The sequence below is a fragment of the Urocitellus parryii genome, chromosome 10 (assembly GCF_045843805.1).
Source record: "Urocitellus parryii isolate mUroPar1 chromosome 10, mUroPar1.hap1, whole genome shotgun sequence".
In the NCBI taxonomy this organism is placed as follows: domain Eukaryota; kingdom Metazoa; phylum Chordata; class Mammalia; order Rodentia; family Sciuridae; genus Urocitellus; species Urocitellus parryii.
In genome coordinates, this window is record NC_135540.1 from 85913738 (window position 1) to 86157530 (window position 243793).

The following is a 243793-nucleotide window of genomic DNA, read 5'->3' on the forward strand; positions in this document are numbered from 1 at the left end:
TCTTCTTCTTCTTTTTTAATATTTTTAGTTGTAGATGGACATAATACCTTCATTTATTTATGTGGTGCTGAGGATCGAACCCAGGGCTTAACACATGCTAGGCAAGTGCTCTCCCACTGACGCACAACCTGAGCCCTAAACACCTCTTCTGTTACAAACGTTCTCTTTATAACCCAGACTGACTCCATCTCTCTCTCCCTCTCCCAATTTCTACCTGTCTTGAGACAAGCCTTAGTCACCACCTTTGTCTTGGGTATTTCAGTACCTGCCCTATCTCTTCTTTTAGGTTTTAAACTCCTAAAATTAGAGACTTGTGAACGCCTTCTTCCATTCATCCTAAAAATATTTTTTTGAGCATCTATCATTGTTAGGCACTATTCTAGGCCTGGGGCGATGTCAATGAAGGAAGCAGACCATACTGCCTTCTTTCTTACAGTTCACATTCTAGTATGTTTTCAGTATATTTCACATCTGTGTATTTTTAAGAAAATACACATGCTCTGTGGCATGTCAGAGAGCCTCTGGTGATACAAACAAGACTGGATTATTCTCGAAAGCCCTTTGATTGATTCATATAAACAAGTCTTCCTGGGAGGTCAGGCCATTTCTAGTGAATAAGAGACCCTCATCTACCTCGTTTCAGCTAGCTGGGTTAAAGCCACTGTCCTTGTGTGTGGATTACCTAGGACCCACCCCGCCTCACACCCCTTCCTCCTTCACTCCTGCTGGCCTCATTTGGTTGCACAGGGGTCAGTGAATTCGCTATTTGTTGGCCATTCAGTATTAAACCTGGTTACCAAGCAAGTTGAAGATATTGGCTCGAACAAGGCTGTGACTTACCTTAGTCTATAACATTGTTGCCATACATTATCACAAGTGATAAATTAAAATGTTGACGTGCTTTCGCAGATTGATGGCAATGTCCTGAAACTGACTTAGGTTTATGTTGACTATTCACACAGTTCATCTAAAATCATTGTTAGGACGTTTTTTTTAAGTATATTTACAAAATATTTAACAATAATCTTCCCGACCTATTCATCAAAGAGAATTATACTCTTTCAAATCTTGCACCCCGCTGATCCTGTCTGTCAACAGGATTCGGTGAGAAATGAAGCTTATTATTTTAAACCTTTGGACCAATACTTGAGCAGCTAAAGAGATCACTGGAATTGTTTGTCCAATTTCACCTGCCTAGAATTTGCTTATTCCAAGAATGTGATTGTCAACAGGTTAAATGACTTCAGATAACACCAGGTACATCCTGGTGGGAATCCCAAGATACAAACTAAGGAGAAGGTGTGTATGCACCCAGGGGAGCCCAGACCATAAGCGTGCTTTCCTTCTCTAGAATATTAAATTTATCCACACATATAGGATCAAGTTGATTTTGTTTTAATGTCTCACTGTTCTTTTTCTGACATGAGAGGGGTTAGTGTGTGTTTTTTAGACTGTTTTTAGTATTTTACACGTATTTACAATCTTGCATCCAGCCTGCACACAATAGGTGACCTCACAGCAACTTGCTGTGGCCTCAGCCTGGATGCTTTCCCCCAGGTGACTCTGACTTTCTCCCTCAATCCCCCCACCCCCAACCAGGTCTGTATCCAAATTTAAATATGTAAAAACTTACCCCTCTAAAATTTCTGTGTGTGTGTAGGGGTGTGTGTGTGTGTGCTAGGGATCCAACCCAGAAGCACACGCACACCCAGCACATTCTCTACCATCCAATTACGTTCCAACTCTGAACCTCCTTATGTTTTTTTTTGTTTTTTGGGGTTTTTTTGGCACCGGGGATTGAACTCAGGGGCACTCGACCACTGAGCCACATCCCCAATGCTATTTTGTATTTTATTTAGAGACAGGTTCTCACTGAGTTGCTTAGGGCCTCACTAAATTGCTGAGTCTGGTTTTGAACTCATGATCCTCCCACCTCAGCCTCCCAAGCTGCTAGGATTATAGGTGTGTGCACCACCGTGCCCAGCTCTGCACCTCTAAAATTTTAATTTTCCATAATACTACTTGTCTTCCTTCTCAATTTTATTTTTTTTTCTTCAGCACTTAATTCATGACATATTTTTTACTTATGCATCTTGTTCTTTGTCTGTCTCCCCCTAGAATTCCAGCCTCATGGGAGAAGAGACTTATGTCTTTCTTGTTTGCTATTGTATCCCCAATGCCCAAGACAGATTGGGGAATAGAGCAATGGGCACTCAATTTTTAATTGTAGCTCATCATTGTAGCTACCAATTGCTAAGTGTCTCATGCTCTAATGAGTTTATGGTATCATCTTTATTGTTACAAAGTCCCCTTAAGGTTATTATAAATGCCTTCCCCCTTTTTCATATTCAGGATGGAACCCAGGGGACCTTACCACTGAGCTACACCCCCAGAACTTTTTATTTTTAATTTTGAGACAGGGTCTCACTAAGTTGCTGAGGTTCTCAGCTACATTGCTCTGGCTGGCCTCAAACTTGCAACCTTCCTGCCTCAGCCTCCCAAGTCACCGGGATAATTATAGGGTTGTGCCACTATGCCCAGCTAATTGTTTTGTTATGTAAATGAGAATAGTAACCTGCAGAGGATCAAAACAGCTTGTTCAAAGTTGCAGAGTCAGTAATGAGAGAACTGGGAGTGGAATTTCAGATTCTGACTTCAAAGCCCACATTCTCCAGCCTGCTGCCTCTGAGAATCCTCCAGATCTTTGTCCACTAATATTTCTTCCCTTTTCTGCCTAATCCTTCAAGTGCCCTGGAGACCTGACACCCCACACTTCTGTGTGCTGATCCTTGTCTTTCAGGGATCCTAAGAACTCTGAACCTATTAAAGGGGCTTAGAAGTCCAACAGAATTCCCTGTTTACCCCTGAGGAAAAAAAAAATATTGGCATACACTGCCCTGGGGCAGGGAGGTGGCCTTGCTACATAACATTGAACACATAATGCCTCCTATTTACATGTGCCATTTACAGTTCTATCTGAAGTTTTATTAAAAATCAAACTTACCCTGCAGACATCTACCACAATTAAATTTCACCCGGGAATTATTTCTAAACCCTTGAGAGACTGATTTTTCCTTTGCTGATTTTTGTACCCTGATAATGACTAGGCAGGAGCACAGGGAGGAAGGGGCTGTTCAAGGGCTCACAGTTAATGTAAGGTAACACACAACTTGTTTGCTGTTTTTTTGAAGTTGGTGATTTAAGGAGAAATGCACTCTATGTTAAGTGTAATAATGGTACTAAGACAATAAGTAGAATATAGAAAGATTTAAAAAAAGATAAGTAGATAAAGAAATACATTAAGAACCTCTTGGACAATGCAGTTTGAGAATTGTTTTTCTTCTCTGGGAATGGTCATTATGGACAACCTGATGTACATTGTTGGTTTTGAACCATTCATAAATTGGGGACAATGAAATAAAGTAAAATGAATGAAAGTTCCTCCCACGATCTATTTCTGGTTTTCAGGTTGTATGAAATTACCAGCATTTGGTGGTGGTGGTGGTGGGGACCCAGAACTAACTGCTGGGCTTTAAAACACAAGAGAAGCATTTCAGTGAGTTGCACGGGGTGGCACAAGGGTACAGATGTGATGCCTCCCATGGTCCCCACCTGCTCTCAGCTAACCCCAAATCATTAGGCTCATGTTGTTGAAGATTCCTTTACCAGGTCACAGAATGGTATGTATTGTGGCAGCAGAATGTGTTCACTCCCTGCAGGCAGGGAGTCAGGAATCCTGAGCTCCAACCCCAACCCCAGCCTTTCTACCTACAGGACCCAGGCTGGGCCCCTCCTCTATAAAGTGTGGATAATGTCGCATGTTCTGCATCATGCTGAGACAGAGCGTTACAAACAGAAATGCGTCTTTCTCATATTTAAGATGACCAACAGGAAATACTCTACAGTTTTTTTAATACATACATACCCCTTGATATTAAAAATTATGTAAACCCTTTTGCTACTTTTTAGATAGGTGATTTGTTATTCTTTTCAAGTTTCATAACCTGGATGGGAAGCAGAAGGAGAGAGGTTGAGGCAATGTGGTATATAAAAAGGGGGAACTCTGGCATCAGACCAACATGGGTATAAAGTCCAATCTCCAAACAGGGTGATCTTAAGCAAAACATTCATCTACTCTGAACATTTGGATTTGTACTCAGATATGGAACCAAGAAAACAAACCACAGAGAGTCGGGGTGAGGATCAAGTGAATGAAGACACAAAAAATCCTCATCCCATAGCAAGGCTTTATGAATTGCATAGTTTTATTTAATAAAATGATTATTTTTGTTTTCCTCACAATATGCACATTAGCAACTGCAGAGAACAAGGGGGAGAATTTACTGGGAACAGGTGAGAGATGGTTTTCTTCAAGTTAAAGAATGAGAGATGATTTGATTTATAAATGAAATAGGAGACAGACCCTCCTTCAGAAGGAAGTTTTTGTTTCAGAGACAGGTCCCAGGGCAGGAAGTTACCCGGTGACATCCTATGGAACAGCCACATGAGCAGTGGCCCTGGAAAACCAAGATGTGCCGGAAGTTCTTGATTTACTGCTCGCTGGAGGAAGGAACCCAAAAGTAGGATCAAGTCAAGCTTCACTGAAGCCACACAAGCCACTCAGTTTTCCTCACTGCTTTGAGGAAAGGTCACAGACCCTGTCTTTCCTGAGATAGTTGATGCTAAAAAAAACAAATTCGGGGATCATTAAAAACTGATTCATCAGTATTTGTTTCTGTCTATATAGTCCCTGCCTCATCCTATAAAAGATTGGAGGCAACTCCTTAGAAATATAAAAGAGGAAAGGAAATAGTTGAGGAATCTGAGTAAAAGTGGGGAAGTAATAAAATAAAAACCAAGGGCAAGACTAACTGCAAGGAATACACGAGGGGATTCTTGTTATTGAGCTGGGTAGTCACCATCCCAGGTCTCCACGGTTATAAGTTTTCACAGGGAGGCAAAGTCTTCCTAACTCAAAAATACTCACTAGCAGACAGACCAGTCATGAAATAAGGCCTCTGCAATCCACCCAGGTGTGGGACAGGAAACAACCAATACAACAAATAAGATGCGAATCAACGGCATAGTCAACTGGAATATCTTCTGAATAAGGCAAAACATAAACCATTGAGGCTATCTTAAAATTTTGTACAGAAATTAGAACCCAGACGTTCAACCTGACTGAATTCTTCATTCTGAGGATATATTTATAACTTACATTTTTTAAAGAGTAAGGTTAAACCAACTTATTTTCATAGTCATTTGTCTCCATTTGCAACTTTATAAAAAAATCTAAAATCATATTTTGGTCCTTGATTTAAAGTAAATTCTCAGACAGGTGCAGTAGTGCACACCTCTAACCGCAATTACCCGGGAGGCTGAGGCAGGGAGATCACCAATTTGAGGTAAGCCTGGGCAACTTAATGAGACCCCATCTTAAAATAAAAATAAAAAGGATTAGGGATGTTGCTCAATGGTAGAGCACTACCTAGGTTCAATCCCCAGTACTGCAAAAAATAAATACAACAAGTAAATTCCCTTAGATGAACTTTTTTTGGTACCAACTGTTTGCAGATAATAAAGGCTACTTGGAATAGTATAGTGCAAATCTGGCTCTAAGCTTTTCAGTGGCCAAAGCACAGCTTTGATAGAAAAGCCCTGGTGTATAATATAAAACCAGGAAGTCATTGTGGAAAACTGGAAATAATGGTATTAAAATCTACTATTAGGACTTGAGCCCAAAATGACTATTAAGAAGTCTAAGAAGATAGAGACCATTCTTTCTAAATTGCTTCGTGTTTGGTTTCACAGTGTCACATGCTATGTTAGTTAGCTTTTGTCACTGTGACCCAAATGCCTAACAAAAACAACTTGCAGCAGAAAAATTTTGTTTGGGCTCACAGTTTCAGAGGTTCAGTCCATGGTTGGCTGACTCCATTGCTCTGGGCCCAAATGAGGCAGAACATCATGGTGGAAGCGCCTGGCAGAGGAAAGTGGCTCACCTCATGGCAGCCAGGAAGAGGGAGGGGTAGAGAGGTAGAGAGAAAAAGTGCTTGAGCAGAGAAGCCAGGAACAGGATATAACTCCTAAGGGCACATCCCCAGTGACCCACTTCCTCCAGCCATGCCCCATCTGCCCATAGTTACCACCCAGGAGTCCATTCAAATTCATCCATTAAATGAATTGATTCACTGACAAAGTTACAGCTCTCAACATTGCCTAAAAGCCTCACCTCTGAACCTTGCTGTATTGAGAACCACGTCTCCAAAACAGGAGCTTTTGAGGGAACATTTCCAAATCTAAATCATAATATATGCTAAATGCCAAATGAGCACAATGGTGTCATTGATGTTCTTCAGCAAGTATTCCTAGCTTTCCGCCTTGGCTACAAGGGAAATAAATGCTCTTTTGCTGAGTGTTAGGCTGGAACCCGCGCTGTTGGATGGAACCATGAAACTATTTCTGTTGAATGTGCTTTGGCAGAAGAAACATGTCACGTCCACCTCTCCCTGTGTCCTTTTCCTTTGTGACTAATGATGTCTGACATGCGGGTCCCTCTGTCAGCTAGTGTCTGAGTGGGAAAATGAGCTGCTCTCCTGCAGATAAATCATGGACATAGAATGAGCAAAAAATAAACTTGTGGTTTAAGCCGCTGAGATCCCCTCTTTTCACTCCATTCAGATCAAAGACTAGGAAGGCATTTTTTTTTTAATTTAAAGGCATTTATTTGTATTTTATACCAAACCTCAAATATTTTCAGGCAATTTAGCATGTTTTTTCCATATTCCTAAGAAAGAGTCACTGAACTGCCCTTATTTGTTTATGTTTAAATCACAATGTTTTTAGAATTTAAACTAAAATTCTACTGTATATATTCATGGAAGTGCAATATATTCTGCACATATAACATACATATGTACAGAACATTTATTTTTTATGTACACATATAGAATATATATAAACATATTACAAATAAAAGGAGAAGTTCTTTTCACTAACCATACCAATAGAGAGCTGTGTCTTTGGAAAATAAATAAAATCTACAAATTACTTGTGTACTTCATGTACTTTACAAATATACAAAGTCTACTTTTTTTATTGCCAAATAGAAATAGAACCCATGGTTAAATATGCACACAGGCAAACACACAAACATGTCCACCCCATTTCATTTTAGCGAACAATTTCCAACTCTTCTTTCGTTAGATTTATATCAAAATTACTGACATATTAAAATAATCAGGCTTTCATTTCCCCTATTTCTGGTCTGGGAGAAATTCCAGTGGTTCCAAACTGAAGTAAGTGACAAGGAGAAGAAAAATGACAAATATCTCAAATCTCTCATTTTTATTTTTGGCAATACAGGAAATGGAACCCAGAGTCTTATGTAAGCACCTCACCACTGAGCTATCTCCTCAACCTGTAAATCTTGTATCTCTGGGTTCCATCCCCTGTATTGCCAAAAATAAAAATAAGAGAGATAGATTTGAGAGACTTGTCATTTTTCACACACACACACACACACACACACACACACACACACACCAAGGGTTGAACTCAGGGATACTTAACTACTGAACCACATCTCCAGCCTCTTTTTTGTATTTTATTTAAAGACAGAGCCTCATTGAGTTTCTTAGGACCTTGCTAAGTTGCTGAGGCTAGCTTTGAACTTTCAATCCTCCCGTCTCAGTTTCCCACGCTGCTGGGATTACAGGTGTGTGCCATCATATCCAATGAGCATCTCTTGATATTTTAAATGATCATCTCTCCCCCCACCAACAAATGCCTTAGCTCTGAAATCACCAGCACGGAGCAAAGAAACTATAATGTGAAAAAGTAGATACTTCTCTCTTCTAAGATGAATTTAATGAATTCCTAATGATTCAATCTTAGGCCAGATATTCTGCTTTCCAAGGAAAAGTTCACAGAAGCCAGAGAATCATGAGACTGATTTTATCCTCTTGAACTATTTGTTTCCAAAAATTTCCCCAATACCTTTAGACTTATGATGTCAAGAGATTTTATGGTTTTGTAGTTATGGTTTTAATATTAGTACTGAAAGTTGGCTTGCAATAGGCAGGATTGAAATGTGACAAGGGTGGCCATTAATACTATTATCTCAGAAGTCCCAACTTCTTTGTCTCTGCAAAAGAATTATCAGAGATGGCTGTGCTAGAAGGAATCAGGGTAATAAACCTCACAAGGAGAGATGGAAGGCTCCCCTCCTGTCAAAGATAACTGTCCTATTAGTCATCACTAGGAACCACCAGTATTTACAAGCTGCATGAGATTCTGGAGGCTAGAAAGATACCTGAACAGTAAATGGCAAAAGGAGCTCTTCACTCTGTAGTTCCTAGATGATGTGTTTACTTATATCTGAGGCCACATGGTGGTTAAGCCTTGCAGCTGGACTGCTGGCTTCAAATCCTGCCTAAGCTTAGAAGTTATGTGACCTTCAACAAGTTATTTATCTTTCAGTGCCTCTTTCCCTTCCTGTGAGATAAAGTTAATAGTACTTCATAGGATTGCTATGAGGATTAAATAAATTAACGCAGCACGTAAAACATATAGAAAAATGTCATCTCATGTAGGTTCAAGTTACTTTCAGACTTTTATATTCTTCTCCATACAGTAGGAATACTGATGCCTCTTTTCTATACTTGACAGTGTTTTTTAAAGGGTAAGGTTAGAAATATTTTATAAAACACTTCGAGAAGTATAATATGGAACACTAAAGTGATTGAGTGACTCTCTCAGCTTGGAAGCTGGCTTGGTCATTTCAATCATTCCTAAAAGAAGGCTTCTGATCTGATGCCAGACCCTGAGAATGCTGGGAGTGTGGGATACAACAGTAGAGGTACTCTCAGCAAGAAAGCAAAGGAAGGAAAAAGTGAGGGAAGAGAACAAACACCTCGGGTCACATATACTATCTATTAGGACCTGCAGAGTGTCCTTTAATTTTCATCAGTACATATGAGGTAGGTATTTTGTCAAAACACAACACAACAAAACAAAACAAAATACAAACTAACATCAGCAAGATTAAATAAGCTGTACACATTCTCAAAGTTATAAATAGCAGCAACAAAATTCAAACTCAGCTGTCAAAAGTCAGAGGCCATCAGGAATGGTGCTGTCCTATTCTTGTGTGTGCGTTTTTGGTGTATATGTGTGTGTGTGTGTGTGTGTGTGTGTGTGTATGTAGCTGGGGATCAAGCCCAGGGCCTTGCACATGCTAGCTAGGCAAGCTCTTCACCACTGAGTGGACACCCCCAGACTTTTCCCATCCAACTCTTAACACAGGCAGCAACCACCCCTTGAAATATTGAAGCCATGCAGTGTGATGGTGTCATTGAACAATGAGAGCCAGTGTGACAGTGGTGATAAGGAAAGGTGGCACACTGATCAGGACAGTCCACCATTCTCCTCAAGGGCAGCAGGTTTGGGAAAAGCTGCTGAAAAGGAGATGATCATACAGCAGCTGGATGCTCTGGCCACTAGGGGGTTAGCTCTACCATGCCTGGCAGCATTGGCAAAGAGGACCTCATGTGTAGATAACAGCACCAGAAAAAGAACAATTACAGGTCGTATGAATAAATAAAGGAAGGAAATAAATAAAGGAAGGAAGGAAAAGTACAGTGGGCCCTTAATCTTAAGGATATTTAAAAATCCTTCACAAATACTCCGGTTCCAGAATATTCTCTAAGCAAAATTTTGAGCTACTTGCTACCAGACTCCCTGCTATGCTTCCTTCTTCTAGTCATCTGCAAAGTTCACACCACATTTCTAATTCCCTGGAGGTTTTTACCCCCTGACTCACTGTCAGACCTCTTGCCAACATGACTCCTGCCACCGGTCTTGGTGATGCCCTTAACCTCCTAGATGATCCTGCAATACCTGAGCCCATCTTCCTTGACTTGTTCCCCCAAGCCATCTTGTCTACGCACTTCCTGGCCAAAGTGCAGCTCTTGTCATTACCAGTGTGCAGACTCTCCCTAATCTCAATTTCAAGCATCCCACTCTGACCACTTCCTTCTATCTATCTATCTTTCTTTATTTATTTATTTTTGGTAACAGCTTTATGATATAATTTAAATATCATAAAGTTCACCCTTTTAATGTACATAATTCAGGGTTATTAGTACAATCATGGGCTTGTTCAACCATCACCATCTCTCCCCAAAGCACTGTACCTATCCTCATAGGTGTGTTTGCAGGGTGTGTGTGTGTGTGTGGTGGCTTCACCACTCCCTACCCATCCTCTCATTGTTCCCAGCTCAAGGCAGCACCCTACTATTTGTCATTATAAATTTGTCCTTTCTGAATATTTCATGTCACACAAAACATGGACTTTAGTTATTGACATCTTTCTCTTAGCATGTTTTCAAGATTCATCCAAATCGTAGCATGTATTTTATTGCCACATAGTATTCTATTGTATGGATATGCCATATTTTATCAACCTATTCATCAGTTGATGGACTTCAGGGTTATTTCCACTTTATGGCTATTATGAATAACGCTGCTATAAACATTTGTGTCTAACATTTAATGTACACCTATGTTTCTATTTCTCTTGGGCATTCTCCTAGGAATAGAATTGCTGGGTCATAGGGTCACTTTATGTTTAACATTAGTGGAATTTCCATAGTTTTCCAAAGCGACTGAACCACTTTATAATCATACCAGCTGTGTATGGGAATCCAATTTCTCTACATCCTCCTGAACGCTTACTACTATGTCATTTTTATTACAGCCACCTAAAGGGTGTGAAGTGATATTTCATGTGGTTTTGATTTCTATTCCCTCCTAACTTTTTTCAGACTGTTTTCTCTAAAACTTTTATTCCAAACATTTTTGTTCATTTGGTTTTGTTTTATTTTGAGACAGGGTCTTGCGTTGGTGCCCAGGCTGGCCTTGAACTTGTGATCCTGCCATTTCAACCTTCCCAGGTCTTCCTGGGATTACAGGAAAGCACCATCCCATCTGGCTCCAATTTTTGGACCCCGTCCTTGGTTCTACGAATCACTGTTTCCCACCGTTTCATGTGTTGACTCCCCTTATGATCCATCTTAACATCCACGAACCAACATTCAAATCAGCTATTTGCATAAAATCTCAGCTCTTTTGCTCTTCTCTCACTTCCTCACACTCAACTGGCAAAACATCTAGTTAAATCAAGCTCTCCACCTACTTCACATTTTTATTTGTGCTGATGAAGGTGGCTTGTCTCAGTTTAAATCCATGCCTGGAAGCTCTAAATCTATTCACTTGGCAATCCCAAATCCATCCATTCTTCTGTTCCCTGGTCAATTTTGTAACTTTATTATGGTCCTAAAGTTTCCAAGTTCTCTATCAACTAAATTGACTTTGCTTCCTATTTCACCAAGAAAACAGATGCAATCAGAAGACAACTAACTCCTCAAGTTACCATCTCACACAGACCTCTGTATCCACATCTCTCCTTCATCACCATTTCTTTTTTTAATATATATTTTTTAAGTTGTTGATGGACCTTTACTTTATGTATTTGTATGTGGTGCTGAGAATCGAACCCAGTGCCTCACACATGCTAGGCGAGTGTTCTACCACTGAGCTACAACCCCAGCCCCAGCATTTCTGTTAATAGGAATGGAGCAGCAACATTCTTCTCTATGACTGTCCCCTTTCTTTGTACACTAGCTTCCCATGTTTTACTACTCAAGGATACCACTTCAGCAATTGTCTCAGTCTTTATCACATTTTCCCACTCTATTAGATTATTCTCATCATTGAAAACTGTTCTGTTATTTCTCCCATCTTAAAACAAACATTCTATCACCCATCCCTTCAAGCTATACCCCCATTTCTCTCTATAGCCTGTATCTCATCTGAACTCTGGGCTCACATATGCAATTGGCTGCTGTTGGATATTTATTTGGCATTCAAATTTCACAATGCGAGAATTAAATCCCTAGTGTTCCCCCCAGACCTGTACCTTCATGGCAAACAGCATCACTGCCCTTTCAACTTCTCAGACCCAATATCTTGAAGATGTCTTTCTCACATTAGATTCTAAATCCACCAGCCATCTAAACTGCTCTCCCTTCCAAATATATTCACAGTGTGACTCCTTACCCACACCACTTCCGACCTCCTCTGACCTGCTGCCATCTCCTGCCTGGATTATACAGTAGAATCCTTACAGGTCCCCCTGCTTCTGTCTACATGCCCCTTCTCCTATTCACTCCATATTCCTGCCCCATAATGTATATTCAACACAGCAGCCAGAGCCACAGCGGTTTCTTTCAAAACTAAGTCAAAACACATCATACCCCAGCTTCAAACCATTTTTTTTTTTAATATTTATTTTTTAGTTCTCGGCAGACACAACATCTTTGTTGGTATGTGGTACTGAGGATTGAACCCGGGCCGCATGCATGCCAGGCAAGTGCGCTACCGCTTGAGCCACATCCCCAGTCCCTCAAACCATTTTTTAATAGCTTCCCAACCCACTTAGAGTAAAAGCTCAAGTGCTTCCCTCCCATCCTCCCCTCCATTTACCAAGGTGACCTTGAACTCCTGGGCTTCAGCATCCTCCCCTCTTGCCTCAGTTTCCTGAGTAGCTGAGACTATAAGCAGATGTCACCAAGCCTGTTTTGAAGGGCTTTCAGTGACCCCCCAGGCACAGACAGCTCCTATGTATCTCCTTTACCTCTTTCCCACCTTTCCTCTTGGAGTTACTCTTCTTCAGCCACCCTGGCTTCCCTGAGAGTCTCTGAACTGTCCAAGAACGTACCCATTCACAACCTTTGGAGTACCTTCCCAGAGGTTTCCACATGACTCTCTTTCTCACCTCCTTCAGGTCCCCTCACAGGCTTAGCAAAAGCTATTCCAGATCAGATACTTAAGACACTGCTGGGGTGGGGCTGAGGGAGATTGGAATAGAAGAAAGAAAGGAAAAGAAAAAGGACAATTAAATTTTGAGAGTCTTCTAAGGCCCTGCTGTACACTTTGGTTTAATCTTTCAGCCTATGGGATAAGGATGATTATATCCATTTTACAGATGAGATAAGAGGAGCTCAGAGGGATTAAAGTCACAATCTCAACTCTCTAGTAAATAGTCGAGCTAGGTGTCAGATGAAAAATGTACCCTCGAAACCTATCCTTGGTTTACTACATCCCGGATTTCCAGCCTCCTATTTAGTTGAGTGCAAACTTGGAATGAAGGCCTATTACAACATCTAAATATTTGCAAAAGTAAATCAATATAGCTTATTTTTTACCCTGGGTCTAAAATGAATCCTTCCTGTACTCTACTTGAGAGTTAATTAGATTCCAGAGATTCCTGGCAATCTTTCAAGACATCATCCAGGACCATTTTTGCATGATAAAAATTTCATCAACAATTCCATCTGTGGCCCTGCACACAAATGCTTGTCAGCAAATTTACTTCTTCTATTTGCTTCTAAGGAGGCATAAACAGAAGGTCCTGCCAGTGAGGAAAATGAAAGGAGAGGCATTTATCATGGCCTTACTCAATAGTGCCATCTCCCCAAATTCCATGCTGGGTGGCCCCAAATATTTTGAAATCAATGCTCTATAGACTTTCCTTAAAGACCAGTTGTAACCCCAGGGCTTGCTCAGATGCTGGGGGTGTCTGGTTCCCCAGTGATTTCTCTGCTATCCTCCACCCCCACATCCATTATCTTTCAATTATCAGCTTGGCATTTCTTCCTCCCCCTCTGGCCTATTCTTCTCCCCTGACCTCCTGACATATGTATTTGCTTTTCCCTGTCTGGAATTCTTGCCCAAACTAACTTCAATCATTCAAAAACTTGATGCTGTAAGACAGAGATGGATGTGGGGAAGCAGTGACAACCAAGAAGTGCTGTGGCATCGGGCCTGGCCACCCTCCCACTTACTTGGTGACCAGGGGTTATTCACTTACATCAGTGAGGGACTGGTTTCTATCATGGGCTGGTTTGCTGTAAACATTAAATAAGCTCCATAAAATAACCAATCTTAAATATCTTATCAGAACTGGTTTCTGTCTACTTCCTATAACTGATGAGATGAAGTGGTGGGCAGGATGTTTATGGAACAATCCCCTAAGTCTTATTAATTGTCATCAATATAGCTACAATTTCCAGCTGGAAATGCTTCCCAGGTGCTAATCAGTCTAAAGTTAAGTTTAATCAAATAACAATTCCAAGAGCATATTGTTCCCAATTTACACAGGAGGGATGTGAATAACTTGCCCAAAGTTAAATATCAAATAGGGAGGAGGAATTGGAATTCAGACTCAGATCAACTCCAAAGTCTATTAGACCACACACCTCCCAGTGACTGACTACACCCAATAGGAAGGTTTAATTTTCTTCTTCATTGGTACCATTATATTAAAAAATTGATATTTTTGGTGTCTAATGTGTGTTGAAGATACAAAAACAATTAGTTAATGGACTCTACTCTGATGTTGTCTAGACAGGCTGGATCTCATGAAAATCAAAGGGAGATCAGTAGAATAGAGGAAAGAGACCAAGGGATAGAAGGAGGGGAGAGAGGGTGGGGAATGCTGGGGAGTGATACTGGCTATATTATATCATTATATTATGTGCATGTACAAGTATGTCACAACAAATCCCACCGTTCCGTACAACTATAATGCACCAATAAAAATGGGTAGGGGAGGTAAATGGCAATCCTAATGTTCCAAGTATCAAGTTGGAATTGGGAACTGGCAGGGCTGTATATTTAGAACAGAGAGTAACCACAGAGACTGGGCAGGATGGTCTTTTGGAAGGAAATGGTATTGGGTTGGACCTGAGAAGCTCTTAGGCTAGTTACTATGAGGGCTTTTAAATTGTCATATGAACACTGAGCCAGAGAGAAAATCGTTACTATGTTTCCCAAAAAGGAAATCGAAAAAGGACAAAAGAGCACGTGTCATGTCAAGGGCCAATTTCTTCCTTTAGAAAAATGAGCCATGTATGCCCGGCATTGACTTTAAAACAATTTTGTTGTGTCTAGACATTATTCATTATTTATCTGAATTTCAGATTTAACTGGGTGTCCTGTGTCTTTCATTTGCTAAATCTGCCAACCTTACTCTCTCTACAGCATCCCATTCAAAACTGTCTTTCGTGAGCACTTTTTATTGACTTTGAAAAGCAGAACCATTAGAAAGAGGAAGGACATAGTTCAACTTTAAAGTCCAGGAACTTGATTTTCTCATTTTATCCAGAGGTGAGTTCAGAGGGAAAACTCACAGGAGTCAAATTCCTAAGAACCCACAGATAGCCAAGCCAATCAATCCTGCTGTGTTCCAAATTCCCATGCTTTTACCCAGTGTCTGCAATACCTTTCTTTTATTCTATTCATTTGCTTGGAAAACCAATTTATTCATTCATTTATTTAGTTGATTTATTCATTCAATCTACCATTATCTGTTGAGCACTTACCGAGTGCTAGGTACTGTATAGGAATACCTAGCACTGAACACCTGTATTTCCCCTACTATTCAGGTAACAATAATCATGTTAATTTTTAGCTAATATTTTTGAGGACTTGCCATGAACTAGGCTCTCTGTTAAATACTTTGATTCTATTACATCTTTAATCTTCACACAACACTATGATATTATTTTTCACATTTGACTCACAAGAACATTGAGACAATGAGATTTTGGGGGTAGGGGGCAGGAACCAGGGATTGAACTCAGGGGCACTGGACCACTGAACCACATCCTCAGCCCTATTTTATATTTTATTTAGAGACAGGGTATCACTGAGTTGCTTAGCACCTCACTTTTGCTGAGGCTGCCTTGAACTCGAGATCTTCCTGTCTAAGCCTTTGGAGCCGTGGGGATTACAGGCGTGCGCCACCGCACTGGGCAAAACAATGAGATTTCAAAAATAAACAAAACTCTGCTTGTTACAAATAATACAGCTAAAACATGTCAGAGACAGAATTTGAAGCCATTTCCAGAGCCTGTATTCTTAGCACTGTATTAAATTACTTCCTCTTTAAAACCATCTCTTCCTGGTCCCTCTCCCCCACATTCAAAACCATGAGCTGCTTTTATTAGTACTGTCTCACTGCTTCCTAAATTCTCCCCTTATATATTTATCTGCCTGATCAGACTGAGATCTTCCAAGTCAGAGATAGCATCTTTTTGTTTGCTTTTTCTTTCTTTTTCTTAGATTGAACCCAGAGCCTCATGCATGTTAGGCAAGTGCTCTCCCACTGACCTACATCCCAGGCCTTTTTATTTTATTTTTGAGACAATCTCACTAAGTTGTCCTGGCTGGCCTCCAACTTGTGATCCTCCTGCCTCAGCCTCCTGAGAAGGTAGGATTAAAGGCATTTGCCACCATGCCTAGCCCAGGGACAACACCTTTGTATCTTCAGTGCTTAGCATACTTTGTGGCCTAAAATGAATGCTCAATAAATATCACTGGATTCTTTTCTTGCGGGTGTGGGAAGCTAGAATGGTGTATGTCAGTTAGAGTAGAGGCAGGAAAACAAAAGTGACTATTTGAAATGGGGATTCAGTTACATAGTTGGTAGGTGAGCTCACAAGTCACAGCAAGAAGCCACCCCCAGGGCACTGGGGCGCTGTCTGGTGAAACTATGGCAGGCAGGATCTAGTGTCATAGACAAGACTTAACCACTGCCATAGATAGTGTCTGAGAATGAGGAATGAAGGAAATACTTTGGCTCCCTCTGTCCTAGCATCCACCTCCCTTAGCCAAACCCTGCGGGACACCAGCTGAGTAGGAAGACTGAGGAGTGCAGCCTGCAGGAGTAAGTTCCCCAGGGAAGGACCAGGGGTGGATTTATGAGCAGCTAGACTCAGGACAATGAGCACAGCACCCATCAGAGATTCCATTTCTCTTGTGACCATGATGAGAAATGCAGGGAAGTACACTGAGGGCCTTGAGGGCATTTGCCCTTTGGTGTCCCATGATTGTCCAGCTTCCACAAGGCCATCATTTTCTCTGCTAACTTACTATTTCTTCAAATAAGTCTAAACCCTATTGGATCAGTCTATATTTTTCTGTGTGTTCCAAGTGCCAGTGACAACAATAAATATTTATTGAGCAACTTTTCTACCCCTGGCATGGTGCTAGGTCCTGGGGATAGAAAGCTCAAAGAATGAGGGTCTCTCTTATGTGTAGGAAATCCCAGGCTCAGGGTAACAGACAACTAAACAGACAATTCATTTGCCACATGGTAAGTGCTATGGTAAGTGGTCTGAACTTGAATTTGAGGGCTCCCATGAGGGTCCTGCCCACCCCACCCCAATAGCTTGGAAAAACAGAAAACGAGATTTTTTTTTTTTTTTGTACTAGGGGATTGAATCCAGGGACACTTCACCACTAAGCTATATCCCCAGCCCTTTTTATTTTTTATTTGAGACAGGGTCTCCCTAAGTTGCTTAGAGCCTTGCTAAATTGCTGAGGGTAGCCTCAGCCTCCCAAGTCGCTAGGATTACAGACATGCGCCACCATACCTGGCATGAGATTGCCTTATGAAGGTTTAATCTGTAAAATCAATGCACCATGTCAGAGTGGAGACATGCAAAGACAAACAAAGGAGATGGAATAACCCCTAAGGCTCCATCCACCTCTGAAATCCTGGGAATCCACACTCTGCACACACACCAAGAGGCCACCTTATGACCACTTACTGCTTCCCATACTCTGGACCAGGTATAAAAATGCATAATCCCCTTTATTAAACCTCTGAACCTCTGAATTTCACTCCCTGTAATCTTGAACCTTATAAGTAACCATTTTACAGACAGAAAATGATGCACTCAGATTTTTGTCCTATCCAGGGTCATAGGGTTAAATAGTTGCAGAGCAGACATTGGGAACCCAGTCTCCAGATTCCCATCTCTGTGCCCTAGGCACTACCCCAGACACAGGGGTGTGTGCTACAGTTGCAAAACAACACTTGGCTCAAGGAATTTCTACTTAGTTACTGATATATTTCTAGATTTTTCCCTTAAAATTTTTTTCCTCATAAGAAATTCAGTGCATGTAATATTTAGCTGATATTTTTCATATCTATACAGTCTTATAGTATTTTGCATGCTTGTTACTTTGTTTTTAAAATGCAAAATATTTGCATTTCTGGATGTTGTATGTTTAAATATTCTGTACCCATTGTGAGCTCATTCTTGGCTTTCCCACGGCACTGTTCTCTAAGATGATATCTAGTGGAGCCAGATGTTCTTTGCCTCTGTCTTCTACCCACAGCCTCCAAACTGCTGAGCAACTGAAGCAGCTGCCTCCTTGGCACCAAAAGAAAACAGCCTGGAAACAATGGTTCTTGGTTCCAGTGGCAATTGCCACAGAGAGTGTCTGGGACATTATTAATCCTTCTTTAGGATTTTGTATCCATTTCCATTTAATGATACATCTCCCATTTATAGGTCATTTTTCCCCCTTCTGGCCCTAATGTATGTGTCCCCATGGTAAACCAGAATAGGTATACAAACTATGAGAGTGCCTTTAAGTAAAACAAAACAAAATGATAGTTCAAGACCTGCCACATAAGGAAAAACAATAACCCCAGCCCCGACTCTTTCTAGTTATTGGAAATAATGTACAGCAGACTCTCAAATTTGAGGAAATGATTTTATTCCCAATGGAACAGGGGATTGAAGCGCTCATACTTTTCCAGCTACTTACTACAAAAGAAGGAAGCCTTCAAGAGCAAGTTGGCAGACAGAGCGGGGTTTATCCCAAAGGCCCTCATCATATTAAATCTAGGACAGCCTGGCCTTCCTGGAAAGGAGTGGCTTGTTTGATGGCCTTGTTCTATTTGTGCAATGGAGTGGGAGGAAATTATCTTTTAGAAGTTTCCATACACTGGCTAAATTGGATGGCTGGCTGCAGACCGCCTGGAGGAGGCATCATGTCATGTGGTGATCACTTACCAAGGGCTGTGCTGAACACTTTGCATGAATCTGCATTTAATCCTTGCAGCAGTGACACAAGGAAAGTACAATCAGGATCCATAAATGATGAAAGGGTCGTGATGACAATGTTTCCAATCTTTTTCACATTGTGGCATCTCTTCAAGGGCTGAGGGGATCAAGCTCTAAGCACACATGTAAGCCATTCACTGTGCACTAGGGGGAAAGCTCAGGTCTGGACTGGGCTATTTATCTTGCTAGGGTTAAGATAGCTGCTGATGTAGGATTAAACCCAAGACTGTGCTTCCCAAAGATTGTGCTCTTTATACTGTGGGGTACCATCAAATCTACTGTGATGTAAAATTCTCACAAACATCTCCACAGGGTGAAATATGTATATATGCATATATACGCACACATATATACATATATGTATATATACACACATATGTACACATATACACACACATATATACATATATGTATATGTACACACATACATACAATTTTATATATGTATATTTAAACTCTTATTATGTGTATATATATATATATATATATTTTTTTTTTAATTTGAGGAGCAAATATAGATAAGTCTCTTTACTATGCTGCTATTGGGACATAGAACAAATATTTACTTTTTTGGGTTTTCCTATTGTATTTTTTAATTTATGGGCTGGGGATTGAATACAGGGTCTTGCAAATATTAAGCACATGTTCTACCACTTAGTTATACCCAAGGCCCAGATTATATTTTCAATGTTCAGTGCTTTTAGGGTCACCATCTGGCTAATGGAGATCCTGTAATCTCATCAGCTACATTGTAAAAAGATTCTACAATATGTACACTCTGAGTCAGACAGTGTTGGGGATAGAAATTGCAAAGCCAAGAAAATAGTTATTATTACTACACTAGAAATATAGGGAATGAATGTGTGAGGCTGGCTTGATGTGCCCTACGGCAATATGGGAAAGCAAATACATTCCTCAGCAAATTCTCCTTTTTTTTTTTTTTTTTTTTTTGGTACTGGAGATTGAACCACTCAGAGGTACTCACCCACCGAGCCACATCTCCAGCACTATTTTGTATTTTATTTAGAGACAGGGTTTCCTGAGCTGCTTAGTGCCTTGTTGCTAAGGCTGGCTTTGAACTTGTGACCTTCCTGTCTCAGCCTCCTGAGCAGCTGGGATTACAGGTGTGTGCCACTGCACCTGGCTGCAAATTCTCCATTTTATACATCTGAGTTCACTATAAAGCTGGGTAGGAGAATGTGACTCCAGACACCAGCTACCGAGTATCTGGCCTCCAAGTGTGCTAGTTTATGTTCATAGGATAGAGACACAGGTGAGGGCCTTCTCTTCTCAGGGTCACTTGTTAATCTGGTCCTCAAACTCCATGTTCAGTTTATTGAAAGCTTGTACAAGTGGGAGTTAAAGATGTCATTTGATCTGTTCCTCTACCCAGAGACAAAATCTTTCCCTGGGTTTTCTTCTTCAAAGTTATATTTCTCATCTAGTATTTATTGCTTCCTCATCTAGAAGGTAGATTCAATGGTCATTTAGAAAAGACAAAAAGCAAATATACTAAAGATAGTAGAACTATACACAAGTTTTAATCCCAAGGAAACGCCTACACATTTCAGTGAAGATATTCTCAGTTAAGCCCTGAACTACGACGCATATGTATTAAAAGACTCTGGAGGCTGGAAAGTCAAGTGTGGCTGCAAACTGGTCCTCACAGCCCCTGATTACCTTGTTACAAGTTCAAATTTGTAGGTACCACTTTATGAAGCAGATTCTTCACAGAAAAAGGGAAACGGACATGAAGTTGTGATACCACACCTTAAAAGTACATACGGGCAGGCTTTACTCAGTGTTTACCTAATGCTTTCTTAGTCTGTACTTTAAAATACCAGCCCATGGGTGAAACAGCAGAAGCAGTTGTCATTTATCCCATTAAAGGACTTCCCATTTGCCTTACAACAAACAACTTTTTCAGATAAGGCCATTTTTTTTTTTCAATGTTAAAAATGAGAATCTTGGGTTGGGTAGATAGCTCAGTTGGTAAAGTGCTTACCTCACATGCACAAGGCCCTGGGTTCAATCCCTAGCACCACAAAAACAAATAAACACACAAAAATTAGAATCTCTGAAGAAAAGCAGATTTTAAATCTCCATAAATAACTATTCCCCTCAAAAGAATTGGACCAGGAGATGCAGCTACCCGTTAATTGTGAATAATCTGCTTCCAGAAACAAAATTTTTAGTAAGAAACAAAGCTTGAGTGTAACATATTATTTAGTTTGTGAGAATTTTCAATTGTACTGCTAAAGCTGAGAAAATATTTCTAAATCACCTGTCCATGGTCAATATCCAGACTTAAAGCAAAATTATAAGTAGTGTGGTCTATGCCACAACTAAGAAATTTGAAAAAACGCAAAATTATGTAAACTTTCCTCCCCAAACACTAGACAGAGAAAATTAAACAAAACAAAACAAAACTTTGCTAGACCAGGAGAAAAGCAAGAAAATTGGGAAGGAGAGCAAGAGAGTAAGTCATAGTGGCTGCTGGAAAAGTCAAACCCTAGGGGTAGGAGTGACAAAAATCCTAGATAGAATTGATAACCTCAGAACAGGGCTCATGCCTCCACTGCCCATCAAGGATCCTGCAAGGAGGTGCTGGGGAACTAACTCAGTAGGTAGAGTGCTTGCCTTGCATGCATAAGGCCCTGGGTTCAATCCCCAGTATCTCTCTCTCTCTCTCTCTCACACACACACACACACACACACACACACAAAAGGGAAATATTCTCACAGAAAGCCTAAAGTCAACATGAGTGACTACTAGAGAAGCAATGGCCCCAGGGCAGGTCCACCCAGAGAAACCAATGGAGATAGACCCGCCATGTTATAGTTTGGATCTGGAACATCTCCCCAAAGCTTATATGGTGAAGACTTAGTCCCCAGCTGACTAGCTATTAGAAATTGGTGGAAAGTTTAAGAAGTAAGGCCTAGTTGGAGGAGGTGAGTCACTGGGGTACATCTTTCCCTTACCTCTCACCTCCCCTATTCTCTCTCCTTTCTGGCCACCACAAGGTGAGCAACTTTGCACCATCACAGTACCCCACCCCACCATGATGTTCTGCCTCACCACAAGCCCACCACAGTGGAGTCAACTGACTATGAACTGAAACCTCTAAAACAATGAGTCAAAATAAATCTTTCCTCCTCTTAAATTGTTGACCTCAGGTATTTTGTCACAGTAACAGAGAGCTAACACACCCCTTTTCCACGATCTTTCCATGGAAGAACAGCTAAAGTTTCCCCATGGTTTTTCCCACTCCCTCGCACATCTGCCTTAGCAAATGTTTCAGAAAATGCCAGTGGATTGGGTTGTATGGACCTGAGAGCCAACGGGAAGCATTAGACTGTGGACATTAGTTATGGATGGCATTAAGAACAGAATTCAAAAAACAAAGCCATCTCAGAAGAGGCCTTCTCTCAAAGAGGGTCTCACGGCTGCCCAACCTTTTAATGTGAAGATCATATATAAGAACCCCTGGAGGGCTGGGGTTGTGGCTCAGTGGTAGAGCGCTTGCCTCCCATGTGAGAGGCGCTGGGTTCAATTCTCAGCACCATATATAAATAAATGAATCAAATAAAGGTTCGTCAACAACTCAAAAAATATTTAAAAAAAAAAAAAAAGAACCCCTGGAATTAAACCAAGAACATCTTTAGGGAGAAGAAGATTTCTTCTTGTTGTTGTGTTGTTTTTCTGAGACAGAGTCTTGCTAAGTTGGTTAGGGCCTTGCTAAGTTGCTGAGGCTGGCCTCAAACTTGCAATCCTCCTGCATCAGCCTCTCTTGCTAAGACTATAGGGATGAGCCACCACACCCAGCTAGGGAGAGGTTTTAAAAAGAGGAGGGAGGAGAAAAACCTTGAATTGACTGAGAATTTATTAAAAAAAAACTGAGTTTTAAGCAAGAAGTAGTTGAATTTATATTTAATTAGAGTTTTTTATTATCAAGTGGAAATTGGGGTTTCTGAATGAATTTAATTCAATTACAGAGAAACAAATTTACTTCTTAGCTCACCTGATTGTAATGGTTTATTCCTACAACTCATTTCAGTGTAAATTAATTCACTGCTACTACTTACATTTTATCTTAAATTTCAGAATGAGAAGTTCAATGCTCCCTTAAAGGAGTTTTAACCATCAGTGCAGAAATTAGCATGAATATTTTAGGAGATGTGGTAGTGTCACCCCAATATCAATTCACCCTTCCTTCATGACTATAACTCAACAAGGCAATTTCACCAACACTGTTGCAGGGATTGGTCCAGAAAAGGCAAGCCTCAACCAATCAGCACTTAATGTTTCCCTGGCCAGAGGGGATTGGTCATGGGCCCGCCAGTCAGCATGGAGGATGGGCCTCCTCTTCTGGAGTTGTGGGAAGGAATTGGCCTCTCTCTGAAATGAACACTGAAACATAAATTTAGCCTTAGATGGAAACTGGTACCACAAAGGGCAAAGAAAAAATGTCTGGCAAGTTACTGAATCAAAACAACACTGAAGGGCTGGGGCTGTAGCTCAGTGGCACATCGCTTACCTGGCATGTGTGAGGCACTGGGTTCAATCATCAGCACCATATATAAATCAATCAATCAATAAAATAAAGGTCCATGACAATTTAAAAAATATTTTAAAAAATAAATAAACAAATAAAATAAAGGCATTCTGTCCATCTATAACTACAAAATAATTTTTTTTTAAAAAACCAAAAAAAAAAAAAAAACCAAACCCAATGCACTGAAACCATGACTTCTGAACTTTGCAGTGCCAAAGTAATCAAAATCTTTTTATTGTTTTATCAGTTGACTTGGTTTTCTGTTCCATGCAACCAAAAAAATCTCTGAAGTGCTACGTTTGGAGAAGGCAACTTTCTTGTTTCCGAAATCTAAATGGATGAAAGGTAGCATCTTACAAAAGTTACCACATTCTTCAACACCTTGCTCTAGAAGAGTATTCACTGAGAAAAACCACTTCCATGAAGTGAAATCCCCAGTGTGTTCCTTATTTTCCATATTTCGTACTTCTTTCCTTCTAACTATGGTGTCAATCTTAGTGACCGCTGTACAAGGGACTAGCTTTCCTTTCCTCCATGTTCCTTCTTTCTCCCTTGAAGAGAGGAGGAGGAGGAGGAGGAGGAGGAGGAGGAGGAGGAGGAGGAGGAGAAAGAAAGAAGGCAGGCAAGCAGGCATCTGGGAAAGCTCCCTGCTTCTGATTGGGTGGATGGAACATTCCTTATTAGCTCTTACATAAAACTAAGAATGTGTGCTCCCATTGTTCAGGGATATTGGGTGACTCCTAGAGAACAATCCATTCCGCAAATTCCTCAGACAGCTCATGACCAGGTGATGCAAGCAGTGGAAAGGGGAGCAAGCTGGTTGTTTGCTCTGCCATGGATATCAGGGCTGGCAGCAAAGGCATATTATATTTCCCTCACCCACCTTCTCTCCCACATGCCACTCCTAGGTGCTTCTGGTAATCTCCCAGACCAGAGTTTAGAACAAACCAGTGACCAGGGCACTTATCAAAGTGCAAACATTGACTTTACAATGTGGCAGTTAAAAATAACCAGACAGAGACTCTGCTTACCTCAGGGAAGGCCACTGTCCTGCGTGGTGTATGTACAGAGTACTCAAGACTTCCTCTTGGAGGCCTTCTCTCCCCCATTCTGTTATTTCCTTCCAGTAACAGTGATGTTCAAAGGGGCCACTGTCTTTAGGGGGTCACATTTCCAAGTTCCTACCCTTTTCCATTTACTCTTTGCCTTTGGAAATAGGAGACAAATCACAGACTGGCTGGTGCACAGGGGAACAAGTACACAGGAACCGACTAGCTTTTTTATCTTTTCCATCACAAGACATATGGATCCAGGAAAGAGATCTAATTCCCAAAGCTTAGTTTCAGCTTACAAAGCAAACTCCAGGCTCAGGGGGAAGTCTAAAGTCTGAGGTCCAGGCGGCTCTGGAGACTTAAGTACAGGAGGGAGGCTCAGGGAATACCTCTCTAGGAGGATGCAGCAAAGTAGTTTCCAATATGATCGAGGGGAAATGTAATAATAATAAGGAATTGGATCCTGCATCCATGTTGAAACAAGGATAGATGTAGAATTGACACCCTGCTACTTAGAGTCACATTAAAAGAGATCTTATGCTTTGGAAAATGATATCCAAGAAACTTTAACACTCTACTGAAAGAACTCACAAAGCTTCATTAAAAAGAAAAAAAAAAAACATTAGAAAATGGGCAAAAGACAAGAAGAGATCTTTAACCCAAGAGGATTTATGGGGGGGGGGGAGGAGGGACACAGGAAAAGATACTCTACATCACTAGCCATTGGGGAAATGCAAACTAAGATGACACTGAGATGTCACTACATACCTGTTAGAAAAACTAATATGAAAAAAATATAATACTTCCAACTTCTGGCAAACTCTGGAGAAACATGATCTGTTATGTTGTTGGTAGGAACTTAAAATGTTACATTCACTCTGGAAATAGTTTGAGAGTTTCCTTAAAAATTAAACACATGCTTGCCAAATGACGTAGCTATTGTACGGTCATTTATCCCAGAGAAAATATAAAGTCCATATAAAAACCTGTATGCAATTGTTCATAAAGCTTTGTTTGTAATAGCCAAAACTGGAAACGACGGATACATCCTTCAAAAGGTGAGTGGTAAAACAAACTGTTGAACATTCATACATGGAATATTAATTAGCAATTAAAAGGAATATTTAAATAATATGTTCAAAATGACAAAATTAGAAATAGAAATTTGATTAGTGGTTAGAGATGGAGGGGTGCAGGGGAGTGACCCTGACTATACGGGGTGGCATGAGGGAGACATTTATGCTGATGGAATAGTTGATTGCACTGCTAGCTACCTGAGTCTTCATACGTGACAAAGTTGCACAGGACTATACCCATGCATTGTACCAATGTCAAATTCCTGGCTTGGATACTATACTACAAGATGGAACCATTGGGAGAAATTGAGTGAAGGGCAAACCATATTTCTCTGTGCAATTTTTTCCAAATTTTTGCATCTAAAATTATTTTTTAAAGAAAGATTTTTTTTAAAAAACTCTGCCAAGAGTCTCTGAATCTAAGCCAGATGCTGTGAACTTCTGTGGTTTTGGCTCTTCGGTATCAATTCACTGATCATTTCCTCTTAACTGTGCCGGCTTTGCCTCAGTGGGAACCCCTCTTTGGCACTCTCAGCCCACACAGTTCCCCGTGAAAGCATAAGACTTAGGCCAAAGTGGGCAAGGATCGTATCCCCTCCCCCAGTCCGAATGGACTTTTGCAGGAGTGCTGGGCTGAGATGATGCTCTTTTGTACTGGACTCAATTCTGGAAGGATGGAGGTCCAGGAAACACATGAAGGAGTGTGAATGGCATTCTCCAGGGAGCATAAGAGAGAGACAGAAAAAGGAATCTCTGTCAGAGGACATGGTTTCAGTCATGCCTACCTTTGCACTATTCTGTTCGTGAGCCCACAAGTCTCAAATTCTAAAGCAGGCAGCTGGGTGAGTCATTGCAACACTGAACATTTAAGAGTTAAATGTAATACAGGGAAGGAAAATGTTCTTCTCTTTCAAAAACAAAACAAACAAGGGCTGCCCACTTACCCCACTCTCTGCATGGGTGGGACCCATGGAAACTTGTTTCTGGGAATCCTGACCACAAACCTACTGAAGCAGCCCTTAAGGTTGATGCTGAAACCTAACACCCTCCCATCCAGGTGTGCCTGAGAGATGGGACAGGAAGAAGTTGTGTTTTATTAATTAAGGGAAGCTTCTGATCCCCTGAGTCAATAATACTCAGGCCTCCATCTCTCCCTCCAACTCCACATTCCAACCAATGCTGATCATTTTGCTTCCAAATTCCCTTCTGTGTAGCCCTTTTGGCTAAGTCACCCTGCTCGCTCCTGTCCACTGCAATGGCTATCTTCCCCAAGTCTGAGCCTGCCTGGTCTCTGCTTTCCCTACACCTTAGCCTTCATGAGGGCCTGAAAAGGTCTGAGACCCCCATCTCTTCCCTCCTCTAGCCCCTTGCCTCACCATCTCAGTGAAAACAGGGCTCTTCCTCTGTCCCGTTGGTCCCAAGTCCCCAGGAATTGCTTCTTCACTTATGAAGTACAGTTGTAAGAACTGAAGTCAAACAGTTTATAAGTTGGACAATATGTGCAGGCTCTTATTAGTCACCTACATCACCTCTTATAAATCTAGGACATGGCTGGGTCACAGTGGCTTTGCCATCCCCATATCTACAATGTTAATATTTTGCATGAAAATGTGAAACGTGTGCAAGCAGAGGGCCATTGGCTCCTGTGGAATTCAACTGTGGGCACAGGAGCTTCAGACAAAATTTTGTCATTTTGAACATGTTATTTAAATATTCCTTTTAATTGCTAATTAATAATCCATGTACGAATGTTCAACAGTTCAATGGTAGAGCGCTCGCCTAGAGCTTCAGACCAGTTATCAGTGATCAAACACTTTAAAAAATAGTATCATAATATATTTTTAAAAAGCAAATTATGTTTTATTGACTTGAATAACATAATTTTCTTTTTCGGTACAGGGGATTAAACTAAGGGGCACTTAACCAACTGGGCCACATCCCCAGCCCTATTTTGTATTTTATTTAGAGATAGGGTCTCACTGAGTTGCTTAGTGTCTTGCTTTTGCTAAGGCTGGCTTTGAACTCACCATCCTCCTGCCTCAGCCTCCGAAGCCCCTGGGATTACAGGTGTGTGCCACCGCACCTGGCTTGAATAATGTACTTTTCTTCTAAGATATTTTATGTAGGCTCCAGCAATTTAGGACAATTTTCAGAGTAAATATGTTTGTAATAGCAACATTATAAAATAATTATGAAAGTTGTTTATTATTTACACACACACACACACACACACACATACACACATACACACACACACATTTTAGATCCCTTAACATCGCCGCAGGGCTTATTCATTTATTGGTTAAAAATCAATTAATAAATTTCTGTCCACCATATTTGGTCACAGGTCAGTATTTTAAATGGGATGGATTCAAACTAAAAAGTTTCTTCTCAGCAAAAGAAACAATCTGTGAGGTGAATAGAAAGCCTACATCCTGGGAGCAAATTTTTACCCCTCACACATCAGATAGAGCACTAATCTCTAGGGTATATAAAGAACTCAAAAAGCTCAAAAAGAACACCAAAAAAATCTCAAATAATCCTATCAATAAATGGGCCAAGGACCTGAAGAGACACTTCTCAGAAGAAGATGTACAGTCAATAAATACATGAAAAAATGTTCATCATCACTAGCAACCAGATGCAAATCAGAACTATTCTAAGATATCATCTCACTCCAGTCAGAATGGCAGCTATTATGAAGACAAACAACAATAAGTGTTGGCAAGGATGTGGGGAAGAAGGTACATTCATACATTGCTGGTGGGACTGCAAATTGGTGGAGACAATATGGAAAGCAGTATGGAGATTCCTTGGAAATCTGGGAATGGAACCACCATTTGACCCAGCTATCCTTCTCTTCGGACTATACCCAAAGAACTTAAAAACAGCACACTACAGGGACACAGCCACATCAATGTTTATAGCAGCACAATTCAAGATACTCAACTTTAATCAAACCATTAAAGGAAAATTAGAGATTAAATCAGGAAAAATATTTAAAAACAGAAGGTTCTTGTCACAGTACCAAATAGTAATGAAGCCATAGGATTCAGCTAACTTCCTGAGTATAAACACAACTAAAGAAAGCCACTCCAGATCCATAGATGGAAATAGTAGTCCCTGATAACCATAAGAGGAACTCTTAACTCTCACACAGATGGAGAATTTACCTCTAGGATGTGTTCTCCCCAGTTTAGGCTGCCCAAATTTTGGTGGACAGCAGTGACAACTATTCTAATTTGCTTGGTCTGGGTTCACACGACACATCCAATATGGAATAGGTACAGTCACATTTATAAAGAAATTTAATGAGGGCTGGGGTTTGGCTCAGCGGTAGAGCGCTCGCTTAGCACGGGCAAGGCCCTGGGTTTGATCCTCAGCATCACATAAAAATAAATAAATAAATAAAGATATTGTGTCCAACTAAAAAATAAACATTTTTTTAAAAAAGAAACTTGATGAGCTCCCTCTTGCCTCAGTGTTAGGAGATATAGCATTGGCTAATGGAAACTTGAGTGGCATTAACAGAAATTTACTAGGTGGATAAAAGATAGTCCGTGGGCATACAGCACCTGTAGAACCACATCCATTTTTGAACTTCATTCTAGGAAATACAGAGACTACTTGGATCACTCTCAGAGGAGGTCATCTAGCAATAGTGTTAAGAAGGAAGACTCAAGAGTCAAAACTCCTGGGATCAAAGTTAGACTCTGTTACCTACTAGCTATATAACTTTGGGTACATTAACTTTTCTGGGTCTCAGTTTCCTAATCTGTAAAATGGGGATAGTACTTACCTTTTAGGATTATTGTGACATTTATACAAATAAGTGTGCATTCACATATAATGCTTAGAATAATACCTGGCACAAATTATGCAGCCAAAAGATGTTGCCTATTACTAGTGTTGTTATCATTATCATCATTGACAGCTGGTGAAAACAAAGCAAGGGAGGATAAAAAGTGGACCTGTAAGGACATGCCTGGTCTCTTCAAAGTCTTGAAATACTGCCAAGAGGCAGAGAGATTAAATGATTTCTGTTGGACTCTGGAAGCAAGATTATCAAATATCAAACAGTATAAATAATAGGAATTCAGATTTGGGCTCTGTATATAGGGAAGACCATTTTAATGGTCAGAGTTATCTGAAGATCAAAGGCTTGCTATGAATGGGAAGCATCCTAGTGGTTGGATAGTCAATCGCACCCTGGATGACACTTTGAGATTAAAGAATTAGCTGGACAACTAAAGTAGATGACCCAAATGAATCTAGTCTCTAATCAAACACATTAATTAAACCATCAAGCAGAATTTTAAGAAATGGTTAAAATCTAAGAAAAGCTATGCAAACAAAAATTTCTATGTTGTGATACTACCACACTTCATACCCCACAAACATACTCACTAGTCATCCTTCCCATAGCCACTCAATACCCATAAATAATAAAGAGATTCAATAGATTTCATTCTGAAAAATACCCTCAGATGCACATATCAACAGCAATCGGCACACATCTTATGGGGGTTCAAATTCTAAAATAGGTCAGTGTGTGTGGCAAAAATCACACATTATCAAAATTGCCCTGAAAAATCTTCTGAGGAGGTACTACCTTGGCACCTACCTCTTCTCAAGCCCAGCACAGTACCTCTCCCTCTAGCTTTGGAATGGATCTTTGTTTTTCTGGTTTAGAACTAGATAAAGGAGATGGTGTTGAGTTTAAGTGTAAATTCTGGTAGACTCAGTCAACAGGAAGAAACTATTGTTTCTAGAGGAAATGAGATCAAGTAAGATTCATGTGGTCCCCTAATTCTCACTTTAGGACATATATGCAGTATGTAGGATGTCAGGCTGCATTAATTTTACCATTTATATTGCTATTTTTCTATTTTGTCTATTTCTTCTCTTTTCCCTATTTTTCCAAGTCACTTTAGTGATGGAAGTTCACTGAAGTTAAATGTACCCTCTGAACTCTTAAAGCTGTGTTATTTAGCTTCATGTTGCTGAAACAAAGACCTGAGATAAACAATGTAAGAGAAAAAGTTTGTTTTAGCTCATGGTTTCAGAGATTTCCCTCCATGGTCCCTTGGCCCTGCTGCTTTGGGGCCTGTGGCAAGGCAGTACTTCATGGTGGGAGCACATGGCAGAGGAAACTGCTCCCCTCACTTGGCAGCCAGCAAGAAAAGGGAGAAGGAGGAGGGGCCAGAGTCCCAATGTCCCTTTTCAGGAAATGCCCCCAGTGACCTAACTGCTTTCCACTAGGCCCATCCTAAAAGTTTCACCATCTCCCAATAGGACCAGGCCTCCAACACATGGGCCTTTGGGCGACATTCCAGATCCAAACTACAGCAGAAGCAAACCAGGGCTTCTTGGTCAGCACCTGCTCTCCACCTATAGTCTCTATGACTAATCCCTGGACCCTAGAGATGCACTCTGTTTATGCAGACCCCTTTCTTCTGGAAAAGGCAGCCCTTCTTTGGGCGCACTGCCCCTGCCCCCTACAGTCAGTGGCTCTAGGATGCCACCCACCATACTTTTTCACTAGCCATCGTGGTGGGCATCTGACCTAAACAGGACCCCATCAGTGGTCTCCTTCCGACTAGAGAGTATTTCTCAAGTGCCCTGAGGGCAAGGCTGTGATGCATCCAGAACCTGTATATGCGCCCAGCACATGGGATGTAGAAAGACAATAAAAAATAGAGAAAGAGATGGTTTCTGGCTTCATTCTTGTCCCAGTTCCAGGAATCTCTAGTGTCCATAATCTCTATGCCCCTACCTTTCATGTTGTGACCCAATAAATGTCTTCTTTTTGCTTAAATGGGTTTATGTCACATGTAAGAAAAAGAATCTTACTACAGCCCTCAAGAGTTTGATTCTCTGACTTGCACTAGTTCCAAAGTTCTCTAGCATATGAGAGAATACACAGAAATAGGCATGGATGTTTGGTCTCATACTTGCTAGAGCACATGTTTAGAAATGTATTTACTGTTAGACAAGCTGCACGGAGCCCTATGAAAGTAAAGAGACATTTTTGATCTGCTCATAGAATCATTTAGATTATTTAATGAAAGGAAGGAAGGAAGAGAGAAGAGGGGAGGGAAGGAGAGAAAAACGAAAGCAAACCCTGTGCCTTGATGAGAACTCATGCTGGTGTTTGTCCCCTTCAAAGGTATTGAAAAGGCTTGCATTCAATCACAGCAAACATTTATGGAGTGCATATTTGGTGTTGGGAGTTGATGTGAGGAGACAAATGTAGTCCCTGTCCTCAGGAGACTTGCTACTTACAGAATTGTTGAGGTTAGGACCTCCCCAAAGTATTTCTCCTTTTTCCCTATGCATCAGAAGTTGAGATATTTGGTATTTAACATGATTCCTAAGACTCTAGCTTCCTTTCTCCACTAGTAACACACACAAATACCAGAAAGTCATCTTGCAATTTCTTAGAATTGAGTGGACATTTCCTTATACTATAAATAAATCTCTCATTTTAATAACTATCCCTCTGCATTTAAAAATATGAATTAAGGAAATTAACTGCAATCTTTTCATAGCATTTACTTTGCAAGGAAAAATGCTTCTTGTCCCCCTCCCACGTGCACTGCTTGTTCTTGTAGCCACAATGTCCCATGGGGGCTGCTGGCAGGTCATTTGATCTACCTCCTTGCACACAGAGGGTGGTTGCAAAGCTCCATAGGATACATGGTCCAAGGTCCAAGGCTACATGGAAACCAGTTCTGGTTCAGAGTCCTTATCTGCAGACACCTGGTTTCCCCCTCTCTCCGCTGGTATACATTGGCCCTCATTAATCTCATTCATCTAGGAATTAGCAGGACAGAAACCATGATGTTTCCAAGATTTCCAAAGCAGCCACTGACTGGAACTTTAATGTCCAAACAGCAAACTAAAAAGTCTCTAGTTAGTCAGCAACTTAACCAAGAGAAATCTTTTCAATTTCAACTTCAGGGATAAAAATCCTAAGTTTTATCTGGCTAGCACTTGATCTGAAAAATAATACAAGTTAGCCACATAGAAATTCTGAGAAGCTACCCAGTCAGAGCTTAGATCAGCAGGGCTGAAAGCCATGCATGGGTCATGCAGGGTGAGGAATGTTCTGGACTTGGGATGCAGCTTTACTGCCTGGGAGGGGGGAGGGAGTGGGCCTCTGAGCACACTCTGTTTCTAATAATCCAGGTAAGTTGCCTACACCCATTCAATGTCACCCCAGTAAGCTAGAGTGACTTGTCAGTTCCTGGACAGTGAGGGTGTGGTCCAGGATGGGCAAATACAGAGTTCATTCTTCCCCACTAGTGTCCATGGTAGACATTTTCCACTTATTCTAGTTCAGACTCCTTTTACCACAGTAAAGAGCAGGCAGTTGTCCCTTAGAAGAAACTTCATTGCTATTCTTGGAATGGTCTTTTGGAAACTAAATACCTACCATAGTCCCTTTGCAAGATGGGGATGTGGTAGAGCAGTAAAAAACAAGTTTGAAGATAGTTTCAATGATGATGAGATGAACAGAAATTTCAAAAGGTAGGAAGGGATATTCTCAAATGAGAATGTAAACATCTCATTATCAAGTCTTGGCTATGGTGAAAGTTTGACTGAAAATAAGACCATTTGTATTGACTGGATCAGAGAAAGTTCCCCAATCTCTCTACAAACCTGTTTTTCCAGATTTTCTGTTCATGAGCCTGGAAATGGAAGTAGAGATAGCAGTTGTAATTCCCGAAAGAACCCAGGACCAGAAACCTAGAAAACCAGGACTAGAGATCCATCAAGTGTTGTTGACTGGACCTTACCCAGAAACTGGCATTGGCAATGCATTCTGGGACTGTGTGTTTCTGTGATTTGTTGACTGCATGATACCTATTAAATGGGGGTTTGCTTTCCTTTTTAATTTTGTTTTAATTTTTGATTTTTCTTTCTATATTCTGTTATCAAAGTGCTACCACCTGAGAGGGTTTGCTGACTCAGGACATACCGGACAGGCACTTCATCAGGTTCCTGCTAGGTGCTCAGGTAAGGTAAATCTGATGGCCTTGGAAAGGACCCTTGGTCCTTCTTGCCATCAGCATCATCTCTACCTATGGCTCCATCGGCTCTCGACAGAGACAGCAAATGAGGAGGGGAAATGGTATGACGTGGACTTTAGTGTGAGGGAAGGATATTGAAGGTGAAGGCAGGTTAGAGTCTAGAAATGTGTTACAAGCTATTGCAATTGACCAGGGTAGAGAGGAAGTAGGACTGTGTGGGAGAAAAGGTTGTACACTTGAGGAATGGTAAGATCCAGGGTAACTGACCAGAGAGAATGAGGAAAGGGAAGACTAGCCATTTCTAAGAAGGACCAGAACCTGCTTCATCTCTTAGCTTATGGCGAGTTTCCACAATATTATGTCAACCTTACTCCTTCCCAACCTCTCTTTTTATCTGTTTCATTATGAAAGGTCGTATTTGATTATGAGAAGTGGCTTGTCATGTCATTATGTTTCATGCTAGGCCCTGTGTCAACAGGCTGACCTCTCTACACATCTGGAGCTGGAGTTTGAAAAGAGGTCTAGTCCATGCCCAAAATTAATTATTTACCTATAAAATTGTACCAAGTGGATGAGTGATCAGTCTCTCCTAGAAAAGAAGACAGACCACTACTGGGCTTCTCAAGGTGACTGTGAACAATGAAATTAAACTTGGCAACGGAGAACCCATATCCAGACAGCTTGAGTTTACATGGTTCTGAGAAGAAAAATTCAGCTCTGGTCACTGATTGATGTTGCAAATATAGAACATGTTATATCCTCAGCTTCATTCCATTGGGGGAAAAAAACAAGCAACTGGAGGGTTTAAGGGTAACAGTAATTAGAAAATCTGGAAACAATGGACAATTTGTTAATTAGAAGTTCAAAAGGCAGTATAATTTAATAGATACTAGCATTCTGAAGACATAGCCCAAGGGAAACTCAGAGAATAATGAAAGAAATTTTCTATTCTGTCAAAAATCTTGCAATCAGCCTTCCATTCTCTTTTTTTGTTCTCATTTTCTTTGGGGAGCAAAGTATTTTGTCTCATCTTTCCCTGTTGTTGTCTTCTTCATCATACTTCATTTTTTATTTTAATTGGATTCTATTTTAAATTTTTTTACATATTTGCATATATTTATGCACGTGTGTGTATGTGTGTGTGTGTGTGTGTGTGTGTGTGTGTGTGTTGTCGTCTCTGGGGTGCTGGGAATTAAATCTAGGATCTTACCCAGGCTAAGAATGAACTTTACTCCAGCCCATCATGCATGTCTGTCTTTTTTCCGTGCTGGAGATTGAACCCAGGGTCTTACACACGCTAGGCAACTGTTCTACCACTGAGTTACATCCCCAGCCCCAACCCCTTTTTTAAACATTTTTTTTTTTAGTTGTAGATGAACATAATACCTTTATTTTTATGTGGTGCTGAGAATCAAACCCAGTGTTTCACACATGCTAGGCAAGCACTCTACCACTGAGCCACAACCCCAGCCCCCTAGCCCCTTATTAAAATTTTTATTTTGAGACAGGTTTTTACTAAGTTGCTGCAGCTGGTCTCAAACTTGTGATCTTCTTGACTCAGCCTCCTGAGTAGCTGGGATTGGAGGCATATGCCACTGCATCCAGATACATATGTCTTCAATAAAGTTTCATGCTTCATATTTTATTAAGATAAAATTCACATATCATAACATTAAATTCACATACCATAAAATTCACCCTTTTTAAGTTGTATAATCCAGTGACTTTTAGTATATTTCAGAATATTTTCTCTCCCCAAAAGGGACTCCATACCCATGAGTAATCACTATCCATTCTCCCCTATACCTTAGCCCCTGACAATCACTAATCTACTATCTATTTCTAGAGCTTTGTTTATTCTGCACATTTGATATAAATGGAACCATACACCATGCGGCCTTTTGCATCTGATTTCTTTCAATTAGCACAATGTTTTCAAGGGTCCTCCATGTTGTATCATCTATCAGTATTTCATTCCCTTTACAGTTGAAGAATATTCCATTAAATTAATATACCACACCAATCCAACAATAATTAATGGACATTTGGATTTTCACCACATTTTGGCTACTCTGAATCATTATGCTGCTAGGAACATTTATACCAACACATGTTCAGATGTATGTTTTCATTTCTCTTGGATGTGTATCTAGGAGTAGAATTCCTGGTCATATGGTAAATTTAGGTTTAACTTTTCTGAGGAACTTCCAAAGTGACTACACAATGTTACATGCCTCATTTTTTTTTTACCTAAATATTCAGTCAGTGAAAGGTTTGTTGTTGTTGTTGAGGAGGGGGTGTGGATTAATACTTCCCTTTAGCCTTTTTTAATGTGGGTCATCTGTCCTCAGTAAACTCCAGCAACTCCAGTAGCAGGATATTTTACACGATCCGTGAATGACGGTATAGGGTGTATCATTTTTGAAAGATCAATGTCTGACCCAGATAAGAAAAAAATCAAAGTCCCAAGTCCTCTAAATTTGCCCTTTATTTTCAGTATTTTCCCAGCGCCTACCAGTTAAGGACAGATTTCATTTCTGTGGGTGTTTGCTAATGACAATGAAGTTATTTTTCTTTCAGAGGCTTTACGTCAGCAATTACCCAGCTCTCCTTTCCCTCCTGAAGCACACTTTCCCTGTAAAATGGGATCAACAAGATAAAAGTATTATTTTCCCCCCCAACATTAGAAATCAAATTAGCAACTGGCTCCCCATCTCTCCCAGTCGGCCTGGTTGATTTTTCCCGTGTTTAGCTGGTGCTGTCTCCTTTCCAGGGAGGGAAACAGACACAAAAACCATCATGAGGAAATTGGGAAAGGCCCAACATGGGGACAGTTCCGTGGAAGTCCCTTGAAGTCAAGGGAAACCCAGGACGCATCTGACTCAGTGTCAAGGCCCTGCTGCAGCCCCCCAGATGGAAGCGGGGAGCACAGCATGGACTGAGGCCAGTTAGCACCACTGCAGGCCCCAGGGGGACAGGCTGTAAGCATCAGAGCATCTGCTAGGACTTGTTGACACAGATGTGGGTACGCTCCATGGTTTTAGTATCTTTATAACATGGTCAAGGAAGTGCATCTTGATCCAATCCACCCTCTTTCTTCCCTGTATTTCAGCAAAATATTAACCAACCATGTTCCACCCTAACTCCTCCATAAAGCTCTCTACAGTTAATAATAATTCCAGTGATAAGGCCTTGACTGAATTTTTCACTAGCTCTCCTCCATGAAAGCACCCATTCAGTCCTAGGACTCCGCAGTTCCTACTACCCACCACTCCAAGGCCCTAGCCAAGTTTAGACTTTCTTTACACTCCCCACCCCACTAATTTTAGAGGTACTTTGGAAGGCAACTACCAAAAAGCCCACCAATTCAAGAGTTAGGCATTTTGTCTCTGTTTCTCTATCCCTAGACACCAGAGAACAAACTCTAACTTAGCCTTTGTAAAGGTTGAATCCCCCCAAAATGAAGGAACTTAGGGGAAACGGCCCGTATTCCAGATCTACCAGTTTCCTGCTGCTGCTCCCCTTGATGATTTTTTGCTCTTACCACTTAGCAGGAAGAAAAGGAAAGAAGGAAGAGTATCTCTGAGAGTCAGAACTTGGTTCCTGGCCTGCCCGCCTTTCTCTCCTCTAGAGAGCCCCTCCTCTTCTGCATCTCAGGAAATGAGCTGTACGCCACAGAGGGCGGCCATGGAGGGGGTGACAAGGGCACTCTCAGTCATATGGTGTGCATTTAGCCCATTAAACAACTTCTTCCTGGTATTTATGTGTCCATTTCCTTCTAGACTGCATGCTGACGCTATATCCTCTCCTTCAGCCCTTTCTTTCTACTCTCACTGCCCTGCTTAGGTTAGCTTTTGTCTGGAAGTTCCCTAAATTCCCTGGAGAAAGGGGATCTTTTTATTTAGGCTTCATGCCAACTGTCTTTGGCCTCAGGTTAAAATTCTTCTTTTTAGATTATCTGACCAGTGCCTTCCCCAGGCCCCTGGCTCTGCCCCTAGGGATTCTCAACACCTTCTCCAAATTCCCAGGACAGGCCCCTGTGCTGCTTCTGCAACAGGGTTTCCCATCTCACTTTGTGGGCTCAGCTTCTCCTCACCCCTTCCCAGCCCACCTGGCCAGGAGCCACCAAGGATCAGAGTGTCCCAACCCACAGATTGTCAGGATCTCCTACTATTGTTTGCAACTGGAACACATTTGAATAGATTGGCAACACATGGGCATTTTGTTAGAAATATATTTTCCTGATTGAGCACTACCAACCTCCTAGATCCTGGAAGAAAGAAACTGTTTTTACCTTGTGAAGCCAAAATCTGCCATCCTGCCACCCAAGCCTCCAGCTTATGACAGGAAGGAACATGGCAGTATTATGGTCTAAAATAAGCAATATAGTTTTATAAGGCATGAGTCATAGATTATTAATAAGGTTAATTATTATTATTTTATTATTAATATAGTTTTATCATTATATTATTATTAATATAGTTTTATAAGGCATGAGTCATAAATTATTAATAAGTCATACTGATAAGTCAATAGACATAAATCAATAAATAGAAAATAATAAAAATAAAAGTTTATGTTAAGATACTTAAATATATCTTAAACTTTAAGATATAAATAACAATATAGTAGTATAAACATATAGCCTTATATAGTACATAGACATAAGGCTTAAGGATGTTAGTGATAAGGTATAGATAATAAAAGTTATAAGTATGTGTGTATGTGTGTGTGTGTGTGGGCCCATAGGTTAACTATAGTCATAGGTAAATGTTAAGATGATACAGGTTAAGAAGATAGAAATAATTAAGACAGTCATATTAAGGCAAAAATTGTTGTAGACCAACATAAGTAAGCATGGCTAAAGTGACTCCATTGCTATTCCTGTAGGCAAGAGCCATTTCTGGGAAATCAGTGTCTGAGCTGTCTTCCCCAAAAGAGTTGTGTTTTCTGTACTTGTACCCTGCAAATGTACTAAAACCCAGACTGTACACCAACCTTAAGGGGTCTTTAGTTGTGTTTAGAGGCTCTTAAGTTCTGCTACTGCTGTTTTAGCTTCTGTGGTTGGCTAGCTTGCATGCCAGGGACTTCCCAAGCCTGGTGGTTTTGCCCTTAAATGATGAAGGTACAAACCAGGAAATTGCTGTTCTCTCAGGTAGCTTCAGTCTCTGCGGGTGGGTACAGTCCCTGGCCAGGTAAATGAAGCTCTTTGATTTGAATTCGGACACAGAGTGTTTTCCGTAGTGGCTTCTGTAAGCAGCAGATATTTTTCCAAGAAGTAATAGCAGTGATGGGAAAGGCCTTGGGAAGTGGGGAGGACTGAGGATGGAGTGATGTTGGGTGGTGCTCGAACCTTCAGTGGGTATATTGAAAGAACAGGAGAATCCTGGTTATGGTGATATACGCATAATTCTAGGAATATTAAACATAGCCTCCTAGAAAACACTAAGAGCAGGCATGATCTTAAGCCATTTGGATCCTTTTATACATGGAATGAGTTAGAGAATGGCAGCTTATCTTACTGGTTTCAGCAAATGGCAGCCAAGAGCCTTGTCTTCTGCTGCCACCTTGTGTTGACATGAAGAAAGTCCAAATTCAGGTCGCCATGGCACTGAGAAACTCATATTTTAGAGTCAGAAAAGATCTTAGAAATTCTGTAATCCGACTCCCTTCCCTTCACAGATAAGGAAACCAAGACCCAGACTGGAGCCAAGGTCCCCTTATTTACTGTGGCACTTGCCTTGTGCCATGTGCCCTCTCCAGACAATTACGCTCACATCATATACACACAGGTCAGTCCTCAACAACTAATGCACCTGGCAGCAAGAACAGTATGCCCACATCCACACATGTCTCAGCAAAACATTTCCAAGGGACTTCAGTCTTGTGTAACAGGGCCAGGTCACCAATGCCAATGAGAGCTAACACAGCACTCACTGTGGATCAGGTACTGAACCAATTAAGCATTTTGTGTATAACTCATTTAATTCTTCCAGTTGCTCCATTAAAACAAAATAACTATTATTAACCCTATCTTACATTCAAGAAAGCTAAGGCTTACAGAGGTTAAGTAACTAGCCCAAAGCCACTTGGGTCTATAGTCTGTGCTCTAATTCTTCTCTCTCTCTCTCTCTCTCTCTCTCTCTCTCTCTCTCTCTCTCTCTTTCTCTCTCTCTCCTTCCTTCTATCTTTCCTTCCTTCCTCCCCTCCCCGCTTTCCTCATTCTAGGGATTGAACTCTGGGTTTTGTGCATGCTAGAGAGATACTCTACCATGGAGCTGCATTCCCAGACCCTATGCTCTTAGTTCTTTATCATCATTTATTATTACACTGATCTTACCTTCTAGCTTCACTTCACACGAAAGGTTCAATCTCTTAGCGGCCCATTCACTTACTTTCTTCATCAATATCCTGTAATTTCCTTTTCTTTTGCTCCTCTGAAATAACCTAACATACTATTTGTGCTTTCCACAATGTGGTCCTCAGACCAGCATTTTCACAGTCACCAACAAACTTGCTGGAAATGCACCATCTTGGAAGCAAATACCAGGACATTGCAATGGATTTGCTAGTGCCTTAATCTTGGACTTTCCAGTCTTCACAATTATGAGCAATAAATCTATGCTGTTTATAAATTATGCAGTCGAAGGTATTATGTTACAGTAGCAAGAACGAGAGGACATATATACTCAGAAAATGACAACACATTGCTGAAATTAAAGAAGATGTAAGTAAATGCTCATGAATTGAAAGACTTTATATTGTTAAGATGGCAATATTTCCCAAATTGATCTAAAGATCCAATGCAATCCCTATCAAAACTTCATTTGGCTTCTTCACAGAAACTAACAAGCAGATCCTGGAATTCATGTGAAAAGTCAAGAGACTCAGAATATCCAAAACAATCTTGAAAAAAAATGAAGGACTCATACTTTCCAACTCAAAACTTTCTATGAAACTATAACCATCAAGACAATGTAGTACTTGCAGAAATACAGACATTGAATGGAATAAAATCAAGAGGCCAGAAAGAAACTTTCTTGTTTATAATCAACTCATTTTTGATAAGGGGCACCAAGACAATGAAATGGGTAAAAGGGCTGGGGTGGAGCTAAGTGAGAAAGCACTTGCCCAGAACGTGAGTTAAATCCCCATCACACACACACCAAAATACATAAATACATATATAAACAAATAAACAAATTCAAATGGGTAAAAGAATACTTTTTCAACTTCTTTGTTTTTCTCTGTTTGATCAGGCATTGATCACCAGAGGTGACTGCATTCTTCCTTTATTCTAAGTACCGTTGCATAAAGTTATATGAAGACTCCATGGTTAATTCTATTTTTATCATGTTTATTTTTGCCTCATTTAAGACAAGTTTAAGCTTGTCTCACATTAATAATGTGATTTTAGTTTTCTTTTGTTAATATTTACCTTTTATGCCTTAGTCTATACTTTGGTTATAGAAAACCCCAAAATATTATAATTTAATTATTTTTATATAAATAGGATCATAAATGGGAGAATATGAGAATACTCTACAGAGAGTTAGATTTCTATCTTACACAATAAAAAGTCAATTGATAATAATCACATCTGAAAAAAAACAAGAAAAAAACAAATGGCATGTTATTAAAAATATGATAAATATATAAAAAATAGTTGGGCTAGGGGTGTAGCTCAGTGGTAGAGCACTTGTCAGCATGTGTCAGGCTCTGGGTTTGATCCCCAGCACCACTGAATGAATGAATGAATGAAATTTTTTAAAAGTTAAGAGTTGAATGGTTACCTCTGGGAATCAGGAATAAGTAGGATGGAATTAGGGGAAGTAAAGGCACCTTTAACCAGGGTGTTTTGGGGATATTGTATTCTACAAACCCTTCCCTATTCTCTAATACCACCATTAAGATGAATGATGATCACGAATATCATTCATTGAAGACATACTATGTGTCAGGCATGCTAGCTCGCTCCCCCCTATATATATACAAATTTATATGTATTATATATATTAGAGCCAAGTCTGGGAAAAACCTGAAGTATTGGGATCCCAGAACTGAGTTAAAACAGAAGTGAACATCTCAGAATGTGCAGAAGAAGCATTTAAAAAATTCAATACTTACTCACAGTTTCAAACAAAATCTTAGGAAACTAGCAATGGAAGGGAACTTCCTTAAATTTCTAATCTCTAGAAGGTAGTCACTGTTGCTTAATCTATATTAAATTTATATTATTTCTGTAATACAAATATTAGAGAGAGATATGAGATGGGTTTTTTATGGCTATCAAAAGGGGGCAGAAGTTCAAGATATTGAGAACTCTGGTTCTATCTCATTTAAACCCATTCAGGACTGTAACAAAACCGTTATATCACAGAGCATTGATGAAAGAGGATGCCTTTGTTTCTTTCTTTCTATGCTTACTGTCACTTCTTAGGTAGGGAATCTTAATTCACAGGGCTTTTACATGGCAACACTGTACCTGGCTATGTGACTTGAAGTCTGTCTTTCTATTAGGTCACCTTAGATTATTGGGACATGGGAATACGAAGTAGTCTTACAAGGAAATGAAATGCTATATTCTTTGTACACTCTTCCATGTCCACAAGATGGCACCATGGTTCATACTATATTCAAAGGATGAAGTATTTGTGCAGTATCAAACTTTAAATATTGGTAAAATTAGAAACTTACAAAATGTGGATACCACAGGGCCCACATGAAACTTGAGCCAGAATTGTCCAGCTCTGCAGTTTTACTTCTTCGTGTGTGTGTGTTTGTGTGTGTGTGTGTGCCGCTCACAAGCTGCTGAGTCTTGTACATGCTAAGTACATGCCCTACCACTGAGCTACACTCTCAGCCCCTGATCTGCCCTTTTCAATAATAAAATTCTATTTCCAGGTAGTCCCCACACAGTTCTCACTACCTCAACCATCCAGGAGCACCCAGATCATATTAAGGATAGATTGCACAACAGCTTACTAGCCCCTCCAACATGTAGTGCTGTTGGTGGATGCAGCTTCAATGATTTTCAACGAGGAGAGTGGTGGGGATGATGCACCCGACTTTGGGAATGACAGAATACTATATATAATTTGAAAAATGCTTAATCTATATTAAATTTTGTATTTGAAAAATAGCTTATTATTTTAGTAATACAAATATTAAAGAAAAGATAAGAGGGTGGGTTTTTAATGGTTATCTAAAGGGGGCAGAAGTTCAAGATATTGCGAACTCTAGTTCTATCTCATATTAACTCACTTATGACTGTAACAAAACAGTTATATTACAGAGCATTGATAAAGGAGGATGCATTGAATCACTTCTCTGATTCAGGTCCATGTTCATCTGGTTTTTGTAATATAAAGTTTTTGTGAATGTGGGGGCAAAGCCATGCCCAGGGAAAGAACATGCCTTATAGCCAAAACAGAAGTGCACATCTCGAGATGCAAAAAAGCATCTGATGAAAATTGCCATGCATTCATGATTTTAAACAAAATCTCAGGAAACTAGAATAGAAGAGAACTTTCTTAAACCAATAGAAGACATCTACAAAAAGGCTGCCACAAATATCATATTTAGTGAATCTACAAAATCACAAACAAAGGGTCAATAGAAAATCAATTCTGTAGTAGCAGAAAATAAATGGGAAAAATTAAAGCAATATCATTTACTATAACAAATTGAACACCTAGGAACAAATCTAATGAAATATGTATAAGACCTCTACACTGATAGCTACAACATCTGACTGGGCAAAATTAAAGAAGAACTAAAGAAATGGAGAAACATGCTACCATGTCCATGGATTGAAATAACAATGTTAAATGTTATGAGGATAATTTTCCATAAATTAACATGTTCATAATTATACATCATTATCACAATCCTTTTTAATTTTTTTCCTGGTGGTGCAAAGTGCATGCTAAATACATACTCTACCACTGTGCTATACCCCCTTATCACAATCTTAATCAAAATCCAAGCATATTTTTTATGAAAACTGGCAAACTTTTAAAAACATACACAAAAATGCAAAACAACAAGAGTAATACCTGAGTTGATCTTAAAGAACAAAGCTGGAAGATTTCCACTTCCAGATATCAACAATCATTTTAATACTATAACATCAAGATTGTGCAACATTGGTATAAGGATAGAGAAGCAGACCAGTGGGAGAGAATGTAGAGTCCAAAAAAGAAACACACATATAGAATCTCTTGGTTGAGGGAAAGGATGACACTGCAGTAAACTGCCGGAATGGATAATTTTTTAAATAAAAGGTTCTAGGTCCATTGGATAACCATGTGACCAAAATAGCCCCTAGACTCTAATCTCCGGTCACATGCAAAAATCAACTTCAGATGAACTACAGATCCAAATGTGAAAGGCAAAATTACAAAACATTTAGAACAAAGCATAAGAAAACATCCTTCTGATATTAGAGTAGCAAACATATCTTTTTTTTTTAATTGTAAAAAACAGAGTATAGATAGGAAAATAATGTAGTTTTTCCTACTCTCCACTCTCAGAATTACTCCAGGCTTCTGGCACCACTAACTGTCCAGAAGACTCTTCGGCAGACCCCAGCTGTGTGTCCTCCAATTTAATTCAATTCAGACACTACCTGGAGAGCATCAAAACCCCCAAGTCCAGGGCTCAGTCCTATAGGACTCTCCTCCATTTCAGATGCCAATAGTAGGCACAGGTTGTGACCTGTGCTTCAGCTTGACTAGCCCCTCCGTGAGTTTGATTAGTTTGCTTTGCTAAAGTGATTGACAGACTCAGGGAAACATTTTACTTGTGTCTACCAGTTTATTAAAGAATACAATGAAAGACACAGATGAAGAGATATACAGGACATGGTATAATAGGGTTCTCAGTCCAGGAGCCTCTGTCCCATGGAGTTGGAGTGTGTTACCCTCCTGGCAAACAGATGTGTTCACCAATCCAGAAGCTTCCTGAACCCTATTGTTTAGGAATTTTTATGGAGATGTTGTCATGTAATCATAATCAATTATTAACTCTGTTTCCAGTCTTTCTTCCTCCTCTGGAGAATGGAAGTGGGGTTGGGCTGAAAGTTCCAAGCCTATAAACATGACTTGGTATTTCTGGCAACCAACCCTCATCTAGGAATTGCCTCCTAAGAACAACAACAAGAAAAATCCTCTTACCTAGGAAAATCCCAAGGGATTCAGGAGCTCTGTATCAGGAACTGGGATCAAAGACCAAATATTAGGACAAAAGACTCTTAGCATCCTTATCACCCAGGAAATTACAAGAGTTTTAGGAGATCTGTGCCAAGGACTGGCGATAGAGACCAACTGATATATTTCTTATTATTTCACAAGTAATAACATAAAGAAAAAAAATTTATAAAGTGGAGCATATTAAAATTAAGAGTATAGGATTAAGAGAATGAAAAGGCAAGCCTCAGGGTGAAAGAAGATATTTATAATGCATGGCTATGACAAAGGACTTTATCCATAATATATAAATAACTTCCACAAACCAAAAAGTAAAAGAAAATAGGACACATGAGGGATGTAAGGCTCAGAGAGATCATGTGATGTCCCCAAGGCCACAGCAGCTAGTAAGTGGCAGAGCTAAGATTCCCACACAGACCTCCTCCCAGCCTGTGTGCCTTATAAGATACAGCTTCCCAGAATTGGGAAGTCGGGTGTCAACAGTACCCCTGAGCTTTCCTTATCTTCTTCATTTGTACAGTGAGCCAGGATAGGATGATCTCTCAGTCACTTCCAGTTCTGAAACATATTTTGCCTGCTTTATCACACGCCTGTGTTGATTACTGCAGGGACACTTCTTCCTTCAAAAATCAGTTAGAAAATGCAGGTGTTCTCAGTTTCCATCACACAAATCCAAGAGGCAGGTCTGCTGAAACTGCCTTCTATAGGACTCAAATTTCCCCTTCTTTAGTTTCATGGGTTATAGTGAAGTCAACAAGAGTGTAATTTGTGTTTGCATGAAACCAGAACACAAAAGAAAAGACCCAGGCATTATTGAGCATTCAGGAAAGAAAGTGTCCCATACCAAAAGGACAAAGTTCAGTTTTGTTAGCTACTCTCATTATCCAGAAAATGTGCCCTCATCCACTGGTAATATCTATCCAGTGCCAGTTCCTCTAACTTTCCCACCGCCTTCAGAGATAAGCAGAAACATAATTTCTAGTTTGTTAAACTATAATATATTTGATGACTAAGAAAAAGTCAACCAGTCCTCTTTATACACTACCTAAAAGAGTATGATCTCCCTGCTCCATTTCTCTCTCTCCTTTACCTATAACTCATCTGTCTTTCCATCTGTCCATCTGCCTATCCATTCTATCTACCTATCACCTATCTTCCTTGAGCCACTTATCCATCTGAACCTCAATCCAGCCTGAGGAGGCGGGTCTACAGCATGACAACTGGATTAGGACAGAGTGGTCATCCCCGTCTATGTGACTCCCCATCTGTGTGAACTCTCTGAAAACCAGAAGTGCCAACTCTCCATTTATGAACATATCAAATTAGAAATGTTTTTCTTATCACCAAAGAAAATCAAATCTGTGGACTACAGAAAAGAGGACAAACTTGATTTGGCTCAGAAGGAGAGGACTGAAAAATTCGAATCATGCCATTTTACTGCTCAAAACCCTCCTGTGATTCCCCATTGCTCACAGAAGAAAAGCCACAGTCCTCAAGTTAGTCAAGGGGCCCTGGGCCATCTTGCTGCCCATGGTCATTTTTGCTTGCTCTCCTCTAGCCACTGAGGGCCTCATTCCTGATTTTTGAACATGTCTGGTGTGCCTGCAGTAGGACCCTTGAATTTGAAGTACCCTCTGCCTCGAGCGCTCTTTCTCAAACATGGCATGGTCTACTACCTCTCCTTCTTGTCCTGTTTCATTCATTTGTACTCTAAGATGGTCTTTCTTCTGCTTACTTCAAGCTAATTAATTACTGTGTTAAGTCACTAAATATGAGAATTACCTGTTACTTGGCAACAAATTACAGAAACAGAAAGGAAACTAGTTTCTTTAGAAATGTGTTACTTCAAGAAGTTCTGGAAGAACACTTTTAGTTAGCCCAGACATACTGTTGGGGTTAAGAATCATCAAGGTTTTGGCTGACATTCTGTGAATTGAGCAAATAATCATTTCACTCAGTGAGCCGAAGTGAAGTGAATTGTCCAAGATCACACAGCCAAGTGGGAACAGATCAAGGAACAGAACTGGACTCTCAGTTCAATACACATTTATTTATTTGTTCTGCAAATATTTATTGAGCACATTCTTTATGTAAGGCTCTGTGCCAGGAGCGAGGGATACTGAGACGGTCTTTGTCCTTGCAGAGATTATATTCCATCTGGCATGATAGACCTTAAGCAACGGATTACTTACTTTTTCTGTTTAATTGAAACTGTGCTAAGAGTCACAAAGGGGATATGGTGCTTTGCTAGTATAATGGAGAGAGGGGTTCTGAAGTACTCTGGGGAAAACAGAAACATTTAAGGTAAACCCAAAGGACAAATAAGAATTAACTAGGGTGGCCAGTTGAGTAGAGGTTTACCCGTTTGGACAGGGGTAATGGGGAAAGAAAGGGGAGATGGAATAGGAAAGATAGTAGAATTAATCTGACATAACTTTCCTATATGTTCATATATGAATACACGACCAGTGTAACTCCACATCATATATAATCACAATAATGGCAAGTTATACTCCGTGTATGTATGATATGTCAAAATACATTCCACTGTCATGTATAGCTACAAAGTGAGCTGGTTAGGAGACAAGGATAACAACTAAAATACAGACAGAAAAAATGGGGAGTGTGGACCAGTCAGGGTGTCCTGCTGATTGGAAGACTTAACAAAGAGGTCAACTAGCCCAAGAGAAGAGGTAACACCGTGAAAACAGAAAGATGAGAAAAATTTAAAATGTTAATGGATGGTTTGCATTTATTGTCACCAAGAAAAAGGGTCTTGCTAGGAAATTCTGGACTTTTAATAATTTGTCTTTGCCTCCATCAGGGGCACCTACTGCATCAAGGCTCAGACACTAGAAGTGATGGCATCTCTGGGACTTAGAACTTAAGTAAGAACTGCTTCCTTACGGATTTCTCAGGTCACTTCCACTGTTTCATGCTGAAGTGTCCTTGAGACTGACTCATCTCACCACTAGGGTTTGATCTCCTGGCTGGCCCCAGAATCTTCACTTCCACTTGATTCAGGCACCTGCACCCATGGCATATCCTAGACACCTCAATAGGCAGAAATGCGGTCACCCGCAAGTCATCCTCAAGTCTTAAATTCTTACATCTCCAACTCTGCACACCCTGCCCCAGTCTATGAATCCTTTCACATGTCCTCTGTGTTATCCTGCTCACATTTCCTTTTTTGGGGTTGGGGGCAGTACCAGGGATTGAAATCAGGGGCACCTGACCACTGAGCCACATCCCCAGCCCTATTTTGTACTTTATTTAGAGACAGGGTCTCACTGAGTTGCTTAACGCCTCGCTGTTGCTGAGGCTGGCTTTGAACTCTCGATCCTCATTTCTCAGCCTCCTGAGGTACTGGGATCACTGGCATGCGCCACCCTGCCCAGCTCCTCTTATCTTAGTATCTTCAGCGTTCTGACACCTCCATTTTCTTCCAAACTAGTCACCCCTTCCTACTTTCAAGTCCCTTCTTATCATGCTCAGTCCCTCATGGCATCCATCTGTCAGGACCACGGCCTGTGTCATCTACTCCTCTATGTACCCCAGGCTGCTGAGTGCTGAAGAAACTGAGGCCACAATACAGACGGAGGCCATGATGACGTCATGGTCTCTCACCCAAGCTGACAACCACACCCTTCCACTCCTAAACCACACACTCCCCACACCAGCCATTTCCAGGCCTTCTCAACCAGCTCATCTGCCTTCTCTCCCTACCTCCAAAAAAATGAACCACACCACACAGCTAAATTGACTTCGAGCTCGTTTCTTAGGAGATAGGGTTTCAAGAAGTACAGCCAGAAGGATTCTCAGGAGAAATCTGGGAGGAAATGAAGGAAGCAGAAGTCAAGCTTCTTGGCTCAGAGGTTGAGTTGTTTCCAGTTGAAGTCTATTCCCAACCTGGTCTCGTAGGATCTCTGGAGCATAAATAGTACACAGAGTTGTCCACTCTGAGACAAGAACGTCTGACTCTGTACTCTCTCATCAATCAGTCATTGTCTCTAATCCATCCCTGGGGGAAAGTACCTCTAGGCATCTTCTGCCCCTTTCAGCAAAGGGCAATTTTCCGTGAGAGAGCAGCTATGAGTATCAGCAGTCAATGGTTACAGTAGCTCAGTTTCAGAACAAGCCCAGTTAAGGGGATCTGGGCCCTGGGCACATCATCTACAAGAGCTCTTACAGTGTCCAAGTCCAAAATCTTGTGAACATCTATGGTTTTCCTCTCTTTGCTGAACACCCCTCCAACATGCTCCTAACCCAGTGGGAACTATCACCATGGCCCTCACTGCACTCTGTGGGAGTGCAGGGGCCAAGGGATGGAGTCCAGGGTGCTCTTCACTGAGCTACCTCCCCAGTTCTTTTTATTTTGAAACAGGGTCTGTCTAAATTACCCAGGTTGGCCTGGTACTTGTGATCTTCCTGCCTCAACCTCCTGAGTTGCTGGGATTACGGGTCTGCAACACCACATCCTGCCATTACCCTCCCTGTATTTTAACCATCTGCTTGCTTTACCTTGTAAGAATGAGATCCCAGAGAGGTCACCATTTTCTTCTAAGCATCCCTGGTGAGCACATAGAAGAAAACTGTTCTGCATGAATGTCTTGTACTCATTAGCATTTCTAGCAGAAGGAACTGGAACTTCAAGTCAGGTATGTAATAGCATTTTTGTTTTGCTTGTTGTTTAGAACTTTATCTTATTTATTTATTTATTTTTATGTGGTGCTGAGGATGGAACCCAGTGCCTCACACATGCTAGGCAAACACTCTACCACTAGGCCACACCCCCAGCCCTGTTTGTTTGTTTCTTAAATAGAAAAGCCATTTCCCTTTTAATCAGACTACATAATTGACAATGCTTGGACCAAAGACCTCCAGTGGCCAAACCATCTCTCCCACATGGAGCATCAAAGGCTACAACACAACTACCAAATGCACCCAACAGAGGGCACCACCAAGAACCCTTCCTGGACCTATTCATCAGCAGGACAAATAACTAAAGCATCAGGGTTTATGGCTGTTCAGGAACTGCCCTTATCTGAGGGGCAGCACCTACGTGGTATATTGAACCACAGGTGTGTTGCCATCGCCATGTTCTGTCTTTATCCTATTCATTCTCTTGCTCCATCTAACATTAAGGGTCTTATGCTCTGAAATGCTTCTCAAGCTCAGCAGTCCTCTCACTTTCTGGAAAAGCAGTTACCCAACCCCCGAAGTGTTAAGTGATCTGACAAAGGGGAACCAACCTTGCAATACACAATGGCCATTCTTCCTACAGGCAGCAGCACAACAGGGTGAAAAACCCAGCGCCATTTTGTCCCTACCTTTGTTGTAAAGACTCCTGCTCTTTACATCCTTAAAGACAGGCCATGTGGATGAAGAGTGTATAAACTGCTGGGTGATGAGCAGATATAAGACCCACACAGGCCCAAATATTTGAAAAGAATTTGAGAAATCTGGCAATCACTCTCCTATTGAGAAATAGCTAGTCTACACAGGGGAAAACCAATCGGGGACACACGGGCAGAAATCAGCTTAGCTAATAAAGAAAGTTGCCTTTTGTGCAATGTAATTTGCAATGTTAGGGAGAGGCGCTGAGCATGGAATGGGAAAACCCAAGAAGGGCCAGCCCACTGGTTTCAAAATCCAGAACAAGAACCATAAAAAAGATGCTGAGACTGCAGTCCATCATAAAGGGCTAATATTTTCATGTTATATTAAAGCCAGTGGAGGGTAAAAATGAGAAAGGGAGAAGGAGAGAAATTCAGGGGTGAGTGAAGAACAGGAAAGGGAAAGGCACTTCTGAGGTCTCCCCTCAGCCTTTCACTCCCTCACCTTCTGCCAACCCTGCTTTGCTCCGCTTGGGATATCGGATCTACCAAGCCCAGAGTCCTCTACAGCTGCTCCCTCACCCCATCTTGAGCAGCAAAGGCTGGTGCCTTTACTCCCTTCCCAGACTTTGGGTTGCCAGACATAGCAAATGCAAACACAGGACTCCCAGTTCACTTTGAGTTTCAGCTACATAATGACTAAGTTTATTTTTAGTGTAAGTATATCCCATGTAATATTTGGGACATACTAATACTAAAAATAAAATTAAATTCTTGTTTATCTGAAATTCAAGTTGAACAAGGCATTCTGTCTTATATCTGGCCCTCCAGAATCCCACCACCAAAGCCAAATTGAATGGGCACAGTGGTACACACCTGTAATCCCAGCAGCTTGGGAGGCTGAGGCAGGAGGATTGAGAGTTCAAAGCCAGCCTCAGCAAAAGCAAGGTTCTAAGCAACTCAGTGAGAACCTGTCTCTAAATAAAATATAAAAAATAGGGCGGGGGATGTGGCTCAGTGGTTGAGTGCCCCCAGTCCAATCCCTGGTACCCCCACCCTCCCCCACACACAAAAAAATAAAGCCAAATTGAGGGCTGGGCTTGTAGCTCAGTGGTAGAGCACTTGCCTTGCATGTGTGCAGCACTGGGGTCAATTCTCAGCACCACATTTAAATAAATGAATAAAATAAAGGTCTGTCAACAACTGAAAAACAAAAGCCAAATTGAGTTGAGATTATACCTCTTATACCTCTTGCAAGAGGCTTATTTGCCTTGTCTGTCTGAGATATGTTCTCTTGAGGGTGGCAATAAGAGAGAGCTTCACCCCACCCCAACTTAAAGTCAGGTAGATCATGGGAACCGCATCTTACTATAGAAACTCTAAGTTCATGAGGACAGGATCTCACACAGGATTTAGTCAACCACTCAATCCAATTTTTCATTGACAAATGTGAAAGTTGAGAAACATAAATGACTTTCTGGAGTGGCAGGTATTAATGCAGAGTCAGAAAGATAATTTAAGCAGCATGTTTTCATTTTCCCTTTCTCTTTCACAAGAATTTGATCACAAACTTTATATATGATACATGAAGTGGCAAGAACCAGATGGGGAAGTTGTTACTACATTATAAAATAACTCTGTAAACTTAAAAAGAAGCAAATAAATAAAAAGAAGAGACTGATAAAGAAAGTTGGCTTTTGTGCAATGTGATTTGCAACGTTATCTTTTGGATCTCATTTTGAAATTCTGCAATCAATTACTTTTCAATCAACCAGTCACTCAGCCCTTCCGCACAGCGTACTTGCTGCAATTCAAAAGCCTCACAAAGCAGGCTCATTCTCCTCAGCGCACATCCATCACTGGGCTGAACGTGTTTTCCTGCCAACGGACACCAGCAAATGCGAGGAAGGTGGGAGGAAGCGAGTGAAAAAACCAGCAGTTCTGAAAGAGGAAAAGGCTTCCTGCACCTCATTTGTATCTAAGGCTCTGGGAATGCCTCAATTTACTAATGAGCTCTGTTGTCATTTGAGAAGCACGTTGCAATACTGAGCCTTAACAAGGACTCTCACCTAGCAGCAAACTGGGTCTCAGCTCTGGGCCAGGCTGCTTGACTTTTAGAGACTTTTTTTTTAAAGCCCTTATTCTAGACAGAGTATCCAAAGTGCATTCTTTTCTCACTCCATTCCCTTTTGTTTTAATTCCTATTATTTCAGCTGACAATTCTAATGATTGCTCTCCCCATATGGTATTTTTCCAAAATTAATGTCCAAAACAAGAAATATAGTGAGGCTTGGATCAAGGTAATCTCAGATCTTAAAAAAACAAACAAACAAACAAACAAAAAACACCACTAACAATTTAGATGTTCTGGCTGTAAGTAACAGAAAACCCACCTAAAAATGGTTTGGACAATGGATTTTGTTTGTTTGTTTGTTTTTCCCTAAGATCAGTGGAGAGACAGATGGTCTCGGTGTTGTTTCAGGGGCTCCCCAATCTCAAGACTCTAAATTAGCTTCCCACACATTTTCTTGTTCTGCCCCTCAAGACTGCAAGATGGCTGCAGCAGCTCCCTGTATTACATCCTTGCATTTGAAACTCAAAGCAGAAAGGTTTCTCTTACTATATTTTTATTATAGGAGAGAAAAAAATCCTTCCTAGAATCCCAGAGCAGGTGTCCATTTGTGTCTCATGAGTTCCGGAAAGAAAGTATCCAAAGTTCTTAGCTTCTACTTTGTGAGTTAATAGCTTTGACAGTAAGGAAAGAGCAGTTATACTTTTCTCTAATTGTCTTACATTGCTGTGTCAGTGCCCTGCTATTCCCCTCACGGGCCCAAACTGTCACCACTGGCCTAAAAGTCCAAACTGGCTTTAGCTCCTGATTTCCCCACTTTTATTCATGGCACCAGAGGTATTCCTGTCCTACACTGAGATCTCAGATGGATCGCAGACTCCGTCCTTTCCCTCATTCCCATATCCAGTCATTGCCCACGTCTCAAGGTCATCCTTCCTCCTCTGGGAGTTGGCTGATTCTCCTCTCCTCCTGGTTCTCGTCTAGCATATTAACCCAAACTCACTTCACAGTTAGACTAAAGTGCAAAAGCTGCCAAACCATTCTGCTTCTTCTCTTCCAAATATCACTTTGATAAGTTTTCTGTTTGGAAAACTTTCAAGGATTCCCCCATTAACTCCAGAGAGCCTTCCCTAGCTGAGGCCACCAACCTCAGCTCATGTCTTGACATTCTTTTTTTTTAATATTTATTTTTTAGCAATAGGTGGGCACAATATCTTTATTTTATTTTTATGTGGTGCTGAGGATGGAACCCAGTGCCTCATGCATGGTAGGCGAGCGCTCTACCACTGAGCCACAACCCCAGCCCCTCATGTCTTGACATTCTTTCAACTCTTCTAAAACGCACTATGCTTCCAGAAGCCATTAGCTGTGTTTATTTATCTTCATCTAGTATCTGTGAAACTCTAAAAAAAAAAAAAAAAGGAAGAAATGAAAAAGCCTAGTGGGTCTTTGTTTCATGATGCCACAATTAAGATTATTTCTGTAAAAAAAAAAATTCTCTTTCAGTACTCAGGGTTTAAGCCCAAAGGCGTGCTACCGCCAGACCTTTTTAATTTTTATTTATTTTATTTTACATATTTATTTTAGCAGGGTCGTGCTAAGTTGCTGAAGCTGGCCTTGGACTTGTGATCCTCCTGCCTCAGCCTCCTGAGTAGCTAGAATTAAAGGCATGCATCACCATGCCCAGTTTATTTCTGTCAATTTTAAGTACCAGAGATTAAAGGTGATGCCAGGGATTAAATGGACACACAAGTTACCTTCCCGCTTTGCTACGTCCTAATGACTTAGCTTTTCCACCTTCAAAGATTTGATGAAAAAGCTAAGTTGAATTTGCAATTTTCCACAAATAAGCCACGATAAAGAATAATACTCTGTACAAAAGAACGCATTCTCTGTTAAGGAAAAAAAAAAAGATACATCAGCTATCTAAAGAAGCATTGGATTTGTGCTGGCTGATGCCTGTCTGGCCACAAAAGAATCCACAGAGCTAAGGCGTCCTTTACCCTCTGAAATTATCCAAGCAGCGAAAGGCCAAGACAAAGCCCCCGTTCATCAGTTCATTTGGCAAAGTGCTGGCTGGGAACCAGCCTCACCTTCTCTGCTCCTCCAGAGCTCCAGTTGGGCACCTGAGGCAGGCACAGAAGTATCTCCAAGTCTCCAGTCCACACACTTGGTGGTTAGGAGTACTGACTCTGGAACCAAATAACCTGGGTTCATGCCATGACCGTAAAACCTTCTGTAAGTTTCTTACCCTATGTGTGCCTCAGTTTCCTCATCTCATGTGGGAATAAAAACTGACTGCCTCTGAGGATTGCTGCCAGGAGTGCACACATGGTGCTTGGTACAATGCCTGACTATGATGAAGAGCTGTGCTAGAGAGAGCTCTTGTTGTTATTAATACTCTTCCTGAGCTTGGCCACCTATCAATAGTCTTGATGGCTTGCTGGAACACTTTCTAAACATTCCCTTAAAGCTCTCTATTCAAAACCTCAGGCCAGCCTATGAATCAACCAATTTCATTCTGTAGAAGAGACCAGGAAGAATTAAACGGGGAATGCTAGATGTGGTGGGGCCGATGCTTCATCAGGTTCTCAAGATCAAGCCAACAGAAATGCAAACTGCTTTGCTTAAAGGGGAGCCCATATATTATTCCTTTCCAGTGAAACAATGTCCCCCTAAGAGTCAAACAGCATCCCTCTCACTGTGTACTCTTTATAACCTGCTACCCAAAATACAAGCCACTAGGAAAATTATTAATGTCTGCCTAGTTTAAACAGTTCCTTAAAATTCAGACTTTTACAAGTCCATTATTCCTAGGACGTCAATTCTAACATTATGTTAGACTTTATGTTATGACTTTGCAAAGTCATAATCTCACCACCTGTGTACAAAGTTACTCTTATGAAAATATGATCTATTTTTAAAAATCTTTCTGGCAGTCCTTAATCTCACCTCCTTTTTATAAAGAATATTACATAATTTACCTCCAATACTGTAAGCTCTTTTTATTGGAAGATAAGATTAGTCTGAAAGAAGCAGACTGTAACTTCTTCATAGTCTTAGGGTAAAGAGCACAATGTAAAAGGACATAAAAACCAAGATGACACACATATTAAAAGTTCTTTCATACCAAGACCATAAAAATACTTTGGCTGAATTATCTGTGTTCTCTTAGCTCAGTAAGTGGCACTAATGGGAAGCGAAAAAGGCCAAAAGAAAGGAGGAGGCAAGAAACTAAGAGAGCAAGGGCCCTAGAATAACCTGAAACTGGCTGCTTCCACCCTTTGAGAGTTGACTGATGAAAACAGGGAACCTCTGTTTCCAGTCTATAGTTCCAATTCTTAGTGAATACTGTCTGTGTTCCAAGTGCAGTAGCAAAATAATAAATCAGAGCGAATTCAATGTAGGTATGACCCTGTCCAGAGAGACTAAACATTGAGTACAATTCGATTTTCTGTGGTTCACCTACTGGTTCACAACATGGGTAGGGATGGGGCGGGGCATGGAAGGTTGATGCAGGACCCACAAGTGCCAGTCAAGCCAGACACGTGACATGAATGACTTCAAATGCAAAAGTCAATAAAGCAGAAGTTTCCAAATTAAAAGTCACTTTCGTCTCCAGCAATTCCATGCCCAGGTAGGCACCCAGGAAACTGAAAATGTGTGTCCACATAAACATGAATATTCATAGCAGGATGATTTGTAATAGCCCCAAACCACAAGCAACTCATATGTCTATTACCTGATGAATGAATAAATAAAATGTGGTATTATCCATTCGATAGAATGTAATTTGACAATAGAAAGAAGACAAGTATTAGTAGGTGCTACTTCAATATGGCTAAACTTGGAAAACACTATACCAAGCGAAATAAGGGACTATGCCAAGTCACAAAAAGCCACACAGTGTATGACACCATTTGTATGAAATGCCAGAAGAGGCAAATCTACAGGAAAGTAGATTAGACGATCTTACCTGTAGAAAGTAAATTAGCAGTTTCCAGGAGCTGGGAAAAGGGACTGACTATTAATAGGTGTAAGTTTTTTGAGGGGTCAAGAAGTGATGGAATGTTTTAAAACTGATTTGACAATGGTTACACTACTCCTTGAGCAAACTGAAAAAAATACTGAACGGTATACTTACATGGGTGAATTTGATATGTGAACTATGTATATTAAGAAAGCTCTTTTTAAAGTTGATTTTCTCTCATTTTTCAGAAAATAGATATTTATTGAGTACGTACTCAGTACAACCTACAGGATGAATAGTGAAGTATATAAGACACGCAATAGACCTTTGTCCTTCACAAGGGATGATTCTGGAAGCACTTCAAATTGATGAATAAATGATTATATTAGAGCTGAGACACTGCACCACCATAGGAGGAGTAAGGCCTTCTGTCTATGTGGACGCTGCCCCCAGAAGTCATACAGAGCACAGCATACATGGCCTCGAAGACCAGCATGTGGCATTCTTTTCTGGAACTCCCCACTCTGGCCATACAATAATTATTTCACTCTCCCCCCACTTTACAAGAATCATTGAATTGCATGCCAATGGACTGGGACATAGACAGTGGTCGGTCAGCCAGGCTACATGGTTTATTCCCAACAGCAGGTATTGTCAGCACTCATGGGGTAAAGCTGCTCCTAGGGTAAAGCTCCATGATCAGCCCTACAGCCTTACCCTCTCTTATTCAAATAGTCACAAAAGAGGTACAATCCATCATGTGATTATAAGTTATCAATCTTTTTTATAGGCGAAAGAATCTTCTTCGGCATACTTTAAAAATCCTTTTCAAAATCTTTTAACTGCTCTCCATTGTCTGTTGTTGGCCTTTTTGAACTGAAATTAAATATACAATTGTCCGTGCTTTTGTGAAATAAGTATAGTTAACAATCCAAGTACTTAAGTACATCCATCAAACACACTTGTGTTCACTTCTGACTCAGAGATGGAGATTGCTCATCTTTTTTTTTTTTTTTTTTTACTGGGGATTGAACTGGGGCACTCAACCACTGAGCCACAATCCCAGCCCCATTTTGTATTTTATTTGGAGACAGGGTCTCACCGGATTGCTTAGTGCCTTGCTTTTGCTGAGGCTGGCTTTGAACTCATGATCCTGCTGTCTCAGCCTCTGGAGCTGGAAACGGGTCATCTTTAAGCAAATGGCAGGACACACATATTCTGTATTGCAGAGGGGTTTAAAACAACTAGTTCTAAACAAGATTGAAAAAGGAAAAAGGTGGGGGGCGGGTGGAGGGACAATATCCCATCTGTGTTTAGGAAATCACAAAGCAGAAAAACAGAAACGATCAAACTGTGACCCTATTAGGATCGATGCAAATCATCATATGACTATATAGCATGAATTCCCCAAAACTATTCGTTCAGTTTAGTTAAAATTTCTTAATTATAAAAAATCCTTAATTATTATGACACATTTCAAATATCCGAGACATAAAGAATAATGAAACATTCCTGGGTCTACTACCTACCCAAATGCAAGTGGAGCATTTTTCTAATTATTTTTTTCTAATTATTTTCAAATTATTTGGGAAAGAATAAGAAGAGGATGCATAAAATTTTTATGGACTACAGACAAAAGCATGGGTCATGGCCAAGGCAACATTCTCTAAATATACAGCCAGGGATTACCTGGCCAAAACTAATAAATCCTTGGTGCCATGATGTCTCAAATATTCACTACTGGTTCCTCTTTTATGCCCAAAGCATCAAAGCCTCTATAAAAAGGCAAACAAACATACCTATCCATTCATAGGAGGTAGGCTTTTGAAAGCATGATGAATGGCTATATTCTGAAATATTTATTTCAAATCCGATAACTAGTCAACTAAATATGTAATTCTTCTCTCATAAACATTCCATTCAACTTTCTATTTATATGTAGGAAAAAAATATTCAACTAGGAGCTTATCTACTTTCCAGTAGTTTCCAGTAGTTTCTTACTAACTTCAGCCAAAAGGAGTTGTGATTCCCCCTTTTCCCATTAAAAAAAAAAGAGCCCCCAGAGCCCAGATGACCTTCAGGGAGCAATTATCAGTGAGAAGTGGCAAGGTGAGGACACAGGGAGGGGGAGCAAAAGATGTCTGACCCCTTTTTTAACATCTCCACATCTCCTGAGAACACACAGGCTTTTGAAACAACAAGGGGAGGAGACTGCAATGTGTGTTCCTGTGGATGTGAGCAGGGCATGAGTTCCTCTATGATCCAACATCTCCTGTGAATGTGTTCACACTGGATTCCATCCCTAACAGACTTTGAGAACTGTTATACTTTGGTGGGCAGAATGGAGCAGAAAGAGTCAGCAGCCTCAGTGCTTCTGGAAAGACAGGCCTGCTGGGCTGCAGGAGAACCAGGGTGCTTCAGGGAACCAGAGGAAGGGGATCAGGGAGCAAGTGAAGGAGGACAAAAGGGCTGGCCCTGTCCCTTTTCTCAAATGTCAAGGCCACCTGCCCAGGCTCCCAGGCTTAGATCATAATCACTGTCCTCTTACTTCCTTCTAACAGATGTCTGGTCTCCAAGTCACTTCATCTCAACCACAGTTTTGCAATCTGAGTAAGATCCTTGGTAACAGAAAGAAGGGAAAGTCAAAGGACTGCTTCTTGCTGAACTGTGATCAACTCGCTTAAGACTTATTTTCCATTTGTTTTCTGTTTGTGTCATTTTTCAATACTCCACGCTCATATTGAGCTTTAGCATTCCCTTAATATAAAGAAAAATGCTAACTAAGGTTATGGACAGAGAAGGAAGCATCCCACACATATCACCTGTTCTCCCCGGCTCCCATACTGGTAACTGAACTCAAAGGTGCTCTACCACTGAGCTACATCCACGGCCCTTTTTATTTTTTATTTCGAGACAGGGTCTTGTTAAGTTTGCCAGGTTGGACTAGAACTTGTGATCCCCCTGCCTCAGCCTCCCAAGTAGCTAGAATTATAGGTATGCACCATGGCATTCAGCCACATTATCTATTCATTTATTTCCAAAAAATTATAGATAACTTTATAAAAAAGTTACACATCTCTCCTTGTGAAACTTTTTTATAAAGTTATCTATATATGTAAAAGGTACACTACACACTTATGTTTATATATATACACACATGCATCAATCATACAAACCATATATACATATATGGGTACACTAGGAAGAAAAATCATGATAGTGATGTAAAAATTTTAAAAATTAATATATTCACTGTAACCGAGCATTAATAATGGCTTTGAGTATCTGGGCAATTCAGGCAAAAACAGAAAGAGTATCACGTTATGTGTTGTCTTGAAGCAAGAGGCAATGATCTGAATGTCTGTCTCAATGGCAAGGGCTATTCTTTCATCTTACCACATATCAAGTTTAACCAAATCCTATTAGTGAATAGGATTTGTCTTATTTCAGTCATTAGAACTAGTTAAAATATATTTCATGAACATTCTCTCATGTCTTTAATCCTTACTTATCTCTCCAAACTCATAGGAACTTCAAATTCATTGAAATTGTAGCTGAGCCTGTCCCCACTCACCGGTGGTCACGCACGTTGTAGAAACCTATAGCACATTCCCAGAAGCATTATCTTAATGCATTAGGTTAAACATGGGAGATTAAGAGATGAAAGGAGAGGCTACATATCCTAATTCTTAATCTTCTGCTAAGGTCCACTTGAGAAAAAGCAGTTGACAAAAAAAAAAAAAATGAAGTTACACATAGCAAATATCTAAGAAATAGCACAAGGTTATAAGGTGAGATCTCTTGACAGGGAGTTAAAAGTGAAAATCAAATAGGTCCACAGATTAATTTGTAACTCTTCTTTAACAGGAAAATGAATGTTCAGCAAAAAAAAAAAAAAAAAAAAATGTCTAGAGATGAATTGGATTTTGTTGCCACTAAGCTGATTTACAAGAAATGCAGTAATCTGATGCTCAGAGGCCAGGGCTCTTAATAATGGATGGATCAGCATTTAGAAGTCTGTAGAAAATATATCCCAGGCCAGAGCTTGAGCCTTTGCTGGAGGTCATAAAATGGAAGAGAATGGCTTTCAGAATATAGGAAAAGTATAAGAGATCATCTCTCCTTGTGTATACAACACACAAGTTTCTCTAACCTAATTAGGTAACAGACTCTTTCAAAACAAAGAGTTTTCAAATTACTTTAAAAAATTGCTGCCTCCAGATGCAAATTCCATAGTCCCCACCAAAGGCTCATTTCTCCCATCTGTAGTACTTACTCAGCACACCTTATCACAGAAGTGTTCTGCAGACAGAGCTGCCCTAAGATTGTGTTGTATGCCCATGTAGTTCATCAGGTCTAAATAAAATAAAATAAATGGTAATTACAGCAGGACTGTTTAAGGTAATTTCTAGAATGAGATTTTGTTTAGAACAGTATTGTTTTTGCATTGATTCAAACACTGGATCCTATGGAATATTGTAGAAAACATCAGAAAAATTCACTACTGCATGTTTTCTCACTTGCTATAATTTTTCCTAGTTGTACAATATTAGATTAATTAAATCTGGTATAAACAAAAAATTTACAGTTAGCATATTTTACTGATTCTGTCCTTATGAAGAATTGTGTTGAGAAAGCTAAATACTGTGAATAAGCACAACAGTGATTTGCTTTGGATTCCTTTATGTTTTATTTCAGCTTACACTTTTCTGCCCCAAAAGCCAACATTTGTCTATAAACTTTCAAATGTCCTGTATCCTATATTCAAAGGGCAATGTTAGGAGCAGAATTTGAACATTTTCTACATTTAGTATTTTATTTTATAATACATTTGATAAATCTTTCAAGTACTAACTTTTTTGTGTGTGTAAGTGTGTGTTGGGGATTGGTCCTGGGGATTGAACTCAGGGACACTGAGCCACATCCCCAGCCTATTCTGTATTTTATTTAGAGACAGGGTCTCACTGAGTTGCTTAGCACCCCACTGTTGCTGAGGCTGGCTTTTAACCTCCCATCCTCCTGACTCAGCCTCTGGAGCTGCTGGGATTACAGAGGTGCCAGCTCAAGTACTAACTTTAAAAAGCTTTCAGTTACTTAACTTGACTCATTATTTATTTACTTATTTGCTTGTTCCTGAGGATTGAACCATGAATGTTCTACTACTGAGACCTTTTTACTTTTTATTCTGAGACAGAGTCTCACTAAGTTGCCCAAGCTGGTTTTGAACTTGCTGTTCTCCTACATCAGCCTCCTGAGTAGCTGAGATTAAAGTGTGCATGGCAAACTTGACCCATTGATCAAAATTCTTTAACTATTAACTCTTCCACCAGCTAAAGTAGAAATTAACTATCATTTAAAAAAAAAAAAGTAAAAAAAAATCCTTTGTCTCTGATCCAACAGTATTGTGTCTTTTTTTCTTTTTAGTATCTTTTTTTTAAGTTTTTTTTATTTTATTGATTTTATTTTTTTTAAACACACGGCAGCAGTGGAATGTATCACAAAGTATTGTGTCTTTATCAGCATCCATGAAACTGGCAGGTTTCTTAGTCAGTTTGCATTACTGAATCCCACAAAAGGGGTAATTTATAAATAAAAAAGTTATTTATTGCAGTTCTAGAACTAGGGAGTTGAAGATTGAGGTGCCCACACGTGGCAGGGGCTTTTGTGCCACATTATCCCATCACAGATGACAGAAGGGCAAGAAAGCAAGCAAAGACCAAACTACCTTTTATAATAAGGCCACTCTCTCCCAAACTAACCCACACCCACAATAAAGGCATAATAAAAATCATTCATAAAGTCAGACCCCTCATAACCCAATCACTTTTTTTTTTGGTAGCAGGCACTTTACCACTGAACCACACTCCCAGCCCTTTTAAAGAAAATATTTCATTTAGAGACAGGGTCTTCCTACATTGGTTGCTTAGGGCCTTGCTAAGTTGCTGAGGCTGGATTTGAACTCATGATCTTCCTGCCTCAGCCTCTGGAGCCACTGGAATTACAGGCATGCGCGACCAAGCCTGGCTCTGATCACCTCTTATTAAGCCTTAGTTTCCAAACCTGTTGCATTGGGGATTAAGTATCCAACACATGAATTTGGGGGGACACATTCAAACCATAGCAACAGATTACCTTGGTAGCTTAGTGAAGGATAAATTCTAAGGTGTTTCAGTGTTCTTGACAACTGTCATTGAATTGTGCTAATACAGTGTCCCTTTGAGACTTGGACTGATACAGTAATGTTTCCCCTTTTCTGTTCTCTGAATCAAGGATATATATTAGTGAACATGACCAAAATCTCATTTTCATTTTCTAATTTTGTTTATCACCTCTTTCCTATGAAACAAGGTCATGCATATATATATTTGCATATATATCTCCATATGTATACATATGATAGTGTATATAATTTAATTTACCAGGCCAATATGATCAAGGTTTATTAATATGCCATATCTTTTAAAAATTGAACTATAAGTAATAATTTGAAAAAAGTTTTACTGTAAATATAGCATACGCCAAAAAGGTGCCTACACGTGGCAGGGGCTTTTGTGCCATACAATATAAATGCACAAGAGAGGAGCCTGATATTTTTGGCAAATTTTTAGAGCAGCTTTTAATGGGAGTATGATCAAGAAGAACTCACCATTAACAGGAATACTTTCTGTTTATGCCAATACTAATAGCTATCATCTCATCATAGCGTATTTGTTCCATCCATGGCACACAGAAGTGAATGCATTAGGTGAATTAAATTCGCCCCAAATGTGGTATTGCTAAATTGCCCATGGTCGGCTTGGTGGCAGTGCCCTAACAGAATAATGAATTGTGTCTGAGCCTAGAGAACACATCCTTGGCAAAGGGCTGCCTGGCATTTTCAGCCTCATTCGTCAAGTCGGGATACATTTCCCAAGGCTTCATTAGCAGTTGAAGGTAGGAACAATCTATTAGGCCATGTAATTATCCTTTTATACTTAGGTCATTCCTGTTCCTGAGCTTGTTCTATAAAACGTGGCAATGAAATCACAGCTTTCAGTTCTGTGAAAACTCTCACCCCATCAAAAAAGCCCATTTAAAAAATTACAATTAGTCTTATATTGTGGTTGTGTGTCATTTTTTTTAAATCATGTATTTTTCTTAGTACTCATTTTGCTACCCCAAAGAAGTGTTCCTCTAATTTGTGGTTAATTCTATTCTAGCTCTGACAGTAGCTTGCTTTCCAAGTACTGTGTGTGTGTGTGTGTGTGTGTGTGTGTGTGTGTATTTTGTACTGGGAATTGAACCCAGGACCGCTTAGCCACTGAGCCACATCCCCAGCCCTTTTTATTTTTTATTTTGATACAGGGTCTCACTAAGCTGCCTAGAGCCTCCCTAAATTGCTGAGGCTGGATACAAACACACAATCCTCCTGCCTCAGCCTCCTGAGCCAGCCACTGGGATAACAGGCATGTACCACCATGTACTATATTTAAAGAATTGTTCCACAGAGAAGAGTGAACAATGTTTTATATCTCTTGAGAACTGGCTTTCAAGTATCCAAAGCTTTGTGATTTTCAAAATACTTTCACACAAAAGCTCACAGAAACCAATGAGGTAGGTAGAGGCACAGTACAATAAGTAGCTCGGAGTGTGGGATCAAATCATTTAGTCTTTAAGTCTCTCCCTCTCTCTCCTTCCCCCCACCTCTCCCGTGGAACCGGGGAATGAAACATTCTAGGCACATTCACATATTCTAGGCAAGCACTTTGCCACTGAGCTATACCTCCAATCCTAATCTCTTTCCCAACTGTAAAATGAGGATTATAGTATGAACTGCTTCATAGAGGTATTGTAAAAATACTGAGTTAATGCAGAGGGACTACAAACACACCAGCTTACTTAACTTTTCTAAACTCTAATTTACTCACTGATAAAACTGAGTCGACATGCTTACTTTCTGGGTTCGGGGAAGAGCAAAGGTAATATACGTATATTTAAAAATCTAGCATAAGGGTTGGCACATATCACGAACACAACAAATATTAACTTCCTTCATTGCTACCTTAGTAGAGAAGCATAATACCATCATATCAATATCTTACTCCCTTAAGTCTTCATTGTAATTGCATCTTTACTTATTTCTTCCCTTGTGTCTTATCATTTCTAAAATGTAAATTTAAATGAACAAAGGATTCCTTTATTGTCCTTAGGGTTTATTTTCCGTAATTGCTGCTGTTAATTTGTTTAACAATTTTTTTAATTTGTTTTAATTAGTTATACATGACAGTAGAATGGATTTATGTACTTTGTTATACATAGATGGGATATAATTTCTCATTTTTCTAAATGTACATGTTGTAGAATCATATTGATCATGCAGTCTCATACATACATAAAGTAATAATGTCTGTTTCATTCTACTATCTTTCCTATCCCCACATCCCATCCAATCCCTTCCCTTCACTTCCCTCTACCTAATCTAAGATAACACTATTCTTCTCTAGTGCTCCATCCCCCCATTGTGAATTAGCATCCTTATATTAGAGAAAACATTCTGCCTTTGGTTTTTTGGGATTGGCTTATTTCTCTTAGCATGATATTCTTTAATTCCATCCATTTACTGGCAAATGCCATAATTTCATTAAATGGGGTAATATTCCATTGAATATATATATATATATATATATATATATATATATATATATATACACACACACACATTTTCTTTATGCATTCATCTATTGAAGGACATCTAGGTTGGTTCCATAGTTTAGCTATTGTGTATTGATTGAGCTGCTATAAACATTGATGTGTTTGCATTACTGTAGTATGCTGATTTTAAGTGCTTGTTTGTAAGATTTCTGCTGGTTTTATTGTTACTATTATTAGGTGAATATTTTAGATTCTTCCAAGATTAAATGCATATTACCATTATTGAATGAAAGGCTAAAGCATCCAGAAACATCAGGACCCCTATATCTGTGTTAAGTGTATTACAGTTGGCAGTGAATTGATGCTTGAGGTTTACAGACACTGCTTTTAATTTCTGTTTATGAAACTATCATACAACAGTTTCTGTAGCCCTGATCCTTGTCTCACTAATATCAATGAATTGTGCTGCCTTGAAAATTCAGAGAGCAAATTATAACATAAAAAAGGAAGAAATTTTAAGAGCAGTTGCTGTAGCAGAAGACAAAAACAAATTTGCTTTCAGTTGGTCTGATTAGCTATGATAATGTCCTCCACAGAACTGTCCATCATCACCTCAGTTAGGTCACACAGAATCTGACCCCAACACCCAGGCGAAAAAGGCAAACAATGACAACTTTAATTTTAGTTGATCCTTGAAGGGAGGGAAAAATATTTTTTTCAAGAAGCCTGTTGAGAGCACCACATGAAGTCCACATATTTTCATTTCTGACACATTAATACTTTATGATATAAAGCAGGATACCAAGAGAGTAGATAAAGAAAGTAAAGACTGGATAAATGTATAAATACTGTTTAGGTTCTTGGTTTCTACTGCCAGTCTCAGAAATTTAACACATTTCCTGGATCCACTTGAAAATTTTATGTTTAGGAGCTGGAGTGTAGCTCAGTGGTAGAACATTTGCTTAGCATGTATGAGGCTCTGGGTTCAATGATATTTTTTTAAATGATACTTTCCCACTTAAGACACAAATTTATTCCTCCCTCCCTCCATTCCTCCCTCCTATCCTGCCTTCCTTTTTAGTGTGTGTGTGTGTGTGTGTGTGTGTGTCACCATCACTTTTAAAAGAAATGATGTTCTAACATCACACACACACACACACACACACACACAAATATAGGAAGACTGATTTTAGAATTAAAGACTTTTCCTTTCCAAGAATGTCCTATGGGTATCCTTTTACTCTTTCTAAGGACTACTGAACACATGGTAGTGAGTCAACATGGGCCACACATGGTGGTGGTCCAAACCTGTTCCCCTTCTCCCAAAAGCCCAACTAAATAAAATGGTTCCTTTTGTGACTTGTCAGTCACAAGTTTGGGACTACTTCCTTGAAACAGAGGAAGAGCATCAGCCTGTAAGGCTGTTTTAAGAAGGTCTTAGTGAAGCTGAATGCGGTGGCACACGTCTGTAATCCCAGGAGGGAAGCTGTGACAGGAGGATCGTGAGCTCAAAGCCAGCCTCAGCAAGTACTAAGGTACTAAGCAACTCAGTGAGACCCCCTCTCTAAATAAAATACAAAATAGGGTGTGGCTCAGTGGTTGAGTGCCTGTGAGTTCAATCCCTGGTACCAAAAAAAAAAAAAAAAAAAGGTCTTGGTGAATCTGATGGGAAACCCCAGAGTGAAGATTGCCTGTCATGGTAGACATCAGGCAGGATGGCCTGGCTTCCAGAGCCACCATGCTCAGCCATCAACCAAAGCAGCCTAGGGAGAGTAAGCCTTGAGTGAATGCTGCTGTTGAGCCACAGGTACATCAGAAGGCCACTGGACAAAGATCTTCCTGGTAGCTGTTCCCCTAAGAGGGAGATCTAAACACTACCCTTCTTTTGATTGCTGCCACTTTTGAGACTAGCAGCCACTTAAAGTCATTTTTGGAATAAGATAGGTATGCATAAATATTTATATAAAGATAGGTTAGCGTTTTGGATAACTAAGTGATGTGGATCAACTTTAGTAGTGAGATTCAAGTGAAGTCTTGACCTTTTTACGGAGGGAAATTAAAGATTCTACAGATCTTTGAAGAATTCGAAATAATGGTTCTGAATGGACGCTAATTTTCGCACTCAAAACACCATCAGAAATCAGCAATCAAAGAAAAGACCATAGTGCTCAGGTGATAAATGAAGTTTGGGCTCAAGTCTATTTTATAGGACCTACTGTGTGGTTATTTCCCTGATTCTTCCAATGCTTGGAAACCAGTCCCATTTCCACACTGGAATGCAGAGAAAGAGCTAATACTGTGGAAAGCCAAATGGAAGCCCTTAGAAGTCCCCCTGCCCCACCCCAGAGAGTAAAAAAAAGCAGTTCCCCATTTCCTTGAAAGGATTGCTGACACCAAAATCTTAAGAGATGCAGGTATGTTGGTTTCTAATATTCCCATTTAACTTGCTAGTTTGGCCTGTGCAGATGATGAATTCATCTTGGGTAATGATTGTGGATTACTGTAAACCTAATCAGGCAACATCAATGTAACTGCTGTTCTAGATGTGATAACTTAAGCAAATCGACACAAGTGTCTGGCATCTGGTCCACAGCTATTGATCTTACAACTTTTTTCCATTTTCAAGGATCACCACAAGCCTTCACTATTTCACATACCTTCACTTACCTCAGGACTATGTCGACTTTCCTGATGTGCCATATTCTAGTCTACAGAGATCTGGGTCATCTTGACATCCCGCAGAACCTCTTGTGTCCACCTCATTTATGGTGTGCTAAATGGTACCCAATGAGCAGGTATTGAGTATCTTTATCCTAATTCCCTATATCAAATTTCTTGAGCTGTACCAACTGATGTAGATTCTATTTTCCTGATACAACCCCACCTTCTAAATTCTGTATGGACTAAGCCACATGTCTATGATTTTTCCATGCAAGTTTGAATTTCTCCATGAAGTCAGAGATCTTTTTGTACAGCTGATATGTTCCACACAAGGCAGTCAAACAAACCTTACTACCGGACTTACAAATGCCTTTGACTCCTTCATTTGACACTAGAGTCAATTCTGTTCTTTGGCTAATTTCATATGCCTACAAACAGAAGGCATTTATAAAAGCCTGTCATGATACAAAATAGGGCTGGGGATGTGGCTCAGTGGTGGAATGCCCCTGAGTTCAATCCCCGGTACCCTCCCCCCGCCCAAAAAAAAAAGCCTGTTATGGGTTGTGAAGCCCTAACCCGCACCATCCCAGAATGAGACTGTAGTTGGAGATAGACCCTTTAAATAAGTGATTAAGTTAAAAAGAGGCCATTAGTTCCTAATCCAATCTGACTGGTGTCCTTATAAAAAATTTGGACACCCAGTTAAAACTCCAGGATGTGTGCACACAAGGAAAGATCACAGAGAGAAAGTGGCCATCTGAAAACCAAGGAGGGAGGCTCTGGGAGAAACAAAACCCGCTGACCCCTTGATCTTGGACTTCTAGTCTCAAGAACACGGAGAAAGAAAAATCTCTGTTGTTTAAGCCACCCAGTCTGTGGTCTTTTGTTAAACCTGCCCTAGAAAACTAATACCTAGCCTATGATACGTAAATGTAATGTGGTTTTGAAAACTTTCAGTAGTAAGGAGCTTAAATGTTGGCACTCAAGGGTCAAACTGCCTTTACCTTTGTGTCTGTTTTGCTGTGTTTGTGCATCTGTGTCTCTCTGGACCCCTGTGTCAATCTATCTTCCCTGTGTCTGTGTCTTTTCTCTGTTGATGACTCTTTTCTGGTTTGGTTGTGTTCTTTCATTTGACTCTCTTTTGGTTTCCTTTCCCAATTCTCTTCCAATTAACCAGATAATACCAATGACTTACACGTTAACTACAGTTCTAAGAGCTTTACTTTCATGAACTCATTAAAAGTTCACAAGGATCCTACGAGATAGTTGCCACTTTTTATCCCACTTGTATAAATGGGAAAACCGAACGATAGCGATATTAAATAACATGTGCCAGGCATGGTATTGTTAAAAAGTGAGAGATCAGATTTGAGCTCCAAAAATCTGGCTCTAGAGTTTGTGCTCTTAATCACTGAACTTTTTCAGATTTTACATAAAAGGGAAGAATGACTGAATACTTCAGTCCATTTATGCTGCTATAACAAAATATCTGAGACCAAGTAATTTATAAAAAAGAGAAATTCATTTCTTATAGTTCTGGAGGCTGGGAAGTCAAAGATCAAGGTGATGATGGGTTTGGTGTCTGGTGAGAATCATTCCTTATGGATAACACCTTCTAAATGTCCTCAGATGGCACAGGGGCAAAAAGCCCTAGTTCCCTTGAGACCTTTTATAATGATTCTAATCCCATTTATAAGGGCTCTGCTCTCATGACTTACTCCCTTCCTATGTTCCAACATGAATTTTGGGGGAACACACACATATTCAAACTACAGCAATATCCATTCATAAATATTCTATTTTTATTGGCAGTCTAGGGATTGAACCTTGTGCATTAGAGGCAAGCACTCTACCAACTGAGCTACATCCCCAACCCCTCAGCACTTTTCTTTGGATAAATAATAGTATAAAGTCATCTCTTTTGGTAATAGTTTAAGTCCATAACACATATAATCCAGAGCAATCACAGACTCCCAACTCCTGGATCCAAATTTAAAATTCTAAAGATAAGGAGTCAGAATCATGACTTGATAATGTTAAGAAACATTTTCTTAAGAGCTAACCACATTCAATCCTCACAAGAACCTGGTGAATGAAAAGAAACAAGCACACTCTCCACATTTTGCAGAGGAGGAAATTGAGTCTAGGAGAGACTGGCCACCAGCAGCACGTTCACAAGGCCATTAGGATGTATCTTCGGTATCAAGGCCAAGGCTCCCAGCTCTCTGTACCACTCTGCTTCTCAGAGAAGTCCAGAGAGCCTAGATAGCAATGCTGCAAGCTGTCCTAAGTATTACTTTAGCAAAAGCACTGAGGATACTGATGGCTGCGACGCAGGCAGGGCCAGGGTGGTACAGTTCTCTGTGCCCTAGCATAGGCTGCGACATGACTCAGCACTAGTGAAGGGGAAAAGAGGGCGCAGGGCACCGTATCTGGCTATGTGAGATTTCCCTCCATGGATTTTTTTTCTCCGCCTACAGCTCCAACTGGACCCTGGTTAGTGAATGAGGCCTGACGGCAAATCCAAGACTGAATAAAAAGCTCCCTGCTGAAGGGCTGTCACAGCGGCTCAACCTAGGCTCCCGGGAACCTTGGCAAGCGGAAGAATCCTTTGTCTTCAGACTATGACAAGAGGGGGAAAAAATCCCAACTATTCGGCTGTGTAGCATCATTCAAGCCTGCCTTAATGGGGAAGGTCTAATGAGGAATGTAGTCTTTGAAAAACCTAGCGTTAAAAACCCCAGAAGCATTCTCACTGTACAATCCTACACAGTTATAATTAATAGGATTCAAACAGCAAATCAGAGATTATGTTACCATTTTACCCAGTTGGATGGCCGCAGACGCGTCTTTTCTTTACTGGTTATGTTCAAAGAGACCTCAGCCTGTTATTATAATCAAATGTGTCGGAGAAAACATTCCTATTCTTTGTGGATTCTATGGAGGTAGCAGGAATAAGAGAATAAAAGAAAAGGCAATTTTCAACTACCAAGTGAACCGCAGCTGTGCTAGGCCCTTCCTCTCCTCCCCCTCCTCTCCTGCTGTTGACCTATTAATGGATTCCTGCTCTTAAGATTAACTCAACTTTCACCAGGGAGCTGGACCAAAAATCAGTTGTGAACAATTTTGCAAACATAAGACATGGGTTTCTGGCGGGGTACATTTCACTTATTTATACCTCATGTGTATTCCGCAATAAATTCAAGAGTTAGCACTTCCAACATTGTGCTTCAAGCCTGGTTAAAATGCTTTCAATTGGGAAAAAAAAAAAAAAAAGACAAGTAGGGATACAGCACTTCAAAAGTGTATTTTCAATGAGAGAATTATATGGCACCTAAATGATAGCTCCATAAAATTTTAGTATATGTGTAGTTGGGAAAGGCACATAATGGATAAACACAATTACATGTAAATTTTTTTCTAATTTCAAAAGGTCCTCATTAGGGGAAGTGTAATGGGAAGTTATTGATGGGTATAAAATTTCAGCTTGGGAATATGAAAACAGTCCTGGGGATGGACAGTGGTGATGGTTGCCAACCACATTCTTAATTGCTGCTACATCATACAATTAAAAATGGTAAATACTTGCTAGGTCTGGTGGCCATCACCTGTAATCTCAGCAATTTGGGAGACCCAAGCAGGAGGATCCCAAGTTCAAGGACAGCTTGGGCAATTTAGTGAGGCCCTGTCTCAAAATAGGAAATAAAAAGGGCTGGCTAGGCATGGTGGTGCTCACCTATAATCCTAGAGACTTAGAGGCTGAGGCAGAAGGATGGAAAATTTGAGGGCAGATTAAACAATTTAGCAAGGCCCTAAACAATTTAGTGAGATCCTGTGTTAAAAAAAAAAAAAAGTGTGTGTGTGGGGGTGATCTGGGGATGTGACTCAGTGGGTAAGCATCCTGGGTTCAATTCCTGCTACCCCCCCAAAAAAAGGGGGGTTGAAGATGTGACTCAGTGGTTAAGTGCCCTGGGTTCAATCCCCAGTACCACCACTCCCCTCAAAAACAAACAAACAAACAAACCAGGGCTAGGGATATCACTCCATAGTAGAATGGCTCTGTGTTCAATTCCCAGTACCAGGAAAAAGAAGGGGAAGGAGAAGATGGTGGTAAATGTTGTATGGTTTAAATTTTACCATAATAAAAATGTCATCAGTATTTTTTAATTACTTCAAGATTATAGTTCATTCCAGAAACTTGCGAAAAAGTATAAAAAAGAGGAAAATATAAATCACTAAAAATCCCATGACTTAGACATAATCATCCTTAATACTTTTGTATGTATACCCTCCCAAATTTCGTCAAAAATATATATTTAGACAGGCATAGTGGTACATGTCTTCTGTAACCGCAGCTACTTGGGAAGCTGAGACAGGAGGATTGCAAGTTTGAGGCCAGCCTGGGCAACATAGCGAGACTCTGTCTCAAAAATAAGCAAATAAAAGACAAATAAAGCTAGTATAGATAGGTAGATAGATAAAGGTGAATATAACTGGGATTGTACTATGCATATGATTTAGCAATCTGCTTCTGTCACTCTATTGTAGATAAACATATTTTATATATTTTTATCGTCTGCATTATTGTTTTCAGTGGCCTCACAGATGATGGATATTGACAATGATAGATTTTTATAGCTTTTACTCTTCTAGATATATCAGTGAACATCTTTGAACATACATCTAACATAAATATTTCTTTAGGACAAGCCCAGAGAAATACAATTGCTGAGTATGCACATTTGTAATGCTAGTTCCCTTCAAAAAAGACTGCACCCATTTGTATTCCACTGAAAACATATGAAATTATTATCAAGTATATGTCACCTCTTCCTCATCTTTGTCAATCTTATGGTTCAAAGGCAAGTCTATCTAATTTCAGTTTTTATTTCTTTGATCACTAGGAAGGAAAATTCTTTTCTTGAAAATTTCTTGACCTTTTTTGACTGATTTTTTGTTTTGATTTGTTTCTTTTTTGTTGTTGGGTTGTTGATTTTGTGTTCATGTACTTTGCCAGACTCACTTTCATGTGTGGGATTTTTCCTTATTTATATGTAAGAGCTCTTTTTATATTAAGGATCTTATCTCTATTTATCATGTTATTTTTGGTTTAATTTTTCACACACTCAAATTTAACAGCTTTTTCTTTCCTAAATTTTTGACTTTGGTTAGCATGCTTTCCTTCCCTCAAATCATAGTTCTATGTATCTGTATTTTCTTTTGATACTTTAATAATTTTTTAAAACTATGACATAATAAAAGCCATATCTGAAAACCCCAGAACTAACAAACTACTCAATGGCTAAAGCTTTACTTCTAAGATCAGGAGAAATAAGACAAAGACGTCAGTTTTGTTTTTGTTTTCTTGGTACCAGGGTACTTCACCACTGAGCCACATCCCCAGCCCTTTTAAAAAATTTTTATATTGAGACAAAGGGTTTCTAAGTTGCTTGGGGCCTTGCTAAATTGCTGAGACTGCCTCTGAATTTGTGATCCTCCTGCCTCAGCCTCCTGGGCCACTGGGATTATATGTATACACCACCATCCCCAGCAAGGAAGCTAGTTTTAACCATCTCTATCCAACATAGAGTTGGAAATTCTAGCCAGAAAAATTGGTAAGAAAAATAAACAACATTCAAACTGTGTGGAAAGAAGTAAAATTTTCCATATTTGCAGATGACATGATCTTATATGTAGAAAACTCCAGAGTCCATCAGAAAAACAAAACCTGCTATAACGAATAAGCAAATTTGGCAAAGTTGTAGGATACATTTTCATGATTGTGTTTCTCTATACTAACAATGAACAAATTGAAAAGAAAATTAAGAAAACCACTTCATTGACAATACCATCAAAAAGAATTAAAAATTTAGGGATAAACTTAACCAAGGAAGTAAAAGTCTTGTACACAGAAAACTGTAAAATATTGCTGGAAGAAAGTAAAAATGACAGAAATGCTAACATGGGAAGACATCCTATATTCATGGATTAAACAGACTTAATATTGTTAAAATGTCAATACTATCTAAAACAATCTACAGTTTCAATGCAACCTCTATCAAAATCCCAAAACATTTATGGCAGAAATAGAAAAATCTACCCTAAAATTCATATGGAATCTCAACAAATTCCAAATAGCATAAAGAAAGAAAAGAAAAAGATATCAAAACTTAACTACAAAGCTACAATAATTAAACAAAGTCATGCTGTCATAAAGACATACATGTAGACCAATGGAATATAAAAAAGAGTCTGGAAATAGTGTATGTTGCCAAAGGATTTTCTACAAAAGTGCCAAGATCACCAATAGAAAAAGGAGAGTCTTTTTTGAATACACGGTATTGGGAAAACTGGATCTGAAATGAGACCCTTACCTAACCCCAAACACAAAAATTAGCCTAAAATAGATCAAAGGCCTAAATGTAAGTGCTAAAGCTATAAAACTCCTAGAAAAAAAAAAATAGAAAATGTCCATGACACTGAATTTGGTAATAATGTCTTAGATCAAAAGCAGAGGTAGCAAAATTTTTAAAATAGTGTGCTTCATCAAATTAAAAGTTGTATTCATTCAAGCACATGATCAACAGTTTAAACATGTAACCCACAGAATGAGAAAAATATTATTAAATCATGTATCTGATAAAGGATTCATATAGAGAACACATAAAAAACTACAAGTCAGGCTGGGGTTGTAGCTCAGTGGTACAGCGCTTGCCTAGCATGAGTGAGGTACTGGGTTCAATCCTCAGCACCACATAAAAATAAATAAATAAACAAAATAAAGGTTTAATTCTTAAAAGGAAATAAAAAGAAAAAACCTACAATTCAACAATAAAAAGCAAATGTTCCAATTTTTAAAATGAACAAAGGACTGATACAGATTTTCTCCAAATGGAATACATAGATGGCTAATATGCATATGAAAAAAAATTAAGTTCCACTAATCATTAGGGAAAAGCAAATCAAAACACAATTAGGAGGCTAGGGACATCGCTCAGTTGATAGAGTGCTTGCCTTGCAAGGCCTTGGGTTCAATTCCCAGCACCAAAAAAAAAAAAAAAAAACAACAACAAAAAAAAAATACAATGAGATATCACTTTAAACCCATTGAGAAGGCTATTACTAGAGAAAAATAAAAATAGAAAATGAAAAGTCTTGGCAAAGAAATGGAGAAATTGGAACCCTTGTGCATTACTGATGGTAGTATAACATGTTACAGCTACTGTGAAAAACATTATGATGGTTCTTCAAAAAATAGAAATATTATACAATGCAGCATATTATACAATCCAGCAATTCTGCTTCTAGGTATGTACCCAAAGAATTGAAAGAAGGAACTCAAACAGGTATTTGTACATTCAAGTTCACAGTAACATTATTCATAAAAGCCAAAGAGTAGAAACAGCCTACATATCCATCAATGGATAAATGAATAAACAAAATGTGGTGCATACATATATCAACATATTATTCAGCTTTAAAAAAAGAATGAAATTCTGACACATGCTACAAAATGGATGAACCACGAAAGCACTTTGCTGAGTGAAATAAGCCAGTCACAAAAGGACAAATATTGTGTGATTCCACTTATACGAGGCGCTCAGAGCAGTCAAATTCGTAAAAAGTAGAACAGTGGTTGACAGGCTGTGCACTAGGGAGTGAGGATTGGTGTTGAATAGGTACAGAGCTTCAGATGGGGAAGATGAACAAGTTCTGGATTGGATGGTGCACAACCATGTAAAATGTACTTAATGTAGCTAAATTATGCACTTAAAATGGCTAAGATGATAAATTTTTGGTGTGTGTATGTGTGTGTGTGTGTGTATTCTCTCTTTCTCTCTCTCTGTAGTGGGACTGAACCCAGGAGTGTTTTACTACTGAGCTCTATCCCCAGCCCTCTTTATTTTCTTTCTCTTTTTAAAAAATATATATTTTTTAGTTGGACACAATAGTTTTATTTTGTTTATTTTTATGTGGTGCTGAGGATCCAACTCAGGGCCTCAAACATGCTAGGCAAGCGCTCTACTGCTGAGCCACAACCCCAGCCCCTCTCTCTTTTTTTAAAAAAATTATTTTTTTAACTATTTTCTTTTACAGCATGCCTTTATTTCATTTGCTTGTTTTTTATGTGGTGCTAAGAATCAAACCCAGTGCCTCACATGTGGTAGGCAAGCACTCTGCCACTGAGCTCCAGCCTCAGACCCTCTATTTTTTTTTTAATTTTGAGACAGGGTCTCACTAAATTGCATAGGGAGGCCTCAGCCTCCCAAGTCACTGGAATTACAGGCATGTGCCACCATGCGTAACATGTTATGAATATTTTATTGTACCAACTTTGAAAGCATGATTGCCATAAAAGAAACTGAATAATACAGAAATAAATGAAGCAAACTTATTTCACTTATTAGACATAAATCTTTTATTTCTCTGGCTTTATTTTGCTGTTAGAAATAAACTAGATTCAGCTTTTATCTTTCCTGGACTTAGAATCATTTTAGAATCTCTTTTGCCCTCATTAATTAAAAGTAAAGTTCTTCAGGGCTGGTTGCAGACAATGGCAGAGCATTGTCTAGCCTAACTCAAGGAACTGGGTTCAATCCACAGCAGTGAAAGAAATGAAAATTTTATCTATATTGTGGGTTCATTTCTAGACTTCCTATTTTGTATTATGCTTTCACTGGTCAATATCTTGCTGCGGCAGGCTTTTCTTAAGGTATCACACTTAGGTATAAATTCATATGTACTAAAATACACAGATCAAAGGGTACCATTGAATGAGTTGGTTCAATGAGTTTTTCTTAATATTTTTTATTTTATTTATTTACTTATTTATTTTATTTATTTATATGTGGTGCTAAGGATCAAACCCTGTGCCTCACACATGCTAGGCAAGCACTCTGCCACTGAACCGCCACCCCAGTCCAACGTTTAATGAATTTTGATGAATGCATAAATTCATTTAGCCAGACAGATAAGACAGAATACTTCCATCACTGAAGGAAAATGCTTTGTGCCCTGGTCAGTCCCTAACCATAGAGGCAATCATTGTTCTGATCTTTTAGTGTTCATTAGTTTTGCCTGTTCTAAAATTCATATAAATAGAATAATTCAGTATGTATTCTATTGTGTCTGCTTTCTTTCATTCAGCACAAAACTTTTGAGCTTCATTTACAGAATGGTATAAATCACACATTTAGATTCTTAGAATAAATAGGACTCTAAAGTTTTTTCTAGAACTTCATTGTGGTCATCCTCCTTGACTTTGTTAAACATCAGTTAATTAAATCAATACTGAATGCTTAATATTATAGATAACAATTTATTCCATGTTTCTTAAACATTTTAATATTTCTTATTTTGTTTCCTTAAATTATTAATAAAACTAGATTATTCTCTGTATAATTCATTTGCTTTTTAATATGTTTATGGAGCTGTGCAACCCTTACCATGATCTATTTTGAAACTTAAAATGATAACATTCCATCACTTCAAAAAGAAACCTCAGAACTGAGGGTGTAACTCAATGGTTGAGCACTTGCCTAGTATGCATAAGACCCTGGTTCCAATCCCTAGCAGAGAAAGGAAAGAAGGAGAGGAGAGGAGGGGAGGGGAGGGAAAGAAAGGAAAGGAAAGGAACCTGTTTACAGTCACTGTCCACCCCTGTCCCTAGTCTAGGCAACCATTAATTTAGTCTCTTTAATTTGTCTTTTCTGCACATTTCGTAAAAATGGAGTTACATAACATGTATTCTTAATATCTTGTTTCCTTCCTTGAACATAATATTTTTGAGGTCCACCCATGTTGTAACATGTATCAGTGCTCGGTTTCTTTTATTGTCCAATAGTATTCCATTATATGTCCTCCAATGTTCTGTCTATCACATCATTTGGGTTTTTCCTACTGTTTAGATACTGAGAATGAGGCCTCGAACATTTGAGCATAAGTCTTTGTATTGGTGTATGTTTTTATTTCTCCTGGGTACATCCTTGGGGGTAAATCGATAACTCCATGTTCGATATTTTAAGCCATCTGGTTTCCAAAGTGGCTGCACCATTTTACTTTCCCACCCACATGTATGGAAAGAGGTGTTTTCAATCTTCCATGAAATGACAGCCCAGAGGAGACAAACCAAGGAATTCTGATGGAGAACAATGCACCTTCCCCCTGCTTGAGAGACAGGAGGATGGGAGGTGATTTCTCTGTGCTACATTCTGAAATCTCTATTCCACAGCCTCCCTGAAGCTGGAGAGGGCATGCATGTGTTCGGCCATCAATGCCATCAGTTGAAAATGAACATTAACTTGCCAAGGCCTCCCTCATTGTGATGAAACACCCCTCCCTGTGCTCACACACACAGAGTCACATATTTTTAAAAACACTTGTAAATTCCCATTAACACAAAGATTCAATAATCTTCCTCACCTATTTTTTGATAAAGTGTATGTTTATTTCTATTACTCAGAGTTCAGACTGCTACAGAAGTGTTTTCAATGAAAAGAAAAACAACGCTTTTTGCATTATTATATTCAAATAAGAATGTAGAAAAGAAAGAACTGGAGGCACATTTACTTTCTCTTGAATTGCTGATTTCATATAACTGACAACATGAATTATATAACACAAAACCTATTCATTATTCTATCCATTCAAGATCAAGTCGAGGTTTAAAGCAGGCTTATGGCTATTACACGAAGCTACTGTTTGTCAGTCTTCAGTGAATTCAAGCAAAAAGACCAGGGAAATTGGGAATGGACAACATAGTGAGTCAAAGAATATTACATTGTGGGGGAACAGCCCTAGAGAAAAGAAGCTTCTTGTATTGAACTTGGCAGTGGTACAAATTATACAAGCAAACCACATTTTACTGCTAGAAAGTAATTCTGTTATATCAGGCTTGGGGTGGGTTGGAAATTACGTTACATTCCATTGCCTGCTTAGGTGGGAAACTTCATAGCACTTCTATGTTATACTGTCAAATATTGGGGGCTGAAAATAGTACATTGTCCACTTTTCTTTTTGTGTTATGTTTGTAGCATACATTCAATAAGAACAGAAGCAACATAAATAAAATTCTACAAAAGAAACCATTTTCAGAGAACCCCAAATGAATAATTTTCTGTCTATTCTGCTTGGGCGGGGGGGTTGTCACATTTTCCTTAAGTTTATGGACTGGAAGGAAAACTCAGAGGGAAGGGAGCAAAACCTCTTGAGAAACAACGGGATGACAAAAGCAGAAATGGGGCTTATCAACCAAGTCAGTGAGAAAGAGAGAAAACTGGCCCACCCTGAGGGATGTGGAGATGAAGAAGAGAACTGGAAAATATCATATCTGGGGATGGATTTTTACTGTGTAGTACTCAAGAAATGGTTAAGTCTAAAATACTATAGAGGTCCTTCTGCTTGAATGGAAAGACCACAGGCTTTCTAAACAGAGATATCCATGTCAGACTCGAGGTCCAGCTTTCATTTAGTGAGTCCTCTCCAAAAGGTGGTTGTTCTCCTTTGGATTTCCTTATATAAAGAGACCCTGAGACAAGGACTGGGGCTGTAGCTGAGTGGTAGAGCGCTGACTTTGCATGTGTGAGGTACTGGGTTCGATCTTTAGCACCACACAAAAATAAAGATATGTGTCCATCTAAAACTAAAATATATATATATTTAAAAAAGAGAGAGAGAGAGAGACCCTGAGACATGACTTCAAATGCCAAATGGTTAATCTGGGAAATAAAGAACCCTAATAGGGAAGTAGACAAACAACATAGGAAGGAAAGGCATTTGACCTTGATATAGCATCAAACCAGCTATCGGTGTGGGTGACTGGAACATAATTATGCAAGAGAAATTCTAGGAGCTAGTGGAAAGCACACAACTTGGTCATCCCACCGGAGGAATAAGAGAGCTGTGCTATTCATATAGCAACTTCAGTCAGTCACGGGTGGAGGGTTGCTCCTAGTGACATTAATTTGCATCCCACCATGCAAAGGGAAGGCAAAATGAAGCCCTTAAACAAAGAACTATGATGCTGACAGTTGGAACTCTAGCTAAAGTGCAGAGAAGTGTGGGATAGCAGTAGTAGAGCCAGCAACAATGGTTTAAAAAAAAAAAAAAGGAAAACATACCCTTTGTGGGTGCGGGGACTTAATCCATGGTTGTTTCCCAGTGCATCCGATTTTATGCATTCGATGAATAATGTATTGACCAAATATGGTAGTGAAAGGGACTTAACTTTAAATTTTGGCTTCATCACTTATGAGAAACCTCTTTCTCTTTATATAAAAACAAATATCATTTTAATGGAATAATGATGAACCAAACATAGCACCTGACCCACAGTAGAAACTGAGTAAAGGTAAACAATGCCACTGTGGATTTATTTCCTTCTTCCTACTTCGTAATACTTCCTTTTTTATTTTCCCCACTCTATTGAAGAAACAGTGGAGTACTAGTACTTTATGGTGCCTGAGTTCAGAAATTTGCAGCACATCTTGACCCACCGAGAGGGTTTTATACCAACTGTTCATAAAGGTCAAATTCATCCACTTATGTATGTAGAGGAAACTATGATAGTAATCGTTTGAAGAGAGTGCCAACAACTCATTGAATCATAGACTTGGAGCCAAGTGTACCACTCACCATGCAATCCTGAAGAATAAATGAGACTAATTCTTTCTTTTAACTTCCTCCCGCTGTCCTGTGCTTAGGGGAACGACTGCTTTGTTTGATCTGCTGCTCATTAGCAAACACTCAAAAGTAAAAATATGGGGCGGGAGGAATGAAACACACACACAAAATCAAGGCAGAAGAAGAAAACATCAGCTATTTTTTGCCTTCCCATCCCCAACAGTTTACTCTCCTATTCCTTCAATTATCAATCTCAACACCCAACATGTGTATTTATTTCTGGAACCCAGTCAGATCCTGGGTCTGAATTCCAGAGTCTCATTTCCCAGTTTCCATGAGACAAGTTCTTAAAAACACAAACTTCTTGTAATTAAAAGAACCAATAAAAAATTCGAAAAACACAAACTTCTCAGAGAAGAGACACGAGATGATGAAAACCTAAATTCTCTCTCTACAACTTTATCCATTAAAAATCTGAACTTTTTGGGCTGGGGTTGTGGCTCAGTGGGAGCGGGCTGGCCTAGCATGTGTGAGGCACTGGGTTCGATTCTCAGCACCACATACAAATAACTAAAAATGAAGGTCCATCAACAACTAAAAAAAATTTAAGGGGCTGGGGATGTGGCTCAAACGATAGCGCACTCGCCTTGCATTCGCAGGGGGCTGAGTTCGATCCTCAGAACCACATACAAATAAAATAAAGATGTTGTGTCCACCGAAAACTAAAAAAATAAATATTAAAAAATTTTCTCTCTCTCTCTCTTTAATTTTTTTTTTAAATTCGAACTTTTCAAGGGAAAAAAAAAAGACAATTAGTTCAAAAAATCCACTCTTCCTTTCTACCTTACTGCAAATGTGTGGCTCAGGACATAATTTAATAACCAAAGTGCACTTAGCCCAACTAACCCAAAAAGTGCTTAATTCCACTTAAAGTGTCTGTGTTTTGTTCTGAATCCATGTCAGAGTTATTTTTCAATTTTGAGATCTTTAGAAATTACTGGAATCCGTGTTCCAGAAACCAAAAAATGGGGTGAGAAATGAGGCCACTAGACTGAAACCATAGCAGATAGCAATAGCTTTGAGATTAATAGTTTGCATAGAGTCCCCAAGATTATGCCGAGTATACTATGAGGAGAGCCAGGAAATCTACCTTGCAGGAGAGGTCAATGTTAATGAGAGTCATGGGACCAGAGCAGGTGGAATGAGTATAGAAAGAGCCAACTCAGTAGAAGAAAAACTGTAAGAACAAAGCAGAGGTACTTTTTTGTGAACTAAGCAAGAGCTAGAAAGTGACAAACAAAGGAGATAATGTTTGGTACAATGGACGCGCTGCAGGAAGACCATCAGTTGTGATACCCATCTCATAACCCAGTGTCTTCACATGAGTGAAGTTCATGGGTAGCATGAACTTGAAGCCCCCCAGCAGATCAGTGCTCTATCAGTTTGCAGCTCAAGTCTGATTCGCTATGTTAACAGGATTTAACCCTTGTCAACTTTAAAAAATTTCTTGTTCATTTAGCAATTCTCTTTGGGTACCCAAAGTGATTTAGGGATTGAGATTTTTATCATGCTCTACCCATGTAATGGAATTGTCCAGTCCAAATAGTACGAATATTGAGCCAAGATCAAGACTGGAACCCCCATCCAGGAAGGAAAATTAGCTAAATGCAGGGGTTGTGAAGATGTGGAAGGTCCAATTTAATTCTCAGCATCAACATCCTCACTAGAAGGAATTTTTCAGTCTTAAAGTTTAAAAGGTCTTAGATCTGCCCCTACCTAGTTTTATTATGATCCTCAGCAAATTCTCAGCTTCATTATCTATAAAATGGAAATAATCATAGGCCCTCACAGAACTTTGTGAAGCTTATGCGTGTTGGCAGGCCTGTTACAGAGCAGGACTTGGTAAAGCAATGAGCATCACTGCAGAGGAGCCAATGAGCTAGAAGTTGCTGGGGCCGCTTGGAGCCAATCATCAGCTGGCAGTCTGAAAGTTTGCTGGGGCCCCTTCGGCTATGGCTCTCAACAGTAAAGTTAGACATATCTCTGTCAAAAGCAATCCCAGCAAATTTTGTCAGCTTCTAGTGAAAAATAACCCAAAAGATTAGAATCGGGTGTGGTGGTACATGCCTATAATCCCAGCAGCTTGGGAGGCTGAGGCAGGAGGAATGCAAGTTCAAAGCCAGCCTCAGCAATGGCCAGGTGCTAAGCAACTCAGTGAGACCCTGTCTCTAAATAAAATACAAAATAGGGCTGGGGATGTGGCTCAGTGGTCGAGTGCCCCTGAGTTCAATCCCTGGTACCAAAAAAAAAAAAAAAGAAAGAAAGACAGACAGAAAAAGAACCCCCTGGGCAGCCCTGCCAAAATCAAAGAAAATAAAATGACAAAAGTTACAAACATACCAAGAGCGCCTTGAAATAAAGATGTAGATAAAATCTCATAAATCTCTCAGAAATGGACATACCAAACAGATGCAGGGGAATGAAAAAATGCAGTTGACGTCAAAATAAATTCAGGCTGATGGCCAGGACAGAGTTCGCCACATCAGTCTGCCAAGTTAGGAAGGCATCCTGGGAAGGCAGGAAAGGATTGTCACTTCCATTCTACAGATCAGACACCCCAACAGTGTACCAATGTAGCTTTTGTGGGGGAAAGTCACTAGCCAAGGAGGAGAAACAGTACTTGGATTTAGCAGAGAATCTTTGCCTCATTTTGTTGCATAGAGAAGCGCCTGGGAGGTCAGAGCACTAGAGATGGATGGACTCCTGGGATGGACCGGGTGGGAGAACAACAACTCTGCAGCTCTCTGGATAAGATGCTCACTGTTTGGAACCACATCAAAGGCAGAGATGTGGGAGAAACTGTCTATGGGTTAGTTCAGATCCAGAATGTCCTTTGAGGTTTTGTTTTTTCAAAGATTGATAGTAAGTCTCTCATTATGTGTCTCCAATCACACTGTGGGCTCACTAAAATGAGATGAATATTTCTTCAATTAAATTGTGTTCTCTGAGTAGGAGGCAGAGCCTTGGGAATGTATTAACTTTAAAAGAAAGCAGAGTTCTTACTGATGCTAACATCCATTTGGCAAGTCAGCATGTTACACGAATAAAAGTCAATTCCAACAACTTTCAAAGGATCACAGCTTAGTTTGCGTTTTAAAATACAGAGCACTTCGACCAATGTTTTGGCGACTTTTAAGATGTTAAATAAAAACACGAATTTCCCTTTCTTTTTTCCAAATCTTATTTAACTCAACATACATTTGCCATAAGTTATATATATATATATATATATATATATATATATATATATATATATATATATATATGACATCATTAAATTAAAAGTCAGATTTAGAGGTGGAGATGTAGCTCATTTGTAGTGCTCTTACCTAGTATGTGTGAGGCTCTGGGTTCAACCCCTAGTAACACACACACACACACACACACACACACACACACTCAAATTTAAACTGCTTACTTTATTTTTTTTTAAAACAGGTTTTTCTAGTATCCTGTTTGCATACTGCCCTAGAAAGCTTTCTAACAAAAGATTTTTAAGATCCTTTTTAATGTTCATTTATCTTCCTCTTTATTCATTAATACATTTTCATTTTCACAATTGTTATGAATACTTTAAGCATTCTGGATAACTGCAAAGAAAGAAGGGAAAGAGGAAGGGAGGGAGGAGGGAGCCAGGTGCAAGGGAAGGTCCCTCAGCTTCAAGAAGTTAACATTGCAACAGGAAAGCTAGGACTCAGGCAAAAGCATATATGGCACAGCCAGAAAGTAATTACTCCCTCACTAGCTGGAATTTATGTGCATGCACCCACACACAATCTGTTTCCTGAAACAAACCACCTGCAAATAAATAAGCCTTTTTTGTGCCTCACTTTTCTCTCTGTTCTATAAGGAAATTGGATTATAAAATTACTGAGATTCCTCTTTAAGTCACTTAGTATTTACTGAAAATTCGCTATGTGTGAAATGAGAAGTAATTTCCCAGGAGAAGCAGGATATCCAGCATAAATAAAACTGAAATGGCCTTAAAGAGATTACAAATTATTCACAGGATGCTAACAACTACTTTACTAGAAGACAGTATGAATAAAGGTGCTGAGAAGCCAGGTGCAGTGGTGCATGCCTGTAATCCCAGGGGCTCAGGAGGCTGAGGCAGGAGGATCTCAAGTTTAAAGCCAGCCTCAGCAATGGCGAGGTGATAAGCAACTCAGTGGGACCCTGTCTCTAAGTAAAACACAAAAAAGGACTGGGGATGTAGCTCAGTAGTGATGTGCCCTTGACTTCAATTCCTAGTACCAAAAAAAGAGCTGCAACAAGTTTTTGTTGTTGTTGTTGTTGTTTAAAGGTGCTGGGAGATGGGAGGAAAGATAGAAGTGGACTAAATACTGAAGGAAGAAACAAAATTGTTCAAGAGAGATGAGGCTACCTGGTATGACAGGCAAAAAAATGTTAAAGAGAGAAATTCAAAAAGATTGGGTATTTTAAAAGATGAAAATAACAAGCTGATTTAGCTTGGAACTTGGAAGAAAGTGAAAAGGATGAATTTGTAGTAAACTAGATTAACCAGCCCAGAGTTTTGGGGCACTGCCTTTAAGTCAATTTCAAAAAGAACTCAGGAACTGTGGCTGAAGATCTAGTAAAGTAAGCCTTGTTGTACTGTAGAAGAAATGGGCAACGAGAGATTGTATAGCTAAGGTTGATGTGTCTTAGTGTCCTTCTAGTGTTAAGAAACATAGAAGGTTGAAAAGTGCTGAGTCTGCCTGTGCCTGTAATCCCTGAGATTTAGGAGGCTGAGAAGGAGGATCACAAGTTTGAAGCCAGCCTCAGCAACTTAGTGAGGCCCTAAGCAACTTAGCAAGACCCTGTCTCAAAAATAAAAAAAGGGGCTGGGGATGTGGCTCAAGCAGTAATGTGCTTGCTTGGCATGCGTGGGGCACTGGGTTCGATCCTCAGCACCACATAAAATAAAATAAAGATGTTGTGTCCACTGAAAACTGAAAAATAAATATTAAAAAATTCTCTCTTTCTCTCTTTAAAAAAATAAAATAAGGGGCTGGGACGTGACAGTGGTTAAGCACTCCTGGGTTCAATCCCTAGTACAAAAGAGAGAGAGAGAGAGAGAGAGAGAGAGAGAGAGAGAGAGAGAGAGAGAGAGAAAAGAAAAGAAACAAAAAAAAATAGTGCTGAATCTGGATGTACTAATATAGAACATCCAGAAATAAGAAAAATGTCAATATGGCTATTCACACAATTCTGTTCCAAATGAGTAATTTCTAACCTGTGGACAACCAGGTTCCTAACCTGTTTATACTTCCAAGGTTTCTCATAGTGCAATAAAGCAGTTCATTTCACTTTGAAATGGTAGGCTGATTGGAATGTTCTGGATGATTCTCTCCAGTGGAGTAATGTAAAGAGAACTAGTATGATATTAGATCATATAAAGCTAGAAGAATCCAGTGATTTGTAGTTCCTTCCCCTCATTCATTTCCTGCCTCATTTGTAACCTATTTTAAAATATGAGTAGTGTCAACCAGTAGGAAGCCTGGGAACATATATGAAATTCACTTAGCAATAACATACCTGAATTCACTTAGCAAGCACACTGCCCTACAGATTAAAAAAAAAAAAAAAAAAAAAAAGGAAAGAAAGAGATGGAGCCTTGGTGGACAAGGCCTAGAAGAGGCTGGGATTTGGTTGGGCAGGAAAAGGATGGTCTTACAGGTGGGAGGAGTTCCAGAGAAGGAAGGTGAAGGCACACAGAAGATGGAACCTGCAGGATCTGCCCAGAAGAAGGTACAGAGCCCAGTTCGAGCAAAGACACCTCCCAGGGGAGCAAGAATCAGAAATATGAGCACAAAAAGGAAAGCCTTGACCAGCACATTGCTGCACATGGATGACAAAAAACACAAGGATAGTGGCTCATGCTTAAATTCCAAAACCCACATTTGAAGAGCATAAAAAACACTTTCTAGGGGGCTGTGGCTCAGCGGTAGCACACTTGCCTGGCATGTCTGAGGCACTGGGTTCGGTCCTCAGCACCACATATAAATAAATAAATAAAATAAAGGTTTATCAACAGCTAAAAAAAAAAATTTTTTTTAAAAAAACTTCTCTGGGAGAAAACACCCATGAAGATGCTTGCCAAGAGCAGTAAGAGGCTCCTCAATTCATAGGTCTTGATCTATTTAAAGAAATTGATTGAGTAGCAGTCACAAGTATTTTATGGGACCTTAATTTTTTTTCCTCTAATAAATCTGAAAACATAAAACAAAAGATCAATGCCACATTTCACGCAAATAATAGCCCTGGATAGCTAAACTGTCAGGCAATGGTGACTGAATGGCCTACTGGTCATAAGTGTGTCAACTTTGAAACCAGAAAACAGGAGTACAAATCCCAGCTCTAACACTTACTAGGTAGGAGAGCTTCAGCAAGCTACTCAAATTCTGTGTCCCACTTTCTCATGAATATCCATCACTGGGGTACTTATATTAGCTTCTGCAGGGAGTTGTGGAAATTAAATGAGTCAACATGTGCAGATCTCTTGGAAGAGAGCCTGGAACACAGTGGGCACTCAGTAAGTGCCAGCCGTTGTTGTTGTTTATTGTTATTACTTATTTTATGAGCCCTGGGAGCAGGTGCATCCCCACTGCAGGTGGAACTGCTTTTCTCAGCTACAATGCAGTGAATGAGTCATAATAAAACCCTGCTGCCAACTTCCTGAACTATTGAATTGCCTGAGCACTCACTTACAATCACTATTAAAAAGAAAAAAAGTTACCCTTTCTTTTTGAAGTTCATAGATTACAGAGGCTCCTCAACCCCACCTTTCCTTTTCAAAGACATTAAATCCCAAAGAAAGCAATTGGAAAATGATTTCTTTTATTGCCACCCCTTTGTAGTTCCTTTCCCCCCATTCATTTTCCTGCCTCATTTGTACCAAAAGAAAAATGATTCTTCATGCACCATATTGTTCTCCGTAACCTGGCAGTTTATACCTGCTGGGGAAATGTGTGCATGCCTCTCATATGTGTGATTCAATGTGTACTATTCCTTCCCTTCCCTTGAAATGGGAAGTCACCCTACTTTGTGATAATAGGGGACATTTGGGTAGTGGTGCATGAGCTAATATGCACTTTTTTTTTAATTGAACACAATACCTTTATTTTATTTATTTATTTTTATATGGTGCTAAGGATCGAACCCAGAGCCTCACATGTGCTAGGTTAGCGCTCTATCGCTGAGCCACAGCAGCAGCCCTAATTTGCATTTTTTTCATTGTCCTTGAAAGAAAGTCTGGGATATGCACTACCAGCCACCAAATTTCACTTTAGACTCATTTCTAGTACTGCCTTCATTATATGGACCTTCGCTAATACTCAAACACCCTAGGATTGGCAAAATATGCCCTTTTTAAAGACATTTGCATTAGAATCCCCAGAACCTGTAAATATGATAGGTTATATAGCAAAGGGGGAAGTGAGGTTGCAAATGGTATCAAGGTTATACATCAGCAGATTTTTAAATAGGAAGATTATCCTGGATTATTCTGAAAAGCCCAATAAAATTACAAGGGTACTTACAGGTGGAAGAGGTAAGCAGAGTTAGAAGTAGGAGCTATGTGAATTGAGAAGGACTCAACTTTGCCTAGCTGGCTTTGAAGATGGAGAAAAGGTACTATGCACCAGGTCAAGTGGGTCTCTAGAACTTTCAGGCCTCTAGAAGATGGAAAGGGCAAGGAAGTAGATTCTCTTTCACAGTGTCCAGAAAGGAAGAGAGCCTGTTGATACCTGGATTTTTGTCCAGTGAGACCTGTGTCAGACTGCTAACCTACAGAACAGTACATTAGTAACTTGTTTTGTTTTAAACGGCTTGGTTTGTTGTAATTTGTTACAGCAGCAATAGGAAACTAATACACACTCCATCTCTGGAGCCCTGCCTGGCATCCTCCATTTCTTGGGACCCTGTCTCCCTGCCTAAACTGCCCACTGCTGTATTTTGTCTTTTGCTAGTTAATTCAATAAAAATTATCAAGCACTTATTCTTTGGCAGGTGTTGTTTTAGGTCCTGGAAATGCAAGATGAGTAAAACATAGCAATTCCCTTTCTTTGTTCTTTTTTGGTACCAGAGATTGAACTCAGGGGTACTCAACCCCTAAGCCACATCCCCAGACCTATTTTGTATTTTATTTAGAGACAGGGTCTCACTGAGTTGTTCAGCACCTCACTGTTGCAGAAACTGGCTTTGAACTTGCGATCCTCCTGCCTCAGCCTCTGGAGCCGCTGGGATTATAGGCGTGCACCACCGAGCCTGGCAGCAATGCCCTTTCATTTACCCAACAAATATTTCTGTAGTCAGACTCTGGGTAGATGTGGTGGAGATGAAAAGAAAATAGTTCTTGTCCTAAAAATGTTCACAGATTTCTGAGAAGGCAAGCAACATAAATAAAATATCATGATTCAATGTAATAAGTATATGATATAGGAGTATGGAAGAGAGACCACCTAATGCAGCTGGAACACATCAGGAAAACTTCAGAGAGAAGAAATGAGGCATCCACCAATAGGGCTTTGCTGGACAGACAAGATGGGATGATTTGTTCAAGAGTTTTAGAGCAATGTGACACCTGAATTGTGGCTAGTGCAAATGATCAGAATTTTAAATGTTACTTCATTTTTTAAATTTTTATTTATTTATTTATTTATTTATTTATTTATTTATTTATTGTGATGCTGGAGATTGAACACAGGGCCTTATGCATGGTAGGCAAGCAGTCTTACCAACCGACCTATATCCCCATCCCATGTTACTTCATTTTTTGGTTAACTTTAATTGAAATGGAAATAGCTGCATATAACTGTTGGCTACCATTTTGGGCAGCATGGACTGTATCAGATTGTACCCTTGTAAAGATTGCCTTCTCTTACCCTTCTTTCCTATTTCTTTCTGAATGGAAAGCATATGTGATAGCAACTCATCTTAGGCCACATCAATGGAACATCAGCCCGGGATGGAAGTAAGGACAAAGTAAAAGGAACTTGAGTCCCTATTAATATTAAGAGCCACCTTTCAGTTTGGATTATACTCAGATCATTATGTGAGATGAATAAATTCCTATATTATTTAAATTGTTGTTTGTTGGATCTTTGTGCAGTAGTCAAATTGATCTAATATAAATGCCTGTTAGAATAAGAAAAACAATAATTATTATCTTTGCTTAGATTTTTTTGAGCTACTTCTATGTAGCAGAACCTACGTTAAATGCATGGTCACATTTAATTCCTACACAGCCTAATAAAGTAGATAGTAGTATGTACCCATTTTGTAGATACCATGGAGGTTTAGAGATGCTAGCTCAGTAGAGGGCGGATTAGACCTTTCTGACAACAAACATCTAATAAATGGATACATAATATTTTATCATTAATGGTCAGGAAAATTGAGGATATAAGTTTTAAAATGCAAGGGATAATGTTTGCTGCAGACATTCTCAGTTTTTTACCCAATAGCCATTACTTTCTTTTTCCTTTAAAAAGAACCCCAGTTTGTTCAAACAGTACCCAAAGATTCCTTGACTTCAGGAGGGGAGGCCTCTATTGTAGAACCCATAAAAGAAATCATAACTGGTTTAAAATAGTCCTGAAAATTTAATTCCCTTTTGCCAATGATTGGTCTAAGAGTAGGCATGTGACACAGTTCTGGCCAATGAGATGTAAGCAAAAAATCTGATGGAGGGCAGCAAAACCCTACCTGGAGTCAAGAGGATGCTGGAGGTGCTGTGTCCATGCTACAGCCTTAAAGATGAAAGCCCACATAATAGGAATGACAGAGTAAAGGTCTAAGTGGGACCCTCAATGACCTTATTGAGCTGCTGTTCTTGCCTGGTTAGCCTAACTCTAGATTTCTTTTCTTTCTCTTTCTTTCTTTTTTTTCTTTCTTCTTTTCTTTCTTTAAGAGCTCTTTAAAAAATATTTATTTTTAGTTGTAGTTGGACACAATACCTTTATTTTATTTATTTATCTTTAGGCCGTGCTGAGGATAACCAGGGCCTCACATGTGCTAGGCAAGCACTCTACCGCTGAGCCACAACCCCAGCCATAGATTTCTTATAGTATGAGAAAAGCCAATCTCAATTTACTTTAGGCCACTATCAATTAAGTTTTTAAGTTTTTTTACACCTGGAATCCTTCCTAACTCACAAACACACATCCTCTGTTTTCCTTAAGAAAGCTAAGGAAAGGGTCACATGGTTTATAGAATATCTCCAATACATTCATGGCTGGTTGTTGTGAATCCCAAATCCCAGGAGCTCTCCACAGTAAAAATCACTTTGATCTCCCTCAAAACACTTTTGGGGATATAAGGTATAATAAATAACAGAGATCAAATGCAATACCTATTGTCTTTTTCCCCAACTTCAAACCAAAAAAAAAAAAAAAAAAAAAAATTCTCCTTTAATTACAAACATTTCTTAAGGGAATGCACACATACAAAAGATGCTTAAATTCTGTTGCATTAGACTATTAATAGTCTAAAAATTTTTAATAAACATTATAACAAGTAATGTTAATTTCTATAGTTGAAGAGAAAAGCAGAAATACCTAATGCACAAGGATTCATTCAATGGTTTAACTACTCACACCAAAAGCTAACTGAAGAATTCAATATGACTCATGTCTAAAAATAGATTCAAATACACAAAAAGATGTTTACACAGAATAGTGTGGGAAAAGTATTGTTTTGCTCTTAATTATACTGAAAGCTGAATTCTCCTGAGTGTGTAAAAATAAGCAATAAATAATATTTATGCAATAAATCATCCAGAATTATAAACAATGTTAAATATTTTTAAAAGCTAGATATTTTCAGTTGAAGGGAGACAGAGCAGATATTTTTCTGTTCATAACGTATTATGCCACCATCTGACCATGCTGTTAATCTTTAATCTGATTTATAACTGAAAAGCTCATGTGGCAACTGATCTTACACCATTTCATTCACAAAAAGGGAAGATTATCCATCAAATGAGCACATTTTTCCTGGGATTTCACAGAGTAAATGAGCCAGGCATATTTCTCTTTCAAATACCAAGCTATCCGAAATATTTCCAGTTAATCAGAAAGGCATGAAACATCAAATTAAGTAATATTGAGGCAATCCTTGGAATTATTTTGCGGTTTTGACCCATCTGACTAAAGTTTAAAAATCAGGGTGTAGGGGAAAGGGTGTAAAAAAAAAAAAACCAATATGAATAAAGATAACATTGAAACAAGAAGCAGCTTACCTTAGAGATGATTAATGGTTCTCCATGCTCCAGGCCACCTTTCAAAGTAAAACCCCAGGGAGCTCCTCCCTCCAGGAATGCTTCCAGATAAATGTACCTTCCCTTGGGGGTCGCACTGGGGTTTAACGTGGCACCAGTCTCATCAAAGTTCTCTGTGCTCTTCATCTTGCCGAAACCTTGATCCCTCGAGTTCAATTTAAAATGCCCGAGGCAGATTCGGGCGCTTCTACAGCCCAAGCTGTCCGATCCTGACACATGCTGGCCAAAGACAGGTCTGGAGAAAAGAAATTCTTCCTGATGTACAAAGTTCCTCCTAGCTCCACTCCAAGATGCTGAGGCAGAAGGATTTCTCACTTCAACATTTTGCAATATAAATCTTGCTCCGGGGGAATTCTCACGGAAGCCCCCAGTGGTCTCTCTCTTTCTCTCTCTTGTCTCCGTTTGTAAAAACTTCTTTCAACGGTCCGCTCCGAAGACTGCTTTTTTTTTTTTTTTTTTTTTTCTGGAGCATACATACACCCAAACTTTTTCTGTATATTTTACAGAGAAAAGCCTCACGCTATCTAGGAAGAAAATGACAAAAACTCAAAGGAATACCTCATTTTTGATTGATTACCAACCCTTTCTTCTTCTCGCAGTGAAATTTACCATTACAATAGCCTCCTCCCTCCCCAGAAATAGCTTTAAAAGAAAGCAAGCACTTACTATGCTTCTGCTTGTTTCAGAATTTTCTAACGTGTCCTAAAGGGATCGGAAAAACTGCCGTCCCTATTTACTCCCCCACCCCACCCCCAGCAATAACTTCATAGTTTGCTTCTTGGGGGAAAGAAGAAAAAGAAAAGGGAAAAAAAAAAGTTTTTACAAGATTTAGAGAAAATGGGGGAGGGGGAAAGGCATACATTCCCAGTGGAAAAAAATATCAAGGAGGCAGGTCAGTTCTTTTCTTTGGTATTTTCAGTGATGATCAGCCACGGTGGCTGCCTCCACAGCAACTTGCCTCCACTGGGAGAGAATAAGGAAGTGAGAGGCAATGGATTAAGGCGAAGAGAGGCATTGCCACCGTTCTGCACAGTAAGCCCTGCCATGCAGAATTCAGCTTACCACAAAGACCTGACAATCAAAACAATCTCACAGTTGATAAAACCTAGAAAGTTGAAAACACCATACAGACTGCTAATTACCAAGGACTAGAAAAATAGTTGCTAGAAGACCCCCAGACCAATTAAAGCAGAACTTCAAGGAGAGAGATATGGGAATGAGTATTTTTTTTTAAAACCCTCCAGGCAATTCTGCTTTGCAGCCAAGTTTGAGAAGCAGTAGGCTATATGATTTGCGTAAACATTTGGGTGTCAAGGTGGTGGCACAGGGCTTTATATATTTCATTAGAAGATAATGCCATATAATAAATGATCAGGCTCTCATCTTGAATTAGAACTCTCTAGTAAAATTTCTGCTTGTTGGACTCAATGCAAATTTGAGACAGGCTTTCTTGTGTTCTATGTTTTAATTCTTATCTACTCTAAGATTGTTATCCATTCTTTAAATGAAACGACTTATTTAATGCCTTGTACATACTAGATGCTCACAGTTGAACGTTGTTCTGATTTCAGGTTATCAGTGTAACTTTGTATTAATATTGCATATCATTCAATGTTATTTCTATTCAAATGAAAACAATACAAGATAACTATGTCTTTTACCCAGAAGCATTAGTTACTAAGGTATTGGAACAAATTAGAACTATTTCCAAGGAATATGGTTACTAAAACTTTTTCTATTTAAAATTATGTGATAATGTGAATTTTTATTTTCAAAACAGTTTAAAAACTACTGTGAGGTGTGATAACAACTTGAGTTTGGTATTTGTAATTGTGCTTAATGAAAGTTGGTCTAGAGAAGCAAATAAGACTACATGATATTTTATGTAAACAAATAGCACATGTAATTTGATTTTTGAGTAGTAACTTTAGTAGTAACCTGAAGGTCAAAGCCAAAAAAAAAAAAAAAAGGAAATTCTCATACTCATCAAATGGTGGTATTTTTGTGGAAACATAAGGTAAAACCAAATGAAAGTATGTGGTAAAGATTTATTGATGCTTTCAGATAATTTATGAAATTTTTATTGGGGTTTCCTTTTGCAGTTTAATTTGTAAACAATAGGAGAAACATTAGCATTTCTTTCAAAGTAATGAATAATGTTTTATTTTAAATACATTTTAAACTAACTATACAGTTTTTTTCTGAAAAATTATTTCCTGTGACTCTCAATGACCTATTCATTTATACTCTGCAAAACTAAGATTTGGCATGATTAGCTTTTAAAATTAAAAGTAATAAAGCTATGCAAAATATCAGTCAGGAGAAATAATTATGGGAGATCCAATGTAACCATGGTAACTCTTATAGTTAAAAACAATGTATTGTATATTCAACAAATGCTGAGTAGATTTTAAGTGCTCTCACAAACAACAGCAAAAAAAAAAAGAATTATGTGAGATAATGAGTATGTTAATTAACTCAATTTAACCATTCCACAATGTATACGTATAAGAAAATATCATGTTTGGACACCATACACATATACAATTTCATTTATCAATCAATAAATATAAATAAATGTAATGAAGTTGAAAGCAAAAGGCAAAGGACATAAGAAAAACATAATCAGTGAAGAATATAAACTCAGTACTTAAAGACTGAGAAAACTACTATTTTATATTATTACCCCAAACATTTAAGAAATGCTTTTAATGAATTATGTAAAATTATGTAATAATTATGTAAAATTTCATTTTGTAGATATTCTCTATAGAAACTGATAGACCAGGTTGGGGATAACTTCTTCCCCAATTCCCAACTTTTTTGGGGCGTATGTTGGGATTGAACCCAGGTCCTTGGGCACGTTCCTTAAGTGCTTTGCCACTGAGCTATGCTCCAAACCCTATCCCAACTTCCATGTTTGAAGTTAAAAAATATTAAAGATGCAAGGGACAATTCCCCTATGTCCTGTTCTCAAAGGTAAGGACACAGAAACCTCTAGAATGTTAAAAGAACTGACAAGAAGCACCTTGCAAGCAGCATAAGCTCTCATAAAATGAAATCTTTAGACATTTAGGTTGGAATCTCAGTTTAAGTTAGACTTGTTACATAAATATATAGCAAAAGGACAACTTTCTTTTGGACCAACAGTTAACACATAAGGAAACCTTCAGTTAGTATGCGTGATTTGGACCCAAATTCTAATTAGATAAAGAAATTAGAGTCTTTCCTTTCCCCCAAGAAGAGAAAGACAACTGAATTATCTCAAGATGCTGATGGTGGAGGGTCAGGAATCTGAAAAGGAGGTAGTTGTCCTTCTGAATCTTCAGAATGATTTAGACTTTTAGGTAGGGAACTTGGTCTTTTACCTGTTCAGCATCCCTCTAGGGAACCACCCCTTCTTCAGCTGTCCTATGGTGCTAGTGGGTTGACCCTACCCCTAGCTCTAGAGGTGGACATAATGATGCAGGTGTCAACCATTTCCTGGTTCAAGTGATGATTATATGGATGGACCTGTGACTCAAGTGTGGCCAACATTGTAACTAGGAATTTTAACCGTGCCTCCAAAAGGTTGGTAGATAAAATTCTGGAGTTTCACAAGTTGTCTTTGCCCTCACATGCTAGCCCTCAAAGAGCAGTCTTAAGATATGGAGATAGTATCCTGTAGATGCCAGTCAAGCTGCAGGCCCAGCTATCCACTATATCTTACTTAAGCGAGTAGTTCTCAAATTTAAGTTTTTAGGACCCTTTTACATTCTTAAGAATGATCAATACTCCAAAGAAATACTTACCACAGTTAGAAATTTTAAAAAGAAAAGAATATTTTAAAATAATGTTTTATTTATTTACTTAAAATAACAGTATATTAAAATAACATATTTTTAATAGAGTGGGGTTTTTTTGGGGGGGGGGAGTGTGTGTGTGTGTGTGTGTATGTGCCGGGGATGCTAAGTGTATGCTCTCTTGCTGAGCTACTACCCCAACTGATATGATGTTTATGATAAAATAATCATAGTTTCTCAAACATAAAAAAAATTACCGAGAGGAGCAGCCTTTTACATATTTGCAAATCTCTCTAATGGCCAGTTTTAAAGACATTTGGATTCTATTTTCTGCTTCTGTGTTCAATATGTGGGATATAGCAGGTCACAAAGCCATTGGAAACTCCACTACACACTGTGAGAAAACAAGTGGAAAAGACAAACAATGTCTTGGTATTATTATGAAAATGGTTTCGACCTTGACGACCCAAGAGGGTCTCAAGGTCCCCACCCCTGGGTCCCCAGATCACACTTTGAGATCTGCTGCCTTAAGGAGATCCAACCATGCCTGAAGCCATCCCAATCCCACAATTACCAGTTTTGTGAGCACATAAAAATCTGTTTATTTTTCCCTTAAACCAGTGGAATTTGGTTTCTGCTACTTGCAACTAATTGAGTTCTGAGCCACGCACAGTGAAGTCCTTTGGGGGTGCCACTTGGTTTGGGAGAAAGATTAGGGAAGCTTATCTCAGTCTCAGAAATAAAACTTCACATCTTGTTTTCTCTATGCTGCTTCCCTCCTACCTTCTGCCTTTAACTTATAATTACTTCTATTTTATCAGTTGAATTTTTCTCTTCATGACAAACGAATCCAATACAGTTCACCATTGTACTTCTTATCTCTATATGAAAAATTCCTACTGCTACTAATTGAGTTCATATAGCCCTGTTACTGGAAATATGGCCCCAGGACAGACAAATATTTCACTCATATAGACTCTGCCATTATTCATCTAGCATTCCCACACCAAACATTCTTTTAAATGTCATTTGCCTAATCACTGTTTAGAAATCACATATCACCCTATTTGTTAATATTATTTAAATAAAAAACCAATGCACTCTTTTCAATTTTTTTCCTTTCCCTGTACTGGGCCCTGAACCCACCTCCAGTCCCTATTTTTGTTAACATTTTTAAGTGTGCTTTTCAATTTATTGGATTTTTAATTTTTTTATAAAGTTGTAGATGGACACAATACCTTTATTTATTTTAATGTGGTGCTAAGGATTGAACCCAGTGCCTTACATATGCTAGGAAAGCACTCTACCACTGAGCCACAACCCCAGCCCAATTTATTGGATTTTTAAAAATGCTTCTGAATTTAATATTTAAGATTGAAAGGCACTAAATAAAGTTTGATATGTCACTCTAAAAATAAAGTCAGAGTGACATCTAGTGGTTCTTTTGGCTCAGTAAATAATCATTAAAATGAAGTAATTGTGGACAAGACTTTGTTAATGTATATATAGGTTTTGAAGGTTATTTGGTCTATCATAGAAAGAAAGCATTAGAACAATCCCAACACACAAAAGCAACCTTATTTCAAAGTCTGTGCAATCTTTTCAGGCAGCCTTTGATTGACAAAAAGAGTTGTGTCTCCATGTGAGACTAAGCAGAACTTTGCTAACCTCCAAATGCCCAAAAGTCAATTACATGCTCTTCTGAAAGAGGTGATTTGGAAGAAGTAGGAAAATACAAAGTTTCATTTGAACTAATCAGGATCTGCCTGCTAGAAGTTCTCCTGAAACACAGGGCTTGATTGAATGTTGGGTTGAACAATTTACCAAAATAAGCTTGGTGAGAATGAGGAAGAGAAAGTGGATATACCAATGATCATAAGGGTTATCAAAAAATGGCCACAGTACAATCAATTCAAATCTTCTAGGAATTATCAAAATGTTCTGTCTTGATTGACATGTGTATATATCTGTCAAAACTCATCAAATGGGACACTGCAATTGGATTCAGTTTATTAAACGGGAATTTTTAAGAAAATTCAAGGATTTCATGGACAGATGAATGAATAACCACAATGCAGTATATACACACTTGGAAAATTATTTAGCATTGAAAAATGAATGAAATTCTGAAATATTCCACAACATAAATAAAACTTGGAGATTTTTTTTTTTTTTCTGTTACTGAGGATTGAACCTGGAATGCTCTACCACTTAGCTACATCCCCAGCCTTTTTTATTTTACACTGAGATAGGGTCTCACTAAATTGTCCAGACTGGCCTTGAACCTGCAATTCTCCCCACTCAGCCTCCTGGATTGTTGGGATTGCAGGTGTGTACCACCACAACCTTGGAGATGCTATATGAAGTGAAATATGGCAGACGCAAAAGAACAAATACTGTGTGATTCCCTTAAAGAGCTACCTTGAGTAGTCAGATTCATAGAAACAGAAAATAGAATAGTGGTTGTTGAGTTTGGAGGTAGGGAGAATTGGGAATTAGCATTCAATGGGTATGGAGTTTTAATTTGGGAAGATTAAGTTCTGCCGACAATGGTGATGATTGCACAACAATGTGAATGTGTAAAAAAAAATGTGAATGCCAGTGAAACTACATACTTTAAATGATAAAATTTATTTTATGTATTTTATCATATAAAAGATCAAAAAAGTTTATACAAAGAATCTGTAAAAGATAAAGAAATATAAAATGTGACACTATAACTAATCAGTTCATTATTCACCACTTAACCCAGGGCAGCATAGTTATGGGTGAATGTCACAAAATTGCCAGATGCATCAACAAATAATAATATTAATACCTAATAACATATACTTTATGTTAATACCTGTCGATATTCATAACCAATATGAATTATTTCAGTAGATTATTATTTAAAACATATATAGGAGCCTGAGGCAAGAGGATTGCAAGTTCAAGGCCAGCTAGGACAACACAGTGAGACACTGTCTCACCAATAAAATAAATAAATAAATAACACACACACACATACACACACACACACACAAAGAAACAAGCAAGCAAACAAACAAAAATCGCTTTTAAGGGGTGGGGATGTAACTTAGTGGTAAAGAACTTGCCTAGCATGTGTGCAAGGCCCTAGGTTCAACCCCCAGTATGAAAGGGTAAAAAGAGCTGGTAGAAATATACCCATATACTTACATTACTTACTATCTAGATAAGAAGTAAAAGATCAAGCCGAGACCAGTGGTACACATGTGTAATCCCAGTGGTTCAGGAGGCTGAAGTAGGAGGAGTGCAAATTCAAAGCCAGCCTCAGTAACAGTTAAGAGCTAAAGCAACTCAGTGAGACCATGTCTCTAAATAAAATACAAAAAAAGGGCTGGGGATGTGGCTCAGTGGTCAAGTGGTACAAAAAAAAGTAAAATAATCTTAATAAGAATATAGTTCAGGGGCTGGGGTTGTGGCTCAGCGGTAAAGCGCTTGCCTCACACATGCAAGACCCTGGATCCAATCCTCAGCACCACATAAAAATAAATAAGTGAAATAAAGATATTGTGCCCAACTATAACTAAAAAAATAAATATTAAAAAAAAGAATATAGTCCAGCAGCAGGACTTGGTTGCACATGCATGTAATTCCAGCTACTAAGGAGCTGAGGCAGAAGGATCACAAGTTCAAGGCCACCCTGGTCAATTTAGTGAGACCCTGTCTCAAAAAAAGAAAAGGGAAGATGAGGATGATAGAGCATTTGCCTAGCATGCTTGAGGTTCAATCCCCAGCATCGCAAAAACAAAAACAAAGCAAAATTCACACCAGTGTTGGGGGAGAGATGGCAAAGGGACATGAGAAAACTCTCTGGGGAAACAGAAATTTTTACTGGAGTGCTGGTTCCTGGGTGTATGCATTTATCAAAAGTCATCACTTAGAGGTTCATTTAGAATGAATTCATTTTATTGTAAGTAAAGTATACCTCAATAAGACTGATTTTGAAAACTTCAACACTTCGAATGGCACAGGAAAATAGTTTCAAAATTAGCTTCAAATTAGTGATTATTCATCTTCTTAGTCCTCACTACCAAAAAATATTCCTATTAATCTTATCACAATTCCTCTTAGAAATGCTCTTCCTCAGGAAGCCACATGGCTGCTGCTCCCCTAAATCCTTCAACACTTTATTGCATGTCATCACCTGGAGAGGTCCTTCCCTGCTCTGTTTACATTTCATTCATCCCCACACTCCTCTCCTTTTTGTAAAAATTTCTATTTATTTATTTATTTTTGGTAGTAGCAAATGGACAGCATGCCTTTATTATTTATTTATTTTTATGCAATGCTAAGGATCGAACCCAGTGCCTCATGCGTGCTAGACAAGCGCTCTGCCATTGAGCTACATACAGCCCCAACTCCCACCCTCCTCTCCTTTTGGCCTCATTTGTCTCAAGGGCACTTAAACTTCCCAGTATATTAATTTTGTCATGATTATTTATGACTTGTTTCCCCACAAGAGAATGTAAGTTCCATGAGGGCAGATTTTGTTTAATTGGCTGAGCTGTCTTTTTTTTTTTTTTTCTTTTTTAGACAGGGTCTTGTTATTGCCCAGGCTGGTCTTGAATTCATGATCCTCCAGCCTCAGCTTCCCAAGTAGTTGATACTATGGACATACACCACCCTACCCAGCAGAGGGCAGGGTTTTGGTGTGTTTTGTTTGGGGACATTTCTGGTATATAGTTGGTGCTCAATAAATATTTGTTGAATTAATTCAAGCTTTCTAATTAAATATATTTCTGTTTTGTGTCTCTGGTGGAGAGAACAATTTCAGAACATTAACTACATAGTCTTTTCTGTTGTATGCCTTAATGCCTTATCTACCTGCAAAAATTATTAGAGACCTTTTGCTTCTTATGCCTTCCATGATATATATTGAGTCACTTCTGTGTGTCCAGCTCTGTACCAAATCCTGGGAAAACCAGCTGCCAAATATGATGTAAAATAGAAAATGTAAGGCATAATTAGAAAGAGAAAATATCTATACCAAAAATCTGTAACTCTAGTTTTGCATTGCATTTAGTTGTTTTTTTTTTTTTTGTGCCAGGGATTGAACCCAGGGGTGCTTAACCATGAGCCACATCCCCAGCCCTTTTTATTTTTTATTTTGAGACAGGGTCTTGCTAAGTTATTTAGAGCCTTACTAAATTGCTGAGGCTGGCCTTGAATTGAGAGTCTCTTGCTTCAGCCTCCAGAGCTGCTGTGATTATAGCCACGCATCACCACATCTGGCTGGATCTAGGTTTTTTATGTTTTTAGTTGTAGATATACACAATACCTTTATTTTATTTATTTATTTTTATGTGGTGCTGAGGATCAAACCATAGGCTAAGTAAAAATATCTATATTTTTCCCAACTACTATCATTTATGAAACTAATTATGTTGGGTAAACCTAGAATTTCCTTTTACTATTTTTTTAGACGTTGATGGGCCTTTATTTTGTTCATTTATATATGTGTGGTGCTGAGAATTGAACCCAGTGCCTCACACATGGTAGGCAAGCACTATACCACTGAGCCACAACCCCAGCTCCCAAGGAATAAAGGCTTACTCTTCATGTGTGTGGGGGGGAGCTGGGGATTGAACCCAGGGCCTTGTGCATGCAAGGCAGGCACTCTACTAACTAAACTATATGTCCAACCCCTGTTAAGGTCTGTAAACAAGTCAAAATAACACCTGGTATTTTGCCAGGGGAATGTTAGAGTTCGTAAACAAGTCTGATTGGTGCCTGGCAAAATGCCAGAGGGAAGTGGTTTGAGAAGTAACAAAAGTGAGCCATTAAATGTGGAGATTCCTTATTGGTTGACTGATGTATCTAGTTTATGATAATTAAGATAAGCTGTGCAAAATGCATAAATACCTCTGTTGTCCTACAATAAATGGCTCCTACTCCTGCTGTATCAACCTACACAAGTTATTCATCACCCCCCGGTTATTTTGCTGCAGCCGGACTGCGGCAAACCCCCAAGAATTTTTTTGAACTAAGCAAATCATGAATTAAATTTTTAGTGACACTACTTTATGATATCTGAAGTGCTTTTCTGGCACAATTTTAATAAATGCTTTTGTACCAAGATAAAGATCTTTTCTTTCATTTTATTTATTTACTTTTTAAAACAGGCTACATTTTTTTATTTGTAAGGACTAATTTGTTTGACTTTATTTCTCTTATTTTCCTCTTTTTATTTATTTTTTCCCTTTTTTTGGAATGAAAAGGGTTGGGGAATTTCCCCCCGACCCCCGTACAGTATGTGACTGAGCTCTCAGGCCCCCTGCATATCCCATGTCAGATAACAACTTTCAAGTGGATTAATATTTTGTCTGGTCAGTGCCAAGGTACAAGTGTTTGTCTTCATTTACTCCCAAAGGGAAACAAAGCATGTTGCACCATCCTGCTTAGGTAAAGATTAACTGTGAGGACACAGGTTTTGTCAGAAGGGGAAGATTCATTTTATCTTGGGTTTGAGACTGGGAGAGTGGCAAGCATTCAAAATCAACGGGAAAGAACAATCCCCTTTCTGGTCCCTGAGATTGATGATAAAGATGATCACCTTGAAGATGTCAATCTCCAAAGCGGTTTCATGTTGGGGATCAGGAGCTACAGGAAGGGGTGTCATACTCAGTGAAAGAAATCAAAGGGTGTGGCCCAGGAGTACCATCCCACACAGGGATGTTTCCTGACCCAGAAAACTGAAAATCAGGTTTGTTTCTGATCAGCCCCAGTTACAATTTTGGTCACTGGAAATACCTGCCTCCCCTGGGGTGGCAGAGTGGAGTGACTGGGTTGGAGAGGTCTAAAGCTATATGGAGGAGGCCAGGCCATGATTGGGCAGATCTTCAGCAGGAGAGCACCCCATTTCTCCATCAGCCATAGGTCAGATGGAACAGAAAGTTTGAAGGGAAAGAATATCTCAGTCCACCTTGAGTTCAAGCCCAAGGTAAGGTACCTCCACCCCTACATCTGGTTCACATTGTCATATTAACTCTTAAATATAAGGAGGGAAAGAGCAAGTGGATGCCTCTCAGACAGATAGTCCTAAGTCACCAAGAAAGTGATAGTTAAATGTTTTCCAAGCCCAGACACTGAGTTCTGATTATGTCTTAGGAAAAGCTAATCCCTTGACTTCCTCTAGAGTGCCAGAAACCCCCATAAAAAGAGAAGGCTGGTTCTTTCTTATAGTCACCAAGGAATATCAGGTACCTGGCACAGGACAGTGGGGTAGGCAGCTGGCTAGTCACTGGGTACACCTGCTCTGCCTCCTAATCTCCAGCCATGCAGTGACAGCCTATTCTTTCATTTTATAGAATTAAAATTTTTTCCAAGTTAGAAAACCTCTTAAGATAATTCCTTCAGCTAACATTTTGCAGATGGAAATATTAATGCTCCAAAGGTTTACTGGCTTGCCTAAGGTAGTACCAAAACTCAGGCCAGGTTTGGTTTTATTATTTTTTAAACCATTCTTAAATTAACCAAGGCTTCTTAATTACACCCTGCTGTCATTTGGGATGACAACATTAGGAAGGACACTTCACAGTGGAGCTACACTTAACTTTAACAGTTTCTTGGTTTCTTTGTGTTTTCCTCAATGTCCAGCACAGGATCTGGTTCATGTTTGGAACCAAAGAAGGGAGACATGTAACAACCCCAGACTCAGTGACCTGGGTCCTATATGACTAGAACCCCTGACAACCTCTGCTTGTTTGTTCACTCTGCTCAAGCCTCACTGGCCTCCTGATTCTCAAACATACCAAGCACGGGCCTAGAAAGCTCCACCTCACCATATTCACCTGACTTCTCTCCCAAAGTGCTATAGATCAGTGTCATTTTGCCCATGAGGCTTCTTCAGACCATACTATGAAATGGCACCCCCATATTCTCTAAACTCCTCACTCTGTCTCTGTAACACTTTTCTCCATCTAACATATTTGGACTTGTCTATTTGTGCATGGATCATGTTTCTCCATTAGAATGTAAGCTCCACTAGGAGACGAACTTATAGGAACTTTCTTTTATCTCTAGTTTTATTGTCAAATCTTACGCATGACATGAAGTAGGTGCTCTATCAATATTTGTGGAATGAATGAATGAATGTTAAAGGAACTCACCTTCCTGATATTTCAATTCTTCATTTTAAAAGCTAAGAATGCTTTTAATATTGTAAAATGCCATAAAGTTAAACTGCAAGACACTTCAAAATGCAAGGGATTTTACAATAAAATCGGGTGCACATAATTTTTCACATATATGTGGGTTTAGTTTTATACTTGTCTAATTAAACCTTCCCTTCCCCTTTTTATGCCACACTGGGTCTCACACATGCTAGGCAAAGACTCTAGCACTGTGCTTACACCCCTAGCCCTTATTCAATTTTTTTTTTTTTTTACTTTGAGACAGTGTCTTTTTGAGTTAGCCAGATTGGCCTCAAACTTGTGATTTTCCTGCCTCAGGCTTTCCAGCAGCTGGGATTACAGGTGTGTACCCCTACACCTAACTTCACATTTCTTTTAATTAAAAACTTCAAAAAGAAAAAAAAATGTGAATTTTCTTTGGCTAGTTTGCAAACACAAAATGAAGCACCAATGTGAATCATATATTAGGTGGCTAAAACGTTATGCCAAAGAATACACTCATGCTTTGACAAAACAATTAGGAGGGAAAATCAGAAATTGCTTTTTGTGTAGACACAAAACCTAAGCTACTTACCTTTCTACTTGTTATTTATGGTTTCATTTCTTGTTAACATATTTGGTTCTATAAGTAATTTTAAATGTCTTCAAGTCAATAAATCAAAATATTTGTTATAGCTTTAATATTATTTAGTACTATTTTTACTAAAAATTGTAACTACATTATGTAACATAGGATTTATTAATATTTCAAATCAAGTCATGCATAAAAAGTTATTTGCTTTAGGTGTCTTCATGATGTGATTGTCAATAGAATCAAACACTTCAAGTTGTGTCTGTCACTCACCCACCTTTCTGGATTCCTTCTTTTAGAATGCCAATTTGGACAGCACAGAGAAATCTGGGAGTGTAATGATACAATCTGATAAATTCTATATTAGGGATAACGAGAGTAACAGAGGCACAGCAGAGAAACAGCTCTTGGACAGGAGGCAGAAGGGTCAGCTATCCAGGGAACACGTCTGAATCTTGAAAAATAATTCCATACTGAGGAAGAGCATTAACAAAGACAGAGCAGCAAATGTGAATTCTTTTAACTTCAAATGGTCAAGGGGACCTGAAGAGAGGGGGATAGGCGAGGGTGACAGAGGATGAGGCAGGGGGAAGACCAGATCCACGCCTGGGCTTGCCTCCTAAGGCACAGGTAAGAGCGATTGGTGGGGGTTGATCTGGGAAGATCCTTGTGGAGACAATCCTGAGAACCGCCAGGAGGCATATGGGTGGCGACAAGAGGCGGGGAGGCCCGTTATCGGGCAGTAGGAAAAATGAGATTCTGAGTGGCAGAGAGTACAAGTCGGGGTCCGCGACTCGGGTAGTGTCTGGGGTGAGACCGGCAGGACCTCCCGGCTTCGCGCTTCGGGACGGCGGGCGTGGGGCACGGCGCTCGGTTGCCTGGGCGACAGCGTCCGGGGGCGGAGTCCGAGTGCTGGCGTGGCCCCGCCCCACGGTCGCGGAGCACTTTCTCCCAGGAGTCCTCGGACAACTCGTCGAGCTTCCCAACGGTCCCTATCTGGCGCGTGCCCACAGGGCCGCAGCCAGAGCACGAGCGCTGAGAGAACCGGCGCGAGGTGGGCGGGGCAGCGTCCGGCGCCGCCGCCGACGAGGACGAGCCGCCGCCGCGGGCTTCGGGGCGGAGAGTGGGGAGCCCGCAAGTCCCCTGCCGCCGGGTCGCGCTGGTGCGACCGCCGTGCCCGCCGGCGCCCAGCGGAGATGCGGCCTGTCTCATAGGATGAGGTGTTGGTAGCAGGTACAGGGGCGGGGTGGGGTCTGGGGGACAGGGTTGGTGGTTCTCTGGAGAACCGGGGAGCAACTCATGTTCATTCCTGGAATCTTCCAGAGCCTTGGTTTGCACATGGTAGATGCCCAATAAAGAGTTTCTTAAACGGAATGGACTGCTGTTTTCCGGGGTCACAAAACCTACGGGGAGTTGGTGAGGTGGCTGTAAAACCGAGGCACCTCTGGAAGACCATAGGGTCTTAGGCAAAGTTATTTAATTTGTGGGGGAACACTGGATCCCTTGCCCCAATAGGACTGCTAACTTCTGTTCCTACCTGCTTCCGGGAAACAGGAGGAAGAGACAAGGAAAACTTGTGGATAAAGAGAAGTCTAGCCTTGGACAGTCAGTAACCTCTCCTCCAAAATGAGACAGCATTAAATGCTGTGCAAGGGCCCTTTCAGCTTGCCTCCTCTCTGAAATCGATTGGTGGACTCTGCTTTGCCCATTATAGGCATCAGTCACAGCACAGAGTTCTCAAAACTCTCCTTTTCCGCAAAACTCTGCTTCAGGTCTACACTCAGGCTCCTCCAGGTTTTGTTCGGGCATCATCCTGTTCAGTAAAGTCAAGGGAAAGTTGAAGAAAAGTGAGGTAGGCTGTTTCTCGGGGATTTGTGACTGGCAACTACTAACTGTTACTTCCCTTAGCAGCAGATACTTGGGGGGGGCGGGGCTCAGTGTTTCAATTTATCTCAAATACTAGACAGCCAAATCTGTTTGGCTATATATGTAAGATCATCTACTGAAGTGGAGAAGTGATGCGGGAGGTCAGAGCCTCTTGTTTCTGTGCCACACTTGTTTTAATCTTGATACAATTAATTATCTATTCACTTGTGATGTGTGTAAAATGGTTTTCATCCAATAGAGTTACACTTTCAGATTAAATTAAGGATAGTGACAACAATTTATTTGCTATATATGCAAAGCCCTTGCTATTGTGCTTTTGCAATGAGGACTTATTATTGTCTAGTATGTTAGGGTGACCCACTTTAAAACTCCACCCTTTGAGCTGGAGGTGTAGCTCAGAGGTAGAGCTCTTGCCAAACATGTATAAGGCCCTGGGTTTGACCTCCAGAACAGCAAAAATCAATCATGAAATCAATCTCTGCCATTTATTAAATAAGGTCTTTTGGGAACCACCTATCTCCAAAGTAGATGGCCCCAAATTATATAGTATAGTAGGCTGAATAATGGCCACCCCAAAACATCAGGTCTTAACCCCTGGAAATCATAAAGGTAGTATAGGGAAAAGGTCTGCACAGGTGATAAAGTTAAGAATGATGAAATGGGAAGACTATCATGAATTATCGAGGTGGGCCCAAAATGCAAAAAAAAAAAAAAAAAAGTCATAAAAGAGAGGCAGCAAGAGATTTGTTACAGAGGAGGGGAAGGCAATATGACCACAGAAGCACAAATTAGAGTGCGGTGTCCACAGGTCAAGGAATGCTGGGGGCTAGAGAGAAAAGAAGAACAGATTCTCTCCCAGAGCCTCTGGAGAGCACAGCTCCTGCTCATACCTTGTTTTCAGGTATGTGAGACTGATTTTGGACTTGTGGTCTCTAGAACTGTGAGAGAATAAAATTGCTATTGTTTGAAGCCTTCAAGTTTGTAGAAATTTGTTATAGCAACTAAAGGAAACTAATATGTATGACAGTGCTCATAAATCACATAGAATCGTGTATGGACAGATTTAAAAACTACAACTGGAGCAGTAGTGGAGACCACTGTGTATTTTCTGGAATCCTGTTAAGTTCTAAGGAAAGGATTTAAATAGGGAACTTGGTAAGAAGGGAAAAGAAATTAAGTGATGCACAGGAAAGAGGTAGTCTAGTATTTAAACCAGTTTTTTAGATTTTCTTCTGTTTTCTTATTAATAATCACAGTTTTTGCTCTGTCTAAAGAGAGTAAAGGGAAAAATGTGACTTGGGCTTGGTCCTTAGCCAAGTAATTGCATATCCATCAGATGTATATCAAATAAGAGTTGGAGACACTTGGGGATTGAGGGCCAAGGTTGGGGACAAACAGGAACGCAGAAGTGCTTCCAGGTGAGGAGTGTTAAAATCTGGTTGAAAGCAACTTCTGGTCATCTGAGATGAAGACACTTTGGGGTTCTCAGAAGAAAGCAATGCTAAGGTTTGATTGATTGATTTCTGGGATCCAGGCAGGTAATTTTTCCTTCCTACTCTCCCTCAATCTGGTTTATTTTTACACTATAGACATAATTTGCATACCATACGAGTCATCTCTTTTAAGTGTATAATTCATTGCTTTTTAATAAATACTGAATCATATAGTCAGCAGCATAATTCGATTTTTGGTATTTTTGTAGTGCTGGAGATTGAACCTAGGATCTCACATATGCTAGGCAAGTGCTCTACCATTGCTCTACCCCTTTTTTATATATAAAAAAAATTAATTTTGAGACAAGAGTCTTGAAAATGGCCAAAACTGGTGTTGAACTTGAGATCCTGACTCAAGCTCCCAGGTCTCTGGGTTTGTAGGTGTGTAGTACCACATGCAGTAACAATTGAGTTTTAAAACATTGTCTGTCACTCAAGAAAGATCCCTTGTACCATTTGCAGTCAATCCTCATTCCCAGTCCCAGCACCAGTCCTCTTTGCATCTCTGGCCTGCTTTAGAGTTAGGTTTTAGTCACAACACTGCGCTTCTCCAATTGCCACATAACTGGCCTCAACTCCTACTCAGTATATTCTCACCCGAGCTGCTGGAGGATCACATACCAATAGTTTAAATCCATCAATAACTTTCTCTTGTAATGTTTTCATATCTCTGGTTGTATACAAAGTATATTCACACCATTCATCTTTAGTATGGCCTTTTTAAGGCTCAAGTGAGCTCTGTGCCCTGCCAATCTCACCATCTTTAGGAAAGGAATGGAGAAGCACAGCATTCCTTTGCAGGAGGCATGCAGGTGGTATCTCATAATCAGGCCTCTCTTTTCTTGACTACCCTGAAACCTCACTAGCCTTCCTCCTCCTCAGTTAGTAACACTGAGCTCTTCTCAGCATAGGACAGTTTTATTTGGTATTTCCTTTTAAGAAACTATCCCAGACTCTCTTTTGCCACACAACTCAAATTTTACCTTCATAGAAAATCCTTCCCTGATCTACCTGAACTGAAGTTGTCTTAAGTGCCTCATCTGTGTTTTCTTCATTTCACCTAATCACTCTCCAAAAGTATATTTTGATTTTTTTCTTTAGTGTCTCTCCCCATTAGAATATAAATTCACAAGTGTAGAAACTTGATTGGCCATGATCTTGGTCAGGTCTGTCTGAAGTACTTATAGAAAAACTATTTATTGTAGCAACACATGGTAAACCTATCAAAATGTGAGCAATGGTAATTAATAGTTACTGAATGCTTGCTTAATGCCAGGCACTGTGCTAATTACTACATATTCATGAATTATTTAACTGAAGCTTATCACTTCAATTTACAACACGTAGAGTAAGAGGAGCATGTCCTCCAAATTTAGTTCCCTACATTAAATTATTTTTTTTCCCAGAGACATTGGCATTAGTATGTTGATTTTTCAAGACTGGATCAATGTATGTGATGGGATCTCTTTCCCCACATCTCTTTTTTTTTTTTATTGTTGGTCATTCAAAACATTACATAGTTCTTAATACATCATATTTCACAGTTTGATTCAAGTGGGTTATGAACTCCCAATTTTACACTGCTACATCGATGTTCATAGCAACCCACATCTCTTTAAGCTAAAGTAGAGAAGTTTTTGCTGCTAAGGAAAGGAAGAACAAAGGAACAGTATAAATAAAAGCAGAATCCCAAAGAGAGCAGGACACAGCAAGTGAGAGTTACGTTGGAACAATGTCTTGGGGTCCTGGTGAGAGATGAAGCTGGGGGATTGCTTAGGCCAGACCAGAAAGGACTTTGAGTACTAGTATTAATTCCCACTTTAATATTTTTTAAATGTTATTTTTATTCTAATTTGTTATATGTAAGCAGAATGTATTACAATTCATATTACACATATAAAGCGCATTTTTCATATATCTGGTTGTATACAAAGTATATTCACACCACTCATGTCTTTATACATGTTCTTAGAGTAATGATGTCCATCTCATTCCACCATCTTTTTTACACCCCTGCCCCCTCCCTTTCCCTTCCTACCCTTTGCCCTATCTAGTGTTTGTCTAATCTTCCCCGTGCTCCCCCTCCCAACCTCACTATGAATCAGCCTCTTTTTATCAGAGAAAACATTTGGCATTTGGTTTTTTGGGATTGCTAACTTCATTTAGCATCATATTCTTCAACTCCATCCATTTACCTGCAAATGTGATGATTGTATTCTCTTTTATTGCTGAGTAATATTCCATTATATATAAATTCCACATTTTCTAGCAAACTATCTCTGCTTTCAAAAGAAACATGTAATGATTTTAAGAAACTGAAGCTAGATCATTTTGAGGTATTTTGTAGTAGGTCTGTCAAGAACTGATGAAAGAATGAAAAAAATACAGTGGAATTAAAGTTATATATTAAGGTTTTCTTATGACTTATCACCACACTTAATTCTTCTTTACTGAGTTATAAGATACTACAGAAGTGGACTCAACAGAATGTGGTGGTGAAGTGGATGTGGAGTTTGAATAGATGAAGAGTAGCTGAACACATTAAAATGGCTAACTTGAGGAGCTGAGTTATTAGCATTATCTGAGAACAGATTTGGGATTAGATGATTTTAATATGACTCTAAACATATATGCAGAGGTATTAAAGGCAAAGGAATTTATTTAAACTTATCTGTAAACAATTTTTTAAACAAAATAGCCTGAAACTTGCAGGAAGCAGTGATAATGTCCTCATCTGGCTTTAATGTTGGCTGAAATCACCTGTGAGAAGTTAGTCATATTTTGGTCATCCTTTTGCTGAGTGTTTTCCATATAAAGCCAGGAATGTCCAAGTTGGACATGATTTTTGAGCTTTTTTAGTCTAACACTCTGCCCAAGAAAGGACACCCAATTATAGTTGCCATCCCAGGAAGTGCTCATCATCCTCAGCTTGAACACCTCCCAAGCAAGCCCATCACATATATATTCAGAGCATTCTGATTTTGAGAAAGTCCATCTCCACATTAAACTAGAATCTGTCTTTCTTCACTTCAGTTTAGTATTCCACATTGAGCATGTAGAATATACTCATTCATTTTAAAAATGTGGCAAGTGCTTGCTTACAGTCCACTGAAAACTTTTAAAATTCTTATTATTGTAGTATACCTGCTTGAAATCTGGCGACCTATTTCTGACTTAGCCAGGCAGAGGTTTTTTACCCAGTAACTTTTCTAGTGAAGTACAAGATCTGTTGCTTAGTCAAAAAGAGAGTGAAAAGTAGTTTAAATTAAAGACATTCAGCTAGTTTATTTAAGTCAGTTTAGACTGAGAGAAAGGTCAGGTCTGGGAATATTAATATGGGGATCGTATATGCCTATTGGTTAACTTGCTGTCTTGTCTTGATAATTCCAATAAGACTATGCCAACAAAATTAGCATTGGACCAACAGGAAGTCATGGAATATCCAAGTTGGAGATGATTTTAGAGATCTTCTAGTCTAACCCTCTGCCAAAGAAAGGACACCCAGTGACAATTGTGATCTCCACAAGTGTTTGTCATCCTCAGCTTGAACACCTCCCAAGCAAGCCCACTCCATGTATATTCATGTCATTGATATGTTTTGTTGTGCAAATACAGTCTAGATTAAAGTGCTATGCATTATTAATTAAAATGTACTTTCATATAAAATGAAAAGTAAGTTTTGTTGCTTTTGTCATATGCAAGTGTTTTAGGTCTTGTCAAAACCTAAAGTGATGAAAATGAACTTGTGAACTGAACTTTTTGAAAATAATAAATTTAAGTTAATGAAATATATATATATATATGTAGATTTATTTGTTTTCAGATGTTAATAGAATGATTGAAAATAAGAATATCCAAAAATTAAAGTATATTCTATTTTATTTCCAGTTATATTTAAGACTTATGAACATATACAACTATGTATTATTTTATTATATCTATACCTAGTTTATTTTAGAAAACCTGAGGCCATCAACCTGATTAATATCTAGGCTGGAATACCTAAAATATAAAAGCTATAAGAACTTTACCTTTGTGGTTTTCAGCTTTCTCTGTGGTTGTCTGTCTGGGGCAGAAAGGAAGGTGTATAGTTGGGGCTCAGACGAGTTAAAGAAAGACTTCCACTGCTTAGATATGATTTGAAAAACACAACTATAATCTCCATTTAGTAAAGGTGAAAGTTGAGATTTAAGAGATATGGGAAGTTTTATCTGTGCTCTCATTGCTACCTAATGACAGAACAAAGTTTCCTTATTCTGAGTTCTGTGCTGCTTCCCTCTTACCTCACTATTAGGAAGCTAAATATTATTATGTGTACTTATAAAGGATGACCTTAGCTAGCTTAATTCTATATCACGTTTTAACAGTCTCTGTGCTTAGGCAGTACAGATTAAATCCACTTGTTTTCTCTTCATGGACTTATATGAAACTTATATCTTCTTTCTAAAAATAAAAGGATATAGCCATTTATTTTGGGAAAGTGAGTTAGCACACTCCACTTAAACAATAAAGAGTACTGTTGTTCATGTTATTACAACCGTATTATGTGGTACCATATAAATATCTATGTGTGTATATATACATATGTATTGAGGCAAGTACTGAAAAGAAAGGCCTACAACATGAGTTATTTCAGTTAACCCTTATTCTTTTGAGGTGTATATTCTTTTATCTTATAGTCTTGCCAAGGTTTAATAGTCTCAGGTCACAGAGCTAGTAGATCACAGAACTAGAATTTGAACCTAAATGACATCAAGAGAGAGAATATGATTGAGAAAGCAGACACTGAGAACAATATGCAATTAATAAGCAGTTAACAGTAACTCAGGCTGTAAAGTACTGCCCAATATTACTCTCTTTATTGTGAATCTGAGACTGTGCCAGCCCAGAGATGCTGTTTTGGAATATGTATTTGGATAATCCTGGGATACTTCAGTCTGGATCTAGGTTTCTGTAGAAGGTAAAATGGTCCATCATCCTAGAGACTTGAGTCATTAGTTGATGAATCTAGGAATCTGAAGAGAGTGTACATTATAAATAATCTGTACCCAGTCAAAATAAGGCTTGGATTTTAAATTTCCTTGTTATGGAAACAGTTGTTCATTCTATCATAATCACAAGAAAAGTCCACCTTAAGTAGCAACCAGAAGGAAAGAAATCAAAGACAAGACTGTTCACACCAGAAAAGTACAAGTACATATCTACATAGCCTTTTGGAGTCCAAGGAGAAGGGATAAGAACCCAGTAGATATTTTTAAATACTCTAATTCAAGTATAGAACAAAAACTAAAGCCTGTAAACTGTTTTCTTCTCAAATTCCTCTTTGTGGACTGTAGTTTCCAAGGCCTTTCCTGCAACATTCCAGTCAAATAACTAGAGTAGAATATTTACATAGTTATTACTTGTTGAAATTTAAGAATCTTTTCAATATGAACCTGTTCATAATTTTAAATGAGGCACAACTGTTCATAATAGATATTGGGCATAACAGAAAAAACCAAGATCTTACCTCTGTATTTCACTTTATATATATATATATATATATATACACACACACACACACACACACTTGTATGTTCATATCATGATCCCCAAATCAACCAAGTACAAAGTTTTTAACTTTTTTATGTTTGAAGCAAAAATTTTTCATTTCCCTTAATAATTTCATAAACTTTATACCTGAAAACATGATAATATTTTAATTCTTACAGTGTCACAAAAATGGAGAAACACTTCACAAAATTGAGGATATGGTTAATCTAAAATAGTGAAAATCTGAATTGCAGATATTTAAGTTTCATTATCCTGAGGCTCATAAAATAACTAACAGCATTGGCAAATAGAGTACTAAATATCTTCTTTATAAATAAATGGCTGTCTTCAACAAAATTGAGCACTGAATAAAAACACCGAAGAAACTAGGGATAGAAGGAACTTACCTCAACATCATAAAGGTTCTACATGACTAACTCTGAATTGAGGAAAAACTGAAAGCATTTCATCTAAAATCAGGAGCAAGACAAAGATATCTATTCTCACCACTCCTTTTCAATATAGTTCTTGAACCTTTAGCTCTCGGAGCAATTGGACAAGAGAAGGAAATTAAAGGGATACAAATAGGACAAGAAGTCATATTATCTCTGTTTGCTGATGACATGATCCTATACTTAGAAGATCAAAAAATTCCACCAGAAGACTTCTGAAGCTGATCAATAAATTCAGCAAGGTAGCAGGATACAAAATCAACATACAGAAATCAATAATTTTTCTATACCTCAATAAAATCTATTGAGAAAGATTTTTTTTAAAAAAATTCCATTCACAATAACCTCTAAAACAAACCAAGCTTTAAAACAAACCTAACCAATGAGGTGAAACATCTCTATAATGAAAATTATAGAACACTAAAGAAATAAATTGAAGAACTCAGACGATTAAAACACCTCCAATGTTCTTGGATACATAGAACTAATATTATCATATTACCAAAAGCAATATATAGATTTCATGCAAAAGATCAATGGCAGTCTTCACAGAACTAGAAAAAACAGTTCTAAAATTCCTATGGAATAGCCAAAGCACTACTGAGCAATAAAAGTGAAGCTGGTAGCATCACAATACCTGTTCTCAAATTATGCTACAGAATTATAGTAACAAAATCAGATTGGTATTGGCATTAAAACAGACATGAAGATCAATGGAGTGGAATAGAAGACACAAATCCACATAGAGTTATTGGATCTTGACAAATGAGCTAAAAACATATATTGGAGAAAAGATATTGTGGTAGAAAAACTGGTTATCCATATATAGAAGAATGAAACAGGATCCCTATCCTTAACCCTGCATAAAAAATCAACTCAAAGTGGATCAAATACTTAGGAGTTAGACCAGAAACATTGCAACAGGTAGAAGAAAACATAGGGTCAATACTCTTTAGGTGCCAGTACTAACTTCCCACTAAGATTCCTAAAGCTCAAGAAATAAAACCAAAAATCAATAAGGGGATAGCTTCAAATTAAAGAGCTTCTGCAAAAATAAAGGAAATAAGAACATGAAGAGAGAGCCTACAGAATAGGAGAAAATCTTTGACTGCTACTTTTCCAACAGCAGATTTATATTCAGAATATATAAAGAATTTAAAAAACAGGAAAATGAACTAAATAGATGTTTCTCAAAAGAATAAATGCAGCTGGGGTTGTGGCTCAGTGGTTGAGCACTTGCCTAGCATATGTGAGGCACTGGGTTTGATTCTCAGCACCACATATAAATAAATAAAATAAAGGTCCATTGTCAACTAAAAAATATTTTTTTAAAAAGAATAAATGCAAATGGCCAACAAATATATGGAAACATGTTCATTTTTCTTAGCAATCAGAGAAATGCAAATCAAAATCATATTGAGGCCACTGCAGTGGCGTACTCCTGTAATCCCAGTGGCTTTGGAGGCTGAGGCAGGAGTATGCTAAGTTCAAAGCCAGCTGCAGCAAGGCGAGGCACTAAACAACTCAGTGAGACCCTGTCTCTAAATAAAATACAAAATAGAGCTGGGGATGTGGCTCAGTGCTCAAGTACCCCTGAGTTCAATCCTTGGTGCCCTCCCAAAATCAAAAACAACCATACTGAGAGATCTCCAGTTAGAATGACAGTTGTCCAGAATACAAATAATAAGTGTTGGTGAGGATGTGGGGGGAAAGGTACACTCAGGCGTTGCTGGTGGAACTGAAAATTAATACAAGTTTGGAAAGCAGTATGTGATTTCTCAAAAGGCTAGGAATGAACCCACCCCATGACCCAGCTATCCCATTCCTTATTATTTATCCAAAAAAATGTAATCAGCAATCAAAAATAGTAATACATGCATACCAATGTTTATAGCAACACAGTTTACATTAGCCAAGTTATGGAACTAGCTTAGATGTCCATCAATAGATGAATAGATAAAAAAAATGTATATATGCAATGAAATTTTACTCAGTAATAAAGAATAAAATTGTGAAGGAAGAAAGAAGAAAGAAATTGTGTTATTTGCTCATAAATGGATGGAACTGGAGAACATCATGTTAAGTGAAACAAGCTAGACTTAGAAAGTCAAGTGTCAAGTAGAAGCTCATGTAGAAGCTAGAGAGAAATAAAGAACTTTTAAAAAGGAAGATCTCATGAAAATAGAAGGGAAAATAGTGGGGCAGAGTAAGGAGATTAAGGGGTGGAAGGAGGAACGGGAAAGAGGAAAGAAATGAAATTGACCAAGTTATATGCATATATGAATATATTATAATGAATTCCACTTGTACGTGTAGCTATAGTGCACCAATTATAAAACAAATTAATAGATGGAAAACTAATAGAGTAGAGGAAGAGAATCAGGGAGGAAAGGGAAGGGTTAGTACCACGGATTGAATGGAGCAAATTATGTTATATTCATTTATGAATATGTCAAAATGAACCCTAAAATTATGTAAAACTATAATGTAATAATCAAAAACAAAAATGGCTGTTTTAAAACTCCAGTTTAAGTAGATAAACTTGTGTTGTCTTCTTTAAACTATTAATTTTATAAGAAAAAATTCCCTTCCAAAAAATTGTGTTCTCAAAGGCCCTTTACTAGTCAATCTGAATTAATGAGTTTATTGCATTCATTTTCTTAAATCAAAGTAAACAAGTACGGTTTCTACAATTGAGTTCTAAAGTCAAACCTTCACTTTTCTTCTTTTTTTCTTATGCAACTTTTAATTTCGTTTGTTGTTCTTAGATTCAGTTTCCTGCTTGATACTGGATTAGTTTATGATTTCCCAATACAGGGCAGGAATTCTGTCTTGTTCATTCTTCCATGCTTTTGATCTGTCTGTTATTTGTGATAACATTACTCAGTAAGTTGAATTTTCTTAGTGTCATTTATCATCTTGAAGACTCCCCTGAAACATCAGATTATACAATCACCATTCGTTATGAAACTTGTTTAAATGAGAAAGGCACTTTTTTCTTCCCAAATGGCAACCTCTTCTATTTAGAATGTTACAATTGCCTAGCAATCTTGACTAACATTCCATTTTATAATTCTTTATGGAATGTTTCCCTGCCTACTACATATTTCCTAATTGATAGCACAAAACATATTAAGGTAGAATTTGTCTTTAATTGACGATGGCACCTCAGTAGCTAAAAGAAGGAAACTGTAAGTATGATAAAAAGAAATTCTATTCAGTAAAAACTCTGTGTAGTTACCAGGGTTTTAAGATATTTAAAGCACTGTGTACTTGCAAACATGAATTAATATAAAATTATAAACTGTGCGTTATATGTGATCTTCCTCTTTCCATCATTTTAATAAAGGTCCTCACCTACATCTATTTTGTTTGATTTGTTTCATATCTCAATTTCTTCTTTTATGTTTATTATTTTCTATGTTTTTATGTATTTTCTATTTTTCTTAAAGATTATTTATTTCCATGCTTTCATTTTATCTCTATTTTTAAATTTTTATTTTTGCAGTGCTGGGGATCTCTTCTTCAAAAAGAAAGAACAATTATCCTTGCACATGCTAGGCTAGCTATCTTACTACTGAGCTGCCTCCCAGCTCCATTTTTATTGACATAAATGTTTATGGCTAGGAATTTTCCTCTATTCCCTGTTTTAAATATATCTCTCAGATCTGATGTATAGTGTTTTTGCTATCATTTTTAAGAAATTCCTTAACTTCTGTTTATTTCCCTTGTTACACAGAATTGTTTAATAAAGAAGGCTTTTAAATTTTCAGATGAAAAGCCTTTTTGGTCTTGGTGTTTCATTTTCAATTTACAGTTTTATTGCATTGTAAACAGAGGATATCATTTGTAAAACATTTCTACTTTATGGAATTTAATGATCTTTTACTTGTGCCATAGAACATGGTTGATTTTTATGAATAAGTTCTGTGTGCAATTTAGATGAAAGCATATTCTTTATTATCAAAGTATAGTGTTTAGTATACTACTAAAAGCTGTACTGTAGTGATTATTTCATCTAAATGTTATATACCTATTTTGGTCCACTTGGCCTTTCTCATGCTGATTACACTTTCTAGTTCTTACTGCATCTTCTGTTAAAGAAGTATTTATCTAAGAGATTGCTATGTTATCTGATACAGAAATAGAAGTAGTATATCTTTATTGTGGGATGTGGCTTTTTGTGTGTGTGTGTGTGGTGCTGGAGATTGAACCCAGGGCCTTATGTATGTGAAGCAAGCACTCTACCAACTGAGTTATATCTTCAGCCCAGGGATGTGGCTTTTAATGTACTCTTTTTCTTATTGAATGCTCTTTGGCTTGAAGACTACTTGGTCTACTGTCAGAATTTTAACCATGCTTTCTTATTTTCATTTGCATGGCATATCTTTTTCAGTCCCTTTATTATTATTATTATTATTATTATTATTATTATTATTGTTAGACGTATTATTATTGTGTTTTAAGCATGCCTCTTGCACACAGGAAAGAGGTTTTTGGATTTGGTTTTTACTTCCACACAGTGATGAGAATCTCCAGGGCGTCTTGCTCTACCACTAAGCTGCATCCCCAGCCCTCATTTTTCATTTTGAAACAGAATCTTAAGTTTCCCAGGCTGGCCTCAAACTTGTGATCCTCCTGGCTCAGTCATTGGGATTATTATCATAAACTACCTTGCACAGTTCAATTTTTATTAGTGATTTCTAATTTGCTGATTTGTGATTCTTGCTAAGGAGACATTTTCTTCCGTTATTTAAACAACATAATTTTATGAGAGGCATAAAGGAAAAACTCTGCCACAAAGCACAGCACTAATTACCATAATAACTAAAGTATTTTTATTTTCAGGTTATCTGTAATAGCCCCCTGAGCCATTAAAAGCAATAATTTTTACAATAAGATTTTATTCACTTATTTTGGGTAATAATAAAGTATTTCTGAATAGGTAACTTTTTCTGGAGAAAAAATTATCACTGAATTTCAAGTATTAACAAAGTTTCTGTCCTATGAACTTTTTATTCTTAATACCTTATTAATAAAGATTGAATCCTTGGTCTTTTGTAGACAAGAACTAAAAGAACCAAACAGGGAAGCATTCATATTTCAAGATCTTTAGGAAGAGGTAGGAATAGTTAACATGGAATCAAAAACGTGTGAACCAAATAATGAAGATCTTTTACCAAGTAGTGGCATCGCATCCAATGGAGGTATGTACCCTTTATAAAACAAAGTAGGAAACAAATTTAGAATTTGTCTTCATAATATTCACTTAAGTTCCTACTTTTAGTATGTTTTGTTTTTAACTTCAGGGCACAGAACATAATCATGAATGTATACTATATTGTTTATAATTCTACTTTATATGGAGAAAATAGCTTAGTCTTTCAAATGAGCATATCTGTTTGTTAACATATGATTGATTACATTAAATTATCTTTTGCTTTAAAATTGTTTCTGTGGTGGGACACTTCAACCTCATCACATTTCACCATGCTTTCCCTAATGCCTTTTCTTCCTCCTATGTTTCTTTGTCTACTCCTCTAAGTTAGAATTTTCCATTATTTTGGCTCCTCTTCTCTCACCTGCTCCCACATTGAATCAAGCACCAAGTTCTGCTCTTCATATTCTCAGAGATGTCTTTTGAATTAATTCCCTTTACTACTCACTGGTTTAGGTTCCCATCACCTCTGCTTCAAATTATTTTAATCAAAAGGTAGCAGTAAAACAGACATAGGTGGAATAAATAAATGGAATTTAATACAGGGAATTGTTTACATAGAGATGGAAAGGGAAACATTCCAGAGATTAGCAACATTACTAGAGGCTGTGTCACCTCTTGGTTAAGACGATGACAAAAGGAGCATAGAACCTAGAGCTGGAACCACAAGAGAGCTGTGGAGGGAGGTAAGTCCTCCAGTAACTGCCAGAAACTCACCTGGGGCTGGGTGAGAAGGGAGCAAGACTTTGACCTCTCCCCTCCTCCTGCCTCTGTTGTGCCAGCACTTCCCATTGCAAGGCTACTGGGGAGGAAAAGGGGGAAAGAGAATGGACTGGGGAGCTATGGGGCAGATGACCTGCACAGTTCTGACTGCTTTCCTTCCTTTGTCTCTCACCTAACTCATATTTTTAGTATATTTAGAGTTTATTCTCAATTACAGGAATGCTGTTTTGCTGACCAGCTTAACAACTTTTATTTCAGCACCCTTATTTTGTAAAACTATCCTTCTCGGAATGTACATACCATCCTAAAATGCCTTTGTCACTCCCATGCTATTGTACCCATTCCTCCTGTCCACCTTCACTGGCTAACCTCCCGGCATAACTGCATCTCTCACACTGATCATGGACACTGGCACTTGGCCATGGGTTGTCTCTCCTTCCTTAGGTATATCATCATCTTGTAATATCATGGTACTCATGGGTGACCCATCCAAGATCTGAAACTCAGAGCTTCTTGACCTCTTCACTTTGTATCATCTTGACCTTTAGTCTAACCACCCATTTCCTAAGTTTGGATCTTATTACCAAGAACTGTTGGACAACCTCCTATCTTTCATCCCTCTCACTCCCTCATTCCTTGAAAGCTTCTATTTTTCTGCCTAATGAAGGTGTGGTTCTCAACCATAGCCCATGTCAAAATCACTTTTTGAGATTTTAAACATTTAAATGGGTTAGATTCGTACTTGAAACTAATTGAATAGATCTAGAGGGACTTAGGCATCACTGCTGTTTTTTGTTGTTGTTTTATAAAACTTTCTCTAGTGGTTCGGATTTACAGTGAAGATTGAGAATAACTGCTGTAGATTCTGCCATTTTCCCTAAATTACCACTCTTCCTATAAACTATTTCTTTTGTAACATCATTTTATGAATCATTTGCCAGTACACTTTCCCCTTTATTCTTCTGTTGCTCTTGCAGGAAAAACCCAAATCCTTATCAAACTGACTTGACTTCTCTATTTATGTACTAGGCTGCTGGAATATTTTCTTAGAGAAAGTACACAGAGAGATTTTCCACAAATTTCCAGCATTTATGGTCTCCTATCTCAGCTGGGTCCCTATGCCACTGAAAAACATTTCTTTTTCTAAAATTAATTAATTAATTTGTTATACATGACAGCAGAGTGCATTTCAATTCATAGTACGCATACGGAGCACAATTTTTCATTTCTCTAGTTGTACACAAAGTAGAGGAACACTATTTGTTGTTGGGGATGCAAATCAAGTCAAGATGGTGCCTGGCACTTTGCCAGGAGTGGTTTGTGAAGCAACACCAGCAAGCCATTAAGATGACGAAGATTCTTTATTGGCTGATTGCTGTATCTAGATGATGTTAATTGAAACAAGCTGTGTATAATCGGTTGGGTATATATACCTCTGCTGTCCTGCAATAAAGTGGCTCCCGCTGTTTCAATCTTCACAAATTGCTTGTCACCCCCAGGTTATTTTGCCCAGCCAGACTGCTGCAATTTGTGTCTTCATACATGTACCTAGGATAATGATGTCCATCTCCTTCTACTATCTTTCCTATACCCCTTCCCTCTCCCTTCCCCTCCCTCCTCTTTGCCCTATCCAAAGTTTCTCCATTCCTCCCATACTCCCCCCACCCACCCCAATTATAGATCAGCATTCATTTATCAGAGAAAACATCCAGCCTTTGGTTTGGGTGATTGGCTTATTTCACTTAGCATAATATTCTCCAACTCCATCTATTTACCTGCAAATACCATGGTATTATTCTCTTCTAATGCTGAGTAATATTCCATTGTGTATATATCCACAGTTTCTTTATCCTTTCATCTACTGAAGGGCATCTATGTTGGTTCCACATTTTAGCTATTGTGAATTGTGCTGTTATCAACATTGATGTGGTTGTATCACTGTAGTATGCTGTTTTTAAGTCCTTTGGATATCAACCAAGGAGTGGGATACCTGGGTCAAATGGTGGTTCCCATTCCAAGTTTTCTAAGGAATCGTCGTCATACTGTTTTCCAGATTGGTTGCACCAATTTGCAGTCCCACCAGCAATGTAAGGGTGTGCCTTTTGTCCCACATCCTTGCCAACAATTATTGTTGCTTGTTTTCTTAATAACTGCCATTCTGACTGGAGTGAGATGAAATCTTAGAATAATTTTGATTTGCATTTCTCTAATTGCTAGAGATGTTGAACATTTTTTCATATATTTGTTGACCAATTATATATCTTCTTCTGAGAAGTGTTTGTTCACTTCCTTAGCTCATTTATTGATTGGGTTATCTGGTTTTTTGGCATTAAGTTTTTTGTGTTCCTTATATATCCTGGAGATTAGTGCTCTATCTGACGTGCATGTGGTAACAATTTGCTTCCATTCTGTAGGCTCTCTGTTCACCTCACTGATTGTTTTTTTCTGAGAAGAAGCTTTCCAGTTCGAATCCATCCCATTTATTGACTCTTGATTTTATTTCCTGTGCTTTAGGAGTCTTGTTAAGGAAGTTGGGGGCCTAATCCAACATGATGAAGATCTGAGCTTACTTTTTTTCTATTAGGCACGGCATCTCTCGTCTAATTCCTAAGTCCTTGATCCACTTTGAGTTGAGTTTTGTGTGTGGTGAGAGATAGGGGCTTAATTTCATTTTGCTGCATATAGATTTCCAGTTTTCCCATCACCATTTTTTGAAGAGGCTGTCTTTTCTCTAGTACATGCTTTTGGCACCTTTGTCTAATATAAGATAATTGTAGTTTTGTGAATTAATCTCTGTGTCCTCTATTCTGTACCATTGGTCTACAAGTCTATTTTGGTGTCAGTACCATGCCATTTTTGTTACTATTGCTCTGTAGTATAGTTTAAGGTCTGGTATAGTGATGCCACCTCCTTCACTCTTTTTGCTAAGGATTGTTTTGGCTATTCTGGGTCTCTTATCTTTCCAGATAAATTTCATGATTGCTTTTTTTATGAGGAATGTCTTTTGATTGGAATTTCAGAGAAACATTTCTTATGATCTTAGTTACATCTGTTTTCAATTTTCTATAATATTTATTTCATAATTGGCCATTCCAGATGAAATCCAAATTCCTTGGCATGACCACAGGTCCTTCATGGTCTGTCCCACGTTTTCATTCTCATGTCTGACCACTACTTTCCTTCCCCCTGGAATATCCCATCTGTCCCAAGCCTCCTGGCCTATAATAGTGGTGCCCCCCACTGCCTGAAATGTCCTCTCTCCTCTCCTATCCTCCAGACTTGTTAGTTCTTGCCCACAAATACGCAGAGTCCTTCAGATCAAGTATCATTGGATCGCCCTCCTCCCTGTAGTCTGTTCCTCCTTTGTGCTGTGTTCATCTTTTTTAGAGCTCTTACTGTCTCTTTAGTATTTTTTCCATGAGGTCTCACTCCTTCAATAAGGGAAATCACCTAGCATAATATCTGCTGAAAAAGTTATTTGATGAAGTTAATTAATAAATTCTTTAATATTTAGGTTCTTCAAGCCCATTTTTTGTGTCATCAATTCGTGGTACAATAATTGAAAACACAGCTGCAACTGGGACTTTGACACAAATTCCTCTTTTCCCTAAATATGAAGTAGAACTTGATTCTCATAGAAAAATAGTTCCTTATCCTGGAAAGGAACACATTGAACGTGTTTTAGAAGAATATTCACATCAAGTCAAAGATTTGCAAAGAAGACTAAATGAAGTGAGTTGCATTTTTCTCTTCTAGTTCCTAATTATTTCAGGGACAGTAGGGAGGCATAGTGCCTTGGGAAAAATCTAAACTTCCTGGAATAAAAAATTAGCCATGGATCTCTTGGTTAAATTTTGATTTGATCTGTGCTTTCTATTTTGGTATTAAAATTTGTACTAATGAGGGCTGGGGATGTGGCTCAAGCGGTAGCGCGCTCGCCTGGCATGCGTGTGGCCCGGGTTCGATCCTCAGCACCACATACAAACAAAGATGTTGTATCCGCCAAGAACTGAAAAATAAATATTAAAAAACTCTCTCTCTCTCTCTCTCTCTGTCCACTCTCTTTAAAAAAATTTGTACTAATGAAAAGTGTACATATCTTTTTTTTGTTGTTGTTAATTTGTCACAATGCCTTGGTATCATGATTTAATTTTGAACACTTGAATGGCTCAATATGTTATAATTAATGACATTTATCTGTAATTATAATTAATAATTTGTTCAGGGCTGTTCTCCTTTCGTCATGATACCTGGTTTCCTTTTACAAAAGATGGTAGCAGGTACATTTTGAGATGTATATGTATACATGACAGCTAAATAAAGTTTAGAAGTTATTTGCTAAAAATTTCAAATGAACACTACATAGACAGTTGCATTTCAGGTCCTATAGTCTACAATCTAAAAGTCAAAATTTTTAACCACTATGTACATAGTTCTTTGTGATCTAACCTGTCCTCTGGCACCTGTCCTCTACTTGTACCCACTATCCCAGCAGTATCAAGCCACTTGCTCATCCTAAATGTATCATGCTATTCTAGACCTCCTCCATGCTTTTGCCCAGACCATATCCTCTTTTCTACCTTGTCTGCCTGGCAAATTCTTATTAACCATCAAGACAGCTCCGGCATGTCCTTTTCTAAAGCCTTTTCTCTAGACAGCTTTGGATGTGTTGACCTCTGTACAGTTATTGCATTTTATGCAAATGTTATAATATTTAATATACTTTATTAATCTTATTAACACATTGTTCCATGTCATCAGACTATATAAGCCCTTCTAGGGTAAAAAAACCCTGTATTTATTAAGTGCTGACAATTATGTACCCCTGTATTATATACAGAACATACAAAAATGAATAAGATAGGACTTATATTGAGTTTATAGTTTTGGAGGGAGCTGGTCAGGTAAACAAATAGTGACAATACCTTATGATAAATAAGCTAATGAAGATATATAGAGACAAAGGAAGCACAAAGGTTCTAGTGAGGAAATGAAATGGTGTCTCTATTTTGTGTTCATCTCCTGGGAAACTATGCAACACTTGATTGGCTTTCAATAAATATGAGTTAAATCAGTAAATAAATCAACAGGGCTGTTTGTATCATGTACCTCTTTTAGAACAGACATGATGCTAGGTACTGGATATATAAAGATGGAAAAGACATGATCACTTACATGTACACATTTATAGTCTTATGGCTGAGATAGTTAAAATAGAAAATGGTAACAGTGAGATCTGTCCTTCAATAATGGGTAAGCAGCAATGGTAAATCAATGGATACTTCACATTCTTTATCTTACTTGACTTTTCAGCATTGAACACAAGTAGGTGTTCTTTTCCTCCTTTATTTTTTTTTTCTTTTGGTACTGTGGATTGAACCTGGGACTTAGTGCATGCAAATAAGTACTCTACCAATGATCTATACTTTAATCCAGTATTCTTTTACTCTTGAAGTACTTTTTAAAGTTTTTAATCTTTGTTTTTTGTGCTGGAGATTGAACCCAGAGCCTTGTGCTTTGTAGCCATATTTTAAATTTCTAAGACTTCTTTCCCATTCATTTTTTTTTTGACATAGCATCATGCTCTTACATTGTAGTTGTAATATCTCTTTAATTTTTCTGCATATACAAGTTTTTGGAAGTGTTTTTCTGTTCCTTGCATTATCTATCTTTGTTTCCTCTTTTTATGGATGTTTGCTTTTTTAAACTTGGTCTGTGCTTTTTATTTTAGAATCAGTGTTCAGTGGCCTTTTTTTTTCCTGTTCAGATGATAAGGCAATAAAAAAGCTGATGGACAATTCTCTAAGGCAGAACTTGATGGCTTTGCTTTGGAATAATTAGGTGAGGCACCAGCTATTATACTAGGAGCCCACTCAGTGCCTGATTTTAGAAAGCTTGTGAATTTCTTTGTAGTTGAACACATTTATATTCAGGTGATGGTGAGTTGTGTTGTGGATGTTGGCTTGTGTTCTTTGTTTTAGGTTTTTTTTTTGTGTGTGTGTGGTGCTGGGGATTGAACCCAGGGCCTTGTACATGCAAGGGAAGCACCCTACCAACTGATCTACATCTTCAGCCCTGGCTTTTGTGTTCTTGCTGGGGAAATTTCAGGCAAGACAGGAAATGTAGTAAAAGTACAGAGAAGTTTATTAGGAAAGAAGGTACTTTCAAGAGGGAGGGAGAAGGGTTGGTAGTCTCTAAGAGAAAAGAATGATCACATTTGTTCTCCAGTTTTTTTTGGGGGGGGGTCTTAGAGAAGTTTCTAGAGATTTCTGCCCAGCTACCACCTTCCAACTTTTGAATGACTGTAGAATTGTAATAGATTTTAAGTCCTTAGACTTACCCACAGTTATCCAAACAAAAACCATGGAGGAAATTTTATCATTATAATGAGATTAAAATCATATGGTAAAGATCTAAAGACAACTCTTGATAAGGATCATAAATGTACTTCCTTCTGGGTAACTTATGTTCTCATCAGCAGGGAGGAATCTTAGAATCAAGAGTCTTGAGAAATATAGCTCTTCAGGTAACCAGGTGTTTGTTGAGGAATACAACCTATCCTGTTGACTTAAGCCAGAGTAGGGCCAGAGTGGCTTTAGGTAAATTGCTTTTCAAGAGAAAACATGAGCAATATCTAAGCTTTCTAGATGTCCTGAGGTGATGGTATCATAAAAAGTAGAGCTAATGAATTAGCCAACTTGTATATATTTTTTTTTAATCATTGATAGAAAAGATGCATCTTGAACATGGAATTGTTTTACCTCTGGGCAGTATCAGAACTTGTGCATTTGTCTGGCAACAGAGGGGCAGTCAAAAGCACACAGTGAAAGATGGGAGCAGGCACTCAAGAATTTATGTTTTGATGTGAGCCATTTATTATGTGCATCTTCTGGCTATATGATAGGAATACTTGAATTCAATGGGAACATGCATTCTTGCTAATATTTTAGAAGTAGAAATCTGATAATGAATCCTCTTAGAAACATGCTTGATGTATTCTGAGGGTTTTTTTGTCTCATTTTAAATAGAGCATTAAAGGAATGCATTATTTTAGTTGTAATTCTGCCTATATGTCTGTCTAGAGACCTGTTGCCATTTTTGTCTTTAGGGAAATTTTTGTCCCCAAAAAGGGTTACAATTTTTTTCTAACAGATTATGTTAACGTAGTGTATTCTTGGTTATCAAAAATATTCATATAGCTTTGGGATTTTGAATTGGTGACTCTTCATGATATGTGGGAAAGCACTATATACACTATGATCTCAATCACACAAATGGAATGTTGTATACATACATGTACAGCCTGGAGGGACAGGTCCAGCTAAGCTGCTTGTGACTGACTGGATGAGTTGGTTCTTTGCTTTTGTTTTTTTCTGTTTTCTACAATGCACACATTGACTTTTAAAAAATAAAATCTGTTTTAAAAACCTGAGAAGAAAGAGAGAGAGAGAGAGAAGGAAGGTAGGTAGGTGTGTCAGGCCAGAACATAGATAAAACGTATAAAAGTATCCCACTGACTCCATGTTCTCATCACTCATGTCTAACTGTTATTTAGCAAGTTGAAGGTAGGGTTTGACTTTTCTGTATATATAATTTCAACCAGTTCTCCTATTTTAAGGAACAAAACATTCCCATTTTCATTTTGAGCCAGAAGCCAGATTTATTTTAGATTTGTTGTAAAGTGGAGAATGGATGAAAAGAAGCCAAGCTTGAGACAGGAAAATTAGTTAAGATAATCTTATATAGAGAGAAATGATTAATTGGGCTCTGAATTACAATGGCAAGGGAAGGGCATACATACTATGCCATAGGAACTGTGTGCTGCTAATGGAATTTAATTTGTTGGTTTTTTTTTTTTTTTTACCCCCAGAGCAATGAATTGCATGAGAAACAAAAATTTTATTTAAGGCAGTCAGTCATTGATTTGCAAACAAAACTTCAAGAAATGCAAATGGAGAGAGACGCCATGGCTGACATCAGGTTGGGATATGTTACCTGAATTTTTGTGTAGTGCTGGGGATGGAACCCAGGGCCTTATGCATGCTAGATGAGCATTCTACCACTTAACTACACCCCAGCTCTGATTCTGTTTTATCCTTTGGAATAAAACTACTTGTGAGAATATGATATTTAATCTCATATTCAATATTACTTCTTTTCTTTCATTTATTTCACAGACGAAGGGAAAGTCAATCCCAGGAGGATTTAAGAAATCAGCTTCAAACTACAGTTCATGAACTTGAAGCTGCCAAAAGCCTTAAGGAGAACATGTTAAAAGACAGCAATGCACAAATAGAGCAGCTCAGGAAAATGATGCTGAGTCATGAAGGGGCGCTTCAAGAAATCCGATCAATCTTAGTTGACTTTGAAGAAGGCTCAGGCAAGAAAATCTATGAACACGACAGCATGTCTACTGTGCACTTCCGCAGCTTGGGCTCAGCTGTTAGTAAAATCCTAAGAGAATTAGACACAGAAATTTCTTATCTGAAAGGGAGGATATTTCCAGTAAGTGGTGAGAACACTCCTTCAACTTTTATGTTAAAATGCATTAAGAGAATAGTATTAGGCATGTATTTTTAAGGTTTTTAAAAGTAAGCCAAGTTCTCATTCTTGTTCTCTGGAATAATAGAAGCTACTTCCATAGTGATCTCTCTTACTAGGAAATTAATTTGCTTTCTCTGTATTGCTTCATGAAAGTAGATCCAAATTAAAAGATCTAGTAAAGTACAGGATTAGATTTACCTAATTTTAGTATTATTTGTATATGCGTCTCACCAAAGCATATCTTTAGCTGAAAAATCTCTAGATTTACCAGTACCTAAATCAGTGTCTCTTTTTTAAAAAACCAGGTGGAGGATCAGCTTGAAACATTGAAATCTGAATCACAGAACAAAATAGAGCTACTTCTTCAGCAACATCAAGATAGGTAGGTTTCTGTCTGAGGTCAGAAAGAAAATCCAAAATCTTAAAAGCTCTGAGACCCAGAAGGTTTTTGTAGGTTTGTGGCAAACTCATGTTAAAAGGTATTTTGGCACTTGTTAAAGCTTCAAAGAAGGCATTCAAGACAGTTGCAATAGTGTTTTTGCTCTAGGTAAGAAAGACTAAGCGCAATTCACAAACAACCAGCACAAGAGGAGGCTTATAAATAAGAACCAAGGGTCAGTGGATGGAAAATTATTAAAGGGAGACATCAAGTGTTGGGGCATTTTTGCTAATGGCAGGCCAAGGTCTTAGATATCTAGGCTGAGGGATGAAGAACCTGATCAGTTATCTAGAGTAGGAGGATATTAAAACTGGGCTGGGCCCCAAACAGGAATTTAGCTAACTAAGGTCAAGCCTAACTAAAGTATAGTAAAGGAGAGAATGTTTGTCAATAATTTGTCAGCAAAACTTGACCTAAGCTAATGTGGTTTATTTGTTTTTGTTTTTACAGGTAGATTGTTTTTTAATAAAGGAGTTAATTTTCTTTCAACCATATATAAAACAATAGCAATTAAAAACTTCATTTTCAAAAGTTAAATATTTACAAATGAACAAGTAACTATGCAAAATTTACATGAAAAAAATGGAAAGACAAGGATTTCCCAAAAGATAAAGGTGTAACCTTTCTTAGATGCTGATAAAAATACTGATTAGCCTTCAGTTCACATGCTCAGATTGAAGTCTTATGTGAGGATCCATGAAGAGAAAGACCAAGCATTTACAGCTATAAAAGTACTATCAATAGTTAATGTCATTTTTTATAGTCTATGATCCAGTGTGAATACTTATACACTTGATATTTTCATAATATACTTTGCTTTTAGCACTCTTCCCTTGATGTCACTATGTTTTATAATACACATATAATATATAATGCAATTCTGTTTTGTTGTTGTTGCTTCTAGGCTCAAGCAGGTTCCTGCCTTCATCTCTCAAGCAGCTAGAACTACAGGCACACACAAGAATGTACCCAGCTCAGTATTTATATAGTTCATTACCACTATGAAACCAAACAAATTCTGAATTCTAAAACCTAGCTGGCCCCTGCAGGATTCAGATAAAGAATTCTGGATTTGTTATAAAAAGAATAGCATGTACAAAGATGAAGCAAAATACTAAATGTGAACGTTGACTTCTTCGTATTTACCCTGAAGAATTAAAGTCATCTTACTATAGTGATACATGCATACCCATGTTTATGCAGCACAACTGACAATAACCAAACTATGGAAACTATCCATCAGTGAATGAATGGATAAAGAAATTGTGGCATAGAAAACAGTGGAGTTTATTCAGCCATAAAGAAAAATACAGTTATGGCATTTGCAGGAAAATAGATGGAACTAGAGACCATCATGTTAAGTGAAATAAGTCAAACTTAGAAAGTTAAGGAGCATATGTTTTCTCTCATATGTGGAAGCTAGAGAGTAAAAAAGAAAATAGGTGGTGATGGATCTCCTAAAAGTCAAAGGGAGATCAGGAAAGGAAAGGGACCAAGAGGTTGTTGATAAGCAGGGAGGGAGGGGGGAAATGCTGGGGAGTAATATTGGCCAAATTATATCATTATACTGTGTGCTATATAAATATGTAACAACAAATCCCATCAATATGTACAACTATAATGCACCAATAAAAATGTGGAAAAAAATTGGAGAATGTTGAAAATCATTAATTTTTGAAGTAATTCATTGTCAGGTGAATCTTCTGTATCAAATAACAATCACCACATTTTTTCTATAGGATTGAGCAGTTGATAAGTGAACATGAAGTTGAAATCACAGCACTTACTGAGAAAGCCAGCAGTGCTCGAAGCCAAGCCAATAGTATCCAGAGTCAACTGGAAATCATTCAGTATGTGTCCTCATGGTTCAAAATTAATAATCATTCATCTTCATTTTACAAATAATATGCTAATTAATACCCTGTTCTAAGATCTTTTAAAAATTGCTTACTAATTGATTCCACAAGTGAAACTTTTCTAACACTCAAGTGAACAGAAAAATGACAATATAAACGATAATATAATCTGACAATATAAGAAATATTATTGCTAGTATTTGGACCTGTTGGAATTCCTGTTATTTTAAAAAAAAAATTTCAGTTTATTTACTTACTTATTTTTGGATTACTGGGATTGAACCTGTCGGGACCTCATACATGCTAGGTAAACACTCTATCATTGAGCTATATCCCCAGCTCTTGGCTGTATTAATATTTCAACAATAGGGTAAAGTAAATTATACCACATATATATAATTATATAAATAAATAATTATAAGTAAAAACTAAATAAATAATTATAGTTTTATTTGCATATATATGTTTATTTTATAAATATATATGAATGTGTAAATATATATGTTTATTAAACTAATTTGAGATAGTATGTTTTGTATAGATAGTTTCAAATATACAAAAACAGGAAAAAAATAGTGTAGTAAACTCATACACTCATTCAGCTTTGGCAATTTATAGTTTTGAGCTGAAACTTTTCTTTCTTTATTTTTTTTTTTTGTGCTAGGGTTCAAACCCAGGGTCTTATGTATGCTAATTATGCACTTTAGCATTGAGTTATGTCCTCAGTCCTGAGCTAAAGCATTTGAGAAGCAATTTTATATAACAAAAACAATTAGCCTAATAATGCCACATGAAATAATTAGTGGTAGCGTCTAAATGACAGGGTACCCTAGGTATCACACTGATTCTTAGTTTTCTCTTTGCACTTATATTCCTTCTTAACCCTTTGTAGAGAACAAGCAAGAAACCAAAATTCAATGTATATGCGTCAGCTCAGTGAACTGGAATCTACTGTTTCTCAGCTGCGTTCTGAATTAAGGGAAGCCAGAAGGATGTATGAAGACAAAGTAAGTTTAGGTTTTGCTTTTCTACTTCTAGGGACAAAAATCAATAATATATTTTTAATAGTTTACTTGAAAATAGGAATCAGAATAATAACTTCAAACTAAAATCAATTTGTGAGATGGAATAAGAAGGTGATAAATTATATGTTAAATTATAAACATTTTTTATTTAAATTGCACACATTAATTCATTATTAGAAAAAACATTTTGCCCACTTCAAGTAAGTTTCTAAAAAACAAATTCAGGGGCAGGGGATGTAGTTCAGTCGTAGAGTTGCTTGCCTACTATGCATGAGGCTCCGAGTTTAATCCCCAGCAACATGAAAATAAATAGATAAATAATTTAAAAATAGGGCCATCTTAATTATTCTTACAAGGTTTAGCTTTAGTAAATACTTCAAAACCAACTGGTCTACTACCTCTCACACTCAATATTTGGGGGGCCTACCTCCTTTCTTACTTTTAAACTCTTAGTAATTATTGTTTGGTTAGCAAACTGAACTTCAAGGTTAATTAAACTAATTAAATAAAATAATGATTAATTAGGAAAATAAATCTTCATCTCTTAACATGTAATTCCTATTAAGGCCAGATATTAACTGATATTTCATATTCTGCTTCTGTTCTTTTTTTTACATACCTAAAGGGAAGTTATTCAATATCATTATCAACCACTTATTCAGAGTTTACATCTTTGTTAGTTTCAATAATTTTTAAAACCTTAAAAAACAAGCAAAGAACTGTCATTCAGAAGAGCTCATGTTCTTTATTCCCTGTGAGAAGGGTTACCATCATTGATGTTTGATTGTAATGGTCTCAGTTTATGCCTGCTATCCCAGTGTCTTGTAATTGCTAGCTTTCATCTCCTAAGTGTCCCAGTTTGGAAAATAAATCTATCTTTAGTATTCCTGCACATAAGAGATCCTGATATAGTCATGCAGAGACAATTTAGGTATAGTTCTAACCATTACATTTAGTTAGTTTCTCAACATCTAAGCTATTGGGAGTGATGAGTAGAAGAAATAGGTATAGAGAAGTCAGGCTGGGGTTGTGGCTCAGCAGTAGAGCACTCACCTAGCAGCCTAGCATGTGCAAGGCCCTAGGTTCAATCCTTGGTACCCACATAAAAAATAAAAATAAAAAAAAAATAAAAGTAAAGGTATTGTGTCCAACTACAACTAAAAAATAAATATTTAAAAAAGGGGAAGTCACCCGACTCCTTTTATAAAGTGAAATCAGTTCTGTAGGTAACATTATGGGGGGAAAAGGCTCTGCTTAGGAAGAATTGAATATCTGGCAGCACTAATCTTTCCAGACCATTGACCTTTGGGTAATTTTAATTTCCAGTGGCACTCCCATACTGGCCACAGGAGGGGGCTGTTTTTCCTTGTATCAAGCTTAAAAATTAGACCTTGACCTTTAACTTCTGTGGTAAAAACTAAGACTGGAAAATTTAGCAGTAAAGAGTAACATGAAATTGTATAATCTCAGTAATAGATTTAGATTCTCTACAGTTGTATCTTTCAGATGTTTTTAATCACTTCTCATAGGAAGAACTATAATTCATTTTATGACCCAATACAAACCCAAGCAACTGAACCAATTTTATAAAACAATATTTACCCTATTACATGTGAGTCAGTTTCTCTTCTCAGATGCTAATTTGAAGCTCATTAAAATGTTCTAATGATTTACTGATGGGTTGAAGTTTGAATGAAACTGTCTCTTTTATAAACCTCCTTGCATAGCTCTTAGCCTAAATCCTTGTGGCAGGGTCATTTCAATTACTACCACTTCCAAGCTACCCTGAGAGACTAAGAAGCAAAAGCCCAGAGAGGAGCATTTATTCTTTCTGGCTCCTCTGAGGTCTCCTTTTTGTGTTCTAGTTTCTTTTCTCAGGACAAGCTTTTTGCCTGATGCTTGATAGCAGGAATACTCACCCTAATCTGGATAGACTAAGTCTACACAGAGGGCATGACCTCACCCTTCAGAGCATAGAACACAAGGATGGTCATGATTTCAGTACATCATGGTCTGGGAGGATGCTGTATTGTTTGGGTCTAGTGGAGGTTGGCACATTGGCATAAGTAGTAGCTAATAATCTGACAGTGAGAGAGGATGATTACATTACATCCAGTACAATAACTGATACTCAAGACTACACAAACCATTTTGAAAAGACTATTAATAATTTAATGACAGATTAAACCCTTTGAAAAGTCACAAAGTGCCAAATAGAGCTCGACTTATGTTTTCTTACATAACTTATAATGCTGTAGCTTTCCATTATAGCCTTGTTTGGAAAAATTAAACCATCATATATAAACCTCACCTATTATTTGCTAATTTACATTTGCTCTGACATATAGTATCATGTTGATCAACTGTAAATCAGGACATGGTGGAAAATTTTAATAAATACTAAATATTCATCCTAGGAATACAAAAAAAGTTCCTGAGTTTTTATAAGCATTTATCTTTGACATTGTAGAAGCACAAACATCAGAGGAAGTACTGCAGACTTTTTACATGGGGTCATATAGATAAAAACATTAGAATCATTGTCTTAGCTTGCTCTAATATAAACAATGGATCACCAAAAATTTTGACAGTCTTACATAGTAAACAGTTAATAGAAATAGGAGGGCTTATTGGCTTAACCAGTTTTAACTGAGATCACTGAGATGTTGCTAATACAACATAGTGGACTTTATAGAGCCAGTACCTGGTTAATAGTTAACTAGGCTGTATTAATAGTAACTCTCTTTCATTTTGTCAGGGAACACTAAGAGATAATTATCGGCCATGTTAATATAGAGTTAAATATACTTTGGCCTGAAATGGCATTAGTACATAGTATAGGTGGGCAAGGAAAATCAAGCAAGTTAACAAAATGAATTTCATTTTGGAGCCACGAAAATTCTATTATTATGAAATGTTTTGTTATAATAAATACAGAATTGAAAAAGCAAATTCTTCTACTTTATTTTATTTTCATATGCTTTGACTTTATATTGCCTAAACCTATGAAAACATTAAAGTCTATTTTCTGCTGCTTTGGTGCATATTTAGTATATACTAACCAAAGAACAATAAGAAAAAAAGGATCAGAGAAAATAGTATATAAAAGCTGTAATAATTAAAAGTGAAATTTGTGTGAAAAAAACTATAAGGTGTTGACATTGTACATAATCCTACTTTATCAAAGGCAATGTTTTTTCATGACATCAGAGTCCTCCATTTAAAATAAAAAAGCATTGGTCTGGGGACATGGCTCAGTGGCAGAGCAAGTATATGGCATATGCAAGGCCCTGGATTACATCCCCAGCACCCAAAATGATGATGATGATGATAGTTGTAATTGTAAAATAAAGTGTTAACTTTTTTAAAAAATGAATGGTACAATAGAGCTGAACAAAACTAGAATTCCTAAATTAAGAGAAAACTCATTCAGGAGGGTAATGTTTCTCCGCAGATTCACAAATTATTTTCATATTGTAAAAATAGAAATTATGTTACAAAGAAAATTTTAGATGTAGTTTTTGGAGCTGACATAAGTGTTTTGCTGTAATGCTGTTTTCTATTCTTCTCTTTCCATTTTAGGAGAACCTCCAGAATTCCCCTTTTCGAATTTGGACCAGTAGAAGCTGTCACTATTGGCTCTGTAGATTTGGCTTTACTTTTTAACTTTCGCTTTTTGACAACAAAAATATCTCATGATCTTGATTCTAAGTTTATTTTTCTAATTTTGAAAGCAGTTGGGGCTGAATTTCATTCATACTTAAAAAGTGAAGATTTAGTAGCACTGGCTGGAGCAGGAAGATTCTGTGCAAATGCTTTGCATAGTTCTGCCAATGCACCTTCATGCTGACCTGCATTATTCCTCACTATGCAGTGCCTGTGTTTTTGGGTTTTTTTAGCACAGAAAAAAATCAAAGCAAAACAAAACAAAAACACCATTTAAATAATTTTACATGATTTGATATGATTGGTAATATCTCTAAAATCAATGCAAAGATTAGAATGAAATTCCAATACTCATTGTTCAGTGATTCAAACCAAAAAGTGGATTCATAGATGGTAAAAGGGAAAACCAGTGCTGCTAACTAAAAAGAAAAGAAAAAATAAAACAAATAAAACCAAAAAACAAAAAAAAAAAAACCAAACTTTTATTGCATCTCAGATATCAGTATGTTTCTGGATATTCTAAAAGGCATTTCTTTGTAGTATTTTTTCAGCTGTTTGTATCAGCTTAGCTGCTACTTCAATGGTTTTCCCTTTCACTGTCTATTTATCTTTTTAATTAATTAATTTATATAAATATTTTTATTCTTAAAAAGTGAAAGGTAAAAGCAGAGCTATAGCAGCTGAGTCAGTACTGACAGCTACAAAACTATGTTCCTGCAGGGGTCTGGAGGAACTTCTGATATTTAATGAAAAGATGGAAAGATAAGATGTGGCCCATTCTTGCCTTCTTTCCCTCCCTCATTTCCTCCCTTCCTCTAATTTTGGTCTCATAGATTTTATCATCAAGTTTGAAGTTATAAAATGGTCATGCAGCCTTTTTTAAAAAAGTAAAAACAGACCAAAGAAAGTAAATTTTAATTTGAACTTGTAAAGCACACATTGCCCAAGGACAGAAACAGTTTATGCCAAGCTAGGAGTAGAAAATATGTGCTTTAGTCACATGATTAACTCACATTAAAAGTATTGAATTTATAGCTCAAAAGACAAGTGGAAAATAAAGAACTTCAAATGATATTATTATTCTTGTGTAAAAAGTATTAGAAACAGAACTGAAAGGAACATGAGATCATCTGGACTTTCTTTTCAAATTATATGTGAAAAAACTTGAGATAGAGAAGTTATGTGACAGAGGATGAGAACCTAAGGTGTTTTGACTCTTAATGTGATCTTAACTGCCTCTTGGATCATGTTTGTTTGTCCATATCTTGCCAGGGAAATATGGTAACTGTGTGATAGGACAAGTTTGTGGTTCTTTGCGAAAATATTCTTTTTGTTATTATTTTGTGGTGTTGGGCATTGAACCAAGGGCCTCATACATGCTAGGCCAGTTTTTAACCACTGAGCTATATCTCAGCCAAACCTAAATCTTAATATCTTTACCAACTGTGTGCTGGTCTTCCCTACTAATGATAAAATTGAAGAGATGATGTTAACTGGTATTATTCATTCATTGTTTTCTCAAGAAGTTACTTATGCTATGGAGTTATGCTTTTGAGACTAAGTGTGTGTGTGTGTGTGTGTGTGTGTGTGTGTGTGTGTGAACTATATATGTCTTCAAAGGATTATAAGAGTAAAAAGTAACTTTTTTGTGTGTGGTGCTGAGAATTGAACTCAGGGCTCTACCATTGAGCTACATCCCCAGCCCCGAGTACTTCTTTATGGGATTATTAGAGTCTAGGTACATATTTTAATCAATAGTATTTTATCTGTACCTCATCTTGTGAAATACATTTTTATATATGATATATAATCAATGTAACATCAGTTTAAAAATATATTCAATGTAATATTAAATCTGTATCCTGATCCCTGTAGGCTATAATATACTACAGGTAAATATAAAACTGTTTGATAGTCTTATATACATGTTAATATGTTTATAGAAATATACCATATGTATTCATGCTTATTATGTATCAAATAAATGGTTGCAAAAATATGTATATATAATGTTTTTGAATGTATGTTCAGTTAATAAATGCAAGTAAAAATAAACTAGAAAGTCATCCAAAAAAGTTTGTGTTGGTCATATGTTCTCTAGATAGAGAGTTTTAAGCATAGTTCATTATCTCAAACTAAGTTTCATTCTTGACATAGTAGATTTGGAAGTCTAATGAATAGATGCTTTAGAAGTAGGAAGAAATACAGAACGCTTATACAGATATGAAAGATTTCTTATCACAAGAAAGTAGATAGTAAAATAATATTGTGGATATATCATTGCTAGAGGTCAGGTATGCTATCTAACAATAAGTATCAATATATTTTCATTATTTTAATATTTTATTATCTAAGTTGTGGTATGTGTGGCTCATTTAAAATCCAAATCTTGAGTCTCCTAGTCAGATAATCGGCTTAGATGATGCTGTATGCTACGCCCAGAAGTTCAGAGCTTTAGAAACATTATTAATAGTCAGGCAGCCTCTGTCCTCCATTGAGGTAATACAAGCTGAGGACTTGAGGAAATAAAATGTTTGGTGCCCCTTTGTTTGCTACCAGTGGTACAATGGAATAAATTTTTCTCTCTACTAAATAGATCAAACAGCTACCCTGACTGTGAGAAAAAAAATATATGCATATTACAATCTTTAAAACTGGTACCATTAACCCCATTTTATAGTTGAAGAGAATGAGGATTAAAATGGTTAAATCAATTTTTAACTGTAATAAAATATATATATTTGGCCAAACTTTCAAAATATGGTAACTATATAATGATGACAATAGCTATAATATCTATCATTCATTATTTTATTTTCAGTGTTTTTTAGTATTGAAACTGATATTCTAAAACAAAATAGCTCTTGTAAGTATAATACAGTTCATTTGTGTAGCAACCAGCATGCTATCTGTACCACAGCAAGCTTCCTTAAATACCAAATTACAGAACATATCTTGACAGAACATAAAGTCTGAGTAGTATGAATACGAGAGGAGTATTATAGATAATGCCCAAACCAAACAGTACCAAATATTTTGTCTTATCTGATTTTCCTGATTAATTCTGCATAAATCCTAAACTTAGAAAACTTTGAAAAACTTATCACAATAAACTTATATTTGCCCTCAACATAATGCTGTTTGCTTTCCAAAGATCATGTTTGTTTTTTATGACTCACTGGCATAGTCAGACTGATTTATGTTCTTCTTTTAGATAGAAGATCTGGAGAAGCAATTAGTCCTTGCCAACTCTGAGCTCACTGAAGCACGTACAGAACGGGATCAGTTCAGTCAGGAATCTGGAAATTTGGATGATCAACTTCAAAAGCTATTGGTAAGATTATGCTCTAAAATATGAATAAGATTGATTCTGGGAAATTTTTCCTCAAAATATCTTTAAAAACTAGTTTTCTTTATAAAATCATAAATTTTACAAAATATTGTACACACATAATAGACTATCAGATCACATGTTGTATGTAAAACAATGTTCTGTGTACTTTAATTTTTTTTAAGCAGAGCTATTATTGTGTAGGGAAATAGGGATCTTCAAGCAGCCAGTCTTTTTCATTTATTTATTTTTAGTTGTCAATGGACCTTTATTTAATTAATTTATTTATATGTGGTGCTGAGAATTGACCCAGTGCTTCACCCATGCCAGGCAAGCACTCTACCACTGAGCCACAGCCCCAACCCACCAGCCACAGTCTTTTAATTAGAACTGTATTCTACTAAGTTGAAGTAGTATTAAGTGTTCATTTTAAAAGTAAATATCAAACATATACAAATTTTGTCTGTAGAAATTTTGAATGGATGTTCAGAGAGAGGGGATTTTTAGAAAAAGAAACTGGCAGTAGGATTGTGATAGTAGTGAAGCAGTCTATCTGTTAGAGGTACTGTAGGTTGAACTATCTAGGAAAGGAAATGTCCCAGGCTCCTTTGTGTGGTATCAGTGGTACAGCAGAATAAATTTCTCTCCCTGTCAAGCCCCATGCTAGGGCATCATGCTCTGCTGGCAAAGCCATCATCCTTTCTGCACTGACAGGGGTGATAGACTGTGGAACTGACAAATGTGTGCCAGGAACACTACACTGTGGGAGAATCCTGTTGGATGTTTCCTAATGCTCCCCTATCTTGGAGAATGCTGGGCGTGGTCACACATGCCTGTAATTCCAGTGACTCCTCAGCAGGCAGAAGGATCACAAGTTGAGATCAGCCTCAACAACTTAGCAATGCCCTCAGAAACTTGGCAAGACCCTCTCTACTCAGTCTTCCCCCCAAATTGCATATGCCCCCTCCCTGTTTTTTCTTCCTCATCTTTGTATCTCCAAGGTGTTCTCAAATTCTAACTCAGATCTTTCTGAAACATTTCTATTCCTTTAGTGAAATTCTCTCTGATATAACTTATTTGTCTATAATGAAAATCACTTCTTTTTGAGTGTTTATGTGTCTGTCATCTTCCTTTTGGGTGATAAATCCTTTGCAGTGTGCCTTTGTTCCTCATATTCAGTATAGATATTTGGAAACAGTAAACACTCACTGTGTATTTTTCTTTTTTTCTTTTTTTAAAGAGAGAGAGAGTTTTTTAATATTTATTTTTTAGTTTTTGGTGGACACAACATCTTTATTTTATTTTTTTTTTATGTGGTGCTGAGGATCGAACCCAGCCGCGCATGCCACGCGAGCGCGCTACGGCTTAAGCCACATCCCTAGCCCCCACTGTGTATTTTTCTGAGTGACTGAAAAGAGGTCATTCTATTCACAGTCCAGATGCTCTATTCTGCCATATTCTTTAATATTTTGAGCATTTCTTTATTGCAGGAGCACACTTGATGTGAAATAATCAAGTTTTGTTATAAAATTCAAGACTAAAACACAGGATGACTTTTAAAATCTATTGTAATTTCCTTTGCAGTATATATTATTTGAAGTCTACTTCCTTGAAATCAATTTGTAATGCTATTTTTTTTATGTGTTTGTGTGGTGCTGGATATTGAATCCAAGGCCACAAGCATGCTAAACACAGAGCTCTTCCAGTGAGCTACACCCATAGCCCTTGTAATGCCAAATATTTTAGGTAAGCAAAACATTAACTTATTTTTTGAGAAAATAATCACACTTGATCAAGCTATTAAAAAGGAATCAGATTCCAAAGATCAAATGTTTTTCAAATGATATAACTCCAAAAACAAAAGAGTTACATTTTAATTATTTAATACCAGGTAGAGGAGGGGAGAACATGCATTCTTATTTCTTTGGTTGTGTGTGTGTGTTTGTCTGCCTGTCTATGGTACTGGGGACTGAACCCAGAGCCTCCCACATACTGGGCAAATGTTCTGCCACTGAGCTATATCTCCAACCCAGCACATTCCTCACTCTTTTAGGCAGACCTGCACAAGAGGGAGAAGGAGCTGAGTCTGGAGAAGGAGCAGAACAAACGGCTGTGGGACCGAGACACGGGCAATAGCATCACCATTGACCACCTTCGTCGTGAGCTGGATGACAGGAACATGGAGGTGCAGCGCCTGGAGGCCCTGCTCAAGGCCATGAAGAGCGAGTGTCAGGGCCAGATGGAGCGGCAGGTCAGAGCATTCAAGCTGTGCCCCACCAGGTGGTCTCTGCTGGGGGAAGAATGTATTTTATGTCTACTGGTGCAGTTTTCTTCTTTTATAAATGGGCCTAAAATAGCTCTAAAATAAAACTATGGATTCTATGAGCAATTTTTAAAAACCTGGTATTTATTTCCATATTTTGACCACTTGTCAAATATGTTAGACTTTATCTCCTTTGTATATTGGTGAAAAATTGAACTCCATTACAACTACCTTTTTATTTTCACCAAGAAATTGGTAACCTAATAATTACTTAACTTCTACTACAGAAAAGCTCAAGCTATCAGGAAATATTGAGGACTAGCAGGGTTGAAGGTTTACAACAGATTTTTTTGTTGGTTTGTTTTTGCTTTTCCCTCAAACGAGATTTTCCCTTCATCCCTGCCTCCCCTGATTGAGACTGATGGGTGTGCACCATTGCAATGCACTAGTAGCAAGATGTGGACTGCTCTCTTAATAGCTGTGTATTTTCAATTCAAATTCCAGTTACTTCCTCAGAGACATAAAAAGTACCCCACAATGTGTAAATTTCTCAAAGTGTGAAAGTAAACAAAGTGATCCATCTTGGCTTAGACCCCAGGGAAAGTAATTTCCCTATTCTCTGGCTTAATTTCATCTAGAAGAAAGATAGAAGAACCAATTGGAAGTTATAATCTTACCTTTTCCACATAAGGGCCAGAGAATGTGAATGTGTATTGGATAAAAGCCATTTAAAACCATTATTCCTTTTCCCCTCAAATTAAGGGAAGGCTGGAGCAAAATAGAAAATAAGGGCAGTTATCATCACTTACTGCCCTTCCCCTCATCACCAGTGTTACCTTAATCTAGAATAGTATAGAAAGCATCCTCAGAGGAATTTCCAACCCTTCTTTCCTGGAAATCTATTACTGAGAAACATCCTTATTTAAGGCCTCTCCACCTTGTCTAACACACTCGTAGGTCTTACACGTACTGTCAACCTGGGGTTCTGACAGAAAATTATTTGAATTAGTAAATCACACTTTATCCAAACCATGATTTTGAGTTAAATTGTTACAGATCCTGAGGTTGCCCATACCTATCCTCCCAAATCCAGGAAACTCTCTTTTCTTTAACAATCAGATGGCAGCGATTCAGGGGAAGAATGAGAGTCTAGAGAAAGTGTCCTCCTTGACTGCTCAGCTCGAATCCACCAAAGAGATGCTCCGCAAAGTAGTGGAAGAGCTGACGGCCAAGAAAATGACTCTGGAGAGCTCAGAGAGGACAGTGTCTGATCTGACAGCTTCCCTCCAAGAAAAAGAGCGAGCCATCGAGGCTACCAATGCAGAGATCACAAAGCTCCGCTCCCGGGTGGACTTGAAATTGCAGGAACTACAGCACTTGAAAAATGAAGGAGATCACCTCAGAAATGTGCAGACGGAATGTGAGGCTCTAAAGCTGCAGATGGCAGAGAAGGACAAGGTGATTGAAATTTTGCGCCAGCAAATTGAAAACATGACACAGTTGGTGGGCCAGCATGGAAGGACTGCTGGTGCTATGCAAGTCGAAAAGGCTCAGCTGGAGAAAGAGATTAATGATAGGAGACTGGAACTACAGGAATTTAAGGTCTGTATGGTATTTTTTGTTGGCTTAACTTCTGAAATCTCTTCTTTCTTGTAAGGAAATACAACCTAATTTATTGAAAAAGGGGTTCTTGTTGACTGTGGATCTTCTGAAATAGAAAGGATTTGTGTCTGTGTGTATTTTTTTGAGAAAAGGATCATACTTTTATCAGATTCCAAAGGAGTGTATATCCCCCAAATGATTCAGAATCACAAGTACCAAAAAAAAAAAAAATCACCTACTCTGATGCCATAGTTTGATATTGTCTCCCTTTTCAGACAGGCCTAAGTTTGAATATCATCTACCAGCACTTAATAATTGTGTAACATTGGACTGTTCACTGAATATCAGCATCTGTGTCTGTTAAACAAAACAAAACACAAAAACAAAAGAGATACCAACAACTTTATTTGGTTGCTATTAGTCTTACATCAGAAGATATATATCAAGGGCTTAGCCTAGATCTTGGCCTATATAAGGTGTTCAGCAAGTATTAATTCCTTCTCCCATTCCATTTTCTTTCTGACCTTTATAATACATTACTTGTTCCTGTTCTAACCTGGATTATCACGTTCTATATTGTGCTACATGTATGTGTGTATGTGTGTGTTTAAATGTGTGTTCAAAAAGAGACAATGGTCTTTTTTCCCTTACCAAACTATAGGCTTCCTAAAGCAGGGTGCACATCTTATTCATCTTTGTTTTTCCTTCCCTGTGTCACTTTGCCTTGTCTCCCAGAAGATCCTTAGTAAATATTTATCAAAATTTAAAATGGTTGGCTAAGTGTAGTGTTATACATCTATAATCTCTATGACTTAGGAGTCTGAGACAGGAGAATTCAAAGTTGAAGGCCAGCCTTTAGCAACTTAGCAAGGCTCTGACTTGGTAATAAGAAACAACAAACTTTAGGTGCTTCCTTTTCCTCATTCTAAAAATAGAACCAGCAATAGATTATTATCTATATTAAGGAAATAATTAATTACATAACAGTTTAGACTTTTCTATTGCTTAAGCTTATATTGATTATATTTTTTAAATAGCCAAACTCACCATGAAAGGGACACATACAGACTTATCATTTTTCTTTTTCTTTTCTTCATTTCTTTTCTCATTTTTTTAACTGAACATAGACTTTTTATTTTCATTATTCCCTGAACATTACAGTATATCAACTGCCTACATAGCATTTACATTGTATTGGGTATTATAAGCCTTCTGGAGATTATTTGAAGTCTATAGAGAATGCGCACAAATTTTATGCATTTTATATCAGAGATTTGAGTATCCAAGGATTTTGGTATCTGAGGGTGGTCCCAAAACCAAAGCCTCATGATGCTGAAGGATATCTGCACTCGGAAAAACCTCTATTGTACTCTGTCCCTTATGTTAATCATCTTTTTATCACTATGACAAAATTTCTGAGAAAAACAACTGAGGAAAAATTTATTTGGAGTCACTGTTTCAGAGGTTACAGACCACGGTTTCTTGGTCCTGTTGCCTCCGTGCCTGCAAGGCAGTATATCATGGGAGTGTGGGTTGAGGAGATTCAGGCTTATCATTTTTCAATGGTAACCTTACAGTGAAAACTTTAGGACAGGTTTGCATGCAGGATAGAACATATTTAGGGAGAAGAGATGATTGTCCCATCTTCTTGCCTAGGAAGATAAATTGCTAGTGTGGTTAAATTGACAAATGGAAAAATCCCACTGAGTCTGAAATTCTAAAGATGTAATCAATTTAATCCTTATGATGGAGGCACTATTATTATCCTACCCCACAGATGATGAAACTGAGACACAAAGATTAAATAACTTGCTGGAAGGCAGCGCTGCTTTAAGAATTGATCCTAGACAGTATATGAGTAGGTATTACTGCTCAGCCAGAATCCCCTGGAAACCTGTAAAAGGCAGGCTGCTGGGCCCCACTGTAGAATTTCTGAATCATTAGGTCTAAAACTGGGCTTGAGCCTTAATGTTTCTGAACAAGCTTCCAGAAGAGCACAAGTCAAAACCTATGTTAGTACTTCAGTGGAGTGTGGATCACCATGAGCAGAATTGCTGATCAAAGTGTCAGAGAGGTAGGGACTTGAAATGGGAAGAGACTAGGCAGAGAGGAGGAAGCAAGGCACTGAAGCAAAGAAAGTGAAGCTGAGTCTAGATTAGCCTGGAGGTGGTGTGGGAGTTGGTAAGGGTTTTAGGTGGAGAAGAGGGGTGACATGAAAATGGCAATGTTAGAAGTAGATTAGGTGACATCAGTACACAGAAGTGGGTTGGAGAGATTGAAACCAATCTTCCCATATAGCTAGCTAGAACAGCGGAGAGTTCCTTGGTGAAAAGAATTTCACATGGATGCAAAGGCTGTAAGTCAAACACTGAAGCTCTAATGCATCATCCATTTCCCTCCACGGTCAAATGGGGAAAGGAAGGGGAGTTGTAGCCCTAAAAACTGCGGTTTCTCTCACCTCTTTAGACTGGGTACTGTACACATGGACAACAGAGAAGCAGAATGAGCCTTCTCCTAATCACCATGGCTGCTCAAAGCTGGACCCTTTCTTAGATGATGGAGAAAGAATCAAATGTTATCACCTGGTTTAAGAGGTAGAAGAGGAGTGGCACATGCCTAGGATGTGTTGTGATGCCTCAGGGTGCCCCAGGGAGAGCTCTCCCCTCCCTCATCCTCTGAGGCCAGCAGCATTTCATATGTCATTTACCAGAACAGGCTAGGCAGTGATCCAGGTAGCCCTTTTAGGGCCTTCACTTTTCAAGCCCATTACAGGGGGGCGGTGAAATAAGCCTGGAGTACCCCAGTGATCCTTTTTGCATCAGCTAAATGCTTGTAGTGTGTTTACTGTTCAAATACAGTATCAGCCTCCACATCTACACTGTTATCACAGTTATATTATATTGGCTTGAATCGTATTATACTTAACTTATTATTTGAGTCAGTTTTGCATTGCTGTGACCAAAATGCCTGACAAGAACAACTTAGAGGACGAAAAGTTTCTTTAGGGCTCACAGTTTCAGAGGTCTCAGTCCACAGATGGCTGATTCCATTGCTCTGGGATCAAGATGAGGTAGCAATCATGGGGGAAGCTCCCAGTAGAAGAAAGATGGTTAGTTTGTGGTGAGGTCAGAAAGCAGAGAGAGTGAGAGAGGGCGAGAAACCACAGGAAGGACACACTATTCCAGAACATACCCCTAGTGACCCATCTCCTCCAGCCATGCCCCACATGCCCACCCAGTCAGTCTGCTCAAACTAAGATGGACTGATTATGTTACAATTCTCACAACTCAACCATTTTACTTCTGAACATTCCTGCATTAACAGGGGCTTTGGGAGGACACCTCATATCCAAACCATAATATCCATTAAATCCCAAGTCTTTAATTCTGTGTGAATATTTCAATGAAATTGACTCAGGTGAACTAAAATAGTTTGAAAATCATAATCTAGAGCTTATTTATGCTTTATATATTTTTCATATACATACAAATATGTGAAATATACATAATATATATTATTAATAATATATGTGAAATATATATTTTTCACTCTACTAACTCACCTATTATTTTCTCAAAAGAATAAAACTCCAAACATAATATTTGTTTCAAAAGTTACCTTAAGTGGCACATTTGTTGCTCAATTTAAGTTTTTGTATGTGTCCCATATCTGGGACAATGGGACTTAACATGTTAAGGCCATTAGGCCTTACCTGGAAGGACAATATGATGACCCGATAAAGTAAATTGTTTTTCAGATGGCATTTATTTACTTGGACTGATCTAGGCTAGTCCTGTCCACTAAATGCAAATCCTTACCTTGCCTCTAAGGCCAACTGGATCTTACCATGGTTCCCTATCTGACCTCATCTCCTACTTCACTCCTAGTTCACTTCCCTTCAGCCATACTGATGGCCTTGCTGGGGACTGGGACTCTCCCCCAGCTTACCTATGTGACTTGCTCTCTTATCACTTTGAAGATTCTACTCAGGTGTCATGTCATCAGTGAGGTCTTTCCTGACCAAAGGTATCAGGGTTCACAAGACCAACCCTAGGCTTGATAAATCTTTGAAAGGACTAATAGAACTCAGAGTTCTGCTAATGGCTAAGAGAATAAAGCAAAGTCTGCACCCTCTTTTCTTATTCTTGTCACTTCTTTATCTGACATAGTAAATGTTTGTTTTCTGTTAGTCTTTCCTCACTAGAGGAGGATGTGAGGACAGAGTCATTGTTTGGTTGTTCCTGGTATCAAGGGCCAGGACTAGATAAGGCAAGTCAGGTGCTTTAGTTGGAGGTCCACATCTGTGGCCTCACTCACTTTCCCTGAGTCCTGACCCCATTCCTAGGTCCCTAACATGTAAAAGGTCAACTTCCTCAAACTAGGTGCTCAATACGTACTTTTTAAAAGATTTTTTTAAGTTGTAGATGGACATAATATCTTTATTGTATTGATTTTTTATGTGGTGCTGATGATTGAACCCAGTGCATCACACATGCAAGACAAGTGCTTAACCACTGAGCTACAACCCCAGCCTCTCAATACATAACTTTTTAACAAACCATAGTAGAAATAATGAAAAATTGTGGCAAGTGAAACTGGAGAATTGACATTTAGTTTTAAAAGAACAGTGAAATATTCCTTTTTTCCCCACTTACTATTGATGCTTTATAATAAAATACAAATTTAGCATCCTAAAAATAATTCTAAAAATACTAAATGCAGACAGAATATTAATGATATTTCTAGTTAATATGCACATAATTTTTATTTCTTTCTCTATCCTTCATATTTGTCATGTATTTAGATTTTAAAAGATAAAAAAGATGCCAAGATCCGGGAGCTTGAAGCCAGAGTAAGTGACCTAGAACTGGAAAAGGTGAAGCTCGTGAATGCAGGCTCTGAGCGGCTCCGTGCAGTGAAGGACATCAAACAAGAGAGAGATCAATTATTAAATGAGGTGAAGATGAGTAGGAATGAATTGAACAGTCTTTCAGGTATGTCATTTGAGTTTGAATTCTACTAAAATATAGGGATGCTGTCAAGTCCAATGTGACCCTAGCACAATTGTGAAAGAAGGGTGGCCATGTCACTTCTCAAATACAGAGGGTTGTGCTGCCCCATTGAACTTACTCATGGCTAAAATCCCCATAATTCTCCATGAAGAGCTTCCACATCTCATGCTCACTAACTATTAACATTATTCAACCCTAAGAGTCCAGGAAATTCTGCACTGAGTTTCCAAGAGATGGGCAAGGTATCTAGATTCCAAACTTTTAGAAGGAAGACAGGTGTTCTTCATAAATCATATTATTTGCTCAGTTTGTTTTTATGGAGGTGGAAATGTTGAATTCTTTGAGTGACATAGCTCGATTACAGCTTTAATAATGAATGTGAATTATAAATAGATTTATGCAGATTTATTGACAGGAAAAATCCAAGGCCTTACATTAAGCAATGAAACACTCCAGCTTCTGACTGTGTGATACAGTATCATGTACTACACACACACACACACACACACACACACACACACACACACAGTAACTACTGAGCATTTATTATGCCAGACACTGTGATAGGTTCTTGAAACCTATGTTAGGTCCTAGAAACTCCCCACTAGACTAGAAACTCCCCACAGTGGAAATGTGCTGGATGCAGAGGTAGCACAAAGAATAGAGAATTTGCCTCCTAAAGGAAGTCACATCTATGTTGAGTTTGAAAGAGGGAAAGGAATTTGGTAGATGAAAGTGGTAGAAGGACATGCCAAACAGAGAGAACATAAAAGCATGAAGGCATGAATAACATAATGTGATCTCAGAAGTATCAGTTGGAGCAAAAGTAGAAAGGAATACAGGCTAAGAAATGAGGCAGAATAAATAGGTAGAGCTAGACAGCATGGAACCAGCAAAAGATATTAAATTGAAGATTATTGTCATCAGATTTTACAAGACCACATCAGCAGGTAAATTCAGGAATGACACGGCTAATGAGACAGACCAGTCAGTTAAGGGGGACTTTGCAATGGTCTTAGTAAATATGATGAGGACTCCAACAAAGGAAGTGACAGTGAGAATGGAAGAAGATTAAAGAATTAAGAATATTTTTGGTGGTTGGATCAACAGGACTTAGTGATTGGGGGTTGAGTCTACTTTTGGGTTTTTAGTTTATAGTATTGGGATAATAGTAACAACTGCAGGAGGAACCTATGGAAGGACAGGCTTGAGGACAAAAATCCTGAGATGTAGTCAGTGGGAGGCAAGTAGTTTGGGGTGGCACTGGGACCTCTCCACTGAGATGTCTGGATAGATGGAGATTGATCTTGTTCCCTTTGTAAATAAATCTATATCATACATTAATGCATAAATATAATAAATAGATGGATGAATGTGTATTTTCTAATTTAGAAAAAGATGAACTTGTACCAGGTAACTTAGTAGATATGAAAGAAAAAGATAAGACAGAGCTGTGCCTGGTGACACACACCTATAATCCCAGTTACTCAGGAGGCTAAAGCAGGAAGATTGCAAATTCAAGGCCAGCCTCAGAGATTTAGCAAGACCCTGTCTCAAAATAAAATTAAGAAGGGCTGGGGGTATAGCTCAGTGGTAGAGCAGAGCACCCTGGGTTCAATGTATCCCCTCCACCACACACAAAAGATAAAACTGGCAATATAACTTAGTTGTAGAGTGCTTGCCTAGCATGTGCAAGGCCCTGGATTCAATCCCCAACACTGCAAAAATGAAAAAAGACACATTGTAGTCAATTTAAAAAAATACATGGGAGCCTCAGATTATTTATAGTTTCATGGAGATTGATCTACCTACAGATGGTGGTGAAATCTGTTAATGGTGTATATAGAAGGTTTTTAAGATAAAATAGATCTGAGCTAATTATAAACACAGTGAATACTAAGTGGATAATGGAAGAGGATCCACTCAACGGATTAAAAAGGGTCTGATAGATCCTTTGTATGTATATATCATTTCTCTAACAAATAAAGATATAATTAAATAAATTTACTTCCAATCTCTAAAATTCTATGATCATTAATTGCAAATGAAATATCCTTCATATCAGCCTGATAGAAAAAAAGTAAACAGTATTATTGATTATTGTATTATATAGAGGACTATGAAGTCTTGAAAAGGAATTTTCGAAACAAAAGTGAAGAAATGGAAACTACTACAAATAAACTGAAAATGCAATTAAAATCTGCACAGTCTGAACTAGAACAAACAAGAAATACACTAAAGTCAATGGAAGGATCTGATGGTCATGGTATGTTCTACCAGATATTTTTCTTTTTCTTCTGTTTTAATTATATTAGTTTAGCTTTATTAAAACATCAACCCATATATATTGCCTACCATCTTTTCATGGTGCCAGATAGTTTGAGAAATATACAGCTATAGGTATTAATGGTGGATATTATGGAGGAGTAGTTCTGCTTAATTTTTTAAAGCGGAATTTTTTGAGGGAAATTGCTGTGTGCTTAATGACCTCTAATGTATTTGAAATCACTAAAGTATCTGAATCTTTCTTTTCCTGTGGTATTTCAATAAATCCTAACTAATTTGAATGTCTATAAATGTTGGCCAGTTCTCTTTAAGAATATAAATACAAGTTACTGATCATTTCCCCTGACCTCTTGTTTTTCACATGTGTATTATCTACATAAACTCTAGATCTATGACTACTTCGCAGTTCTATATTTCTTCTCTGTGATAACAATGGGAAGGAATCCTGGCAATTGAACTACTTGCTGAGGGGTCCCTAGATCTGTTTACTTTTTTACCTTGCTGCCCATACTGGTCCAGATAAGTTATTATCTTAATGACATTAATGAGTATCTCATTGTCTTAATGAGACTAAGTGTTTTGTGTTCTTTCATGATGTTCATATCATTATTGGTATGAATTTATTAACCAGGTATAAGAACTAATATTTATCAAATTAAAGTATGCATTTTTCTTTTTGTCAATATTTTTTTTAGAGAGAGAGAGAGAATTTTAATATTTATTTTTTAGTTTATCGGCGGACACAACATCTTTGTTTGTATGTGGTGCTGAGGATCGAACCCGGGCTGAATGCATGCCAGGCGAGCACGCTATCGCTTGAGCCACATCCCCAGCCCTTGTCAATATTTTTTAAGGTCAGAAGATTCATATGTGCTTTGGCAGCATATATGCTAAAATTGGAATGATATAGAGATTACTATAGTTCATGTCCAAAGATGTCACACAAAATCTTAAGTGCTCCATATTTTGTGTAGTTCTTGGCAGTTTGGTTCTTTGCTAGTTAACACAGAAAAATGGTAAGATTTTCCAGAGGTTGTCAAAGAGGCCTCTTTGGGGTCTTCCACCCATAAGGCATCTCCAGTCATGTTACAGTTATTAAGTTACCTAGGTAATCTTTGTATTTGTTTTCAAATGCTTGTTTTAATTGATTAAAAATCTTTGGAGAAAATTACGTTCGAAGGCCAACTATGATTCATTTAATCAGACCAGAATTCTTTGAAGTAGTGAACAAATAATGTTAAGACTTTTGATATATTAATATCAATTTACTGTGCCTTTATTAACCCTGTTTTTGTCAGATTAGTGGTAAAACATTATCTTGTTAATGAGAAGTCATGTTTTTCATTCTTTCTGATTGCTTATTTTAAACAAATAGTACATTTTCTTTTTTCTTTTTAACCTTTAAGCTATAGCCAGACTTGATTCAAAGCAGTGTCATTTCCAAACTTCTTTCCTCAGCTGACCTAAAAAAAGAAACATACGTACGTACACACACACACACACACACACACACACACACACATACACACACAAACATACAAACATAGGGACTTCTGACTTTGAATTTCCTATATTTGTAATGTCCTACCATGTCTTAAATATTCTGTGCCTTGTACCCATCTAGAACATTTTCATTCTACCACGAGTTTTCCTAAAATAATCACATATATGTTTCTGGTGAACACTTGACTACTACTAGTTCCAATTGCATGACCATAACTCTGAGACTGAAAATTAAATGGTTTATGATATCACTGAAATCTTTAAAAAGATCATTAATAGTAGATGTCTTTTGTGGGTATTTTAAATGTTTCTATAAAAATCATTTTAGTAAAAAACAATAAACATTATTCTTTATATGACTCTTTTTATGTATCTGTTTCCTATATGTGTAAGTATGAGTTATGTGTAAGTATGAGTTGGTTTGTATTATTGTTACCATTGGAAATGTGGAAAATTGAATTAATTCAAGTAGCAAAGAAACTGCAAAACATCTTCATATCTATTTTTCCCAGCTCAGCATCTCTGAGTAGTTGCTAAAAATTGTTATATCCCAATACTGTGAATCCTGAAGACCTTTTTCCATAATCTTTTCCTTGAAACTGCCCAGGTACCTCAGAGAATCTTACTTCTCACAGACTAAATTAGCAAGTTACAGTACAAATTATAGTGACCTCTCAACAATAGAATCTTTAAGGCACAGTTTCCTTTTTTTTTTTTTTCCAGCTATGAAAGTGGCAATGGGAATGCAAAAGCAAATCACAGCCAAAAGAGGTCAGATAGATGCCCTTCAGAACAAGATCCAGTTTTTAGAAGAGGCCATGACAAATTCGAACAAGGTGAGTCCCTGTCTTTAGAATAGGGAAACCAACATGCTCACTCATTAATGTACTACAAGACAGAATGAGATGGCAGACATACTACGTGCAATGGGAAAAAGAGAAAAGCTTATTTTTTACTTACAGAATAAAGGAAAAACTCCTCCTAAAGGAGCATTGAAACAGGATCTTGGAATATAGCTAGTGATTTATTTATTACCACCACCACCAACACTTTATTATTACTTGTAGTAATGGGGCCTCACATGTTAGGCAAGTGCTATACTACTGAGCTTCATCCTCGGCCCTTTTATTATTTTGAGATGGGGTCTTGCTAAGTTGCCCAGGCTGGCATTGAATTTGAGATCCTGCTGCCTCAGCCTCTTAAATTGCTGGGATTACAGGTGAGCACCACCGCACCTGACTGTAGCCAGTGTTTTAAATGGAAGAAACAAGAAAAATAACATTCTGGGTAGAGACAGGGTATAGTTATAAACAAAGTACAATCCGTTCTGTTATAATGTGACATAGGTGTTCCTAAAAACCACTGTACTATGCAAAATTGTGTAATAAAAACCACTGGATTGGGGAACAATGGAATTAAGAGCACACTAACAAATTTCATTTGTGAAACACTGAAAAACAGGAAACTAATAAAAACAAGTAGTACAGTTTTATGCATGTTAAGTTGTTAAGAAATGCTACAGTTAAGTATGGCATTTTATCTTGAAAAGACCTGTAGTTTGCTTATGTGAGAGTGCATGAAGAATTGTAGCTTGTACATTACTGTGAGGGGGTGGAGGAAGATTTTCTATAACATCAGATGTGGCTCATAACACAAAGTAAACTGAGGAGCTGGCAGATAAGTATTTAAGGAGGGCATGAAGGCTTTTTGTGTATTCCTGTAGAGCTCTGTTTAGTTAGGTGCAGTTTTCTACTTTGATTTAGTGTTTCTTGTGACTGAAACTATGCTTAAATAAACATGAAATTTACATTTTGGGCTTAAATGTTCCCTGATATCAATCACTTTGGAGAAAATCTGAATTTTTAAAAGATTGCTTACAACAGAACTGACTATATGAAGGTAGGAAAGTAAATGGTATAAGTAGAAAATATAAACTTAAGTAATTGCTGGTTTGTTACTCATGATGAGTGCTGGAACGCTTTAGAATGCAGTGAAACATTCACAAATATTCACATTCATCATATCATATTCATATTCATCATATGGATTTATTTCCTCTTTTTTCAGTTCTTTCTCATTTTACCCCCTCATTTTCCACTCTTATTTCATTTTATCCTGAACTTCTTCTTTCCTCTTTCCCCTTCTCATTATTTACCTCTGGGAATCCAAAGCACTGCTGGCCTTCCCTTTTGGTACTGAAGGCTTTAAGAGGGTACTGCCTGCGCTCACCAGGATACCTGCTCCTCCCTAAAGAAAGGTATTCATTAGAGCTCAGTGACATCCCTCAAACAAATAGGAGAACACCTGTAAAATTAATCTTTTTTTTTAAAGAGAGAGTGAGAGAGGAGAGAGAGAGAGAGAGAGAGAGAGAGAGAGAGAGAGAGAGAGAGAGAGAATTTTTAATATTTATTTTTTTAGTTCTCGGCGGACACAACATCTTTGTTGGTATGCGGTGCTGAGGATTGAACCTGGGCCGCACGCATGCCAGGCGAGCGCGCTACCGCTTGAGCCACATCCCCAGCCCAAAATTAATCTTTCTTTCTGAAGCCTTTTCTGTCCATCCTAATCACCATAGGAAAAAGCATTTGCATACAAAATGTGCATTGTAGTGACAACCACCTCCTACCTTACTTATATTAAATATTTTTCACATGAGAAAATATATTTAAAAATATAGACAATAAACTGATGTTTCGATTTTACCTTGAAAACTGTAAACATCTTTTTTCTGGGTTTGACTATCTGAGTGTGTGTTTTGGGAGGGCAAGGTACTGAAGATTAAACCCAGGATTTCTCACATTCTAGGCCAGTACTTTACCACTGAGCTACACGCTTTTTATTTTTTATTTTGAGACAGGGCCTCACTATGTTGCCCAAGCTGTCCTCAAACTTGTAATCCTCCTGCCTCAGTCTCCTGGGCTCATAGGTGTGCACCACTGTACCTGGCCCCTCCATAGTGCTTTTTTTTTTTTTTTTTAGCTGGAGGAGAGGTATACCTGGGATTGAACTCAGGGGCACTCAACCACTGAGCCACATCCCCAGCCCTATTTTGTATTTTTATTTGAGACAGGGTCTCACTGAATTGCTTAGTGCCTCATTTTGCCGAGGGTAGCTTTGATCCTCCTGCCTTAGCCTCCAGAGCCACTGGGATTACAGGCATGCGTCACCATGCCTGACTCCATAGTGTTTTTTTAAAGGAGTAAACTAGTTATAATTAAATTTTATTTAATACCAACGACAGTATACCAGTAAGCTTATTTTTATCACTAGATTGACAAATTGAGAACAGGGACTTTGTGTCTCATTTGTTTTTATGTCAGAATGTACAGTAGGCATTTGAGAAATGAATATTCAACTTTGAAATAAAATATAAGCCAATAAAACTTTAAAACAAATGCATCCTCTTTAAATCTCTTCTTTTATGTTTAAAATAAATTTCAGTTTACCAGAACACACTATTTTTTGATCATTATTCCATATTTTGTAGATTTCATGAAAGATTTCTTAAGCCTAAAAAGAAATAATACGAATAATGACTAAAATAGAGAATATGTTATAGTACAGTTCTAATAGCTCCCAATTCCAACTCAGAAGCAATTAAATTATTTAAATAAACCTCATTCATTTCTATATATGAATACACTACTGTGAATCTCACCATCATGTACATACACAAGATTGGGATCCTAATTAAGTAAGATATATTCTAAGCTTGTATAAATATATCAAAAAATTTTTTACTGTCATGTATAGCTAAAAAGAACAAATAAATATATACATCTAATTCAAATCCTTTAATAAAATTTTAAAATTTTCATCTCCTCTCAACATCTACACCAGCAGATTATTTCTGTTATTTGTCTCCTCTATAATTGTAGGAGAAACATTTTTTAAAAGAAGAAAAGTGTAAACTCAGTCAGGAATTGAGCACAGTTGCAACAGAAAAAAACAAAATGGCTGGAGAGCTAGAAGTTCTGCGATCTCAGGAACGTCGTTTGAAAGAAAAAGTTGCTAATATGGAAGTTGCTCTTGATAAGGTAGTTACTAACTAAATATTTGAGGCAATTGCCATCCAACTAGTTACTAACTTGAGAGAATTGTTCAGAATGAAAGTTCTATGTCAATAGGAACTGAATCCATCAACTTGTATCATATCTCCAGTACCTAGCACAAAATTAAAAAGCAATATTTTATAGAAGATGCTCTTCTAAGGTGTAAAAACATAATCATAATATGTTTTTGCCAAGTTACCTTTTCCAGGCTAACACAGCCCTTGGAGCAGTTAGATATAAGATGTAAGATGATCCTGGCATCCATAGTGGCCTGAATAAGCAAAAATGTCTCCATGAGCACATAACTTATCCCTAAAGAATGGTGTGACCATTGGGAAGAATATAGCTTCTTTTTAATGTAAAGAAAGTAATGTTAATGTCTGGAACATTGTGGGGTCTGGAAAGTGCAGGTTAAAACAGAAGTTAAAGAACGAGAGGAACCAGTGATACTATGTTTACCATTGCAATTTATCAGGGAGGATAAACCTGTTTTTTTTTTTTTTGTCACCTAGAAACTCTGGAAGAATAAGATTGTACCCAAACCAATCCTTGATCCCGAAGAAATTAGAGCCTTCATGGTCAGATAAAACAATCTGTGACCTCATCTATACCATCTTTGTTTCTAAAATCATGTTATATTGATATAACAAATTTTAGTTGTGTTTATTTTTATTCTTTGCTAAGGCTGTTTGCTCATTCTATGCTTAGTTCATTCATTCTTTGAGTGTCCTTCACATACTAAATGCTGAACGTATGCTGAAGATACAAACGATAAAGATTTGGCCTCAGTTTACTGAATAAAACAGATGAATATAATCATAATTTAGTACTAGGAGTGGTTCATTTCCTTGAAGAGATGGCAACCCTGCATTTAGAGGTTAATGAAACAGAAGTTTATAAAGAATGGCAGATAAGCCCTTTGTGGTTGCTTGATTATAGGCATCTTTGCAGTTTGCAGAATGTCAAGATATAATCCAGCATCAAGAACAAGAATCTGTGCGTCTAAAACTTCAACACACTTTGGATGTAAAGGTAAGGATTTCTTTAAATTATAAATAGCAGTTTAAGCAGAATTAAAACCTTTGTTTGATAATCTTTTAGATTTTCTTCATGTACTTTACATACACTTAAGTATACTTTAAGCATTATTTGATACTAGCAATTATTAAAATCTGTGCAAACATCCTTATATATTATAGCCATACTTTTTATGTAGGATAACAAATGGAAACACCACATTTTATCCTAAATTGACAGTAAGCAAGTAAAATACAAGTACCTGCCTGGGGAATACCTAAGGGAAGAGCCTTCCACACAGAGGCATGGAGCAAGGTCAAAGAACTAGTGTTTGGCTTATTTGGGAAATAACAAAAGTGATGTAATCTACATGACCAAAATGTGTTTTTTAAGAACAGTATACTTTACACTGAAATATGTATCTGTTTTCAGAAGTATACTACAAGTTGCCAACACATTTTAAAGTCTTTTTCTTTTTCTTCTTTGTATATACAGGGCATGGTAGAGGATCCTGGGATAGAACCCAGGGCCTTGTGCATGTAGACAAATGCTCTACCAGGGAGCTGCATCCTTAGCCTTTAAAGTCTTGATTCGGATTTCAACTGTGAAGATTAAAAAAATGCATTTTGATTTCACAATTCTTTGGAGTTGTATGAAGGTACAATTTTGCTCATATCTGTATTGTTTTCCAGGATCTTCAGGGCCCTGGATATACCCCAAATCCTTCATTGAAACCACACCTTCTCCAGACAGCATCTGCTATCCGTTCTCATTCTAATGTACCATCTTCCCAGTCCACAGTCAGCTTCCTATCTCATGTAAGTAACCAATCTTTAATCCATGACTCAATAACATAATATGTAAGTAACTTTAAACTGGGAAATTCTCACTAAAAAATAATAAGTAGCATTTTCAGTTACTAGGTTTTAGATTTGTGCATTTTCCTATAAGTCCAATGGAGACCATGTGAATGAAAATACTTTCTTCAGTATTTGGTATTTTCCTGGGGAAAACAAAACTGAAATATTCAGTGTGAAATTAACAGTAATGATTAAATTATTTAATAGCATTATATTGAATTCTTTAATTATTTCCATTACAAGCATTTTTAGATTACAAAGCAAACATTGATATGGCTAAAACAAGCATCACTTCGAATGCCAAGGGCAAGTTGGTACATTTAATACTCTACCATGTTGAAAATTATTTACCGTGTATTGTTTCCTCATGAATTTATTTTGAGTAAACCATTTTATTAATCATAAAATTTTTAAGCCCTTTAGTCAAAATGTTAGTAACTTTGGAAATTTTTTTAGTTTAAATTTAATTTCATGATTTTAAAGCTTAAAAAAAATATGTACAATGTAAAATTTAGGTTTTGTTACCTTGGAAGACATAGATTCCTTATAATCACTATTCAGCTGTAACTCTAGGTAAATGAGACTTATTTAATCAATTTTACTAATTAAAAATCCTGTCTAATGTATGGTAGCAAGATCACCAGTACCATTACTAGTTGTCCTTAGTATTAGTCATTTCATCAGTACCGTTTAAATCAAAATTGTTTATTAATTAAATGACTAAAAATTGAAATGGACTCTCATCCATTTAAGATGTATACTCTGATAAATAAACTACCACAAAGAATCTTTTATAAGTAATAGAATAATTATAATAATATTAGAGGTTGAACATTGTCTCTCTGTCTCACTGGAGTTCAGAAGATGGCAGGTGAAGGGCAGGAAACTACAGCTTTTTAAGTGTTCAAAAATTGTTTTAACTTTTAAAAATATGATCGTGTTACATTTACAAAAATTAAATTAATTAAGTAATGAAACAAATTATAACATCAAAGATCATCCTACTAGAGATTGTTGGGGCCATGAATGTATCTTTAACTTATCTTTAACTTCTTTCTGTGACCTTGGGCAAGTCTATTAGATATATCTGTTAGATATATTCATCTCTAATAAAAAGTTTCTGGACAAGATGATCTCTAGGGTCATTTAGCATATGTGAGGCCCTGGGTTCAGTCTCTAGAGCATAACAGAGGAGAGGAGAAGGGAGGGGAGAATTAGCAAATTTTACCTAGCTGCTTAATACACCACTATATTTTACTAGGACGAATCTTGTATTATTCAGCTTTCCATCACTGTGACAAAATACCTGAGAAAAACTACTTAAAGGAGGAAAGTTTTATTTTTGCTCACAGTTTCAGAGGTCTCAGTCCATAGTCACCTGGTTCCATTGCTTTGGGCCTGAGACAAGGCAGAATATAATGGTAGAAGAGCATGGAGAAGGGAAGCTGCTCACTTCATGTCAGGGACAAGATACAGTATCCAAGGGTATGTGTTCCCAAGCACCTACTCCCTTCAACTAGCTCTCATTATTCCAGTCATCTATGAATCTATCAATGGATTAATCCATTGATGAGGTCAGAGCCCTCATGATCCAATCACTTTCCAAAAGCTCCACATCTGAACACTGTTACCTCAGGGACCAAGCCCTCAACATGTGAGCCTTTGGGAAATAGTCCAGATCCAAACTATAACAGATTTCACTCATCACTAAAAAAAGTACCAGTCATATGTCTGTTTAAAGTGTTTGGCTTTTTTGTTTTGTTTTGGTAGTGGGGATTGAACCTAGGAGTGTATCACCAGCTACATCCTTTTTTATTTTGGAATGGCATTACTAATTTGAAAAGGCTGGTAGCCTCGAACTTGCTGTCTCCTCCTGCCTCAGCCTCCCAAGTAGCTGGTATATCAGGTATATACCACTGTGCCCAGATCACATTTTTAAATAACAATTCTAATAGTAAAAATTAGCTATACTTCTTGGGAGACTGAGACAGGAGGATCACAAGTCTGAGATTAGTCTGGGCAATGCAGTAAGATCCTGTTAATAAAAAAAATAATAGAGAAACTGTCAAGAATGCTTTCTGCAATTATAGTGCTGAAGTGTAGCTCAGTGGTAGAGTACATGCTTAGAATGCACAGGCCCTAGGTTCAATCCCCAGCATCAAAAAGAACAACATACATTCTTTGTTTTGTTTACTGATGTGAACCAAGTACCTAGAACTCACTCTCTTCAACTAGGAAATAGTAGGTATTCCATTTATTTAACAGGTGAATGAATTTACTGTAGAGAATGTCTTCAAATTTCCATTGTTTCTTCTGACTAGGTCAGTTTTAAACTACACTTTTGCTCTTTGGAGGTAATTTTGTCCTGAGTGCTCTTAAGATTCTGTTTTAGGTTATAACAGTTGTCTTACAGCATGCTTAGGTATAGTCTTTGTATCTGTCCTTAGGATTCATTGATCTTTCTGGATGTGTATATTGATATGTGCATTGATTTTAGAAATTTTTATGCCTTACTTTATTAATTACTTTTTCTGCTCTATTTCCTCTTTTTCTTCTGAGACCCTAGTTACACCTATTTTTATGTGTCCTTATACTTTTTCCCTTTTGTCTATCCTTTCCTCTCTCTACTTCAGTCTGATTTTTTGTAATTTATTTTCCAGATCATTCATTATCTCTATACCTGAGTCCAACATACTACTAAAGCCATCAAATAAGTTCTTAATTTTACAAGTTATCATTTCTCAATATGAGGTATCCATATTGAAAAACCATAATATGAGATATCCATTTAATTCATTTATTACATTTCTGTACAGAAAGGTTTTTTTTTCTTATACTATTAAATAACCATGATGGTCTGAACGTTTCTGTCTTCCTGAAATTCATTTTGAAACTTAACCCACAAGGTATGATATTAAGAAGTAGGACCTTTGGGAAGTGATTACGTCATGAGGGCTTCACCCTCACAAAGGGGACTAGTGTTCTTTGAGAAGAAGTTCTGGGCTGGAGGATGGAGCTCAGTGATAGAGTGCTTGCTTAGCATGTATGAGGCCCTGGGTTTGATCCCCAGCACTGAAAAAATAAATACATAAGAGAAAAAGGTTCAAGGGAACTTTTTCACCCTTTCCCCCATGTGAGAACATATGGAAGGCCCCATTTATGAAGAACAGACCCTCAATCTGCTTGATCTTGGAGTTCCCAGCCTCTAGAACTGTAAGCAATAAATTTTTGTTTCTTATATGCTACCCAGTTGATGGTATTTTGTGAAAGCAATCCAAATGGACTAAGATAGTAAGTATTTAAAATTTTGAAATAATTCTATTATCTAAATCTCCTCTAGGCCTATGAACCTTGTTTCTCTTGATTTCTAGTTTGTCTGGTTTCTTTGTTTCTCTTTTTAATAATTGAGTTATGGACACCGGAAAAAAATTAGATAATTTTGGTTTCTGGATAATATTTTTTCTTCATAGAGAATTTACATTTGCTTCTGGCTAGTAACTAAGTGAAGAACACTCACAATCCTATATCCCCTAACTCATTAAAGGACTGAAGTGATTCAAATTAAGGTTCTTATTGCAAAGTCTGAATTTTAACCAAATACCATCCACCTCTGATATAATTCCAAGTTTCCTCCCTCTAGCTTCTTGATTCTGCTGAAAATTCATGGTTCATGGTATTTTCTTAGTCTCTCAGCAGCTTCTTTTAGAACTGGCAAATGTTTCTAGAGAAAGGTGACTCCAAAATTTCACTTGTCTGAATTTTGGCCATAATTCTTTGGTAAGCTCTCTAGGCTGACTTTTTTTTTTTTAATTTTTATTTTTTGTAGTCCTGGTATTGAATCCAAGGCTTATACAGGCTGGACAAACACTCTTTCACTGTGCTACACCCATACCTCTAGGCAGACTTAGAAAAAAAATATTTTTCTTGTTAATTCTGAACAGAAGGGTTGATGACTGGAAACAGAAAGGTTCAATTATTGGAAAAACAATTCCTGTATTGTTATTCCTTGTTGATACAATTTTAGATAATACCTATAAACTGCTGTAGAGCATAAAAATCTGGCTCTCCTTTAGCCTCACACACTTATATGCACATGCACACATTTCTTTTCCTTATTTAACATTTAATTTCATAAATTTTGGTTAAATCATGTTGAGTGTTTACATATTTATGACTTTGTTAACAGTATTCCCACTGAATTGTGATCATATTTCTTGTTTTTTTTTTTCTTTTGCCTTTAGATTTATTTTGTTTTGGCTTACAGTTCCAAAACCTTGAACTAATTATCTCTCAATTTCTCTGAAAGAGAACTGTAGTGGTCCTTTTAGTCTGAGTCAGTGAGTCAGTTATGTGAGCAGTTCCTTTGTTGAGTGCTTTAGAGCCCTCCGTCTTCCTGCTCTCATCTGGATTGTGCCTCTCTACGCCTGCTGCATAATTGCCTTCTTGGATTTTCCTCCACCAAAACCTGGAAAATTCCCTAATCTTTTTTTTTTTTTTTTTTTTTTCTGTTTTCAGGTTTACTTCCTTTCTTGGTTTCTTTCTTTCTTTTGGTGGAGCATATAATGCCCTAACTTCCTGGTGTGAAGGATGCATTTCATTATTTTGTTTCCAAATTTTGTGTCTGAAAATGCGTTTATTCTTCACTTACATTTGATTTATGCTAAGAATTTTGTTGCTCTTTTGACATTTTTATTCCAGAGCCTTTGTATATGATCTGTATTTTCTGTCTTAAAGATTTAGGATATTTTCTTTACCTTCATTTCAGGATGATTTCTGCTGGGGGGAGTCTTTTTTCTCCATGTTATACTGGATTCTTAGCAAGCTCTGTGTTGTTTAGTTCTCCGAAATTTTCATATTTATTTTTGGCTTCAGGAGAAGACTATAAGCTCCATTTTCTTGGCTTTCTCTTTCTAGAAATCCTATTAATCATCTATTAAACCTCCTAGAGTGATTCTCTAATTTTCTTTAATTTTGATACCTACTTTATCTCATTTTTTGTTCTTACTTTTAAAGAAATTTTTTCAGCTCTTTCTTCCAAACATCTATTTACTTTTTTCTTTATATATATATATATATATATATATATATATATATATAAATGTGTGTGTGTACACATACATATATATTGTTTCTTCCCATTCATTTTTTTTTTCTGCTTAGATGTCTGTGTTTCAAGTTAGATACTTTCTTTCCATGCTCAGTGGTTTTTGGATGTCCCTTCATATTTAAGATGGTTGGGCTCTAGAAAATCAATTCACAGCTCTGTAAGGTTGGTAGGGTTTGTCAACTGGTAGATGGTTAGGTATTGCTTTTTTATTGAGAGACCCAAAAATTATCTATAGATCTTTATCCTTGGGGTGGTTTACTCAAGGGGAGCATCTGTGATCCCAACAACACCTCCTGTAGACTTTGAGCCAGTTGTTCCATTTTGTGGCCCCTTCCTTTCCCTGGTCATAGGAACCTGAGGCTTGAATTCCTGAGCGATTTGGAAATATTGTGGTGCAGAGAAACTTGCTCCTTGTTGGCTATTTTGTGCAGGCATTTCAGGTGTTAGCTTTCTTTATTATTATTATTTTATTGGTTCTTTTTAGTTGTACATGACAGTAGAATCCTTTTTTTTTGTACTGGGGATTGAACTCAGAAGCACTCAACCACCGAGCCACATCCCCACCCTATTTTGTATTTTATTTAGAAACAGGGTCTCACTGAGTTGCTTAGTGCTTCGAGGTTGCTGAGGCTGGCTTTGACCTCGTGATCCTCCTGCCTCAGCCTCCTGAGCCACTGGGATTAAAGGTATGTGCCATCATGCCTGGCTAGAATCCATGTTGATGTAATTATACAAGCATGGAATATATTTTATTCTAATTCAGACCCCAGTACCTCTCCTTCCCCTTCCCATTCCTACCCCCTGCTCCCTTCCCTCTATTGATCTCTCTGCCATTTACCCATAGTTTCTTTTTTTAAATTTAATTTCCTGTGGATGTACACTATGGTGAGATTCGCTGAAAAAACTAGGAATGGAACCATCATTTGACCCAGTTATCCCACTCCTCAGTATGTAGCCAAAGGATTTAAAAATCAGGTTTTAGCTTTCTTTGTTTTGCTAAATCAACTACAAATTAGCAATTTGCTTTCTAGCTTCCCGCCCCCCCCACCCCGCAATGTTGCCATTACTCAGTGATCTCTCTCCTTTCGTCTTTATTCTTCTTAATTTCTTTAATGTATTTTAGTGGAGGGCTTCAAATAGAGCACAAATAAATGCCAATGTGTCTTGTTCAGAAGTAGGTCATTGCTGTTTGCATTGTTCTTCATTGCCCCTTCATTTATCTTTTATCTTTATTTTAGTCCTTTTATTTCATGATTCTAATAGTAACTGAGATTTACTGAACACTCATGTGCCCGGCACTGTGCAACGTACTTTATAGATTATCCTCCTTATTCCCCACAATATTTACTTGAGGTAGATGCTATCATTATAATACCTGTTTTACAGACAAGGAAACTGAGATTTGAGGAGCTAGGTGACATAGAGACTTCAGTCAACAAAAACACAGTTGAATCAAGACTTAACCCAGACATCGTGAGTCTAGAACTTGTGTTCTTAACCAATATACAGTCATGATTCTCTATACTATTTTGCTAAATGCTATTTCAAAAATAATTTAAATAGCTGTTATGTACATAGATACTCTACCTGAACTAATATTGTGTTTTATTAGGTCTTTGTAAATGAAGATCATACAGTTAGAGCTTCAAATGTGTTTATAGTAATTCAAGAGCTTTCCCTTGTGTTATAGGTAACAAAGTAGGCAAACCAGGAAAGTTACATTATGTGATCTGGTCCATGCTCAGATGCCTAGAACATGTATGTGTGAATATATATATATAAAACTGGAAGTTTTATTTAGAAGTCTTACTAGTTTGATATAGAAGTATTTTAGATTTATGTTTCAGAAAGACTATTTCAGCATAAAAACCGAAAATATTTCCATGATGATATAATTTATTTGATTATATGTCAGATTCTATACATATGCACTATAATTTGTACTGGCTATACTTTATCTTTGCCACTGGAGTACCCATGGTATGGACAAGATTTTTTGCTAAAAATCTTTATTATGACTTTATTATGACTTTTGTCCTGTTTTCCCACTCATTTATTTTTAACATATTATAAAAATAGTGTGTTCCATTTTTATTACATTCTCTTAAAAGGAATTTAAGTTATGAGAGGATGGATTTGGTCAGATATTCTCAGAATAGAATAGTCTAATTCAAACTAAATGAGATCAAGTTTTTTTTTTTAAAGAGAGAGTGAGAGAGGAGAGAGAGAGAGAGAGAGAGAATTTTTAATATTTATTTTTTAGTTCTCGGCGGACACAACATCTTTGTTGGTATGTGGTGCTGAGGATTGAACCCAGGCTGCACGCATGCCAGACGAGCAGCGCGCTACCGCTTGAGCCACATCCCCAGCCCGAGATCAAGTTTTTATATTCAGCTTTTCATTTATCTTTTGTCTTTAGAAAATGGAGATAGAAATAGTCAAGAAGTGCACACTCTCCCTAAGCATTACTTATCTTACATCATCACTTATAAATGGGCCTGTAATGGACTCAATACCATTACAATAGTATTTGGAAGTACATTAGAGATATAATTTAGTAGTAATTTTAGAAATAAATCTAACATAAAATGAATTTAGAGTAAAATTAATAGAAATATAAGATATAAGGAAATATAAAAATATAGAAAAATTAATAGAAATGCAAAATAAACCTTAAGTCTAACAATAGCAACATCAGCTTATATTCTTTTCCTGAAGCCAAAAGGTTGTAGTTTTGCTCTGCAAGTGTATGTTTCCTGGAAACAACCTGTAGTATATCCTAATCATCACAGACTAGAGTGCAGGGAGTAAGACTCTTTGCTGGGCTCCTTACTTCAGGAAGAGTTTATATTTGGTTAGTTCTTTACTAAACTGACAAGAATCATATGTAAAACATATTTTAGAATTTATTTTCCAGGTATTTTCTAAGTTTAAAAGTATATTTTGCTTATGTTATAAATCAAAGATGAATTTCATATGTAATAAGCAGTAAAGTATTTTAAAAAAAATGAACAAGCTGAGTATGGTGGCACATGCCTAAAATCCCAGTGGCTCAGGAGGCCAAGGCAGGAGGATCGCAGGTTCAAAGCCAGCCTCAGCAATTTATCAAGGCCATAAACAATTTAGTGAGACCCTGTCTCAAACTTAAAAACAAAAAAGGGTTGAGGATGTTTCTCAGTGGTTAAATGTCCCTGGGTTTAATCCCCAGTTCCTACCTACAAAAAAAAAAAAAAAAAAAAAAAGATTGTTAAGAAACAAACATTAAAGGGAAGGATTGATAATTTTGACTATTTGACTAAATAAAAATTCTTAAATCACAGACCACTATAAACAGAAATTAAAAGGAAACCACAACCAATAGCTAAAAAATGAATAACTGTTCATCTATAGAGGAAAATAGCACACGCACTAATAGTGTTCTAAAGATAACACATTCACCAATAGTATTACCTAAAGTAACAAATTCACAAAGAAGAAATGAAAAAAACCCATAAATATGAACAATTTTCAAACTCATTTGTAAACAAACAATGAATGACCATATTCACATGTTAAATGATAATGGGAAGGGTATATAATATGATGAGCACTCTTGGTATCATACTTGACTGATCAGCATATACATTGATATGACTTTCTGATTGTTTTTTGCTTTCAAAGCTCATAATTTCTTTATTTCTTTTCTTAATTTAGTAAACTTTATTTTTAGGGCAGTTTTAATTTTACAGAAAAATTGAATAGAAAGTACAGAGAGCTCCCATAGATTCCCTTGCCCACCCCCAATTCAGTTTCTCCTATTGTTGTGGTGCATTTGAAACAAATCACCAGGTCAGTCTTGAAGCAAGACATGGGACTTTATTCACAGATGTGGATCAGAATGGCAGTAGGCAAGTTGCCTCTGCAACCCTCAACCCCTTGCCAGAGGTGGGGTATCTCTTTTATAGCCCAAAACTACAAGTCAAAACCATAGCAATATAGGAAGTGGGTCAGAATGACCCAGTTCAAGATACAGTACACTGCCTAAGAAAAATGGGAATTAAAATGAGAACATTTTACAAATGCATTTCTTAATAATACATTGTATAAGAATAACAGAAACACTTTCAACCACCCTGAATTGCCAAACAGGATATGCTTAGAAGGAGGTGGCAGAGGCAGGGTTTTCTCAGGAGAAGCATTTCTTAAATGAAATGGAGTCTAAGGGTAAAATGGAGTTTGTCTGGTCAAGGCACATGTAATTTGGCCCACAACACTACTATTAACATATTGCATTGATGTGGTATATTTGCTTTAATTGACAAGCCAGTATTGATAAATTATTAACTAATGGTTTACATCAGGGTTCATTCTTTGTCTTATAAATTATATAGATTTGGGGCTGGGATTGTGGCTCAGGCTCGCCTAGCATGGGCGGGACCCAGGTTGATCCTTAGCACCACATAAAAATAAAAGCATTGGGTTGTGTCCATCTACACCATCTACAAAAATAAATACTTAAAGAAAATTATATAGATTTTCACAAATGCCTAAAGATATGTATCTCCCATTACAGTAGCATACATTAGTTTTGTCACCCTAAAAATCTCCTGTGCTATGCTTACTCATTCCTTCATCCCTTTCCTTGGACTATTGGCAACTACTGATCTTTTTACTATCTCCATAGTTTTGTCTTTTCCAGATGTCTTATAGCTGGACTCATATAGCATACAGGCTTTTCATATAGTATATTGAATCATATATAGTATATTGGTTTCCCTACATAGTAATGTACTTTTTGGGGTTGGGAAATACCAGGGATTGAACTCAGGGCACTCAACCACTGAGCCACATCCCCAGCCCTATTTTATATTTTATTTAGAGACAGGCTCTCATTGAGTTGCTTAGTGCCTCACTTTTTGCTGAGGCTGGCTTTGAACTTGTGATCCTCCTATCTCAGCCTCTGTGCCACCGTGCCGGGCTACTTAGCAATATACTTTTTTTTTTATTAGCTACACATGACAGTACAATGATCTTGACAATTTTAATATACATTTTCAGATCTTTTCATGGCTTAAAGGCTAATTTATTTTAATTGCTGAATACTATTGAATAGTATGGATATCTTGGTTGCTTTCGAGTTTTGACAGTTATACATAAAGATGTGATAAAAGAATCAAGTGAAATTTTTTGTGTGGATGTTAAGGTTTCAACTCACTTGGGCAACAGCATATTTAATTTTGTAAGGAACTGCCAAGTTAACTTTCAAAATGGCTGGGGCACAGCATTTGGTGTTATCAGCATTTTGCATTTTAGCCATTCTAATAGGAGTTTAGTAGTATCTTGTTGTTTTAGTATGCAATTCTCTAATGATATATGATATTGATGTGACCATATTTTAATTTGCTGATTTGCCATCTATATATATTTTATGGTAAAATTTCTGTTCAGAACTTTTGTCCATTTTTTGAAAATTATGATATTTATTTCCTTATTGAGTTTTATAAGATCTTTTTGTTCTGTTTTATTTGTTTTGTCTATTTGGGGTATCAGTCCATTATCATTATGTGTTTTGAAAGTGTGTGTGTTTTGCTTTTTTAATCTTTTGACATTGTCTTACCAGAGCAAAATTTTTAATCTTAATGAAGCCCAACTTATCAATGTTTTCTTTCATAGATCATGTGTTTGCATCCCCTATGTTATTTTCTGGGATTTTCATAGTTTTACATTTTATACTTGGAACTATGATCATTTTGAGTTACCTTTTGTGAAAGATATAAGGTCTGTGTCTGGATTCATTTTTTTTTTCCATGTGGATGTTCAGTTGTTCTAGAACCATTTGTTTAAATACTGTCCTGTCTCTACTGAATCGCCTTTGCTTCCTTTTCAAAGATAATTGACTACATATTTATGAGGCTATTCTGGGCTCACTGTTCTCTGCCATTGGTCTTTTTGTCTATTCTTTGACCAATACTATCCTGTTGACTGTAACTTTATGGTTTGAATTGTGGTGCTGGGGATTGAACTCAAGCATAGTAGGCAAGGACTCTGCCATTGAGCTGAATCCCAGCCCCTATGGTAAATCTTGAAGTTGTGTAGTATCAGTTCTCTGACTTTGTTCAATATCATATTGGCTATTCTGAGTCTTTTGCCTTTCCATATAAACATTAGAATCACTTTGCCTATATCCACAAAATAACTTACTGGGATTTTGTTTTGGGATTGCATTGATTTTGTTTATCAAGTTGGGAAGATCTGATATAACAATATTGAATATTCTTATCCATAATATGGAATATCTCTTCATTTATTTAAATCTTTTGATTTCTTACATCAGAATTTTATAGTTTTCCTATCTGGATTTTCTACATATTTTGCTAAATTTATACCTAAGTATTTTATATTTGGGGGCTATTATGAATGGTATTGTATTTTTAATTTCAAATTCTCATTGTTTATTGCTGGTATATAGGAAAGCAATTGAATTTTAAATTAAATTTATATTCTGCCACCTTGTTATAATCTCCTATTTATTCCAGGAGTTTGTTGGTGATGGTTGTTGTTATTGTTGTCGATTCTTTGGGATTTTCTACATAGGCAGCCATTTCAGCTATGAACAAAGACAGTTTTATTTCTTGTTTTACAAATTTGCATACTTTTTATTTTCTCTGTGAGTATGCTTGCACGCATGTGTTTTATATTGCATTAGCTAGAACTTCTAGTATGATCTAAAAGTGATGGTGAAAAGAGATATTCTGATATTTATGATCTAAATGAGAAAGTATCTAGTTTCTAGTCATTAAATATCATGTTAACTATATGATTTTTGTACATTTTCTTTCTCAAATTGAGGAAATCCCTCCTTCTATTTCTAGTTTGCTGAGAGATTTTATCATGGAAGGCTGTTAAATTTTGTCAGACATTGTTGAGCGTGGTGGTACCTACCATAATCCCAGATTCTCAGGAGACTAAAGCAGGAGCATCATAAGTTTCAAAGCCAGCCTGGTCAATTAGTGAGAGCTTGTCTCAAAATAAAAAATAAAATGGGCTGGGGATATAGCTTAGTGGTAAAGTACCCCTTGATTCAATTCTAGTACCTCAAAATATTTTAAATATTTTTTTAGTTGTAGATGGTTATACATCTTTATTTATTTATTTATGATGCTGAGGATTGAACCCAGTGCCTCACATGTACAAATCAAGTGGTCTACCATTGAGCTACTGCCCCCAGTACCTTAAAATTTTTAAAAGTTTGTCAGTTTCTTTTTCTGCATTTATTAATATGGTTGATTTTCTTTGATCTTTTGATGTGATGTATTACATTAATTGACTTTTGAAAGTTAATCCAGCCTTGCATACCTGGAGTAAATCCCTTTAGGTTGAGGTATATAATTTTTTAGTTATTGTTGAACTCAATTTGTTAATATTTTCTTGTGAATTTTTACATCTATATTCCTGGAAGATACTGGTCTTCTTTTCTTGCAATGTCTTTGGCTTTTGTATTAGGCTAATGCTGGACTCATAGAATGAATTAAGAAGAATCCCTTTGACATCTATTTTCTGAAAGAGAGTGGAAAAATTAGTATCATTTTTTTCCTTAAATGTCCAATAGAATTCATCAGTGAACCCACCTGAGTCTGGTACTTTCTGTTTGGAAGGTTATTAATTATCAGTTCAATTACTTTAATAGATATTTGCCCATTTAAATTGTCTGTTTCTTCTTGTTTGAGTTTGGGCAGATTAGCTTTCAAGAACCTGTTCTCCTTCATTTAGGTTATCATTTTTGTGGACTTAGCATTTGTTTAAAAAATTAGAAACATGAGGCAGATAAGCATATTACCACCACACCCAGCGATATTGATCATTTGTAATGGATTGTTTTTCTTCCAGTACTAGGGATTGAACCCAGGGGTGCTCTACTACTGAGCTATATCCCCAGTCCTTTTTATTTTTTATTTTGAGACATGGTCTCACTAAGTTGCTGAGGCAGACCACAAACTATGATCCTCTTGCCTTCACCTCCCACATCACTAGATTGCATGTATGTTATTACGTCAATTGTATTTTAAACTAATGTTCAGTGGGAAAATGCTCATGATCTTTCAAATCTGGTGACTGAGTATGTGTATACACAGACAACTTTTTAAAAATGTTTTAGTTGTTGATAGACCTTCATTTTATTTATTCATATGCAGTGCTGAGAATTGAATCCAGTGCCTCACACATGCCAGGCAGGTGCACTACCACTGAGCTACAGCCCCAGCCCCTACACAGGACCTATCCTACCTATACCACACAAGCTAAAAGACTGATAACTTCTTCACTACTCTTGGCTTGTCATCAATTCAAGATTTTGAAAGAAGAGAGCGTGGAAGTTGAATGGACCCATAGAAAGAAATATTGGAGGGGACTTGTCTGTGAGCTGTTTTCCTCCTCCCCTGCAGCAAGTGAATTATGGAGTTTCAGGGACACTTTTCTAGAGCCTGACAAGTGTTCCATAGGGTTTGGTTTATTATACTTCTTGAGAGAAGTCTATAATGAATAGCTTATCTATAGTTGGCAAAGTAGAGTATTACCTTCTTGGTATTATGTGACACTCTCCCCAGAGGAGGGCAAAGTTTAAAAACCTGCTTCTTACAAACCATATACAGGCCCTAGAAAAGGGACATCTTAAAAAGAATCCTACTAAAGGGGACCACCTAGTGGGACCACCACAAATATAAAAACTGCTGAGAGTTCAGGGCTGGGCAGGAGCATGTATAAATAAGGCTCAGAAACCTGGTCCTCTGCTTCTAAAGTCCCCAGACATCACAGCAGGACCACTTAGGTAGGGCCTTATTTCCCCACAATACCTCTCTCTCCTACTCTCTCAACCTCAGAGGGGCCCAACATAGCAGCTACCAGAGATAGAAGGTGTAAGGTAAGAAGAAAAGAAACTTACTCCTGTTTTACTAAAACCCAAACCTAAAATAGTCCTTTCAATTTGTTCTATAAATTTGCGCATCCCAAAACAATGGGAAGCAAACACATCAAAATGTTAAAGGTGTTTTTCCACCTCCCTAATGCTTTGGTGATCAAGCAAGGGCAGATAAGCATATTGCCACCACACCCAGTGATACTGATCATTTGTAATAAATGTCAAGTACTTGTACATTTTAATAATTGCCAGAGCTTATTAAATAAACTTTCTAGTGGACAGAAGATATGAAATCCAGGATAGAACTAAAGTGACTGAGGACTACAATAGGATTAAGTTTTCTTAATCAAGTTTATGAGATGTTATTCCACGGTGGATATTATGTGTCTCAAGGTTAGAACAAGAACAAACCCAGGGATTAGTAAAATGGGATAATCTACAGGGAAAGAGATGTTTTCACTCATGATTAAGAAACTGGTTCACATCTTTATACTTTTTAAGTGAAGACAGTCAAATTTAATAATTTAATGGAATCTAGTTTATGAAACTTTAGACTCATTGTGGCAAGATGACCATTGGTATACTAGAAAGACAACACTGTGACACTTTTGAGTTAGAGCTCATGATATCTCCAGCTGGATATTGTACATGCTCTATCAGTGAAGGTGGGAAGTGGGGAAAAGCCCAAAGAACCAAAATTTTGCTGTGTTCAACCCTCAGAATCAATCTGCCCTGCAGATGTAAATCTACAATGGAATGCACAACTCAGGTAGAATAGCTCAGTGACACACTGAGTCCACATACTCACTGTGGCAACTTCTGACTACCATGTGGCTTCCCTTCTTGATGTGCCTATTAGGTACTTCTACACTTATTATTATATTATAAATATTCATTGGAGAATACTACATCAGTCTTTATCAAATGTCAACTAACAGTTTGAAAATATTGGATGTCTTTTTCTTCATTAGTGAAATGGAAATAGATTAATTCATCTGTTGTTTACTTCTAAAGTTCTGTAGCTTTATAAAATTAGTTTATCTCTATGGGCTGGGGATATAGCTCAGTTGGTAGAGTGTTTGCCTCGCATGCACAAGCCCTGGGTTCAATCCCCAGACCATAAAAAAAATTAATTTGTCCCTAAACAAAGTAACAAAATTGTTTTGCCCAGATGTAATTGAAAATATTTCATAGCATGCTAAGGATGTTAATACTACATTGTTAAAATTTAAAATTAATGTGTATAATTTGAAACCACATATGTATATATAAATACACTTGAATATACAAACACACACATATACATACATATACACACATTAAGTTATAGTACTCTATCAATTATTGATTGATTGTTATTGCTTATTCCATAGTGGGGTAAGATTTTTATACCTGTGAAGTCAATTTTATTTTCCTCTTCTTGCTCTTCCATAATTTCTATTTAAGAGCTGATTAATTTTATGACAGAAAATAACATTCACATCTGAAAAAAAGTCTGTTTTGTTCATTATTTTAATTCAGCACTGCATGAAGGCTAATGTACTGAAGGAAGACCCAACAAGGGACCTGAAACAGCTTCTCCAAGAACTGAGAAGTGTGATTAATGAGGAGCCGTCCTTGCCTCTGACCAAACCTGAGGAGAGTGGGAGAACACCATCTCTCGGAGCCTTGTATGTGCTGCATGGGACCAAGCACACTCGGAGTAGGAAGCTCCTCTCATGAGTGGTTTGCCATTAAGTTGTCCACATGTTACTCTTTGGGAGGCTGAGGTTTAAATAATTTGTAAGAGTGTCTGAAGTTAGCAGGGGGAAGCAATATGAAAGTGGAAGAGTTAGACAAAAATTAACCAAAAGCAAAAAAAAAAAAAAAAAAAGCTTGACATCAATAAAAAATAATATAATCATTTATTCAAAAAGTAGCCAGTCCAAGGTGTTACTCAAAGTTATATTTGTATAGGAAATTATAATTCCCAGCATATTTGAGAGCCATAATCTTATTTGACCATCACAACAACCAGCACATGTTTGCTTGCAACACATGCTCCAATGGTGGAGCTAAAACTAGAAACTTGAGAACTACAGAACACTCTCAGTGTAAACTAGGGAAGAACCTTCATTCTCTAGGTATTCATGACAATTACATACCAAATTAATAAAAGTTCAGAGCCAAAAAGGATTTAGTACCTCACTAGTCTGTACTGTGGAAATCAATGAGATTCTCATATTCTTTTCAAAAATGCTTTTTAACTTTATTGTGCATTGTCATTTACCCTACCTTATTTTAAAGCATTTTAAAATGATGTATATTTTTTATATTTTTTCATTTTTCTAATATTTATTTCTGGTTATTTGGCAAATATCTAAAAATACTACTTTCTGATATAATATCTGTATAAACAATCTCCAGTTCCTTAAGATGTTCAATTAGTATATATTTACTCAAGGTTCCAAAATATTTGCTGGATTTATCTCATTGTTATAAATATTATTAATAATAATAGTAAAATACCAGTAACAGTAAAATTGCCTAGCATATCATTGCATTGTTTGAATCATATATTGTCATAAATGTTCTGTTGGCCACTCCATTAAAGAATACTTTCACTTGAAGAACACATTCATTTTTGTCATAACTATAATATGCCTTCTAAGACAGAATAGTAATATTTAGTTCATTAGACAGATGAGTGAAATTGGACATAGATTAACCCGCCTCCTTCTATGAAACTAAGAAACAAACCCAGAAGTAAAAGCTAGAACCCCTGGCTCCTAGCACTGATCATCCACAGGATTAACGTGGCTTCCCTGGTCAGGTTTCCATCACTCCTGCCACTAGTGACACACTTGAGCTGTTTGGACTATGTCAAACATGAATATATTTGATCCCTGCCTTTAGAGAACTTATGTTAATTTTTTGTAATCCTACAAAACGACCTTTGTTATGACAGCCTACATTCTGCGTAACACTTAAGAATCCATAGAAGGAAATTATTTTTGATTTCATGAATTCCAGAGGTAACCCTTTATTAAATTTTTTTGGAGGCCTAAAATCCACATATTTAGCTCATAAAAAATTGAATTCATGTGAGCAATTGATTTTTAAAAAGACATAGAATCTGGAAATTGACCTATATATAATTAACTGAAAATTATATGTGTCTGCACAGAAATGAAAGAGTAAGAGATTGCATGACTGAATCAAGCATGAGATCAGAGATATGCCATAGGTAAGAAGAATCTGAAAATCTGAATCTAATTAATTGTCCAGGATTTATATGTGGGCTGGTAACTTACAAAGTCTATTTGGACTGTTTTCATGGAACTTCATGGGCATATTGGTTTCAGTGAAGAAAACTCATTCCATTGTTAAATTGGCTCTAAAAGGGATTTCAATGAAATGAACTTAATTTACTTTCTATAAACCAACTTTATAGGCATTTCTTTTTTGCTTATTTTAGATTTCACTGATTATGTCAGCTTTCCCTCACTATAACAAAATTCCTGTAGATGTCATCTCAGCAACTCAGAAGGATGAGGCAAGAATATCACAAACTCAAGGCCAGCCATAGCACTTAGTGAGATCCTATATTAAAATCAAATATAAAAAGAACTGGGGATGTAGCTTTGTGGTAAAGTGCCCATGTATTCAATCCCCAGTACAAAACAAACAACAACAACAACAAAAAAAACCTGAGATAATTAACTTATAAAGGGTTTATTTAGTTCATAGTTCTAGAAGTTCCAGTGTAAGATCTGGTAGACCCATTGCTTTGGGACTCTGTTGGGGTTCCTGATAACAATGGTGGGAAACAGGTGATGGAGCAAACTCCTCACCTCATTTACAGGAAGCAAAAGAGAAATAGAAAGAGCTGGTTCCTACAATCTCCTTTGCCCATGCACCCAATGACCTAAGGACCTCCCATAAGGTCCCATCTCCTAAAGGTTCCACACCTTCCAATAGCACCATCCTTGGGACCAAGCCTTCCACACATTGGCCTTTGAGGAACTATGAACATCCAGTCCATAGCACTGATATTTAGCCATCTGAAGCTATTTATTATAAGGCATGCCATACCAAAAGATTGTTCTATACATGTTTACAATGGCTTATATAAATGTAAAGAGAAGAACGGTCCAGAAGGGAATTATAACAACCTCAACACAGGTTTATAAAAACCTTACTAAAAACAAGTCTACTTTCATCAGTAGTTGAATAGCTGAATTTTAAATGAACTCATTAAATAATAAGAACATAAAAAAATGAAATCCACAACCTTCAAGTAAGACACCAAAAAAAAAAAAAATCAAGACAACTTCTGAGAACACTTTAGCCAAAAAGGAAAAACAGATTACTATTAATTTATTATTCATTGCTTGATATTTTCAGTAATTCACTGCCTGTTACAAGAAGTACATTGTCCCTTGGTCTGCACTGAAGAATCTCCTAATTTATCAGCCGTCTGCCTTTACTCCCATTTTATGTTCTAATCAAACCAGATTACTCCCAATTCCCAGAGCTTCATGTCTTTTTATCTTCAAGCTTTTTTCTATATAATTTTCTCTCTACCTGGAAAAGTCAGAGGCCCAGTCTCCTTTCTACATCTGTCTGAAAGTAACATTCAGATGAACCATTTTATTTTATTATATAATTTTGTTATATAATTAATGCTCAGTGATATGTTAACCTGTCTACCATATGGTATCATTTCATCCTGGATGAAACTAAATCACGCTAGGGTGTAGCATGCATAAGGCTCTTGGTTCAGTCCCCCGTGACAAAACAAAACAAAACAAATTATTTCTCTCACAGACCTTTACTAGACTGATAAGGAAGTAACATTGTGTAGTCTTTAATTTTTCCCATTCTTCTACTGACAGAAGCAACAACTCATTAAGGGACTCTACCGAAGGGAGCAAGTCCAGTGAAACACTCAGCAGGTAAGAAATTATCTTACCAGCCTCCAATTTTCAAAATGTGCCTTTTACTATTCTTCATTAATTAAATCAAAAGATTATTTACTAGGGGCTGGGGCTGGGGCTCAGTGGTGGAGTGCTCGTCTTGCATGTGTGAGGCCCTGGGTTCGATCCTCAGCACCACATAAACAAAATAAAAGTATTGTGTCCACCTACAACTAAAAAAATTTTTTTAAAAAGATTATTTACTACCCATAATGTGCCATGTGCTGTGCTAAGCCTTTAGAAAATTATAGTGAGCAAAATAGACCTATTCTCAAGGTCTACTTATTGACCAGCCACTGACAAAAACTTATTTTTATTTTTTCTGTTTTTACCACCCATAAAAAATAGAGCAATCAGAGCCTTCTTTTTGTCTTAAGGGTAGGAAAATGGTTTCTATTGTTTTAATTTCAGTTAAGCTGAGGCTCATTCATCACCACATCTTCAGCACCAAGCATAATGCCTACCACCTAATAGCCCTTTAGTAAATATTTATTTAGGGAATGATTCAAGACAGCATTAAAAATATTATCTTACAGTCTCTGCCACTTGACCACAAAATAGTAAACTTGAGTCTTTCTAAATATATCTTTCTATTAATATAAAAAGGAAAATTTTGATTTCCTTTTCACTTGAGGATATAACACTACATAGTACCTATTAACAGTAACCATACTGTATTTTATTTTCTCTATTTTCTGGTTGTTTTAGATATATTTAATCTACCTCATCTAATCTATGAGGTAGGCATTATTTTCCCATATGTAGGTTAGAAATGAAAACTGAGAGATTTCTTCAACAACTTGATAAGGTTATATAACTTTTACACAATGGAGCCCATATTTGAATTTGGGTGGAGCTGTCTCCTAAGTACATGCTAGTGACTCCTACTATGTACTGCCTTTGGGGACCAAAGCTGAACTACGTAGGTAGAGGTGAGTTGTCCCTTGAGACAACTAAAGCTCTGCTGTATAGTTCTCCATGACTTAGAAAAAATTGTTTTCTTCAACAATGAAATTACCAGAATACTACATTTTATGAGGGGAAAAAACCTATATCCTTTAAAAAAATCATGGAGGGGATATTGTTCCATAGTTTAATGTATGGCTTAATAAAAGACAACTGGATATGTTGTGTCATTATTCTCATTTACTGCTAAGTATTTTTATTATTTCACTCTAATTTCTTCTGCTACACATTGATGATTCAATAACATTGTTTAGTCTCCATGTGTTAGAATAGCTCCTATTTTTTATTTTATTGTTGATTTCTAATTTTATTCTAATATGGTCTGATAGAATGCAAGGTTTTTGTGTTTGCTAAGAGTTGTTTTGTGGCCTAAGATATGGTCTATTTTAGAGAAGGATTCATGTGCTGCTGAGAAGAAAGTATATTCAGTCATTGATGGATGAAATGCTATATATATGTCTATTAAGTCTAAATTATTGATTGTATTATTCAGTTCTATAGCTCTTTGTCCAGAATTGGAATTATCAAGAATACAAGTAACAATAAATGTTGGCAAGGATATAGTGAAAAATGTACACTCATACATTGGTGGTGGGACTGCAAATTGGTACAACCAATCTGGAAAGCAGTATGGAGATTCCTCAGAAAACTTGGAATGGAACCACCATTTGACCCAGTTATCCCACTCCTCAGCATATACCCCAAAGACTTAAAATCAGCATATAATGGTGACATGGCCACATCAATGTTTATAGCAGCTCAATTCACAATAGCTAAACTATGGAACCAGCCTAAATGACCCTCAACAGATGAATGGATAAAAAAAATGGTGTAATATATACAACGGAATGTTGTATATACTATATATATACTATACAACCATAAAGAGGAATTAAATTATGGCATTTGCTGGTAAATGGATGGAACTGGAGACTATCATGCTAAGTGAAATAAGCCATCCCAAAAAACCAAAGGCAAATGTTTTCTCTGATATGCAGATGATAACTCACAATAAGGGAGGGAGTAGGGAAGAATAGAAGTACTTTGGATTAGACAAAAGGGAATTAAGGGAAGGGGAATGGGAATAGGAAAGATAGTAGAATGAATCTGACATAACTTTCCTATATTTATATATTATGAATACATGACCAATGTAATTTCACATCGTGTACAACCAGAAGAATAGAAAGTTGTACTCCACATATGTATAATATGTCAAATATATTCTATTTTCATCTATAACTAAAAAGAACAACAACAAAAGACAACTGGAACTGCTTGGGAGGCTGAGTCAGGAGGATTATAAATTCAAGGCCAACCTGGGCAATTTAGCAAGACCCTGTCTCAAAATAAATAAAAAGGGGTGAAGATGTAGCTCAGTGATAGAGCACTTGCCTAGCAAGTGCAAGCCTCTAGGTTCAATACCCAGTATCACAAAAATAAAAGAAAAATAAAAATTGGATCTAACTTGCCATGATATCAGCTATCAGCACAGCACCTGGTGCGGGAACTCCTCTGATATTTTCTGAGAACATCTTAATGAAAATAGCTTTGATCTCACAAACCACCTTGAGAACTGCTGTGACCTTCTCAGACTACCCAATTCACAAAGAACTGCATAGTTTAACTTTTTTATTTAATTAAGTCTTATACTTTTGTAAACTGATACTACTAATGCTAAGAGATTTTTGTTGTTGCTGCTGTCTTTGGTCTCTTCAATTTTAAATGAGTCATTAAGATGCATTTCTTAAAATTCATGAAAAGATGATTTGGGTTTGTAGTATTATTACTCAAACATGAATTTTCTGACCAAAATTATATATATGAATTACTTCATCCTGAAAAATGTTCCTGGGTACAGAATGCAAAGTGACAACGCAACTTCAAATCTCCATTTTAGGGTATGTTAAGACTCCTACAGTTTAGGATTAGGATTGCCACCTTAAGTTTTACTTTAAGCCATCAAATTTGCCTGTGTTGACAGGAGTTCATAAGAATACTTTATAACCAGAATAACCAGAATACTCTCCTTACTGTTTTGATGTTTCCAGAGAGCCAGTTATGTTGAACGCAGGAGACCTGGAAGATCCATCTAGTTGTTTCGCTTTTCAATGCACAGGTGAGTCTTCAATGAAAGTGCTACCAAAAGCTTGTCCTTGTCCCTGATGGCAATTTAATAAAGACATAGTTTTGAGAAAAAAAAAAAAAGTTTATTGCTTTGCTAGCAAAGGAGAAACACAGGGGATCCCTGTCCCAGAGGCTATGATTCTGCCCATCAGGGAGAAGAGGGCTTTTAAAGAAGTTCTTCAAAGAAGTCCTCAGTGGGGGGAGGTTGTGATTCAGTTGTTAATTTGGGAGATAGCCATTCCTTAGATCTTCTGGTGCCAACCTCCAAGTGTGAATTACTTGGTCCCTTTGGTGGATGTATGCTCAAATACAGATGATGAATGAGGTCTAGGATGGGTAAAGGGTAATCCTGTTTCCTGCCACTGGGTTAGGGAGGGGGAGAGGGGGAAAAGGAAAAGAAAAACATGTCTCTTTTAAAATGAGCTGTGAAGGGTCTATTAAAAAGGTGCAGTGGACCACTGTTACAAAAGCACAAAGACAGGACCTGCTGAAAACCCTGCAACTCCCCATTTTCATGAGCTTGAAAGCCAAAGTCATGACTGTAACCTCTAAGTCCCCATTAACTCTCCTGTTACTTCCTCCATTCATTCTGCTTTATCTACTCTTGAATTGTTCTTTGAACATGTCAGGTGCTCCCTATTAGGGCCTTTACACCCACTGTGCCTCCTATTATTAACCCCCTCACCTTAAAGTTTTGCTCAGATGTTATGTTCCCAATGAGACTTAACCCTTACCACTTTTTTTTTAAAACCACAACCTTTTCCTATACTTTCAATCCCCCTTAACCTTTTCCTTTTAAAAGTTACACATTATCTTGTAGCATACTATGCAACTTACTGATTTATGTTAGCTCCATAAATTAAACAAAATTTACATAAATTAAACAAAAGCTACACAGTCTTTAACTATTTGGTTTCCTGATAAATCCCAGGAACCTTAAACCTATCTGATAGAAAACAGGTGCTCAACAAATACTGATTAGGTGAAAGAAAAAGGAGAATTGAGCCAGACAGCACTCTAATTTCTAAGAATTATAATCAAAATGATCTTTATAACAGCAGGCTTCTGATGGAAAAAGTTAAAATAGTGAAACAGGAGTTTTTGAGATTAGACTAGATTCCCGGTTTTGCCAATTTCCTCTGGGTTCTTGTCTCAAAAATTTTAAAGAATAAAATTCAGGGACAGTCATGCAAGGGAAGAGTAAACAGAGCAGGATTTATTTAAGCAAGAAGAGCTAGAACTCCCACCATGCAGGAGGGGGCCTAATAGCAGAAAAAAACATTTTGGTGTGCTAGCTTAGGAATTTCTATATAGTTCTGGGTAGAGCATGGAGCAAAATAGGCATTGAAAACAGCACCATGACTATCTGGCCTTTGAGTTTTTATTTTTTCATTCAACTTTCATCTGGGTTCAGCCCTACCTCTGGTTTTCCCACCTCTGGAACAAAGGAGTTGGTTGAAGTGTTTCCACAGGTGAGTCCCATGGCCTTTTACCTTTGAAATAAGCCTTGATGGTGCTCATTAATATTTCTACAGATTGGCTTCCAGGTGTGATTTCTGCATTTGAACAAGAACTTAATTGGGGGATATCACTTCTGATTGCTGATCATTCATTATTTTTATTCATTAGGAGACCTTGCTCTCATTTCTAAGAAATCATAAACAAAATGATCTGTATAAAAGCAAGCTCTCTCAATGCAAAAGTTTGATAAAGTATGCTATTTTTAATCACTGTCTTTTACTTTTATTCTTGCAAAATTTCAGCAAGTCCAACAGTGAAAAATTCAGCTTCCCGTTCATTCAGTTGTTCTCCTAAGAAATCTCCAGTGCATTCACTCCTGACTAGTTCAGCTGAAGAGTCAGTGGGTTCCACATCACAGTATAGATCTACCAAATCTATTCATTCACCTGATTCCGTTAAAGGTAAGAATAATCTGATATAGTTTATGGGATTAATTGATTTTTCACCTAGTGAATTTCAAGTTCTTTTCCATAGTCAGAATTAACAAGATTTTGCCTGCCGATCTTATATGCAGGCTCTAATTGATGCTGTGTAAAATGGTCTTAATTAAAACAGCCACTATGAACACATATGTAAAAGCATATGCTAGTAAAATCATAGATATTATATGTAAGTATTTTCTCTGACATAAACAATGGATATTTTACCCTTTGGGGGGGTCTCCTTTTAAATGCTCTGAGTGACTTTTCTCTTATTTACATCCTTTAAAACATGGCTTTCCACCAGTTCCAGCCTTTGTAAACGCAAATTTCTATTACGTAAGCCTGTCAAAATGTTCTCATTTTTAAAATTTTAAGTTCATTTGTTATTTGACAAGACAGGTGGAAAAAAATTATTTGATGTAGAATAAATGCCTGATAAATATATGGGTGTTGAATATAAGTGTGTTAGATTCAATTTGTCATCATGTATGACAGTGATCAAATCACTTCTGTGCTCTATGGCATCATTCCCATCGACAAGGGATAAATCAGACAAGCTGTTGCCTCATTGTCAAGTCAGTTCAGTTTATTTTAAATTTCAAGTCTTTTAAAATTCTATGCAATGCACATTTCTAGATCCTAAAAAAATGAAAATCAGAACCTAATCACATCTTAGTACACTTTTTATTCACTTCTTTTTGTATTTGTGTCTTCCTTCATCCCTTATGATTCTTTTTTTAATTAATTAATTAATTAATTTTTTGTAATTTGTTATACATGACAGCAAAATGCATTTCAATTCATAGTACACAAATGGAGCACAATATTTCATTTCTCTGGTTGTACATAAAGTAGAGTGACACCATTCATTTCTTCATACATGTACCTAGGGTAATGATGTCCATCTCCTTCTACTATCTTTCCTATACCCGGTCGGTCTCTCTCCGTTCCCCTCCCTCCCCTTTTTCCTATCCAAAGTTCTTCCATTTCTCCCATGCTCCCACCCTTCCCCCATTATAGATCAGCATTCACTTATCAGAGAAAACATTCAGTCTTTGGTTTTGGGGGGATTGGCTAACTTCACTTAGCATAATATTCTCCAACTCCATCCATTTACCTGCAAATGCCATGATTTTATTCTCTTTTAATGCTGAGTAATATTCCATTGTGTGTGTGTGTGTGTGTGTGTGTGTGTGTGTCACACACACATGTATCACAGTTTCTGTATCTATTCATCTACTGAAGGGCATTAGGTTGGTTCCACAATTTAGCTATTGTGAATTGTGCTGCTATAAAAATTGATGTAGCTGTGTTCCTGTAGTATGCTGTTTTTAAGTCCTTTGTGTATCAGCTAAGGACTGGGATAGCTGGGTCAAATGGTGGTTCCATTCCAAGTTTTCTAAGGAATCTCCATACTGCTTTCCAGATTGGTTGCACCAATCTGCAGTCCCACCAGCAAAGTAAAAGAGTGCCTTTTGTCCCACAACCTTGCCAACAATTATTGTTGCTTGTTTTCTTAATAATTGCCATTCTGACTGGAATGAGATGAAATCTTAGAATAGTTTTGATTTGCATTTCTCTAATTGCTAGAGATGTTGAACATTTTTTCATATATTTGTTGATTGATTGTATATCTTTTTCTGAGAAGTATCTGTTCAATTCCTTAGCCCAATTTTTAAATTATTTTTTTAAATATTTTTTTGGTTGTAGATGGACACAATACTTTTATTTTATTTCTTTATTTTTAATGTGGTGCCAGGGATCGAAACCAGTGCCTCACACATGCTAGGCAAGTGCTCTACCACTGAGCCACAACCTTGGTCCCCCTTAGCCAATTTATTGATTGTATTATTTGTTTCTTTGGTGTTAAGTGTTTTGAGTTCTTTATATATCCTGGAGATTAGTGCTCTATTTGATGTGTGTGTGGTAAAAATTTGCTCCCACTCTTAGGCTCTCTCTTTTGCTAAGAAGAAGCTTTTCAGTTTGAATCCATTCCATTTATTGACTCTTGATTTTATTTCTTGCACTTTGGGAGTCTTGTTAAGGAAGTCAGGGCCTACTTTTTCTCCTATAAGGTGCAGGGTCTCTGGTCTAATTCCTAAGTCCTTGATCCACTTTGAGTTGAGTTTTGTGTGTGGTGAGAGATAGGGGCTTAATTTCATTTTGCTGCATGTGGATTTCCAGTTTTCCAAGCACCATTTTTTGAAGAGGCTATTTTTTCTCCAATATATGTTTTGGGCACATTTGTCTAGTATGAGACAACTGCAATTATGTGTGTTAGTCTCTGTGTCTTCTATTCTTCATTGGTCTACCAGTCTATTTTGGTGCCAGTACCATACTGGTTTTGTTACTGTTGTTCTGTAGGATAGTTGAAGGTCTGGTATAACGATGCCACCTACTTAACTCTTCTTGCTAAGGATTGCTTTAGATATTCTGGGTCTCTTTGCAGATTGGTTGGTTGAATTTCATGACTGCTTTTTCTATTCCTATAAGGAATTTATTGGGATTTTGATTGGAATTGCATTAAATCTGTATAGTGCTTTTGGTAGTACAGTCATTTTGACAATATTAATTCTGCCTATCCAAGAAGAAAGGAGATCTTTCCATCTTATAAGGTCTTCTTTAATTTCTTTCTGTAGCATTCTGAAGTTTTCATTGTAGAGGTCTTTCACCACTTTCATCAAGTTGATTTCCCCAATTTTTTTTTTAGTCTATTGTAAAGGGGGTAGTTTTCCTAATTTTTCTTTCAGAGGATTCATCACTGATGTATAGAAATGCATTTGATTTATGGGTGTTGATTTTATATCCTGCTACTTTGCTGAATTCATTTATTAGTCCTAGACATTTTCTGGCAGAATTTTTCAGATCCTCTAAGTATAGAATCATGTCTTTGGCAAATAGTGATAGTTTGAGTTCTTCTTTTTCTATTTATATCTTTTAATTTCTTTCATCTGTCTAATTGCTCTGGCTAGAGTTTCAGGTTCTACATTAAATAGAAGTGGTGAAAGAGGGCATCACTGTCTTGTTCCAGTTTTTAGAGGGAATGCTTTCAATTATTCTCCATTTAGAATGATGTTGGCCATGGGCTTAGCATAGAAAGCTTTTAAAATGTTGAAATATGTTCCTATTATCCCTAATTTTTCTAATGTTTTGAACATGAAGGGGTGCTGTATTTTGTCTAATGCTTTTTCTGCATTTATTGAGATGATCATATGATTCATATCTTTAAGTCTATTGATGTGATGAATTACATTTATTGACTTCCATATATTGAGCCAATCTTACATCCCTGGGATGAACCCCACTTGATCATGGTGCACTATGTTTTTAATATGTTTTTGTATTACATTTGCTAGAATTTTATTGAGAATTTTTGCATCTATGTTCATTAGAGATATTGGTCTAAAGTTTTGTTTCCTTAGTGTGTCTTTATCTGGCTTTGGAATCAGGGTGAAATTGGTCTCATAGAATGAGTTTGGAAGTATTCCCTTTTTTTCAAATTATTCATGGAATAATTTGAGGAGTACTGGTATTCTTTGGAAGTCTTGTAAAGCTCAGCTGTGAATCTATCTGTTCCTGGGCTTTTCTTGGTTGGTAGGCTTTTTTTTTTTTTGAGAGAGAGAGAAAGAATTTTTTAATATTTATTTTTTAGTTCTCGGCGGACACAACATCTTTCTTTGTATGTGGTGCTGAGGATCGAACGTGGGCCACATGCATGCCAGGCGAGCGTGCTACCACTTGAGCCACATCCCCAGCCCCATTGGTAGGCTTTTGATGGCATCTTCTGTTTCATAGCTTGAAAGTTATCTGTTTAACTTGTGTATATCATTCTGATTCAGTTTGGGTAAATCATTTGACTCTAGAAATTTGTCGATGTCTTTGATATTTTCTATTTTATTGGCGTGCAAATTTTCAAAATAGTGTCTAATTATCTTCTGTATTTCTGTAGTGTCCTTTTTTTGTCATGGATTTTAGTAATTTTGAGTTTTCTCTCTCCTTCTCTTTGTTAGAATGGCGAAGAATTTGTCAATTTTATTTATTCTTTCAAATAACCAACTTTTCGTTTTGTCCATTTTTTTCAATTGTTTCTTTTGTTTCAATTTTATTGATTTCAGCTCTGATTTTAATTATTTCCTGTCTTCTACTACTTTTGGTGTTGATTTGTTCTTCTTTTTCTAGGGCTTTGAGTTGTAATGTTAGGTCATTTATTTGTTGACTTTTTCTTCTTTTAAGGAATGAACTCCATGCAATGACCTTTCCTCTTAGTAGTACCTTCATAGTATCCCAGAGATTTTGATATGTTGTATCAGTGTTCTCATTTACCTCTAAAAATTTTTAATCTCTTCTCTGATGTCTTCTGCAATCCATTGTTATTCAATAGCATATTATTTAGTCTCCAGGTGTTAGATTAGCTTCTATTTTTATCATTGATTTCTAATTTCATTCCATTGTGATCTGATAGAATGCAAGGTAGTATCTCTACGTTTTTGTATTTGCTAAGAGTTGATTTGTGGCATAATAAATGGCCTGTTTTAGAGAAGGATCCATGTGCTGCTGAGAAGAAAGTGTATTTACTCGTTGAGGAATAAAATATTCTTTATATGTATGTTAAGTCTAATTATTGACTATATTATTGAGTTCTATAGTTTCTTTGTTTAGCTTTTGTTTGGAAGATCTATACAGTGGTGAAAGAGGTGTGTTAAAGTCACCCAGTATTATTGTGTTGTGGTCTATTTGACTCTTGAACTTGAGAAGAGTTTGTATGATGAACATAGATGCTCCATTGTTTGGGACATATATATTTATAATTGTATGTCTTGTTGATGTATGGTTCCCTTAAGCAGTATAAAATGTCCTTCATTATCTCTCTTGAGTAACTTTGGCTTGAAGTCTACTTTATTTGATGTGAGAATATAAAACTCTGCTTATTTACACAGTCCATGTGAGTGATATGTTTTTTCCCAACCTTTTGCCTTCAGTCTGTGAATGTCTTTTCCTATGAGATGAGACCCAGCATATTGTTGGGTCTTTTTTTTTTTTAATCCCACCTGCCAGTCCATCTCTTAATTGATGAGTTCAGGCCATTAACATTTAGGGTTATTATTGAGACATGGTTTGTATTCCTGGTTATTTTGGTCTATTTTTGGTTTTTAACTTGACTTGGTTTCTCCTTTGATTGGTTTTTCCTTTAGTGTGATACCTCTCTTTGCTGATTTTCATTGTTGTTTTTTTATTTCTTCCTCATGGAATATTTTGCTGAGGATGTTCTATAGTGCAGACTTTCTTGTTGTAAATTCTTTTAACTTTTGTTTATCATGGAAGGTTTTTGTCATCAAATCTGAAGCTTAATTTTGCTGGAGATGAGATTCTTGGTTGGCATCCACTTTCTTTCAGAACTTGGTATATGTTATTCCAGGATCTTTTAGATTTGAGGGTCTGGGTTGAGAAATCTGAAGAGATACTAATTGGTTTCCCCCTATATATAATCTGATTCCTTTCACTTGTTGGTTTTAAAATTCTCTCCTTATTCTGTATGCTAGGCATTTTCATTATAATGTGCCTTGGTGTAGATCTGTTGTGATTTTGTACATTTGATATCCTGTAAGCCTCTTGTACTTAAAAATACAGAGCGCTCCACGAATTTGCATGCCATCCTTGTGCAGAGGCCATGCTAACCTTCTCTGTGTTGTTCCAATTTTAGTATATGTGCTGCTGAAGAGAGCGCTTCAATGTGCTTTCTGAAAAGAAAACACAGTCCTGGGGTACTCTAAGTCTTTTCCATCTTTGGGTTCCACTCTGCGTCCTCATCAGGATCAGACTTTCCAATCTGTCCAACAACATAGCTTCCAGGGTACTTTTGAAGTCCCCAGCTGGGATCAGACCTGTAAGTCTGTTCCAAATTGTCTGCAAATTGTCAATCATATGAGCGTCTTTGGCCCCATCATGAAGTTTTCAGGGTGTTTGATAGCCTCTACCTAAGTTTCAAGAAAAGAAATAAGAAAAAAGCCCTAAAAAGAACATTCCTAAGATCTCAAGTAATCTAGGTACATTCAATAATTTGCAATTTCTTGTTATTTAAAATAATAGAGAAGACACAAAACCCTGTAGAGAGCTTAGAGGCACTTTGGGATAGGATACAGTCAGATAAGTTTTAATTAGAAATCTGTTCATATAATTGGGGTCCACTTTGTTTTGAACATAACTCTCACTGTTCTGACAACTATTACTTATTTAAAAGCTGACTCCCCCTATTCCTAAGTAAGGGGGAAGTGACATTAGCTATTTCCCATTTGCCACCTTCAGCTAAGGTATCTGTCCTTTGGCTCACTGACCATAGGAATGGGATCATGCCTGTATGCCTAAGAAACTGTTCTCTCTCAAGGCCACACATAAATCATGACCAGAGCACAGTTTGCACCACCTTTTTAGTCCCCTGTCTCCCCAACAGTGAGAATGATAGTCCTTAGTATTGAGTAACTTAGCTGGGGCACTTAAAGTGAGACTGCAAAGAAAGTTGAGAAAAGGGAGTGAGGAAAGACAGGCCAAGAACAAGATATTCCTTCAGTTTTAGCTGAAACTTGGGGTCAAGAGATTTATGGCACAAGCTTAGAGTTGGATTTGCCACTAAGTGTACTGGGTCTAAATGTGGTGTTTAGTAGGGAGTAGTTTCCTTGATTGTTACATCAAGGCCTTTAACAATGTGTTTTGGGTGAACCCCATGTTTGGCAAAACAAAGGGATGCTCGAGCTGGGAGACAATCTCTCATATTCATTTTAGGAAGCATTTCAAGTTCCCTTTGACTCAAGAAAAGGGTACGCTGGCCTAAGGGACTCTCCTATCTTCAATGTTTTTATAAACAAGCACTCATCTTCTTAAGAGACAAACAGACTTTTGACCAAGGAAAGGAAGAAGAGAAAGAATAAGAACATTACCTGTTTAAGTCCCACAGAAGCTAAGAAACCTATATGATGCCCACTGTGCAGCATAAGAGCAAGAAAGGGCTTTAAGAGGATCACTGAGCTCCTTTGTAGTTTTAAAGTTCAAAGATTTACTAGATCCCTAAGACCACATCAGCCGCCACCTTATTGACATTTGAATCTACTGGGCATGGAGCTTTCCCAGCCACCTAAGAAGGGGAGCCCAGGACAAATGAGGCATATGGAGATTGTGCTCTCTGGTCTTTGAAAGTAGAAACGGGGGGGGGGGGCGGTAAGAGAGAGAGAGGGAGGAAGGGAAGGAGGGAGAGGCAGATAGAAATAGGTTACAGGTACAGGAACTAAGCAAATAAGTCATAGTCAAGAAGCCCCATCCTCAGGGGCCAAGAGATGTCACAGAAGAGATGTCTCTGAAGAAGGGTAGGAGGAGTTTCTAGAGAGGGGGAACTCAACTCAAGACCAGTGGGGTACTTGGCATACATGATAGAAAAGATTCTCAGCACAAGCCAGACAAAGGCATAGACAGAAGTTTTTTTAGGAAGGTAGTACTCATTCAAAGGACAATGCGGCTGTCTCAAGAGTGAGAAGCAGCCCAAACTCAGACAAGGGGCCCAATATTTATAGAAGAGCTGTATCAGAGGCCAAACTGGAGGTGGGTATAGGATAGAACCACACAATTTCACACAGTTTTCCTGTGCTTGTATATTTCCCTCATTTTATAAGGGTGTGGGCCAAGGTTTACAACTGTGTTTTCTGCAGCTCAGTGGCTTGACTCTGCATTTCAATGGCTTGAGGATATTTCCCTTAAGATTCCATATTTCTCTCTATATATCCTAAATCCCTATCTCAAGGAGGTGAGGCAGGAAGATCACAAGTTCAAAACCAGTCTCAAAAATTAAGTGAGGCCCTAAGCAACTTAGTGATTCCCTGCCCAAAAAAAAGTAAAACAGAGCTGGGCTCAGTGGTATACTCCTGTAATCCCAGTGACTGGGGCTCGGGAGGCTGGGGCTCCGGAGGCTGAGACAGGAGAATCTCAAGTTCAAAGCCAGCTTCAGCAAAAGTGAGGCACTAAGCAACTTAGTGAGACCCTGTCTCTAAATAAAACACAAAATAGGGCTGTGGATATAGCTCAGTGGCCGAGTGCTCCTGAGTTCAATCCCTGGTACCCAAAAAATAAATAAATATAAAACGATCTGGGGATATGGTTCAGTGCTTAAGCACCCTGGGTTCAATTCCTGGTACTCCTCCTCCCCCCAAATTTAAAGTATCAAATTATTTATCTGTTAGAGCAGTGATTATTATAGGAAAGCTTATCACTTTGTTAATTTATGTTACATGATAACTTGGCATTTTTTTCCCTGTTGTTAGTTAATCAGGAAACATCATGTTTCATAGCATTAATGTCAGAAACCTCTCCAGAAATTGTTTCTCATCCTCTTGAATTAAAATAATAACTATATGATTGTCTTTAATTCTAATATCTGTAATGAAAAAAGGTGCTTTTTAATAGCAAGATGAGCCAGCAAATAATTTTATGAAGATTATACAGCTAGTTAGGGGCTAAGATCAAAGTAGAATCTTTAGGGATGGGGGATATAGCTTAGTGGTAGAGCACTTGTCTAGCATGTGTAAGGTCCTAAGTTCAATCCCAAGCACTACAAAAGAAAAATAAAAAAGGATTAAATTACTCAGCTTGCTAATCAGGTATCTTTAGAGATAGACAGGACTTAGCATGTTTATTGGAGAATAGCTTTGGTGCCTCAGGGTGCTTTTCAGTTGCTATTGCCACTTTTATTGTAGGTCACTGAAGACGTGGAAGCACCCACCTGACCCTCTCCCATGATGTCAATACTATTCTCATTCAGGTGACAACTAATGGATGGGCAGTGGCCTCACATATATTTGAAAGCAGCACCAGTGTCTGAATTAGATCTTGCTTCCCCAAGCCCTAAGTTAATGGACCTAGTCAGGTGTGGCATGAAAAGCTGTCATTTACAATGCAGAGTATGTCATTAATTAAACTTGAAGTATTCTCACCCATCCCATTTAATACTATGTAGTTAAATAATAGTGAAGATTGGAAACAAAATCAAACAGACTAGCATTGTGATATTTAGATAGGAGACAATTTCCTTATCTTAAAAGTGTTTTAAAGTTTTCTTTATTTTTAAGGAGAAGTCGTTTAACCTGAAATTGCAAATATACTTTAGATATCACATTTAAGCAATTTTCTAATAGATTCACAGTCTCCCCCACTAGAAACAACAGGAAAAACATGCAGAAAACTTCAGAACAGATTGGAAAGCTTGCAAACCCTGGTAGAAGATTTGCAGCTGAAGAACCAAGGTACATTGCTTATTTGGGGAGAGTTTTTGTTCCTAAGAGTACTTACCTTCACTAGGCATGGTGACACACACCTGTAATCCCAGCAGCTCATGAGGCTAAAACAGGAGGATCACAAGTTTGAAGCCAGACTCAGCAATTTAGTGAGACCCTAAGCATCTTAGTGAAACCCTGTCTCAATATAAAAAATAAATAAAGGACCAAGGATGTTAAGCACCCCTGGGTATAAATCTCTGGTTTAAAAAAAAATAAAAAGAATCTTTGCCTTCCTTTCAGATTAATTCTCCTAGCTATAGAGCCATTAAAAGGTATTGAATTAGCAATTTAGAAACTTTATTCAACATTTGAGCATCTCAGCCATGACCAACCCCTACATTAATTGTCTGATCTTGGTCCTGCTCCACCCTACTCTTACCTGATAGGGATGACAATTCTGCTGACCGACCCTCAATAGGGTTGAGAGGTTTTTCATGTGAACTTTCCCGTACACTGTCTTTCTTGCCTATTTTTTCTATAAACAGACACTTGTATAATGGTAGCCAAAATAGAATTAGAGTTCATAGCCAGAAAACAAAATAATGTTATTTAGTCATAATTTAAATTAGTTTAGAGCTATAAGAGACTATGTCACCCAATGAATGAATCACAAAATAAAAAGTTAATCCACTTGTAAAAATCTAAAGCCATTTGAATGAGGAAACTACTACACTCTACAGATGATGGGCAGCTCTTGCTAAATAACATGGATATGGGAGAACTATCATGTTTCATGCTTTTCTGTTCCATAACTCTACCTTTCAAAAAATATGCTCCATTGCAAATTTTCATAATTTCTTAATTCTATACTGTTAAAAAGTGAATCTTTAAAGAAGTACATAATTTAAAACCTAAGTAGATTTTCTTATTCTAACTTTGTTTTATCAACATTTTCAGCAATGTCTTCAATGATCAGAAATCAAGAAAAGAGGATACAAAAAGTGAAAGACCAGGAAAAAATGTTACTGAAATGACACATTGCTTGCCTATTCTTTACAGAGGGATGATGCCCAATTAATTGTGCTGTTACTTTAATTAGTGCCCTGTGTGCTTTTTTCTTTTTATGTGAAAATTTAATAAAAGATACCTGTCCTGTAAAAATCTACTTTGAATCAAACTATTCTTGAGTGCTCTCACAAGAAAACTTCAGACAATACTAGCTATATTTGAAAGTATTCATATATTATGACGTGTTCATTTGTGCTAGTTCCAGTGTACTAGAATAACTGTGTGTGTTTTGTTATCTTTACTGGCTCTAAGACATTAGGGTTTTTTCTTTTTTTAGCTTAAAAAATGCCTGGGGTAAAATGTGATTTCATGTGGAAATGAAGTGGCATAATGCCAAGGACAGGACAAACTCCAGCAGGGCCTTCTTTTGTGACTCTGAACTTACTGTTTGTCCTGTCAATATAAGTGAAGGTAATCAGATAGCAAAACTTTGGGGCCCTTAGTCAAAACTTTCAGAAGTCTTTATTAATTACTAAAGAAAATATTTTTGTTACTCTTCATCAAGTGAGTAGAAACTTCTAGGTTGAAATAATTCAGTCTTGCCTTAATTAGAATTTAATAAATTAGGAGGGTTTGCTTGTGTATCAAATACAATGAGACAAGAACAGAAATAAACATGTTTCATTTGTGCCAAAACATCAGGGACAACTTGGCAGAAGGCTAACTGTTCAAAAAACTGTGCCCTGTTTCCCCATAGAGAACAGTTGTCTAGCAGACAGTCTATTTTCCAGTTCCACCTCCTTCACATCTAGTTGTGGTCACCTGACCAGCTCTCACTAATAGAATGGAAAGTGGGAAGAATACTATGTGGCACTTTCAAGCCAAAAGTGTTATATGCACTTTTCCTTGCTTTATTTTCCTCCCACAGCTGGAGGCAGAGGACGGGAAGAGTCCTCATGGATATTAGCACCATAGGGCAAAAGGGAGCCTGGGTGATTTACTCTGCAAGGAAGAGAGCAGCCGTGCTGCTGAGACCCACTAACTGGTACAGGGACAAGAACTGGGCATCTGGTGTTGCTGCCTTCCATGATAGTCTGGGAACACAGCTCGCAGGGTTCAGCAAATGGGCTGAGGACGCGCATGCTCTCAACACCCTATTGCCACTCTCAGTGCAAATGGGCTGAGGAGGACTCAAAATCCTATTGCCACATCCCATTTTAAATGATTTTTTTAAACAAAGTTTAATAGTCTATGTTAATCTCTTAAGTCTGTTGGCTTTAGTGAAAGATTTTTATTTCATCAGATAATAAAATGGCTGACAGAATTCTAAAACTATTTTTATTTAAAGTGTTTTACCTTTAATTTTACCTTATAGGAATGCTTGATTATGTGCATTAATGATAAATGCCTTCTGCAAACCTCACTGGTATAATACAAAATTTGTTATCAAGTATGTAAGCAGTATATATGAATTTAACATATAGTACTATGAGCCCCAAACTGTCAAACAGCTCTGTTTAGCACTTTCTATTGCTACTTTCTGTTGGGTTTATGTTCTTTTCAGCAAAGAGTTTTACTAGGATTAAACATTGTTTCACCACTAGATGTTACACTTACTAAAAGTCATTTAACATATAAGAATTCATTTTCAAGTACAGGCATGCTGAATTTCCCTCCAAGCAAAAGTTTTAAAAGAAATATTTTAAACTTTTTCTCCAAAGAGAGGAGAAAAACAGACTCTTCATACTTAATTTGATTTTTTTAAATGTGTCTCTTATTAGTTGAAGAAAATATTAGTATTTTATTTTACATGTATGCTATTATGGTACTAAGAATTAGACAAGTAATTCAGACATTTAATAAGGATATTAAAATTCAAATTTTATTCTTTATTCAGATACAATAACTTAAAGCTTAAATGTTTCCTTTCAGAGCAAAGATATACTTTTGTCTCACTGACCTGGGTAAAATTTGTCACCTGAGATACTACTGGGATGAAAGGAGTGGGAAGGGGGCGAGGGATGGAAACAGCTGCAATGGGAAAGTCCATCTGTTGAGACCTGGTGAGAGAGGGCAGCACTGAGCAGGGAGATGGTCCTAAGGGGCTCCCACAGTAAGTGATGGGTCAGCCAGGCTGAACCTGGACCTCCTGGTCCTCTAGGAGGTATCCCTCACCTCAGGCCCCCTCACTCAGCCTGCATCTGAACTTCATTTATATTCCCTTTCTCATGAGGATGTTCCCACGCCTGACTACCTTGAGGGTAGACTCTGATCATTAAGACAAAGACTTCAAATCCACACCTGGCAGGCAAAAATCAGACAAAAACCCTGGGGAGTCTCAGAATCCTTACTAATCACACATAGTGACCAGACATTTTTCTGGTCACAATTCCATATGGAGTTAACTATTTTAAATGTAAAATGTGTGAAGAGAGTTTCTTCAGCTGTTTCCAAAGAGACTCGTTTATTGCCTTGGTCTCCAGAGCGCCTGTAAAAGCTCAAGCTTGAATCAGTGGAGCTGGTTAGTGTCTGTGCTTCCTGACCACAGTCCACACCTGAAGTTTAGCTAAGTCAACCCCCACCCCAAGGCCAAGCCCCAAGGTAATGATTTATCAGCACAGGTCAGTCAACCCAAGCCACAGGAGAAAAAAAGTCCATGCTCACTGGAAACATTATCTGCATATATATATTTCGGACATCAGACAAAAGCCACTAGTGAATTCAAAACAGCTCTGATGGCTAAATTTGGAGTCACACTGCCTTTATTTTAAATTATTCAGTGTGCTCCAGAGCCTCAGCCTTTTCTACATTCTGCTACAGCCTGTTATTTGGCAGGCAGAATCAGTGAATCCCCCACAAGCCCTGAACCACTTTATCCTCATGACCAGTCTCTAAGAGTCTATTGCTGCATTCTTCCCAGCGAGTAACTCCCCCATTCTCTACCAACACAAACTTCCACTCCACCACTGTATCTGCTGGCAGGAAAACAGAATGAGACCAAAACCCATCCTGGTGATAGTGGAGAGGGATGTAAGTATTCCACCTCCCAAGATTCTCATGGTCTCCAGTTATTGCGATGAATTGACTATCAGTGCCCGTGATGTAATGCACCTGAAACCTGATGTTAACTTGCCGAGACTCTGAAGCCATCGTTGCAACCTTTTTTGCTTTCCCATTCACTTCCCAACCTCTTGCCTCCACACGAGTGCTTCTGCCACTGTCCATTGAGGCCTCAAGACTACCACCCAAACCCACATCTCCCCAAGATGAGTGCCTAGACACCATTTCCCAGTCCTCATGGTCAGTAAGGTCCTGACTGTTCAACTGTGCAAGACTCACTTCTGTAGCTCTGTCCATGAGCAGGTTGCTAGAAGTCAACTTCTCTGCAGATGATATAGCTGCTTTAGTGGGTGTGTCATGTTCTTTTTGGAATTTCTGTTCTCCTCTGTGAGATTCAAGGCTTTTATTTCTTGAAACTTGAGAGTAACCCCTGGAGTTAGCAATCTCAGAGGTAGCTGGAGACTGTGTGTCTGGGATCTGTCTAGAGGGAGCATGCTGTCTTGCACTGTCCCAGTATTCTCCGGAAGGATTCTGTGGTCTCTGTGATGCTTCCTGTAGGTTACCAAGACCTTTGGTCTCAGAAATCAAATGTCCATTGCTTTCTTGAAGATGCTCTAAGGAACAAAAGGAAAAATGTACCGTGTTAGGCAATTCACAAAAGAAAGACTGAGAATAGAGACTGTTATTGAAGGCTTTACTATAACTCTGCAGTTCACCAAGTCTCTTAAAATCTAGTACATATTTATCTGTTGTGTTCCAAGAATTGTGTTCTAAAAATATACATGTCTATCTGACAATAAAAGGCACATCCAGGAGCATCAGTGAGAGAGCAGAAGACTGTAAATGAGGTGGCAAGTTGTAAAGGCAGAAGTATAAACCTGTCCTCAACCTGGCACAGTCCTGTCAGAGCTGGCATGCAACCAAGTCAAGTTGTTTGGCTCCTATCATCAAAAATGCTGTCCAAGGGCTGAGCTATAGCTCAGTGGTAGAGTATATGCTTCGTACGTGCAAGGGCGGGCACACGGACACACACACACACACACAGCAAGGATCTGCCCTCATGTGGTGGGCAGATCAGGAGTCATTACTAAGGGAACAGCAAGGGCAGTGCATGATTGGTCAAGGTAAGGGATGAGATGAACTGTCAGTGGGGGTGAGCTAGTTTCTCCTTGCCAGTGTCACAAGTATTTCTTTAGTGGGAAAAAAAAAATCTTTTTGCAGCCCCTTCCACTGTACATACTTAAAAAAAAAAAAGGTTCTTAAAACTACACAAATCAAGTCTCCTAAAGAATTTCCATCTTGGCCATCTTGTTGGTAATCCAAATAGTTCCTTACAAGACCGAAATCTTCAAAATCACACAATCAGCCCAAGTGGTGTATTTGAGGGGAAAGGGAAGGGCAGTCTGGTTTCATTTTACCTCTTTTTTCCCCCCAGTGGTGGGGTTGGAAATGAGATGTCAACAAATATTACTCTGAATTTGCAATTTTTCTACCTAAAACATGAGGCTGATCTTTAGGGGAAAAAAGGTAATCCCAAACTGATGGCAGGAAAGGCACAGCAGAATTTTTTGTAGCTACAAATGAACACGCCACTAAAAATAAAGTTCGCAGATGTCATTTTCACCATTAGGCTGCTGTCCATGACAGGCTGTTTGCCAGGGAGGGCACTGGAAGGTGGGTTTTGTGCCAGTGCTCGCTCTTTGACTATCTTCTCTAAAACACATAGGTTTGAACCTAGATGTAGAATCTACTCATCAGAGTTGGGTCCCCTGTTAAGTGTGCCTTCCCGAGGAGGATTATTAGATCACCCTCCGCTGTTCTAGAGGGCCGCGTGTGAGGGTTGGTAATTCTGAAATGGGCTCAGGGCTTCAGCTGCAGCGTTCCTGGCTGGAATCCAAGCTGAACTTTGCCTCCCTGTAGAAGCGTCCAGATAGCAGGAGGGGCTCACGGCGCATCTCTAGTGTGGGGTGAGAGGGCGTGGGGCTATGGGACTGGACTCAGAAAAAGTCCCTGCTCGGCCAGAAATTGAATAGGGTTGTGGGATGCCCCCCAAATCTAAGACTGCCTTTCGGAAAAGCCGGGAAACGGCAACGCAACAGCAGCCACCCGCACCGCACCAAGCGCCGTCAAGCTGATGGGCCAGTCCGCGAAGGAGCGGCCACGACCCGGGCTCTTGGGCGGGCGCCGAGAGCAAAGACTCGGCGGGGCGCGGCCCTGGGAGGATCCGGTAGGGTATCTCCAAGACTTCCTTGGAGGGTGAGAAACGTGTTTGGGCCTTGGAGAAAGGCGACGTGGGAAGGGTCCAGGCCCTTGCAGGGAAAGCTCCTCTGCCGAGATCGGCCGCTAGTAAAGCTTCAAGTGGGTTTCTTCCCTCCCTTGATGAACTTCACAACACCTGGTAGACAAGCCCTGGAGACGCGCAGAGGAAAACAATAATACCTGGTTTGATGACCACCTCCTGCTTGTAAGGTCCGGGGCTCAATCCACCGCTGCCAGCACCCTGATCGCTTCCAGGAGCCGCAATATCGGCGTCCTTATGCTGCTCGGTGCCCCCGTCCTTCCCGTTGTCCCCGGGGTCGCCCCGCAGCAGCCAAACGAAAAGCGCTCCTGCCAGACCCCCTCCGACCAGCAGGGCTGACCAGACGGAGCCCATGACTGAGAGGCTGCGGCCGCGGGAGACGACGAGAACCTGGACTGGGGCTCCGATCTCGCAGGCAGAGCCACACCCACTCCGCCCGCTCCAGCCTTTTACGGTTTCTGCGGCGGGCGCTCCCGAGCCGAGCCCAGCCCTCCGCGACTGAGACTCAACTTTCCCAGCCCCGCCCACTCCCCGCCCCCGAGCCGTGGCCCCCGGCTGCAGCGGGGCTGGGACTCCAGCTCCAGCCGCACTCAACACTTTTTTCTTGGTTCTTCCAGTCACCTGCTGCAAAGAGCGCGCGGTGCAGCATTCCGCTTGTGTCCCGCGCGCGTAAAGAGCTCAAAAGCGCACAATATTGCGCGCGCGCTCCAGGGTCCTGCCCCACACCCTTCTTTCTCTCGCGGCTGTCGGCGAGGTCCTGTCCAGCCTCGCGCTCCGACTGGAATCTCGTTTCCCCTCCCCTTTGGCAAACAGCGCGGCCAGCCCGAGGCCAACAGCTTCCAGGAACTTGAGGCTCAAGAGGCCGCTAGGCGTCGGTGAAGCGCGGTCCAGGGCCAGCTCCGGAGAGGACGTGCGTTCGAACGGGGGGCGGGGCGGTGAGTAGGCAGATGCGGTGCCCAAAACCTGCGAGACCCTGTGGAAGCTCCATCGGGCAACCAATTACTTGCGCTTAGCCTCCCTAAGCCTTTGCCTCATCATCTATAAAATAGAAGGATAGAACTGACAACGTATACATCTATAAATGCCAAGTATTTCAACCACTTCCTCTCATAGCTTCTTCCTTGAACTGTGTGGTTGCTGCGAATTGTGCGCCCACCTATCTGGACTGGATAGTGTCCAGGCACAAGCTCCTATGCATAAATTTAATAGTAAAAATAGCAGTTCCCTATTAAGCGCTGTTTGTATTCCAAGTGTTTTACATATGTGTTTATTTAATCCTCCCAAAACAATAGCAACCCTGTAAGCTAAGAAGTATACACTACCCCGCCCCAAAATTCCACATCCTCAGCAAATGTAATGACTTTACAAACTTACATTCAAGCTGAACATCCCCACCTTTGTGTCTGAGCCAAATCCAACTGCTGAAGGCCACAGATGGCAAATATCCACCTTGGAGTAATTACTGACATACCTCCTTAGAGTAGGACAAATGATTCCAATGTACCCCTTGCTGGGAACAAACAACTTCTGCCAGGAAGCTCCTAGAGGGCTGGCTCAGCCTTCCTGCAGGTGGCAAATTCTACTATTATACAGTTAGAACACACACACACACACACACACACACACACACACACACACGCACACAATTATAAGGGAGGGGGTGGAAGGCTGGGTGATGCCTGCCGAGTGTCTCCTCCTGGGTGCCTAATGGACATCTCCAACCCAGCTCACCCAGATCTGCACTCTTCAAACCTGGTACTTGCCCCACAGTTCCTCATCTCGACAACTGAAAACTATATCCTTCCTGTCACTACAAACAAAACAAAACTACTTCAAGCCATCAGTCAGGGTGATTTTGTGTAACCAAGACTATCATGCTAGTCCTCTGCTCAAGATTCTCCTATTGCAAAAACCTTGAGCACTCTGTAGCATCTGTCCCCCATGACCTCTCAGGACTCATCTGAAACTTGTCCCCTCCAGCCACACTGACTTTTTTGCTTTACAAAGATTCTATATGCATTTTAACACAACAGAGAACTCACCTTTTTGTCACATAGGTTTCCTGTCTTCAACTAATTATGGTGTCAATGGAGGATTTGAGGGGCAAACAGTATCCAAACCATAGCAATTATATTATTATTATTATTATCATTATTATTATTATTATTATTATTATTTAGCAGGAATTGAACCCAGGGGCGCTTAACCACTGAGTCACAACCCCATTATATTTTATTTAGAGACAGAGTGTCACATTGAGTTGTTTAGGGACTCACTAAGTTGCTGAGGCTGGCTTTCAACTGGTGATCTGCCTGCCTCAGCCTCCTGAGCCGCTAGGACCACAGGCATGTGACACCACATCTGGCCCATAGCATGTATCTTTTATAATAAACCAGAAAATGTAATTAAATTGTTTCCCTGAGTTCTAGCAAATCATAGAACCTAAGGAGGGAGTCATAGGAAACGCCAGTTCATAGCTGATTGGCCAGAAGTAGGAGAGGCTTGGACTTGGGATTGGTCTCCAAAGTAGAGGAAGTCTTGAGAAATTAAGTCCTTAAACTTGTATGATCTTGGTGTTAGAATTAACTAGTGTCCACAGAGAGTTGGAAAGTTGCTGATTGTGGAACTACCCTTTCCTCCAGCTTTGGTGACCAAAAGTGAAGTAGCAGAGAATAAACAGTACTTTTCCATTGCCTTTTTCCTTGTCATTCCCAGTGCCCTCACCCCACTCAGACCTCTCCTTCATCTGTCCAAACCACTGCAGTCACTACCCAAGTCAGCAGGGTACCTCTATCTGCTCTGGTTCTCATCCACTCCACAACTATTCCTGATTTAATCACACTCAAGTATAGTCCTGAGTAAGACAGCGCTTATCTGCCAGATTGAGTTCAATCCTGATTTTAGCCTTCAAAGTGTCCTAGGACACAGCTCCAAAGACCACTCCATGCCTTTCTCCACTAATTGTCTGTACTCCAGCCCAACTAGGATTCTCCTGCCAGAATCTTCATCATTGATCAAAACATTTCCTGATGCCACTTCCTTCTGTGAAACTTTTCTCCAGCTAAAAATCCCTCTCCACATCCCCCATTCCTCAAATTGATGTCATTATTTTATTTGAACTCTGAACACATTGTAACTTTCTTAGAACAAAATGTGAGTTTTTCTCCTATAATAGTATTATTTTTGTAGTTTGTCTAATCCCTATCTTAGATCATATATTCCAAAAGGTCAATGCTTGTTCATTCTTTGTATTCCTTGGAACACAAAGCCTATCTTCTAAAGGCCTCTCTCTCATTCTTCTTGTTTATTGAATACTTAAGATATGCATGCACAAGGCTAAGTGCTTTGTGAGAATTATCTCCTGTAATGACCTCAGAGGAGTAATTCTGCCCAAGGGCATTCAGATGATGAATGACCAAGCTGGGATTTGAACCTGGTCTTCTGACGCTCTAGCTACACTGAATCCTGATGGCTATTAAACTAGGTTCAAATTTCAAAGCATAAATTTTAGAGGTGAGTGTGCAAATTTGGATGTGTGACATGTGATATCCTTTCTGGGAATATTCCAACATTTGTGGTGATTTCAGACACATTCTTGGTTTGTAATTCTTCTGTCTACAAGCCCTGCCTCCCTAGGGAAATGTATTTATCACCACTAGCACCTGTCCAGTGCTGTCAAACCTCAGCTCCTGGGTCTCCACATAACATTCAGCACAAGCAAAACCTCCCTGCAAAGCAGTCATGTTGGAGCCACCCGGCTTCAGGTTTCACAGAGACATTTTCTAGCTGCAACTGTTTGCAAACCTCTGACTCATCTTAGTTCCAGAATAGACACCAAGCTGAGCTGCTATGCTAAATGACGAAACCTCTAGAAAAGGAGACTCTGTTGGAAAAACTAGCTCACTGTATAGAGAAAAAATAAAGCTGGATTACTACTTTGTGCCACATAAAATGGCAGACACAAGAAAGAATAAAGTCTTAAGTGTTAGTGGTAAAACTACAAAGCTAATAAAACTAAATGTGAGAAACTATCATTGTGACATTCCCTAACACAGGAGACAACTTTTTTCTTGGGTCTTGGAATTGAAACCATGGAATTATAACCACTGAGCTACATTGCTACATACCTAGTCCTTTTTATTTTGTTTTGAGACAGGGTCTCACTAAGTTGCTGAGGGTCTTGTTAAGTTGCCCAGGCTGGCCTTAAACTTGTAAGTCACTGGGATTACAGGTGAGTGCCATCATGTTGAAAGGGATGCTCTTTCTTCAGTGCCTGGAACAAGTCCTGAAACATAACAGGAACTTATGGAATGTTTGATTGGATAAAATTAATAGATATAGAAATGTTCACTCACAGGTATCCACATGAATGAAAATTAAAATAATGTTATGCCATTTTACATCCATCAGAAAGGCAAACATTAGAAAAAATGGCACTGCTTTTGGAGAAGTAAACAGGTATAAACAATCTGTAAGAATTTTATGAAATTAAGAATGCATAGACCCCAGGACCCAGCAACCCCACTCCTCAACATGTGTGGCCTAGAGGCCACCTAGCTGCACGACAAAATGAAACGGCTAAGTAAAATATGGTGGATGCCTATGAAGTACTGCATTACTATGTAATATTTACTGAATGGATTAATGGATTTCAGGAATGGTAAAGCTCTAGAACATATTACCAAAATTATAGCAGGTGAGTGTCCAGAGATCCTTCCTTCCTTTCACTGACTGTTATCTTGTTGAGAGAGAATGAAGTAGATTAGACAAGGTCAGAGGTAAGAAAACCAAGATGAGGACAACCTGGGGTACCTTTACCTCCTGTTTCTTGTCTTCTTTCTTTTTTCCGTATTATTCTTTAACTGTTTTCCTGATCCCACCCACATGACCATGATACCAAAAATATTATTTTCTGTTAACCTTTATCAAAAAGAAAGCTGATGGGATGCCAATACTTTATAGAGAATTTGGCTGAGAGTTTAAAGTAAAACTAGATGGAGGACCAAAAAAAAGAAAAGAATTTCTAGTGGAAAACCTTTACACCCTGGGCACCTGCACAGAGGGTTTCGCCCTAGCTCTTCCCACCAAAATGTGCAGCGTGGACTGTGAGGGCACCACTGTTGCCACCCAAGGGAAGACAGGCTAAGTCACAAAGAAATGCAACAAGCCAAAGTCATTTCCAAAATGTTCAAACGCACCAATAACAAGAGGAATACAAATTAGAACAACATAGCAATTTTTGTCTAATAGGCAAAGTGTTTTTTTTTAAAGAACACTTATATTCAACCCCCGAAAGAAGAAAAACATAGAAAGATGTTTAGAGGCAATTTATACAATACACCCAAAGCCTTAAAAACCCAAACAGAACAAACAACTTTGTGGATATGTCCACACTTGTCTGGATACACACATACGTTCTCTTAGTCAGCAATTCCACTTCTGAGTGAGTAGAAGTCAGGGTTGCTGCCAAAGATCCCACACTGCACAGGACAGGGCAGTAAGATTAACCCTGCCTGAAACACGGATCTTCTATGCTGAGAAACTCTGTCCTAGAGCATCTGAGCCAAGAGGATGCACAGTGCCTCTTACGAGCTAGTGACCTGGTCTCAGAATCACCCATCACCAATTTCACCACATTTAATCGTTAGAATGGAACAATTAAATCCAGCCCACATTTAAGAAGAGAATTAAGGCTGGGCATATGCCTGTAATTCCAGCAATTTGGGAGGACGAGGCAGGAGGAGGATTGTAAGTTCGAACCCCACAGCAACTTAACAATATCCTGTCTCAAAATCTCAAAATACAAGAAAAAAAAAAAAGGACTGGGGATGTGGTTCAGTGGTTAAGTACCCCTGGGTTCAATCCCCAGTACCAAAAAAAAAAAAAAGAAGAAGAAGAAGAAGGAGGAGGAGGAGGAGGAGGAGGCGGAAAAAAAGAATTAATAGCTCCATCTTGTGACCAGAACAATCTGTCCTCTAACCTCTAATCTGTCCTCTAGCCACAGATTATTTACATTCCTCTCATATATGAAATGCACTTACAAAATTTCCCCCAAATCTCATTCCTTTATAACATCACCTTAGAATCTAGAATGTTAGAATCCAAATCGGGCTCAAGTACAGATGAGACTATATAGATGTGATTCCTTAAATAGTTATTCTAATACATTTCCCTTCAATCTGAAGACTTCTTTAGAGACAAGTTAACTGCACCCCACCACAACCACCCAGCAGACTATGGTAGCAGAGTCGTAGGACAGTCACCACAGAAAGAGGGAAACTGGGAACCCAGAGGAGTCAATACTCTGTAGCAACTAACTAACTAACTAACCAAGGAAGTGCTGGGGCTTACTCCATTAGAACTGTGTCCTGCTACTGCCTGAGAATAATTCTCCAGGCCTTTGACTCCGCTGTCTGGGTTCTGTCCTGAGTCATGTGTTCTACAGTGGAAGCACACATTCATAGCTAAGAACTTCTCTCATTACTTTTCTGTTATTTGAATTTTACAGACCCAAAGGGTTGTTTTCATTTTGTACTGTCTCTCACCCTTTTAGCCCAAGATGGCAATGTTTATGCCAATATAATTCTTTGAAAAACTCTATGGGTCTCTAGTGAATTTTATTGGGTCCACACAATTATTCAAAAGTCAAAGCCCCAATCTCTTTAAGCTAAGCTCTTGCCTTCCTTGGGTTTCTGTTAAAGAACATCCTTCAGCTTCTTAGAAGCTCTGTTTTCTGATCCAAAGAATCTGTGCAGCAATCCATAGCATTTTTAGTGGGCTTTTTGTCAAAGTGACTGGGACTCTGAGGCAATGCTTTTGATCTTCCTGAGGTCTTAACAAGAGATTTAACATTCACACCCTTGGATTCATCTTTAGACCATGTTGCAGGAAGTATCCTGGATTTGCCTTCTGCTCTAAATTTTCTTAAATTTAAGCATCATTTCCCATGTGTGAGACTAGTCATTTTCAAAACCATAAAATTCCAGTTCCTTTTTAGCTGTCCCATTTGCTTATCTCTTTGTGAATTTTATTATAAGCAGTGAATAGAAACTAGCATTTTCTGTAGAAAATATTCCTAGTGAGTTCATCCAGTTCATTAAAAGCATTTGCCACTTTCCATGTGTGTTGGAAAAACAAACTGCATATGTTTCCTCTGTTTTCACACCACAATTGATAGAGAAGGCTCCTATGATCAAATGTGTGCACATTCTCCCACACAAACCGAGCAAGCGACTCTGAACACCAGATGTGTGTTCTCTAATTGAGTTCAGTTCTGATGCTGTCCTCCTGGAGATAGCATCAGGTCCCACAGGTTGACAGCTCAGTCTCAAGACTGTCCCCTTCCCCATTTCAGATGCCAGTCCAAGGCCCAGGTTGCTTTTAACTAACTGTAAATTGGGTCCTTGGGCTAGACGTGTAACTCAGTGGTAGGGGGTGTGCTTAGCACATGGGAAGCTCTGGGTTTAAGCCCCAATACCAAAAATAAAAATAAAATATCATTTGAATTAATAGCTTTTCCAGATGTCTGATGGGAAGATGTAGCATTGACCGGGAAAGAGCGAATCCCTGAATTCTGAAATGAGAACATGTGGGAAGATGCAGATGGCTTCAAGTACCTTAAACTCCCAACCTAATGAACTCATACCACGAAGGTCTGCTAGAGAACATAACTGGCTCTTGGATTCAGCTGCTGCCTCCTCTGGATCCTCTACCCTCACACAGAGGTTATACTGCCCATGGGCTACTCCCAGCCAGTACTGAACTTAGCAGATGTACCAAGGCAAGACCTTCTGGCAAGTTCTGAGACTCCTCCTCTGGACAGCTTCAACCATGACTCCTCACTAGGCCTCCAGAACCTTTATTCACATTGTGCTATGATCCAAGATTCTTCTTATACTGATCCTCCTTCCTTCCACAGAGATCAGACATGCATCGCAGTCTAACAGCTCTCCTTATCTCTTCATGTTTTACTTCCCTAGTGAAGTTCATGAACATCTAACCCCACCTTAACATCTGGCTTCTTGGCACACCTGAACAAATGCCATTGTCCTCACCAGAGAAATTATTTCCACATCTCTATGTGTGATGAGGTTTTCCCATCTTCCATGGGCAATGGAATAATCGATCTTTTTGTGGAATTAACCTTGGATTTGCTGACCTGGCTTAGCAAATCCATCCTCTTCATTCTTCACCCCAGCTTCCCTCACTGCCTTGAATCTTATAAGCAACAATGTGCTGGTGAAACCAATTGTACCAATTCGTAAAACCTCACTAAATTCCTGACGAAGTCTGAGGAATTTAATGAGGCCATTATTAAAACTTATATATATATAGATAGATAGATAGATATAGATATATAGATATATATTTACAACAAAATAAATGAGTCCTTACAAAGGTAATGACTCAAAAGCTTATCACTCCCTAATTATTGAACAACTTTACATTGTTTCCTATGCTCTCTGGTTATTTATATTCATTATATTGGGTGTTGGAAATACTATAGAATGGTGTGCATCTTCACTTCTCTATAGATTTGGGAGGCCAGATTTACACTTGGTCTTAGCCAAAAGGCTGAGAAGGAATAAGGAGGTCAGATTTAGACATGCTGTTTCAGCTCATTTCTTTAGTCATCTGAGAAGCTGCCAGCTTTGAGAGCAGCATGAAGCAAGAGAAGGTTTTCTAGCCAGTCCAGGAAGCACCGCCCTCTGGGTCAGGCGAGCCAATGTGCTTTCAGCACCTGTGGCTGCTGAATGGAGCTTTGGTGTGTCCAGAAAGGAGAAGCATAGCACAGATCCTTGGGGTTTTGTAGTCGAGCCACAAACCCTGTGGCTAATAACTGTTCTCCCTTTTGAGAAACAGATCGGGGCTTCTTGCTGGGCACTAGTAAATACAGCAGTCTGATGATGACACAGTTGGTACCATGTGACAGATGCCCATGATAAACAGGGGGTTATCTGATCCACCAAGCTGTAAAGTCAGCTAACATTTCGTGTGTGTGTGTGTGTGTGTGTGTGTGTGTGTGTGTTCATGTGCCAGACTCTGTTCTAAGAACTTCTAACATTTCTTCTAATCCTCACCACATTTCTGGGAGATAGTACTGTCTATTTTTTTTTTATGGTCCTTATTTTAGATGAGAAGACTAAAGCAAAAAGAGTGTGTTGGTCAGCTTTTCTTTGCTGTAAGCTAAAATACCTGATCAGAACAATTGAGAGGAGAAAGGGTTTATTTTGGTTCAGTCCACGGTCAACAGACTCCATTGCTTTGGGCCCAAGGTGAGGCAGAATGTCACGGTGGACGGGAGGTGGTGGGAGAAAATTGCTTACTTATGGTAGCCAGGTAACAGAGAGAGAGGAGATTCAAGGAAACAAGAAATAATTGCCAAAGGCCTCCCCCCAATGACCTCTCTCTAACAGTCATGTTTTACCTGTCTACTGTTACCACCCAGTTAGTCCTCTCAAATTATTAATCCATCAAATGGATCAACCCACCCACTGATTAAGTTACATTTCTCATAATCTAATCGTTTCACTTCCTATGTTAAACCAGGAGCTTCGGGGGGACACCTCATATCTAAACCAGAACAGAGGGGATAAGCAATTTGTCCAAGTTATAGTTAATAAGGGGCACACCTTGGTTAGAATCTACCCCCTGGCTCCAAGGTGCCCATGTTTCATTGCCAAACTGTATTGCATCTCATGATCCAGTGGAAGTCTTCTGTATTGGATGGGGCTTGAGCAGACATCGAAGACCGTTGGATTGCATGATGTGCCACTCCCACCACACCACTCTTTCCTCCTCAGCCTACGAGTCTGCACAGCTGGGCACTGGCCACAAGAGGACAGCTGCAACGTTACAGCCCAACTCAAAGGTGGTACTGAAGATCAGCAGGGAAGGGAAATTTTCCAGAAAGTAGAATTTTAAACATTTCATCTTTCCATAGTTTAAACATCCCCACCAAAACTCATTCTGAAATTTAACTCCCATTCTGAGGTTTTAAGAGGAAGAAAACAATCTGACTATGATATTTAGAGGTGAGACATTTGGTAGGTAGTTAAACTTCAATGAGGCAATAAGGGTGGGGCGCTAATCCGATGAGACTTCGGCTTCAGAGGAGAGAGCAGAGCTAGTATATTCTGTCTTGCCATGTGACGCCCTATGCCCCTTGGGAGTCCCCACCAGCAAGAAGGACCTCACCAGATCTAGTAGTTACTAGATCTTGGACTTTCCAGTCTTGTAACCATGAGCTTAATCATATCCCCCATTTATTTGTTTGTTTGTTTATTTATTTGTTTGCGGTGCTGGGGATTGAGCCCAGGGTATCATGCATACTAAGAAAGCACTCTACCACAGAGCCACATTCTCACCCTTATTCTTTACAAATTACTCAGTCTGTGGCACTCAGTTATAGCAACAGAAAATGAATTAAGACATATCCTGTTGACCACTGTATCTGAACAGAGAAATGGCCTGAGGCACAGATATTATCAGTTAATAGTCAGTAGCTGATGTTTTAGCTCAGCAGCCTGAGACTTGGAAGGCCCAGAAATACAAGGCTATTGGCAAGAATGTTTGAGGGAGAGATATATATATGGACTCAGAGAACGGATACAGACTTGACAATATTTAGTTCTTTGTAAATATTCATCAAAAGACCTTCTTGAGAGAGGAATTGCTGAATAATCAGGTGAAAAGTTGACCAGTCCTCTGCGCGTCACCTACTCCTTCCTCCAGGCACTCCAGTAGGGTCCAATGACTCATGAACAAAGTGGGCTTGGTGGTAGAATTGCACGTTGTATGTGGGTTCAGCAATTTGTGGGTTCAGCTGCATCAAAGCTGATCTGGCTATTGCTGCTGTTGAATATTTAGTTGTTCAGTAATTAAAGCCAATCACAAGTCCCTGACATGCAACAGGCTTGAATATAACAAATCCAGGAATGATGTGGCCAGGGAAGGAAATGAGTTCTTTCCACCCCCCACCCCCCACTGCCAGAACACTTTCTGCTTGGCACCTGAACTCGGAATCCTGGGACTAAATGTCAAAAGCCTGCCACATCCACAGATTTTTGTTATCTTCAGGGCATCCTGGAACCAATTCCAACAGATACTAAGGGATGACTTTATTTACTCAACCAGCAACTAATGCCCTTTCTCCTACAGCCAGAATACACATGGGTCTCAGAGCCAAGGCATTAGGAGGAAGGCCTCCTTAAGGTTCACCTGCAAAATTGTACCTCAGCCCCAGGACTGTGCTCTGATGATTTAAAAGCTTGAGAAAAGACTTCCACCAGAAAAACAAAACAAAATAATATAGTTCCATTGATTTAGAAGCTCAGACTGCTACCCAGTCATTGTGGGTAGCAGTCTGATCACTAACAAATGCAGACTGATTTATAATATTCATGGAAACCAGGGGACCTCTTGGAGTTCCTCCATATCCAGTGATAAAAAGTCCTGTGTCAGGATCACCAAGGCCCAGACTCTTTGTGAAGAAAGGTTTAGGTCACTCTACTAATTATATAATTCCTACCAGCCAAGTGACTAGCTAAAAATAACAAGCATTTGGCCTGGAAAATAGATGAAGGAAATGATATAATAGCAGCCATTGCCTCTTAACCAGTTGTAGAAATGAATATCATTGCTCCTGTATGCATTTTCTTTTTTACCATGTTATATCTACCATATTTTCCAAAAAGCTTCTTCTTTCTCTTTTCCTACTAAGGGTGTGTTACTGGTAATCAAATTCATAATGTAGTTAGTTGAACATACAGATTATCATGATGGGATCATGACAGAACCAGAGGATGAAAGGCCCTCACCCAGAGATTTGATATTTAAGGGCAGATGCAGTAATGAATAAAATTTTGAACTAACCACTTTGGAGAAGATGATTGTGCCTTCTTCTGTAGAATGGATGATGTGTTAACCAAGGAAAGTCCTTTGTGATACTTCTTCCCCCAATCAATGCTAAGGATTGAACCTAAGGCCTCACCCTTATATTAAGCATATATTTTCTTACTGAGCTACATCCCCAATCCCTCTGCTCTTTTTAATTAAAAAATGAAGAAAAATTTTAAATTTAAAAAAAATGAAAGGTGTGTCTCCTCACACTGCAGAATCTGAAAATGCCATATGCAGTCTTCCTCTGCCTGCCTCTCTCATAGGTATGGACCTGGGTTCCACCCACCAAATACCTCACTGGAGACTCTGAGGTGGAGTGGGCAGAATACACACTGGGACAGGTGGGTGTGACCCTGATGCTGTACAAGTATAGAGGTGTGGCTCTGTGACTCTGGTGGTGGCATCCAGCATCCATTGCTGATGGCGACCTCCGTGCTGATTGACATTACCTGTCCAGAACATCAACAAAGATGTTTTCACCAGCTCAGATTTGAGGCATGGATTTGGGTATTGTCCCAGGCAGGGAGGACCCCAAATCTGGTCCTCTGACTGTAAAGATTCTCTGCAGGAGCCAATATTCTTGTAATAAATTCATTCTGATTAAATTGACCTAAGTGGGTTTCATGAAGAAAGATCTAGAAGGATACATTTCAGTGAGTAAAGAGTGGTCCTTGATGACTCTTGAGGACTTATTGATATTTCCAGTATTCTATGTTTTCTGGATTTTACTAACATTTGTAGTAATATTTTAATAAAAATATAGTTTTTAAGTAATTAAAATAGATATCTTGAGTTTTCATTAAACTTTCTGATCTATGACCTTATATTATAGGTACACACTATCATCAAGATTAACTGCCTAATAAAGAAAAAAGAAAATGCTTCAGCTAGCTTAATTCAAAGTGAAAAAAAAAAGGACAGGGTAGGGATGAAGAGCTAGAGAAGAAGATTAACATTAAACAGGGATGAGAGGTGGGAGGGAAAGGGAGAGAGAAGGGAAATTGCATGAAAATGGAAGTTGATCCTCAGGGTTATACAAAATTACATATAAGAGGAAAGGAGGGGTAAGAGAAGAATAATACAAGTGGAAGAAATGATTTACAGTAGAAGGGGTAGAGAGAGAAGAGGGGAGGGGAGGGGAGGGGAGGGGGGATAGTAGAGAATAGGACAGACAGCAGAATACATCAGACACTAGAACGGCAATATGTAAACCAATGGAAGTGTAACTGATGTGACACAGCAATCTGTATACGGGGTAAAAATGGGAGTTCATAACCCACTTGAATCAAACTGTGAAATATGATATATTAAGAACTGTGTAATGTTTTGAACTACCAACAATAAAAATTAAAAAAAAGTGAAAAAAAATAATATTGTAAAGTAAAAGAAAAATATGAGATACTCACTCAAAACCAGGAATAACAATTGGGAAAAATTCAATAAAGCAATTCTGCCTTTATTGTTGTTTCATTTATTTTTACAAATAGTTGATATTACCTATGTAATATTCACAATGATATAAAAATGTGAGAAGAATACATGTGAATATTGATTTCAGATTTGATAAAATATATAAAACATTAAGGTATTATGTCCAACTACAACTAAAATGAAGCAGGTAACAATGAGAAATATTTGTAGCATTAGATTTTACATTTATGGATGTTGACAAGTTGCAGTTGTATATCCACAGTAAGACACTTAGGACACGTATCATAAATTTTACTTAATGTTTAAAACGGGAAAGTAATAGCCAAGTATGTAGTCAATAAAATATGCCTAATTATCTTTCCAAGATTCTTCTATGCTCAAGTAAGTTTTATAGGAGTCTTATTATATGCACATTTATCTTTCTTCCCAATATAAATCTTCTCAAGGAACTAAAAGAGAGCGAGAGAGAGAGAGAGAGAGAGAGAGAGAGAGAGAGAGAGGCTTCATTAGATTAGCCAACAAAATCTGTACAGTCCTCCCCACAAACCACTATCACATCCAAATTAAAAATCTCACTCTCTGACATATATCCTTACCTACACAAAATCACGTTAATAACTTGACCATGAGAGACAATGATCTTTAGAAGGTGGTCGCACAGAATCAGAAATACTGCAATTGAATTCACACATGTCCTATGCCCAAGCCTGGCCCAGCCCAGCTCAGCAGTCTTATGCTACTCATCTCTGCTGTTAAAGGCCTGGGATCCATTTGTGTAGTAGAGGAAATGAAGCTGTGGGCAATGCATAAGGTAGATATTCTAGGAGCAGATACTGGAATGTGTATATAAATACATATGCTCAAGTAGCATTTGTGAATATACGCCTACACAATGTAACATACATTATGGGTAAAAAAAAGAGAAGGAATGTTCACATATAAATTTAAGCAAAAAATGATTATATATATAATACTTTATGTATAAATGTGTGTATGAATATGCATCTCGTTTGCTATGATAGATCCCTTCTTTTAGTTAAAATATTTTTGATAAGAGACTATGAAATGCAAGAATAAAGGGACAAAATACTGTAGGACTTTGAGTGACAGCTCTTCTCAGAGGACTCAGCTGTAGCCAGAGGCATCATCCCTCTGTAGTTAAATCAGCTGAAGAATATAGCCAGTATGTCAGGCATGCTTCCTTCGTGCTTCCAAAATTGATCTACATGCTTATCTATAGAGCAGATTAAACCAATAGGAAACAAACCAAAATGGGAAAAATAGAGTGTTTTGTCACTAAAAATGTTAAGGATGTTAAGGTAGAAATATGAGACAGGGGCTGGGGTTGTGGCTCAGCTGTACAGTCCTTGCCTAGCACGTGTGAGACGCTGGGTTTGATCCTCAGCACCACATAAAAATAAATAAAATAAAGGTATTTTGTCCAACTACAACCAAAAAAATATTTTAAAAAAGAAATATGAGACACTATAGCATTAAGAACGAATTAGGGAGTTGGGGTTGTGGCTCAGTGGTAGAGTGCTTTCCTAGCATGCATGAGGCCATGGGTTCGATCCTCAGCACCACATCAAAAAACTAAATAAACAAAATAAAGCTACTGTGTCCATAAAAAAAAAAGAACGAATTAGGGCTGGGCACAGTGGGGTATGTTTGTAATCCCAGTGACTTGGGAGTCTGAGAAAGGATAGGATAACTCAGTGGTAAAGCACCCCAGGGTTCCATTCCCAGAACAAAAAGAAGGAAGGAAGGAAGGAAGGAAGGAAGGGAGGGAGGGAGGGAGGGAGGGAGGGAGGAAGGAAGGAAGGAAGGAAGGGAGGGAATAAATAAGGATATATGTATATATATATATATATATATATATATATATATATATATATAAATAAAATCACGTAATTATATATCTGTATATTATGTATGTTTCAATTATGAACATATAAAATATATGAAATAAAATAAAAATATGTATTCTACATATAAATCTGTAGAGATATATTTATGTGAACCTTATGTACAGCCATCACCACTATATATAAGTATAAAACTATTTGTATAAATATATTAAGCACACCTTGCTGGCCTAGTATTGATGTTCAGAGCTAAAGGACACCACTGCGATTCTATAATGGAGTCTTCTAATCCCACATCTCCACCTCTAAACTTGTCTCCTTTAACTCTGAAACCAATTTGGCTCTGAACATGGTCAATGTGTAAACTTCTTTGTCAGTAAGCATAAGCCATTGTTGGTTCTATCATCCTTGGGGGGGAAAAAATCTAGTTTCCATGTCTAGGAACGCCTGACCATCTTGGCTGCACTGCCCCCTAATGACCCTAAGGGATGTCCATAAAAGACAGAGGACAAATGCATGACTTACTATTAGCTACAACTTTGGTCCCAAATCTGCTGTGGTTACAGGAGTGGTCTGGGTACCCAGCTCCAGACTGCAGACTCTCCTGCTGAACTCTCCTCTCTGCTGACCTCCCCTGTGTCTTCTAAGGGGTGTAGCATCAGGGTTATCCATGGGAAGAGGCTGGAGCCAGCTTTACAATTTAAAGGAACAGAACTCAAAAGGCAGAAGAGAAGAAAGGGAAAAGAGGCATCAGATTCTGACAGGCCTCCGGAGGGAATCTTTGGCCCTAGTCCTTTTCCACTCGAAGGAGACCTTGCAGAACAGTGACAAAATAGCAGATCTCAACTCTATCTTAAGCCACAGCTCTTTATTCTTAGACCTGGAAATAAAGGAGATTCAGAAACATCCTAAAAAACTCAGTGTGTTTTAGTAACAGTCAGAATTTGCAAAGCATATGCCCTGTACACAGACCTCTTTCACTTGAGTCCCACTGAGGCCAAACCTATGGAAAGGGAGTGAGATGGCAGAGAGACAAGGCACCTCTGACAGTAGCAGAAACCAAGCAAAATAAAAAGGGCAAAATGCTGCCTCCTGTCTCTGGGTCCCTGTCTATAGAGAAGCATAACCTTTCCTCCAAGAGCATGAGTCTTGGAAGATGCCTGTAGAAGCACTAAGATTCTGTTGGGGGTAGTAATGCCTTCCTGCCAACAACTGTGAGCTATGAAGCCCCCAGCAGGGCTTTGCCCAATGTACTCACCCTAGGCATCCTGTAGTCCCTGCGTAGGATGAAATCCTTAAAGGCATCTATTCCATGAAGATCTGCAAGTAACTCTTCCTAAAAGAGGAGTTTAAAGGACATTTAAAGAACCTGGTCAGCAGCTCTTTATAAAGTGCCTCATTTGAAACCACTCCTTCTTATTTCTGATTATGTATATAAATAACGTCCATGAGTTGATGAAGATGAAGGCTTTCAAAGACATGCAGCTTTTCTTCCTCATCCTTTATATCACCCTTGTATTAAGGATAAACAACACATTTTAGCAATTAAGACAATCACTGACCAAAGATATCTGGAACCTAAGCTATTTGAGACTAACATTATGTCCACAATTTATAGATATTAACTCCAAAGGGCAAGACAATAAAAAGAAGACTTTATCTAGCCTCAACATCCTTTCAATATGCAAGCATCCTTTTATTTATTCAAAATTTTAAAATTGTATGTATAAGTTTATGCAACTGCAATGCCATACTAGAAGAGCATTTTACCTTCCAAACCCAGTCAATCAAGGATGGTCAAAACTCTTGAGTTTCTACAAGACAGTTGTGTGACTGTAGTGACTGCCAGCTGCCAGTACACCATAGCACCTATGTCCTGAAAAGGCTATAGCATCAACTTAGAGTGTATGGGGTAAACCATCCTTGGGGTATTGCAAAAGTGTGATTTATGAAAATAGTTGTAGAACAATTCCATTGTTTTGAATCCTCCTTATGTAAACTTCTTGATAAACATTTTTTTTACTATAATAGTTATATCAACCATATTCTCAAAATTTAAATGATGTTCCTTTTTCATTAGCTGACTGTAACCATTTTGGCAAACACCTTTTCTAACTTTTGCCATCAAAATGAAATATGTTTTAGAGAATTCTTTAAGTCTTTAAGAATTAATATTTAAGAAATTTTTAAAAATAAAATTTCTAGACACCTTAAATCAAAAGTATGTAACTATTTGTGCTTTAAAATATTTAATTCATTGATAACTTTTCATTATTTTAAAAAATATGCCTAGAATAATTTTATGTTATATATTAAACTCCCATAGACTTAGGCAGTTCCAAAAACCATACCCTGATAAGTTCTGCTAACCATTATTCACATTATTTTGAAACTTACATAAGCATGTTGTGCTAATAAATTTGTGTTACACATCACACAAAATAAGAATTATCGGGCTGGGGATGTGGCTCAAGAGGTAGCACGCTCGCCTGGCATGCGCAGGGCACTGGGTTCGATCCTCAGCACCACATAAAAATAAAATAAAGATGTTGTGTCCACCAAAAACTAAAAACTAAATATTTAAAAATTCTCTCTCTTAAAAAATAAGAATTATCTTTTATGAAAAAGATAAAAATGACCATTGTTCCTGTCTTAGTTTTCTGATCTAAGGGAGAAAACTGATGAGTGATTATTCATGAATGATAACCAAATATGTACAACATTTTGCTTTTCCCGAGTGTTTTCACATCTGTTATCTTGGAGAAGTTTGGGGTCTGTTGAAAAGAGAATATGTTCACGAACATTCTCATCAGAATCCTGTGAAAGTGTTGCATCCACATTTCCAAATATCCAGAACAGTGTTGACTATCTTCTTCATTAGATACTTGTACACAGAGGTGGGCAGGCACAGAGTTTATTTGTTGTATGTGTTTGTTGCTTTGCAATATTAGTGCTTAACCCTGTCCCTTTCCTCTCAGTCAGAACTTGTAGCTTTGCTAAATCACAAAAAAAAGAATTTTCCCAGTTGCATTTTGTATTTTTGGACAATCATCCATTACTGATAGGAAGCAAGCGTCCCCCTTAGTAACCCAAAAGCCTCCAAGACAGCGTATCGATTCTAAGGACTGAGGTGGTCCTACCATGTCAACTGCCCTTTGAACAATTATTCATGGAATCAATTGTTCCAAAATGGAAGAAGTGAGCTGAGTGGTGGTCCCATCTTTAGAGACATTGTGTTTACCACCCAGCTAGGAGGGTTCAGGTCTTGCCTATCACCCATTTCCCACAGTATTACCAGCCTTTCTCAGTGCTGAATTCAACATGCAAGCTATAGGACTTTCCAGAGCCTCAGTGTTCCATCAGAGACCCTGTGATCATCCTTAGCTCAGAGGATCAAGTCTCAGCATATCTACATACCCGGTCCTGTAGCTTCTTTTTAAAATTCTCATCCTGCGATTTAGATGAAACTCTGGGATCAACCAAAGGTTCATCTGCTCTTTGCTTTTTCCATAAATTGGTGTTCAAATACCATGCTCCATACCTCATCTTCACCGGCTTTGGTTTATAATGATTCTATGGGAAATAACATAATTCACAGTGTCAAAAGTTATTGTTTTTGTTTTGTCATTGCAATAAATCTAAGGTTCTGCTTATGAAAGCAGGATCATTACTTTGAATTTATAATTGGTCTTCGCAGGTTTTAATTTTACAAAAGAAATATGAAAAGTTCATAATTGAGAAATTAATGTATTAGCTAAGAACATGGTCTTTAAATTTGGACAGATCTAAGTTCAAATCTAGTCTTCTCTAAGTATTTGCAGACTCAAAATTTGTAGACTCATGGTCATGGGCCGGTTAAACTCTTCATGAGTGAAATAAAGATAACAATAGTAGTCAATTACAAAGAAAATATATGTAAGGCAGTTAGGAATCAAGTAAAAATAACATATTTTGCCCAAGGGTAATGATCTTGAACAACAGTCATAAATATTGTTATTAGACTCACTATAGGCCCTGCACTCTGCCTGGCTTTACAAGTGCTACACTATATTGTATTAAACTCACACCTTTCTTTCTATCATCCCTCAGCAGAATGTGAAGAGAACCTCTTGCCAGATGGTGCAGGTGCAACACCCACCACATGCTATCCCATCACAAAAGGGGGTTAAATTCTTGGAAGGGGCAAAGAAACATGAAGCCACACAGATGCAGTCTCTCTCCCCTCTCACTCACATTTAAACTGTGTGTTGGAATGGGTGGGGCATTCTAGAATTGAGCCAGCAATTCGTGTCTAAGAGAATTGGACAGAGCGGACAGGAGGGAAGTCCCACCGAGAGCTGGATATGACACACTATTGCAATATCCTCACCTCCTTGAGGTTTCTGGAGTATACCTGTCACACTGCTGGAACAACACTCATTGTTCCCTCTGCTATAATGTGCTTCCCTAAGAGTCTCCCACAGCTCACTCCTTTGCCAATTCATGTCATCTTTCCAGTGGATCTTCCCTGACTGTCCAATTTTAAAATGGCAACCCCCTCACAACACTCCTTGCCTTCTCTCCCTGCCTCATTTTTCTTAATGACATTTATCACTATTTGATATGCCATGTTTCTTTAAAAATTGTGTCTCTTCTTACCCTCTAAAATGTAAGCTTTGGAGATTGCTCTCTGCTATGTCTTCCTGACAGCTAGAACAACACTGAGAGGAAATAATAGGTGCTCAATAAATATTTGTTGAATTAAAGTCGAGTTTCTTAACTTCAGTACTATTAACATTTGGGATTAGATTATTCTTTATGGGGCAGGGTGTGGCTGACCTATACATTTGAAGGATGTTTAGCAGAATTCCTGGCCTATACCCATAAGAGGCCAGCAGCACCCTCTGAGTTGCAAAAACCAAAAATATCATCTCCAAACATTTCCAAATAGTCCTTGGAAGAGAGGGGAGGGAGCAAAGTCTTCTCAACCTGGAACCATTGAATTAAAGGAAGACCAAAAGGGAAGAGAGGGGAAAGGAGGAAGGAGAGGGAGAAGAATTGAGTCTACACCACTGTCAAACTGCAGAACCTAAGTTCCAGAATATATTACATTGTTGGTTAATTGGCGATTTTTTTTAAGGCTTCTCTGAAGCCTTACTGAAACTGCCCTCACCCCATGATTGGTGGAATTGATTATTTCTTCCTATGTTCTGTACACAGATGACATTTTGTTATAGTCAGTCATTTACCTGTTGACCCCACTAGACTGTAAGTTCCTAACTGCAGGAAGCAGTCCTCTAGTTTTATGGCATTTGTTCCAAGCACTTTTGGACACACAGATTCTCAGAAATGTTTACTAAGTAATACATAAAGGAATGGATGAGTTGATATAACTGGCAAAGAAAATTAATGTTAAATTAAAGGCACAGAATTCTATGAGAGATTAGAAGTAAGAAATAAATTTATGTCAGGAGACAACACTCCATGGCCAATAATCCATAGAAAAATCAGCATATACCCTGTGTCTAAAGGAAGATAGAGCATCTGAAGAGGAACTTCAGACATAGAGAATACTAGGAGAAGGTTAAGGTAGTGGGAAGCTCAGAGTTTCAAAGAACATCAAAGGGCATATCATAGCACTCCTGAGAATACTACATGGAGTAGAAAAATAAAGATGAGGACTTCCAGAATAGGGATAGGGTTTATCCTCCTACTTACAGCATCTTAAAAACAAAGAGAGAGAGAGAGAGAGAGAGAGAGAGAGAGAGAGAGAGAGGGGAAGGGAGGAAGGAAGGAAGGAAGGAAGGAAGGAAGGAAGGAAGGAAGGAAGAAAGAAAGAAAGAAAGAAAGAAAGAAAGAAAGAAAGAAAGAAAGAAAGAAAGAAAGAAAGAAAGAGGGAGGGAGAGAAGCAGGCTAATGATTTGTATGACAGTGAACCTCAGGTAACAGAAGGACAGTGGTCCCTGAGAGACAAGCAACAAACAAACTAAGCCCCATAATTGCCACCAGTGTGTTGCCTTGAAAGGGTTTGCAGGTCACACAAAGAGAGGAGAGGCCTAGCCAGGAGCAACCAGTGTCCTTTTTGAATTGAGGAGATAGAATTGAGAGTCCAGGGAGACCAAGGCAAACTTATTTTGCCACACAAAGTAAGAGAGAGGAGAAAGATACAGAGAGACAGAACTAACACGGTGTCCCGTATTTGCACAGGCAGGATCAGTACCTTAAAAAAAAAAAAGAAAGAAAGAAACCTAATGGAAAACCTAATGATTCATAGGACACTTGGAAGAATACACCTGAGGGTCTTGCTCAGTGGTAGGGAACAATTAGCCATAGATCGAACACTGCTCTGGTAAATTTTATTTATTTATTTATTTATTTATTGCTGGTGTTGGAGATGGAACCCAAAACTTTGCACATGCTAAGCAAGAGCTCTACCACTGAGCTACATATCCAGTCCCAATAAATCTTAAAAGCAAGCTCCCAAAGGATCAGATTCCTCAAAAAAATCCCATAATAAATGTTAAAAATATTTACAAAAATACAAAAATACCCAATACCCAGTAAGGTAAAATTCACAATGCCTAGCATCTATTCAAAGATCACCAAACATGTAGAGATGCAGAAAAACATAAGCCACAATGAGCACATAAATCAATTAATGGAAACTGACACAGAACATACACAGATGTTAAAATTAGCATATAAGAATATCAAAGTAATCATTTAAACTGTATTATATATTCAAAAGATTAAGAGAGCAGACAAACTCATTTCAGGTAAAATATATTATGCTGTTGGTTAACTGTTGATTTTTTAAGACTTTCTTAAAAATACTTTTAGTTGTAGGTAGACACAATACCTTTATTTAATTAATTTATCTTTATGTGGTACTGAGGATCAAACTCAGTACCTTAAGCGTGCTAAGCGAGCTCTACCACTGAGCCACAACCCCAGCTCCGATGTCTTTAAGACTTTGAGGGAAAAGATTCCCCCTTATAGTTTAGAGCTGGAATGTTCCTGAAAGTCTCCTGTGTTGATCTTCAATGCAGCAATGTTCACAGGTGGAACTCTGACTCAATCAGCAGATTAATCCATTGATCACTGCAGATTAATCCATTGATAGCTGAATGGATGAATGGGAGGTGGTGGACAATTGTAGATGGTGGGGGATGGCTGGAGAAAGTAAGCCACTGGTGATAGGGCCTAGAAGGGTAGTTCTTGTTCTTAGCCCCTTCTTCCCTATCTTTTCACTTCCTGGCTGCTTGAGGTAAGTGACTCTGCTCCACCGTGCCATCTCCACCTTGATGCTCTGCCTCACCACAGGCTCATAGCAATGGAGCCAGCCCACCTTGACCTCAACCCTCTGAAACTGTGGGCCAAAATAAATCTCTTCTCCTTGAAGGGGTTCTTCTGTGTTTTGTCACAGGAAAAAAATCTAACACACCAGTACCCACCCAATTTAGGCACTTAAGTCTCTTGTTGATGTGCACAATTTTATATATATATATATATATATATATATATATATATATATATATATATATATATTTGTACTGACACATTAGGTAAAAAAATTTTAAAAAGTATTCTAAAAGCTCAGAGTACTTCCCTTCCGAGCATGGCATGCTATTTCTCCTTTCTGTTGCCTTATTCTTTCATCTGCATAGCAACTGAAGGGTGAGGAACTTGAGTGATTTGCTAATGATTAGGAAAGCATGTGGTCAGAATGATGGTTTGTGGTCTATAAGATGCTGGTAAAAATTCAAGAATTCTTTGGGCATAAAATTAACAAGAGTTCACAATCATAATGCTGATGAATAACAAACATTCATGCATATTTCTGCTAGTTGCTAGAACTTCAACGTACAAAACACATTAAAAATTTTGTCTCTGAAAATGACTATTCAGATATGAACAATAATTCTGAATGACATGCCTTATTTGAATAACTGACTTTGTTATATGTATTAAATATTCACTCATTTATCAAATATTTATTAAACATGAAAATATCTTAAGAATTCTGTTTTAAAAAGCCAGTACCCCTGAAACACCAGAATTCAGGAACTTTTAAGACTTTAATGCAACTTATTTTCTTAAATTTTCAGGCTACTCTTTTTCTGCAATCACCTGTGGTTTCCGTTGTGTCCTCTCATGATCTCGTTTCTGGAAGAAATCTACCTCCTGTAGCTTATTTAGCCCCACACTCTTCTTCAACTCCAAAGGAACCTGGTTTAGCCTCATCACACGGAGCACATCACTGGGTGGTTTGCTCTGATAGCCAAGGTCAAACTGTTTCAAGATGAACTCTTCATCAATGTTTGAACTTCCCTAGAAAAATACCACAAGCATGAATGGAGGGCAGCGATGAAATACTCCTTGCTTTCTCCTTTCATCTAAGGGAGGTTTCTGGCCACTGTTGGGAAGTTCCAAGAAAGGGGGAAAAAAAAGAATGCTCAGTCATCCTTCACTGCAGACAAGAAGTATTTGGGACTGGAGGGCTTTGTCAGTTCATTAAGAGACCACTTAGGACCTGCAGGAAGCGTGAGTCTCTGGGGGAAATAATGTCTGTTTGATCAAAAGCAAAACCTCTCCAACACTTCATAGCAGTGACTTTTCTAGAGGGATTTTCCAGATGCGTCTAGATATCGAAGTGCTTGTTTTGTCCACATACCCTTATAAGGAAATCTGCCTTCCTCATGGCCCCAGGGGAAAGAGGCAGTTCCAGTCAGCCATGTTTCAGCCATACTCAGAACAACCTCTCCATTTCCCCCAGCTGTAGGTGGAGGGAGGAGAGGTGGGCACATTAAGAAGAGCTAATCTGTACTCCCTTAACCTATGATACAGTTAATGCTGAAAGATAAATTAGACTAACAGAATCCCACTCTAGAGGAGAAAATTGGCAAACAGAATGAGGATATTAACGACTGGAGCTGAAGGTGGAGCGGAGTGCATAAGAGAAGTCCAGAAACAGTCGGGGCATAAAAGATGAGTGGAATCAGAATGAGGATGAAATGAGAATGGAGCAGAATCGGAGCAAGCAGAATCAATGAGACGAAAAACACATAGCATAAAAGGAAAAAGTTTGAGTTAGTTGTGAAGAAAATACCACAGGGTGATTTGATAAGGACCTAGTTGTGGAATTTAGGTGAAGATGGGATCTTGGTCATAAGGGAGCACAAAGAAGGCTGTTTACCTGAACAACTGTCTACCAATCTAAGGTTCTTCAAATTTCCTGCCTAAAGGAGTTATCTCCAGTGGAAGGACAGGAGAGGCTGAAGGGCTGGAAACTAGCCAGATTATGAAGAAGCAGTAGTGCAGGCATATAGTGGACATCATTTACCTTCTCTAGCACCTCTATTCCAATCACCTGCTGGGGAGCTTTCCCCTGTTGGGAGCTACCACATGGGAATCCAGCGCCCCCTAGCTTTGAGCAATGAGAGTGTGGAGATGTGGCAAGAGAGCCATGGGCTGTGTGTACTTGAACTCTGAGCATTGAGCGTACAGGGTGGACTGAACCAATGTTGTCCCTCTGTTTGGGTGGGCAGGGTCCTGTCTTTTTACTCACTCTACCTATGATCCTCACACAGCACATGAGATGGGTGTGGCCTTCCTAGATGTCAGTCAACCTACTGACAGCAAGACCTCAGGAAGCTACACTCAACCCCCAAAAACCTGACCCCTTGCCTCATTTGAATGGCTTCTCCCCAATAAAAGGGTTCAGCTTGTGCTCCTCGCTCTCTTTTTTGCCTGCCTTGCCCCCCTTGTGGAAGCTGCCGCTGAGGAGTGGTCACTGAACCCCAAAAAAAGGTACTTTCTGTGTCTCTGCCTTTATTTAGTCCCCAAATTCACTTGGAATGATGCTGACCAGTTTAGTCCCTCCCTTTCCATCTGCTGTAGCTGAGATGGACACCCTCACTTCTTGGCCTCAGGGTTAGACATGTGACCCAACCTAGCCAATGAGTATTCTCCATTTTCTTAATCAGAGTGGTTAATTCAGGCACAGGCATATGACTCAAGTTAGTTTCAGCCCTGAACTTTTTCCTATTGAAAAGAGGTTATGGGCTGGGGTTGTGGCTCAGTGGTGGAGTGCTCGCCTAGCATGCATGAGGCACTGGGTTCGATCCTCAGAACCACATAAATGTAAAATAAAGATATTGTGTCCACCTAAAACTAAGAAATAAAATAAATATTTTTTAAAAAGAAAAGAAGTTACTTTCTTCCCACTTGTTCACTGGTAGAACATAAGCTTGGAAATTTAATGACTATTTTTGGCATCTCTTGGGGAAAGACTGCTTGCAAATGAAGTGAGACAGAGGGGTGCAGGAAAGATAGGAACAGCCTCTAAAAACATTTCAGCACCTGCATCCAGCTGTGGCCCAACCTCCTAATGCCTCTGGTTAAATTCCCTTTTCTCTTTTAAACCAGTCAGAATTATACTGGGGTCTGGAGGGTAGTCACTAGCGAAGGAAACAGTGATAAATAAATACATCAACTAAAACCAACTAATACACTCAAAACATGGCGGGCAGGGTTGGTAATAAATACTGGAAGTCCTTAAATCCATGGAAAGCATCAGGAAAGTAAACATCTACAAAGACTCAGAGAAAGAAATAAGTAGCTTACTAGATTCTTTTTTTAAAGTTAGATCTACATAGTTACATATAGTTGGGTTTATTCCAACAATCTCAGACATGCATGGAAATTGATTTCAGTTCATAATTGCCCCTTTTCCCTCCTGTCTTCCTCCCCAATAGATTCTTGAAGGAGGGCAAGGAAAGTCCTTGATAACTGAGTCAAAAATCTCTTCCTGTCTGAAAACATTTTGTAAAGTTTACAGTCAAGCACAGCTGTCCAAGTACTTAGAAATAAATATAACTCAGAGGCATGGATTGGAGAAGGAATAAAGGAGAGAAAAGAAGTTCCTGACATTGAAATGGAAAATAAAAAAACATTTCATATCAATGACGTGAGATATAAACATAAATGTTTAAATTAGCTGCAAGCTTGCAAACTCCAGAAATTTCACCTACCAGAGGTATTTCTATTACAAATGACGGAAGAGACTTATTCGTTTATGACTTGGATGATTTGATTTATATTTTATTCAAACTGTTTTTGAATGAAAGCAACTCTGAGATTGACTTTTTCAAGTAGGTTTAAGTATTCCTGCTAACTTACAAGAGTGGTAGCCCACTTGCAGAAGTCACTAACTTCTCTGCGTACATTTTCATGCAGAAGAGGACCATCTTCATGGAGCACGTCTGTTTTACTTGGCTTTTCTTCATAAAGCCACTGGCCTGAATGTGACATAGGAGTCTTCTTGGGACTAAAGATAATGAGATCACCAAACAGTTACTATATGAGGCATTAATTATCCTTTGCTATATTTAAGAAATACTTATTAAGCACCAAATATGTGTCAGGCAGTCATTAGACGTCAGGAATTAGCTATAAATAAAAGTCAGGTCCCTGTCCTCAAAAAGCTTATGATTGAGTAAGAGGCAAAAATAGAAAATACATAAGCATATGTCTTTATAAGTGAATACAAGTGATATAAAGAAAAATAAAATGGGGCAAAAGGGATGGAGAGGGGTGGCAGATGGCATTTCAACACAGAAAGTCTCTCTACTACAGTGATAACTGAGCAGAGACCCAAAATAAGAAAGGTGAAAGCATGAAATATGAAATCATGCGGACACCAGGCAGAAAAGACAGGCATGTGCATGGACCCTGAGGTGGGGGTGTGATGAGAATGTTCAGGAACAGCAGAGACCAGTATAACTGGAGAGGAGTGGTTGAGGATTAGAGTAGAAGAGGAAGAGGCCTGAGAGTTAACAGATGCCTGATCATATGGGACCTTAAAGGCCACTGTATTTGGGTTTTGCCCTGAGTAAGTATGCAACTGGAGAATTCTAAGCAAAGGAATGGCACTACCCAATTTAAAGGATCATTTTGGCTATTACGTGACAAACAGATTTGAAAGAGGAGCAAGGGTGGAGGGCATAAAACCAACTGATAAACTATTGCAATAATCCAGGCAAGAGATGATGGTATCTTGGAATGAACTAGAAGTAGTAGAGAGGTGAGACATTAGGTCTCAAAAATAAAGTCATTAAGATTTGTTGGCAGATTGCATCTGTTGTTCTAGAAACAATAGGAAAAATGGAACCCGATTAAATAGAACCCTCAATAAATATTCATTGAGCTGAAGAAGACAGGAGGAGGAACAGGTTTCAGGGAGAAATCTAGAGTTCAGTTTCAGACTTGTCCAGTTTGAGCTGCCAATTATACACCCGAGGGAAAATACTAAATTATCTATAAATAGAGGGACTGGACAAGGTCACTTGGGTGTAAGTATACAGAACAGAAGATGTCAGAGACCAAAGCACTTCTGTCTTTAAAGGAAATGAAGAGGGAAAAAGGAAACAAAGACCAAAGAGAGGACTATGAGGTAGAAGAAACACCAAGAAAAGAGTATTCCAGAAGCCAAATGAAGAAAGTCTTATGAGAAAGATGATGTCATCAACTGTGTCAATGGCTGTTGATATATCAAGGGTGTTGATCACTGAAGATGGATCTAGTTCAATTGTGACCTTAACTAAGCAAGTCCAGAGGAGTGAGTGCTAGAGATAAAAGCCTGATTGCTGTGATTTCAAAAGACAGAAAAAAAAAAAAAGGGAAGTGTGTTTGTCTGGTTCTGGTCAAGGGCAGTTGTCATCAAGATGGGAGATATCACCTTATGCTGTGGCAGGCTGATAATGGCCTCCAAAGAGAGAAGGTGCTAATCCTTGGAACTCGTGTAACTTTATTTGGAAAGAGTCTTTGCAGATATGATTCAGTTAAAGCATTTGAGATGGGGAGATTATCCTGGATTATCTGGGTGGGCCTCAAATGCCACTATAATTGTCCTTGTAAGAGGGGCAGAGGAAGACTTGACACACACAAAGGAGAAGGCAGACAGACTTGAAGCTGCTGGTCTTGAACACGGGAATGATGTGGCCCAAGCCAAGGAATGCCAGCAGCCACCAGGAGCTGGAGGAGGTAAGGGATCCCCTGGAGCCCTGGAGGGATCATGACCCTGCTCATTTTTTATTTCAGCACAGTGATTCTTATTTCAGATGTCTGGCCTCCAGAGCTGTGACATAATACAGTTCTGTTTTCAGCCAAAAAATTTATGTTAAATTTTTATATTATCTAAAGGAATGGATCATATGTTTACAGAAAAAAATTCACCATTATGTAGTTATGCACTTATGTTGTGATATGATAATTTATTAACATTGTAATATTATTCATTTCCTCTATATTTTACCTTCTCCTCTTTCAAGTACATAATCCATTCATTTGCAATTTCTTGCCAAGAGATTTTTTGCAGGATTCAACAAGGAAACTGCCCAAAGTGAAAGGCAGATCCTATATGTATATTTCTTATTTTATCATAGATCTTTACATATAATACTCCTCTCCCTTCTATACTCAGGTTCTGAGCAATTTGAAAAATAATTCAAAGACCAAAGACAAAAGTCAAAATATCACCTTTATTACTAATAGCAGCCATGTTGGATGATGGCTTTAGATCCAAGAGGGCTTGCTAACCGAAATTCAGATACTGGTGGACTCTCCCACACAGTTCCCAGCAGGGCTGGATTAGAGTCAACTTCCCCTCTGGGGTGGAGGAGCAAGAACCTGTGCTTCACATGGGCCTTTTTGCTCCCCAGTGGAAGAGGGGAAAAACTGAGGTGAGCATGCCCATTTGCTCTCCCCAAATTCATCAAGGAGTAGACTGACGGGCCAAAAATTTCACTACAGTAGAACACCTATCACCTTAGGTCAATAAACATTATGACTCAATACACTGGATTCTCTCTTAATCCACCTTCATGTAGGTAACTTGTATGACTGACAGAGCTCTTCAGGCCACTACTGAGCACAGTAACCAGGGTCTCCAAAGCTGTAAACATTATGGGTTCTGTGGCTAGGCTGCTAGATAGTTCTTCCCCATCTACAACACACCCCAGTGAGCTCATTGAGTTTTAAAAGTCAAATATGTATCCCAAATTCATTTATGTCAACTATACTTATCATGGTATTTACATTATTTAATTAAATATTAGGTGAATTGGGGAAACAAGAATGTGATACAAAATAGAGATGTTTCTACTAAGTGTAAGTCTTTGGAAAATTTCAATGTGCAGTTCATGCAAGAAAAATGAGTGGAAACTTTAAGCAGTATACTTTGCCAAAAGGCTTTATATTAAGATTAGCAAGTGAATGTAAACATGCTTTAGAATATTTCAAGTACTTATGTATCATCCTTTACACTTCCTTGTATTATTAATTATTTTGGTGATTATCCAACTATCTACTGGCCTCAGTAATGTTGAGTAAAAGGGCTCCTGCCATAGATAATTCAAGAACCATTATATGCCAATTAGTCAGGCTTTTTGCTGTTCTCTTATTGAACAAGAGTCATGTGGACACCCATGTTTGCACCATTGCTAAATAAATCATATTCATTTAAGAAATCAGCACTGTTCAGAGCAGGACCCTGGACACTTTTCCTTCCTCCTCAAGAGCTTAGTTATTTTGCGTCTTCAAGATTATTCTAAAGATGAAAAGTTTTGAGAAAGTAATTTCTACAATGTTTTGTCAGGTGACAACCAGGAGTGAGGGGTGAAGAACAACACTCACAGTCCCAGGCACACTTGGGTAGAACGGTTTTTAGAAAGCTTTGTGGGCTCCTTTGTTCCTTTCTTGGTGTCCTGACAATAAGCCCAAGTATCCTCCAGCTTCCTCTCAGGATCAAGCACTTCCAGCACCTGTAATAAGAGCTACAAACAAAAAAATCCTTAGCAAGAAAGAAAAAGGTGCTGGCAAGGGGGCCCCTATTCTAAAGCAAAGGTGACCTACTGGCCCCTTTGTTTGCCCTTTTCAGTCAACCAATCCACCGAGTTCTGTGCCAAGTACTTTGTGGGGTGCTGTGGACAAATCTCTCATCACCTCGAACAGGAGGTGTACAGGCTTTGTACTATAGCAGTCCCACCTCCTCTAGATGGAATATGCCGCTGGGTCTACCCCATCCCCAAAGGTCCCATGGGTTAAAGTATCTCCATAGAATTTCTGAGGTTTTTGTCTGGCCCAACCTATATCCTTTCTCCCATGAATAACAGTATCTGGCTTTTGTTCTTTGGAGAATCACCTCTGCCTCCATCTCAACCCATATGATCTCAACCCAGCCTAACCACGTCCTGACTCTATAGGCAGGTCAGGTCAATCAGAACCTCAGCGACTGGTTTAGGAATGGGCTCATCAATTAAGCGGGATGCACAGGATTTTGCTGGGATCATGCAAAAAGAGGTAATTCTTCTGGCTGGGATTGTGGTGGGTGGAATTCAAATCTGGAGCTGCTGGTGGCCATCTTAGCACCATAGAAAGAGGTTCCTCAAAAAGAAGCCAAAATATTTAGTTGGGAGGTCAGACGTGGAAATAAGAGCCATAATCCCATGCCATGTCCATGTGCCATTTGCAGCCTTGAATGAACCCAGGTTCTGTTAGATTTAAGGAGAAAGGGCAAACAATCTCTCTGTCATGGATTCAGAATCTTGGGCCTACAGGAGGCAGTGAAGAAAATCCCCAGGTGGAAATGAATGGATCAGCAATTCCAGCTGTTCTCTTAATGAACTTCTCTGCAACTAGTCCCTTACTCATTAAAAATATTTATTGAGCATCTACCATAGGCCAAGTATTGTAATACACAATGAAAGACTTAGGTCAAGTCCCTGAGCTCACAGTGACTAATGCTAGTGAGAAGCCAGTGGTGACAAGACCTATGATAACACCTAGAGCCTGGGGAGGGACAAAGGGTGAGGGTGGAAGGAAAGTGCTATTGTGTGCAGGCCTCAACAACAAGGGGACATTTGAGCAAAGAGCCGAAGGAGAGAGCCAGGCAGTCATCTAGGGACAAGTGTTCCAGGCACAAGAACAGGGACCAGACATGCTTGTAAGTTTCACAGAACAGCCAGGAGGGCAGAGTGGCTGGAATGGAGTGAGTGCAGAGGAGCAGGCCCTGAAGGTGGAGAGGGAGCAGAGCAGGGGCTCTCGGGGCCTCTCAGACCAGGGAAGGACTTTGGCTTTACCAAATGAGAGGGGGTTTTGAGCAGGGGAGTGACATGGTTGGATTTACCTCTGTGAACCATGAACAGGCTGTGAGGGTGGTGTGGGGGAGCTGGCACTGCTAGTGCCCTGCCCTACCCATTCTGCTCTTTCTCCTCAAATCTAACAGAACCTGGGTTTCGTTCAAGGTTGCAGGGCTCAACTAAGAAACTCAATTTCTAGACACCCTAGCAGCCAGAAGTGATGTTTCCTGGGAAAGCTATTTTGTGCATCATTATGAGACAGAGTCAGCTGGCATGTACCTTTAACTTTGCCCCTTCCCCCTTTAGATTTGAAAGACAGACTTAATACCATTATTAGATATAAGGACAAGAGATGTAGGCTAAGGAGTATGGAGCATAACATCAGAAGTCAAGACACTGGGGACATGACAGAGCTGCTGCCAGCCTTGGCTTTGACGATCTGGTAGATTTTCCCGATGACCTTTCAGGTTATATGTGTGGTGTCCATCTGCCTGTAAGTACTTTAGGACACCTCCTAGCTCCAAGCTAATGGGTCAGAAGTAAGATTGAACAATTCCCTCCATTTCTCCTTCTCCCCAAAAGTCACAAAGCAAAGTAGATTGAGGGGGAAAGTCAGAATGTCCCTGTTTGCTGTACCTTTGCAAGTCAAATGGTTTCACAGGAGTGAAGGGAGAAGATAAGTGTTGGTGCTGTTTGTGTTTCTTGGGGGCAGAGAAAGGAAGGCTTCTCTGAGCCCCATGAGAATGTCACCCTGGGAAGCATTCTTTTCTTCTTATCAATGAGTCCCCCCCCTCAAGGAGACTCTCTGGGCATCTCCAGAGAATTTTCTCCAAGGTCCCCATGAAACCCATCCCACAAGCCCCGGGACAGATCACCTGGGCAGGCATGGCTTCTTCCAGGTGGGGATGGAGAGCCAGGGGATGCAGAGCCAAGCGGGCTTCCACATCCTCCACAAAAGCCTTCCGAGCCTGTTGGGCCCACGAGAGCCTGGAGAGCAGGGATGCTTCCTTGGGCAGCTCATTCGGCCTCTTCTTGGAGGGTGGTGGAGGGACTCCATGATGAATCATGGGCAGAAAGCCCTCCTTGGGGCCCTGAGCCATTAAACCTCCACAAGGCCGACAGCCTTTCCTGAAGTCCAGGCCCTCTCCCACAAACACCCAGCGCTGGCTGTTCAGGGATCTAGGGAACTTCAGCCTTCTATGCACAGTGAAATACCCGGAGGGCAGATGCTCTTTGTACCTAGAAGACACCAGGTAAGATCTTATGGACCAGAGGATTGGGATGGGACAAGGAGATCGCAAGGAGGCTGGACTCAACCTCTCTGAGGGAGAGATGATGGGAAAAAGTATTCACAAGAAGGCTGAGTCGATCATACTCCAAGTTCATGGCACAGTATCACTGGTTTGTGCAAAGACTCACCCCAGCTTCCTTTATTCTCTTTATTATTATTATTTCAAAATTTAAGATAGGGTCTCACCACGATGCCCAAGTTGATCTCAAACTTGTGAGATCAAGTCATCCTCCCACCTCAGCCTCTCAAGCTGCTGGGACCACAGGAGTGCATCACCACATCTAGCTCTATTTACTCCATCTTGTCCCCACATCTCACCTCCACTGCCCTCATTGGAAAAACCACTCTAACGGATTTGAAGTGCATTCTTTGTTTTCACACCTCATTGAAATATCTGAATTGTCCTTTTATGTGCATGTATTCTTAATTTACTTAAATGGTAGACACTGTTCTGTTTCTTGTTTACAAAGCACTGTACTTCAAAGACTCATCCATGTCACTGTATTTTAAAGACCCATCCAAGCATAAGTCTAACCCACTGTTCAAACTACTGCCACCACATCTTGTATTCATTCTTGAATTCTTGTGACTTGAACTCTGTAAGAAAGACACTCAAATTGCTGACCCTTTCAGGGACCCTTTGTTTTCACTAAATGGGACACAGTGTAGTAGAGTGGAAAGAATCTGGGTCCCAGTGACAAATTAGCCGAGTGACACTGGCACTTTATACAACCTCTAGGGTCTGTGGTTCCTCCTGAAACTCAGGAGGTGAAAGGCTGCAAGATGGTGGCACATAATCCTGTCACTTGGCCTTCTTTGTGTTTTAATAAGAATCATAATAATTAACATAAATTGAGCACTTCCTACATGACAGGCACTGTACTAAGTTCTTTATATGCATTGGTATGTTTAAATCTCATATTATTATTATTTCCATTTACAGATAAGAAAACTGAGGCACAAGAAGTTAAAAGGTACAATGCATGTTGTCAAAGCTCAAGCAGCTCAAGAGTGGTAAGGCTGGGATGTTAAGCCAGGTAGTGTGGCACCAGAAAAGTCTGCTTAACAACTACATTAGAGCTCCCAATATAGAAACATGTTCACGTAAACAAGCTAGAACTCCAACTCCTCTTGAAAAATCAGGAGAGTTTCTAAGATCTGGGAACACTGGGTCCACCTTTCTGTGGAGCCACCAATGGCTTAATGGTTGCCCAGTTCAGGCAAATCACGTGCTGTCTCCTTCCCAGCCTCCACCTCTCCCTACTGCCTCTTAAGCAGCCTGCTTCAGCCAGCTTCCTTACCCACCAGGCCCCTGTTTGCAGTGAGTATTTAGGTCATGAAGATGAGATGGAAGCCATGAAACCAGCTCCTCTATAACCTGACACAACCAGCCAAAGCCAGGACTTGGAACCTGAGCCCTGGTTATCCTAACACATCTCAGGTCCTTGGTCAGATCTTCGTGGAGCACTGGTGTCTTTTGAAGCCTCTTCTACCTGAAGTTCCCTCTTATCAATAAAAGTGACTCTTTACATCCAATCTAATCCTTACGGTAACCATAGCCACTAAGCATTTTTAAAAGATTCTAGCCTTGTCCCTCTTCTTTTCTGGTGAAACCTAGAAGTTTCTTATTTGCTGTGAGTATGTGTGTGTGTATATGTGTGTGTGTGGTACAGGCTTAACCCAGCTCTACTGTGAAAATTTAAATGAAAGGACACAAAAGGGTGACTTGTAGAAAGTTGCTCTCTGCCTTGTATAAATCACTCTCAGATAGCTAAAAGCAGAAGGTGTTGAAACTGCATCTAAGCTTGAGATTAACAACCCATTCAGCATGACAAGTAACCCTCCTTATTTTCACATTTATTTTCCACATATTTATGACTAACTCAACTATCCAAGCACTTCTTAAAATCAAATCTGACAACAAATGTTTTCGCTTAAGCATAGCCATACAATTCAAAATGGGAAATGTGAGCGCCTAGTCCAGGCTTCTTAGAACATTAGAGCTGGCAGAAACCCTGAAAGAAATCTTGACCACCTTTGTCACCTTCAATGAAGAAACAGTTCTGGGAGGTGAGCGAGGCTAGAGGGAGTGCTTTCATCTACTTCACATAGCCTCATAGAGCTAAAGAGCTCACTTCTCTGCATTTTGTAGGGAATAGGGGTGCTTCACACTAAGCTACATTCCCAGACTTATTTATATTTATTTATTTATTTTTAATTTTGAGATGGGAATCTCACTAAGTTGCTGAGGCTAGCCTTGAATTTGTTATCCTCCTGCCTCAGCCTCCTGAGTCACTGGCATTATAGACATCTGTCACCTCTCTGTATTTTGTTAAGCCCAGGAAATCTTGCTTGACCCATAAAATTGAAAACACTTTTTTTGCCATGCATAGTAGTGCATGCCCATAATCACAGCAACTTGGGAGGCTGAGGCAAAAGGATTTCAAGTTGGAAGCCAGCCTCAGCAACCTAGCAAGGTCCTAAGTAAGTTAGTGAGACTCTATTTCAAAATAAAAACCAAAAAGGACTGGGGATGTAGCTCAGTGGTCAAGTACCCCTGGGTTCAATCCCTAGTGCCACCAAAAAAACAAAACCCAAAAAAACCCAACATTTTTTTTTGAGGGAGAGAGAGAGAATTGTTTTAATATTTATTTTTTAGTTTTCAGTGGACACAACATCTTTATTTTATTTTTAAATGGCGCTGAGCATCAAACCCAGCACCCCAAGCATGTCAGGCAAGCACGCTACAGCTTGAGCCACATCCCCAGCTCCCCCAACATTTTTTTCCCCCAACCAATACTATTTTCACAGACACTAGTATAAGACATATGGCTAGTTCCCTCCATAATAATTGCAATGAACTTTGGAAATTTACCATAAAGAAATGAAAAAAAGAAAAAAAAAGGTCTTTTTTTTTTCAGCACTGGGGATTGAACCCAGGGCCTCACTCACACATGTTAGGTAAGTACTCTAACACTGAGATACATGCCTAACCCTAACCCTAAGAAATGAAAACTTAAGTTCTTTCAAAAACCTTAACATAGTGTTCATAGCAGCTTTATAGGCAGTAGAAAAAGAAGCTGGAAAAAACCTGCATTTTCTCAACAGGTGACTAGAAATGAACAGATGGTTGATACACACAACTTGGATGGATCTCAAGAATCTATGACCAGTGAAAAAGAGCCAAAATCAAAAGGTTATACACTGTATTATTCTACTTAGCTAACATTCTTAAAAGAACAAAATTATAGAAATGGAGAACAGATTTGTGGTTGTCAAGGGTTAGGGGATGGGGAAAGGAGTGATGAGAAGGAGATAGTACAAAGTGGTTCCTTAGTGGTCATGAAACACTTTGCATCTTGCAGTATACACATGACAATGCACAGAGCTATATGCACACACAGGAGTGTAGGTAAAAACTGCCGTGATCCAGAGAAGGTCTGTAGTCTAATTACTAAGTTATATCAATGTCAATTTCCTGGTTTGGTAATGGACTATAGTTATGTAAGATAGTACCCTTGGAAGCAGCTAGGGGGAAGGATGTGTGGGAACTCTGAACTTTTTTTGCAATCTCTTGTGAGTCTACAGTTATTTCAAAACAAAAAAAAGGGTGTAAATGGAGGGAGGGACCCAAAATCTCAAAGAGTTCATAATTGCTAACATATATACAGTGCATACTATATGCCAGTGACAGGTTTCCATGCGCTACCTCCCTTAATCACCCCAACAATTCTATAAAGCTGATTCCTTTTATTGTTCCCATTTCACAGTTAAGAAAAGTGAGCCCAGAAGGAGCCGCTAAGTTACTTAAGGTCACCAGGCAAGCATGAGGAGACCTGGCCTTTCTGATTCTAGACTTTGTCATCTTAACCGCCACTAGGAACAGCCTCCACCGTGAGCCAAAAGCAATTCTTATGAATTAGCAAAAGGAAAAGTCTCATGTTCCTGCCCACAGTGGCTGTGACAAGAACCCTTCAAAAAGGTGGGAGGCCTCCCCAGCACCTGATTCATTACCCCACCAGGGGCTCGGCTTGGCTAGAGCCATCAGTTGGATTGCCAAAGGCTCCAGGTACCGCTAATGCTTTACACTGGATACAAATATCCAGGGGAACCAAGGCATCTGTGGAGCAGTCGGCCAACGAGGGAAAGAAAAGGTAGGGTTAGAGGATCGAAGCTCAAAGGCTTAGCTAGGGCAGCCTCCACGATTGACTCCGTGGCCATCAGTCTCCTATCTGGTGGAGTAGCCCCTCGGTAGTTGTGAGGATGAGGGAAGGAGGGGTCCCTTGCTAGGCGCTTGGAGCGCTGGTTATTTTGCGTGACTGTACAGGTACAAGTGCAGGAGCCACAGAGGAAGAAAGGCAGGTGGGGCCTCCGCCCAGCCCTCTGCCCATCGGCCACCCACCCCTGCCCCCGCCCCTGCCCCAGCTCGGGCCCGGCGAGCTCAGGATCCAGGCGCCCTCGCGCGGCCTCCGCGCGCCGCTTACCGGGGCCCGCAGTACCGGCGCTCCGGCACCGGGGCCAGCGTCCCCGACCGCAAGAGCCGCCTGCAGTCGGTCATGGTGCCAGAGGCTGCGCGATCTCTGCCCGGCCCTGGGTGGTGTGTTCCCCGCCCGCTGTCCGTTGTCTGGGAGACCGCGCAGCCCAGCGCTGCCCGGACCTGCCCAATTTGCCCCGGAGCAACCCAGGCACCTCCCCAGCCCCGCGGTGCTGCCTGACCCGGGCTAGCACGTCCTTCAACCCTGGGGCGGGGACCTGGCCTGGGGGAGGGAGAAGGAGCGCGACCTTGATTTAATCATGTTTTAATCCGCAGGGAAATCGGGTTCATCTTCTTCCCACAGAAATTTAACACCAGCTGGACCAGACCTTTATGGTCATCTCGTTTTAAAAAAGTGTTTACCGAAGGAAAGGAAGGACGAAGGCAGCGGGAGAAGAAGAGAAAGCAAATGAAAGAAAGAGGAAAGAGGGAACGTCTTCTAGCACCAAGATGTTTTCCTGGAGGCCCGGGAACATCCTGTCCTTCAGAAAGGGCTGCACACTGGTATCCATCCATTATTTCCATGGTCCCTTTCAGCTCTTGTGCCATTTAATTCGTGTGATTTAACCTGTCTGCCTCAACCCGCTTCCAGCAGGGATGTTCACCATCCAGCTGGATAAGGATTGCAGGAGGCTGTGTTTTGGTTTGGCGAAATTCCGCCTCCTCCTTCTGAGTGTTCCTGATTTAAATGTAAGCATTGCTTCCAGAGGAAATACTAGGAAAGTATTCTGTTCCCAAATTACTGCAGTAGTTAAATTGTTTGTTATGGTGGATTTTTTTTTTTAAGCCAGTTAGCCAGAATCTTCTCATCTTCAAACCCTGGGATTAAGATAGTTACAACTTTGGGAATCTATCAGATAATGTTAAAGGTCTTCTGGCCTGAACTAGTTCTGCATTTCCACTGGCTGTTTTTGTTCAGCTACGTTTTCTGCAGCAGAGAGCACTGGGGTTCCATTGCCTGTAATAATAAATGTCCTCTTGGGCATTGTTACTTAAACTTCGTTATTACCTAGTCTGAAAAGAGGGAGATAATAGTATCTACCTACAGAGTTATTAGGAGAAATCAATAAGATAACGAATGTAAAGAATTTAGTACTAGAAATCGAGTATTACTGTGTTGTAGTAGTATTCCAGGTGTGAAGTGGGGTCAAGTAATATTGTTCCTGTCTACCTCACAGAATTGTTATAAGAGTTAGTGGATGCATTCCTAATTTTTTGAGGACCCATTCCTCATGTAGCATTTATCCTGAAGAATTGAAGTCGCCATACTATAGTGATACATGCATATCATGTTTATAGCAGCACAGTTCACAAAGGCCAAACTATGGAACCAGCCTAGGTGCCCATCAATAAATGAATGGGTAAAGAAAATGGATATGCACAATGGAGTTTTATTCAGCCATAAAGAACACTGGAATTATGTCATTTGCAGGAAAATGGATATAACTAGAGACCATTATGTTAAGCGAAATAAACCAAATTCAGAAGGTCAAGGGTCTTATGTTTTCTCTCATGTGTGGAAGCTAGAGAGGAACAAGGATAAGAAGAGGGGGCAGGGATCTCATGAAAATCAAGGGAAATCAGTACAGGAAAAGGACCAGGGGGCTGGAGGAAGAGAGGGAGAGTGGCAGTTCTGGGGAGTGATATTGGTCAAATTATATTGTTATATTGTGTGCCCATACAAATATGTAGCAATAATCCCATCATTATATACAGCTATAATGTACCCAATAAAAATGTGGAAAGAGAAAAACTTAAAAATAAAACCAAACAAACAAAAAAAAGTGGAGAAGGCTTTATGGGTCATCATTATAAGTAGCCAAATTAGTTATTTTTATTATCTTTGATATTAGTCTATTTTGTGCTTAAGGTATAAGGTGTCCTCCAAAAGCACATGTGTGAAATAATGTGAGAATGTTCACAGGTGAAATTATTAGATCCTCCACTGATGCGGATTAACTGGGTGGGAACTGTAGGAAGACAGGGTGTGGCTGGAGGAAGTAGGTCACTGGGGCTTGGCTTTGGAGTTTATATTTCCTTCCTGGTGAGCAGAGCTCTGTATCTGCTTCCTGGCTGTTATGTCTTGAACTGTTTTCCTCCACCACACCCTTCAGCCATGATATTCTGCCTTACCTTGGACTCTGAGCTATGGAGTCCACAGTCTGTAGATTGAGATCTCAGAGATCTTTGAGACTTCTAAAACCATGAGCCAAAATAGGGGTTCCTCTTTTAAATTGTTCTTGTTGGGTCTTTTGGACACAGCAGATCAGAAGCCGACTAAAACAGTCTGGTAAAAAATTCAAGCTTTTATTATTCTGAAGAGGTAGAATTGTACAGAAGACATGTCTCTGAAGAAGAGTCCGAGGAGTTTCTAGAGAGAAGGGGGAACTTGACTCAAGACCAGTGGGGTTCTTGGCATAAGTGACGGAAAAAAAATTTCAGTGTGTGCAAGTCAAAGGCACCGACAGAGGCTTATTTAGGAAAGTACATACATATTCAAAGAGGCAATTTTGAGAGAAGTGCATTTAGAGTAAAGCAAGAAAAACGTATTCAAGGGAGATAGCAAACCATTTATATGGGGTGTTAATATTTATAGAGGGCTGGTGGGAAGGGCTGGATTAGAGCTGGAAGCAGGGTGGAGCTGCACAATTTTGTGCAAGTTTTCTCTGTGCTTGTACATTGCCTTAATGTTACGATGGCATGCATGGGTCAAGGGTGCCAGCCAAGGGCTCCTCACCAAGGAGTTGCAATTATTTTTGCATATCAATGTTTATAGGCACTTCCTTTGAGACTCAATATCTTTCCCTTTATTCAAAATCTCTATCTCATGATTTCTATAGAAAACTGGGGGTAGGCATCCTGTCCATTTTGTTCCTAGTATTCTGGCTGGCACACAATAGGTGCTTTAGTCGGCTTTTGCATCTCTGTGACCAAAATATCTGACAAGGAGAACTGATAGGAGGAAGTGTTTATTTAGGGCTCATGATTTCAAAGGCCTCAGTCCATAGGCAGCCAACTCCATTACTCTGGGTCCAAGGTGAGCCAGCACATCATGGGGAAAGAGTCCAGCAGAGGAAAAGCTGCTCCATTCATGAACTGAGCAGGTACAAGTGCAGGAGCCTGACACTCATGTGTCAGGCAATGCAGCAATGTTCACAGGTGAAAAGATTTGGATCATGAAGTCTCTGACCTCATCAGTGGATTGATCCATGTGATAAATTAATAGTTTGAAAGGATTTAGTGGAGAGTGGTGAAAATAATAGACGGATGGGGCATGGCTGGAGGAAGTAGGTCACTGGGAACATAGCCTTGGGGACTATATCTGTCCCTGGCCCCTTTCTGTCTCTTTGACTCTGCTTCCTGGCTGTGATGAACTGAGAAGCTTTCCTCCACCAGGCCCTTTGGCAATGGAATCACCATGTACTGGGTCCTCTGAAACCATGAGCCAAAATAAACCTTTCCTCTTCTAAGTTGTTCTTGTCAGGTATTTGGGTCACAGCAATGAGAAGCTGACTGACACACCACCTATTTTTATGACTTCTACATCCTTTTAAGTTGATATTTGCTCCATATAGTAATTTTGATTTCATATCTAGTAGGAAATAATCAACATTATTTTATGTATAGCCATTATAATTTAATCCTCCTCCCTTTTCTTTCAGTGCAAAGGTAAAATGTGTTACATGCAGCAATTTAATAAATACTTGTTGTTTAAGAATGAAGTAGGTGATGTTTCATGTGTATTTGTTTTCCCTAGTCCTCTACTAGGTAGAGTGGCCATTTTCTTTCCAAAAAGGATTACTAAAATATAGTCTGCCCTCCATACCAGCAAAGTCAACCAACTGTGAATCATAAATATTTAGGAAAAAAGATTACATCTGTATTGAGCATGTCCAGACATTTTTCTTGTCATTATTCTCTAAATAACACGGTAGAACATTCACTTACATAGCATTCACCTTGTATTAGGTATTATAAGTAGTCTAGAGATTATTTAAAGTAAGCAGATAGTTACATACAGGTTATATGGTAATGCTACACCTTTTTCTTTTTTTTAGTACTGTGTATTGAACCCTGGGGCCTTGCATTCTACCACTGAGCTACATCCCCAGCCCTTTTCATTTTATTTTGAGATAGGGTTTTACTAAGTTGCACCAACTGGCCTTGAACTTGCAATCTTCCTGCCTCAGCCTCCTGAGTACTTGGGATTACAGGAGTGTGCCACCATGCCAGGCATATACCATTTTATTTAAGGGACTTGATTACCCTTTTGGCATGGGGGGATGGGGTGCTAGAATGAATCCCCCATGATCACCAAGGGATGACTAAATAATTGGGTCTCCAAGCATTATTATTGCATCTTTCCCACTTGATGACTAATTACTACCTCTGTGTACCTCTGAGCACTTGTTTTGGTTTGTTTTGTTTTGGCAGTGCTGGTGATCAAATCCAGGCCTCACACATGCTAAGCAAGTACTCTACCACTGAGCCGTACCCCAAAGCTCTCTGAGCATTTCACCACATATTCAACAATATTTGGTTCATGGTACTTTCAAGGGAAAAAGAGCATTTGAAAAACAAAAACATCAGAAACTTTATTATGAGAAATTAGAAAGCAGCCCTGGATCAGAAGAAACCCTAGGTGCAAGTCATCCCGTAAGTCCTACAGGGAACCTAGACAACTGTATACTTAGCCAGGTTCTTACAGATTTTTCCATAGATAAACTAACAGTGGATGTGAGCCACCAGCAAAAATAGCAAAATCTACAAAGAATCAAGACACCTTGATCAAGAGAAAGCAGAAGCAATCAAAAGCATAACCAAATTTACAGAGACTGTGCATATTTGTATGTTCAGATACAGAACTTACATGATTAGTTAAAAATGAAACATGTAATAAGCATGTTTAATGTGTTTAGAAAATAGTAGAAAGAATTGGAACTATAAGCAAAGTATACAAAATTATTTTTAAATATAGGTTTGAAAAAGAACCAACTAAAACTCATAAAAATAAAAGAATATATACTCTTTGCCATTGAAAACCCTGTGAACTAATTAAACAATAGAGTACACATAGCTCAAAAGAAAATTAGTAAACCACAGAGAGCTCTGAACAAACACAGCAAAAAGAAATGGAAACTATGGAAGAGAAGAGATAGGAAGACATGGAAGAAAGAAGGAAAAGTCTAACTTCTAATAAGCTTTCAGTAAGATGATAGTAGAATGAGAGAAAGGCAATACTAAAACAACAACAACAACAGCCAAAAAAAAAAAAAAAACCCACAATGGCTGGAAGATTTTCAGAGTTGATACCAAAAAAATTAAAAGAGAATAAGGAAGTTTGAAAATTAATGAATCCAACTTAAAAAATTAGAAAAAGAGGTGAACTCCAAAATGAAGATTTTTTTATATTAAGCAGAAGAAGCCAGATTTTGAGAATAAATTCTGTGCTTCTGTTTACATAAATTTTGAAACAGGCAAAATTAATTTATAGCAATAAATGTTTGGATTGTAGTTACCTGGAGGTAATTGACAGAGAGGAGACACTGAGGGAGTCTACTGGGAAGATGGAAATGTTCTATATCTACATCTGGATTATGGCTTATGCGGATCATATGTAAAAATTCAATGAGCTGCACTCTTGTGATTGCGCATTTTACTGTGTGGTTTTACAGTAATTTTTTAAAAACCCATCATATATGTAAGAACATTATACGGAGAGAAGAATATACTCCAAACACTGAAGAGTGAATGATCATGGAGATGAACAGTAGAAGTGGAAAATAGGGATAAAAAGGAATGAATGAATAAGTGAATATATAATACCCAGTTATTAGTATATCTGAAATGATTACTTATATACCCAATTGCTAGTGCAGTGCCATGAATTTAAGAGTAAGATTAACCAATGAAAAAAACAGTTGCCAGAAAAATGATTAGTCACTTTTCATTGTCGTGACCATAATACCTGACAAATACAACTTAGAGAAGGGAAAGTTTATTTGGGGCTCATAGTTTCAGAGATTCAGTCCATGGTCAGCCGACTCCATACCTCTTGGCCAGAGTGAGGCAGAACCATGGTGGAGGCGTGGCAGAGGAAAGTCAATCAGCTCATGGCAGCCAGGAAGCAGAGAGAGAGAGAGAAAGAGAGGATCCAGGGACAAAATATAGTCCCCAAGGGCACATCCCCAGAGACCTGCTTCCTCTAGCCCTGCCCCACCTGCCTACAGATATCATCTAGTAACTCATTTGAATTATTAATCATCAGATGGATTAATCCACCAATTAGGTTAGAGCTTCTAAATCCAATCATTTCACCTTCGAACTTTCTTGCACTGGCACATGAGCTTTTGGGGAGACTAATATTCTAGTATAATATCTAATATTCAAATAATAATAGTGACAAATGGTTGTGGTGATGGTTACGTGACAATCTGAATGTCCTTAATGCCATGGAACTGTACACTTAAAATGGTTCAGATAGTAACTTTCATGTTATACATTTTTGTTTTGGTTTGGTGTTTGTGGAAGCTAGAGGTTCAAACCCAAGGCCTCGTGCCGGCTAGGCAGGTAATCCACCGCTGAGCTACACCTCTAATCCCCTGTACTTTATCACACTGAAGAGTTGGAAAGACAATAATGCTTTTTAAACATGTTATGTCTTTGTACCTAACATTGGTAAACACTCGCTGTTCTCCTTACCATCACACGCCTCCTAGACTTCCTTGGAAACCTGGGACTTGCCCCTTTTAAGTCTCCTCCTTGCTAGCCTTGAGCTAGGAACCCTACTACTGTTGGTGACTGTGCAGAAAATAAAGTGAGATGAAGAGGTAGATTCCCCCTGGCAGATCCTTTGGCTAGTCCAAGGGGTGGTTGTTGTCCATCTGTCCTGGAAAGCACACATTCATATTTGTAGAATGGTAGAAACTGCCTCTGAGAGTTAGATCAAAATTTGACAGGGATTGGAAGTTAATGGGAACCTCTGTCCCTAGTGCCGGAACACCAAGCTAGCCTTGAAAAACAGCAGCCTGGTCAAGGTAACCTGGAGACATTCCGCTAGTCCTGGGTCAACACTGACACAGAAGAGTACTTAGATTCTTGGCAAGCAGAGACCTAATAATCCCACAGCCTTCCTTAAATCCTTACATGGCTCTCCATTTGATATGGAATATGTGTAGATGCAGCAACCTCTCCATTTTCCATTGCTATATCAAATTACCCAAGGTTGGATACTTTATTTAAAAAAAGAAGTTTATTTAGTTCACAGTTTTGGAGGCCAAAAGTCCAAGATGATACAGCCCTATCAGTTTGATCTCTGGTGAAGGTCCCATTGCCTCTTTTTAAAAATATTTATTTACTTTACAGTAGAATGCATTTTTGACATTGTAACAAGTGGAGCAGAACTTATTATTCCTCTGGCTCTACATGGTGCAGAGTCACTCCAGTAGTGTAATCATATATGTATAGAGGGTAATAATGTCTGTCTCATTCTAATGCCCTTCCCATTCCCACAACCACCCCCACTCCCCTCTATACAAACCAAAGTTCCTTCATTTTTTCCCTATTCCCCCATCCCAGTATGAATCAGCATACACTTATCAGAGAAAACATTCAGCTTTTGGTTTTCTGGGATTGGCTTATTTCACTTAGCATGATATTCTCTAGTTCCAGCCATTTACCTGCCAATATTGTAATTTCATTCTTAAGGCTGAGTAATATTCCAATGTGTATGTATACCACAGTTTCTTCATCCATTTATCTGTTGAAGGGCATCAGGTTGGTTCCATAGTTTAGCTATTGTGAATTGAGCTACTATAAACATTGATGTGGCTATGTCGCTGTAGTATGCTGATTTTAAGGCTTTGGGTATAAACCAAATAATAGGATAGCTGGGTCAAATGGTGAATCCATTCCAAGTTTTCTGAGGAATCTCCATATTGCTTTCTAGAGCGATTACACCAATTTGCAGTCCCACCAGCAATGTATGGGACCACATCCTCGCCAACACTTATTATTGCTTGTATTCTTGATATTTGCCATTCTGACTGGAGTGAGATGAAATCTTAAAGTAGTTTTGATTTGCACTTCTCTACTTGTTAGAGATAATGCACATTTTTTCATGTTTGTTGATTGACTGTATTTCTTCTTCTGTGAAGTGTTCCTAAGCCCATTTATTGATTGGGTTGTTTGTGGCTTTTTGGGTGTTAAGTGTTTCGAGTTCTTTATATCTCCTGGAGATTAGTGCTCTATCTGAGGTGCGTGTAGTAACCCGTTGCCTCTTAACATCACCACTGGAGACCAAGCTTCCTCACACATGGGCTCTTGGGAAGTACTCTCAGTCCATATCCAAACCGCAGCAGATGAGAATTCAAAGCATCCAAGTCTGGCCTGCTCACCTATCTTCCCTTATTTTCTGCTCTTTCTTCTCTCTATTTAAATTATTCTACTTCCTATTCTCCCCTTCCATATATTTTCCTTCTAAATTTTTTCATGTTGTCTAAAAATTCCTTGGTAGTGGGTCTCCACAGCTACCTTGGAAGTTCCAATTCTAATCTCACATCTTCCCAGAGGTGTTCCTAGACACTCCCAGTTAGTGAACATTATAGATGCCTCTTTAGTAATTATCTTACCCCTTCCCCTTTCAGCTCTAATTATTGACTCTGATTAGTAGAAACCAACCACTGTAATTACATTCCACCAGAGACTAGCTTAGACATAGACAGAAACCCAGCCCAAGTCAATCAGTACATAGCGTCCCCTAGATACCTAGTTCAAATTGCTCTAGTGTCCACAGCAAGTTCAAAGGCTTAGGGAGAAGTGCAAACCCCATGGTTGGGGAAGAGATATTGTCAGTGGCATTTATCATTATGACTCATAATTAATCTTTTTTCACCAAAATTTTTGAGCTGATTGACCCTTCCATTGAATTTGAGCCATTGGAAGACTAGAAATTATTTACCACACTTCTTACCTCCTACTATGGTTCTTAGTCCATTTGGGCTGCTAGAACAACATGTCATCAACTCTTGGCTTATCAGCAACAGAAATTTCTCACTATTCTGGAGGCTGGGAGGTCCAAAATCAAGGTAGAATCAATATCTGGAGAAGATCCATTTTCTTGCTTATAAATGGTGCCTTCTTGCTGTGCCCTTACATGGTAGAAGAGCTGAAAGTTCTCTCATAGACTCTTTTATAAAGATGCCAACCCCATTCATGAGGACTACAATGGTGAAGTGTGTCCCCCAAAATTTCATGTATTGGAATCTTAATTACTGAATGCAGCAGTTTGGGAATATGGGGCCTCGTGGACAGAGCTTGAATGAATTAATGCCTTTCTTATAGTAATGGGTTAGCTCTTTTGGAGTCTGGTGCCCTTTTTCTTTTTTCCAATTCCCTACTTCTCCTTCCATTTTTCCACCATTGGTTGAAGAAGCATTTGACCCTCACCAGATGCAGTCACCTGCTCTCACACTTTCCAGTCTAGAACTGTGAACCAAAATAAACCTCTGTTAGTGATAAGTCTCCTAGACTCAGGTATTCTGTTACAGCAACAGAAAATGGACTAAGATCATGAACTAATAACCTATCAAAGGCCCTACTTCCTAATACCATCGCCTTGGGAATTAGGATTTTAAATTGAATTTGGGGGGACACATTCAGACCATAGCACATGGTGGTGACTTTCAAGAAATTCTACAAATGTTGGTCAAATTTACATTCAGTTTCTGAATTGGGGAACACACACCAGACTCATCCATGGGTTCAAACTCCTGGGTTTATCCCTAAAATAAGTAGCCTTTACTTTCAGTGATAATGAAATGTGTGGAATAGACAGACAGACATATATGGACTAAAGCCTGAGCCTGAGTCGGACAGACCTGTTCTTCATATCATCTCCAGACAACTTTTGCATCAATCTGGATTCCACCAGCTGCTGCACTGTGTCACAGCGCTGCTTAGATGATCACCTCTGATCATCTCATTACATGAAATATGGAATGAAAAAGTTCCAGATTTGGTCAAAGTCAAGAAAACACATTTCAATGACTAGAGGAATGGAGGAATCTGAACAATTGTGCTGATCCTGGAGTGAGTCATTTACTGTTTATTTTTATTATGTTCCTTTAAAATTATAATGACTTAAACCTGAATAGCTAGACTGACAGGTTTTGGTTGTTTGGGGACAACTAATTAAAATATTTTAAAAATCCTTCTAAA

At 38.5% G+C, this 243793-nt stretch overlaps 4 protein-coding genes, 1 non-coding gene and 1 pseudogene across 8 annotated transcripts in view; 2 read left to right on the forward strand and 4 right to left on the reverse strand.

Moving 5' to 3' along the window:
- The window catches only part of Shroom3 (shroom family member 3), a 298105-nt gene extending 206432 nt beyond the window's left edge, over positions 1-91673 (reverse strand). The window contains exon 1 of the mRNA XM_077803374.1: positions 91509-91673. Coding sequence (XP_077659500.1) covers positions 91509-91673 — 165 coding nt within the window. The remainder of the gene's footprint in view (positions 1-91508) is intronic.
- Positions 91674-118560: 26887 nt separating this feature from the next.
- On the forward strand, positions 118561-191127 carry Ccdc158 (coiled-coil domain containing 158). 4 transcript variants are annotated; one of them, XM_077803490.1, is made up of 23 exons: positions 118561-118630; positions 122879-123096; positions 127235-127344; positions 127542-127869; positions 128214-128290; positions 130087-130197; positions 131096-131210; positions 138109-138228; positions 140279-140476; positions 141608-142090; positions 146895-147084; positions 149216-149368; positions 151615-151727; positions 154770-154928; positions 155883-155975; positions 156653-156778; positions 172342-172499; positions 173987-174046; positions 175698-175757; positions 178796-178863; positions 180635-180793; positions 189988-190095; positions 191026-191127. In XM_077803490.1, the coding sequence occupies exons 1-23, from the start codon at positions 118561-118563 to the stop codon at positions 191100-191102; spliced, it is 3354 nt and encodes a 1117-aa protein (XP_077659616.1). In that variant the 3' UTR covers positions 191103-191127. The 4 variants fall into 4 exon arrangements, with proteins under 4 accessions (XP_077659616.1, XP_026269465.1, XP_026269467.1 ...); XM_026413680.2 differs by having other exon boundaries at positions 172342-172490; XM_026413682.2 differs by having other exon boundaries at positions 155895-155975; positions 172342-172490.
- Positions 150259-150357, forward strand: LOC113200300 (U6 spliceosomal RNA; annotated as a pseudogene).
- LOC113200298 (U6 spliceosomal RNA) lies at positions 186433-186539 on the reverse strand. Its single transcript, XR_003303033.1, has one exon. It is a non-coding gene; the product is annotated as a U6 spliceosomal RNA (small nuclear RNA).
- A 1823-nt stretch (positions 191128-192950) lies between the features above and the next one.
- Stbd1 (starch binding domain 1) lies at positions 192951-197224 on the reverse strand. Its single transcript, XM_026413670.2, has 2 exons — positions 196576-197224; positions 192951-194750 (listed from the first exon to the last, which is right to left on the reverse strand). Exons 1-2 carry the CDS (start codon positions 196787-196789, stop codon positions 193918-193920), a joined length of 1047 nt encoding a protein of 348 aa, XP_026269455.2. The 5' UTR covers positions 196790-197224; the 3' UTR covers positions 192951-193917.
- A 12736-nt stretch (positions 197225-209960) lies between these two features.
- On the reverse strand, positions 209961-233692 carry Fam47e (family with sequence similarity 47 member E). The gene is made up of 8 exons (XM_026413667.2): positions 233526-233692; positions 228626-228989; positions 226306-226445; positions 222793-222940; positions 219742-219942; positions 215050-215205; positions 212891-212968; positions 209961-210216 (listed from the first exon to the last, which is right to left on the reverse strand). Exons 1-8 carry the CDS (start codon positions 233597-233599, stop codon positions 210145-210147), a joined length of 1233 nt encoding a protein of 410 aa, XP_026269452.2. The 5' UTR covers positions 233600-233692; the 3' UTR covers positions 209961-210144.
- Between the last annotated feature and the right edge of the window lie 10101 nt (positions 233693-243793).

Bases quoted from the DNA above. Each gene is read 5' to 3' on its own strand.
- Ccdc158 (XM_077803490.1), top strand. From the start codon at position 118,561: ATGGAATCAAAAACGTGTGAACCAAATAATGAAGATCTTTTACCAAGT. The intron at 127,870-128,213 runs GTAAGTGGTGAG...TTAAAAAACCAG, and splicing joins TGAAAGGGAGGATATTTCCA to GTGGAGGATCAGCTTGAAAC. The intron at 174,047-175,697 runs GTAAGAAGAATC...TTCTACTGACAG, and splicing joins AGATCAGAGATATGCCATAG to AAGCAACAACTCATTAAGGG.
- Stbd1 (XM_026413670.2), bottom strand. From the start codon at position 196,789: ATGGGCTCCGTCTGGTCAGCCCTGCTGGTCGGAGGGGGTCTGGCAGGA. The intron at 194,751-196,575 runs GTATTATTGTTT...TTTGTTCCTTAG, and splicing joins GGAGGTGGTCATCAAACCAG to AGCATCTTCAAGAAAGCAAT.
- Fam47e (XM_026413667.2), bottom strand. From the start codon at position 233,599: ATGACCGACTGCAGGCGGCTCTTGCGGTCGGGGACGCTGGCCCCGGTG. The intron at 219,943-222,792 runs GTAAGTTAGCAG...GTATTTTTCTAG, and splicing joins GCAAGTGGGCTACCACTCTT to GGAAGTTCAAACATTGATGA. The intron at 215,206-219,741 runs GTGATTGCAGAA...TATTTCCCATAG, and splicing joins GGACACAACGGAAACCACAG to AATCATTATAAACCAAAGCC.